Raw genomic sequence first — 277,356 nt, 5'->3', positions numbered from 1 at the left:
TCCTCGTTCAAAATTAAAACCATTTTTAAAAGAATCAATTAACACGTGGGTAACATTTTTAAGGGGAACTTAAAAAATATCTTTTGAATAAAAGGGGGAATATTAGATTTCCAAAACCCCCGGGGTTTTTATTTTATCTAAAAATAAAAAAAAAACTGTTTAATTTTTAAAGGATTAAATTATTTAAGGTTAAAAAAGAAATTTATAAAAAAAAATTTCCTTATAATTTAATTTATTTTTAAAAAAGTTTTTATTGTTTAAAAGGGTTTTAATGAAAATATCTTCTGTAATGGATTTCTATAAAATTTAATTTTCTTTCAAAAAAATTTAATTTTTCCTTTTTTTTTTTAATTTGGAATGGCCGTTTGGGTTAATGCTTAAATTTTTTAGTATAATTAAATTTTAAAATAAAAAAAAACAAATTTTCAAGACATCCTTAATTTAATTTAAATATAAATTATTAAGGGGGGGGGGACTTAATAATGAATTTTTAAGGGGGGAAAGGGGGGTTAATTTTTTTTATTTTTAAGCCCCCCTTAAGGGAAATTGAATGGGGGGTTAGGGAAACCCCGGGGGATTTTTTCAATTTTATTATAAAGAATTTAAAGAAGAAAGAAATGGGAAAAAATTAAAGGAATTATTGCGGTCAAGCGGAAAAGTTAAGATTTGAGGGGGTTTAAAATTGGGGGTTTTAGTTTAAATTAATTGTTATAAAAACCTTCCCTGTATTTTTCCAATTTTTGGGGTTAAAAAAATTTTTAATTTTTGGTTGGGGGGAAAATTTTTAATAATTCAACTTTTTTGCTTTGTTCCTCCCGGGCCCCTAAATCCAAAATCACTCTACAGTCGATCTTAAGATTGTTCTAAAAGGCCCCCCGACTTTGTAACCAACTCAAAAATGAAATTATGGGACGCTGATTCCGAATCACCCCCCATACATTTTTTTAAAAACCCCCCCTACAAAATTTTTGGCAAAAACTTCCCCCATAAACGGATATACCGTATAAAAGGGTTAAAGTCCTAATTTCGCTTGGGGTTAAAGGGGTTTCCCGCTTTATTTTTTTTTAAAATTTAATTGGGTTATTAAAAAATTTTTAAGAGGTTGGGTTTCAAAAGTCGTTCAAACCCAGCTAAAACTTGAAAAACCCAACGGACATCATTAGATGTTAATCATCATCCCACAAACGGGCCCCCCGCTTCACCTTATCTTCTCCCCTGAAATCCCAAAAATGACCCCTTCGTCTTTTCGCAAAAGTGTGAGGTTTTTTCCGTTTAAAAGGGAGCCCCCAAATTCCCTCGCCGGGTCCATACAACAAAATCCCAAGGTAATCCGCGGCAAATGCCCCTTTGGGGCCCGCCACTAAAAAGTTTCCCATTGTAATAAATTTTTACTCTAAAATTTTTTTAAAAATTTAAAAAAATTTTTTAACAAAGACGTCAAACAACCCCAAACTAGGCCGTTTTGGAAAATTTAATGAACTGCTTTATTCAACCCTTTCCCCTTGCATTACCCGGCGCAAACCCAACCGTTTCAAATTGTGAAACAAGCGCGTCACGCAGTACGCGTATAAACATGGCTATGTGAAGTACGCGTAGACTCATGATCATGTGCATGACTATGTAAAGTTATAAACCTACAATACAACATAAGACATGAATATCAAAATTTAACAAATCTTTTTATTATGTTTGATGAAAATTTGCCCTAATCATGAACCAAAGCCCTCGCGCCCGCCGAAGTAAAAAGAATGTTCACAGTACACATCAAAAGTTAATGTTTGCGTATTTAATGTTTGCTATATTCTTTGTTACCATGCTACGAGCAAAACTTCAAAAAAAGAAAAATTTAATACAATAATTACTAAATCATAAATAATATGATTTTTAGATGAAACTACAATTTTAGGTGCGCCGTGCATATTTTCGCCAATTTATACCGTCGTATGAAAATCGAGCGCTGAAAAAAAGACTGCAATATTTACACAAGAATACCTTCTGAGTTTTTAGTGTTATTGTTGTATTTTAGAATTACTTCTTTTGCCTTTATTTGTTTATTTTTTCGATGTGTAATTTGCATGTTAATAATAAACTATGTTTTGATATATTCTCATCGATGTGAACTGCACTTATTTAATATATTAGGCCTGAGGTCCCCGGTAAATTAAACCTTGCACAGCAATGCTGTTTTTGTCTGTGGATCAAATGACCTCCAAGTAGATATATAATAACCTAATAGGAGTGATTGCATTTTATCAGCTGGTTGATTATTGATAATCTCCACTTAAAGCTCGAACAGATAAGGAAGCTTTGTCCTGTGATCAAAATATTTGTCGCAGCAGTCCTCCCATCCAGGCTGCCCTAAATAAATGAGAATATCATGACCTCAATCAGCTGGTGAGTGAATTATACAAGAGCGTGTGGCACTATGGAGTTTGCCACTTTTTGGACAGTATGGGACTCCTTGCCTCCAACATAACTAGAGGTGGTGATGATATCCATTTTGGAGTTTGTTGTTTGTTTGTTTGTTTATAGAACCCGTCCCCAATCTCGTATCGCAAAATTACTAAACTCAGTTCTGAGTGTGAATACGGGTGGTACCTGCACATGCAAGAGTGTTCATTAAGAATTTAGAGTTCTGTAAAACTGCAGTTACAATTGTGCTAGAGTATTTTTAGTATTTACGATCGATATCAGATCGATATCAGATCTCTATCACTACATGCTTCCAAAATTTAAATCTCCAACTATCTGCACACAATGTACTGGAAAGTTTGAAAGAAATAAAAAAGAAAGAGTGATATACTATTTATTATCCTAGGACCCTGGTGATACATTAATAAGTGCAGTGAAAAGGTGTAAATCGGGGAAAATCGAGAACGAATCACCAGGTAAAATCATAAATGACATCATTTATGCCTGTAACCTATCTAAGCCCTTTCTATTTGCAGATGATGGTGCACTATTCTTTGATCAAACCTGCAGAATTAAGCACATTTATAAACATGAAAATAGAACTTATGACAATCTTTAAATGGCTCAGTGTTAATAAATTATCACTCAATGAAAAGAAGACTGAATTCCTATTGTTTGATTCTGTTGATCAACATGATGAATTAACCATTGAATGTAATGAGGTAACTTTCACAATCAAGGAGTGCAAAGAGACAAAATATCTTGGCCTCATTCTAGATAGTAAATTAAACTTCAAAAGCCATGTAGATTATATTATTAGGAAGGTCATGAAGAGAATTGGTGCCATGTATAGAAGTAAAGCACTGCTACCCATTAAATATAGGAAAATGTTTGCCAATGCACTCATGTTGCCACAATTCGATTATTTAGACACGATCTATTGTAGAGCTGGCAAGACAAAACTTGCTGAACTTGACACTCTGTACAAAAAGGTAGCCAAAATAGCTCTCAACGTTCCACAAACAGAGAGCAGCCTTAATGTTTATAGAGACATGAAATGGTTACCACTCCATCTTAGACGACAACTCCATCTGTCAATTTATATGTTTAGAATCATCCATGACAATTGTCCTACGAACTTTATGAACAAATTTTGCTACATATCAGGAGGTAGTAGGAGCGGCGAAAGCTGCAACCTATATGTTAATAGATCAACATCACATAAAAACTTTCAATACTTGGGGGCAAAATGTTGGAATAATGTTCCAACAGATCTACGAAATCTGCCCGATGTTAAAAGCTTAAGTGATTCGTATAAGAAACAGCTACTCTCATCTATAACAACAGACCCTAATTATACCGTCGACAATTCATATGACAAATTTTACACTGCAATCATAGTCGACGATAACTAAGTATCTTCTAATTCTTTTAAATCTGAGGCATTTATAATTGATGTATCGAAAGGATATTCCCTTTTTACCACCTTACCATTCTGATTGATTTTTCACATGACTGATATGTTTTAACTGGAGTAGGGGTTCGCACAGTGGTAGTTTTATAAACCACTTTTAATTTATTGACCTATTATACTTAGTGGTAGTTTTATAGACCACATTTAATTTATTAACTTATTATACTTAGTATTTATTTTTGGTGACTGTATCACCCAGTTTTAACATTTGATAATTGTACAGTTTATTGACAACACATTGACTGAATGTTATTTTATATTCTAATCTATATTCTAGATATTTTATTTATTTTTCAACAGACGACAACTTCCTGTTTTTTTTTTCTACAGGGTGGGCCAAAAGTCAGTGTGCAAACGTTGGGTCTTATACCTCCGCCGTGTTTTATATTTGAGAGCTGTTGCTTTGCAGATGGCATACTGTACTTACTGGTTCGAGGATTCCGTCGTCAAAATTTGAAAATTCGAATATTTTAGACCACGCCCATTCAATATTAAAACACCTATATTGTTTTCTCTGAACATGCTGAACGCCTAATTTTTTCAGAGACGGTAGATTATCAAATGTTGCATATGATCTGAAAACATGAGGCAAAACGGATTAGAAATGACGAAGTTATCAAGCATTTTGTGTATCTCGTTAACAAAATTGACTGGGTGATTATGTGACACCGTGACACGACACCTTAATTGGGCACCCTTAACAATTCCCATAATGTTTAACGGGGTAGTTAACGGGGTCACCTTATCACGTGATTAGGTAAACCAATCACCTGATCACACGTAATGAATAAACTCGTTATGCTTCATATCTCGGTCATCTGAGAAGCTACAGTTCTAATTTTTTCAGGACAAACGTAATTCGAATGGCCAAACACAATTCAATATAATTTAGCTTGATCCGACTATCCAAACTATCAAATAAATGTGAAAATGAACCTCCATTTGAAAAAAATGAACGCGAATATTTTTCGAGTTGACAAATTCCTCGAACCAGTGGTGGTACTAAGTCATACCAGAAGAAAGTATTTCAATTGGGCACTCAGTGACTGAGCTATTAAGGCCAACGTTTGCACACTGACTTTTGGCCCACCCTGTATATTAGTTACTCATATCTCTTGTACAGACTGTTTTACAAGGACATTGACAGATGATACTCACATTAGGCATTCATTATTGCATCTAAATTATTTCACTTGCATTAGGTTTAGAAATTTATTCTCTGGTTAACAGATTTCAAATGTTTAATTAATTTGTAGTATGACAGTAAGGTATATAAGAAGTTATTTAATTTTGCTTGGGCTATTATATTAACTATTGAGGTTTAATGATGATATGGAATTTATATAAATTTACACTATGTGGTTGGGGCATTTTGCATAGTAAATATGGTTACTACTCCTATATATCATATTATTTGATTGGTATTCGATTTCTGATTATTTCCCTAGGAATATGATTATTATATCTCAATTTGGCTTTAGGTAGGGTGCCCCGCTAAAAGAACTGGATTCTTTCAGGAAGCATCCCGTGCACAGAGCTTGGTCTACATATATATTAAATTATTAAACATTCATTCTGTATGTGCACGAAAATTTATTTCAATCAAAAGAAACAATTAAATGTTTCCAAATGTGAGCAAACACATAACTTAACTAAAAGAAATTGTTACAACTTACCTTCTATACTATTTCATAATCATCAATGGCGGGAATAAGAAAAAAAACACAATTATAACCGATAATTTTACTGGCTATTCCCATTTAAAAGAGCGTATTTTGAATTCCTAAACAACATTAAACAATCAATTTCAGGAATACTGCAGCTGTTAACTAAAGAAGAAAGAACTTGTGTGGCGGATAAGGTGTGTGCTATACCAGATGATGAAGATGATTTTGGTTGTTCCAGAAGTCATAGAGAGGATATTCGGTACGGAGTTCTGTGCTAATTTTAGAGACTTCTACACCGATAATAACGAGGTGCAGTTCAGACTGGATATGACATTCTTGACAAGTACATTAAGGGGGCAGGGGGGGGTCTTCATGGAAATTTTCTCAAAATCGACTTTTTAGTTGTTTCTGATAGAGGGGAGTAATATCTATCAGATGCTTTTGATCCCGCGGAAAAATATCGTTCCTATCCGAAATTATTGCTGTTCAAAGGTCAGCGCGTGTGTGTAATTGTATTGCGCGAGCGATTTTTGATCACGTGCCTTGAAAATCGAGTCTAAAAATCTATCTTCTCCTACATTCTTTGAGCAATTTCCCTGAAACTTTCAGGATATGTTCTAGGGATCATTTAGAAGAGATGAGCCGGGCAGAATTTTGAGATGGGCCTTTTAAAATTTTTTATTCGATTTTGAAAATCGTGGACCTCGTTTTTTGATGATTTTTCGAGGTCCACGATTTCCAAAATCGAATAAAAATTTTTTAAAGGCCTATCTCAAAATTCTGCCCGGCTCATCTCTTCTAAATGATCCCTGGAACATATCCTGAAAGTTTCAGGGTGATTGCTCAAAAAATGTAGGAGAAGATAGATTTTTAGACTCGATTTTCAGGGCACGTGATCAAAAATCGCTCGCGCAATACAATTACACACACGCGCTGACCTTTGACCAGTAATAATTTCGGCTAGGAACGATATTTTTCCACGGGATTAAAAGCATCTGATAGATATTACTCCCCTCTATCAGAAACAACTAAAAAGTCGATTTTGAGAAAATTTCCATGAAGACCCCCCCCTGCCCCCTTAAGTTCAGATGGGACACATCAAGATCGGAAATGTATTGTCGATTATGGAATTCCCCAGTTCATACTGGAAAACTGTACAGAATCATACATGGTACTTATTGTAGTAATACTTCTCAGAGACATTATATCATATAAAGATAACTTGGAACATCTACCAAGTCTTGTAAAAGATGAGTTGTACAGCAAGATAAAAGAATTACTTGTTAAGTGAGGAAGAAATGATGATATTCTATTGTCGTTGCTCCGCATGATAGTAAGAATTGTTTCTCATGAGACACCTGATTCCAAAGACTCTTCTGGGGAAAGAAAGATTAGTTGAAACGTTAAGAAATAGCTCGGATATTTTCAGAGACATTATTAAATCTAGTACTACAAGAAGTAATCGTGCTAGCAGCGATACTCCTTCATGAATATATATTAAGCCCGTGAAGAGCTCAGAACTGTTAGATATACTTGTACCTATAAACAATTTTACCCCACAAGAGATAAGCAAGTTAGCTAACAACATAAAAGAAATACCTGCAATTGAGGAAGATGTGAAACAAGTTATCAGTAAACTTGTAACAATCAACTTTATCGACAAGTCCTGTGGGCTGTATGAGGATAACACTGAACAACAATATCGGAGGGACCTGACTTATATCATCAGACAAGTAGCGGCACTAGCGAATGATAAAGAGAAAAGATTACTGGTCAGGAAAGGCGTCGCTGAACTGTTAATTACAGAGTGTAAACAATGTACTGATAAAGAGGTAGTGCACAATATCACTGATACTTTAGGTGATATAGCAGATCTCAACACTAACTGCCTCTACCTCGTGTACCTTTAACTTACAAACTATCTAGCTTTGAAAAGTTATGTCGTGCAGCTGATGGTAAATGTAGTACCCTCACCGGGATACAGACAAATCTTGTTTTCATAGCAAAATTTACTGCTGTATCATCTCGCATCATGATATGCCTCATTCTGTACAGTGCACACCTTATCAGCGTATATTAACAAGACTTGGATATTAGTTGCTGGTATTGGACTACACATGATTATTACACTGATAATTCACTTATCAGCTTATCACAGGAGATTTGATCCATATGAACTTGATTCGACTCAGAGGAAGTTTGCAACATGGGAATTGGGACTACTTAGTGAGAGAGGGCGGTTACAAGAACTCAACATTAGTCACGTTAGCACGATTTGTGCTGATACTGTTTTTGATCTAAGACTGTTTTGTAAATGTTTTTATTTTTTGAATGTTTTGAGTGAAATATTAGGAAGAATAGAGGTATTAATTATGTTAATACAGTGAAACCCTGACTTACCGAGTCCAAACAAGGCTAGACATACATAACGCGAACAAACAAAACCCCAATTTACTGCAAAAATCAATCATTGCGTTTGTCTCCTTTCCCCCAAACTCTGCAGTAAATCAGGGTTTCACTATACAATAAATAAAAAGCATAATGATTGTCTTTTATTATCTCGGAGGAAAGTGCTGGAGTAACTTACCAATTTACAAAATTATCAAAACAATTATAACAACAAAATTATCATAACAAAATTAATGCAAGTATCACAATCCATTGTGCAATATTGAAAACCATTCAATTTAGGTATGGGAACAACAGTAAGTGATGACGTTCAGAAGATAACATTTCATAATCATCGCCCACTACTGTCGCATTTTTATGTTGGACCATTCTTGTTTCTTTACACTCTCTGGGCTGCTTTTGCATTTCAGGTAATCTAATAGTCTATTCAGCGCCAGCATCATTATATATAGGGAACTTTTACATCTAACTTCACAGCCACAGGTTTCAAACAGGGCTAAAAGTGATTTAGGTGAAGACTTTTCAAAAGATATAATTAGTTGATGAAAAATATATTCCTGCACATTTGATTTTTCATTCGTAAGGATTCACTGCTCTCTAGCTATTCTAGACATGTATCTTTTATAAAATTACAAAAAGGTTGTATTGTATGCTGCTGCTTGAAAATTGAAAGTTTGCTATGATTTTAAGTATTAGAAAATTCCTTAAATTTAAAATAGATGTTGATCAAAATCTTGATCTTTAAATTATATAAACTGTAAAAGCATTGACGTTTTCCTGATGTAGAATGTTGTTTATGTCCAGTCACGATAAAAATCGTCCTTGCAGAAATTGATAATATACAATTAGTATAATTTGTATTCTAACTCAATCATTTCCCAGACTGAACATTCCATTGAGGTTATATCCATAGCTCTTGCAGCATGTGGCATATTACACGTACTTTGTGGATTATTTTGCGTATGGAGTGTGGAATGGAAGACGTTGTGTATGTACTCAACAATACCTGATGCTCTTAATGCTACTTTAGCTAAAGTTGTTCCTACTAAAAACAATGGCAGCACTGTACTTTGTCCTATAAACAAACGATCAAAGAGTGATGGGTCTGAAGAGTTGTGGATTGATTTTCAGCAAACTAAGTACCATTGTTTGGATGGAAAATTCTTTCATCCAGTTCCCTTTCCTGTGAATTCTCCACTGCAGGTTATAAAATCAGCAACTTTTTACTCTTTGAAATAATTTATCATTTAATCTAAGTAAAGTTTATTATTGATATTAAGCAGTTACAATTACATCACTGCTTATTATGTGATAACATTATTTTCACAACTTTGAGTTGTGAAAATAGTTTTATCCAACGAGTTTGACGAGTTGGATAAAACGATAAAACGAGTTACATACCGAGGTTTGACCGAGGTGTGTAACTCATGTTATCATATTATAAGCAGTGATGTAACTGCTTGTAGTAGAGAATACTATTTTTACCTACTATAGCTATGTTTTGCACTTGTCTATTTACCTGTATATTCACGAATATTATTATATCTCCTGTAGACGACATCTAGGTACTAGATTAATTGCGAAATATTGAAATATCATTTAAATGTGAAGCAATACAAAAGAATATCTTTAAAAGAATAATACATATCTATTATATTTGTATCTTTAGATAATAGATAGTAAATACAGTGTTTCGTTCGTGGATGATAATGAGTTGTAATGAATGAATCCCATCTATAGATTGCTACTATTATAAATACATATTATAACATGTTGAATGATGATATGATACTAGCAACTGGTCTGCACATGTGTAAGAGGATTGCTGAAAGTGTGCTATGAAATCTGACTGACTTTATCATATTACTCAGGATTACATAGGCACAAAAGGGCTTGGGAGTGATCAAATAAAAGAGGCTGAAACGACATGGGGTTCCAATGAGATGAGGATAGTTCTTCCTACCTTCCAAGAATTATTTGTAGAGAGAGCCACAGCTCCATTCTTTGTCTTCCAAGTGTTCTGTGTTGGACTTTGGTGCTTGGATGAGTATTGGTATGTTGAAAATTCCATTCCCTTCTTCCTTGTTGTTGTCATGTACAGTACCTGATTGTGATATATCATCACACTGGAAAACAATTGACTTTTGAAGTATTTGAAAGTTTATGTCTTTACGTCCAATTTATGATTAGTAATAATGTTAATGAGCTACTAATCACCAGGTATTATTCTCTGTTTACTCTTGGTATGTTGGCTATGTTTGAAGCTACAGTTGTAAAACAACAAATGAAAAGCATGTCAGAAATCAAGAAAATGACACAGGTTTGAATTTTACTATTTCAACACTATCAGCTTATTTAATTCAGTTATATATATATATATAGAATGCTAATCAATAATTATACTGGGTGGTACCAGGGGAAACGCAATAAATAATCGTGCATTTTTGTAGTATTGATTATACAAAATAGATTGTCATATAACACCATTCAAGCTTAAATTCAAATTCATTTATCCTTTTCTTCCTACAAAGTCACTAAATAAATATTAATAAAAACTGTTTACCCCTTCTCAGAAGTGAATGGTTAATTTTCCTTTTGATTTTCCCAATTGGGCTCCCTCACATTTGAAGATAAGAAAAACTAACAGATAACCAGAAAAGTATTAATGTTCACGGTATCTCTTCCAGGAGCCCTACATTATGAACGTGTACAGAAACAAGAGGTGGGAGAAGGTAAAGTCGAACCAGCTGTACCCTGGTGACCTTGTCTCTCTGACACGCCGTAGTGAGACAGTCCCTGCTGATCTGCTACTCTTACATGGACAGTGTGTAGTAGATGAGAGCATGTTGACTGGAGAGTCAGTTCCTTTAATGAAGGTTTTTTGGAATCATTATTACTTGTTAAACTTTTAGAATGGTTAGCAACATCCAGCTGGAATGATTCATGATGTTATGTGATAATTCACACTTCACTGTACAAATCAATAATTCAACAGAGATTTGGATTATAGTTTTCAATTAATCAATCACATGATATGAATCAATGATATGAATTAACCAATTACCTGATATGAAATATAAGTTTATATATTTTTACCCAGGAAGCAGTAGTATCAGAGGACGGGAGTTGCTGTTACCAAGGCAACCTTGATTTAGATGCACACAGTAGGCTACATGTAGTATTTGGGGGCACTAAAGTCATACAACACACAGCAGCAACCAACAAACAATTCTTAAAATGTAAGAAGATTTACTTTTCAGTTAACTTTATTTGTTCATTGAGGAATTTATCTAATAATTCAACTAGATACTTAGATAAAAACTCAACTGATAACTCACCTTAAAACTTAACTTAATCCAGCACCGGATGGAGGGAGTCTGGCGTACGTTTTGAGAACTGGTTTCAACACTGCTCAGGGTAAACTGCTGCGTACTATAATGTACAGTGTCCAGCGAGTCACTGCTAACAACTTTGAGACCTTTATGTTCATACTCTTCCTCCTTCAGTTTGCTATTGCAGCTAGTGCTTACGTATGGATTGAAGGTCAGTAAATTGTCAGTAATTTAATTGAATTTTTATAAATTCTTGCTCACCCCGAAATATTTAACCGCAAAAACACTCAAAAAATGGTGAGGAGAATCACAATATATAAATAAAAATATATTCCTTCAGTTAAAATAACAGTCATACTAGCACCTTACAATGGTAACTACAACTCTTATCTTAACTTCAGGATCTAAAGATCCAGACCGTAACCGGTACAAACTATTCCTGGAATGTACCCTGATTTTAACAAGCGTAGTTCCACCTGAACTACCAATAGAGCTTTCTCTTGCTGTTAACAGTTCCCTTCTCAGTCTCATCAAAATGGGTTTGTAAAATCATTTTTATAGCAAATTTACCCAAATCTAAAATCTGGTTACAGCAGGCATTCTCTTATTATAAATGTGTTTTCCCTCTCTGAAGACAGAAATATGATTCTTTCAGTTGTCTTCTCGTTCTGCTGAACAACCCTCATCTATAAATCCACAGTTTATTATTCGTGTGGTATCTTTGTAAAGATTTGTATCCTCTAATTCCTTTATCTTCATCCTCTGACATTTGATTCTTCTTATTTTCTCAGAAACTATAGTATAGTGGCATCATATCTGATTTTTTTTTTATGAAAATCTTTTCAAAATTTACATACAATATAACATGTGGCGCAAAATAAAAACAAAATATAACTGATTGCGATCTCTAAAGGACAGATGTATGTAAATTTCAAAGGGAAACCAGAACGCAGTAAAATTGTAGTCGAAACCACACCGCACAAGCCTAGTCCCTGGTAAATGAAAATCAATTAAATAATATGTTGATAAAAAATCATATCCCATCAGTCCTTCTCGGAGCTTACGATCTTATTGTTCCTTATAACATGAACTCGCTGAGGCTCCAATTCCCGTTTCTGCTTAACTTCAAGAACTAACTTTCTGAAGGCAGCTCTCTGCTCGGCTGATCGGTCGGGGCTAATGTACACTGAGTCATACCCCTCCACTTCTCTTAGTTTTCTCGCTTTGCTCAACACTTGCCGCACATGATCTGAGCCGCTGAGAGTGAACTTGATAGGTTTAACGGCTGGTCCTCCATCTGATACAGTTCTCCCCATCCTACAGCAAGAAACGATTCGAGGTTTCTCATCTATGTTTTCTAGTACCTCAAGCACTCTCTTTTCCAGGATTTCTTCACTCTTTTCTGGTAGACCGTAGATGACCAGATTTTGACTACGATCCTCTTCCTCGGAGGCACGTTTCAGAGCAGCTTTCATTTTCTTAGGCGCTAGCGCCTTGCTGCATGAATTCTTCACAACTGACGACCAGGCTTTGAGTTCGCTTTTCACTGTCGTCTGAACAGAGGTCAAATCTTCACTTTTCTTCTCAAGCAATTGACCTTGCAGTTTAATCACAGTGTTCTGATCTGCAATCTTTTCGTCCTTCAGTTGGTCGATTTCATCTTGTAGTTTGGTGGCTGAAAACAACAGCGGTGAACAATAACTGTCGAGAATGTCGATAAAAGTTTCCATCCAATCACACAGCGTAGCCTTGGTGATCTGAGGCTTGTTGAGCGTTTCTTTACGTAACACATTGGATTTCTGAACACCTGCCGCTTGACGCATATCGTTGAGTAGCATAATCTGAGCACCCAAAATCTGTTCAGCATACATTGATCTGAATTTGAGTGTAGAGTAATTCAACGCTATTTCATTGTCAAGATTCTCCAAGTATTTGTTAACCATGATGTACAATGTACACGCAGGGCCAGTTTAATATACACGAGTATATTATCTGCTACACAGTGAGAGCTGTTTAAACCGACGCAAAAGCAATTAACTGATAATATTTCAGTAAGATTTCAGTAAAATAATATTTATCAAATAGTTATCTTTGGGAATAGAACTTTCAGTACCTCAATCGTGTCCTGTAAGAGCTATTTTCAGTGACCCTGCTATATTCAAGAAAAATTCAGTAAAAACAGTGAAATTTGAGTCGCGGAAAGCTGAACTTTGAAAATGTCCTACCACCGGAAAGACATTTTCAAAATTTACATACCATCAAGGTTTTCTCCGGATATACATATTTCAGTACCTTGATGGCGACTTGTGTTACTCTCACCGACCTCACTGATTGGTCGCTGGTAAAAAATGTAATCAAAACCGCGAAAACTCAGTCTATAGGGAGTCTACTAGGAGACGGCAGAAAAGCTTCTCTCTAAAAATCTACCAAAATCTCTTTTTCTATTCTCATGATTTTCCATTTTATAACCTACTTTTCATAACTTAATTTTTAAATTATACTTCTCCCTCAGGTATTTACTGTACAGAGCCGTTTAGAATACCATTCGCTGGGAAAGTGCACGTGTGTTGTTTTGATAAGACCGGAACATTAACCTCCGATAAACTTGAACTAACAGGTAACAACTAATAATAACAAGTAACAACTAATAACAGGTAACAACTAATAATAACAGGTAACAACTAATGAGGTTGTTGTTTTGATTAACTTTTGGGGGAGAAGATGTTCTCATCAACTTTTCGAAGTATGAACCCCCAATTTGTATCTGAATCTTTTATTCTGAATTGATTTTAAGTAAGTTCGAAGAGCTTACATGTTATGATATACTTGTAACCATGTCAAATATTTCAAATATTTCGCAGGAGTTTGTGGGTTGTCAGACAAATCTGACTTAATGCAAATAAATGAAGTTCCCATAGAAACATGCCAAGTGCTAGCCACATGTCACTCCCTAATGCATGTTGAAGATAAACTGATAGGGGACCCAATAGAGAAGGCTACTTTATCAGTGCTCCCCTGGACTCTGACTAAAGGGGACGTGGTCATGTGCAGGTCTCTCAAACAGAGCCTCAAAATTCAGAAGAGGTTCCATTTTAATAGGTCAGTTATTAGGACTTAGGTAGAGCCAAGTGCCAACCTACTTAATACTTATTAGGTAGTTTTCTCATCACATAACTGTTGGTGTGTTTTTTTTCCAAAATTCATACTTTTCCTATTAGACTATATAGTAGTGAACACAGTACAGTTGGCTGACTGTTCACCCCGAACGGTACCCTAAAACATTTTAAAAAGCCACCAGAAAACTCTCGTTTGTAATTTAAGGGTACCGTTTATTAACGAGCAAAAGGGAGTAGGTACCCTTATAAATAATACACTTATTTTATTACAAAACTCGTTGGAGTAAGTTAACTAGTAATAATAACTAATATGCCTGAATAACTTTCAGTACTCTCAAACGGATGAGTGTAATAGTTAGCAAGCAGGATGCGGCTTACAACTGCGAGTACTTCATCATGACAAAAGGAGCCCCTGAAGTTATCAGAAATATGTTGAAGGAGGTAAAATATCATTTGATGTTATTCATCATTGGGGATATTTCAAAGGGAGTAAAATATTGCAAGTTAATATTAAGTTATTATTGTTATTGTTAAGTTATTAAGGTCATGGCAAGTTATCATTAGGGATATTTTACTATTCAGGTACCAGTAAACTACGATTCTACACACAAACAGTACACTCTACAAGGGGGCAGAGTAATTGCTTTAGCCAGGAAGTCGCTTGGAAAAGAAGTCACAGTAAGGGATGTTCTGAGAGAGGAGGCTGAAAACGATTTGGAATTCTGCGGATTTGTGGTATTTAAAATATGTTTCTATATAATTGTTTTTGGACGTATCATTTCACAATTCCTCTTCCACTCAAATTCAAATACATTGTAATTTCAATCACCAGTTAAGTCTAACAAATCTATATTGTCTTACGTTTAATTGGCCTGGTAAGATGCTACAAGATACCACAGTTCTTGTAATTTAGTAAACGAATTCAATAGTAGAAGTTTGGGAGTTTCACAGATTATTCAAGAATGCTGATTTTGCTTAGTAAAATAAAAGTGCTAATATCACCCAAAAATTCCAGGTATTCTCCACTCCATTAAAGAAAGAGTCGAAGTCTGCCGTGGCAATGCTGAAAGAATCGTCCCACTACGTTGTTATGATAACAGGAGACAGTCCACTGACAGCTTGTTATGTGGCTAACCAACTTCGGATCACTAAAAAGATATTGATTCTAACTGATCACGGTAGGATATAATTAAAACATGTTCGGCCACCTCCTTTTAGCCCCCGACCCTCCCCCTCCGTTTCGTTCTCAGATACTTTCTTACGTTCTCAGGAAATTCTTTGTATCTGGTCAGTAAGCTGCTAGGGAGGTTTTCCCTATAGATTTTTGTCTTGCCTTGTTAGGTTTCGGGATAATTTTTAGGAATCTGCCAAAAAATATTGCTAGATATATCCATGGGTTTGGTGCGAAATCTCATGAAATTTACATGTGAGTGGCCCCAAATTTGCATGGTTTTGGACTGAGTGTTATATGAATCCCATTCAAATTTGCCCTTTTCTGTATTCTGTCATCTGTGGTGTAACTTCTACAAGTTTCGTCTTTTCGTAATCTTTGTCAAAAAAAAGTGTTCAAGTAGGGTCTGGCACGTTGCGCGCGAATATTTAAATGTATTAAAATGTCCTGTAAACGCATTTTGTAAAGCCACAGACACGCGCGCGGCTTGCGTCGTGAAGCAGGTTGCTTTAAGAGTCGATCGTGTCCAAACTTGAAGCACAACGGGTTATGGGGGCCGGGGAGACATCCTTAACTGTTTACTCTTACATAATATTACAATATATATGGCTTGAATGACACGTATTAATTTTTGCTGGCCAGCTGGCAGCTTAATCTGTCAAAAAGAAGTTAATGGCAGGGTGCTTTTGATATTATTTTTGTAACATTGAGTGTTAATATATTTGTTATGTAATTGTTGATATAATTGTTAGTATAATTGTTACCATTTCAGAGGATGGGTGGAGATGGGAGACCCCTGATGGTGCTGTAACTTTTCCACTCCACCAAGAAGACAAATCTTATTCTCTTTGTCTAACAGGCCCGGTAATTGTCCAACTTATTTTAAATTTCTGATAGCTAAAATAATCTATTCTTGTTGTGATAGGAGAGCTGTATGGTATTTGGTTTTGGGACGAGAATTTCTCTTTTCATTATTAAGTGTACTCTTTACAGGGCATGAATTTCTGCGTGAATACTCCTGCAACTAAGAAAAGGTCGCTATTTGATGAAATAGTTACTCGTGTGCTAGTGTTTGCTCGGGTTACTCCCAAGCAAAAGGAGGAAGTTATCACTACTCTTAAATCTCAAGGTAAAAAACTTGTTGTAACCTCAACCAATTGTTCCCCAAGAATCTTTCAAACAAGATTTCAGCCGTTAGACGTGTAAAAGGCTCGAAGAGGAATTCTATTGTTTAATCGTTGAACTGCACTGCTGTTTTGTAGTCTGTTAATCATAACATCTTTGTCCAGCTCGACGGTACAACAATGGTAGCAAACCATTAGGTGACAAATCCAGTATAAATTATACCGTGTCCCCTAGACTGGTAACCATGGTAACAAATCCAGTTTAAATAGAACTAACTCCCAGGATTAGTAACAGTGATGTGCGGTGACGGAACGAATGATGTAGGAGCTCTGAAACACGCTGATGTTGGGGTGGCTATCATTTCCAATGCTCCTGAGGTAATGTAGAGTTACAGAGTAGAATTATAATTAAGTAGGCTGTATTATACAGTAAGGGGCTCAAGCCTATTGAGGACGAAAGGGCTCAAGCCTATTGAGGACGAAAGTCACGTATTGATTGACCGTTTGCTCTACTCCTCAGTTAGGGAAAAATTCAATTTCCATCCCCTAAACATTACTGACCTAGTCGGTTTGCTCTCCAACAAAACTCTAGATCCTACCACACTCACTGCCACAGCAAGAGCAATCCATTCAATTCTCTCTGTGAACGAAAATTATACAGCCTATTATAAGAGCCCAGATTTCCACTCAAATACTGGCAAGTGCATAATGCTATAGGACCTTAAAATAAGATTGAACCATACAAACTCGATTTATCTATTTTTCTAAAACTAGCATTATATAACATTTCTAAATTATCCCTACACACTTGTAAATAATAAGAATTGTGTAACTTAAATTATTTCAGAATTACAACTATTGTGTACTCAATAAAGTAATTATCACTTTTGTATCCTTGTATCCTTGTATCCTTGTATCCTTGTATCCTTGTATCCTTGTATCCTACAGTGCGTGTTACGAGGGTAAACCACGTGTCACGATACTTAAATTTCAGGTAAGGCCAGAGAAAAAGGTATTACAAGAGAAGCAAAGCATGAAGACAACAATAATGCAGCAATTAGCTCAGGCCAAAGGAGATCGAAAGGTGAGTGAAATTTGACGTTTATGTTTGTAATGACATTTGATTTCAAATCTATTTCTTCTTGGCTAGTAACCATGGTAATTGGTAACCATGGTAATTGGTAACCATGGTAATTGGTAACCATGGTAATTGGTAACCATGGTAATTGGTAACCATGGTAATTGGTAACCATGGTAATTGGTAACCATGGTAATTGGTAACCATGGTAATTGGTAACCATGGTAATTGGTAACCATGGTAATTGGTAACCATGGTAATTGGTAACCATGGTAATTGGTAATTGGTAACCATGGTAATTGGTAACGCATCCCTTTCTCAGAGTTCTGTGTTGGAGAGACAGAAGATGTTGGAGGAGAAGTTGAAGGAATTGCAAGCAGAAGAGGATACTTTAGTGAAATTGGGGGATGCGAGTATCGCCTCCCCATTCACTAGCAAGTACAGCAGTGTCAAGTGTATCTGTAATATCATCAGACAGGTATACAATCTAATACAATACAATTCGGTACCTAACTATATAGGGCATAATTTATATAATATCACCATAATTTGTTTATCAATCACTTGCTCGGTATGTTATTCTGACAACAGATTATTATATGTCACTGGAGGATATTTCTTGATGATGTCTAGTATGTACGTAGTATTACGTAATAATATGTAACTATATTATTATTACTTTACCAGGGACGGTGTACCTTGGTTACAACATTACAAATGTTTAAGATTCTGGCACTGAACGCTCTGATAATAGCTTACTGTCAATCTGCCTTATACCTTGATGGAGTAAAGTTCAGTGATGGGTAAGTAGATTTGTAACCATGGCAAAAGTAACTAGGTAACAATGATTTTTACACTCTATTTGAAGCATTTCATACTTCTTTCTTTTCAAAACCCCTATTCACTGATATTGCTGTGTAAATAACTTATTATTTCAGACAAGCGACACTACAAGGGTTACTATTAGCGGGTTGTTTCCTCTTCATCTCCCGATCTAAACCTCTAGACAAACTGTCCAAGGCCCGTCCTCACGCCAATATATTCAACACCTACACTATCCTCACAGTGGTGCTGCAGTTCTGTGTTCATCTCTACACTATAATCCGGCTTGTTGACAAATGCCACGAGTTGGAGCCGCGCAGACCTAGCATTGATCTGGAGGCTGAGTTCGCTCCTTCTCTACTCAACTCCATAGTCTACATAGTGTCAGTCACCTTGCAGCTCAATACATTTGTAATCAACTACAGAGGACACCCCTACATGGAGTCTCTGAGAGAGAACAAACCCCTCTGCTACTCATCCGTCTTCACTGCTACTTTCATGGCAATCCTAACATTTGGCATCGCGCCAGAAATAAACAAAGAATTCTCCCTCCTGGTCCTTCCCGATCCTATACAGAACGAAGTGTTTATCGCTCTTCTTCTGGACTCTGTGCTTACATTCCTTATAGATAGAGTTCTCCTTTTTATATGCGGAGATGCTAAACTTAAACCCCTTTACTAATATATTACCCGCTTAGTGTTTCTAAACCCACTTAGTTTTACTAAACCAATACTGACCATGTCTGCAGCTTTTCGCCTTCTTTTCCCCAGATTTGTTTGCGTAACTATTGGTTTTTATTTTCATCGCTTTACTTTGGGTTTTTAGCCGATATATAAATTATTCCAGTTATCTCGGTGATAATGTTGATGAAGTTTTTGTGGGTCTATAATTATTAATACTAGTTCAATGGTAATAAGTAGTTCATTAGTGATCGGACTTTAGTGATTCTGCGTAGTTAGCATAGTCAGTAATGACCCTACATTACAGTAACTGTAGTAGTAACTAGTAACCCTACATTAAAGTAAAGAACATCGTAGATTTACCTCATTTAGAAGTACAACCAGACATGTACATCACTAATAAAATCTATTTCAGTTGATTAATCTTACGTTCAATTTCTTGTTATTTGTTTCTAGGATTCGTTATGTTAAATTCTGGTTCTTCACTTTATTTAGTTTAAATCAATTCTTTGGAGTATCAGTTGTTTGATTGACATTGTAAAACTTTATTGTAATTTACTCGGTGTTTCACAAAGTCTGCCGTAATTTAACTCTCTCTCCTTAACTAACGTTTAACTCATTAACTAACTAATTTAACTAACTAACTATTTATCTAACTAATTTAAATAACAATTAGTAATAGGAATATAGGATGCCGGGTTCTGACATAGTGACGGAGGAGGATGTAATCAGGAAGAGGTTGCTAATGGACGGGGAGGGTAGTGGCGAGGAGAAGAGAGTTGTTAACCTCCTCAAAACATTTGTCAAGTGGATTCGTGAGCCTGCTGCTGATGATGCGACTTTTCAGAGGGTGAGCAGACTTTCATCACTTTTTTCATTTCTTTTGAGTATTTAAATTATTTTACTCGTTTACTTACTTCCTTCATTTACTTCTTTCACTTCTCTTACTCCTATTACTTTCATTACTTATTTCTTTCGTTCCACTTTATACACTTAATACCATGGTATAACCCTGTAGATGGTTGCAGTGATAGCACAATGCGAGATGACAGTAGACAAACTACACGTTGTAAAGCAGATGAACGAGCAGGAAGCTAAAAACTACGCCAAACTTCACAAAGGTAACAAATACCCCGCCCCCGCCCCCCCCCCCCCCAACAAATACACCTCCTTTACACAAATTGGGCATTAAAGTACTGGTAGGGCCCTTTTAGGGAATAGGGATTAGGGATGCACATTTTAATGTTACAGGTTTTAATGTGGGACAATTATAATACCTCTCAAACTAAATATTTGAAGAGATACGTGTTATTATTACTGTTAATTATTGTGAGATATCAAAACTTTTCATTACAGAGATAGAAGGAGAGATAACAGCTGGAAAGGAACGGATAGAAAAGTACCAACAGCAACTGAGCAGGGCTAAACAGATAAAATCCCACAAACAGCAGTATGACGCTATAGCACAGATTATCAAACAGTACCCTTCTAAAGACGAAACTACAAGCTCTATATCTAGAGTAAGTGCTGTTACCATGGTAACTAAAAGATGATTAGCATAAAAGGGTTAAATAAACAGATCCTTATCTAAAACCACGTAATAATTAGTGATGTTCATTTAAATGCAGTTTCAAGGGTCGAGGTTAATTTCAGTAATATTCATTGGTGATAATCTGCGATTAATGATTAGCCAAAATTTGCAGACTGAAAAAGAAATTGAAGAATTAAAAAGGAAGAAAATATACTTTGAAGAAGAGGTCCAGAAGAGAAAGAGACAGTTCGAAGTACTAGTGTACAGTATACAGCAGCTACAATGTGAGCTCTCACAAGATCCAGTACAGAGTATGGAGGTGGACTCCTAGAAACTTCCTCAATTTTGCTGTTGTTTTAACTCTTTTTATACAGCTACATTTCACTGCCAAATGGAGCGTATTAACAGTCTAACAGACTGACTTGAAGCGGAGCAGTTTTATAATGCTATTTATTTGATTTTTAACTATTTCACGTTGTTATGACGCGACGTTGTTACTTGGTTACTATTTCAGTTACTTGGTTACTATTGCAGTTACTTGGTTACTATTGCAGTTACTTGGTTACTATTGAAGTTACTCGGTTACTATTGCAGTTACTTCGTTACTGTTGTTTCAAAAAAGGTTTTTTAACCGAGTTTTGAAAAACAAAAATTAAGAGTATATTATCTGGGAGTTATCATTGGTTGTTGAGCTGGTCCTCAGCAATGAAGCAATTCCTCAAGCAATTCCTCAATAACTGTACGTGGTTGTATTCCTTATATATACACTACAGGATCACACCAATTAACCACCTAATTAGAGACCTGGTCTTATAATCTGGTTTAGAACGTGGCAATGAAATACAACACTGCGAATGTAAGACGGGAAGTTTTGTAATTTGAAACTTAATAACCTACTTCCCTAAAAGCGCATTATTATTCACTTTATCAGTTTAAGATTTGTTTTATTTTTTCGTTTTATGTTCCATTTACTGAGGATCGCGTTCCGAGGTATGCACTCGATTATATAATCCACTAGATATTGTAGTGGAACAGCCACTATTAGTGCTTTTCAATACAAATTAAAACGAGCTCTTCATTGGAACAAGGGCTTGGACTGGCATTTACCCGCTTAAAACGATACATAATACTGAAATATAATACATTAACAATAAAATATGCAATCTCAACATTATGAGACCATACGGCATACCTACTCAACCCTTGGGTTTACCTCTGTTTTAGTTGGTAGCGTTTACACTTGCCTGGTATCGGTATCTGTGTATTTGAATATGAGATTATAATAAGCTTGTACCTTTTCTGTTGGATCTACACATAACACGGCGACAGTCAAAAATTATTTTATTTTCTGCAATCATAATTGAACCAGTTATATAATGTTAGTACATTCGTAATATGTACCAGTAGGTACTCGAGACTCGAGTATATACCGTTTCGTTAGGGTCTAACATATGCTTTTGCTTTTAGGATGTTATGTGAAATCTGATCGCTTACTTGGAACATTGAGAATACAATGTTACGAGTAACCACTAGTTACCACAAGTAACCACTAGCTGTTACTGGCTACTTACTGAAAGATGCGGATACCGATTTCCCAGGCTCAAGAAAGGACAGCGTTCAGCATCATCGACGGAGCTCGATTTTCATTAGAACAGGTACCCTCGAGATTAAACGAAATATTCTAATAACACTGAAGATTTTTCAAAACTGTTCTATGATTACTATAGTTACTACTTACTATGATTACTATGTTTATTGGTTACTATCATTACTATAGATCTTTGATTACCTTAGATCTATGATTACTATGGTTACTGTTGAACAGGAAATAATGTTCAGGTTCAGTACCTGTCCTCTATAGATGAAAACAGACCTCTTGGTATTGAAACGGACGAAGTACAAAAGTTTCTCTTTTACTGGGATCAAGTGTTTCTTTATGGGCTGAAGAGTGCTAAAAATGGCTACTGGAACTTTGTCTCTGCCTTCTCTCACCCCTCCCTAGTTAACGAGGTAACGTCTCTATCCCCCGACCCTCGGCCCCCTTCTCTCTCCCCCTCCTCAATTTTGACAAATATTTTAGAAGCTACTAGCCTTGAAACAAATCTCAATACTTTTACGAATATTAAAATTCAGGTAAAGAACACTCCTGGAGCAGTAAATGATTTGCTAAGAAGTAGACTCTGGTTGGGAACTATTCTTAACGAGAACGAACTGGAGAACTATCTTACTCTTGTTCAGTTTGAGCATAAACTACTCGGTAAGTAATTCACAGTCTCAGAATTTGTGCGATGATATCAGAATACCTAAGGGAGTTCCAGAAATTCATCAATATCAGAAATCACAATGTTTTAAATGTTGTAAGAAAAATATTTTATTGAAACTTTATCTCAGCTAAGTACTATCGTCCTCACGCTATCCTGAGGAACAGGAGTCAGCTGGAGGACCTCATATCAATATCCTGTGGACAGGAAAACACCCTCTTCGCTATTCATCTCGACTACATATGTTTCAGGTATCATTTCTGAAAACGTTAAACGATGCATGACTCTCAATAATTTATTTTGGTCGCTAATTTCTGGGCCCTTCCTTCCCTACAATATACCTTAGTTTTCTATTAATAATGTTGGATTCTCGACCAACAAATTCTCGTAAAAATTTAACTGTGATTAAATAGCTGAACATACCCTTGACCACTCTGAAATTAACGCCACAATATTTCAGAGCGCAGCAGCTGTTTGTAGGGCCGGGTGACAGGACATATTTTGATAAAATGTTTGACATAAAGTTTAACTGGGACGAAAGCGTCCGGACCCGGAGTTCCAGCTCAGTCAGTGTGGCTAGCAACTTCTTCTCCAGAACCCCAAGTTACAGCCGTCCCTCCTACAATTCTTTTAGCGGCTCCACTCCTGTTGGAGACCTGGCTCTCAACCCTGAGAACATGTTAGGATCCGACATTCCTCTCTCTAGAGACTTGACTAGTATCAGTGATCAGGGCGAGTTTATTCAGTTCTCTCCTACCGCACAATTAGCCGCATCCGCATCTGCTTCTCCTATTCCAGAGAGAAGATCCCTAACCCCTACACCTATATTGGAGAGCAGTGACATAACAACAGTGAGTGAAATCATTGCCAGGACTGAGATTCCAGCGGTGACTGAGACTCCAGCGGTGACTGAGACTTCGGCAGTAACTTATACTGTATCGGGGAGTGATGCTGCAACTGAGAGTCCAGCAGAGACTGAGATTTCAACTGAGGTGGAAGAAGTTTCGTCCTCTTTCTATCAGTTATCCGACATTCCTGAGTCCAATGACCCATATATAGTTGAATCTTCTTCTGTTTCCACTAGCGTCAACCCACCAGACAACCTTGTTTCCTCTTCAGCTACTGTAGAGCAGGTCAGTTTGGAATCTACACCGTCTACCAGCGAAATATTTACCTCCCAGACCCCTGTACCTACATTAGAAGAGGTATTACAGAATATCCCTATCAGAATATCAATCTCTGATCATAGTTCTGCTAACTCAGAATGTTCTACATCAGAAGATAAGCCACCACCCACTGATTATACAACAGCACTTGTTCGAGGTGACCAGTTAGCCTTGTCTCCGGGAAACCTACTGGCTCTGGATACGTTAATCCAACAATCTGCTCCAGACCCTGAGGAAATCCAGTCAGCTGAATCCTATGAGGTATCAGACTCGGAAAAAGAGCTCCAACAAGCAGCAGAGTCTGAGAGAGAAATGCATGCCCAACAAGTTGCAGACTTTTTAGTTGAAGAGGTGATGTTGGAGACAGGTGGAGGGTCCCCGACTCAGAGAGGCGCTCTGGACACTGAGGATCTATACTCCGATCCAGAATCTGAGGACATGTTCCTCCCTCCCGATGATACTGAGGAGATGTTCCTCCCTGCTGATACTGAGGACCATACTGTGCAGCACTCTACTCCGGGAAGTGATCCTTACATGCTTGATTCAGGTGCTGGTAGCCCTACTCTGCTTATCACGGATTTGATACCCACACCATCAGCTCAAGTCTCCGCTAGCTCTTGGTACGATAACGACCCAGTGGTTAATCAACATGAAGAAAACATTCCGGTAGAAAATGATAGCTTGTCTGAAGAGAACTTACCCGAAGAAATCCCGCCTGAAGATAGTTTGCCTAAGGAAAATGATGGCTCAGGTGTGGAAGCAGATACCATGGCTAATAGAGTAGAAGAGAGGGAGGAGACACTACAAGTCAGTGAAGACTTTAATCCTTTCAGTGAGAGTAATGAAGACGGAGCTGCTGATGAAAATATAACCAATGTTGATGCTGCTGAAGAACCACAACGGTCCTCATCGGTTAGTATGACCAAGGAAAAAGAGGTCCATATTGAAGTTCCTGACTTGAGTTACGGGACAATGGACAGGGAGCTTGGAGTTGTGATAGCTTCACAAAACCAGAAAATATCCTGGGCTGTTGAACTGTTCGGGGATAACGAGGACCTCTGTTTCATCTACCGGGTATGGTTGAAAGACAGCGCGGGGAATCTCGAGCTCAGCTATTTCCTCCTAACAACAAAGATGATCTACTTGCTGGATCCTTTATACCTGGTTAAACAGAGGTTGAGACTAGACAGAGTTCAGTACGGTAGAGGCATTAACTGGCAAGTAATCACCTTGTTCGCCTTGCAAGAAGACGGAACAACTGACCAGATAGATGTTATTACAGGGTGTGAGGCTATTAGTCGGGGAGTGATGGAGGGGATATCAGTTAACCCTTCTTATCCGGTTAACTGGGCGGTTGAAGACAGTTACAGTCAGATGAGGTTAAAGTACCATGTCAACGCTTTTCTTCAGGAGAGAGGAGCGTTCTCTATGAGAGCAATGGATGATCTGTATTATGGTTCTGTATCCTACCTCTCCCTCACTGCTCCGCCCGCTTCAGCTCTACATTGTCCTATATCTGAGGGACTGATGTGGTTGAAAGAGCCCACTCTTCTTTCCTACGTGTGGAACCAATACTACTTTTTCTTAGATAAACAGGGTACACTCTCCCAACTGGATGCTGAATGTACTGGGACCATAAAGAAAGAATACACTGTCATTGGGTCCGGGGCATGTCGCAAAATGACGAGAAAGGAAACCACCAAACAATGTGCTTTTAAATTTATCTCAGAAGAAGGGACGGAAGTGTTGTTGAACTGTGAGAACGCGCTAGAGCGAGACCGGTGGATGACAGCTATCAGTAAGGCAGCCATGGAGATTCCTCAGAGCACTAACGAAACAGGGTACGGTATGCAATGTAGTGCTATTATCAGCAGTAGTTATCTGGTGCTAGTCAGAGAGGGGGTCAAGTCTGCACATACTTTAGATTCTGCACTGATACAGGACATCACCGAGATAAGATGGGATAGTGACCATGAGATGTGTGTTGTAACCATTGATAAGAGACAGTGGTTAATTCTCTTCAGAGATAACTACGAGAAGACAAAGCTAATGGAGTGTGTGTGGGAGAGATGGCAGGAGATATTCAGGTGTCATGATCTACAACTTCTGTTTTCTAAGGTTAACTTTTCTGAGCTGGGGGGTCCGCTGGATATTCTCGGGCGGTATAGGAATCATTTGTTGGGAATCATTGATGAGACCGATAAATTGGAGTTTGAATGTGTGTGAAGTTAGAAAATCAGTTACCAATACCATGGTAACTACACATGTTACCATCGCGTGGTAAGTACGAATCACACACCAGTGTCCAGTAACCATGGTTATAGACTCTAGAATTGTTATCAGCTGTTTTTGTTATGACTATTTGTCCTGTTTTTGTTTGTTTTATACAAAGGCTCGGTTATTTATTTTGATATTCAATGGTTTAAAATATTTGTTAAAGACTGTCCTGGACGTTTAATAATCAAACAACCTTAAAGGTGGGGAGGTAATGACTCTCTCAGTCTCGACCCTCTCTAATTGTGATGATGTACATAGGGTGGAATTTGTGTGGTTATTGCTAACTGCTGAATTTTTTACAGTTTTCATTGAATATCAGATGTGAGAAAAAAATTGTTAATTGAAAGAGATTTACCAAAATAATATCAGATGTACATACTTGCTCTGGAATAGTATGATTTTTGACTCTGTATGATAATTTTAAATGTTTAATGTTTATAGACGATTGCTAACTGATTATGATTTATGTGATACAAGAGTTTAATTTCTGTTCCCGTGTTATTTTTATCTTATCACTGCTATCACTTCAATTTATAAACACTTGATTCAAGCCGAAATAAGTCTTATTCACCTAGATTTAAGTCTTATCGGTATGTTTCAAATCCCATTAAAATAAGGCCATTTAATTGTGATCGAAACTAAATTTAGTCCAAAATGGTTCAAATGGTGCTGTGCTATACAGTAAACAAGAATCACATACTAAATTAATTGAAGGATGGGTACTGTTAAATCAGAACCCAAGTACAAGAAGGGAGACAAAGTGTTGTGTTACGAACCAGACCCAATTAAACAACCAATTATCTACAACTCTGTGATACTGGAAGTGGAACACGAAGATATTACTGAGTTCCTTGGAAAGAAGGATCTTAAAAATAAGGCTGGTAACAACAAAAAAAGACCCGCAGGAGTGCAACCTATTTACCTGGTACATTTCCAGAATTGGGGTTCCCAGTATGATAGGTACTAATTATTTACTAATTATTTACTAATTATTAATAATGATAATATGATAGGTACTAATTATTTACTAATTATTGATAATAATTTTATTCGAAACAAGACTTTTATCATCCTTTCATGAACAATTTCAACGAATTCACAATTTTCAACTGATTCGATGGTTACGTGACATAACAAATGAATGTTCAATTTCTTTATTATAACTTTATAAACCCATTTTTAAGTTTTAACATACCTACTCCTTTCAGATGGGTGACAGAGGATTTGGTACTGGCAGATACCCCCTCAAACCTTGCAATTAAAGACGAACTGGAGAAACAGATTGTCGGAGCAAAAAATGCTTGTAGAAAACGTGGAATTAGAGGAAAACCTCTAGATAAATGTACTGATCTTAGTGAAAATCCAGAATCGAAATTCAAGATGGATCTCAACTTACCATTGACCATAAAACAGGCTTTAGAAAGAGACTTTGTAAATGTGACTCTGAGAAACCTGCTGGTGAATGTGCCGCGCACTCCCAATGTAGAGACGATTCTGGCTAAATTTGTAGAGGATGTATTGGTTACCAACCCACTGGAGGACAGGGGGTCTTTAGAGGAGTTTACACAGGTAGCCACTTTCTCTTTCACTTTCATTTTCACTTTCACTGCTATCTTTCATGTTATGTTATTTTCTTTCTTATATATTTTAAGAGAGCCCCAATATATCATTTATTTATTTCAGGGGATAATCACTTGTTTTGACTTCACTCTACCGTTACTGCTGCTCTACAAGGAGGAACGAAGTCAGTTAGAAAGAGAGGGGTTTGTGCAGTCTGGTTCCAGAATAAAGAGGCAGCAACTAGCGGGGCAAGTGAGCGGAGATTGGGTTTTATACCCCGGCTATTCCAGTTGGGGTAGTAAGACTGATGATCAGGACCCTGTCCCCGGACCTTTACAACCCTCTAAACTATACGGAGCTGAACATTTACTCAGACTGTTTGTAAAGTTACCGGAATTGTTGGACCACATGGAGACGGAGTATGTTAACAGTGTCGCTTATTATTGCCAGACTTTCTTAGACTTTGTAGCGAGGCATCGAGCGGAGGTGTTTGTGGAGATACAGCCTTATAAAGAGGCTGAGTTATGCGATCTGGGATGAGATCTCAACTTTATACTGAAAATTTTGTTTTATTTTAATGATTTTTTGGAGCCTCTTAAATTTTAAATTATCATTTTGTGCCCATGACATACCATTAGTTATGACAATTATAGCTTTATCATTGCCTTTTTTAACCAATAAAGTTATGAATGGTAAGGTTTCCTTTTCCTGTCCATATATAAATACTGTACCTCATGCTTCAATAAGTGTGAGAGGGCACGAGGGGCAACCATAGGTATTTAGAAACTATTTGTTGATGAATAAAAAATCGAAATATTGATTATATCAAAATATTGACTCATTCTCTGTAAAAAAATACTTCTGTAAACTTTTAAAATGTCTACATTAATTGTTTACTTGATCGTCTGCTTAAATTTCTCTGAGAATTGTTGCTTTCAGCCCCATCTTTGTTTTATGTACTGTATATTAGTTTATGTGAAGACAGTTCTCGGTTAGATATGAAACATGCCAGAGAGTCTAGTAACAGTGCTGGCAGTTGAAGGTGACGTTTACTACAATGCTTGCAATGTCTGCTCCAGTAAAGTTGAACTGGTACCTGCATCTAACAGGTAACTGGAGAAACTTAATCTTATTAATGTGAAATGTTTGGCATATCGAGAGATTAACATCCAAAAAGTAAGTAAATGTTTGGAGGTTACTGTTCTAAAACTTCAAATAATGAGTAATTCACATCACCAACTTACATGTGATAAACTGTAATAACAACAGGGGTTGGTGTAGAAAATGTAGAGCGTGTACTCACCCCAACAGAAGGTACAGACTCTCCCTGAAAATCAGTGAGCACTCCGCCCCCTTTCTCATCACCTTGTTCGGGTCACGTGCTGACAACCTGTTCGGATGTACTGCTCCTAATTTCTTCAGGTTTACTTCCACTTCTTCATGTATTACCCCAACCCTGTAAACCTCTCAGCCTGTCCTGTAGACCCATATCTACTAGATATTATCTAGATCCCATCATGTGGACCCCTCAGCTAGATCTCACCTCGCTACAATACCAATTATATCACCCAACCTCCTCAGGACAGTCCAGGAGTTGAATTTGTCGAACACACAAATTCTGCGTTCTGTTCAAAGAGCTCTCCTTAGTGAGGTTTGTTCTCACCAAATTGAAGAAACTTTTCGTTCTATGCCTCCACTTGGTATCTCAACTAAAAAGAGCATCAGTCACGCTAGGTTTAATGACAATAATTTAGATAACGTTATTGCTAATTCATAGTTAGTTTTGTACTTTTATAGAATTAAAACGTAATGTAGAAACTGCCCCTACCAGGTAGTCAAAGTGGCACGTAATGCTGAGGGCGGGATAACTGGTGCTGTATTTGCTGTCGAGAATAAGAGAATTGTCGATCACGTGCGCCAACTCGACCTTACAACTGGTAACTATGGTTACTTTTAACTGGTAACTGTGGTTACTATATTCAGCTGATTACTTCTTTAATCGATGATCTATTGTTATCCTTAAAATACATTTTAAAATATTATTTGTTCATCATAAACGTATAATGTTTATTCAGTTTCAAGTTTACCATCTACACAACATGTTTGTTACTATTATTCATTTCAGGCACCAATTTTTCACCCGTTCCTCTTCGCATTCCTGCTGACCGGCTTGAGATCAGCTCTCCTTCAAATTCTAACAACCGTCACCATGACAAATCTTTGCTGGTCCACAACTCAACGCCTCTTTTCTCTCAGCTCAGTTTAGAGGATCTGGGTGAGAACTTGGGCAGCCTCAGTCCTGTTGTATCTGATTTTAATATTAGCTCCACTACACATAATTCTCGGAGGTACCCAGAAAACGAATGTAGTAAGCATGGAAATAGCAACCATGACAATTCCAGTAACCATGGCAATCATTATAACCCTAGTAATAATTTGAGGCGTGGTAAACGCATGAGATGCAGAGTTCAGAATATCGTACACATCCCACTTACTCAAAACGATTCCCTGCATGAGAATATAAGACCGCCTGACTGTGACACATCAGTGAAAGAAACTCATCTGCTCAAAACTGAAACTTCTAGTGACAGTGATGTGATATTAGAGCTCATGAAATCAGATGACTTTAGTTTATTTGAAGATAAGGAGAACGTGCCGGTTATCTCAGATTTTATAGGTGTACAGAAAGATGATGTACAGAAAGATGATGTACAGAAAGATGATTTCAGTTTATTTGAAGAAACTGAAAATATGCTGAGTGTATCAGATTGTAAAGAGAGAAACATGAGCTGCAACCTAACTAACTCTCAAGACTTTGATAGTTTCGATGTAGGCAGTATTTCAGCTGCTCTCCCCACCCTCCCTCTCCCTACTAACAGTGTCACTACAAGTCCTCTGTGTTCAGATGACGATTTGTTTGCTAACTCTCCCGGAACTAAAGAAGAACCAGCATTGAGCGAACATGACTGGTCTAACTTTAGTGCTATGTCAGAGTGTAATACTAGCACTAAATCTAACGTGGTTCCCATGGTAACAGGGGTGCTCTCTGAACAAGATGAAGATGTATCAAACTGTTCGGTTGAACTGTTCTAGATTTAAAACCGTATTAGAATTAATTTATAATTATTTTGTCGTAAATCTAAGCTTTTTTAACTTTACCGGTTACCCTCTTTCTACTCGATAACCATAGGCCAAGGGCCCAGAATCACTTGTTCTAGTGTACAGTGACTGGGGGAGCTGTTATTTTATACAAAATATATTATGAAGGGTAGAATTGCTTGCTCTTAGATTCAAGCCTCGTTAAATACCTTTTCGCTTGACCGTAAACAAACGCTCAAACCACAAAAATGTGTTTTATCTGCCCGGGAAGAGATCAGAGATTTTTAGAGCCGATGCTGTTGAGCTTTATCAATTTGATGAATGGCTCAAAAACGGTACAATTAAAATGTTTGGTGCAATAAAATTGTTAATTTATATAGTGCAGCATTTATTTATGTTTAATTATGTTGTACACTAAAACTTATGTCATGTTTGAAATCATATTGATAATGATAATACAACGTGTATCTATTCGTATCTTTTTGAAGTTTTAACTTTTTAAGGTAAATACTAATTTAAGGGGTCGTTCACATATTAAGTAGTCGTAATCACCTTTTAGCCAATTTATGTGATGAAAAGTGGATAGTGAATATCGATACTAAGGCTAAGAGACCACCAAAAATGAACAAAATTACCCATATCTCGGTTCGTGAAATTGATTTCATTAAAATTACCGGCTTGCCGACAGCGGTGTGCGCCGCCGTGTTATACCAAAATCGGCGGCGGCGTGGCCAAAATTAGCGGCGGCGGCGTGGCCTGTGGACAATTGGCAGTTTCAGTTGTGACTCGACAAAATGGAAATTCATTGCTTAGGTCAAGGATTGACTTAGTATTAGTATTACTATTAATAAGGTTTAGACAGTTGCAAATTTCACTTCAATTCATCGTTGATCGAAATGATCGTATGACAGGAATTCACAATTTCATGAAACATTGCATATTATATGCTACATCGAACTACTTGACGTCAGACATGCTAGAGGGATTAAGATTTTATAATTACAGGGTGGGCCAAAAGTCAGTGTGCAAACGTTGGCCTTAATAGCTCAGTCACTGAGTGCCCAATTGAAATACTTCCTTCTGGTATGACTTAGTACCACCACTGGTTCGAGGAATTTGTCAACTCGAAAAATATTCACGGTCATTTTTTTCAAATGGAGGTTCATTTTCACATTTATTTGATAGTTTGGATAGTCGAATCAAGCTAAATGTTATTGAATTGTGTTTGGCCATTCGAATTACGTTTGTCCTGAAAGAATTAGAACTGTAGCTTCTCAGATGACTGAGATATGAAGCATAACGAGTTTATTCATTACGTGTGATCAGGTGATTGGTTTACCTAATCACGTGATAAGGTGACCCCGTTAACTACCCCGTTAAACATTATGGGAATTGTTAAGGGTGCCCAATTAAGGTGTCGTGTCACGGTGTCACATAATCACCCAGTCAATTTTGTTAACGAGATACACAAAATGCTTGATAACTTCGTCATTTCTAATCCGTTTTGCCTCATGTTTTCAGATCATATGCAGCATTTGATAATCTACCGTCTCTGAAAAAATTAGGCGTTCAGCATGTTCAGAGAAAACAATATAGGTCTTTTAATATTGAATGGGCGTGGTCTAAAATATTCGAATTTTCAAATTTTGACGACGGAATCCTCGAACCAGTAAGTACAGTATGCCATCTGCAAAGCAACAGCTCTCAAATATAAAACACGGCGGAGGTATAAGACCCAAAGTTTGCACACTGACTTTTGGCCCACCCTGTATATTCAGCAATTATGAAAATTTTTTCATTAATTTTTTTTGAGTATTTTTTTATAAATTCAAATTTTAAAAATACCACGTTCACGCCGTTTGCGCCGCCGATAAATTGTTCGGCGCAGCGGCGTGGGCTAAAAACTCGGCGGCGGCGGCGCACACCCCTGCTTGCCGAGCTGATGTTTGAAAATGGGACAGAAATGGCACAGTTCCAGCGGTAGTAATATTAGTCATATATCCGAGTCCCGATGGCACCATGGCGGCGCTCTCGGAGTTCTAATGAATGGCCGTAATATTAACAAAAGACCATTTTGGAAGCTCTATCTTAGAAATCTCTGAATCTGTTAATAGCTTCATTTACTGTTCCAGCTTTTATGATATGTGAGACGCCCATATTTAATGAGATCATATGGGCTCTGAATATGAGCATGTTACCAGCTCTTAAATTGATCGATAAATCCTAGATAAGTCCATTAGGTAATGCTGTAATAAATATTTAATTCACGTTTTTCAACATGAACAAAAATATCAGATACAAGCCACATCGATCTTATTCTCGAATTTCGCTATCAATTATGTTTCATAATCTGAGACTGGAAATTTCCCTTCTGCACGTAATCTTGCTGTTGTATTGTTCGTCAGGCAAATCTAAAAACAACAAGTGTGATTGTCACAGTCAGGAAATTGAAGACGACAAATTCTGTAAGCGGCAACTTGAGTTGTTGCATAAATGTGTTTACGAAAAAGGATACAAATTTGCCGATTGTGCTCAATTTCCGTACAATCCCGACCTGGCGATAAACACATATATAAAAAGCACTAAAAAAGTTTTAAAAAAGTGCAGACAAATTGAAAAGACGCACGTACAACGATGTGGATGTCCAGAAGAGGATTTAAGCGCCCACGCCACTGAAAGTCACTTGGACGACCCACCCGCCACTAAGGTCATGGAAATGATACCCCACCTTACCTGCTTCCTAGACGATGGTGCTGACTATCAAGGTTACGTTAGTACCACATGTTTTGGATACACGTGTCAGAACTGGTCTGATCAAAGTCCTCACGTACATAAATTTGATTACACTCACAGTGGATTGGGTGATCACAACTACTGCAGAAATCCAGACGATGGTATTGGACCGTGGTGCTACACAACGGATCCAAATGTCAGATGGAATTTTTGTGCTATCCCTTCCTGTCATGCTGTTGGCGTTACTCTAATTGACGAGGATGAAAATCAGCGAGCACATGAGGAATTTTCTGACGTGGTGGAAAAAGGGAGCGGGTAATTTGTTTACGGGACAATTTAAAAGTGGTCCGGTAATGCAAATGATTGGATTGTTTTTTATGTATTTTGATTGGCTGACCTTACGGACAATTTTTTAAAAACCACCAATTCTTAATCGGTGCATTATGGTCATGGATTGTAATGAATATCTGATATCAAAGATATAACTACATTAACATATAAGGTAAAAATTGTAAATTCCACGAATATACAAAAAGCATCCTCCTAGTAGTACTTAGAACGACTATCTTTTAAAAAACGGAAAGAGATAATTGAAGAAAAATAATAAAAAGGAAGGCGTCAAAAGCTAAATTCTTTAAAGTTTAATGATAATGTTATTCAAGTTTTACTTTTATTTTTATTTCTATTCTATTTTTATTATCTCAACATCCTTGGACCTTGCTAATCAGCAAAATTGTATTCATCTAAGGCCTCGTCAACATGGAATAGGATTATAAGGAATAGAAATAGAATACCGATCTCGATAAGTCATTTCTATACATGAAACTTGGGACCATGACTACGTACCTTTTGTTTCAAGTTTGAACTTACAGAAAAAAAAACGTAAAAAGATTAGTTTAAGCCATATTTTGTTCTGCCCTTTCATCTATTCCAAGTAATTTGTATTACCGGCCACGAAAGCTGTTCTTAATTTAGATTTAGATGGACTGGTCCGAAGAGAGATCGTAGAAGACGCTGAGCTAGAAACAAGCGATTTCTTTTTAGGACGCTTAATTACCAGCAACCAAGTCACCATAAAATTCGACTACTCTTACACACCCAGTAGTAGTACAAACTTAAAAATTACTCATACTGCAGCATGCAGGGACAAGTTTTTTAATTTAACAATTCAATTTTATAAGCTAAATAAAAACTTCAAAGCTCTATTTAAGCAGTTGAATCAATTAGAAATTGTTACAATCATTGTATGCATTATGCTAAAACCTTAACGTTAAAATATTTCTACGGCTAATATTTTGCAACTTTCAAATCATACAGTTTTGGTATAGTAGTTTCATTTATAAATATAATTGATGTTTTGGGACAAAGTTAGAGTCAGTAAAAACCATGAGTGGAGACTCTCACTTTGTCCCAAAATATCAATTATATGATCGACCCAGTCAAAAGAGCGAAAACAGATTGTTAGTTTCATTTAATCATGAAATATAAATTAATTTATGTAATTATTTTAAAATAGGACGAAAACATATGGTATATCTTTTTGATGTCTACTGTTTGTATCTCATTGGTATTGAATGCTGAGTAATTAAACACAGTGTTCTCAATTTGCTATGATGTTAGGTTGAGTTTCCCAGAAGAGGCCGGCTACCATCTCACTAGCTCGGTACAGGAAGGTATCCTCACAGGTCATGTCGTAGAAGGCGTATCTTCTCACCTTACTGTACACCTCCTTACACTCTCCTATCAGCTCCTGTTCGTATACCACCCCACCGCTCACCCTTATCTGGACAACTCCGTCTTTCAGTGCGAATGTCCATGCAGTCTTACCTTCCACATTGCGCATTTTTCTCAATGCTCGTGGAGCTTGACACCCAATGCATCCCGTCAGGTAGATACCACTCAGACTGAACCGAAACTTTCCCAGCTCTTTGCCAGCTTGGTCGTAGAGTACGATCGTGTTGAGTTTCTTCCACTTGAGTTTGGTGGTGACCTGGACTCCCTGGTCCGATGTGGTTAGGTCTTGCTTCACGGTGCACTCTAAGTTGTTGCAATAGCTGCACTCGGGTGTCCAGCAACTGCAGGCTCCCACTTCCTTGTCGTACACAATGTTGTCAGGTTCCGCACTCGCTGTTGGTGTAGTGGATAAACCGGGTGTGGTAGCCGCCTCTTCGCTCTCAATGGGTCTCCCTCTGATGTAGAACCCTTCCATGTGTTTAAATACGATCCTGTCAACTTGTGCCCTTCCCAGTGCTGCACACTTCTCCGGTAGTCCTGGTTTGCGGGGGTTGACGTCTCCATCGTTAAAGTACTGCGAGTACTGCAGCTCTCCATCACATGTCAGGAGTACAAACTCTTCAAAGAAGTTCCAGGCCCAGATCTGTTCTTTTCTTCCCTGAGCAGGGAATGAGTTGTAGGCCTCGTACCTCACATCACATTCCTCTACATTCACATCATATCCTCTGTCGTATTTAATAGTGTTCCAAACCAGTCTCCCGACCTTGCTGTTCCAGCTTCCCTCGTGAAGCAACATCATCATAGTGCTGGACTTGTCCGTTCTGAACAACTCCCCGTACGGAGGGTTGGTGTCAAACACGTCTGGTAGGAAAGCTTTAACCTCCAGGATGTACTCCTTGAGAGGGAACATCACTCTCTCCTCGTTACTCTCTATTAGTCTCCACTCTGTCAAGGAGGGGTCTAATACGGCACTCTGGGCAATGCCCGCCACCGCCAGCACGATCAGCGCTAACATTTCCTGGAGAGTAGTTTTTAGTGCATATATCGGTTTTTAGGATACCATTGGAGGACTTCGCCGCTTCGACGCGCCGCGCGAACTAGCATTCTTGCTTTGTCGATCGTTGCCCTGCTTCGCAGAGCAATGATCTCGATGGGTTGACATCGTCAATCAAAGGATACCACTGTTTCAGATCTAAATCATATTGTAAATTGTTCACGTTGAAAAAAAACACGATATTGACGATTAAGACGAACTTATTGTTTATTTTTACGTGTAAAACAGCAATTCATAATCATATTTTGATGCAATTAGTGAGCTGAATACGATTTACACAACCCCCTCCTAGTTAGCCCTTATCATCTGTTAAGAGATTGCAAGATGGGCGGCACTTTAAACGCGGACTATACTTGAGACTACCATGACACTGCTCACTTGGCTCAAAATTATGAGCGCAACAATTACTAGTAATCAGCTAACAGCTTTAATTTAAAAGTTCTCAGTAGTTAATTTAATGGTTGTACAATAGTGTCAAAATCGAGTTACAACGTGAGAAAAAAGGTGCTCTGCTCTAAAAAATATCTGAAACGTTTCAAAGGATTTTATTGAATCAATAATGCACCTGAGATTTGGTTACTAAGCGGCGCTAAGCCTGTCATTCGGCCGAATCTCTATTTATGAACAATGTAGCCTGGGGTCCGATCCCCAGGTAAAGATTTGGAGGAGCATAAAGGGCTAATAAGATTTAATTTTAATTGTTCGTTGTATGAATTACCCTGGTTGTCACCGTGCACTAGACATTAATTAGAATATTTCAATACAGTCCAAACTGCACCTTATCTCACAAATCTAATATATCCATCGTGATATAATGAAATAATATTTAAAAATTAGTTTATAAAATATTTGTTTAAGAAGTGTTGCAGTAGTTCTACTCGTGTAGGCCTGCACTGCGGGGTAATTCGTACCCTTCCAGCTCCACAATGTCAAGATAAGGTGGAAAAGCAGGGCACCTTAAATCTGGTTAACTACCCTGAAGTCTGCAACTCATTGCCTACATACATTTGAACATTGTTCACAACTAATAACCTCTAATTTACCTTTAGTTTCCCTCTAGTTCACCTTTAGTTTACCTTGTAAGGGAGACATACTTTACTTACAGTCATTATTATTAAATTAAACCCTAAAAGTGGACCGTGATTAGAGTCCCCCTCTAAACAAAAAGATGTTATATTAACTTAAATGACCGTTTCCGAATGAAACCGAGAATGAAATCAGTCGTTCGCTTTTCACAATTTGAAATATGTAATCAGCTGAGATTTATCACATCAATCGTTAAATGTATGTGATATAATGCTCCAGAATCTGTGTTACTGATAAACATTGAGAAACAAATCTTCATCAGAAACCTGTCCAGTGTTCATTCTCAAAGCATTCTCAAAGCATTTCTTCCTCTATTTAATCTCCTAAGCTATGTTCAAAATATTCTCCCCCCAACGTCGGCAATGACACCGTTTCTATTTACCCTGAATCTCCCTCTGCTCACCTCTTTCTGCTCACCTTGCCAGCTCACTACATATCTATCCAACCCTCTGTTATGACACTGTTTCTCTCTACCTTGCACCTTCCTCATCTCACTGCTTTCTGCTCATATCATGTTGCCAGCTCAATACATCCTTCTCCAATCCTCTGTAATGGCACGGTTTCACTCTACCCTGCATCTTCTCACTTCTTTCTGCTTATGTTGCCCGCTTAATACATCCATATCCAATTAGTTATCTGTAATGACACGGTTTCACTCTACCCTGCATCTTCTCACTTCTTTCTGCCCATCTCGCTCGCACAATACATCCTTCTCCCCCCTCCCTCTGTAATGACACAATTTATTTCCACTTTATCTCCTTCTGTTATTACACATGCTGAGTTTAGTTTTATAGTCTGAAATGATTAATACAGAGATACAGGAAGTATAAAACCCAAATAAATTAATTTAATTTAAATTTATCACAGATCATAGTAGAAGTGTAGCACAGTTTAACTACCATACTATAAGTTACATCTTGATGCAAGCTAGTAAAGCCAAAGTATCTTGATTCTTGATGCAAGCGAACTACAGTGGAATTCTTATTTAGAACGGCCTTCTTTTACTTGAACATTTACAAATTTAAATTTATCACAGATCATAGTAACAGACTGAAGTGTACGAGACTACAAATATATATCTTGATACAAGTAAGCAGATATGGAGGAACGTTGAGACCAAATATGATGAGCACAGCTCTGCTTAAGCTACGAGACTACAGATATATATCTTGATACAAGTATGCAGATAAGGAGGAATGTTGAGACCAAATATGATGAGCACAGCTGTCCTTAAATAGCTGCTCCACTTCCAGTTCACTAACATTCAGTTCTTTTTAAGTTTAAGTTTGTTTAAGACTCTGGGACGATATTTCAACGAATGGTTATCCTTTCATGACTCTCGCCCAGACTCAAGACTGTATCCATTAAAGGCATCCACTCCCTTCTTTGATTTACGATATTTATCGTGAAAAAAATTAGAGTCTGTTATTTTTCATAAATAGGTGTAGTTCTTCAAAATAGGGGCAAGGGATGTAAATTTCGTCACATACGTCATTTTAAAATTTAGATAGATTTTCTTTCATATCAACAGTCTTTATTATAGTTGGAATGGATTTATACAAGAAATGTAGAAACCCATGCCAATTTTTCGTCACATTGAAATTATACTGTTGGGGCAGGAAAAGTGAATTTCGTCACATTTCAGTAACTTAGTAAAATTAAACTCAGCATTGTTAAACTTGAGTTCTAATTTGCTGAACAATAACCAACCAATAATTCCTGGAAGAGCATTGAATTCTAACGGCCGAGGTATGGTTCTTCAAAATAGGGTCAAGAAATGTAAATTCACCTCTTTCTTATGCTGAACAGGTACAAACCCTTAAAAAGTTAAAAGTAATCAAATGTGCAATGTGCATCACCTCTCTCTTGTGCTGAACAGGTACTTACTGTTAAAAGTAAACAAATGTACCTCACCTCCCCACGAGGATCCACATCTATAGTTTACAGCGTTATATATTAGAATATGCGACTGTTGTTTGATTTGTTGTAATGATCGGAGAGTTCTGTAAAATTGCAGTCACAATTGTGCTAGAGTATTTTTAGTATTTACGATCGATATCAGATCTCGATCCCTACATACTTCAAAAAATTAACCCCCCAACTTTCTGCACAATGTACTGGAATGTTTTTTTAAATGAATGATATAGAAATAAAATCAACGATTAAATTTTAGGAAAGCAAAATTAATTCCCTGGTTTCTTTAGTCAGCTTTAAAGTCGGAAAATCAAAAAATGTAACGTCGATACCAAACCGATTATTGAGCGATAATAGCTAAGTAGTTGATTCCTGGGTTGCAGAGTCCTCCTGATTCCTCGGTCTTTGTATGTGGTTTTTGTTCTCGTTCAGTTCTGTCCATATTTCCTTGTGTTATGTAATATTTACGTCTTCAGTTTACAAATCAGTGAAACACAAACATACTATGCGGGGGGACTACAGACCCCCTCAAAGTCCTTTACAACGTTACTGCCAGGTTACATAGCACTGAAAGTGAAAATCAATATCATCAGAAATTCAAATTCAAAGCAATGCCGTCATAGTATTACAAAGCCCCAAAACGCAACAATGCTTCAAACTCTATTATAACATGAGCATGCAAATAACATAAATCATCTAAAAACTGAAAAGGGTAAAATAAAATAAGAATATAAACTAGGTCAACTAAATAGTACTAATACAACAACTCATCTCACCAAAGAGATCCCTAGACACGCACGAAATAACTCAAATAATGTAAATAAGGTGAAAATAGGAACTCAATCTAGGTTCCAGGTACAACCACACGCGGGAAGCGTGAGCCGAAGAGAAAAGGCACATTACACTCAAGATTCAAGGTCCAAATTAATAAAAGCGATATATGAAGGACAAACAAATATGAACTACTCCAACATATCAACAGTCTACACATTCCTAATCAAATATTTTGATAACACGATCGTAAATATCTACCCCAAATTTACACCAGATATTAAGTTTAGAATTGTAAAACTTCAAAAACTTTTTGCGCAAGGCAGCAGGAATAAAGCCTTGATTTACAAGCTTCTTAACTAAGTCACAAATGTTACTATAAAATCCCTCTACCGTGGTATTAATGTTAGCGAATCTAACAAGCTGAGAAATAAATACCCCGTAAGAAAGATTCTTTGGGATATTCCCATCTAAAAAAGGATAAGAAATGACATTAAAACTATAGTCTTTCCGTTTATCATAAAGTGTTACTCTAAACTTGCCCCTGTAAATGCTAATACATAAATCTAGATAATTGCACTTACGCGGTGAAACATTAGTACAGTTTACAATCATCTCCGTAGGATAGATATCTCCTAAAATATTCCCTAATAGACCAATATCATTAAACGAAATAAGATCATCTTGATATCGAAATATATTTTCCAAACTCTTAAGTGCAACCTCATCACCATTTTCTATGAGTTTCTTGATATACTCATATTCAAACACATGTAAATAAGTATTAGCAATCTGAGGTCCTGCATTAGTCCCCATCGGGATCCCAATAACTTGCTTGTATATCTTGCCTTGATAAATAACAAAAGAATTATCGATCAAATAGTTAACACATTCTATAAGCTCATCTTTGGTGAAACTAGTCTTATTAGAACTACGTCCTTGGCTAAAATAAGCTCTTTTCGTATAAATATTAGGAATGATAAACGGCTTCTCTTTAAATCCAAAAACACGGTTGATAAACTTTAAAAGATTAGCTTTTAATTGTGTATGAGGAATGGAAGTATAAAGAGTAGAGAAATCGTAAGTATTAATAGATTTAGAACCCATTCTCAAGTTATTAGCGTGAATAAAATCTATAACAGGCTCGTTATTGTCTATAACATAGAAATCATTTCTCGAGTGAAATTTATTATCATAAAGTGACCTATTTTTAGCTGAATGCAATAAAGATTTAAGACAAATTCCCACATATTTAGAAAGTTGCTGTAAGCTACATGCAGCACCTGAAGTAATAAATCTAAAACCCACTGGCGATTTATGCTGTTTAGGGGTAATATATAAATACGGTAATTTACGATTTTCAGGTAATAATTTAATTCCATATTTTAACATAAACTTTTCATGTTCTTGGACAATGTCATCAACTGACCTGTCAATCATCTCGAAATTATCTGAAGCCAGTTCTTCATGAATCTTCGAAATGTAAAACTTCTTACATACAATAGTAATATTATTAGCAGCTTTATCAGTAGGTACTAACACATATTTATCATGCAAAATATCAAGTTCATGTTTCACGTTCTCATCAGAAAGAGTAGTATTATAAGGAAAAGGTTTACAGTTCTCTAACTGTCTCTTTACTTGTTCTAATATAAGTGCTTTCCATTCAGCAAACATTTCTATAGGTTTTTTATATCGCTCCGACATTTTACTACAATAATCAATAATTGCTTTTTTAGCAGCTTTAAAAGATAGATCAGTCGAAGGGGGTGCTTGATCCCGATAATTAAGTCCTTTAGATAAAACAGTTCGTAACTTATCATCTTTAATTAAACTGAGATCTCCTGTAATAACATGATTAAAGTGATTATCCCTAAAGGAACTAGACGAACAATCACATGACATCGTGTTAGGGTCAGAATAATCATCATAAGCCTCTTTATAATTTAATACTCTCGATCTAATAGTTCTAGGATAATGATATGTAATAGTAGGTGCTGATAAATTATTAGAGTTAAAAGGAGAAGCTACAGAGACAGCCGAATCTTTAAATATCTTCCTAAAATTAATAGACTCCACATGCTTGTTAACGTAGTTAACAACAAGGAAAAAGGAAGATTTAGTCTTCTTCACTCCTAATCCCATTCTACACAGATAGAACCAAGCAAGGTCTTTAACAAGTAATAGACGATACAGATGTTCTGTTCTGGCTGATGCAGTCTGAGAAATAGCTTGAATATAGACCCTCTTTAAATGAACTTTCTTTAAACTAGCTAACTGTGTTCTGATAGAATGAAAGTCTATAACAGAGGATCTGATGAGAGTGTCAAAGAAAGTGTCCTCACAAAATGAAGTAGCATCACCAGCATGAGGGACCTGTATCCCACCCCTTAAATGCCTATTAATCTTTACCACGTCGAATTTACTATAAATAGTTTCCTTCGAACCCATTACTAGACTGCTTGAGTCCATAACCCCAACTTTCTTAGCTCGTAGGTTAAGCCCATATGGAAACAACGTGTTAAGCTTAAGCATCCAAGTATCCTCTATATCTTCACGTTGTTTCAAGGTGGTAATATCAGGAAGAAGATGTACCGGCATAATAGAAATGTTCTCAGGACTATGAACCTCAGTGAAGTGTTCTCTCAAAACCCTATGTAATATGTTCAACGTTTTGAAGTGTCCTTTTTTTACTTATGGACACTTGAGGGGCGCTCATATATTAGAATATTAGAATAGGAGCTACAAGATAGCATATTGAGTTTTACTTGTGGACACTTGAGGGGAGTTCAAAGTAAATTTACACTGATCACTGATGCAGCCGGTTGCGACTGAGCGTTTTCATACTTTTGCGCCGTTTTAACTTTTGCATCGTTTCCGCAGATCTTAGATTTAAAGATTTCTTATGCGGTTCGATTATACCCTAGCTAGATGGTACGAGACGCGTCACGTAACTGATCAAGTAACGCGTCACGCCACGTCTAGCTAGGACCAAATACTCCATCACGTCACGTGATCGAGTATTTGTTAGTACCGTCTAGCTAGAACGAAGACCGCATCACGTACTATAACTAGTACTACTCAGGACGTCACGTCTAACTAGGAACAAATACACCATCACGTGATGGGTCACGTAGTCGTACCGTCTAGCTAGGGCCTTAGTCTCAAATCTTGTCATTGTCATCATCTCTGATACCTCATTAAAGAACGTCATAAAACCTCTTACCACATGAATTAATGTTCGATATGATCTTAGATCAAAACAGTTCGAAATAAATGAAATTTGAGCTGATCTAACATAACCAACACCAAAAGCTAAAGGTAACGCTGATCTGAGACACGTGGTGACGGATAAGGAATATGGGGTATAATGAAATCCCAGACAAATCTGATGATGAGCCCGCCCAGCTCGTAATCTACGGCAAAGACGAACATTTCAAGGAAGCCACCAAGTCGTGCAATTCTTTTGAGTCACTTTTGTTGGATGAGGTGACGGATATCAGAAAGGAGTATGGCTGGAATGAGTTTGTGTCGAAGCAGCCTCATGTGGCCCTTAAACTGATAGAGGCGGTAGGTGTTACCCTAGTTTCACATAGACTGACATGACTTACAGATTTACCGACATATTATCACTTTGACTGACACCTTTTTAAGTTTTGTGACTGTGTATTATTATACCGAGTTTATAATCCTTGTCTCAGTTCAAAGATCCCCTGATCATGATGTTGCTCGCTTCTGCTGTCATCTCACTCGCTACTCAGCAGTATGACGATGCTATCAGTATCACCGTGGTATGTCCACCTTCATGTAGAAATTTTCAAAGATTATGTGTTATTTAAGCTAAGATACACTACATGAGTCATGGTACATTAAAAGGATTGAAGGGGGTGAATATTATATCCATGCGCCATTATGTATTGTTTCCTCAAAAGGAACGTTGTAAAGAATAATTTCAGGCAGTGATAATTGTAACACTAGTGGGGTTTATCCAAGAATATCGGTCAGAGAAATCTCTTGAAGCCCTTAACAACCTTGTCCCGCCCATCGCCCACTGGTTGGTTGGTTATTGGAATTTATCTGAAAAAATGTCTACAAATCGAGAAAAATCGTTTTCTTTTATTATGGCTATCTCTTGTCGCGAATAAAGATTATCTTTTTTCATGCATTGAATTTGATAAATGTAAGATTTTGATCGCAGTGTCAGAAACGGAATGAAACAAGATCTGTTAGCCAGAGAGCTGGTACCTGGTGACATTGTAGAGATAGGACTTGGTGACCGAGTACCCGCTGACGTCAGACTTCTTCAGGTAATATATTACCTGCAGTTTGCAAAAGAGTTTAGGAGAGTCAAATGATTCATTTTGTTGGATCATCACTTAGTTTTGATAGATGGTTTTGGATCTTAAAATTGAATATTTTCCACTAAAACAGCACATTAAGGTCAGCTACATTACAATTATCTTCATAATATAACTGTAGTCTGTAAAGTAACGTTACCGAGCCACCCTCTATTTTCAGTGTACCGGGTTAGAACTGGACGAGTCCTCCTTCACTGGAGAAACCACCCCCTGTCGGAAACAGAGCGACCCAGTGGTCGCTAACAAAGGGGAACTGGCTGAGCTCACCAACATTGCCTTTATGGGCACTCTCGTGTGCAATGGGCACGGCAGAGGAATGGTTATTAGCACTGGATACAACACTCAGTTTGGAGAGATTTTCACTCTTATGGAGTCAGAGGTCTGAGATTGATTTCAAGACAATACAAATTTCTTGCGTTATTTTTATACGAATAGCTCCATTTGAGAGATTTGATACTATTTTTAATAATGACTTTGACAAGTTGCCGACTGTTTGTTGATTTTTAACCGTCAGGAAACGCCAAAGACTCCTCTACAAAAGAACATGGACAAACTAGGAAAGCATTTGTCCCTCATGTCCTTCGCTATAATTGGAATGATATTGCTAGTTGGCTTCCTCAAGGGACAACCCTTTCAACAGATGCTAAATATAGGCGTCAGGTATTTAAGTTTATTTTTAATCGACCCCAGTCATCAGCAGAAACATTTTCCTTGAAACTAGACAAATTTAATTTTAATCGCTGTCATCACACTAAATTATCTAACCCTCCACTTAACCCACAGTTTGGCGGTAGCAGCTATCCCTGAAGGACTCCCCATAGTGGTTACAGTGACCCTGGCTCTAGGGGTCATCAGAATGAGTAAGAAGAAAGCAATCGTCAGAAAGTTACCCTCGGTGGAGACTTTGGGGTGTGTCAATGTGCTGTGTGTAGATAAAACCGGTACCCTCACTAAGAACGAAATGACCGGTAAGATTATTTACATCAATAAGATTGTTTATCGCAATTCATTTATAATTGAATAATAAATTTATAACTAAACTGGCTGTAAGATATTCCAGATATCTCTATTTTCCTAGAATTGAATACTGAATGTCGATAACGAACAATTTTGGCCATCATTCATTATCCATGCCTCTTATATCATTGTTGCTCCATCCTTCAGTGACGGAAGTGACCACCAGCAGTGATAACAACTATAATTTATCGGGTACGGGCTACTTTGAGTCAGGTCAGCTTTTCCTAAACGATAAGGTTCTTACGAGATGTCCTGAAGATCTGGCTGTGATAGCCAAAATCGGTTATCTGTGTAACAACTCCCAAATAACTGACCGGGAAATGTTCGGTAACCCCACTGATGGAGCTCTCTTGGCTCTATCGCAGAAACTAAACATCGCGATAGAGGACACTGCCAGATTAGAGGAGCTTCCCTTCACTCACGAGAGGAAGTGGATGGGCGTGAAGTGTGTTTCCAAATCTACGGTAAGGGGATTTTAAATTCTGAACCCGTTTATTTTCCAGAATTTTGAATTATATCCAACTTAGCAAATGCAGTCGTTGATGGTTTCATGATTGTTAAAGAAAGGAGGAGTATGAATGTCAACTATTTTAGAGTGACAGCGGTATTTACTACGTAAAGGGAGCGACGGAAAACGTCCTCAAAGTGTGCTCCCATATACTGATAGATGGAGCTCTCCAGTTATTAAACTCAGAATCCAAAGATGCGATTATAAATATAGTGCAAGAAAAAGAGGACAGGGGCATGAGAAGTAAGTTCTTTTTAACTCTAAATTTTTCTAGTCAGCGGACTCGCGCTGTGCATTTTTATTTTCAAATAGTTATAGAACATAAAGTTACTACTAAGTAACTTTTTTATCGCCTATGATTTTATTTTTTAAGACGTAATTTGCTGAGCATGTAAGTTGCACAAAATTTTGTGATTTTTTTTCAATGAAGTTCCCTGCAGCGTTGTCTTTATGCTACGGAGGCACGATGAATAGTCTCGTCTACGTTGGCAACGTTGGTATTGTGGATCCTCTCCGAAACGAAGTTCCAGACGTGAGTTTTCTGATTCAAGTGTCGACTATTTTAAGATAACGTCATCAAAAGGTCTGCGCAAAACACCGAATAATTTATCTGAGACCCTAGCTTTCCCCAATAGGCTCTGATATTAGTTCGCTTTTTTCAGACAATCCATGAACTACATGCCAATAGCATAAACATAAAGATGATCACCGGAGACTCCAAGAACATTGCCATTTCTATCGGCCAAAAACTTGATATCTACAAAGGGAGTGATACAGCCCTTAGCGGTAAGCAAAGAACAAAACCATTAAATGAGGTCTAATGATAATATTTGACAGTTTTCTAGACCTAAAGACTTTTCGATTCCCTTCTATTTGATGGATTTTTCTAGATTAACTTTCGTGGTGTAAGTATTTGTAATTTTACAATTACATATTTTAATTAAATTAATGTAAATACAACAACTATTTTATATAATAAATGTTGTACATTTATTTAATTAATGTTATAATACCAGGAGATATGATAGACGGAATGAGCTCGGAACAGCTTGCCGACGTCATCAAATCAGTTTCTATCGTATACCGCTCAACTCCCAGGCATAAGATGAAGGTTATCAAAGTAAGTGTCCCCCCCTCCCCCCCCCCCCCCACCCCCCACCCCCCGTAGTACCCGTAGCTTAGTAAGTCGGTACTCTAACGTTTCTTGCACTTTCTGGCGTGCTTAAAGTAAGAAAGTTTTCACTTTACCATGACAATGGATACAAATTGTCACGAAATAGACGTTTCGTTTTCAATAAATTCAAAATATTTAATAAGGTATTTGTAAGTACCCTATAAAAGTTAAAGAAATAATTTAAAAGTTACGAAAACAACACCACTGAAAATAAAGTATAATGAAAAAGCCGCTAGGCAGTGTCCTCTGATACGATTTTAAAATTCTACACTAGCAAACACTATCATGACGGTACCTCACACTTCAAAAAAGAGTCAACGTCCAAGTTAATGTCCTTATCTGAGTATTTCATTAGTGAGTCCGAACTCTCGTCGCTCAATTTAACTTCTCTCTTTTCCATCTCCTTTAAGAGTGTAGATTATGATGCCGACGCAAGTTATCCCCATCCCTGCCATATAACAGGCATCGTAGGACAGCTTCAAGAGGTGAACCCCTGCCACGGCTGCAGAGAGGTCCTCAGCCAGGATATTGATAGTCGCGGCTGAGTCCGCTACCAAACTTCAGAAGCATTTTGGGCATGATGGAGTAAAAAACAAACTGGGAGACTCCCAAAGCTACCATATACAATGTTATGGTTGGATTATTGCGTACAACTTTTATTAAAATTCCACCCTCCAGAGCCGCTACCTTCACAAGGCTGAGCCCTATCGCATACCAACATACCGTTCCCATGTACTCGTAAATGCCCACTTACTCAATGATCCACTCCTGACATATTGTACTGACTCAGGAGAGTAAAGCTCCCAATGCACACATGATATCTCCTTGTATATTGGCAGAGTCCTTGGGATCGTAGTCACTGTACACTATCAGCATCACACCCAGAACAGAGAGAAGTATGGCTCCGTATTGGTACCAGCTATACGCAATAAAACGGTAGCTATATTGAAGCCGAAGTTAACGGGTGATACTCGTAAAATATTTGTTTCAAATATCAACAGGACCGTCGACGAGTCCAACTCGGCGCGCGTCCTGGTAGGTTATAAACCTACAAAGCCGAAGGGCTATTCCATAGAAACATTTTAGCTACCCGATATCAAAATTCAAAGAATCTCAAAATTTGGTGATTTCAACCCTTGAGTATGAAATCCAGTGTCTCATTTTTTTTTCGTTTGAGAAAAAGGTTTAAAACAGCCAAAAATGGTAACAATTGGACGGAATTATAACCAGCAAGCCTCCCAGTGATCGTACTATGAGGTCTGGTCCGGTTCCTTGTCGATTTAATAAATTTTTTATGCAAAATATAAATTAACTCCCGTTTTAAATTTGCAGGCACTGCAATCGAACGGTCTGATCGTAGCGATGACTGGGGATGGTGTAAACGACGCGGTTGCTCTCAAATGTGCTGACATTGGTATGTCTTGTATTTTGTATTACTACAATCAGACCAGACTAACTAAATTGTTCTGCTCACAATTCACAGTCTACAATTGTTCTATGTCGTCTTACTCGGAAGAGCTTGGAAACGCCCAAAACTGACTGAGAAGATTCGTAAAATCAGTTTTGCCCTTAATCAGTATTGTAACTTTATCACAAAAATGCAGTCAGGTTATGTCAAGTACTCGAAATGTCCGTCTGTAAGACTAACATCTTTCTTTTACAGGTATTGCCATGGGCAAGGGCACAGATGTATGCAAGGAAGCTGCAGAAATGGTCCTCGGTAATGATGACATGTCTGCAATCGTGGAAGCTGTCAGAGAGGGCAAGAACATTTTCCTCAACATCAAGAACTTTGTTCGCTTCCAGCTTAGCACGTGAGTATAAAGCTGCTCATGTTGAACAGCATAATATCCCATGTTGTTACTCGGAGTAACTTATCTCTATTTACACGTGCTGGTTACTAATAGAGACTAAAAAAGATAAAAGAAGTGTACAACTTGATATGGCTAGTTTGAAGTATATGATTTGTTAATATTTTCCCCTAAGGTTGATTAGAGTGATTATTGACCTTCGGTAATTTGCAGGTCCGTATCGGCGCTAATGATAATCGCAATTACAACATTCCGGAACATTCCCTCACCCCTTAATCCCATGCAGATCCTCTGGATTAATATTATCATGGATGGTCCCCCAGCTCAGAGGTTTATACATCATGTTGTCTCACTGATCGATTCTGTCTGTCTGTTTGTTATTTTTTAACTGTCTCACCTCTCATGACTGTCTTTGTCTATTTGTTGTGTTCTCTGTGTGTCAACTTAGATCCTTCTTCGTAAACTACGGTATTCCAATCCTCTTGCAACATTATCTTAGAGAAGAATTGTCTTTTTTTATCTTAACTGTTACAAGCTCGATTTGACCACGCCTAGGCCCTAGAGTTGAGATCTCAATTGAGTAAAAGAGTTAAGGCCACAGGGGGGGTCGAGGCTTCAAAAAAATGCAAAAAAACATTATGCTTTGAATCAATATATATTTTTGTGGTGGATACTTTGCCACCACTCATTTGTCTGTAGCTATTTTACTTTTTTTAATAAATGAGGTTAACCAATTCTCATTTAACCTCATTTTTTTGATAAATCGATAATGGAGGGCAGAAATATTGATGCCATTACAACTGAAAACTACGATAAGCTTTGTTTTTATTGTTTTTGTGTTATTTCAGCAGTTAAACTTTGAAAAATATACAAATAAAGGCAAAATACTCAAAAATCACATAACATAAAAAACAGTTTTTTGCCTCTCCTGAAAACCTCGAATTTTTGACTTCAAAATCTATCTTCTCCTAGAGTTTTTATCCATTTCACCTCAAATTTGGAACTTATGTTCCTGACATAAATTTAAAAGTTTGTTATGTAACGATTGTTGTAATTTTGCTCCTAACTCTTTTTATGAGGTTAACCATTTTAAATTTTGTTACCCGCACTCATGGTTAACCTCATATCTCAGCTTTGGAGCAAGATATCATAAATCGTTACATAACAAAAACTCAAAATACCTTGATGAACACTGTTGCCAAGTTACAAGGTTCTAAGTCATAAACTGAAAAAGAAGATAGATTTTGAACACGATTTCATTTAAAGTTTTCATTTACAATAGAATTACAGGTAAACCTCAAAATTCAACGCGCGATATCTTCAAATAGGAAACTTTGTTTTCGGTAAGGACAAAAGCATTTGAAAATTTAGATCGAGCTCTACAACATATCTCAAAATCTCAAAATCGGCCTCGGACCCCCCCCCCCCCCCCCCCCTGTGGCCTTAAGGGCTTGCTTACTATGAACTTATTTTAACTCACAATTCACAGTGTACACTACAAAGTAATATAATAAGTAATCACTAAGGAGGAGGGAGGGGTTTCTAAATGATAACGCTAGTTTAATTTAACACAATAGCCATGTGTAAAACTAATTACGGAATGGGGGTCAAAAATTGGCCAAAAAGTGATAACATTATAATATGTAAACACCCCCTTAATCTAACTGTCGCGCAGTTTGGGCGTGGAGCCGATAGACAGTGGTGTGGTAAACTCGCCACCTCGACTACCCAAGAAACAGGTGGTAGATCTGTACATGCTGACTCGGGTTTGTGTCTCTGCCGCTGTTATCATCTCGGGGACTCTGTGGGTCTATAAGAATGAAGTGAGTATTACACGAGCGTGAAACTGTTGTGTGGGGTTACTGAGCATTTCATGTAATCACTATCAGTACCGCCTTAAATGAGGCTTTCTTTTAAATGGATTATAATCTTCAGTAAGTGATGTCTTCCTTTCAATATACATTCAGTTGGGATTAAGTCTCTATTTTTTTTAATCGTAGCCTTAGATTTTAAACTGAGCTGTTTCCGAGAAATCTGAAGCACTTTTTCACTTTTATATTTGCTCAAAACTTATAGCTGAAAACGCCTGCCATGATTTCAAAGAAATCCTTCAATAGTGCATGATCACTCTTGCATCTATTTTTGATGAGTTCAAATCATGGAATTCCTTGATTTCGTTTGCTGAATCGTGTCATAAGTCAAATTGTATTCCTTATCTTGAAGAGAAGTTATTTACGTGCCAGTTGGATAATGGATAACCTGTTACTAAGTTTTGTTTTAGATGGTTGACGGTCAGGTGACAGCACGTGACACGACGATGACATTTACCTGTTTCATCTTCTTCGACATGTTCAATGCTCTGTCTTGTCGGTCTTTGGTTAGTAAGGAGTACTCCTTCTATTTATCTACATTATTTTCTTAGTTCTTTAATCTCAGTCAAATAACAAATTGCTGCAATAAGAACTGCGTATTACACACGTCTAACATTATTTTTGATCCTTAAACTATTTTGCTTTCAGACCAAATCAATACTACAAATAAATCTGTTCGGCAACACGACTTTTTTCTTCGCAATCTCCGCATCTATTCTCTCGCTATTTGGACTCATTTATTTTCCCTTTTTACAGACCATATTTCAAACCGAGGCTCTTGCCTTGGATGACATTGTCATGCTTGTTTGTTTGAGTAGCAGTGTCCTTATCGTCGACGAGGTCTTCAAACTATTATTAAGAGTTTTTGGAGGTGATAAAAAATTGACAGCTAACACATCAGAAGACACTGAACACTTAATACCGTAATCTTTCACAGATTATTTAACGGTTATTTTATGTGATATTGGTTGAAGGATTTAATGCATTATTGATAGTTTATACTTATAGTTCTTTTAAATGCATTTGTGAACATTTAACCCGTTTCGTTTTATGATCAATGGAAATTAGAAATAGCTTAACTTTTTTACTGAAGCACAAGAATCCAAAGGTTGTGAAGTTAATGACAGTGTTTTTCAATCATATTCAGTTTCATGACTTTGACCCAAGTTGTATATGGTTAAATGCAAATACTAGCGATTACAATCACTAATAAATTAATCGTATACTCGAAAATCTCGCGCTGTATTGCAGCAAAATGATCTGCAGAGGCAGAGCAGACTGCACGAGTAATTATGGAACATGTATGTTCTTAGTTCTAATTATCAAATGTATCCTTTATATTACTACATAAAGGCACCAGTTGGTAATGATACGGCATGTTTTTGCAAAGTAAGCGGTACTACGATCAGCATTTGTCTCCAAAGAGTCGAGTTGCAGCAAATTTTTCCACATTATGTGGTGAATGTGAATATGCAGCTAATATGATATGAATTTGTAGGTTTATAACCTACGTACCAGGACGCGCGCCGAGTCGGACTCGTTGACGGTTTGGAACAAATATTTTACGAGTATCACCCGCCGTTAAAACTAAATATGAATGTGAATATGCAGCTAATATGAATGTGAATATGCGGCTAATATGAATGTGAATATGCGGCTAATATATATAATTGTAATAAATTACATGGTACAGGTTGCTGCAATGTGCAATGGGATCGGAACGGTCAATGATCCACTACATTCTAAATTATATAAGCAAAAGAGCTGTATACAAAGTGCAAAGTGTAACCCAACTCAATATCGGTCATTGACGGATTTTACTCGTCTAATTAATTTCTTCGAAGTAGCGTTCGCCGCTTTCTTCTCGAAATATTGCCCGATGGCAATTGATTCACGATGTCAATCCTTCGCAGCTCGGTGAGGCACAGTGTGAGTGGTGCATCTCGCCGATCTACCGAAGTTGGTGGTTGCGAGAAGAGTTATTTGATGCGCGGCGCGACCCAGTAGTGCATCGCGCTACAAGATGGCAAGTGCTACGAACAACGAAGTAGCGCGCGCCGGGCCAGACCATTAACAATGGTCAATATCGGTCACTGATCGATGATACGAAATAAATGTCACCGCTTCAATTCCCAGAGCTAGGTCCCAAGTTGAGACATTCGGCAGGGAACCAAAATATCACACCTACTTTAAAGTTAACCTAACCATGTGTTTTCGCGCTATACTACTACTTATCTGGATTGATAAAGCAAACTTTAAAGTACTAGTTTCAATAAGTTCTCAATCGGAGACTGAAATATCTATATAGGGGTCGTTCACATAAAGGGGTCGTTCACATATTAAGTAATCAGCCGATAATATAATATAAGGGGGAGGGTTTCTAAATGATTATGCTATGTGCTAGTTTGTCATACGTTGTATGATCCGCCGCGCACGAAGTGCGCGGCTCCCCCTGTATCGTCACCATAGTGAACGACCGTGGGGGTCGCAACGTGATACAAGTGATACAAGCTATTGCTGCGCACGTCACTCAATTAAGAAAAGTGTCATTTGGGCCGATCAAAAGTGTGCAACTTTTGACAGATGTTACTCGTCTAAATTTCTTCGAAGTAGCGCGCGCCGCTTTCTTCTCGAAATATTATGGCCCAATGGCAAGTGCCCGATGGCAAGTGCTACGAAGTAGCTTGATACATGTTTCGTATCCAAATATCAGAGATCTTCGCGCGCGAAAGTGAAAGTGGCATGCAACGTATGTCAAGCGCGTGCCGGGCCGGATGATGATTAATCACTCTACACTCGACTGTCACGTGACTTTTTCAACCCGTTCTCTAGCTGGCTCTGAAAGACTATTTCGAAACCCTAACCCTCTAGTCCGATTCCAACCCTAACCCTAACCCAATCCATAAAAAAGCATAATATGCTGAAACCCTAACCCTAACGAGAAATTAGACTAACTTCCTTATATGGTCATATCACGTGATCGAGACAGTTTTTCGCCAATATCTCGTCAGGGGAGCATTTTAACCCTATGTCATGGGGGGTGGTTCAGAATCAGCGTCCGAAAATACATCGATTGAAGGTGGTTTCAACTGTCGGGAGCCCTTTTAAAACAATCTCGAAGATCGACTGTAGAGTGATTTAGCACGCTCGTGCAGATCAAGTGTAAGAAGCAGTTCTTACTATTATCTCTCAATCGAGAGAATGTCCTTTTGCTAAAGTTGGCATGACAACCAGATGATTTAACGCACAATGTAACCTGACACCAGGAGCTTATACTCCAAAAGATTACTGTAGAGAGTCAAGAGGGTCAAGGGAGTCAAGAGGGTCAAGGGAGTCAAGAGGGTCAAGGGAGTCAAATTTCTTATATAAGGAAGCGATTTTGAGTTCAGAAGTGTCCAGTCGGGTTTGAGTTTGTATTGACTAATAGTTCTACTACTCTACCTGTTGTAAGATTGTTTGGCTCTTCCCTCGGGGAGAGACATAGTCTTAACTGGACAGCCTCTAGGAACAAATTTGTAGTAACTCTCTGGAAGGAGAGGCTTTGATCTTGTGATAGTGTTGTTGTCATACGTTGTATGACCCGCCGCGCACGAGTGCGCGGCTCCCCCTGTATCGTCGAAACTCTACAGTGAAGCGACCGTGGGGGTCACCACGTGATACAAATAGTGTTGTACTTCTTCATTATAATAATTCATTAAACTTAACTATGAGTCTCACTTGTCCAAACCTTGAATCATACTTAGAGACCGCCTGCACTAGCAGCCTCTGAACTTTTACGGTCCTTGGCATATTACTTACTGAACTGGGGTTTAACCTCTGAAGGTCCAAAGGGATCTTCTAGGCCACTCACTCTCAAATAAGTAACTAGTCATCTATCTGGACCAACTATAAGCCTTCGAGTAAATAGACATAGATTTCTAACGTTACACAAGCCGTAGCTGCTTAAATGTTAAATTAAACTACCTTTAGTAACACCGCCAGCCAGTAAGTTTTGCTGCGTCTGATCTCGATTCATGAAGTTTGAAAGTAGTTATTATATATTACTATGCGCGCAATTTGGGTATTTTGCGTTTGTGAGAAATATAAACTGCGCCAGTTATAAATTTCACAAAGCCATGAGTTTGTGTTTGGGCAAGCGATTTAGTAAGCGCGTATCTGGTATCACAGCAACCATCATGCTTTATGCAGTTTTATAGCTTTATACTTTATAGTGGCTACAATAATGATACTGTCCCCTATTGCAGATACCAAAATAATTGATATTCCTTATAGAATTAAAGTCCATCGCTTCGCGTCATTTTAGATTTTAGTTGCAAAAGCTGAGGACTTGTGGTTTGTTCATTTTTTGCAGTAGCCTCATTTTGGAGGTCAAAGTTCAAGTTTAATTTTATTCACATAACCTGGTCATTAAAAAAAGCTTTAAACAAAATACCGAAAAGTATTTTTTCCTTTTCACCCTTTTGAAAAAAGGCAATAGTGAAAGGTTACGAATGGACGTTTTTGCAGAAAAACGTGGATTTTGGAGATAGCGGTAGGTGGGTCAAATATATGTCGTGTTCCTTACTTGCTTGCTTCCGTTCGTTACCATGTCAACTTGCCGCGCGCACGCGCACGGGGATTGCTTGCGGAGATGTGGTGTATAGCTAGTCTGTGGTCAATGAATGCGCGGCACGAGCGTATTTTAATGTATACTAGTAATGTATAGTATTTTGTAATAAGCCCAACTTGAATGTGGCACGCCTAGTCTACTGATGTTTCAATATTATTATTGTAAGGTGAGCTGATTAGAGCTTATATTAATAGTTATAGTGAAATGGAAATCTAGCGTCCGCCAAAACGAAACAACGGGCGCAATTCTTGTTAATTGTCAAGACACTATCTTATAAAGAATGAATTAATAATTTAAACAAGGTCAGCTGTGGTAAAATCTAATTCATTTTTATCGTTTAAAATCAAAACCTAGTCAAAAGTAAGGGAGAATTCACCTATTATATATTACTACAGCACCAGCCACCGACGGTGAGGCATTTTGAAATCCAGGGTGTCAAGTGACAATGCAGTTGCATCCCAGACCCTTTTGACAAATAGTGAAAGATTATCTAATGGATAACTTTACGTACTCTGCACTGACTGGTGGTATGGGACAGTCTCATGCTTGGAGTGATTATCATATACTATATATTCAATATTATTTACAATTGCCAAACAGTAATACGCAAAGTGGCCATCACTGTGGAAAATCTGATTTTCTACATCATTCTTTATTGTAACTGTCTACCCTTATTTTAATTCATTATTTTCAGTTGTGTAGACTATAGCCATGTACAGCCCATCAGCAGAGCTTAATGCATACATTCTTGACTACAAGGCTCAGAAATCTCTAAAAAACTCTCCATTTTCAACACCTACTAGAAATCTGTACAATGTTGACAGCTTGTCGTCTAGTAAAAGTTGGCTTCAAGATGTTTTAACGATGCCACCTGAGTACAAGAACAAAAGCAGATCAACTACACCTTGTTCACCTCCAACCCAGGTGGTTCCAAATGGTTCAGGGGACTCATCTGTCGCACAGTGGCTCAATGAAATTGACGATAAGATCTCAAAGCGATTTCCCAAGGTCAGTAGTCCACATTCATATATCAGCCAAACTGCTGATAATGACGATAATGAATCAATTGGAAGTGACAAAACATTAGAACTTATTATGGCTGATCCTCAAACTGGGTTACTCAATTCGTGTCATTGTGCATCATATGATAGTCATCCAAATGCTTCAAATAATATCATGAAATCTCCTGATGGTAAGAAAGGAGAGGCGTATTACTGCGATTGCAGTGATCTTAGAGCCCCTGCATGGGTTGATGATGTTATCAATGAGAAGGATGTGTGTAGTACATGTTCCGAGGTAGATCTCACTTCTTATCGTCCTGAAAGCAAAGAGCATTCTGTTAACTTACCTAATGGTTACAAACTATTTGAAAGTAAAACAAAGACGAAGCCTGAAAAACCTCTCAAGCGATCTAAAGGCAAAAAGAAAAGTTCTTCCCGGGTTGCAGATGAAAAACTCTTCTTTAACGAAACATCTAACTCTCAAAGAGTTTCTCCGGAGACAGAAAACGTAATGAAATTATTGGAACGAGCTATACACCAGCTTCAGGAGGTTAAAGGTGCTGTGGAGGATAACACTGTCAGCGCAATCACCTCTGACATCAGCATCACCAGTCAGGCTCTTTCGGAACTGCCAGTCGATTGAAATATTAAATTGGAGTGTGGCATGTTTGATATGATATTTCATACTATTTCTAATATTTAATGAAGATTGATCATGAGTTAATATGATAGAATCTATACGATATAATGCATTCGTTTTAAGACCAATACAAAATTTATCCTCTTAATTTTATGATGATCTCAATTTTCATAATTTTATCATTGTTTTCATACCTTTACTACAATTCCTTATTACCTGATCAGTTTTCTACCTAAATTTGCCTACTTGACATTTTGTAAATTCGACATTGATTTATTTAGATCCTGAAAACACCACTGACTTGTGCGTAAGACACCAAAAATTAATTGACCCCACAAATTTGCTATATTTCTTTATTACATAAATCGTAACATTTCTGGACTATATTCTGACTTACCTATAAATTATAGGAACTCTATTTTACTTCAAATTGTGTTAGGGTTTACATTTTTTGTGAATTCAATAAAGTTATTACCACGTTTCCAATCCTAATATCATTGTTTCATTGCATTCCAGCTGACCCATACAAACTTCATGTAAAAATGAATTGAATAGTTCACCTCTAGCTCTATTTGTTAATGGTTATTTTTTGTTTTTATAATTATATTCGACATGTAATTGGTTCATTTATTTTCCTCAACTTATATCACAGGAAGAGACATGTGGCTCTACATGTACCCGCATTTTTGCTACATTTTGGTGCGGTATTTTCCTTTCCACAACAGACGAACTCTCAGGATACTACTGATTGGAGCTACCTTTATCATGCTCCTTCCTCAGCTTATCATTGTTCAAGGTGATCCTAATGTACTGATCTGTTCCCTTCAATTTGAAATATTTTTATCTTACTAATGTTTGCTGCACAACTTTAATTGAGATCGTCGTTTAAAAAACTGTGTTTTTTCAGATCCCAGTAACTGGCGTGACTGTGACAGGAACCTTCTGCAGCTCCTGATAACAAATATAATATTTACTGTCACTATGATGTGTTTCACAGTGATATTCTCTATTATGGAACCTATACCCTGGATTATAAAGAATACATTCCACGGCTTCGGAGGTTTTTAGTGGAGATCATCTGATTGTTTTGCCAACTTCTAATATACTTTTAGTTTTACAGTTATTCTGCATATGTTAAGAAGTTGATATAGTGATTAGTTTTAGTTAGAAACTCATGAGATACGTATCTTATTTTAGAATTAATGGCTAAGATACTAACCACTATTTTCAGGAGTAGCGTTTATATTTCAACTGGTACTGGACGCTAAATCCCTCACTAAAGATGATTACTGTTCAGTGACAGTGCCACAGCTTTACACTTACATGTACATTCTTGCTGTTGTGGGTGAGTTGAGATACTATGTACTTTTAAAGCTTTTAAAGAAAGCTTTTACACAGCGATATGTATTTAAAATGCACATGACGGTTCTCTACATATCGGTGTTGTACCTATATATTTTTAGATTTTTAATATTCGTTTAGTTTGTTACCATTTACCGTCCGTTTAACAGGTACACTGTGTATGGTGTTCTATGCTGTGATGGTCCCCTTCTGGCTTCTCAACTACTTCAGAAGAAATTCTCTCCTTAACAAAACCACCAGAGAAGGGGTCTGCTGGCCAATTGTTGACTGTTGTGGTTGTATCTGGCACGTTTAGTGCACAAAGTAAATATTTCAACAGAAATCAAAATTCTGAAAAGAACACATGTTTGGTGTCCTCATGATCATATTGTAATGAAGCCAATTTAATTTTTATGAATGTTTTGATTTAGATGTAAATTATTGCTGACATTTTCGTTATTGAATAGTTCACTGAAGTACAGTTTTTTACATTTAGAACTTTAGTAAATTTTATAGTATTAATAGTTATACGATTAGTTGTTCAGCTATTTTATAGTTGCTTATTTGAAAATGCAAACATGTCAATTACATTTATTGTTCATAACATTGACATTTATTGACATCTAGTTTTGTATTTTATCCTTTTTAAATTTTTAGTTTGATTATTTTTTAGTTTAATTATTTTTATTGATCATGATATAGTAATAGTATATAGTATTATATTAGTAACTGAAATATTGTAAAGTACTTAAATACTTAAATCAGTAAAATGTTTGAATGAATGCTTTGACCCTTGATTTCTATCTATGGACTGGTATAGTTTACCCTTACCCAAGCTAGGCTTGGTAATCCATCCCTCCCCATTTTTGCCAGCTGTGCTTCGACAGATTCCCGAGTTTTAAGATAACAAATAATAATTATCTCCTGCCAATTAATTGTTAACAAGTAACATGTAATGATACTACAATTTATTAATTGTTTGATAACACCACCTGTTTGATGTTGTAGCTAGTGTAAAGGAAGCCAGCACAACAACATCATCTCTGTAACCTGGTCGAGATGGAGGCTTCCTTGGAGGATAAGGTTAGTTTAACAGTTGCCATGGTAAATGTTACTGGAAGGGAGGAGTAGGAGGGAGGGAGGGGTAGGAGGAGGGGGAGGGAGGGAGGGGGAGGGAGGGGGTGCTGTGTGGTTTATAATATGAGAAATGATATCCTTGTACAACGAGCGTTTAGTTTATGTTATCTATTACTCCAGGTTTACGAGCTGACAGCGGAGAACACAGCACTAAAGAAACAGAGACACTCACAGGATGAGAAAATGAAACGTCTAGCTACTAAAATACTCAGATTGAAATCAGACATGAAGAAATTGCAAGGTTTATTATCTGAATTTTTGTGGAAAGTACAACAGTCTTAATACTATATTCTAAATGTGAAGCGTGGGATAAAAATTGTTGGGACAAGAAAGAGATATTGTGGGTTTGATATATAACGTTCAGAGTAAACTAATCATTTCTCAAATTCCAGTTGGAAAGCCTACCAAGTACACAAATGATGTGGAAGTGGTGGAAGATTTAAAGATGAAGGTATCCCAGCTAGAGGGGGAGATATCTAATCTAAAACAGAAACTTTTACTGGCTAAAAACCTTACTCCTGACCAGAACAAAAGCAAATCTCAAAAGGGATACAGCTTTGTGGAACCAAGAATAGACACTGGACTACCCTATAAACAAGGTATTTAGGTACTGGTAATTAGGTACTGGTATTTAAGTATTTGGTATGGGATTCAGAAGACGTAGTTACGTGGAATGATTATTTCTATTCAATAAAGTTTCTAGCTTAAAGTCTGCTGCTTCAATTTGTTCGCAAGTTAAGAGTGTAAAGAGAAATTCTCCAAGAGAAATCAAGGATTCAGATATGCTGTGTTTATGTATCTTTAAATAATTTGATATAATTATATGAGTACTGATCTGTACTGTTAACACAGGTGGAGTAGTAACGCCGGGGAGGAAGACTCCTGCTAGACAGCAGAAACCACCCCAGTTCCCTCAATATGGACAGAGTGTGTTAAATAACGCCAAAATGGAGATAGAACAGTTGGATGAGATAGTGGACCAGCTCAAATACCAACTGCAGGTATGTGAAACTAGGGTTTTTTCTATAACCTTTTCCATAACTTTGCTAACAATTTCGCTCGGAAACAAAATCGGATTACTTTTTGGTAAACTATTCGAGATTTTAATTGATTGACGGGGTGATCAACAGGCATTTTAATTACAACAAATTAATCTACGATGTTTGATATTTTTTGTTGTAGGCTTTATTTAGACTTCATCTAGTTCATCTAGTTCATCTAGTAGATCACAGATCCATCACATTCCAATCAATCGAAACACGTACATCATAACAAGCAAAATCTATACTTTATACAACATGCAACACAAAGAGCGACTCACTAAAATGTAATAACGTACTTAAAATAAGAACGGTAAAATACAAAGGAAATACAAATTTCTGAATAATCTATAATTATATATGGTGAAATGACGTCTTTAAATGGCTAAATTAGAGGTTGTTTTAGAGGTTGTTTTAAAAAGCTGTTTTCATAACAAATATCTACATTTTACCTTCTGGTTCACTGAGTGGGGTACCAACAATGCAAATATTTAGCTCTTGGATATTTAACGGTTGTAGTGGGTTAACAAAGTTACAAAAGCTAACTTATATTAAAAATGATATTGCAATATCCAGAAACTTATCAATACAAAATCGTAAAATGTTCATTTGGGCCTTGGGGGCTCAATACTCCAATTGCCCAGTCCAATCTTTACTTCAAGTGACTGGACCCAGATTCAGCTGCAATCTGTTGTCTTCTGTTATCTCCCCCGAATTACATTTTCTCCCCGATATGATACAGCTTAATGTTGTAAACACTATCGAAGCTAGTACAAATATACTCAAAACTTTCCATACGAAATCAACTGAAATTATTAAATGATTATCAAATTTAATGTCAACATAAAATCCGATGGAATAATTGTTCCATATATATGTATATCTGGATTATTGTTTAGATCTTTTCCTGGGACCTTAAATCTAACTATCTTAAGGGGGGGGGGGGGGGGGGGGCCAATGGATATTTTTTTGTGAAACTTGATTTCGAGATAGCAGTTGACCAACAAACTAAGACCAGTGACCGAACTTTTGAGGGGGTCCCGGACCCCAACCGCCAAACGGTGCCCGCGGGGCAGCCACGCCCATATTTGGTCCAAATTAGGCCCAATTTAGCCAAATACTCTGAACATGCCCAAAACCCAAATTTTAGGTGCTCTACTTGTAGCTAGTGGTCTCTTGAAGTCGTATATGAAATTTCATCAAGATTGGACAAAAAATGACTGAGTTATGAGCCAAAAACCATATGCCCATATTTGGGAATACGCACCAAATTTGGTAGATTTCGTCCCATAAATTGGTCAAATATCAATATTTTTCACTGAAACTTACTTTATATGAAAGGTAAGCCTAAACTACATATTCTTTGTAAGTTATAGCTTTATATCTGTTTAAATGTGGATACTAAGGCGAAAAGACCACAAAAAATGAACTAAATTGCCCATATCTTGGTTCGCGATATTCGCGGAATTGATCTCATTAAAATTGTAACAACTCAATCAGTTTTCAAAATTTTTCCATGAAATTTTCGGAATCGACTCGAAATCGCATTTCCACCTTAGTTTCAGAACAGATTTTTGATTAAGGCCTCAAAATAAATTTGGCGGCCAAATTCTGAATTTCTCCGGGAAAATTTTGGAATTTGGCCGCCAAATTTTTTTGGAGGCCTAAATCAAAAATCTGTTCTCAAACTAAGGTGGAAATGCGATTTCGAGTCGATTCCGAAAATTTCATGGAAAAATTTTGAAAACTGATTGAGTTGTTACAATTTTAATGAGATCAATTCCGCGAATATCGCGAACCAAGATATGGGCAATTTAGTTCATTTTTTGTGGTCTTTTCGCCTTAGTATCCACATTTAAACAGATATAAAGCTATAACTTACAGAGAATATGTAGTTTAGGCTTACCTTTCATATAAAGTAAGTTTCAGTGAAAAATATTGATATTTGAACAATTTATGGGACGAAATCTACCAAATTTGGTGCGTATGCCCAAATATGGGCATATGGTTTTTGGCTCATAACTCAGTCATTTTTTGTCCAATCTTGATGAAATTTCATATACGAGTTCAGGAGACCACTAGCTACAAGTAGAGCACCTAAAATTTGGGTTTTGGGCATGTTCAGGGTATTTGGCTAAATTGGGCCTAATTTGGACCAAATATGGGCGTGGCTGCCCCGCAGGCACCGTTTGGCGGTTAGGGTCCGGGACCCCCTCAAAAGTTCGGTCACTGGTCCTAGTTTGTTGGTCAACTGCTATCTCGAAATCAAGTTTCACAAAAAAATATCCATTGGCCCCCCCCCCCCCCCCCCCCCTTAAACCATGACAGTAAAACCCCAATTTACCGCACCCCGATTTACCACAAAGTGCAAACCCCGATTTACCACAAAGTGCAAACCCCGATTTACCGCGGCTGTTTCCTATCCCCCAAAGTCCGCGTTAGATTAGGTTTTACTGTATATTATAACTATCAATGTAGCGTAAAAAGGGAATACAAACCTGGACACTGTTTTAAGTTACAGTGCTGAGAGTGGGTGTGGTTACCCGAGCAGTGCCTCCCCCCGTTAGTGGGGGCAGGGTTGCTGCAGTTCCTCACTCTCCTCTGAGTTCCCTCCCCACAATCCTGGGAACAGTGAGACCACTCACTGAATCCAGTCCAGCCACCGTTCACTGAGACACCCAGGATGTTAGGAGGTAGAAGTAGTCACTAATTGGTTACTAATTGGTTACTAACTAGTAATTTACAAATATTGAGACCAAGCAGTCACGAGTGACGAGACTAGAGTTTTTATAATTTAGTAAAATAATTAAATTTTAGGACCATTATGAAAGCCAGGTTGCTTGATGAGGGTTGGGACCCTTCATACCACACCATATAATACACTTATACAGGCACCCTACTTTACAGTATACACTATACGGCACTCTCACCTAGGAGCTGACTGAGATCAGATACAGCTCTCCAATAAACAGTACTAGGATACTTGTTATCAGGAGATAAGTTGATTAACTGAGGAGTCCTGCTCCAGTAGAGCTTCCAGAACTTGTAACCAGTGCAGGTAGCTTCAGAGAGGTGGAACTTCAGCACCAGCTCCTGTTCACAGAAGATCCTGATAGTGCGGGGCGATGTGCGCTCCAGTGTCCACACCTACAGTGAAATGTAGTGAAACATGGAGAAATATTTTGGAACAAGAAAATCTTAGAGAAATAGTAAATACATCGCAAAATAGTGAAATACAGATAATTACAGTGAAATATAAATAAATACAGCGAAACATAGTGAAATACATCGAAATACAGCGAATCATAGTAAAATGTAGTGAAATAAAGAGATATATAGTAAGAAAAAAGTTAAACTTTAGTGAAATAAATTAAGTTAGCTATATACAGTAAAATTGGGTGGAACATAATAAAATATGATTAAATATTATAAGGTGTTCTAAAAATAGAGAAATATCTATGTATATTATTTAGTGTACAACATAGAAAATATAGTTAAATAAAAATAAAGTAGTGAAATGTTCGCTGCAAGGTGCAGACCTTGAGATTAGTATCAGGTATAGTTGAAGGAAAAAGAGAGTAAGTGTTCATACAGTATCTGATCCGGTACTGCACAGAACCAGAGAAGAGTAACCTCACTCCCCCCGCCCTCTCCCTCGCCTCGTTCTCAAAATACACGTTAAGTGTAGCGCCGCCCCCTGGGTAGGTTGTAGCGCCGCCCGCTGGTGTAGTGCCGCCCGACTGGTAGCGAGTCTGTATTTGTACTGGTTTCCAGCTCCACTCTACTTCCGAAAACGCCAACCCATCTGCCGCCTCCCAATCTGTAGTTCATACTATCATCCCCTCTCACCACAATAATTAATTAATAAAACAGTATTTGGCAATATTTAAAAAATAGATTTTAAATTAAATGTAGCCGTATTAACTTAAATACAACTGAGTGAAATTGTTCAACTTACCAAACAGATGGGCTCTGTTTCTAGCTCTGCTGCTTGTGGTGTTCTGTTGTTTAGAGATAGCTGTCAGGATTGTAACAACAAGAATGCCTCTCATTCCCTGTTACAATAACACACACACTTTTCTACCTCTAAACCTACATATAACATACAACTACTAAGAGAGACATATAAGGATCAGGAAAATACAACAAAAATGTAAAGATGAGAGGAAAGTAGGATTCAAGCTTTTGAAACTTTCAACACTACTAATTCCCAATCAACTGAGAGGAAAGTTAAATAGCGCACAACAACAAAGTAGATGGTTTGGAGATGACGTTCTAATATGAATTACAACTGAGAACGAAGATACATCATATTGGAGACTGGACAGACAAACCAAACTGTCAGTTGTGCTAACTTGCATCACACCATGTGCATGGTGGAGTATACACGTACTGGGTACCGGTAATGGGTATTACCAACTAGTCATTGATTACTAAATTGCTCATTATTATTAATATTTAATTAGTCATTAATAAGTCCCTAAGTAGTCACTAATAAGTCCCTAAGTAGTCACTAATAAGTCCCTAAGTAGTCACACACGAAGTTGATTCAGTGTTTAAAGTAGCTAAGCTTTAACTACACCGTAGTCGGAGGTGATGTGCAGAGTTATGCAAAGTTTCTTGTAATGTAATGTATGTTTGTCAGGTGGTGGAGGATGAGAAGCAGGATCTTCTCAACAGACAACAAGATTTAGAGCTGGGCTACGAGAACAAGCTTCTCGCGCTGAGAGAACAGCTTCTACAGCATCAAAGAACGGGCATTTCTGAGGATATCGATATTATCAACTTACAACGGTGCGAAACAGTTTTATTTTTGTGTTATCTAAGTAATCTTTATTAAGCTATTTTCCTCTTCTTTTTATTGCCCTATATCACGACACTGCAGTTTATGAATCATAATAGCATAAAGTAACTCGTTAAACCCCATTACAAGTATTTTTCTTTCAGTAAGATAAAAGACTATGAAGACCAACTGGGGGACGGCGACACTAAAGTTCTGAAAATACGTAACGAGCTGAGCACGTCTAAAAGAGAACGCGACCGCGCGGAGGAGGAGGTGTCCGAACTGCGGGGACAAATTGAGAAACTTAATGCTCAGCTGAGAGCTACTCATAACCGAGCTGAAAACTCCTTGTTGCAGAGTAATCAGGCTAATGAGATGAGTGTGGCGCTGGAGGAGGTAGAGAGGGAGAGGGAGATACTGAAGCAGGTGGGGTACTTTTAGAGAAGGAGGATGGCTTATTATTCTTCTGTTCCTTCAAGGGGTGCTTATAGTGTAAGAAACCATATCTTTATAGTCTCTGTATTATTATCATTATTCAGTCGTTTAGTTAGATTTACTCAGCATGTTCGGCATTTTCAGGAAAACAGCCGGCTGATTGAGGATGTGTTTGATATTGAGAAGGAGAAGAACTATAAGCAGAATGAAAGAAAACTACGGGACAGAGTGAAACAGTTAGAACATAGACTAGAGAGGTTGCAGTCAACCACTCAGGTTTTTAAATAGTAGAGAGACTAGATTATGTACCCAAGCTGTGCCCCAATTGGAGCCCAACTGTACCTCGAGAGTGTCCAGATATGTACAATAAGTACATCCATAATTATTTATCGACAAATTTCCAAGTTGCACGTTTATTCCCGTTTCCCAATAGTTCCAGTTTCCCAATAATTCTCGTTTCCCAGGACGCAGTACCAGAACATGATGAGGTATTCGACAAGTTCCTGACTGAGCGAGACAAAGCATCTGAGTTAGAACACAGAGTTAACAAACTTGAGATGACTAACCGAGAGTTGGAGATGCAACTGGACAGAACTAGGGAACTACTTGGTATGTTCTTATCTGCTTTCTTATCTATGATTCGTTACAGGACTGATGATGATGATGCTAACAAACTTGATAAACATCTCGAAGAGGCGTTAGTCTACCATTCATGAGAGGTAGTTCTAGTAATTTGATTGGCTAACTAATTAAGTAATTATAATTTTAGAGGAGGAAGAGAAAATAAGAATACGGGAAAGAGAGGAGCGTATAGCTGAAGACCAGGAGTCTGTTACCAGAGATACAGTTACCAGAGATACAGTTACCAGAGATACAGTTACCAATGTGGTTACCAGGGAGATTCCAGTTCAAGTCAGTACAATCTTATTAAAGTGTATTTGGTTTAATACATTTTGATAGAATAGCCAATAATAATTTGGATACTGTACTGTAAATTTACTAAACTTATAATAATAAATGTGTTTATCAGTCGAGTAAAGCACTGCAGTTGGATGTGGAGAGTCTAGTTGGGGAGGACCCGGCCAGTGAGCTAAGAGAACTGCAAAGTGAGCATGCTAACTTGGTTATGGAGCTGGAGAAAACTAACATGCTCCTGGATATTCAGTACAAACTTAAGCAGGACTACCAGGATGAGGTTAGGAAAATATCACTAAATAATTACGGACAAAATTAAGTTTTAGTCTACCCGATTGATCTTGCTTGTAACGAATAATTATAAAAATCAACTTTATAAACAAATAATTACTTTGTTTTCTCCTACAGGTTACTGGTCTAACAGGAAAGTACGAGCGTGTGAGGAGAGAGTTCGCAAGACGGGAAGATGAAACAGCCAAACTGCTGGACATAAGGAACCACACGATAAACAAACTGGAGCTGCAGTTGAGAGACATTGCGTATGGAACTAAAATGGTGAAGATAGAACCCACAAGTGATAGTGATAGTCCTGCAGATTATAATATTAATTTAGAGCGGGGCCAGGTAATTACAGTGCACTTTTATTGTTAGTAATTTGTTATGATTTAGTAGCAGTCTTTAAGCTAACCTATTCTGGTTTTTTTAAGGGACAGAAAAATAAATAAAAATATGAACGGGTTGAATTTATAGTGTATACTAAATTATTGACAATATAAACAATATGAACACTAAACGTTAATAAACACTCTGAACAATATGAACAATAAACATTATAAACACTCTGAACAATATGAACACTAAAACTTCAGAATGTGATGGAGATACACATTGGTAAACTCTACCTCTCACAAGAGCATCTACTGAATCCTGATGAGAAGTTATTTGTGGTTCTCAACTTCTACCATTTTGAGACGGTCATTAGTAAGGGTGAGTAGCTTCTTCTGCTTTAATACCTCTGTTTTTACTGTGCAGTGCGGTGGTGTTGTTAATTACTATCGCTCCATATTCTAGAAATGATGCGTGTAGTTGTATTTTAATTTATTTTAACTTTGAAGATGAAATATTTAAGATGTAATTAAATACAGACTCGGGATAGAACTCCCAAATCAGTCACAAGATTACTTATACATAGTTATATGTATTTTAAGGTTAACATCCTTCATAAACCGACACATTGCAGTTGTTGGGGGTTTGCAGCCTGATTTCAATACAACTAGTCAGAATATCGTTAATGTTGACGATTTCTTCCTGAAGAGTTTGCAAAGTGAGAGCGCCGGAGTGTATCTGTACAGTTGTAATGGCGTTGAATTCAGGTTAGCGGTATTTTACATCTTTAAAATAAAGTTAAGAGGTTGGTTGCCAATATTTCTATATTTATTCATTATTACTTACTATGGTGATGTTATTAGGATTTTGTAAGATGTAAACTAATTACTGTCAGGTGTATTGGAGCTTGTCAGCTGTTTTTCAAAGAGATTATAAACCAGCCCTCCAATTCAAGAGTTCACGGCTCACTTCAGATATTAGGTAAGTGGGGTTAAGTACGTTAATGATAATAAATATCCTGGAGAGCTCGAGCCGCGGCCGGAGACATCATTGTTTTGACCGTCTGTATTGTGCGCGTCTACGTTATATTTGTCACGGAACACGCAGACGCCGAATTAAAATTTACTGACGCAAGCAAATGTTGTGTGCAGTCAGTATGACAAAATGTCAAATTAAATATAATTTTGGCACCGATGATTGGTATTTTTTACATTCAAGAGACAACTCGATTGAAGTTGGAATATTTTAACCCTCAGGCTTGGGACTGAGTGTTCTTACTCTAATATACTAAGGAAATAAATAACAATGCGTGGTGCATCATTGCTATCCTGTGTAGTGTGTACAGTAAAACCCCGATTTATTGGGTTTTACTGTTTTTCTCACGAACAAGATATTTGAACCTGACTGTAACTTCTAATCCAGGTACAAGTGGTGAAATAAACGGAGTTGTGTTCGCTAACCTGGAGTACTATACTCGACTCAAGTTCCCGATAACACACTCACTTACCTTGTTCAAAGAGAGAATGAAGGCTAATACTTACCTTAACAACAACAACCAACCAGGTCCGATATCTAGTGTTACACTCGTTTGTTAGGTGCTAGTATTTTGTGGAGTTACCTTCATTTATTACCATGTTAGACTTATAAACTTGTTTGTATTTTGTTGATATTTTATTTTATTGCAGATGCAGCAAGTGATGGTGTGGCACGTGACAATTACAACGAACTGAAGATAACCGTACTGAACTGTTCACAACTCAAATCATCTTCTAATTCTCAACCTTCACCGTTAGTTCCACCTTTATTCCACATTTTTGTTACTCAGGTAATAAATAATTAATATCAGCTATTTATCAACCTCCAAACAGGGCACTATCCGTCGCGGAGTCGAGTCCGCGGCGGAGCCGCCGGACTCCGAGCGGACTCCGAGCGGACTCCGGCGGAGCCGCCGGACTCCGAGCGGACTCCGGCGTTGCTCCGCCAAAATGTATTTACAGTGGACTCGAGTACATTTTGGCGGACTCCGAGCGGAGCCGAGCGGACTCCGAGCGGACTTTAAAGTCCGCCGCGGACTCCGAGCGGCTCCGCGGCGGCTCGGTGGAGTGTCCGCCGCGGACTAAGCCACTAGGCGGACTCCGGTCCGCCGCGGACTCCGGCGGAGTGCTTGGCGGACTCCGCCGGACCTCTCCGCCAGACTTGAATCCGGCGGAGTCCGGCGGAGCTTGGCGGACTCCGCCAGCTCGGCGGACTCCGCTCGGAGTCCGCCGGACTCCAACAGAGTCCACTGACTTCCGACCTCCGTCTTCCGACCCTCGGCTAAATTTGTCACGTGACATACAACATAGCATTTTGCAATATTGTGGTCAGATGAAAAGGTCGCTAGTGATAAACCTTAACCATTACCCTCACAATGTCAATAGTTTACAACTCTAGTCCTAACTTTGACCCTATAATGTATAAACGTTGACCCTAACCCTCCACCAAACCGTCCGCAGCGAAATATCAATGTCATTGACTGGTCACGTGACCAAAACAATTTTTGTCATATTATCTCATATGGGGAAGCGTTTTTAGCAAGCAAAAATACGTCGACCATCACAGGACGACGCCAGCCAGCACTCTCTACGCTCTTCGAGCTCCGATCGTCCTGTGACGAAGTAAGGACGAAGCCTGAGGTCCTCAGGTAACGTCGACCACCGATTGAAAATTCAAAGATTTTTTGACATAAAGGTCAAATGTAAAACTAAAATCTTGATGTTGATTGATTGACGACGTCAATTTTTGAGCACAGCGCGAGCGCATGCGGAAAAGGACCGCGTAGCTAGTCAAGATGTTGATAAATATTTGGCTTGTGGCGCGATGTGTTGCTCTAACTATAGCCCTCTCGCTTGCAGTAGCGCGCGACCGCCGGAGGCGGAAATGACCTGGTTAGCTAGGTAAACGCGATGTGCCTTGTAGGATGAAATCCTACTAGCTGACGCCATTCGCAGCTGTGCTGCTCGCTGTACGTCAGTGATCGGAATTTATACGCGTATCCCCCGTTAAGATGTGCCACTCGACGCGCCACACAATTTTTCTCGTTGCTCGTCGCACGTCGATGAACAACGAAGCTCGTTGCGACGCGCCGCGCAATGAGCTGCCAGGCTAGGACATCGTCCTGGTCCAACAAATTTTGGCGAGCGATTTTCTCCAAAAATTTAATGAGGGCGCCGACTTCCACTCTGGCTAGGTTTCTTTTTACCCAGCGCGCGTTCCTTAATGGGATGAGGTAAAATTAGGTAAAAAGAATCCACTGACTTGGCCAGAGTGCTTTCATAAAACTTTATTACTAGCTTAGCGTTGTAGGATTATATACTTTAATTTCGGATCGAGTGAAGCGAGTGATACACATTACTTTGATTAAACTCATGCTGATCACAATACAGTACAGGGAAGTGGGTAACACGGCTTGCAGTCGCAGCTGCGGCTCCTAGCTGGCGGTAATATTTCAATGAACAAGAATTAAGAAAAAGAGAATTTAAGAAAAAGAGAATTTTATTTGCCACAGAATAATCAATACATATAATATACTTCAAAAAAAACTTCAAAATATATTGTTAGTTCATCTATCGTTCATAAGATGGGGTACTCTTAATAATCAAGTACATGAGTACCCGACCCGCCGCGCCACGCAAGCACCACACTGCAATTGAAATTGGAGATGTAAGCATAATGGGCGCGGGGGCGCCGCGCACGTGGATCGTGCCGGCCCACGTACCCAAATTGCAAATGCAAATGTACATGTCACAATGTCACACTCACAGTCACATTTATTCATTTCTACACAATTTATTCATTATACTTATCTGCCCACGAGTGCTGGTATCAGTTTGTGTCTTAAGACACTCTCTAGTGGTCTGAATAGTTCTGCTATGTTGGGAACAGTTCTTTGAAGGTATTGCCATCTGCAATTTACTCCTTTACTGTATGCAGCTAACGCTGCCTGTGGCTCATCGGCAGCAAAAGTAAAAAGTTTCTCTATATCCTTTATACATTTCTCTACTTTCTTTTTGACATGATATTCCTCCTTGAACCTAGGGGTTCCAATTACCGCTCCGAGGTAATAATATATGTACCTATAATATAAGTTAAATTTTGAAGTGAAGGAAAAAGGACGAGTTTTCGATAATCTGTGATGATGTTTATGACATTATTTTTGATTTGATTTGATTTGATTTGAAGGCATTCTCAGCATCTATAAGAATAACTGCTTCACATTCACTGCTCTCAAAGATTTGTCGCATTACATGTGTTGCTGCTTCTATCCCTCTCTCAAGACCTGCGCATGTTTAAACATCCGCTTGCTGCCAATATGTCCGGCTTTAATACGGTTACCACTGCCTTGCTAATTATTCTCCTCAAACAAATAGATATAGAGTATCCTTCCCGACCTCCAATTGCAACAAAAATTGGTAAGCTTACTCATAAACTTACAAGGAAAGTGTCCGAAAAATTTAAAGCATATCCAACCATCAGACATTATGTTACAGCTAAAAGCAGCGTATTTTGCCCCATTTTTATTACTATATCAACTCCGATATCCACCAAATTTTTCGGACAGTTGTGAAAGCCCAATTGGAAGGTCGTCGCCAATTTCCAGAATGATCTCATTTAAGGAACTGAAGATAAATCCGAATAATACGACAAAAATGGTCAAATTTGGACGAATTTGGTCAAATTACGCGACTTTTACAGCTACTTTTGCTCCAAAAGCCGCGCACCATCAAATATGGCACCTAGGCGAAACTCACTGATCTTTCCAAAAAGGTATAACAAATTTGGTATTGTGAAAATTCTCACAGTCTCTAGAAAACAGTGGTACAAAAATTTTTTAAATCCAAGCAACTTTATTTTTATCGTGCACCCCCTATAAAAAGAAACCTAGCCAGAGTGGAAGTCGGCGCCCTCATTAAATTTTTGGAGAAAATCGCTCGCGCTCGCTAAAATTTGTTGGACCAGGACGATGTCCTAGCCTGGCAGCTCATTGCGCGTCGCAACGAGCTTCGTTGTTCGTCGACGTGCGACGAGCAACGAGAAAAATTGCGTGGCGCGTCGGGTGGCACATCTTAACGGGTGATACGCGTATAAATTTCGATCGCTGACGTACAGCGAACATCACAGCTGCGAGTGGGGTCAGCTAGTAGGATTTCATCCTACAATGCAAGGCACATCGCGTTCATTTAGTGTTTAGCTAACCAGGTGCTTTCGCGCCGCTGCGGGCGCGCTTGTTCCACAAGTCATTTTGGCGTCGTCCTGTGATGGTCGACGTATTTTTGCTTGCTGGGATCCGGCCGAATGACGCCACATGCAACGTGTAAGGTAAAACTAAAAACGCTTCCCCATATGAGATAATATGACAAAAATTGTTTTGGTCACGTGACCAGTCAATGACATTGATATTTCGCTGCGGACGGTTTGGTGGAGGGTTAGGGTCAACGTTTATACATTATAGGGTCAAAGTTAGGACTAGAGTTGTAAACTATTGACATTGTGAGGGTAATGGTTAAGGTTTATCACTAGCGACCTTTTCATCTGACCACAATATTGCAAAATGCTATGTTGTATGTCACGTGACAAATTTAGCCGAGGGTCGGAAGACGGAGGTCGGAAGTCAGTGGACTCTGTTGGAGTCCGGCGGACTCCGAGCGGAGTCCGCCGAGCTGGCGGAGTCCGCCAAGCTCCGCCGGACTCCGCCGGATTCAAGTCTGGCGGAGAGGTCCGGCGGAGTCCGCCAAGCACTCCGCCGGAGTCCGCGGCGGACCGGAGTCCGCCTAGTGGCTTAGTCCGCGGCGGACACTCCACCGAGCCGCCGCGGAGCCGCTCGGAGTCCGCGGCGGACTTTAAAGTCCGCTCGGAGTCCGCTCGGCTCCGCTCGGAGTCCGCCAAAATGTACTCGAGTCCACTGTAAATACATTTTGGCGGAGCAACGCCGGAGTCCGCTCGGAGTCCGGCGGCTCCGCCGGAGTCCGCTCGGAGTCCGCTCGGAGTCCGGCGGCTCCGCCGCGGACTCGACTCCGCGACGGATAGTGCCCCAAACAGCAACCCCTCGCTCTGAACTCTGAAGCTCTCGTATCAATGATACAACTTTGTAGGTTTGATGTCTAAACATCAGTTAATATCAGAGTACACTCGTATTAACATTCCCAATATCGACCAGGTATGTAATGTACAAGTTCTACACGTTCGAGGACCACGACACAGCTATAATAGACAGCACTAATAGTCCCCAGTACAACGACACTATGAGTTACCCTGTCTCTACTGATGGACATCTGCACAGGTTATAATCAGCTACATCCTTCATTAACTGTACATGACAGTGTACACCTTATTAGCTTATTCTCATACACGAGAAACGTGTACCCTCTTTTGCTACCCCTATACCTTTTTTACCACCTCTTGCAGCTTCGACATATTTGTATTAATTGTTAAACTGACCTATTTAACTTGATGACTGGCAGGTACCTAACCCAGGGAGTTTGCCACATCTATGTGTTTGATGACTCTGAGCAGCCAGATAGCCTGTTAGGAGTGGTAGAAGTGCCCCTCCTGCCCCTAGCTCACGGTAACAATATCTCCGGTGTGTTTGAGATCTCCAACAAGACTCTTGGAGGTGGGGTGGTTGGGGTTATGTCCCTGAAGTTGGAGTGGCAGATGAGCTATCTGCCTCCCTCGGCTCAGCCTGATATTCTTACTCCTGATCAGACTGACAGACGATACGCAGCCTGTGACTTGGACACTGGTCAGTTCTTTGGTTTTACTTTAACGTTCATCTACATTTTTATTTACGTTTTGTTAAACGTTCATTTACATTTTTGAACGTTTTGTTAAACGTTCATTTATATTTAAAGATTATCCGAAAGTTATAAATTGTAACCAGGGTACAATAATAATAGCTTGTTATTTGAACGTTTGTCTGAACGTCTGAATGTTTGTTTGTTTCAGAACCGCAGTCACTGCTCCCAGAACACTACGAGCAGATTTCACGTGAACAAGATGAGAAAAGGAGAGCAGAAGAGAGGAGAAGGGAAGACGAGGAGGAGAGGAGGAGAGAGGCAGCACAAAGGAGAGAAGAGGAAGAGCAGAGGAGGGCTAAAGAAGAGGGTGTAAAAGAAGAGGAATTGATAAAGGAGCAGAGTAAACCAGCTCTTCAACATGTTCGTTATTGCCCTCTAACCCTCATAACCCCTTCCATAAAACCACCTAGCAGTCCCCTCATAGACTAACCCCTGTTTAACCTATAGATTACAGTAGATAATAACTTACTGTAACCAATCAGGTGACGTTCAAGATAGAAGAAGCAGAGTTAAGGGAGGAACAAGAGGTAACAACAGTTGAGGCTCCCCAAACTGAGTTCTTATCCTTCAGAAGTGTGGAGGAGTATGAGAGGGCTGTCAAGAAAACTAAAGAGGTAAACTATCTTGTTAGTAATGGGTGTGTATTTAAACGTTTTAGGTTTCACAATATTTGGACGAATACGTCTATTTTCTGTGCACGAGTTAAAGGTTTTTTTTCACTGATTTAACAAATCAATAGATATCGCAGGAATCTTCTGGAAGCACCATCTCGGAAATATCCTCGGTGGATGAACCGCCCAAAACTCTGGTTACACAGGGTGACCACATTGTGCAAGCCATCATTAGCGATGAAATTAGCGAGGAAATTAGCGATGAGATTAGTGAGGAGATGGAAGAATTAGCTGGACTGGCTAGTTCTTCTGATAATGACCAAGAAACATCTCAGAAAGCCGCAGCCGACGCCCAGAGCGCTCAAGAAAAAGAAGAATCCTCAGCTCCTGGAGAAAACTCACAAGTGTCGAGACTCAAAAAGGTTTTTATTTAGTGCAGAATAGCGGAGTGGATTATATGTATATTAGTACAGATGTCCTCATATTTAACTTTAATATTAATAAATATATAAATATTTAAGTTTAACTTGATTGATATTATAAAGAAAGATAGTACGGGAGATACTGAGAAAAGAGATACTAACTGTAACTCCCAGTTACAACAGAGTGTACTAGACGACAGTAGTGACGAAGATGATATTGTTCTGGGCACGTTTGAAGTGAGATCCACAACTCCAGTCCCTTCCCCTCGACCTCCCAGCTACATGGACCTCTCTGACGACGAACCTGACATCGGTAATCAATTAGTTAATCGCTAATAAGTTAATAATTCATTGATCAATTATTCATTACTTATGTAGCTAATTAATTATTCTAAAAATCATCCGCATACCCCATAATAGTTAAAGCAGGTAAGTTGGTTTACAATTATACACCCCCTAAAGTCCCCTAAAACTGCCGTAATTTACACCGTAAACTCTATAATTATCAGTTGAAACAGAGTTGGAGCCCACTTCTGCAGCTCAGCTGAACCAGGCCACTCCTTTTGATACCACATTCTTCGAGGAGGAGCCATCGGAGGAGGACTCACTTGAAATAGGTCAGACACGACATCAAGTAGTTACCTATTATGTATATTAATATAATATTGAGTGTTGACAGTTGTCAAAGTAGCTAGCTTTAAGTTGCCATTTTTATTAGTTACAAGTAACTAAATATTTGTTGCTGGTGACTAGTTACCAATGGTAACCTTGGTAACTTACCACAGTTCCATGTTCTCAGGTAACTCAGCAAATAACGCGGGACTAGACGAGGACGAGACGTTGGAACAGGTAACAGAGCGGATGATGTCCAGTGATGACGACGAGATGGTGGTGATGACGACACGTGACTTTACAGCTACACGTGACTTTACTGCTACACGTGACATGTCAATGTCCAGGACTGCTGACTCGCTTGATCTCGGAGAGACAGTCTCCTCTACTCCTGACCCTACTCCCCGCCCTCCTCCCCTCGTCGTCATTATTCACTATCTCTCCTTCAGACCTGACGCATTCTTTGTTGTGGAGGCAGAAATCGGGCAGGTAAGAAGTTTGTTTATTAGCAATAATGCGTATGCAACCATACGTAATCAATAATTTAAATTAGACCACGCTACTGACTTTGATTACTTTTACAATTTACACTATGTATTTTGTATTATATTTTACTGTTTAATCTTTAATATCTAATAGTGCTTCTTTTCCAGGTATTTGTAGAATACAAGCTACTAAATGTGGACCCAGCAGACACAGAAACGCCCGGATCAGTAAAAGTTACACCGGACACAAAACTGAACTTTAACTTCAGGAAAACATTTTACATCGAGAAGGAAACAGAGGATTGGCGTATGCTCAAAGATATTGTCAACAACTCTGCCGAGAAAAAGATCACATTCACAGTGGTATCAGACCCTGGTGATGATACAGATGCTGAGTGCAATAACCTGTGTAGGGCTACTGTGGATTTACCCGTGTTGGAAGATATCACAGAAGAGGAGTTACCGCTCTTCGGGGCGAGGGATGGTAATCAGGTGGGGGTCCTCTGTGTTACCATAGAAACAATGAGCGCTATCAGGGCACTTACCTGACACAAACGATGAAATCTTCTGTCAAATATTCAGCTTAGTGTTGGATTTATTTGATTTTATGGCTGTTTTTGTTATGCAGCTAATTTATTATGACGGTGGTCCTACCACTGGTAATATCACTGGTAGACTCGATGACTGATTTTGACTTTTTCTACTTTTTCCTTAACAGTTAACAGTTTATGTTCATATTTGTTTGATGTAAGTTTATTATTTAAATTTATGCTGATTGATTTCGTAATAACTTAATGGAACAGATAAACCGCACGATTATTGGGTGGTAAGCCACTTGAAACGTCAAAAATATCATTAAACAGTAAACTCTGTTTGCCCACTACAGTTAAGCTAAAACTGTTACCAGCGTGTTTTAAAACAAACTGCTTTGTGGTCAATAGCTTTAACAAGAATTCAATACATTATTCATAAATATTGCATGAAGAGAATGGTTTCTCAGACTTATCAGGAAAAAATAAAACTAGTTCCACAGAAGGGTCAGGAAAAGAGATAAGTGGTACCTCAGACCAGTCTGATAAAGACATGACCAGTTCCTCAGACCAGTCTAAGGGGAGTGTCTTCTGCCAGTTGGGGCGAAGATGGCGGAGCTGAAACAGGTTTGGGTTTCAATCTATTCAGCTCCTGTGGCCCTCTTATCAAACAAAAGGGTCTAAATGTCTGTTTTCTCACAGTTCTATCGGGCTGTGTTTGCTCAAGAGTTGGTCGGGACAGTTTGATGAAGACTCTCTGATCCTGGCCATCTCTACAGACCCCGTGATCGTCTGACAACAGAGAGTGGGTGACAGTGTGGTGTTTTCTCACCCTACTCCGTTGTGTGGGAACACCCAGAGCGCTGAACGTTACTCTCTGTGAGGTGGCTGGACTCTGCTGCTTGCTCCGAGCTGTAAGGATTAGTGGTAGAATAGTGGTAAAATAGTGGTAAATGGTGGAGTAGTGACCAGATAATACCTCTATAGAGTCTATAGTCGATGGAAGTTCAATGAGTGGTCAAACAGTGGTGTGTATGGTAAAATAGTGTTAGATGGAGGATTACTGGTCAGATAATACTTGTAAAGTCGATGAATTGCTTGCGCAGACCAAGATACCCTGAATCCGCGTCCCCTCCTTCTATCTTTCTATGCATATGGGGCTGCCATTTCTGATTCCAATTCCAAGCTTAAACCTTGATATAAAAAGGTGCCTTACTTGTTTTAGCTGAGATAATAGGTTTATAGTTCTGGAGTCGGCAGGATTGGAACTCTTTCAATTTCTTTGCCTGTTCGAACATTTCTCTTAGGTAGTAGTGCACCTGAGAATTGTGGGTGATTTAAAAATTCGAAACATGTCATAACATTCAACTTGTAAGAAAGAACCAAGAGACACTCCTTAAAACACATATAAAAAGATATGTAGTGATATTGTACCTCTTGACTGCACTGTCTGTCAGCTGCGTTGTGGAGTACTAACAGCTCCGTAACTGCCCCCAATTGTCTTGGCTTGCTCTGAAAGACTATGTCGTATCAATTGTTATCTTAAGCTCTTAAGGGACATAAACCAACACCTTTTTTTGTCGGGAACCGCGATTTGACTTCATATTATGAAAGTATAGATAAAAACAATAAGATTTGATACATTGAAAAAAAAATTTTGAGAATATGCACTTTCGGAAAAAAATATTTTCTTTTTGGAAAGTTTTTTCAAATTTTAGAAGTCTGTCACTGTAATACCGATATTTCAGTCATTTTAAAAGTTTTTTGGCTGATTTTTGTTACTAAACATTATTGACAGTCCGTATAAGAAGCCCTTTCTCATTTTTGAGTTTTGAGGTATGAAGTCTGGCCTCAAATGACTTCGTAAAAAAGGGCCAAAAATGGCAGATTTAAGGCTTAAAAGAGAGAGAAATCATGTTCCAAAAAGTTGGATATGATACTCAAAATACAAGAATTTTTGAAGCGATATCTTATGACCTGGGTGATTGGTAAAATATACAACTTTGATAGTAGGCAAAAATTTCAATTTTGCTTCTCTCGACCTTGTTTGGTCTGTAACTTCGTCATATATTGTTTAATTATAAAATCCTTTAATACTGAAAAAAAATTTCAATGTATCAAATCTTATTTTTTAAATCTATACTTTCATAATTAATATGAAGTCAAATCGCGGGTCCCGGCAAAAAAAGTTTTGGTGTATGTCCTCTTAAGATACTGTTGCTAAGCTACTGTTACTAAGATACAATTCCTAAGAGAATATTACTTATTATAAGTACACTGTTATAAAGATAGTGTTACTGGAGCACAAATATTAATTTTTACTGGAGTACAGATAGTATCTTACTGGAGTACAAGTAGCATCTTACTGGAGTACAGATAGCATCTTACCGGAGTACAGATAGCATCTTACTGGAGTACAGATAGTATCTTACTGGAGTACAGATAGTATCTTACTGGAGTACAGATAGCATCTTACCGGAGTACAGATAGCATCTTACCGGAGTGCAGATAGTATTTTACCGGAGTACAGATAGTATTTCACCGGAGTACGGATAGCATCTAACCGGAGTACAGATAGTATCTTACCGGAGTACAGATGGTAGCTCTAGTCTTATTAGCGTGGTATCTACAGAGTTGTATTTTGTTGTACTCCTCGTACCGGGAGCTGGTGGTGCACATTTTAGGAACCCTCTTCACTCTGTCGAGCTGGGTCATCTGCAACTTACTGAATTATTAGTTCCATATTTTTACTGCGGTAAATTTGTAACCATTAGTAAAAGTACCACAATAACTGCAATAGCTACTCATCTGATTACATTATAAAACCGATGCTATCCAATTTTACTTCCCAACAAAAAAGAGTTGAGCCAATACAAAGAAAGCGTATGAAGACGAAAGTAACAGTGGAAAGCACAGTCCAACCGAGTGTAACAAGTAAGAATAAGTTGGTCAGTTGGTATTACAGTTAATACAAGTAAGAAGGTGTTCTAAAAACTAATGAATAACCCGCTCCCCGGGGGAGATCTGGCATCTAATTAATAACTGTAGCGTTACTAAGCTTCATTGTATTGAACCTGTTCCGTCACATAACGAGCACCTTGCAACTAACTCACTACTTAGAGCTTAATCTCTACTCACATTCACAACTCTCTACTCGAAAGGCTTACTAACTATCTACTCGAAAAATCACTAACTCTCTACTCGTAAAACTCACTAACTCTCTACTTGTAAAACTCACAAAAATAAACGGCAAATTTCAAAAAAAGTGTTTTAAACTCTGGTTATGATCATACTTGACACATTCACACTTGAAGAAGCAAATAAACTTGTAGACGAATTGTGCAGCTGTATCAAGAGTGGCGCGTACAAGGAGCATTACGATGTTTATTATTTTGTATTTAGCAAAATCTAGCTGACTTTCTGACAAGCATTGCTTAGGAGGATCATGCAGGCCATTAACGTTCTGGCGACCTCACTGATCGTCAGATCATAAGCAAAAGACGTTGCAAGGCTTAATTGTTCAGTTATCAAGGGAATCGACTGACTGTAAAATCGTAAATTTTATTTCAAGAATTGGATACAATGGAACTGTCGCCTAACAAATGGTTTATTAGAGGGTTGAAACTTAGAAAGTACAATTCCGCTAGCTGGACCCTGGTTATTAGGTCAAGGCTTCACTGTTTGGGGTGGCATCACATTATGGGTAATTTGAGCTCATGTTACAAGTTCATGGTAACACACTTCTTATCAACTTTAAACCTTCTGTTTTCTTAGTAAGTTGTGCTGCTATGTAATTGCGATACGTTAAAACGAACTTACAGTTAAATATTCGGTCAAGGTTAATAGATGATAAATTGTTGGTTAAGTTTGTACAGTTCAAAAAACCGTTGTAGTTAATAAGGGATCAGGCTGGAGGCACTGGAAAGTGAAATAAAGAGTGAGCAAATGAAAATATACGTCACTATTTGCTGCTCACAAGATAGCTCATTTATCACCTAGGTGATCATTAGATCAAATAACGGGTTCCATGGCAATCTGGTGTTGTGGTAAGTGTAACAGAACGATTGAATATGTTGAAATAATGGCGTTATTCAGCAAGATTATCAAAATTCTGATGACTGAGAATCGGACTCTCTTCATAAGTCCAATCATCCCTGCACATCCCTGAATAGACGCCAGTTTAGGTGTGTGGTTTTCAGGGAGTGGCCACTACTATCAACCCTGGACCCTGGTGGAACTACACACATCAACATTGATAATCCTTGTGCAACCATTATACGAATTAACATTGTTCTATTTGACTAATATTTAGTAAGTAAACTAAAACCACATTCAGTTAAATTCATTCAAAATTCATTCTCATTCGAGTGTTTTTCGGATAGCTTAGACTTTTAAAATTACAGTTCATTTTAATTTATTCATTTCTGGTTTCGCTTCAGACTGCAGGGTTATGTTAGCTCCTATTTCATCACGTCTATTTTCTTTTCTAAATCTACGGTTCAGTCTGAGTGATGGTTGTGCTCATCTCATCCGGTTTATTTCTTTTCTGATTTTTCTTCATCTTCTTCTTATTCTTCTTATTCTTCAATTTTGCTTTTCCTCCCCCGCAGTCTTTTAGTTTTCCCAGAACGGAATCAGGGCTCTTAGTCGTACGTATCTTGTTATAGAAGAACAGTCCAGGATCCTCACTTTGTCCATCGTCCTTAATTTCCCCCAGAGCGCTGTCATCATTACAGTCTTTTGCTTTTTTCGCACTAAAAGTTTGGAAGAGTATTAGCGCTATTGCAAGCACCTGCCATTTGAAGCCTATTGTGGTGATTGCCATCATGCACTAAAACTAAAATCATTAGATACTATGGAATGAACAAATGTATGTGACACTATTATTGCACGACGCACGTGCAATTAGGTATTATAGTCAGTCATCGTTGTTATGGTAACTATTGCATAATTATCATTATTTTAATAAATCACACTGTATGTTATTATAGAGTCAAGCAAATTTCCCCGCCTTATTATAGTCATTTCACTTAAAACAGAAAACTACCTACTTATTTCGAAAACACTGTACATACGTAAAATAAAAAACCGTGCGTCCTTCACAGAACTTTTGATACATTGCAATTGGGTAATAATCTTGATCTTACTGCTCAAAACTAAACAATTGAGGCATACTGCTTATTTCTAATAAATGGTTGTGCATATAACTATAAGAATTATAAATATAATAGCCCGACAAAAATAAATCAACTGGATTTAGATAAAAAGTGACTTAATTATATTTCCTTGAGGTGAATCATTCCCCAAAGGAGCCTTAAACTAGGCACCGTCTCTGCCTAATTATTTTCGTCATCCAACAGGTGTGGTCCAAATATCCATTTGGTCCTGATCCTCAAGACCAAGGTTGCATATCATGATCCCTTCATATTTGACAAAATTGAGATACTTTGATTGATAACTAGTTTTGAAAGCTACAAAGTCAAAAGAGTTTTCTAGTGACAGTTGTAGAATCGGGTTACCCAACAGCTTCGGCCATAACTTTCAAAATGCTCCGCCAAGTCGACTGTCATCCCGTCTGATCGAGTTATTTTCGCCATTTTGCAACGCAAAGTTGGGAGCAATATAAAAATGTGAAATAAAACGATTTAATGCGTCTTCAGTGTTTGCTGCTAAAACGTAAATTGGGGGATCTATCAAGCACAATTAACAATAATGAAAAAACCAATCAATTTACTCCTTCATAAAATAAAGCATCAACAATCAACATTTTGAATTTGGACACTGGTCTTGGAACACCCTGAAAATCTAATAAAAAATAGATTCTTCAGCACACAAATTAAGTCATAAGTGCGTTTACGGTTTAAGCCATGATGCCACAGATTTTATTTTTGATCAGGTGGAAGCATACCATAATTATGGTACGGGAAAAATGTGCAAATTATCAGCTCTCGGTGTCCGAGACTTTTAGTGGATATAATTCCCGGAAGGTATTATATGTTATAAGTATCAAGAGAGTATTATACCCAACATTGACCGGCGAACTGATAGCTACTTCAGAAGCAATGAAACTACAATCTTCTAGATAAAATGAGTCATAGTACTTTCAGCCGGAGCCATCATAAGTGACATAAATCTAAAAGATAGTATGGTTAGTTTCTAAATATAAACTCAAACTCTGAAAAGGAAACTGCCGTGAAATATGAAACATCAATAAAAGGACCAATTATGTTATAAGTATTACAAGTTTTACAAGTTTTATTGGTTTTGTAAGTTTTGAAAGTTTTGCAAGTTTATAATTACATTATTATTACATGCATAGATTTAGAATACTAAATACTTTAAGTCTAACTCTAAATATTACCGTCGCGTATAGTTCTAATTATTTATGTCATAATGTAATAACACGGGTTACATAAATCGTTCACATTCTTTTGTCAAAATTAAACTTAAAGAATAGTGACTGCAAGGAAAGAGACGAGCTGGATGAGAAGGAACGAGATCGTCAGCTTAGTTTCCGAGGACACATAGTTCTCCCTTTCTCCGTCGTCCTGGAATTTCTCCATTCCTTGTGTGTTGCAGTTATCAGTACTGCAGACATCCAATTTGCAAGATTTAAAATCTATGGTATTAGCATCCGAAGAATCCTTTGTCATCGATTCTTCAATCGACGTACAAAATTGCTCCATTGCCTCGTCGGTAATGTCACCAACATCGGCCAGACATTCTCTAAGGACCGTTTCGCCTGTCATTGACACACCGAAGAAACTGGCACTATAGCTTATGCTGACAGCTCCGCAAACTTCCGTATCACTAGAACAAGCGGTCATGTGGGATGAGTCACACTTCGGAGGAGCTTCTTCGTCACCTTCCTCTCCCTCACTCTGTTCCACCATATCGTTCACGGCAGCGGAGTCGTACTTAAGGGCCACATCTTGGCACTGATAACAGCTTATAGCCTTGGTGCAAACCACAATACAACTTGCAGCTATTATAGCTAGTATTATTTTCATCTTCTGAACTTCTGACTACTGCAAATATGTTTGTAATTAATACTCACTAGATGTGAAGTATAATCGATCAAAGATATTAAATCATAAAACAATAGGTACTCGTACTTATATATCCAAATTAAGCTTTTCAATTTTATTTACTATCGATAAAAAACCTAAATCATAAATGGTATTAGTATTACTATTAGTATTAGTATAAGTTGGTTGTCACAAATAAGCAGTCGATCCTTGTGCAGACTCGAGCGTACTAAATTACTTTCAATTTAATGACTTATGTACACTCCATCTTCGAGATTTTACTAAAAAGGCCCCCGACAGTTAAAACCAACTTAAATCGATGTATTTTTGACACTGATTCCGAATCACCCCACATGCAGACATAGGGTTAAAATGCTCCCCTTGCGATATATCGGCGAAACACTGTCTCGATCATGTGATATGACCGTATAAGGAAGTTGGTCTCATTTCTCGTTATAGGCTGGGTTTCAGGTTAGGGTTTTAGCATATGCTTCAGTTAGCTGGATTGGGTTAGGGTTAGTATAGGGTTGGGATAAGATTTGAGGGTTCGTTAGGGTTTCGAATACTAGTCATTCTGATTCAGGGCCACCTAGAGAACGTGTTAAAAAGTCACGTGATAGTCAAGTGTAGAGTAATTAATCATCATTCGTACTGTAGTGGCGGAACTCCTGACTTACAATAGTAATACTAATTTAACCTCTAAAAAAATTCCATTTTGAGGAAAGAATAAAATGCAAAAAACACACAGTGAGTAAGTAAAAGGGAGAGATAGAGAGATAAGAGAGCACAGCTACAAAAAGGGAGAGAAAGGGAGAGAGAGGGCCGGAGAGAAAAATAATTAAACAGGTTACCTGGTTACCTCAGGCTTTTTCTGTCCATAATAATATAAACCAATTGGATATTCGGTGGGATGACAGGCTGAGCACCGCGAGCGTGCTAAATCACTCTTCAAACACCCACAATCGAATTATTAGTTTCTCTGAAGCATTGAAATTAGGCAGGAAGAAATTAAATTACAAATCTGAAAATATTCCTTTTTCATAGTCTTTAGCTAACATTTTTTCAACCTTTAGTCTAGCCAGTAGCCAAAGCGTTAGGAAGCCCTTTCGCAGGATCCCCAGCTTGGAATAATATTAATAACGGATTTCACGTTTTATATCGCGGGCTTATCACGCACGAGCGTCGAGCGTGCTATCGATGTATTTTCGGACGCTGATTCCGAATCACCGGCACCCCACAATCCACATGACACAGGGTTAAAATGTTCCCCTGGCAAGATATTGGCGAAAAACTGTCTCGATCACGTGATACGACCGTATAAGGAAGTTGATATAAATGTAAATCGCTCTGCAAAACACCCACAATCGAATTATTAATTTTTCTGAAGTATTCAAAGTAGGAATAGGAAGAAAAAAGGCAGGAAGAAATTAAAATTAAATTGCAAATCTTTAAAAAACATTCCTTTCTCGTAGTCTTCAGCTAACTAAAATCTTTTAGCAATTTTCATGAAATACGCACCAGCACTGTTATAGTTAAACGAAATTTTGTTTAAAAAACCCAAAATCGCTGTATTCAGGTGCCTTAAAAACCATGTTAAAATCGCTAGCTTTTTTGATTCATTCACGGCTTTAACGAATTGTAATCAGTTTTGGTTTATTACATCAATCACACTCTGTAAACATTTTTTTAGGTTGCTTTCGGGCCGATACTTAGTTCTTAGAGATAAGGGCGGTAGTTGATTCACGATGTCAGTCCTTTGCAGCTCGACGATGCCCAGTGGTGCATTTCGCCGATCAACCGAAGTGTGGTTGCTATCAGAATTGTAGTTTATAACCTTCCAGTTGGACTCGTCGACGGTATACCCAATACCAGTATGGTAGTGCATCGCGCTACAAGGGCGGTAGTTAGTCTCCAATTACAAATTAGCTGAAGTCTATCGAATCGTTATTGCCGAGTACAGCTGCCTCTGTAGTGCTCCTTTATCAATTTGAATTAATTAGTAATAGTATTACAATTGTAATAGTATTACAATTGTAAATGAATGGGAAAAGCGACCGATCTATTTCATTCTCGGTATGAATATGATCATTTTGCATTTGAGAACAGAAAATGGCAGCGGTCCACTCTACCCAATTAGAGTTCTGCTGAGCGTCATCCGACCGAAATCTAACTTCCAGCACCGCAATCGTCGATCGTGTCATATTTCAATACGTTATTTGATGTTTCTCAACATTCAGTTGTTATTCACACTCTGAGCAATCATAACAAATATTTCAGATTTCCACAAGTAAAACTCAATTTGTCTCGTCATTTTTGCGATGTTTGTCCAGTCTTGTTGTTCTTCACTGAATTGTACTGTTCAATGACTAATTCCCCTTAATAGCGACTAATAGTAATATAAAATGAAATGAAATAACAGAGAGAAACTTGTGTGTTTTGGCCTTTGTACTGTTAGTTGGGTATTCACTGTTTGGCAGGCACTTTTAAACAATAAAAACACAATATCTGATATCATAACAACTTAAAGTTAAAATGGAATGCTTATCGTCCAAACGTAATCAAGTATTAAAATGGATAAAAATCAAGTTACAAATGACAAAACAAAAATAAAATCCCCATAAAAATAGTAAATATTCTTCTGAATCTGAGCGTCAATTGTCAGTTCCCTTCCCAATCTTAGGAGCAAGTATAAAAACGGCGCAAGAAGCGGACTTTTCAATCTCATTCTTGGGTATTTTAATGATTCTTTAATCTTAATCTACTCGCAGAAATACCAATCCGCCAACATGTCTTGAACATAACAATTACAACATGGGTATCAAAATAACGATGTTGATCAGTTTCATATCAGCAACACATATTCCTTGACATTGCTTTATGAAGAACATTGTCTATCTTTTCATTTCAAGTAGTTAGAGAAAGTGAGAGGCTGAGAAGCCAGGTTGAGCAGACCCAGGAGAATAATGGAACCATGTCCAACAGCTGAGTACCTGTAATAATCAGGGTAATTAGGGGTAATTAGGGTATTTAGGGGTAATCCTGTAATAATCAGGGTAATTGCTTGAATCTGCTCCGTTGAGGGTAATCCTTAAAGTAGCCCAACTTTCTCAGCTGAATTGGTAATTCACATGCAGGCTAGTTGTACCACACCCCAATAGATCATCAAGTAAAAATTCCAAAAATATTTCAGCTTTTCAGATAAAAATACAAAATACATCTATACATTTGGTAAGGCGATTAAATTAAATTAACGCCCCAACATTAGATAAGATAACGATAAAAAATGTTGTAACTGGAGACTTGTTAGACCGTACCATGTCAGCTTGTTGTTTTTGTAGCAATGTAGCAGGTACACAAAGCAGGGGAAGAAGAACACGTACGCTAAACCCGCCACCGAACCCACGTACCTGATAACAGTACGTGATTGTATTGAGGTAGACTGTAAAGATAACAAATTAGACCTACCCCAGCCTTGTCGCCATGGTTACTGGAACCCTCAACAGGTTGTGCGGTGGTATACTCTTAATCAGCTATCTTAAGTGAACAAGCCTGGTACTTTGGATATCAAATATTTCTTAATGGATATGGAATCCTTCTTCATGCAGTGATACAGCGGTACTACCATATTTACACCGTGTTGGTACAATGTGTTTTTTACAAACCTGATCACTGTGTTTACTCGTGGGTAGAATATCGATATCAAGACACATATCAATATTGTCAATATGTTGAATACTATCACGTGCTTGTAGCTGAAATGTTATCAGTCAATCGCAGTAACAAAATATGCCAAAGAAACTGACCCAAAAATGTCTTCGAAAAGAAAATAACCTACAAAAAGGGTTGTTAAAGAGAAGCTAACCTGCAAAAAGGATCCTTGAAAATGCCGAGAAAGAGTTGTGACCTGAGCACGAAGTTAACAGTGGGGTAAACGGTGATAAGCTGAAGAATCTGGAAAAACTTCGCCACAAACACCATAAGATCATTAAGAGAGATGTTGTCAAACAGCAACTGAAATAAGTAAACCAGTTTATGATATCAATTATAATTTCTAATAACCTATTATCAGTAGAACAATTGGTGATACACTTGATTTTTAACATAGTAGTATTGAAAAAATAACTTAGTTAAAAGTGTATAACTTAGTAAACTTAGTAACCTGACTAGCTACATCTGAGATACAGGATTTCGCGAGAGGGAATGTGAGAATGAATAGAACTCCGACCAACCCGTACGTGAGTGCAACCATTGTGAACGCAACCGTCACGTCTCTTGTCTAGAAACACAAGATTTATAAACACAATATTAATTATAAATATTGTAAATGATATCATCGCGTCTCTTTTATAGAAACACAAACATTATAAGAACAGACAGTTCTTTTAATCAAGTATTTATTCAAATTTTTAAGTACAAATATTAAGAACTTAAACAAATACTTCTCTTTGTGGAAAACAGCTAAAACTCACATTATTTTTAGGGTTTTTATTATTTCTGACGAGTGCCACCACAGCGTTATGGATGAAGAACGAGAGGGTGAGTGTACCAGTTAGTTTGTTGAAGTCTATCATTGCCGGAGCAACATAAGATATATTGTCCTTGTCACCAACCGTGATATTGATACCCCACTCGAACGCTTTAGTTACAACGAATATCACTGCCATAGCAATACACACTACACCTGTTAATATTAAGTTAAGTTAATTTGAAGTACTTATTATCTGGACTAGAGTAGTTTTTACTCACTTTCTTATTAGAGTAATTCTTAGTTAACTTTAGTTAACTTTAGTTAACTTTATTTAACTTTATTTAACTTTATTTAACTTTAGTTAACTCTTAGATATCCAGTTCAGCAGTACAGTAGGCACCAAATAAATTACCTAGAGAATTGAACTTTGCGAGGATGGTAGCAGATTTGAGGCAGCAGAGCGGGAAGATAATGATAACAAGGTAGATAGGTACAGTGTTAGAAGTCCACAAACCCCAGTCAGATTCAGATGTGCCTACAAGACTTGTGTTGTACGTGTCGCACACCGCTGAAGAGTTAATATGAGGCAACTGTGATTGTGAAATGAACACAACAAATCAACATTACAAGTTACTATACTTAACAATACAATTTGATTTTCCCAAAATGTTCTGAGAAATGTAAAATATAAAATATTCAAGTACTGACCTCCACTGTTGGATAAGTTGTGGTAATGAAAGGTCCCGGCGGCCATGTTGCCCAGTGCGATGCCAGTGCCGTATGTGAAGTTACTCAGAAGGATCCAGAATATCACTAGAGCCCCCAAAAAAGAGGCAGATCCTGCTGAGAGGGCTATCTGGGCTGAAATAAAATTGTGCTAAGCTTTGTGTGCTGCACTTGTGATATGATATGATCGATGTAATAATATATATATATAATATATTATATATATATATTTCATGGCTGGACTTCTACACAATAAAAGAAAGCGGTTGTGATTAGATCTTCGAAAGTCTTTGCATCGTTTATTTACATCAATTCTGAGAAATTATATCATTAAAGTAACTACAACAAATACGAATCATATACAATTGAGAATAAATACAAACTAAAAGCAGTGGGAAAATCTGATGAACTGAAATTTAAAAAAGAAACTGAAAGCCGTTAAAAATGTACTCTTATCTTATCTCTTATCTAAATACTGATAACTGATTCTCGGAAAATCACTTAAAATCACAACAAAAACCTGTAAAATTTATACTTAAGTAAAAAATGTTATATGCACGTCTCTGGAATAATGGTATAACTAAATAAAATCTACAAAATATACTAAAACTAAAACTAAGCTCCGGCAGATTTAAAAAGTAGATGGTTACTATCAAGGGTGTTCATACCCCCAAACCGTTCAAGGGTTTTCAATTGGGTCTGGTAGAACCCCTCTCTAGCTTCCTTAGCCTTTTCTTTGTCTGCTTTACTAATATTAGGCTCAAATACTAAAGCGTCTACTATAATGACAGAAAGGTGCTTACTGAGTGAGGAATTATAGGAGGCTATGGTACTAAAATCTAAATCATGATCAATATCTAAAAAATGGTTAACTAATTTACAACTTCTTATACCTTTCTTTATGTGACTCTTATGGTTAGAGAATCTCTTAGGGAGATTTGAGGTAGTATAACCGACATACGACTGTTTACAAGTCTTACACTCCATTAAATAAATGAGGTTATAACTCTGACAAGATATATACTTAGTTATAGGGAAAACTTGTTTAGAATGGTGACTACTAAAATTGGAACAGGGGGACAGGAAATTTTGCTTACAAACATAACATTTACCACAAGCATGGCACCCTGGGTCGACAGCCCCGGGAACCGCCCTTAGACTTTCGGAGTCTGGTTCCTGGATCTGGCTTGCAGTTGTTTCTCTCTCATTATCACAGTTTAAAGTTCCACTGGCACGGTACTTATTGTGTACAAGCATGCCACCGATAGTTTGATTCTTTCGATGACTCACGAATACACTGTCCGCACGTACCAGCTTCTTCAGGGCCGGATCAAGGTTGAGAAGGTGCTTATACTTATGGATAATGCCCCCCATGTTGGGAAGTGCTGGATTTTGATCCATCACCATGGGTATTAAACAGGCAGTCGACTCATCCTTGTCTTTCAGGGTATACAAGTTTTTCCTATTAGCTATATCACTAAATTTGTTAAAGGCATCTTCTATAATACTGGAATGATAACCTCGGGCTAGAAGGTAACGTGTATATATATTTATTATGTTGATTTGTTATATTGCGCGCATACTTCTACAAATATAATATCGCCGTTTCCAATAAAATTCCCGGAAGACCCTTTAGCAGGATATGTCTCAGTTTGCTAATTATAGAAAAATATCAATGTTGTATTAATAACATTTTTCGATGTGATCGGGTGATGACGATAACGAAAGAACTAAATCCAATCTAAAGTTAAACGATCATTCATAAATGAGTAGTAATTCCCAGGAGAGTTGCAATCCCCTTTGGAGTTGTACAAAATGATCTTACAATTATAAGATCAAGCAATTAAATAATCTAACCGGCAGGCGAGGGCATGTAATACTCGATCACATCCACAAATTCTATAGGAGAGTTCTTGAAGGTATCAAGAAGTTGAATATCCATTGTGATTTGAACCGTAATAACAGCAGTGTAACATGTAACTAGCCCAACTCCTAACACTATCAAACTTCCTGATAAATATAGCAAAGTTATACAATAATTAGAGATATTACACATTACAATCATTTTATATTTCAGGATATGCAAGCAGTTCAACTCATAATATCTTAATATAAAATAAAGGAAAGTAAAAGTAAATAATAACTTATCGTAAATAGAATAACATTTAAATATTGTGCAAGAAATACCCAGTATGATTCCAGCGTGTAGCATTGCAGCGGGCATACATAGCAGAGATGTGCCCAACATAGTGTTCCACAGTGAGAATCTGTATAAATGTAGAATGTAATGTAGAATGTATAGATGTAGAATGTATAGATGTAGAATGTATAGATGTAGAATGTATAGATGTAGAATGTATAGATGTAGAATGTATAGATGGACAATGTATAGATGTACAATGTACAGATGTACAATGTACAGATGTACCATCTATATATGTACAATGTATAGATGTACAATGTATATACTATCTTACTATATATGTACATTGTACATTTTACAAATAATAACATTACTGCTGTACACATTTTTTCAAAAATACGATATTATTATTATTGTACACATCAAAAATAATATGATAGCATTATTGGCCAAAAATTCATTGCACACAGGTCTGAGCTTATTGCTCAGTCACTTTTGGCTTGACTCGGAAACTTGCTTTTATCACCAATTATTGGATAACTTACATGGTAACCATGGAGCTCTGTTTCTGTCCCCTGACTATTGGAACCACAGTGAAGAATTCAGGGGGTATCATGTGATCTGGTACAAGCTGAAAATGGGGGAACAATGTGAATCTGTGATTTATTGAAGACGGGGGAAAACTGAGTACAAAAAAATAAGGAGACTTTAAAAAACGAGCAAGCAAATAAGAAGCTGACCATGGTCATAGGGGGAGCCAAGCGCTGATAGTATCTATAGCGCTGTAGTCTGCTAAGTTTCTCGGGGTCAATACCATGTTGTACCGAGTAATTGAAGGGTCTTCTCCACAGTGGTTCATCTTCGTACCTGATGGAGAACTGTTTAATAAGTACAGTCTGGGAACTGTAGTATGTACGGTCAGAAAAGTGTAGTACGGTCAGAAAAGTGTAGTACGGCCAGCAAAACTGTAGTACGGTCAGAAAACTGTAGAGCGTACCGTCTGATCATTTTACAGACAGTAACCTTTAGTAGGTACGATATCGGAACTTTAAAACGTACAATTTGGGAACGTTAGTACGTACGGTCTGGGGACTTTAGTGCTGGTGCTGAAGGACTGTGAACTCAACAAGGGCTGCTCTTCTTCGGCATCTGTGTTTATTTCAACCATCTACTTTATAAAAGGGAAGTTGATTAATTTACAGTCATGTTTTCAATAACTCCTATAAATTTAAAATCAGATATTAAATCAGTGGACCAACTTGGTTATAATAATATTGAGCTTTACTTATAGACTTGGATACTGAGTCATACTTGATTTTGTCCTGTCACAACATTATTAAGCTAGGAGATTATTTGATTAAAAAACAAGAGGTCAATATAGTTAAGTAAGTAAATTGGCAGAGTTAGGAAAATTGGAGCGGGGAAGAACCCGGTCCAAGTCAATCTCAGCTAAGGCTCATTTAACAGACTGACAAATAACGTCGCTGATTCGGCTTGAATGAAATTACTTCAAACAGAAATGTTAAGTTCCGAACAGACTGTTTTAGCAACAATCTAGTAATCTAGTGGAAGTTCGTAATATGTGAACATTTGTTTAGTTAGAATTGCAGTAGTAGAAGAAGAATGTAGTAGTAGGAGAGGAAGTTTTCAAACAAAAAGTTTGCGGATATTATTACGATGCCACAATATCTTTCTAAAAAGATAGAGTTTCCAACCGAAATATTTTCATTAGGACGAAGAACAGAACAAACCAGAACAAAAATGTTGTGAAAATTAAGAAATGAAGGAAAGATAAGACGAGCAAGCTATCAGATATTTTATCAGGTAATATGATCCCTGCACGTCAGAAAAACAGCAGTATTACATCAACTGTATCATGATATACATGTGAAATACAGGGCCTAACATGGGGCCTAAATCTTACTATTAGTAAGTTTTCAGGGCACCTTAGGTTACAAGATCTGATTTATCATTTAACAATCTAAGACCATCATTTCAATTGTAGCGTACAGCATAATTCAAGACAATACACTACTACATCTCGACTAATGAATACTCTCCGCAACAAACAAGATTTTCGTCTCCGTTACACCACCCACCACTGTTACATCAGACAGTCAAAATAAAAACTAGCACACTAGGAACAGGTTTCATAAGACTGCTACAACTAGACAACTGGTTATTTTATCTCTTTTTGTAAATTGGTTATTAGAACCACCGGAATCGTGTCCGGGGTAAAAACAACTGGTAAACTAAACCATTAACTAACACCCAATTGTGAGATGAGTCTCTGGCAGATGATTCTGTTAATGATTAACAGTTGTAGCTAATTAGAGTTGTAGCTTCTCAGATGACCGAGATACGAAGTATAACGAGTTTATTCATTATGTGCGATCAGGTGATTGGTTTACCTAATAACATGATTAGGTGACCCCGTTAAACATTATGGGAATTGTTAAGAATGCCTAATTAAGGTATCGTGTCCCGGTGTCACATAATCACCCAGTCAATTTTGTTAACGAGATACAAAAAATGCTTGAAAACTAAAATATTGCCATCTGCAAAGCAACAAATCTCAAATATAAAACACGGTGGAGGTATAAAACCCAACGTTTGCAGTTTGCACATTGACTCCCCCCCCCCCCCCCCCAGAGCCCCTGCCCCTGCAGTACTTGATAGCAATAATTTGATGAGCTACTGCAGCTAGTAAGATTACTTTACATTTTACAGGGTCCCACCCAGACCGAGGCCGAGGACTCAGTAGACCCCTGGTACTTTAGTTTAACCATTTCACATTTGCATCTGACTCCACCGTGAACTGCATAATCAATAAAACGTCACGCAGCATGCAAACTATGGCAGGGGAAAACTCGGCTACTTCTAAATGGGATCGAAAAATTTGCAGACACAAACAATTTAAGTGTTTAATATAGAAGATCAATTATTAAATTAGCAGCATTCACTCACATTAGTCATTACTAATTCATACTGGTCAAGTTATTGAGTACACAATGATTAACACTTGGTGAGCTTGTTGGCAGGAATATCGTTGGAAAGGAATCAGCTGAGGTACATTATATAGAAACTCCATGAGGTAAACTATAAAACTAAAGGAAATACACCAATATAGTGACAAGACAATAAGCTATTGACAATAACCTTGGCAATGACCCAAATAGAAACACACATCGTCCAAAATTAACTGCATCGGATAGGCCCGATGTAGTAGCTGCCGTTTTTAAATTACACTTAGAAGCATTAAAAGTTGATCTTAAGAAAATGTTTGGTAAACAATTAGCTAACATCCATGTAATAGAATATCAGAAACGTGGCTTGCCTCATGCGCATATCCTTATTTGGTTGGTGAACGAGGCAAAAGTTAGAACAGTAGAGGAGTTAGATAGCTTGATTAGTGCTGAAATTCCTGATCCTAATGTATTTCCACGATTGCACGAAATAGTAACTTCGTGTATGCTACACGGCCCTTGCGGTTTGGTGAAACCTAACGCATCATGTATGGAAAATGGTAAATGCACAAAGAAGTTTCCTAAAGATTTCCAAGAGGAAACGGTCATGGATGTTAATGGATACCCATTGTATAAACGCCCAAACAACGGTAGGATGGTGATGAAAAATGGTGTACCGCTTGACAATAGATACGTAGTACCGTACTGTCCTTACTTATCACTGAAGTATAATGCCCACATCAACGTAGAAGCCTGTACATCCATAAAATCTATTAAGTACATTTTCAAGTATGTTTACAAAGGTCATGACTGTGCGAGAATTGAGACAACTGAAAGAGATCCCACCTCTCGGGACGAGATTAAGAAATACATTGATACCAGATACGTGAGTGCACCGGAGAGTGTGTGGAGACTCAGTGGATTTGATGTGTGCGATAAGAGCCACACTGTTGTGAGATTAGACATACACGAACACCTCCATCAGAGTGTCACTTTTAGAGAGGGTGCTGATATTGATGGGGTGTTGGAGCGAGATCACAGTACGAAGTTGACAGCTTGGTTTGAGTTGAATGAGAGAACTCCTGAGGCACGACAGTATTTGTATAATGAGATACCTAAGCACTATAGGTGGGACCAGAAAAACAAGAAGTGGATTAAACGAGTGAAGTCGGGTGCTGCGGTGATAGCAAGAATCTACAGTGTAGGTCCCAGGCAGCGGGAGAAATTTTACTTGAGAATGTTACTGCTTCATGTGCGCGGTGCGAGGTCGTTTCGTGAGATGAAAGTGTACGATGATGTGAGGTATGATACGTACGAGGAGGTGTGTCGTGAGAGAGGTCTGTTAACTGATGACACAGAGTGGAAGAGAACACTGGAGGAAGCGTGTGGGATAGCTACGTGTAGGCAGATAAGAGAGCTTTTTGTGACGATATTAGGCTGTTGTGAGCCGAGTAATCCTAGAGAACTGTGGGATGACTTCCAGGAACAGATGTATGAGGACTATGTGAATATCCATAATTTACCTCCTGATAGGGCGGTACATTATGCCCTTAGAGACATCAATCATTCACTGCTTGCAAATTACCGTGTTTCTGTCACAACTTTTAATATAGACTTACTCGAAAACTGGGAAGATTTGCCCTCACTTGACGAGGCTGAGCACGACTATATAGATGTTGCTGCTGAGGCTGATAGATTTGACACCATGTATAGTCGACTTAATGATGAACAAAGGTTTATAGTAGATTCAATTATTCACGAACTTACACTGCATGGTTCAGCACCTAGCTCCGACAGGGTACGTGCCTATTTCATAGACGCTCCTTGTGGTACCGGTAAAACGTTTGTCTTTAACACTCTTATTGCAAAAGCACTTGCATTGGACCATAAAGTATCCTCTTGTGCCTGGACCGGGATAGCTGGTAATCTGCTTAGATTCGGCCGCACTGTCCACAGTTTATTCAAGCTTCCAGTCCCAATCCTTGAAACGTCGACTTGCAATATAACACCTTCATCAAAGCAAGCTGCTTTTATAAGATCTTTAAGTGTAATCTTTATCGACGAGGCGTCCATGATACCAAAACATGCTCTCTCAGCTATTGATTTAATGCTCAGGGACATAACAAACAACACAGTTCCATTTGGAGGTAAACTTTTGCTTTTTGCTGGGGACTTTCGACAAACATTACCGGTTACCCCTAGAGCACAGCCTGCTGGAATATTGGAAAACTGTATAAACAAATCACCTTTATGGGAGCACATTACTCAATTACAGTTGACACAGAACATGCGTGCGAGGCCTGGAGAGCGTGAGTTTTGTGAATGGTTGATTAAATTAGGTGATGGGAAACTTAGGTCGGACCTCCCCGATGCTTTACCCAGTCAAATCGATATACCTGATCAATGTAACATAACATCCGGTGTAGTAGACGCTATCTATCCTGATTTTAACGTAGATAGATCTAAGAGCATTATATTGACACCGAAAAACGTTGATACACATGTCATTAACAGGGACACTTTAGCTAAATTTAAACCTGAGGAACAGAGTAGGTCGTACTTTAGTTCAAATGTATATGTTGAGGATGAGGGTAATGAGGTAAATAACATGTCTGTTGAGTTTCTACACTCTCTAACGCCTAGCGGCTTGCCTTTGCATGAACTTGAGCTGAAAATTGGGTGCCCAATCATGCTTCTAAGGAATTTGGATGTCAAGAACGGTCTATGTAATGGCACAAGGCTTATTGTTAGGCATTTGGGCGATAGGTGCATAGCAGCGGACATAATATCCGGATCTGAGGCTTCAATAGGACGTCAAGTATTGATACCCCGCGTGAAACTGATCACGTCTGATATAACAATACCGTTCAAGTTCCAACGGACCCAGTATCCGGTCCGCCTGGCGTACTGCATGACCATCAATAAGAGCCAAGGCCAAACATTCAACAAAGTAGGACTGTATTTACCTCAACCCGTGTTCTCACATGGCCAACTGTATGTAGGCTTTTCGAGGGGTAAATGTTTTGAAGACATTTATCTGCAATTGAAAAATACTGTATTTCAATACACAACCGAAAATCAGGCAGTTACAGTTAACGTTGTATTCGAGGTTAAATAGCTTTTCTCTTTATATGCACTTTTAGCTCATGGAATGAGGGGTGACAGTTGCTTTTTGCCAGTTACTCTCATTAATTTTATCTTTTTATAACACAGTAGCAATAAACAGTAGCAAATAACAGTAATTTACTATTATTTATTAACAATTATACAATGAGAGGTGACAGTTGCTTTTTGCCAGTTACTCTCATTAATTCTATAACACCGTAGCAATGAACAGTAGCAAATAACAGTAATTTACTATTATCTATTTTAACAATTATACAATGAGAGGTGACAGTTGCTTTTTGCCAGTTACTGATCTCATTAATTTTATAACACAGTAGCAATAAACAGTTGAGATTTAACGTCGCAGAACATATTTTGTACCATATTACTGTACCGCATAACTGAGCTATAAGCTGGAACTGGTGTAGATCCTTGGCTTTCAGAAATAGAATTTGATAAAAGGGGAATTGCAATTCCTGCTTCGTTTCTTTTTCCAAAGCCTATGGTAACTATTGGGCTGAGTATCATAAATAGATTTATATATATATCACCGAACTAAAAATGCATGGATGAGATTTATATTTTACTTTTATGTTTGAGACTATTTAAGTTTGCACCAGAGTTTGCGCCAGAGTTAGCACCAGCCTCAGACTTTGATACAAATTAAATAATTTAATAAACATTTGGTTGGGAGGGGAGGAAGTTGACTGGAAGGACAGATCAATTTACATACAAAACGACTACTGCTCGAGGAGCACATTCCTTTTAGTGCCACTCAAATTTCGACGAGGCCAGTACGACATAAATTTCAAATCTACATATGTTTCCTGATTATTTGCATCAAAAATTCGACGATAATTTTTAAAAACAGGCAGGCTAGAAGGAGTGTAAACGACGGCTCAGAATCCCAACGGCTGAGACTATAATAGTATTTATCTTTCATATAAACCTATATTTGTTGATTTAAGTTAAATACTATTGGATACGTGAGGGCACTCCGAATAAAATTGCTCACCTAATGCGAATTTTGACTAAGCGGGTAAATACTCTACCCTTTTTTAACTGCGGCAGTGAAATCCCGGCCGAAGGCCGGGTTACACTAGTACACCAATATAGTGACAAGACAATAAGATTGGAGCATAACCAAACATAAACATGTGATATGGTAAGATATGAAATGGTTACATTTGATTTCGTAAAATGTGATAAAATGGTAACATCTTTAAAGATATGATCCACATTACAATATGTGCACGTCATGACATTACATCATATGCTGCACTTACACACTAACAGGTGAAGTTTACACACAGGACCAGGAGTGTGTTGTTACACGTATTGTTAGTATGTCGGGTGTTGTTATACCAGTGTTAGTGGGTGTTGTTATTGTGGGGTTCATCTTGCTCATCATGTGTCTCTGTAGTAATAAGAACAAGGGTTCTACTGTTGTTAGATACGATCCATCCAGGTGAATAATTATTTATTTACTCAGTTACTCACTTGAGTATTACCCCCCCTGAGTAATACTCAGTTACTAAGTTACTAAGTTATTCAGTAACTAGGTGATTTATTCACTAGGTAATTAGATAACTAAGTAACTGGGTTAATTAGTCATTTAGTCACTAGATTACTCGGTCACTAGATTACTCGGTTGCTAAATCTAGGTGACGTGAGTGATAACAGGAACCTAGTTTTCTGATTCAGCAAATATTTCAGAGAACCGACCGAGGGTCACTCTTACGGAGGGTACGGGGGGAACACAGACGCAATATGGGACTACTCAGGTATAATATTTGTGAGCCAAGACCGGATAGCTGTTGTTACATTGCGTACGCCATGGGTTTGTACTTGTTCATAAGATTACCATAACCTTGTGGTCTGTATTTCCCAATGTAGTAGAAGCAGTAATAACATTGACTAACGCACCAGGACCAGATAACAGTACACACATCCTGCTGGAGATGAGGAGAAAGAGGTTAGCAGCGGACATGACCCACCACGTCGCTGACGAAGAGGCGGTGCACGTTACCAGTGGGAACAGCGCGCTGAGTAGGGACAGTAATCTAGACTCTGTTGAGGAGCCTCGTGAACACGTGTGAAACTTATAGACTGCTGCACACAGTGACAAATAGTTGTTTTATATGTGAAATAGGGGCATCAGTCTTCGAGATACTCTCAATATGAAAAATAACTCTTGCCACATGTGTTCACGTGGTTTGGATTTGTGATTCAGTCCTTTTTTTGAGTTCAGTATATTGTCTGTTGTTATTTACTACATCATTTCTTAAAGGACGTTATGTTAATGAGTAGCAAAATTCATAGATCAAGATGTTAAGAGCTAATGCTGAACTCTGACTCCAGTCATGCCTCCCCAAACTAGTCAAGATGCAAGAGGAACTTCAGTAACGAGTATCACCATAGTAAGTGGGCCTTGATGTGTCAGACACATTGCATTTAATTAATTAAGTTTAATATTGCTACTTCAGTGAAGGAACTCTTAATGCCCATCTCTTATATAATATATTATAGAAAGTGCAACAATAACATTATTTCAAGACCTCAACTCTGCCTCAAGACATGGATCTCGGTATAGTTATTATGCTTTCTATTTGTCACATACTGTTAACGTTTCATCTCCTCTTTTTCAACATGGCCCCCAAATCCTGGAAAGCTCTTCACAAAGGTGTCGACAAACTGGCAAACAAAGTCAGCGACTTGGTGAGTCAGTTGCTTGTACTACACCTAATTGCAGATGTTTATTGTTTACGTCAGTTGGCCACTATGACGGCACTACTGGGTCAAATTGGTGAAGTTGTCGGTCACCCACTATGACACATTAAACTTCCGTCGTCCAATTAGAGTGTTAACCTTTGCTTCTAATTGAATTATTTGGCTTTATAACCTGGGGTTGCAGATAATTCACGTATGCGAGATTTTACAGAAGTTAAAATAACGGAACTTTAAGTAAATCACCAACAGAAACATGACCTCAAATTAATATTGATTCATAGTTTTTAGTTTAAAGTATTGAAATACTCGATACTTAAATTGTCATTATAATTTAGCGACCTCTGCAACCAATAAACTGCTATTCACCCGATACTAGATTATGAAAGAGAAACTGAAACAATAGCACTTAATTCTGGGGGGGGGGGGGGGGGGGTGGTCCAACTACATTTTTGTACACTAATTTAGCGTACATTTGGCAAAAATCGGATGGCCATGTACATTTATGGTAATATAAATGTCCAAAAAATCGGAAATCCCTGGAAACGGAACAGGAAAAACAGGAAAAAACATATTTTGTACATTTTTGTACATTTTTGTACATGTACATTTGGCAAAAATCTGGTGGCAAAACAGGAAAAAACATATTTTGTACATTTTTGTACATGTACATTTGGCAAAAATCTGGTGGCCATGTACAAAAATGTAGTTGGACCCCCCCCTAATTCTGCAGCTTGAAGAAAGCAAGACATTGCTGGCTGAGTGCAAAGAATTGGCTCCTGAATACACAGGTTAACGTCTTACAACAGTCATATCATTACATTTGTGAAATATACCTGTAAAGCTGTAATATCCACATGACTAATATTATGACTGTCAATAACAGTGCGCAAATAAATCAAATCACAGGATTGCTGACTAAGATGGGAGGTAGGCTGTCAATGACTACAGGTGCTATAAGTGGGGGAGTATCCACTGTGGAGGACAAAGCCAAGGGAGGTCTCTCCTATACCACTGGGACCTTCTCTAATATGGGTTTGTTTTTATCTTTATTAATTAAGTTGCTTTCATATCATTTAAAACCTTTTTTTTTCTTAAAAGTTAACTTTCTTAGCTTTTGAGTTCCAATTTCTGAGAACGTTTTTCCAAAATGAAAGGGCCCACTGTTGAAATTTAGATTATTATTGAGGAAATATAATCCAGAAAAATAGTTGCCAACTTGGTGTTATAAATACAACATGCGAGTAAGAGCTGTCGAAATATATTGTTTGGAATCTAGTTAGTCTAATAATATAAGTAGTCTAATAATATCTTAGATAATTTGTTACTTCTAGATTTACTTCTTAAAACTTTTATTTCTAGGTGAAGGTATCGTGTCAGCTGGCAAGTCAATGACAGGACAATAAAACGGAACTTCAATCTGATCTGTTGTAATTTGTTTAAGAGTTATTAACAGAAACTATCAATAAACTATAAAATCTTATTAGAAATAATCCCTAAAATTTAATAAGTTTAATCTTTGCATTCTCAAATTTAAAATTCAAAACATTTTAAATGTGATTTCAAGCATTAAGAATGGTATCGATATTTTTACAACCGTTGTTAAGTAACAAAATTACAATAGAAATTATTGTCATTATCTAACATACCCCATACATATGAAGACTAGCATTATATTTAATCTAATTAATTACATTGTCTGTACCCAATGCAATATAAAATTACCTAATCACTCTAAAGAGTATAAAATTTTAAAATTCCTAAAACGACGTCACATTCATAAAAAAATCGACTGTAGCATCAAAGTGTCATTCTTTGCCATGCAATGAAAATAAACCTTTTGAAGGAGGTTAGTGCTAACTATGAGGACAATGCAATGTTTCCAAGACAGCTAACTAGAACACTATAAGCAATAATGAACACCATGCAGATGTATGCCTACACCGCAATGTACCTTCTCAACTCGCAATGAACTGCACATCTCTCAAACAAAACTTGCTGCGGCAAGTAGGACAGGGGGCCTTGCCCGAGAGCCATTTATCAGGGCTATTCTGGTCTTGTCTGTTAGCAAACCACTTGGCCATGCATCTCATACACCACATTGGTCTACACAAACAGTGCTTACAGTCCCCAACACTTGCCTCATCACATAACTTGGATATCTTAACATCAGATAAGGCGTAAAGACATCCAATACATTCCTCCCTTTCTCTGTCTGTCTGAAACAGCCCGTTTTGAGTGACTTCTTCTTTAAACGCTTCTTCAAATTTCTCAGTCAGTGTTTCATGGAAAACCACATTTCTTACATTAAGAATGGTTCCAGAGACCTTGTTGCAAAGGTCATTGTAATCTGTGGAATTGAGTCTTATCCTAAAGTCAGACGAGGCAGCATTTACAGAGGAGACGTTGATGTTGATAAACTGTGTGGTGAGGCGAGTTTCTGGATTGATGTGCTCGGTTGTTGACTGTATTGACATGTGAACGTCAGGTTGATAAGCAACATTGATCACATAGAGACCACATCTTATTATCCAGTTGTCAGTGACCACGACTTTACCCCAGGTTCTGCCATGCACAAACTTGTCCACTCTCCTGAATTCTGTGGCTAGAGCATCTGAGACGTTGACCCAGTCGCGGGAGTGAGACGCATGTGCTGCCAGGGTTTTAGCTAGAGGGTGGTTTTTCCATGAGCCTCCAGAATACCAGTAAAATGAAAAAATACACGCCAATATGAGAGGAGAGCTGCTGAGAAGCAAGTAAGTCAGATTCAGCTCAACTACTTCAAATATAATGGCTGAGCACAAGTAGTAGTTAGGAATAACCCAGCAGTGCATCAACAGTCGAGCTGCAAAATGATAGTGTCAAGCTATCTTTTGATGATAAACATGGTATTACTACATAATATTCACTACTAGTTATTAAATAAAAAGACATTTTATTGACAGGATGGTGAATTCATGTTCTCATTCAATTAGATGAAATATTGCCAATAATACAATTATAATACACTCTCAAGAAACTACACAATAAAATCTCAGGCAGTTCAAACATGGCATGTTCCGTACCTGATGTTAGTCGCATATGATATTCAGTGAAATGCATTGCTTCATCACCAAGCATTCTGGAATAATTGGGCAAATTATTATATCTTTAAAATACCCAATTTTTAAAATGCATCAATAAACTTTATTTTTAAGCAAGGATTGGACTTTGGTTGAGTAAACTTGATTTAATGAGATCATTATTTGTTTATTTACACTCTGTATATACTACACATTCAACTTACGAGCGAAACATAGACTCCACTGTCAGTCCAATCCCATAAAACTCAGGAGGGGGAAACACCTGAGAATGTAATTATTAAGATGGGTGAAGAGGGTTCACTTTCTCAGATCGTGTATTTACCTATCTACACATCAATGGTCTGTACAACAGAACAATGAATACTCAATGCCTTCTAAATATTAAACAATCCCATTTAATCACAAGATAGAAACCTGAAAATTAACATGTCGATGTAACTTACAAATCCAAGAACAACAAGAAAGTATACGATTGATGCTAGAGCAAATTCAGACACCATCATGTTACCATGGTGTGTTATTCCTACTGGTTGCGGCAACATCTTCCTACACAGGGATAAAGCAAATCAAAACAGGAATAAATTGTTTCCAGATCCAGGACTACATGACAATATTATATGTTAAGATCTATACTAATAATCCCAAAAAGTGTGTGGGTTCGTGGATTGTGTGTGTGCGTGTGGGAAATTTATTTGTTCATTAATATAGTGAACAAACAAAATATAATAATAATAATAATTTAAACTTATAGATTATAGTGGTACAACAACTTAAAATGCACAGGTGTGCCACGAAAACATGTCAGGACACAAGAAAACCTGAAAAGCAGTCCACATTTAGGTTGGAAATTCACATTTAGGTTGTACCATGGAAAGATTGTTAAGACTTGATACACTAAATTACAAGATAAAGGGTATGCACTTAACAGTAGAAACGATGAAAAAATGTTTAGATTAATTAATACCATAAGCACGTTAAAAAAACTTTTTCAGATACACTTTAAAAGAGTCCAATGACATTCAAGAGGCAACTCATTCCATAATTTAGGGCAAACTTTCTGAAGCGATCTTTCTCCATACTGTCTATGTACTCTAGGTTCAGTCAAATAGATAAAATGATTATAATTGGCATATTTAAACATATTACTTAAATAATCTGGTCCCATACCATTTAAGCATTTTTTAATGATTATTAATGAAATTATCGTATATTTATAATTCAATATGTATTGATTCTTCTGTGGAAAATACAAATTGTATTTTACTTAAATTGTACTTTACTTAAGACATTTATAGACAAGAAGCAATAACTTATATTGAATTCTTTAACAAATAGGGCATAGGCTAAGGTCTTTCAGAGTGTCTCTTAGATTATTATGTTTAATTAGTCCTACTGTAGCTTTAGCAGCAGCATTCTGAACGAGTTGAAGTTGGTGGATGAGGTTGTCACTAATTTCATAATAAAGAGTATTACAGTAGTCCAATTTGCAGACGATGATACTGTTAACAATAAGCTTGAGCTGGGCTTTAATTAAAAGATATTTTTCCTAATTACATTTACTCATGGGCCGCGCTCAGCCTGTCATTCCGCCGAATCTCTATATCATATGTTAATGAACGTGATAGCCTGAGGTCCCCAGGTAAAATTACATTCCTAAAGAGTCTGAAACAATGTTTTTTGTGACCCCCACTGCCCACGGTCGTTTCACTATTGTAGAGTTTCTATAATGTATAAATTTCTACTATACAGGGGGAGCCGCGCACTCGTGCGCGGCGGGTCATACAACGTATGACAAACATTTAGTATTTGATTCACGATTCACGATGTCAATCCTTCGCAGCTCGGTGAGGCACAGTGGTGCATCTCGCCGATCTACCGAAGTGGTTGCGAGAAGCATTATTTGATGCGCGCGCGACCCAGTAGTGCATCGCGCTACAAATTTAGTATTTACTGGGCCGCGCTAAGCCTGTCTGCAGTCATTCCGCCGAATCTTTATTTATTTGTCTATGAACATGATAGCCTGAGGTCCCCAGGTAAGACAAACATACATAAACAGGACATGAGAAAACCTGAAAAAGCAATACACAGGTTTTAGATTCTAAACCATGCCGAACTATGACTTGATTTGTCCATTGTTAATGAACTGACCCGATCAGGCAAGAAGAAAGCTGTGCGCGCTACTTCGAAAAAATTTAGACGAAGGCATCCGTCAAGTTTTGCTCTAACCAGAACCCTTGGAGTTGCGCGAAAGCACATGGGTAGGTGAATTATATGTTTATAACCTACCGTGTACCAAGACGCGCGCAGAGTTGGACTCGTCGACGGTCTAATATATATTGGAAACAAATATTTTAAGAGTATCAGCCGTTAAAAATACCTCCAATTATATTCAGCGACAGAATCGTCTAGTCTTGGCTTACAATCAACCTCGGCATACACAAATTTTATTACTATTTAGCCTTACTTGACTGCTTTAAAGAATTGAAACGCTCGTATAAAATAATGATTTTGAAAAAACTTAAACAGATGGACGATTTGTATCTTGCTATTCTGTACAAATCAGCATCTAAGTAGAGAAATAATCTGACATAGACAATTCCAAAAATGTTACATTTTAATGAACAATAAAAAGTAGTGTCCGATGTTTCAAATCTAGCTGACTCCAATAACGTAAAAAAGTCTCGCTCAAGAATACATGTTTGGAATAAAAAGAATAAGTTAAAAATTATAATCAAACGTTGAATTACAATTACAGTTATTGATGAAAATGGGTCGAAAATGACCTAATTTATTAAACAATCAGTGTTCTCAGAGACATAAGTTGGATCTAGTTCCCCAGTTTTAATTAGCCCCTCGCCTGGCCCCAGTTCTCGAGATCTGCCAACAGCTCTAGTCAGCAATTAGTAATCAATTAATCAGTTAATTAATTACGAAGGGACCAGGCGGAGAGCTCGGATCCTTAACTTAATGACCAGCACGCCTCCGATAAACACTAATTTCAGTAGCCACTATTTGGCAGAGCGCCAACAGGTCGCCTAAGGGACTTGCAGTGCGCCAACAGATCGCCCAAGGGACCTGGCGGTACGCCAACAGGCCGCCTAAGGGACCTGGCGGTGCGCCAATTTAGATCTCCTTCTACACCTCTACCGAATAGAAGTCGAAACACTCACATTGAGTATTTATTTTTGTAACTATTTTAACTAATTGACATTAGATAATTAGTGTGCTACAGTACCCTATACAAGCAGGGCGATCAATAGCAGAATTGTTACTAATTATCAATTAATTAGTAAATTAAACTTCCAGCCAGGAGAGGGGAAGGAGCTGGCTAGTTAATTAGTCTGATATCAGGGGGTGGGTCAGCAGGTCCAGTACCTCTAGCAGTGAGACTGGTAACTGAATAGCGGCAAGTCACTATAGAAGTCACTAATAACTACTCCACTGCCAAGTACGGACATGCCCATCAAGTTACCATGGTAACACTGAGGAATAGAACCAACTAAAAAATTAACAAACATCTTATAGAATAGAGGAATTCCTTCTAAAACCTCTAGACTAAAACAACGTTCACTCAAATGAGTTTATATTTATAGCCGAAGAACTGTAGATGGTAATAGCAGAGTAATGTCGGTACTAAAACAATAAGTACAGAAACAATAATAGTTCAATATTGGTAGGGAACCAATATTATAGAGTTAAAGTTGGTTGAATTGTAGTTTTAAAGTTGGTTATAGATTGTACTTAATCTACCAAAGCTCGTCACTAGCAGGACCATCGTTCATATTCCAACCGGCACTAGCAGTATTACCACTGAAATAATAAATTACAGTAGCGAAGCTGGGCATTACAGATTAACCTTTACAATGTAAATTTTATTAGAATCGCCAATACGATTTCTAAAAAGAGCGCATTTTAATCTCAGTAAAACCAATCTTACCTGTCTCCTCCTCCCCAGCCACTGTCCCTGACATCTGATCCTCCAAATCCTCTTCCACCTCCACCTCCTCCACGAGAGTTCCAGCCTCCAGTTCCGGCTGCACCTGCTCCACTAGCCAGCTCCTCTAACCAACTAGGTACGTCCTGTAATATTGTGAATGGTAGTAAATCGTACTTTAACAACCCCTCAAACTTCAGGTTCAAACTAGGTAAGTAAATTGAAGCTGGAAATTCAGCAAAACTAGAAATTATTAATAAGACTCTATGGTTTTGTTGAAATTACCTGTTGAGCTTCAGAAAGGATCTTTACGAGCGCTCTAGCGAGGTCGCTGTTCTGAGAAGGATCAAAGAAAGAGATGGAGTTACCAGTGTTACCAGCTCTACCGGTCCTACCAATCCTGTGAACATACTCATCTATCTCATCAGGCATATCATAGTTGATCACGTGGGTAACCCCAGCAATATCCAGCCCACGTGCTGCTACACTGGTGGCTACGAGGATGGGGTGAGCTCCTGTCCTGAAGTCTCTCAGTGCCATCTCTCGCTCCTTCTGTTGTCGGTCTCCGTGGATACTGGTGGCTCCAAAGTCTTCCTGAGAGAGCAGGGACGCCAGGAAGTCAGCCTGTTTCTTGGTCTTCACGAATATTAGAGTCTTCTGGCCTTGTCCTGCAATTAAATTAGCAGTTAAACTACTGTTTAGTGTTTACCCAAACAAGAGGGAAGTTATTTTTAGATAATCTTCCGAGGATAACAGATCATCAGGTACGTGTTAAATTTGATGTTAATTGTAATAATTGATTACACTGCCTACATGTTAATTGTTCATGAGAAGTATGGTAATGTGTAATCGCTACCTTACACACACACACACACACACGCATGCTAGATACACGTAAAATTAGCCACACTACTTTTATACTTTCACAAATTCTGAAACAGAGCAATCTTCTTCCTATAATAATGTTAATTACTGAGAGATTGTACCATGTCTTGGCCTCTCTTTGCGTGCTAGCTTATCCACTTCGTCTGTGGATATTATGCTGCAATTCGATTTTTATGTTGTTTTGTTGCTGCATGCTTCTCTTTAGAACGATTTTGTTTATGCGATGTTCTTTCTCAGCTTCGGTAGTTTTTATTCACGTGTGTTTAAATGTGCTGTAATATTACATCCCTAAATCTAATAAGACTGCCCCCTGGGCTCTGATACCGTGACACAACAGTACACTCGAGAACACTAGTTACTCCAGATCTGCTCTGAAATTTGTACACCTTGTATTTTGTGTTGGAAATTTCTAGTCCCTATTTTACAATTTGTACCAGTAAACTGTAGTTTAAGTTAGCATCGCTAGCCAATCGCGATCGATTGAAACAGATTTTTAACATGCAACCTATCGATAGGTTGCATGTTAAAAATCTGTACTATCTATCTAACTTATATAATCGTATATGATATACGAGCATCGAAAGCATGATATGATGTATCATTTATGATTTATCTGTGTTAAGTGTGAGCGTATCTTAATTACAGACTCTTCGTCGTAGTGTAAACATGCTACGCAACAGTTTCGGCTACAATTGTATTGTTTAGCTTGTTTTAGCTTTTGTACGTGACAAGTTCCTCCCAGGTTTATAGTGTCAGGAGATGTCTGTTATTAAGATTGTCGGCTATTTTGTTTGAATAATGTTGAATCGCAAAATTAAATTTAACTTATAATCATCGATTTATCCTCCCATGAAATGCCAAATTATTGAACTATTAAACATCGAAGGCGACGAGACTTCAATTAATAAATATTTTAAGTTTATTTACAGTACGGAATATTATTTTTAGGAACTGAGATGTTAAGATCCGTGCTCCTGCTAGGAGCAATAGTTTTCATGGCAACCCTCACAACAGCACTGGAATGTTACTCATGTGGAGCGGTTCACGACAAGCCTTCCGAGACCCAAATGGCCAGTTTCAAGAGAGTTATAGAGAAGCTAAAGATGGGCTCATGCCACGCTGGAACTTACAAGGAATGCAAAAGCAAAGAGGACGAGTGCCAGAAGGTGGAAGTTCAGAGTTACCTAGGAGATAGTTCAGCTCCGATAATCCATGCTACTGTTTACAAGTGCGGTCAGAAGATCAAGAGGGAGAGATTGTGCCGTACTCTCAAGTTGACAGGTTCGCTGTTAGCCCACGTGCATTTGGATTATTGTGAGGTTGAGGGCTGTGATGGAGACATGTGTTTCGCACCTCCAATTTATTGATTTGAACAATGAACACTCTAACTTATTTATATTAACACTCATACTTATTTACATTATTTACTTTTACACCATTTATTTCAATAAGAAGAATTTTGAAAGTTTTAGATTTGTACTACTTTAACTTAAAGAATGACGAACAATTATTTAGGTTTTTGCCTATTCTTATTAGAAAAGTATTGTTTTGATTGCAATAAAAAGAGAAAAAATTCTTGAATAAACTGAAGAATAAACTGAAGAATAGACTGAATAATTAACTAACCTATCGAGTTGAGGACCTCTTTAACTTTGGCTGTTTTAGCTCTGCCGTCCACCTCCAGCACTTGCTGGGTAACGTCAGTCTGAGCGGAACCTATGATACCAACTGTCAGGAACTGGTAGTCAGCCTTGAGGAATGTTTTGGCTACTTGTTGTACCTCCTCCGGGAACGTGGCACTGTAAGAATTTATAGTTAAGTTTGTAGTTTAAATGTGAATTTATTACCAACTCACCAATTTAGAGAACCCTTCACTAGAAATTCAACGATAATTGTCGGATTAAAGCTAATGTTACTGTTCTACTCCTGGTAGCTCACCTGAATAGAAGCGTCTGCCTCTGGTCTTTTGGCGGAAAGCCGGGAGATTTGGCGAAGAATTCAATGTCGGAGGAGAATCCCATGTCCAACATCCTGTCAGCTTCGTCGAGAACAAAGAACTTGATGTTCTGGAGACTGATAGTTCCGTCAGTCACAAACTGCTTCAGTCTTCCCGGGGTTCCTGCGATGAAGGAAATTTTTAGCATAGCACATCCTTATTCCTATATCAAAGTTGTAACGCAATCAGCCGATGCGAAATGGGGGCTGCGAGCTTGGCTGGTTGTCAAGGACTGGCTCAAAGAAACGAACCCAGGGAGCACTGACACAGTGCGGGTCCTGAATACATTCAATAACAAAAGAGATAAATGAGAGTCTATCTTACCGATGAGGATATTGCAGCCTCTTCTTATACAGCTCCTCTGATGCTGGACAGATGCGCCTCCGTAAGCCAGCTGAGCTTTACACAAGGTGGAGAACGCGAACTTGCTCGTCTCCTTGTGGATCTGCATAGCCAGTTCCCTGGTCGGGGTGATAACCATAGCATCAGGAGTCTGAGTCGAACTGAACTCCGAGGAGGATGGACCACTGTTGTTTATGATGTTAATCATGGGAAGAACAAATGCTGCTGTCTTGCCTGAGCCAGTCTGGGCACATGCCATGATGTCCTTGCCACCGCAGATGATGGGAAGAGCCCACTTCTGAACTGGGGTTGGTTCGTCGTAACCGCTCCTGGCGATGTTCCTCTGCAGCTGGTCCCCAAGATTCAGTTCAGAGAACTTTTCTACAGCTCTCACCTGTTGACAGAGGATTAGTGTACAATTTTATTGAGTGATAGCACTCTTTCGTGTTATAAAGTAAGCAAGATCATCGGCTTTAAGATGAAAGAGATTTCAGAGCCTGACTCTACACGATCCGGGAAATAATGCAAGGTAGTACCACTCACCAGTTCACTTCCGGGTCCGGTGACCTTGCACGGAATGTTGCGATACTTCTTGAAGTTGAGTCCAGTGGTAAGTTTGGTACCGCTGAAGAGAGCGTTTTCGGAGTCGTCGAACGTTGGAACGTATGTCACTGGTCCGGGTGCATCAGGATCTCTGGTGTCTGAAATCAGTTAAAAGTGAGCTCATTGAAAATTAATATAAGAGTGACATTGGTAGAATATATTGAACACAAGTATAATTCTGGAGAATTCGTCTCGTGGCCGCAGCCTAGCTGACAGTCAAACAGGAGATTTTATGAGAGCCGCGCGAACGCGCACCAAATTTGATCGATATTCTGGCTAAGAAATTAGGTTGATATGCGCTAAGATTTTTCGCGCGTTCCGTTCATGACATTGCGGCGTGCGAAGCCTACCACGTTTTACTTGTCCATAATCAAAGTTCTAACTGCCAGTGAAACACTGAACACCTAATCGAATCAATCCAGAATTAATTAATTATCATACCACTTGGTACAGGCTGCCTAGATGTGATATCTAACTAACCCGGTTCAGTGCAGTCAGCGATCCTGTGACCAGTTTGTTGACATCTGAAACACTTTTCTTCTCCCTTGCTGGGACATTCTCGGGCGAAGTGACCATCTTCTCCGCATACTCGGCAACCATCTCCTCCTGGGATGGATTCTATTAGTTTTCTTTTTACTTACCATTGGATCTGAATTTATTTGAGACAGTATTTTTACGAAACCTATGAATTATTGACACGTTTCAACATAATTTTTACCGGCTGGTTTGTTAGGACTCGTGACAGATTCTACATCCGTCATCTGCGATAAACAAAGGAGGATATATTTAAGCGGGAAGAAGTCACGTGGTGTTTACTTAGCTGGGAAAATCACAAATAGATAATGAGATTATTAAAAAGGTGATTAGAAACGGGATCAAATTATACCGTGCAGGGTATTCTATGATTACCTTGATTAGGGGGTAATGAAGAGACAACCTGGGGCCAGTAAGACTGGTATTCTGTTTCAAAGTATTGAAATAACAACACTAAATGAAATATAGTGGCAATAAGGCACAGGTGATACCTATTTTTAGCATGTTGAAAGTAGTGAACACTGAGTAGTGGGTGGTCGGGGGAGTGTAAAGTGTGGAATGCAAATGTAAGTAAGTTGAACTGGTGAGGGAGGTATGAACAGGGGAATGCAGAGGTTCAGTAGCATTAATAATGTTCTGTAACAAAAGTTACACTTACCTCCGAACGAGCTTCCACCGCCTCCAGAGTAACCACCAGAGTTGTTGGACGCCTGGTTCCAACTACTACCATTGGACTGTCCTCCTCCTCCTCCTAAATTACTACCACCTCCAAACCCATTACTATTGCTACTATCTGAAAGGGTAAACGATTTTAAACTTTTAAAGAAAGATAACGAAAATTTCTTTTTTTTAACATGGTCTTAAAACAGCGTTGTTTGACTAAGGTCTAATTTGATATCCCTATCGATGCAGTACAAGTTAGTCAGACTAAAACTCATGATGTACATTGTACAGTGTACGGGGGGGGGGGGGGGGGGGGCGCCAAAAGTCAGTAAACATACGTTGAGTCTTTTAACGACTTATGGAGGCCACGCTTAATCGATATTGAATTGCCATTAAAATGCCAAACACAATCCATTACAATTCGACTTGCTCCAATCATTCGAAATATCTATAAGCCGCGAAAATAAACGTTCATTTGGGAAATTGAACATCATCATTATTTCATTTGATATATTCCTCGAATGAGTGAGAATAGCAGGTCATACCAGGAAGAATTATTTAAATCAGGCAGTTAGTGACTGAGAAACAAGCCTCAACGTATATGTACTGAATTTTTACGCCCCTTTATTTGTATTACACTAAAGTATACTCGGTGCGAGAATTCTGATAAGCGATAATGGAGCGAAGTTCGTTAACAAAATAACTTGTCTTGATAAAGCTGAACTGATAGAAAGTATTTGAAGTAGTATGGCAGTTATATTTTCAACATTGTGCCAGGCAAGACTGTTAGTCTGGTCCATTAAGATAATACCATATTCAGGTATGAGACATACAATGGGTCCCTCTATTTAGGGACAACTCAATAAGTAGAGATATTCCTAGAAAGTCTTCAGGGCCTTCACGCGACATTTCAAATTGTGTACGCTCTGTAGAGCTATAGCGAATAAAATTAATAGGAAATTAATAGGAAATCAGACTTAGTTGAAGGTAAGGATATAAATAGTCGTTGTAAACTTAATAGCTTCCTTGAGACCCATAAATGTGACTGGGGCTGTAAGTGTGTACTGTGTAAGTATAGACACATAACATAGTACATGCTAGTACATGCTCAGTACACAGTTTTAGATATGTAGTACTGTTGGTCCTAATTCGCATCATACACACATTTATCTCACAAGTAACATCGTTTAAATATGTAACTAATAATAAAATAGAGATAGCAGATAGAAAAGAGTTTTGATAGTTAGTTAAGTAGTAGTAAGTAATAAAACTCACTTGCTGCGGCTCCAGGGGTAGTGTCCACATTCCTGAAATGTGATAATTTTAACTCTAACTATTTTAACAGAACCAGTTTTAAAAATCAGGCTAGTTTCATACTGCTTTATTTGGAGGACTTCCCACCTATCGATGATTATTTATTTTGATTCGATAAAATCAACTTTTAGTCTTATCAACTTAGAAAAGTTAAATTAAAAGTACATTTAAGTAAGTAAAATTAACACGTTGCATTAAAATATCCACCTCTACTGAAAACATACTCACTTGAATAGTTCTCCTGAGACTGCTTTAGATTTTGCGGCTCCGCGACCACGACCAAACCCCATCTAAAATAACATTAAATTAACTCACTACATGATCATACAATTACCCCATAGTAATTCTAGATAGTATTTAAGGAGCGTAGCTTAGAGCAACATTGAAGAAAAAGAATTAATTAATGCGCTTAAGTGATGTCTCATGTGGCTAACTATTTTATTATCACACATCTTACACATATTGTAAGTGACTATATTCTTCTAAATGAGGTAGCAAAAATAACCAACATGTCTAAATGAAGTTGAGGAAATAATCGATATCGTGTCTAATGATGTTCTAGATGAATGTTGTAAATGAGTAATCAATGTCAACTTAACATAAGAAACATATTATGATACATAGGGTGATAAGAACCAGTAAACCAATAATTACAAGTCGAGCAAATGATACATTATTCATTAAGATCGATTTATTCTTGATATGATCATGCAAAGATAAAGGTAAATAAATCAGCGGTAAGTTCTAATTCCTGTACGAAAGCTTTTCTTTGACCATGCACACAGCTTAGAATAGTGAAATTTTGAGGAAAAGCAATAATGGTAATAATAGGGATAAAAGTCCTAATGTAAACTGTGCAGACAGCGAAAATGTGAGCAACATAAACCCAAAGGTAATTTTCAAGAACTAATACAAGACTGAATAGAGCGATTTATTCCAAATTTACAGGAAGCTCACACCACAATGAAAAATGCTGTACTAGTATTTTATATGATTTCACTCTTGAAGCAGGTAAATTTAAAACTAGATTCTTTGTTTAGTTCTCATTAGATGCAGAAAGGCAAGTTTCACTTCGTGGTTAAATTGGGGTATAAAATAGTTATTCTGTTATGACATCTATGAACGGTTTCCCAATTTCTTACTGGATTGGAAACCAAACTATGGAAAGAGACTGAGAGGACGACACCGCAAAGGCTGGATGGCCTGTGTACTCGAGGATGCGGCTGAATTTTCAGGTGTCGATAACGTCAGCAGAGACGCAGTAAAACAGTTAGCTCTAAAACGAGTGGAATGGAGGAACATGTTACGCCGTAGAAGAGATGTGTGTGATGCAGGCCACTCCAACGACTAGGAGCATGTATGTATGAATATTTCTATCCAAAGGAAGCGAGGTTTCATATTCTGCACGAGGCCCGATTTGAGGGAAAAAAAGTATTTTAGCACTTGCGATGCAGTGTCACCGGCGAAAATTCTGTTGTTTTTACCGATTTTGGTATATTTTGTTGAAAAATCTGATCTGTCCCCAAATTTATGAAATCTTATGTCCCTGGACACACTGTAGTTACTTCTTCTAGCAGCTTGTTGGATAATTTAACAAGACGAATTAATTAATTAATTGGAAGGAAAATCAAAATTATCCATGATACGGTCACAATTTATCGAATTAGCCAGCAGATTATTTAGCATGTAATAAAATTGAGTAAGATAGTGAATCATTAGATAGCCGTGCTGCACAATGAACTTGATCGTAAATCACATTATCAGGAAAAGGTGAAAATGAAAACAAACAAAAAAAGGGGGGACCCCTAACCAATGTAGCTAAATGTAAATTCTATAAACCCAACTTACTGGTGTTGTTATCATATAGCTAAGGGGAAACAGTGGGGTTAGTGAATGGTAAAATACCGTTAAGACTAAGTAAAGTTTAAAAAATTATAACATCACATTATCACAAATGTCTACAAAATATCATCACACTGTTTTTTTTATTTAAAAAAAAATTAATTTAAAGAGAGGCTGGGCCTGGTTGGCCCACGAGAGGATAGCATATGAATGCTTTGCCTACCTCTGGGGTATGGCAGTCCTGTGGGAGGATGCCAGTGGAATCAAGATGTGTAATCAAGGATGATAGTAAGTGTTGTGGGGTGTGTCATAGATGAACGCTTAAGTGGTGGTTGAGTGTGGAAGAGAGAGGCGAAATAAGACGGCGTTAAAGTAGTCGCTATCAGGCACGTAGCCAGGGGGGGGGCTAGGGGGGCGGCAGCCCCCCCGGAAAAAATCGAACCCCAGAAAAAAGATAAGCCCCCTAGTCCCCATGGTTGCCTGGTAACTGGGCTGTGTTTATGACTGCAGTCAGTCAAAGATTTGAACTGTGGATTAGTAAATATATGTCATTAAATCCAAGCAAACATTCTAGAAGACTTCTATAATTATAGTCAATAGTGTCCCCTAGACCGTAGGAAATGTAAAAATCTTAAGACGATGAGGCCTGAGTAAGTCGTAAATTCTGATTGGAGAATGCAGATTGCTGTTGTGAAGTTACCAAATTTACGTGAGTACTTGATTCTTTTCAATCCCAGTTTATTGCTGTCCTACAAATTTCTTTAATGCCAAATGTCGTCTAAAACACCCTGTTTCACAAAAAATTTCCGGGGGGCTGCGCCCCCCTAGCCCCCGCCAAGGGGCTCCGCCCCTGGACCCCGCTTGGGGCTGCGCCCCCAGACCCCTGCCACAGCTTGCTCGCTTCGCTCGCTGCGCAGCTTGATTGGACGCGTCGGCTCGCTTCGCTCGCCGACAGCCCCCCTCAAAGAAAAATCCTGGCTACGTCCCTGGTCGCTATGTTACACCTGTCTGGTCCAACTCCTCTGGCACCATTAAGCGTTTAGTGTGGTTTGCAAAGTTGACAATGGTGGAGATGTGTTGGTTGTCGAATATGTCATTGACAGAGAGGTAGTAGTTCTGGAAATATTGACCTCTTATTTGGGCAATAGCCGGGCACTGACCGAGAAAGTGTGAGACAGTCTCCTCTTTGTCGCCGCATTTAGGAAAAGCACTTGTGTCTGATTTGCGAATGGTGTGTAGGTGTTTGTTGAGGCCACAATGTCCCGTGATGAGGTGCACTGCAGTTCTGTAATTTTGTCTGTTGTTACTAAGTGTAGTGTTGAGATTTTTGATGATGTTGATGTTTTTGTGTCCAAGTGTCAGTTTAGTGTGTCTTGTCAGTATTATGTGTTACATGCGCACCAGGATTAGATTCTCAATCCTCAGGAGCACCCTGATAGCGGTCAGGGGTGAGAGAGGGAGACGGCAATCGTATACATTGCCAGTCAGTGTAACTTCGTTTAACTTGATACCTGCCACCATGGACTATGAATGTTTCTAGACACTATCCTTTGATATTGAGATATTGGTATCTCAGATCACGTGTACATCGTTCCTTTTTTTATGACACAGTAATTTATTGACACTCACAGCTATAATTTTAATCATTGAATCAGTATTTTTATCTATTAACTTATTACACAGTTGTGCTCTGCTTTAGCATCACTTGACTATTTAAAAAAATTGTTTGTCCATGACCTTATAGTCAGCCAATTGGCCATTGCTATATTATGTGTATATTGTTTGAATATTCTTTCTATGAATTCTGTACAATGTAAGCCATAAGAACTTTTCTCAACGCCAAACGTTTGAGCTTATGTTTAGTGTGTCTGGGACCATCAGTAATCCATAATTCTTGATTAAGTTTGGTGACTTTGTCGTTGATCAGGCACAGTGGGCCACCATGCTATATTAGGTTCAAAATTGAGTATTTCGATTTAGGATGCATTTAAAATGATCTGATCGGAAAACTGTTTCCCTACAAGATGCAAAAAACCAAAATTAATAATTCCGTACGGTTCAACTGCGACGCGGCCTCAAAAATCGCAATTTTTCAAAAATCGGTTTTGTTCCTTTTTGGAAGTGAAAAATTGCTGTTATTTTATGCCTGTTCCTCAAATATGATATAATTAAGTGAGCTGACTCCTTTTACATCTCAAAACAACTCTCAGATCTTAATTTATTGAAAAAAACCTTAATAGGCTATCTAATTTAGCAGATTTTTGACATTAGCCTGAGTTTTTGTCCCATTTTTAGGCAAATTTTTGGTCTTCCAGACCAAAAATAGTTGTTAGGCCGCAATAGGCCGCCATATTCCATAGTACCATCTGAAAGCTTAGAGGATTCCCTACAATATACAAGAAAAATCAACTTGGGCAAACTTGGGCATTATTTTAAAATGCCGATTTGTTACCAATTTATTGGCTTAAACTATGTTATTTAGGGCTTATGCCCAAATATGGGCAAACATATTTTTGTTATAACTCGGCCATCTTTTGTTCAATCTTGATGAAATTTTAAATACAAGTTCTGAAAGCCTTCAGCTACAAGTAAAGCATTTCAAAACTGATTTTGTGGCTTGTGTAAGGAATTTTGAATTTTTGGGCATTTTGGAGCTAAAAATTCAAGGAGCATAATTCAAAAATCCCCAATTTTCTCAGTTTTTGTGTATAGTAGGGTCTTGAAATTGGTTTGGATGGTTTTTTTGGGTCAAAGCAGTCTACAGAACACCTTTCAGACATATTTGGATGGTACTAACATGTCTAATATAGCTTGCCCCCCTATTCTGGCCCACTGTGTCAGGTGTTTGATGTAAGATCCACACACTGTGTGAAAAGATATATTATAATAAATATTTCCCCACCAATATTAATCATTTATCAAATACAATATTATTTTTTAACGTTGTCAACTACATTATGATGATTCGAAACCTATTGAAACTTCACAGTGGAATAAAGATTTGTAAACCGCTTCCTTGCCACGTGTTAAAATTAAATTTTTAAGAAATTTTGCACATTAGTCTGTGTAATATTTCATGGAGCCCTTAAATGCTGTAAAGAACATGTTACTGGCCGATCATGAGAATTCGTGAAAGACGGACGAACAGTCAAACTCTAACCGTTAACTAACCTTATTGTATCAATTTATGCCTCTTAAACACTGAACAACTTACGCGAACGTGCACTGTTCAATTGGTAGCATAGCCTGACGAGTGACGTCTGTTCCCATGTACACGAAAAATTGTGTCGTAGAAACACATCAGCTGATTGTATGTGTCACACAAATCGGGAGTCGCAGTCAACTATTACAAAGAAAATTCAAACAATATACACATAATATAGCAATGACCCTATATAAAAATTCTTTAAAAATGGTACAAATTTTAAAAACTGAGGTAAAAATAAAAACCCTTTGCAATAATATATAACAAATTCACATCACAACAAAAAGCAGTTTAGACCCCCATCCAACAAGCACTCCATGACCTTTTAGGGTTTAGGACTGTTCATCAGGTTAAGGTCCAAATCACGTATTGCCGTGGGTGGAAGAGTTCTGGTAGAGTTCTGGTACCTCTGTATCCCCTGATAGAGATTATACAAGTTCTGAGTAGATCAAAGCGCAGTCTGCGTCTGACAAATGACATCACATCACAATACCGTTGGCCTTTCTTAAGGCTGATCTTTTCAGCAAGATGTTTTAGGAACTGAGAAGCCTCAACTGCCATTCCTCCTGTAGTACTGAATACCAGTGGTGTGAAGGTAGCCTTTTCTACATTGAGGACTCTGTCATTGTACTCACGTTTTTTGTTTTTCTCGTGAGATTGGTACATCTGCGAGATGCTCTTGTCACTGTTGGACTGGGCTTGAGGGTGAAGTACCCTTACATCTGTGAATGCCCTGTCCAGCGGCGACCAGAACGATCTCGCACTGATGTCCAGTCTTGCACCATCTTGTCTATTTGTTCCATTTGATAGTTTAAGAGTGTGAGGAACGGAGAGAAGCTGAGGTTCTGTTTCAACGTCTTTGCAAACAGTGGTTAGGAGTTCAGCTATTGTATCTCTGAGTGAATTTTGTCGCAGTCAACTGCCGTCAAGCAGATTTAATAAAAGTGACGGCATCTAATGGCATTACAACTAGTAATGTAGGCTAGAGCAAGATTGTTAGGGAAACAGTAACTTTCCACAGCACATACAATGGATGGGCACGCTTGTAAGAGTCATAGTTTGAAGGCCAGGGTGCCTTCTCATTACAGTTTATAGATCGTATTGGATTTTTTTGTATAGGAAAAGTGTCAAACAGTATATATACAATTAAGTAATTCAAGTGTTGCAATTGGCAGAGCACAATACAGAGGTAACGGAAATTGTCCACTGCTACCAATATTATATAACATGAAATATCAACAATCAGATATGTACACATCTACTCCATCATAGGGGCAGGGATGAGGTTATAAGAGACTTCTGATAGTGGTGTCTCATATTTGCTGTCCATTTATTTCCCTCTGTACCCTCGTAGAGCTATGAGTGTGGTTCTTAACATAGCGAATCCTATTCTTGTCCTTACATGTCTTACCACATCGCAATACCTCTCTTTTCTTTTCCTGGCAATGAGGTAGATCGTATTGGATTGGTTTGACAATACCAATTTTCGGCACAGATGAACGTTCAATTATTAACATGTGTATTATAATGGTGCTATTCTTGTGTTGCAGAATGCTTCCAATTATGACGTGGACCTTACAATCGCTAACCCAAGTGAGGAAAATCACTGCAGGAGTATTGACCAAAAGGTATTTAAGGGCATGTAACTTGGACTAGTTTATTTATGTCAATGTACACAGAAATCTACCGTATTAAGAAATGCTTACCAGAATCACTATATAAACAAATTTACCATTCTCTCTTTGAATCACATCTCGGTTTAGCTATTTCTGTGTGGGGAAGTATTCCTAATATCCAGTTAAAACCACTATTTATTACTCAGAAGAAATGTATAATAATTCTATTCGGAGACCATAAAAGGTATGTAGACAAATTCAAAACATGTGCTAGAGTTAGACCGTTCTAGACCGTTCGGCTCCCAACGTTTGGGTTGCGATTTTTAGGTTAAGGAGTCTACCAAACCTCTATTTGCAAAACATAAATTACTAGCTGTAGAGAACCTATATAGACTACATTGCCTAATGGAATTTTTTAAGATAATTAAGACAAGAGTACCAATTTCAATGTTCTCTTTGTTCACCATATCTCATAGGAAAGACAATATGTTAATCACACCTTCTCCAACTAAACAATTCATCTATAAATCAGCGTGGCTGTGGAATGAGTTTTGTAAAATTGGTTCATTTAATTTTAATTCCTCTTGTTCTTCTGTTAAGAATAAATTAAATAGATCTTAAGGCTGAGCGTGAGTTTGAGACGAATTTAGCTTTCATTTTAGACTTCACGTCTCCCGAAATAAAACTGCGAACAAAGTGAAACAAGGAACTAAGTAAACTGTAAAACCAAATTTTCGTCACGCATTGGACTTTATCAAGGTTACACTGAAAAGGGGAGGTTTGATCTCTGAACCAGAGAGTGTGGTAATTGGGTTAGGAAAGTAAACATACATGCGACAAAGATCAGGGTTACCATTAGGAAGAAAATTTCAGCAAAATTTATAGAAAGGGGTGTACACATCCATGCGAGAAAAAATCGGGTTACCAGTAAGAAAAAATCACAACAGAGAAAGTTTATAACCCTCAGATCAGCGTAGTAAAAGTGTACTAGAAATTAGTCTGTAAAACCGTTTCCACACATGTTATTGATTTTCGGTTTAGTGTGTTCTATTGCTAAGCCTTCTCTTATAAAGGTATCTAAGGTATCCTTACATTGTTCTGATATGCTAAATTCGTAGTTTTCGAAGAATTTGCTAAGTCTCTTTTTCCCGATATGGGAGTGTAGTGTGGGTCGTCTGCTCTGCGGTGTTCAGCAGCGTGGTATCCTAGTGTGGTCCTGCTGTTGTTGAGTCGGAAGCTAGACTCGTGTTCGTAGATTCGACCTCTAATAGGTCGTCTTGAAGCTCCTATGTACAGATCTCCGCATTTCTTACATTTTTTACAGACTAATTTCTAGTACACTTTTACTACGCTGATCTGAGGGTTATAAACTTTCTCTGTTGTGATTTTTTCTTACTGGTAACCCGATTTTTTCTCGCATGGATGTGTACACCCCTTTCTATAAATTTTGCTGAAATTTTCTTCCTAATGGTAACCCTGATCTTTGTCGCATGTATGTTTACTTTCCTAACCCAATTACCACACTCTCTGGTTCAGAGATCAAACCTCCCCTTTTCAGTGTAACCTTGATAAAGTCCAATGCGTGACGAAAATTTGGTTTTACAGTTTACTTAGTTCCTTGTTTCACTTTGTTCGCAGTTTTATTTCGGGAGACGTGAAGTCTAAAATGAAAGCTAAAGAATAAATTACAAAAGTCATTGATGAATGCCCAAAACAGGTATGGTGCTGAATGGAATGACAAAAATTTCACTGAATTCTAAGTTAAACACAATATAATCCAGGTATCGGCAGGCGCTGCCGCCAAACGACATAATCATGCATATACTTCTTTAATTTCAGCAGCTAGTATGTTAGCGCGCATAACAAGGCGCACTAGCATTTTACCCCCATTCTAGGTTTCACTGATTTCACAATACACAATACACAATATGTCCAATTTGATTCTAATTGTTGCTCCTAATCTGATAATTCTAATGACAGTGACTGCTCCCTATTAACCAACATTTTCGGTCGAACCCTAAAATTACTAATACCAAATTTAAACCCCACATATGCGTGTATAGTCTCCAAATCTTCTCTCTGCTCTCGGACTTTGTTCTCTTGAATAGAACTGTTTGTATACTTTAACAAATAGTGATTTTAACTTTGAGATAAACTGCTAGATTATTATATTTTTGTACCAATGTTCACCTAACTTAACGTCTCTCACTGACACCATCACCCGGCAACCAATTTTAAAGTATAATTTATTAACGATCTGACTACAGACTGGCGGTCAACGTTCCCCGCGTATAGTAGCTCAACGGAGGGGGTAATCAGGGCACGTCGTTAATGAAAAATGTACGTGTCCTTCCACAATCCCCTCTGAGTTCAAACAGTCCCCGAAACGAAAAAGCAAACATTTGATTTTTGTTTTGGCGACTGAATGGTTGATGGGCCGGCAAATATTTGTTGTCGAGTAGTGTTGAATACTCATATTAACATGATTATTGATTTAATTTAGGAATTGCATATAAATATCTTTGACCAAGTTTAGTTGTTAATGAGAATGCACCCCAGCACTGGGCGCGCACGGCGGCTTTGATATTAGCGGCTAAAAGCTTGAAGCTAGGCAGCTGCAGAAAAAATGCCGCCCGCGTTCAGCGTGGGGCTTTTCGTTTTTGATTTTACAAATGACAAAGCAACTTTTAATGATTATTAATGGAATTATCGATTATCAGGCTATTATGTTCATAAAATAGAGATTCGGCGCGCAGAATGACAGGCTGAGCGCGGCCCAGTAACTGTCATTCCGCTTGATTCACGATGTCAATCCTTCGCAGCTCGCTGCTCGGTGAGGCACAGTGGTGCATCTTGCCGATCTACTGAAGTGGTTGCGAGAAGCATTATTTGATGCGCGCGCGACCCAGTAGTGCATTGCGCTACAATCATTCCGCCGAATCTCTATTTTATATATGTTTATGAAAATAATAGCCTGGGGTCCCCATGTAACTATTTAATTGTGTTCTGCAAAGTATAATATAACAAAGAATTGAAAAAACTTTTACTGCAAAACAAATATTTATATATACAAACTGCAAACTGTTTTTTCCTTTATAGGATTTATTTTGTATTGTAAGTTACCTAATTTTTGTCGGAGCTCTTAAAAAAGTTATGAGTAAATAAAATGATTATATTATATACATTTTATTGTAAGTTTATAGTCTACCAAAACGCGCGCCGAGTTAGACTCGTTGGAAAAATTTGTTTACGGCTATCATCCATTTTATCGCTTCATTGACAATTGACGGTTGAATTTTTTGTTTCACTTAAAAATTTGGACTCTCTCGTTTATCCTTGTGAACTCTGTCATGTACACTATTTGTTTCAAAGGGTTTTGTTGTTACATGTGTCGCCAACTGCAGCCTACCAAATTAACTCCAACAATAGACACAATGATTTAACGTAAAAAGTAGAGCCTACAAGACAGGCACCTTACACATTAGCTATTATCAATAATAATTTATCGCATATCAGCTCTGCACTCTGTCCTGGTGCCTGAAATCTTGGATACTGTGCACATGGTATAGCTAGTAGGCTAGTACCAGGGAGTTTCCCCATTGTGCTTGTGTACCGCTTCTGATTGAAGTACTATAGTTTGCATACTACGTCAAATGTGTACTGAAGGGTACCCTTACAAGTTTCGAGATCTTTGACAGGGTACCTCAACCCTCAATTTCCCGATCATTCAGTCAACCACAGGTGCAGTGGCGTAACGAAAGGCCCTGCTGACCCCGCTGTGCAGGGGGGCGCCGTCTTAGGGGGGCGCCAAATCGTCGTTTGAATGTGGGACAATTTCGAAAACTTAACTAAAGTACTAGCAAAACTGCGCGTTTTGCTCTAGATACACACTTTTTTAGAGATTTTACCGGCGTATTCTCTAAAATCACCTAATTTGGTCAATTCTAGGGAGGGGCACCAAAAGGGGAGGGGGCGCCAACAGGGGGGCGCCATCAGGCAACGTTACGCCACTGCACAGGTGATTGCACATAAGTTTTATGCAAATCATTTGGATTGATGACACAAGCGGGTCTGAAATGATCGATTTTCCAATCATGGTTGCCTTCAAGCGACCGCTGCACTGATCCCCCAAGGTCTTTAACGGCATTCGTCATGTTTTCTGCTTCCTTTTCATTGGCTGACATTATTCTACTACAGTATAATACTTTTTTTTTATTATATAAAATATTCAAACAATATACACATAATATAGCAATGACCCTATATAAAATCAACCCTTTAAGAATTCAACAAATTCCCTTAACAATCAAAAATTTTTTACCCTTGGCCTTGTGGCTCCAAGTTAAGATCTAGACTGTTTATATCAACAATGTTTTTTCTCGCACCTCTGTCTCCACTACAGTATAATACTGATTTGCTGCACCTCCAATTACTGCAGATATTCTCTTTGCACCAAATCTGGACTCAATTGTGCCCAAACGCCCATCCCCCTTGCCTAGCAGTAGATTAAAAAAAATAAAAAAGGGGGGACCCCAACCCATGTAGCTGAGACACCTCCCAGCAAGTATACCAAAGTGGCTCTTGCTTGTGAATGGTGCGTCAACTACCCGCTGAAGCGGTGGGTTGGGAGTCCCCCCTGGGATCATTTTGTCCATAAAATTATATACAACATAAAATAGTACAGTAAAATATCAAAATTTACATAAACAAATCTAGGAGACCTCAAAGCTCGTCTTCTGGGGGATGAGGTTGAAGGAAATGTCTTGCAGTTCAAGATGCTGGGCCGTTGATCTTCCTCTGATTCCTCTTAGTGCAATGAGTGTACTTCTTAACAGATCAAATCTGAATTAGATGGGGGTCTAAACTGCTTTTTGTTGTGATGCGATTTAGTGGATTTTATATATAATATTATTACAAAGGGTTTTATTTTTACCTCAGTTTTTAAATTTGTACCATTTTTACAGAATTTTTATATAGGGTCATTGCTATATTATGTGTATATTGTTTGAATATGTTTTATTTTTATAAGATCAAATCTGAATCGTGTTCTAGCAGTAGATAATACATACAAGTGTATGCGATAAGTTCCTGTGGCGTTTACTGTAAACATTTATTGATTAACGATTCATGACAGAGTGAGTAAATTATTGGTTTGTTGCTGCTTCAGATACTTGACAATGAAACCTTGATTTACTGCAGCTTTTACTTTTCCAATGCTTGCAGTGAATTGTGGTTTTGCTGTACATCCCATTCTTAGATGTGTCACACTGTTTCCCTGACACCGTTTACCTTTTTGTATTTTGCTTTTTATACTTTTTTTTGTGTTTTTTGGTAGGTATCTCATCACACTCAGTCAAGCATCATTGACTGAAAAGCTGGCTTGTAAATTCTATCAGATAGCCTCAATTTATTATCTGTGTTATTTTTGATGTTGCCCCCCCCCCGCCTATCTTGTCAAATTTGAACTTCTTACTTTTGCATTACCTATTAGTTATCCGTGTGGTAGCAGTATAGTATTTGATGTTATATTAAGATGTTCTAAGAATAACCATTTTTACCCAGATGGTTCAATTATTAGATTTGGCTATGTTGCCAAAATAAACAAACTAATTTTATTCCATGCTTTTAGCTAAGAAAAAAGAAGTTTGATAACCTATCGATGCTTTTGTTATTAATAGCATTACTACTGGGAGCAGGTAACTTTCTTTCCAACCAGTTATAAAAATAGTTAAACCATTTCAATATTGCTTGTCATTCTCAATGGGGAAAGGCAAACTTATAAATGAGCTTTTCAGCACATTTAAATGTACCTGATTGTTGTTATTTTGTTTCCTGCCGATTATAAGCTATAGCTTTTACCAATTTAACCAATAAATTCTCATTTTCAGGGTTTCTAGAAGTTCACAGTAAGTGCTTTCCTCTATTCATTATCTAAATCAACAAAATTGTCTTTTCAATCAGTTTTAAATGTTTGTCATCTTGCACCAATAATCTGCTTACATCTTATTTTGAGGAGGTGCATAATTCAGATCACACTTCATCTCACATACCACTATTGTCATTTGGGAGTGGGGCTGTGAGTTGGATATTATGTTATTGACTATGACGTCATTCGTACTGCATCCTCCTCCGGTTTTATTCATTAAATTATAACCAGACAGTCCCCCAATATAATAGCTGATCTATTGAAACAAGCAAAAATATTGAGTATTTATAAATACCTTGGTGAGTAAATATCCTTGAGTAAATATAGCTGTTGAACATAAAGGAAATGTTGCTAGTGAGTGTAGTAAATATAGCTGATAAGTGTAGACTGTAGAGTAATTTCAGCTGATGAGTGTAGATTAAATATAGCCGATGAGTGTAGCAAATAAAGCTGATGAGTGTAAATAAAGCTGATGAGTGTAGTAAATATAGCTGATGAGTGATGAGTGTAGTAAATATAGCTGATGAGTGTAGTAAATATAGCTGATGAGTGTAGTAAATATAGCTGATGAGTGTAGTAAATATAGCTGATGAGTGTAAATATAGCTGATGAGTTTAGTAAATATAGCTGATGAGTGTAGATATAGCTGATGAGTGTAGTAAATATAGCTGATGAGTGTAGATATAGCTATAGCTCGCACATCTTCTTTGCATGCTTCATTGCATGCTGTTGTTGTGTGCTGGTCGAGATTGGCACTACTGTGAATAGAGCTGTGCCAGGCAGTGTGCTACACAATGCAACAAGCAATAATCATCAAATATCCGGCTCAGTCACACACACCGCGACCTGTACAGTGAGACTATATAATAAGATTTACAGACTATCACATTGACAATGGAGATTGTGAGCATTGTGCCCTGTCATTAGTGTCAGGGTACTACTTCTCTCTCGCAATTGAAGCACGTTAATTCAGGGAGAAGTAGTGGGGGAGTTATCAGGGTGATATTGTTTAATATGACTCGAGATTATTAATCTATATCGGGTGACTGGAAAAGGCACGCGCAGATTGCTGAAGATGCTTTGTTGAGTCACGTGGATAAGAGTTAGCATTATACATTCAAAATATTCAGTTAATTCCACAGAAAAATACGCATACATAATTGTGAATGTTGCGGAGTGAATTATGCTGGGTTGATCAGATCTTTACATTGATAGATTTCTGAACAACATTTCAGTGCGCAAAAATAGCGCCGTTATTCACTCAGGAGCTTGAAAATCCATGCCAATTATATCAAGTTGATATACCCCTCATATAAGGGGTCGATATCATCCTTGATATAAGGGGTTTAAATACCCCATCTGACTACCTAAAGGAATTTCCTGTAATATGAGTGATAGTGGCGAGCATTGCACCCCGCTGTAGAGTCACAGTACAATAGCTCCTCACCACCAGTAGCAGTGTATTAATATAGCTTCTACTTGTCTACTACTCTAGGTCTCGGTATATTTAATCAAATCTCATTGTCAGGGTTTGCTGAGCTGGTTCAATATTAAAATCTGCTCGTAAATTAGATGACTTTCTACTTGTCGAGCTATGTGTGTTATTAAAGGCAGGGAGCCGATTGCTATTATACGTATTACGTAGCTCTCTCTCGATTGTAATACAGAGAATATATTCATCTACAGAATCCCCACAACCCAAACCCCTCTCGCCCTCTCCCGCGCTGATAAGTCTTTAACAGACAACTAGCTTCTACTTTAACCTCAATATTATAACATTAACAACCTGAGTTATTATGGGCCATTGCTTTAACAAGCACACAGTCCAGTAGAATAGACATGGTGTAGAGGTTACTGGTATTTTCTACTCACTAATATCGTATTGCTGAGAGTGATCCCCTTTCCGGGGTCCACAAGATTGATGATCATATGGTGTGAGAATCTAATCAAATTATATCCTGACTCTCTCTCTATGGTTGAGAGCTTGCTCTATTATAACATGAATCCGAGGTCTGACACATCGTTATGAGTTCTTCTTATTAACTCATTACGTGTGATTATAGAACGCATTGCTTGTGGGTTAACAAGCAAACATAGAGGGAATGTTAAGTTGTGAGAATAGACTTACGCTTTTGTGATCGTGTCAACTTGGTGAGCCTGGGAAATTGAGAAAATTAACACGTTGAATTCAGTGATCATGCATTTTATCCAACAAAATTTTTTGGATAGAGTGGATAAAAATGGGCAAATACGTGCATCAAATTGGTGCTCTCATTAATTGAACACGAGGCACTTCTTCCTGTCACCATTACGTGTTTACTGAACTAAAAATAACTGTGACAATCTGTTTAGCGTTCACGATAATCTTTGAAATCGATACTGGTTAAACTACGTAATCTTCTTGAAATATTCTGCTTTTTTATGTATCACTCACTCACTCATGCAAGTTTTCAATTTTAAAGTTTTTGGTTTAAAGAATAAATGATAAAGGTTACATCATAATTTTCAACTCTCATTTTCACTTATATTAAATAAAATTATATTGTTATGTATCATATGATTTTGTTAACATTGATCGGTGTATCAAAAACCGGTCCCCAAACCACTCACTCACTCACTCACTCACTCACTCACTCACTCACTCACTCACTCACTCACTCACTCACTCACTCACTCACTCACTCACTCACTCACTCACTCACTCACTCACTCACTCACTCACTCACTCACTCACTCACTCACTCACTCACTCACTCACTCACTCACTCACTCACTCACTCACTCACTCACTCACTCACTCACTCACTCACTCACTCACTCACTCACACAGACGGAGCACGTGTAGCCAGTTAGTCGGTGTAAGTAGTTAGTGTAGTGAGTTAGCAGCAACATACTACTACTAGTGACATGTACAATATTGTCACGTGGAACTAACAGCAGAACACGTGACCCATCTTGTTGACAGCAGTAAGCACATTAAATTGTTATTAATGTTTAACCCCGTTGTGTATAGACTAAAAAGAGAGGGAGATAGGGCTGAGTCCTAACATTGACAGCAAATGTATTCCAAGTACAATATTATCGCTTATACGTGGTCGTAATGCCAAATATTTGGCCTTATCCTTAAAAGCATATCACTAGCTCGCATGCCCCCTCTCTCTTGCATCCCCTCTCTGCCCACTTCTCTTGGACCTGTATCTCTCTCTCTGACCTGTATCTCTCTCTCTCTCTGGCCCCAGCCCGCTCTCTGACCAGTATCCCCTCTCTCTCGCTGGCCCTTCTTTATGTCTCCTCTCTGAACCATTCTATGACCGCCTTTCTGCCCCTCCCCATGGCTCGGATTTCTGGTACTTTTCCGGCTTATCCAATATTATATTATCGATCTTCTCTGCACTTAGTAAAATGGAGCTGGTACCTTTTCGAGTCTAGACGGAGTTGTTGCTTAAAATTTAATAGTTTAAAATATCTGAATAAATCCCTGAAAGCCCAATGATCCCCGAACCCATCCCCGAACCACATTGGCGAGCCCGATATACGATTCATAACATTATTAATCGCATTTATCAGATGTAGGCTTACAGTAGGTTGTAACCCCTAAGAAATTGTAAGGAGTGAGACTTGCATTCAAGGAAACAGTGCAGGAATTAATAAACAATCTTTTGATATTGGCGGTCTATCAATTGAAAGCTAATCACCTGCTACATCAATAAAAAGAATTACTCTTCCGTGCTACTCTTTCTCCTCCTTCACCTTTACGTGGGCTTCACAACAACAGCACTACTGCCAATGTTTAATATATTGCTTTATATAAGTAAAGAGGTCTGTACTGGGCAGTGGCCTGTATGATTGGAGTTCTACCCGGTCTCGCACGGTATCAATCTCTGAAAGTACAGTACTCAAATAGAACATGTTCATTGTTCAAACTTACTTCTTTTCAACGATATTCTTGTTGCCAGATTAGTGATATCAATTGTTAAGATTCACAATTCATTTCTCTTAGCATTATTTACCTGCCTGTTGTCACTAGTAATTGTTACTGATTGCCCACTGTTTATTTCTAGGAGAGACTGTCAAATGTGAGGATGTGATCAGTGTTTAGAACTGTGACATTATTTCAGCTTTGGTCTGTGTTAGAGTCTTTAAAACTATGGGAAATAAATAATTGGGCTGTTTTCCTGTGAGATAATATGTTAATAAGTTTGCTGCTATTTACACTAATAACACTACTGCTTGTAAGCTAATTGAGTTACCCGTGTTACACTGAGTTTCCCTGTAAAAGTTGTTCTGCAATTTGCAGCCTGCAGGTGTTCAGACCTGTTCAGCTATATATCAGCTATATGCTATATGCTATATGTCTATAGTGGATATCAGATACAGGAGTTGAGCTAAGTAACTGCTAACCATGTTTCATCTCCTTCAAATTCTTCAGAAATCATTATGTTAACCTAGAGATAACCCAGTCTGAGTAACCACTATTAGTTTTAAAGCGTTTACTTATCACTTATAATATTACAAGTCTGGTCAGGGCTGAAAGGTGTGGCTCTGGTAAGGTAAACTCTGTTCCCTGACAGATCACAGGACTAAAGTTCAGTGTGTTTCAGTTTAGACAGTGTTGTAGACAGTGTTTTAACTGTATGGTTTTAGTAGATCCTAAACGTGAACACTAACCTATACATATAAGTAGACTGAGTCTAACTTAAGGTTTTAAAGAATCCCCGTGGTCTACAGTGTTTTGGGTAAGTAGGATAGAGGCGAATTAGACATGGGTTTAAGGGGTACGGTTTCTCGACAGTTAGTGAGAACAAGAAGAGTGAGGTCACGTGATATAAACATGTTACACGTTACCATGGCCATGGCCTGGAAACACGTGACATGTACACACGTTACCATGGTAACACGTGGTAAACATGTGGGTAAATGTTGGGGAGGTGGTGCACGTGATAAATGTGATTAATTTCACCGAATGTAGCTAACCACAATATCATCCTATATTACAGGGAAACGTTTTTATATCCATAGCAACGTGTGTATTTCCATAGCAACGTGTGTATTTCCATAGCAACGCGTGTACTTCCATAGCAACGTGTGTATTTCCATAGCAACGTGTGTATTTCCATAGCATGTCTGTATTTCCATAGTAATGTGTGTATTTCCCTAGTTACCCTATACAAGCGAACAGTTTAATGTTTTCTCTGTTTATTTTGTACACGTGTGTTGCACTGTAGTATACTGACAGGGTTGCCGGGGGACCTTAAAAACCTTAAAAAACCTTAAAAACCTTAAAAACGGCAATTTTGGGCAAAAAACCTTAAAAAAGACGTGAAAAACGGGCAAATTTTCGGGTTTTTAAGGTTTTTTAAGGTTTCATACCTAAATTATACCTAGCTTGATGTTAGATCTAAATGGATTTTCCGGATTAGTAAAAATTTTTGAAATTATACCTAGCTTGATGTAGATCTGATTGGATTTTCTGAATTTATACTTAGCTCGGTGTAGATCTGATTGGATATTCTGAAATTATACCTAGCTCTGTGTAGACCTGATAAGATTTTCTGAAATTATAACTAGCTCGGTGTAGATCTGATTGGATGTTCTGAAATTATACCTAGCTCGGTGTAGATCTAATTGGGTTTTTCTGAAATTATACCTAGCTTGTTGTAGATCTAATTGGGTTTTTCTGAAATTATACCTAGCTCGGTGTAAATCTAATTGGGGTTTTTTGAAATTATACCTAGCTTGTTGTAGATCTAATTGGGGTTTTCTGAAATTATACCTAGCTTGTTGTAGATCTAATTGGGTTTTTCTGAAATTATACCTAGCTCGGTGTAGATCTAATTGGGTTTCTGAAAATATACCTAGCTCGGTGTAGATCTAATTGGGTTTTTTCTGAAATTATACCTAGCTTGTTGTAGATCTAATTAGGTTTTTCTGAAATTATACCTAGCTCGGTGTAGATCTAATTGGGGTTTTCTGAAATTATACCTAGCTTGTTGTAGATCTAATTGGGGTTTTCTGAAATTATACCTAGCTTGTTGTAGATCTAATTGGGGTTTTCTGAAATTATACCTAGCTTGTTGTAGATCTAATTGGGTTTTTCTGAAATTATACCTAGCTTGTTGTAGATCTAATTAGGTTTTTCTGAAATTATACCTAGCTCGGTGTAGATCTAATTGGGGTTTCCTGAAATTATACCTTCCCCCTTTAAGATATGATTGTAATTTCTGTATCGGAAAACCTTGAAAAACCTTAAATTTGCACCTTTATTGCATTACCTTTGTCCAAATTTTCGCACTGTGGACCTTAAAAAACCTTGAATTTAACTGTTTTGGACCTTAAAAATGGGTCAAAAGGGGCCTTAAAAGACGTGAAAAAACCTTAAAAATGACTCTCAAAAATGCCGGCAACCCTGAGTATACATAAACAAAGAATATTTCCCTGTCACTGTATTATAGCTATATTTACAGTGCAGGCTTGACACAAGTGTTATTTAAAAACCTGCTGGAAAAATAAAACCCCTTACAAGAAAATATCTAGATTTGATTCTACAAACGGAAATCAGCTTACAGATACCGTGATGAGACTAAAAACTATTTTTATTTTCTAGATTAATATTACCGTAGTGAGAGTGTTCTCGTAGTGATAGTGTTAAAAAGCACTTCACAAAAGCATCTAATGGACAAACTGCACTTTAGAAGAGATTACACCTCTCACTTTATCGGTTACTAATGGAATTTTGAGTCTAATTTCGAATTGGAAACCGCATTAATATATATGCAGACTTTTAGAAAATTATAACACTCTTAGCCTTGCAAGTTGATTATAAATCGAACACGTTAGAAATTTAAAGATTTATAATCTTAGGCAATGAGGACAGGGCACCTTGAGGCTTTAAGGCTTTACTTGTAGACCACACCCGGCAGTATTATGTAATCTTTAATCGAGTAAACTGTAAAGGGGGATTTAAAAAACCCTCTTTTCCAAGTGAAATTAACATTGCTGGAAAATGCGAAATCTGTTGTGCTTCTTTCTTGAGATAATGCATTTGAATGATGGAAAATTCTTCGGAAGACCGAACATTGCACAAATTTATTTCTCAAAGCTAATGTAAAATTAATGGGATCTTCCTGAGAATTCATCTGTATTAGCAGTAAATATGGGAAGGAAACGTAAGTTTTCCATCAAATGTCCCAACATTCTCTACTACTAAGTGGTTGTCCCGGTAAAACAAGAAATTCAGATTTGATTTGATTGCGGTTATTGAAACCTCTGTTCGGCCGAGTAGTGTTGCATTACAATATTATAACTGTTCTCATTTTATCCTTTTAAGTGGTCACGTGACTGGTGGAACTACCTCGCCTTTTCAATTTAGCTCACTTTACCCCCGCCTTAAAAATAGGGCCAAATACAACTCACTTTACCCCCGGGCCCGCCTTAAAAATAGGGCCAAATACAACTCCCTTTACCCCCCGGGCCCGCCTTAAAAATAGGGCCAAATACAACTCCCTTTACCCCCCGGGCCCGCCTTAAAAATAGGGCCAAATACAACTCCCTTTACCCCCCCCGGGCCCGCCTTAAAATAGGGCCAAATACAACTCCCTTTACCCCCCGGGCCCGCCTTAAAACCTTAAAAATAGGGCCAAATACAACTCCCTTTACCCCCCGGGCCCGCCTTAAAAATAGGGCCAAATACAACTCCCTTTACCCCCCGGGCCCGCCTTAAAATAGGGCCAAATACAACTCCCTTTACCCCCCGGGCCCGCCTTAAAAATAGGGCCAAATACAACTCCCTTTACCCCCCGGGCCCGCCTTAAAAACAGGGCCAAATACAACTCCCTTTACCCCCGCCTTGAAGATACAACTCCCTTTCCCCGCCTTGAAAAAACTATTTTTCTTAGTAGAAATATACAAACAATATTCGACACTGGGGGATTTGAGTAGGGCACTCACATTTTACTTATTTTAGGTTAATGAACTGAAAATATTTGTTGTCCATCCACTGGTGGGGGATATAAGCAGTCAGTTATCCGGCCACCCACCTCATCACATAGTTATAACTGTTCCTGCTTATCAACTTCACATACTAAATGCTCTGTGATCATCATATCAATATATCGTGCCACCTATTAGTGTGCAATGTAGCTGACTCACAAGCAATAATTCACCGCACGTGTGACCGTCAAACCAACCAATCAGAGAACAGGGATCCAGTCCAGCTGCCCAATAAGAGAAGGGATGGGGATCAGCTGATCTGCTATAGTCACAACGCTATGTTAGAGAGGCAGCTCTGCGAGCAAGGGATTATGTCACTCATTTTCTGAGCTATGGGAATCTAATCTTAGGGTGTAATTAGATTTATGAAGGAGCGCAACAAACATTTTGTGTGTGATTTTTACACTGAAATTAGATTAATAACTATTGATAACCCGCTGGAAACTGCTAGGGTATCCTCACTTACCACGCTCTCGGAATTTAAGGTCTAGGAGAATCGGGCGGTGCGACGTCTGTGAATAGGTTAGAGGGCCCGTTAAAAATAGGGATAAAAGTTAAACATTATCTCGATCTATTCTAATGAATCTTAGATTGAGTTTTTTAAAGAAGATACCATCAATGTGTAGGGTCGCAATAGTTAAGACAGCAAATAGATCACAGCTGTTACCATGTCAAAGTTTTTTTTATGCATACGATAATTGTTGTTTTTTCATAAAACACCAGTATAATATAAATGGTTTATATTTCTTTTATCTGAATATATCTTATCTCTTATAAATATAATAGTAAAAAAACACTTTGAATAAGAAATGAAAAGGGCAGTATAAAAGTATAAATATAGTTATTAGTTATTCTCAGTAACTTCAAGTTAATTATCTGAAACAAGGAAACGCTTATCGGACATTATATATATAATGTGCTTATGTTGGCATTTTCGTCTGGGATTTAAAGATTAATGGGCATGTTTTTTAATCACGTGTTATCGCATTCTTTATGACACGATCCTATAAGTAAAAGCCATCACCGAAGATTAAATTTCTGCAACTGTACATGTTTAGAAAATATGGCTCTCTAGAGATTATTAACCAGGCCGCAGAGTTATGTATGGTTCGCCCCTCCAGTCGTCAAGCAATGATGGTAATGAGTGGTCTGTGTTTAATTTACCACATATCCCTGCCTCCCGGCTCCCTGCCTGCCTCTCACTCGCTCTCTCCTCTCTGTCTATCAGTGGGATTATTGGCGTGGTGCCAAGTTTAGAGCTAGAGCACGTACTTTACTATGTACAGAACTTGCGATAGTACCCGCATGCAGCTCTATAACATACACTATATTGTAGTGTGTACACAGCCCAACTAGACTAATGACATACGAGAATCAGTTCTATTTGGGCTAACAATGTGTATAAATATTGTACATAATTATGTTGCATCATGTTGTTTATTACGGCATGTTGAATAATTAGTTTGAAGGTATGTATGGGTAGTGGGTACCTGGACCAACCCTTTTGGTGGATCACAATAATACACACGGTCACTACTCAGTACTCAGTACACATCCCCACTTAACAATATATACACTTGCTCATTACACTAAATTACTAAACTGCTTTATAAATTCCGAAGTGAAAATGAAAATGGAGGATGAAAAGTCCTTGATGAGTCACAATAATCCGTATTAAAAAACTCCAGCCCCATTTCACGAGAAGGGGGTAATTCATTTTTAAAAGCCCCATTTTTCATACATTCTTTCCGTTCATTTTATGGCCGTATTTTGTTAAAAGTGTATAATATTTGCTTGTGTTTCAGGCCGAGCTGACACTAGAGGGACCGGTACCCCTCTGAACGCCATCAGGATATGTCAGGGTGACACCACCAGTCTAGTGTGTCCTGAGGGTCGGGTTCTCAAGATCTACACTGCTCAGTACGGGAGATTCGTATCCGGACAGGAGTCATGTCCCCACAAGAGTGTCAGGTACCTCACTGACTACAACTGCATATCAGATGTTACACCTTGGATGGAGATGCAATGTGACAACAAGAAGGAGTGTGTTGTCAAGGCAACTAACCGGAATTTGGGTGATCCGTGCAAGGGTATCTACAAACATCTGGACATTGAGTTTTACTGTGATCTGGCTCCTCCTCTATCCACTAGTGAGTTTCACTTTCATTTTACCAATAATTAGTTCCAATTTTAGTTAAATAAAACTCTGTTATCAGCTATCAAGTTGTTCTTTTTGTCTGCTCAAAAACTCCTGTATAATAGATTGGTATTGAAAACTGTGGGACGGAGGAAGCTGATTTCTATAGTGGTGAATTTTCCCTCAAGACACAGCTGTAGTCTATGTTTATGACGGTTAGGAAGAAGCGGGGAATGCGAATTTCAAATACTCATCAACCAAATTGAGACATTTCAGTATTTATTTATGACAAAATTAATAGCAAGTTATGAGTTGGTTCTAATTTCGTTCATGGGGTCCCGTTAAAACTTCCCTCATCACTAACCACACTGATAAATACGCTAATACTCTCTGCTAAATCTACTAATAAAAATAAAAATGCTAACAATCCCCCGCATTAGACTCCTTCGTCCGTTCAGCCCCAATAAAACCCAATACCCGGACCATGGCACCGACCTCCCCCAACCTCTCTGTAACAATATATTACCCTTAACGACCATCTCCCCACCAATTGAACCCCCGTTATTTGATACCCATTTTCACGGTACGATCCCGGAATTAAAACCATTGACTTAGTTCATACTTAGACTTGAAGGCATAGCCTCGTACTGAGTTGCGGGAACTGTTAACCTAGTGGAACAGTTCCCCAACCCTCCCCAAACCTGCCCGGTTATTATAATATAATAAGTAATGTGGTGGTTATTATATTATTGAATATAGACTGATTATGTGAGCTCTATTGGAGTAATGTTGTGATATTTATGATAATAGCTGGTTAGAGGGAAATGTAAGCCAAGTAGGGGACAGTAAAGTATTATTTGTTGAAGAGTTGTGTTGTTATTTTAACGCAGGTGCAATGTGGCCTGACTGGCTAGCACATATTATAACACCTGCAGCCGCCTCAATAAGAACAATGATAGCGGGGTAGATTTGAGGCACATTTAAATATATTGCTCCTTTATAACATTTACCGTTTTGGGGAGAGATGTTTAAAATGCGCTTCTCTTGACTGGTTTTAAGAGACTGCTGTTAAACAGGTCTTTAAAATTAAAGAGGTTTGGGGGATTTTTTCTATAAGCAGTATAATTACGGAGAGATATTATTGGAATTTAAAGTATGTAACGGTTCGTTACTTTCAGCTCCCCCACTCACCACAGAGAGACAGTCCCTTTCCAAGCAGGTTGAGAAGTGCACCAAGCTCTACACATCTGTAAGTTATTTATTTTTCATGCGTTTACTAAATTTCAATTATATTCATATTTTCGGTTAATAGGAATATTAGATTAATTAGTAATAACCTTAATTAAGCTTAGGGAACAAACTTTTAAAAAAAATTAATGATCCTAAGTAAAAATTAAAGCTGATTTATTAATACAATGCGTATGATAGTTTTAGCAGCGGGGTTATGTTAAATGATATTACGTCAAAATTTGAAAGCATTCATGCTTTACCGAAATTTTAGTTGGCTTTTAAATTAGTCGACGGCTAATTTAATCTCAGTAAATTTTGTTTAAAACAATGTTAGTCTTAAGATTTGACTAAATTTATAGTAGACTAATTATTTGGTTCTTAACGTACATGCTACAGTATGATACAACATTCACCATCTTTGTGAACTCCTTCTAATTAACCTTTCCTGTAAAAGATGTAAAAACCTGGAAGACAAATTTGAGCATAGTATTCTTTCAGATCTTAGATTCTGACGATAACAAGGAATGCGATGCGTTACAAGCGTACAAGGACTGTCTTCTGAGCGTGGAGGCAGCGGACCCCAGCTCTGCTGCTGATATTGACAGAGTCATGCCCACTCTTAATGGAGACCTCGAGAGTTGTTATTCTGCTAGCCGTCGTGAGTATTCTTATCAATAGTTATATATAGCATTACTTTATTACTTTAACAATTACTAATACTTACATTAACAACTAGTAGTTACTTTAGCAACTAAAAGTTAGGGCAGTATGAATATTTTCTGGGAACTAATTTGCCACAAGCATTTCTGGGCAGGAAATAGGAATGTGTTGTTTATAGTCCCAGGAACCACCGCAAAAAGTTGTAAAAGTAGATCTGATGGGCACAACTAGCTAGAGCATTATTATTTTCTCCAGGCGCCCTAAGAGGCTAAGAACAAACTTTAAAAATTTGTTTCTGCCATTAGGAAGGCACTCGGAAGCTTTGTAGGAGGTGCTAAATGACCGTTATGGTCACATGATGGCAGGCGAATGAGGGTATGAAAGTGCTCTGACCATCGTGAATCGAGATATTTTAATGCTTTGAAAATCCCTCGTATTTTTGATTAATTTTCCTAACTTTCGTTTGAAAGGTATTACCTAGACTTCCGGACAAGTGCAAAAAGGCCGCAACTAGCACATTTATTATATACCTGACTTGTGAAGCAATATATGACCTAAAACACTTTTCGAATTATTAACGAAAAGCTGATTTTTGGAGCTTCGCAAATTTAGAGAAAATATAGGTGGGTTACAAATTGGGCTTGAAAGATGACAGAGGCTTCCGAATAGGGGCAAAATGTTCGCAATGGCCATAATTAAGTAATTATATACAACTTCTGGAGCAATATATACCCTAAAATGGTATGGGTTTAAGTTAAACTGTATCATGAAGTAGCTGATCAGAACATATTGTGGTAAATTAGTTCCCAAATTAGTTCCCAAAATAGTTCCCAGATGGTGCTTTATATTATTTATGGCTACTGTCCCTAAATAATATATACCTTCCATTCAACTTTAGCTTTTAACTTTAAGTGAGGGACAAATCTAAATGCAAGGGGGAATTTCAAAGTTGTTTAGCTTTCATACGTACATTTTATAATTCAAAATATTCTGCCTTTAAGTAGAATAGTGCCTGTGACTACTTTTTAGCTTCAAGTGAGGAACAGTGAACACAGCTAAATGGAGTAATAGAGATTTATTCATGTCTTGAATTCCAACGTTCTGCATAGATGGTCGAGTAGGAACTTGAAATGTTTGTTAGTGGTCAATGAACCTAAGGAGCGATGGATAAGCAGGGATAAGCACTGTTCGGTGTTCGCTAATTATTGAATCACATTTTGTAAATATGAACCGGCCTGTACTGCATACCCACAACTATCAACACAGTCTTTATAACCGCAAGAAGAAGTTAAAAAAGCTTATTCTTGAATAGCTTGTGTTGCTTGGCTGACTTTGCGACTGATTATTATTGTTGCTAGAAAGTCTGATTCAGCTAAATCTGGCCGAGGTCCCGAGGATGTAAGGATTTTTAGAGTCACAGGACCCCTCTCTCCGTGTAAGAATGTCCGGGAGGGTAGACACTCTCGTCTCGGTGAGTGTGATCCCTTACATCACCCGTACATCTACACATCCCTCCTAATGACCTGGGCCCCACTAATGACCTGATGGGGCTAAAGATCAGCTCACATTTCGTCACTTCAGTTCCACTTCACACATGCCTGCATTCCAGAAACGTGACGTCACTCCTTATCTCATACTCTCCGGCTTCCCCAAACTGTCATTTCAACTCAACCCCACTAACCTATATGTAATCTTGTGTGTGTATGCAATGATCCGATATATATTATATATTACTCTCTATTTACTTTCCCTATCAGCCAATCCCGCGTCTTGCTAGACTAATTCTCCCAATCCCAGAGCAGTATTGAGACCACGTGATCAGCATGTGTGAGTTATATACGGAGTTTAGAGACCGGGAGTTAGAGGGAGTGTGATATTAACTAGTCGTCATCCTTGTCTGGAGAGGGAGTTTCTCATTTCACAAACTTTACACATCATCCGCTGCTAACCAACAACACGCTGTGTAATGACCGGAGTCTTACCGGAAGCAAATGTGAGCGGTGAGAGAAAACAGGTCTGCTGTTCGATAGACCCGGTCGGAATCACAAGAATGTTGAAAATCAGATCGGAGTTGGAACGCATGACTCACAAAACAATCCTGGGAATTAGATTTCCTATCGCTCTTTCAGTGAGAGCAACAACACTGAATAGTGAATACACGCCCAATATTACATCTCTCACTATTCCTTACCTTGTGACACAGTGTGTAGTGTATAACCCACCCTTGTAACAGTGACACTGTGTGTAGTGTATAACCCACCCTTGTAACAGTGACACTGTGTGCAGTGTATAACCCACCCTTGTAACAGTGACACTGTGTGTAGTGTATAATCCACCCTAGTGACAGTGATACTGTACAGTGTATAATCCACCCTTGTAACAGTGACACGGTGTGTACTGTATAATCCACCCTAGTGACAGTGATACTGTACAGTGTATAATCCACCCTTGTAACAGTGACACTGTGTGTAGTGTATAATCCACCCTAGTGACAGTGACACTGTGCAATGTATAACCCACCCTTGTGGCAGTGACACTGTACAGTGTATAACCCACCCTTGTAACAGTGACACTGTACAGTGTATAACCCACCCTTGTAACAGTGACACTGTACAGTGTATAACCCACCCTTGTAACAGTGACACTGTACAGTGTATAACCTACCCTTGTAACAGTGACACTGTACAGTGTATATTGTATAACCCACCCTTGTAACAGTGACACTGTACAGTGTGTAACCCACCCTTGTAACAGTGACACTGTATAGTGTATAACCCACCCTTGTAACAGTGACACTGTACAGTGTGTAACCCACCCATCCGAGCGTGTACTTAATACTGATCTATAAACTCTATGACTAGAGTAGGATTACCGATCATATGGGTTCTTATACAACCTCTTGCTACTTACCCTACTTGCTACACTTTGGGTTAGGGGAGTATCTCGGGAGACTTGAGAGGGGTAACTACTCTGAAGTTGAGAGAGTACCTGTGGTAACTGGTAACTGGTAACTGGTAACTGGTAACTGGTAACTGGTAACTTGATGCAGTACTAAATACAAACTGATGCGTGGCTGCTTTGTTTGGCAAACAAGTTTGCGAAACTTAACTGGAATCATATTATAGGCATTAAATCGTGGACCATGTGCATATATGAATAAACATTATGTTATTACTTATTTTTTATAAAGTTACAAAGAACATCATAAGTAGGTACTAGGTCTACAGTAATATGTAATATTCCGCTATTGTACTTATAATACATAATAATATTCAGTTAATAGATATATGGCACAATGTTACATGATTATGGATATTCGACACTTCAAATTCAGTAAATGTCACTACTAGATATGTAATAATATGTCGGACTCTATCATGTGTAAAATTACAACCTTGACATAAAGTGTGGTCTGATCTAGTTGAAGTTATGAGACTTCACGTAATTAGAGTGTAATGTCCAATAGTAGTATTAGCTTCTTTGCGCTGCACGGCAGGCTGGAAGACAGCTCAGATATTGAACTGTTCTTAATATTCGGTCCCTGAGCCTATATTAAAGTGAAAGTGGGGATACAAGATGTGATTTAAGTGCCATTTTATGCCGAAACATGACATTGATGTGGTATTGTTATCAACTATAGTTGTCTCAATTTTAAAAAATGTTGGTATTCTCTAATTCTCTAGTAGATTCTATTCACTTCTCAACAGAAAACCTTTTCGTAACAAAAGAGAAACATATGCACAAAGGAGAAACATATGCACGTGCACGGTGAACCGTGTTTTACACGTGCCAGTGTCGGAACATGCCAGTCCCCCCACAAAATATATTTAGTTCACAGCTGTTAAACAGCTACACCGGAAAACAGTCTGATCTTTTAACATTTTCATTGTGATCACTAATTCACACCAGACTGTCCAATAAATATATTGAGAATTCTCTGATTGCATACTGCTTGATTGCTGAGAATGAAGAGTGGAGAATGAATTCCCTCTCTCTATCGGGAGCTCCAGACTGGTCTGATAAAGTATGTAATTAATTATATTGAACCTGGTCAAATGGTTTCATCTCCCACAGCTCAGGATTTATTTAATAACGGTTCTAATTGTGGGCTCCCCCCAGATGGTTACCAAGCGAGAAAGTCTGATATTTCAGAAAATTGGGAGATTAGGTTTGGCCTCTATGCGGCCACTATGCGGCCACTGAAACCATGCTTGGTGTAGCTCGTTGGGATAGTATAGGAATTTAAGTTCCTATAGTTTGGAATGAGGTAGTTGTCTGTTCACAGATCGCCCTCTAAACTTACAAGGAAATATTTCCTGTAGATCCTTGGTATATAAGCAACATTTGACAGAGCATAGTTATAGTGTGGAGTGAGCTATGTGCCCATCCTTGGAGTACCCGGTGGATGTCCCTGCTGTACGGCAGAGTTAAACAAGGAGCTGAAACCGAGGGGTTCCGTTGAGGCCCTTCACACTTTGTTTCTGTCTGGTTCTAATGTACCGTCACAATAGTGACTTTAATATATTTCTTTAAAACTCACCAATTGCAATGAGCAAAACCACGGTTAGATCCACGCTGGAAGCCATGTCAACATTTATCTCTGTCGTTGTAAACCCACTGTAAAATCACGACTTACCGCCTGAACACTTAAAACAAAGTAACAACCCGTTGTAAATGTAACCAGAACCTTGAACTTTGATTTGATTAAGTAATCAAATCAGCAAGAGTTACACTCGGAATACTTTGTGTGTCTACTACACCTTAGTTAAGTAATTATATCATTATCTCGTTACACAATTACATGTACTAACTGCAATGTAAAACACTACTTAACTCTCTCTCTCTCCCTTTGGATAAACTTCAAGTAGTTAAATGGTTCTTATTTAAAGCCTTTAAGAAAAGCACTTATATTGGCTGTTATACACTAAGATTATATTGGCTGGCAACAGCTCAAATTATTAGAAACACTGAGGAACCCTGCAAATGCGCCCCCAGATGTCTAGGCTCGGGACGTCTCACTTAATATAAAATTAGCTATTCGGTAAAAGTTTCGATGAGTTCACCACCTAAGGGCTGATGAGTTGCGTAGTCGAGTAATAAGGGAGGGGGGACGGGAACTAGTGCACACAAAACCAATACAAATACAGGACAGAACTAGACACGTCCCGTCTGGAACAGACTACCTCTACACTACTGGCCGGTTACGACTGTCTAAATCTTACAACTCTGTAATATTATCATAATTAATAACATTATGTGATAATATTATTATCATGTTTCCATCAGTGGGCTAGATAAGACAAGGGACGAATGTGCTGTGTAGACCATCTCCACCCGCTACAATTATCAGGGCCCGCACAAATTACAATAAGTTGTAATATATGTTCTAATATTATTATAACCAATACTAATGAATGTAAATGAACTGTGTTGGTCTACAGATCATCGGGTATAGAAACATTGCCAGCACCATTACTAGGTCGGGTATACAGAGAAACATTGTTTTCAGCACCATATTATCAATATGTAACATTCAGCAAATACCAGAATAATATATGGCGGAGGCTGGAGGAATGTTTAGAAATGTTGCTTTGAACAGTGAGTGGCCAGGTTGTGTTATCAGTCCGTGTTCATTAGGGTGGGGATTGGTCAGGTGTTTACCTGTACTTAAGAAGCTTCTAGAAGAAAGGAGTGGTTTGAAAAGAGGGTCCTGGATCAGACCTCACTCTCAGTCTGAAACATTCATCCATCTCAACTAATTTATATCCAAACTAATGGAAATACCAGGCATAGTGTTGTTCATTGGTTGACAGTTCTTTGTTTTGACAATAGTGCTGAGCTTCTCCTCTAATCGGTCACATTAACGGTCCGTTATGTTCATTAGCGCGTCTGCTGAAGGCAATGATAGTAGTCTATAACTGACGTAATGAGACAAACATCAGGTTATATTTACAATGGACAGTTTACTTTAAGTCATCCTGCCTTGGTTACTGCTTTAAGAGATTAATGGAAGTGTTTATGAAGATTATGACAGTCATTTTTGAAACATTTCACGTGTCTTTGAGCGCGCGCTTTGAGATTATTTTTTGCTACATCTGTATCCTGTAAGTATTAGCATAAAACACTGCACAGTGTTCCCGGCCATCATTTAATCAACTACTCAATTAATTCCCAAATTAATCATTTAGTTAATCACATAATTAAAAACTTAACTTACTTTTATTTCAGAGCCTCTGGTTATGTTGTGTAAGCACGCTAAACTTAAGGGAGAGTGTATTAACATAACTCAAGCTACCTCTCAACTCGAGGAATTTGACAACGCCGTAAGTCAACTTTCTTACGTATAATGATTATAAATCAATAAATTCGGACTTTACACGCTTCTGCTTATCAAACTTTTGAGTTTGATATAATTTATAAAGCCATTCAGTATTATAGACGACAGAGTTTTATGATATATCTATAGTGTTGTGATAAAGAGAAACTGTTAAGTTTTGTTGAAACTTAACTTACTTAAGCACTATCACCAACACTAGACACTAATATACAGTGTCTTGTACTCTATATTATGCATAATGCATTTATTTTGCAGTTATATTATCCAGTATTATTACACTCCACCATGGCTAAATAACCTTAGTTATTTACCGCGGCACAGTGTGTTAAATACGGTATGACAACTTGAGTATGCCGTTCAACTTAAACGCCAATTTGTGTACAATATCCCGTTAATTTGTCCTGTTAATCTGTCCTGTTTTCGAGTAAAAAGGTTTACGTTGAGTTTTTAATACCAAAACACTCCCTTTACTTCTCAAAACTACACCAATCTAAATGTAACCTTGTAACCTTGTAACCTTGTAACCTTGTAACCTTGTAACCTTGTAACCTTGTAACCTTGTAACCTTGTAACCTTGTGCAGGTAAAATCACTGAAGGTGTTTACTGGAAACTGGGCCCTGTTCTCTGAAGCTAACTACTCCGGAACTGAAGACAGAGTAAAGCCTGGTTTCACCAGTCATTGGTTGGGAATATACGCTCCTATTGAGGGAGAACCTATTTCTCTTTACTCCAACGATCTCTCTTCTCTCAAACCCGTCGGTATGTTTCATTGTTTCCTCCTTCGTTTGTTTGTGTATATTCTCTATTATCACGGAGGTCGGAGACCTTATCTCGCGATTTATTTTAAAAGGCTTCCTGTAGGCTGTAAGTTCAGTGGAAATAACTCGTTGTTTTCACCCAAGTTCCACTAGTCGTTATCCATTATTTATACTGTGTTAATTAATATTTAAATTCACATGATTGCAAAATCATTCATGATTATGACGGAAAATAAAAGAAACGTAATTTGTGCGCTTATTATAACCCAGTCTCACGGCATAAATATCCAGAATATCTCCGGAAGAAGTAACATTAGCACAATATCATGAGCACAGGTTACAGGTCTACAGAGATCATTATATCTACGACCTGTGACCACGATCTGTTGTTTATATCTTGTTTATATCTTGTTTATATCTTGTTTATAACAATTTCATAACTCGTTTATGACTTGTATATTTAAACTTACTCATCTCAGGTGAAGTGGACGCAGCATTTATCTACGAGTACACAGACACTACTCTTCTACCCACTTCTGGTATGATATATCATTAGCTAACAGATTATTTAAATAAAGAAAATATAACTTACAATCATTAGTTTATTTCTTAAGTGATTTATATTTAATATTTAAATGATTAAATTGATTTATATTTCTCCATGTCTTACACTAGTTTACATCCGGGATCTTCTTTTTAATATCATAAGCTGGAGATTACAAAACAGGGACTTTAAAATCTGAAACGTAATTCCTTAGTGAGGATGACATTAAGATGAGATTAAGATGAAAATGTACAATGTATAATGTAGTGTAAATGTATAATGTGTAAAGTAGTGTAAATGTATTATGTGTAATGTAGTGTAAATGTACAATGTATAATGTGTAATGCAGTGTGAATGTACAATGTATAATGTATAATGTAGTGTAAATGTAGCTTGTAAATGTGCGCTGTTTTACTAATTGGTTTCCCTAGTTTTCCTAGCCAGTCAACATGTCTCCAACCTAAAACCGACCTGTCAAACACTTCCTACTAAAACACTGTACACGTTACACACATTACTTAATCACGTGATATTTTACACTGAAATTCTTGGCACTGCTCCAGCATTGCCCCGTTTCTTAATGTAATTACTAAAAGTAAGTCTCGTACATGATACCGGCTAGCACACTAATTCGGCCGGAGTGAGATAGCATCAGGCTAGGTGTTTCAAGTCTGGTCAAGTGTGAAGTAACGATATTGGATTGCTTGCTACATTATATCCCTACTCTTTCTGAGAAATACTTTTACACGTACTTACACTCGTATAACTTACACACATGCATACTTACACACGTTTTATAAATATTAGGTATGTGAGGCTATCAGTTGTTGTGTTGACTACTTACTACACTCTAACGGAGATTACTTAAAAGTGCTCATGTTAAATTGTGATATCATTACTTTACAAGATATACTTTACATGAATATTGTATGTAATATGTTTTATTGAATAATATGTAATATGGTAGAATAGCTGGCGATAGATTAAGAAAAGTATTTGCATTCAGTGCAGTAGTATTTTTCTGGCGTCGAGAATTCTCCACGGTGCTCAAATATGTTTAACAAACTTTAAAGATTTGTTATTTATTTGACAAGTACTGCAATTTAAAAAAGTTCTATTATAAAGGATTATAAGGGATTTGGAAACTAGTTATACATTAGTGGTGACCTGGATAATACAGAATTATAATTATTAATTTCTATATTTATTCAATAATTATTCAATTATTCAATTAATTATTCAAACTCATGTTATTGATCAGACCAACTAATAACAATTTACTTCAGACTACAACACAGACGTGAAGTCTACCCCTGACTACAGCGGAATTTCGTACTCCTACTCCGAACCAGCGAAACCCAGTGTCACCACAGCTGCTGTTGACCCTACTGATGCCGGCTACTCAAACTGGGTCAACTTGGACGACATTTCAACGTCAAAACATCCAGATATGTTAGTTATCAGTCTTACAGTTTTAGTGAATTTTAGCACTTTGCCTATGTATTGTTTTTAGTACTTCGTCTGGTTTTGGTTTGCTTTTTGAGAAGAGACATACAATATGTTGAGTCTGGATAGACACGCAAATGGTCGCCCTGACTAGAATAATATTCTTAATAGAATTTCACTGATATGATGTGCTAGGCTACTTGGGATCACTTTGTCTAAATCGCCTGTTTACTGTAGTGGGACACCGCTTGCCAGTTTCTAGGCTCTGCCGGCAGCCGTTCTGCATTGATTAAGATGTGCTTTTTGCGCGTTCCCAGTATGGGCGCGCGCATTATTTGGCGCGCTCGTTGGTAAGCTAAGGGTTGGGCGGGCATGTGGTCGGGTAATAGCAATGTGTTGATAGGTAGATAAGTTGGACGTATAAGAGATTGTTAATTGGAATCACTTCACACTATAATTCTCCGTACAATAACATATTATCTCAGGTGTCGCTCTACATACTGTCTACTCGGTATCAGAGTAATATTCAGTCAGATCAGATCTGTCACCCTGCCAACCAGGCAAACTGTCGAGGATATTATTCTTTCTAGACTTCTTAACGTCTACAAAATATACCCCGAGCAGGTGGGTCGTGTTATTTACACGTTGATATTTAATAAGTAGTAATGCATGCCAGTAAATAATGGTTTGTGTTAGAAACACATTTTAGGATTGTAATGAAAGATCTTACTATCCGGCATCCTTATTACTCCTTAACAAAGGAATCTCAGCCAAATTTAAATTCAATATTTTATTGTGAGTTTTCGATTTAAAAATTTGAGAAATTCACCATTTTAAACATATCTACTATCCGTCAGTTGGTGTTGGCTGAGATCGTAAAGAGATCTTCTGAAGTTATTCTGGAGATAATAGATATGAAAGGAGCCCCAAGGAGGGTGATCGACATCGCTATTGAGATCGAAGAAGATGTAAGCTTTACTAATTGTCACTTAATTGATATATGCAGTGGGAAACTTAAGTTGATGAGATGGTGAAACGGTCGTCTGTCATCTAGCTGCATAAAGTTGGTTTAAGTTTTGTTATTTAACATGTGAGCGTCCCCTCCCTGTAACTGAAATCTTCTCAGATTAAACACGAGGAGTTCACATTCACTTTGGGAGACACAATGATAATACCGACATCAGACCGATACGGAGTGATGCTGAAAACTATCAGTGAAGAGTTCCTCCCCAAGAGAATACATATCGTCACCAAACCTATTACTGACGCAGAGGGTTAGTTATATAACGGCTATATAATATAACGGCTATAATATAATGCCGATATATTCGGAGTTCGGACAGATTGTCTTTATTTATCTTGTCATAGCTGCTCTGATATTTGCGATAATCTTCATCAAGGGCGTGAACATGGGCGAGATACTTGTTTACCATAATACCGTTTAAGTTAAAAAGCATTAATTTTGTATTTTAATAAAATGTCTCTCTAGTACCGTCCTCGACTGTTTACACGACAGAAAATAACAAAGTGGAAACTTTGATTCCTGAGGAGGAACCCGAGGAGCCAACAGACAACAGCTTCGAAGGATTACAAGATACCGTGATAGAAACTTATGAGTTAGACGCTTCTGGTATCCCCAGGAAATTCTTCTACCCTCTGCTCGCCACCGCTCTTCTTCTCTTCGTAATTGCGTGTGTTATTGTCTCAACTGTGGTTTACAAGTGCGCTCAGAGCAAGGACTACACGCTCATCAAGAAGGCGCCCAGTAACATCTACATTGATATTGATTCTCCTCCAGAAAAGAAGATTGAGGTGAGAACTATCATTTTTATTTTAGTTTTAAAACTAAAATACGTTAAAAAAATACGTTAAAACGCATCTTCTCTGCTACACTGTAGATTTTTTAGCAACCAATAAAATCATGTAATTGCGTTGATTCCCCCCGTTGATTGCATGAAAACAAATGTTATTTCCATGATGTTAGTTTCAAACGGGCAAATCTCCCGACAAATCTTCTATTATAGACTAGTATAGTAGCTGCAGTGGTTTGATTTTTTCCGATATAAAAACTTTAACTTTTTCAGGGTTTCGAGAATCCGAGTTATCTGTTAGAAGAAGTTGAGCACATGTGAAGAATAGTTGTCATAGCAACGACCCACCTCCCTAATCACCACGATAAGTATCGCCTTATCACAGACAGTTAAATCTAGTGACTTTGTTATGTGTCACGTGATAAAAAACTCAGTCACGTGCGCGCTCACGTCACGTCATTCACAAATAAGGCAGTTGACCTGTTTGTTGCCACGGCAACGCAAAGCGTGGGGTTTAAATGCACATGTTAGTTTCGCTTGAAAGTTTCGTGAACTGTGAAGCAATAGGGACCGCTCAGTTACCGTCGCATTTACTATGTTAATGATAAGCTGTAGATTGGAAAACTGAGTGTAGATTGATCTTGACATGGAAATAGGAGGGAAGCGAAATGGTGGAATGTGTAATGGTGGAATGTGAAGTTACCGTTACCTGGTTACAGAAAGAAGCTTGACTATTTCAAACATTTCATTCTCAACATGTAAAAGAGAGAGAAAGAGAGATCATCTACCCATAATTCTGGGTTATTGAAGACTTTTGGCGTTTTTATGGCAACTGTACAGTTTAAATTAGTCCTTCTTAACAAATCAGTCATCTAGAAAGATATAGTAGTTACCAAGCAACAAATAGCGGTTACCTAGCAACAAATAGCAGTTACCAGTCCATCTCACAACTGGTTACTGATGGACTTCTGGCCTTATTTTTAAATGTAATATTTTGCATGTGACAGCTACCTCATCACAACAGTTAGTCAAAACTCTTTTATATAATTTTTACGCACTGTACTGCGAGATGAAAACTTTATTAACTTTATTTTGTACGCCCGTTTCATACTCTAGTTTAGTCCATTTCAAAATATTTAAACCAAAGTTTTAATCAAAAGTTTGAAATCCCGATTTATAAGGAGTTTAAGGTTGAAGTTAAAATTTTCCAACGTGAGCTTGGATGTTTTAAAGTGTACGCTACATTTCTGTTCAGCTACTGTGTAATTAAATATTTCTCATATCAGCCGTGGTTCAGATAACCCATTTTACCATGATAACCCTTCTGTTACCATGATAACCTATCAGTAGATTTCTGAAATTTGTTCAGATTTTAGAGCGCAGGAAAATTAAAGGCACAGTCACGTGTCCCTCACGTGTTTGATAACGATATTCAATTTCATGTTCTCTGAACCACAACACTAATTTTTCAATGTATATATTGCTCAAAAGTGGAAATTTATGTTTTTAACAAGCTAGATTTTTCCATTTTTAATTTAACTAGACTGTGATCGGTTTAATAATCGGATGCATTGAAGACTGAGATACAAATCACTCCCTACGTTATCTACCAACTTCCTTTAATCGTCCATCCATACATATCCCTCCCCTACACTCCCTTTCCCTCCCCTACATTCCCTTTCCCTCCCCTACACTCCCTCCCGTACACTCCCTCCCTACCTCGTCCCTTTCCCCTCCCTCTACCTCGTCCCTCACTCCTTATCATAAATAGTTTTGGCCAGGTTTATTTCACCCTGTGTCTCAGTGGTTGGTGTACACTATTTCATATTTAAACATGTTTTAATCTCCTACATTCGTTGAGCACGAAGTTTGTCTTGAATTGAAAGTTACGGTTTGTGCAACTTAATAATAGCGTCCTAATGACACCTGCCATTTTGTTACGTGTAAAAGTTTAAGCCGCCTTTATTTTTTATTATATACCAACCTTGACCTGGGACTCAGCATCGTTTGTCAAATTTGAACTGTAATGATTGTCCAAGGTAATTAAAACTTTGATACCAACTTCTGTGTATTTCTCTACTATTTATGATTTAGCAAATTCAGATGAAAAATAAAGCCAATCTTGCTTCAATTTTAGTTTAGATAATATTATGCATTAATGATTCATGATTAAGATAGTTTTACAAAACCATTATTGCCCATGTATGTTCAATTACTCGACCGTAAAATGACCTATTGAAGGAGTTGTTATGTAAAGCTGGAGGGAGTTTGTAAAATAATACACTAGTGTAATTTCAATACGATAGCGATGTGTAAAAATAAAATGGCTTATGAGGGAAAGATAATCTGAAATGCGGCTCACGATATATATATCACTATGAAAGTTCCTTACTGTCCAAAAATGGACAGTATTAAATTTGCTAAATTTTGTTAAATTTTGTTAAATTTTGCTAAAATTTGCTAATGAGGCAGGGTGATACTTTTTCAAAAAAGTCATATTTTATGTGGTTCACCCTATAGAGTACTAGAAACCCGCTAGTCGAAAGCTTTGTTCGAGGAAATTTTAAAAATCAGTTATGTTTTAATTTCTCTTCATCATACAGCACTGTTATACAGTAGACATAATGGAATTTATTTAACAATGGCGACAGCGTTGTTAGTATTCGGATTCCCAAAACGATACTTTTTACCGCATCAAAGAATACCAATCACAACCAAAGTTATGAATATAAGTCATAGCGTGAGCGTAAATGTGAGCTAGTTTTGAAGTTATGACGTAGCATATAACAGCATAACAACGCGCGTAGTTAAGATGTTCTTGCTCGCGCACGTGCATTTTTATCGTTGCTACGCAACAGCGCAGTAAACCTTTGCTAAAATAACGCCATTATTCTAACGATTATTTAACCTCACTTCTGACGTTAATTATAAAAAATCTAAAGCCTAAATCAAAATTCTAAGAATGCTATAGCCTATTCCTATCCTTTTTCTACAACCCTGCTAAAAATGGCAAGGTTTCAACTCCATTTGCGAGCTGGGTTTGGCATCACCAGAGGGTCATTTTGAGGTCGATTTTCGGTGTTTTTTCTTCTATGTCCCCGTTGCCGGGGAAATTTCGTCAAGTTTAAATTATAGTATAGATAGATCCTGTTTTAAATGTATTTTGAGGTGCGAAGTGAGATGTCAAGGACTGTTTCACTGTTGTACTCTGATAAAAGATTTAGAAATACATGCGCTATATCGGTATCTCGTAATTTACAAACACATGGAGCGGTTCTGGGTTCTGTGCTTGACAGGGCTGTTGGCAAGCAGCCACTGTCTGACTACAGGACAACTGAACCCAATTTGGACTTTTTCTAGACAGGGTAGCTTGGGAAAATAATCTTAAACCCAATCAGTCTACCTAATTAACTTTGAAACGACAACTGAACCCAATCGTCAGTTAGAAATAACTAACAGATAAACAGGTTTCCAAATACCGTTTAGCTGCTGCCTGGTTTCTATTTATAATATTCAACAAAAATTTATTGGCTAGTGCCCGAAGTGGTCTTACCAACGAGGAGGATACTTTGACTTCTTCTACCTAAGGGGTCGTTCACATATTGTTACGTAATATGTGTACGACCCCTTAGTGTGACAGACATAGTGGATAAGTCCTCACTACCAAGGATCGCCTTCATACAAGCAACAAAACGATTCACCAAATGCGGAGAAAACGAAGTTTAACGTTTTTCTCCACTTATTAATATTTTACCGGGGTAAGCACAGGGCTCCAATGCTCTAAATTACAGTGGTCATGATCTATCCTATACTTATAGTGATAATGACCACAGTCCTGTCTGGACTCTGGAACAGTAATAATCACCGTCTATAACAGAGTCACTGTCATCGCCACCCCCCCCCCACCATTAAATCCGGGTAAGGGGCCAAAACACAAAAAGGGCCAACTTTTTTATTTAGGTTTCTAAAAATGTTGGGAAAAAAACTCGGACCGGAGATTTTGTAAGTCAAATATTTTTTCGGTTTTCGAAGTCCGGACCTACTCTTCGATTTACGATTTTAGACTCGAGGGTTCCCCTTTGTAATGCGATCTCGGAAGGCCGGCATCTCCTTCGCAATACGAGCTCGGAATCGGGAGCTCTCGATACGGGAGGTACGTATCGAGAATGACTCGGACCGAAAATTTTCCCTTAAGTCTTGATCGCAGAGCAACGATCTGCAAGGGTTGATATCGTCAATCAACCCATGACATATGACATAGGGTTAAAATGCTCCCTTGGAGGACTTCGCCGCGCAAACTAGCAACGATCTCGATGGGTTGACACCGTCAATCAAAATGCTCCCCTGCCGAAATATTGGCGAAAAACTGTCTTGATCACGTGATATGACCGTAGAAGGAAGTTGGTCGAATTTCTTAAATTTAGAATAAAACTGATTACAGATTATTGACATACGTTGCATGCCACTTTTCGCGCGCGAAGCGCGCGCCGCCGATATTTGGATACGAAACATGTATCAAACAGATTACTATGAGTATAACAAATGAGCGTTCTCGCGGGTCCACATTGACGTATGTTACTCGTCTAAATTTTTTCGAAGTAGTGCGCGCCGCTTTCTCCTCGAAATGTTAGCCCGAGGCAACTGCTACGAAGTAGCGCGAGCCGGGCTAGTCTATAGTCCATCAGTAAAGTACAAGGGCCCAAAATACAACAATTTGGACAAGGGGTATAGTCCATTTACTGGGCCGCGCGCAGCCTGTCATTACACCCAATCTCTATTGCTTTATGTTTATGAACATGATAGGGTTGTAAAATTGAAATACGACCGTTGTCAGTTGTTGTTATGTAAGCTTACCTGGAGACTTCAAGCTTAAATGACACAGCAAGAGACGCGTGGTTACTGGGCCGCGCTCAGCCTGTCATTCCGCCTAATCTCTATTCGTTATGTTAATGAACATAATAGCCTGGGGTCCCCAGATAAAATAAGAGACCTGGCCGTCCGGTAAATGTTATATTATATGTGTGTCTGGACTATATTTCCAAAATTGAGTTTCAGGATCGAGTTTGTTGTTTTTATTATATATGGAGAAGGTCAAGGCAGTGTCGGCTCATCCTTGACCATTGTAGCGCGATGCGTTACTGTGCCTGGCTAGATCTGCGAGATGCGCTACTGTGCCGCGCCGAGCTGCCATGAATTGACATCGTCAATTAACCTTGACCATTGTTAATGATCTGGCCCGGCGTGCGCTACTTCGTAGCTCGTGCCGTCGGAAACATTTCGAGACAGAAAGCGGCGCGCGCTACTTCGAAGAAATTTAGACGAGTAACATCCGTCAAGCTCATCCTTGACTTGATTTGGGCCATTAAGGTTTCATTTCCCTATCTTACATATTTCTTTTTGTCTGCCTACTTTCAGTGGATGGGAAAATCATAGGTCAAGAAAACAACAATTTCATGAAGAAAAAAACAATCATATTTAGTATCAGTTAAACACAAATTCAGTTAAACAAAAATTCAATTTTATGCCATTTATTGCAGAGTAAACAAGTTTACGATAACAAATAAATCAATTTGATATTTAAAGTAATCCTTACAAGACCAAACGACAAAAAACGCACGGCACCACACAAAGGAGAGAAAGAGAATATGCCGAGTCAAAAGGCTGAAGACCCAGTCACCTTTTTGTCCGAGGGAACCACTAAAAGCACGACAACTGCTGGTGCCAATAAACAAAGCAAAAATAACAGTGATGGCACCCCTGTTAACCGTGAAACGTACTGTCGTGACAACTTCAATCCTCAACATTGGCACACCCGGAAATGTGTAGTCATTCACGACGCACACTTCAATACCTTCGACGAATCAAGATTCACGAAACGTTTTGATGTCAAGAGGATAGAATATGATACTGCCGTATCAGCTAGCAGGGACCAAAACTTAGTCAAAAAAGTCTCAGAAATCAACCCTGAAGCCATTTATATCCATCTAGGGCAACTTGATGTTCTGATGAATACGCCAGGAAACACGATACTAGATGGTATGAAGAAAATCTTGGATGACCTAACAAAAGCAACCTCAGCAAAGATATGTGTTTCGCAGATTATTCCACTCCCCGGCTATCCACAAGTCAGCAGTACCATAAGACAGATAAACTCTGAACTAAGCGAATACGTCAAATCCAAGATTAATGCTAGCCTAGACATAAAAATATGCACGCAAAACAATGACAATCTCGGAGGATTCATCCAGCGCAGCGTAGGACCACATGGAGTCTTGTTGGGTCTCGATGAACGAGGGGCTCGGAAATTGTGGCTTCATCTCCGTGACGGGCTATTTAGATCTCTCGACATTGAGCTATCAAGAGGGACTAAAAACTCAATCAAACCTCAACAGAAGAAAAACCATAATGGATAGTCCCAAAACAACTGATGTCCTGATCAGATTGCCTTCCCACAACAGGGAGACATTGAAAATCCTTTCGTGGAACATACACGATGCTTCAAACGGGAAAGAAGGCAGGAAAATTGATGATACTGAATTTGCTGCCATTGTCACTTCTTGTCCCATTTTCTGTCTTCAGGAAACCAAGAGTAAAATATTTGTTCCAGACTACAAATGTTTTAATGCTAACAGACCAAACAGTCGCTCAGGAGGACTTTGCATTGGTGTCCACAGGTCTATTGCCAAGGATATCAAAGAAATAACATCCAATTGTAGTGACATCCAATCAGTAAGGATAAAACTAGGAAGTGAGAGTGCTGTCGATGAACTAGTTATCATCAACTTATACGACTCACCTGAGCACTCTTCCTACAAGAAGAGATTGAAATCATGCAAAATTACATCCGATGACGATGCTTCAACTCTAGACAACTTACTTGACTTCACCATGAATAGTATTCAAAACGGTAGGAAGGTGATACTAGCAGGTGATTTCAATGCAAGGACCGCAACCTTGAACAACACCATCGAGGAAGATACTGAAGCATTATCTGCTGCAAACCCATTTAGCCAACGCAGCCACCCCTGTCTCAATGATCGTTCTAGCAAGGACCAGATGGTTAATCCTAGAGGAAAGTTACTCCTTGACTTTCTGGCCTGTGCAAATCTAACCATCCTAAACGGCAGCGTACTTGGCGATTCCTTAGGGGAATTCACATCGGTGAATTATGGCGGAGCTAGCGTTGTAGACTATGTTGCTGTAGGAGCTGACATAAAAGCGATCGTTAAGAGTTTTAGAGTCCTTGATTTGAACAAATTCTCCGATCACAAACCCTCTGTCACAACACTTAGCCTGAGACACAACATAACCCTTTCAGAAGAAATACTGCGTGACCTCGAGGACGCGCCCAGGAAGTACAAATGGCCATGTGAGGATAATGCTGAGCTCAAATTCTTGCTAGCTATGGGTGACCCTAGTATAAAGGAAAAGACGGAAACTCTGGCTACAAGTTCATGCAAAACCCCTCAAGACGTTCTTAACCTTAACAACCAAATTGTTGAGCTGTATCATCAGGTTGCTGAACAAGTGATGCCCCGAAAAAACGCCTCAAGTCGTCAGAAAGGGCCGAGACATAATAAATATGGTAGCACCAAAAAGAAGAGTCGAATGAAGCCAAAAATGGCATGGTTTGACAGTGAATGTATCCGTCTTAAGAGGACACTCAACATTCTAGCAAAAAAGTATGGAAGATCCCCATTGGACAAGCTCCTCAGGGACTCTTATTACGACACACGGCGACAATATAGAAAGATGATCAGACATAAGCGATCAGAATTCTTTGAGAAGCTTTGCAAGGACATAGAAACAGGGAACAACATCTGCTGGAAATCCTTCAAAGCTCTTAAAAATACAAAATCGCCTGCAACCAGTCTTGATGCCTTCGATATGATCAACTTTTGCAAGTTCTTCAGTGAACTTTACGGCAAAAAGAACATCAAAGACTCTAAGATCGCAGAGCTACAGTCAAAGATGCAGAAAAACAACATTTGTGACGACCTGACCAAGCTTTTGGATCAAGATATAAAGATGGAAGAGCTGTGTGCTTGCATTAAGGCCACTAAAAAAGGAAAGGCAGTTTCCGAAGATCTAATTTCTAATGAATTCTTCAAAGCCTCAACACGATCCATGCTCAAAGCAGTCCTCAACCTCTTCAACCACTGCCTAAGCCTATCAATTTACCCATGGACTTCATCAGTAGTTACACCACTACACAAAAAAGGTGATATCTATGATCCAAACAACTACAGAGCCATCGCTGTAGCGAGCAATCTCGGAAAGCTCTTTGCAAGCATATTGCTGAAAAGATTGATATCATTCCGTGATCAATGTGATCCTGATACAGCCAACCAACTAGGTTTCTGTAAAGACGCACAGACAGCAGACCACATTTTCACACTTTCAACCTGCGTGGAAAAGTATGTCACCAAGAAACGCCAGAGGCTATACACATGCTTTGTCGATTATGCCAAAGCGTTTGATTCCATCTGTCGTGAGGCACTCCTATACAAGTTGTGGAAAATGGGTATTCAAGGGAGATTCTTTGAGTGCATTAAGTTCATGTACTCAAACTCCTCAGCCAAAGTGAAGCTACTAGACAAGCTGTCACAGAAGATCGACATATTATGTGGTACCGAGCAAGGACACCCCATGTCCCCTGAATTGTTTAAATGCTTTGTCCACCAGCTTTCACATGATCTCAACAACATCAAAGGAGTGAAAGTCCCTGTCCTAAATGATACAGATATAACTCATCTGCTATGGGCAGACGACCTTGTCCTTCTAGCCCTCAACAAACACAGTCTTCAACAAATGCTTGATGTCCTAAACAACTACTGCTCAGAATGGGGCCTGACAGTAAACATTGGAAAAACTTCAGTCCTTGTGTTTAACCCAACAGGAAGGCATCTGAAGGAAAGTCATGAGTTCAAACTGGGAGAACAACAGATCCCCTCCGGGAGAGAGTACTGTTACCTTGGCATTACATTTACTCTGAGCGGATCACTTAAGCTAACACAACAAAAGCTGAGGCAAAAAGCATTAAGAAGTTATTTCTCTTTGAAAAGCTACATTGATACCCGCCACATCAGGAAATCGATACTGTTCAAGCTATATGATACACTTATTGTACCTGTGGTGTCGTATGGTTGCCAAGTGTGGCTGCCAAGCACAGCTCTGTTCCGCAACTTCCCCACAAACACGAGCACCACACCAGAAACAGGAAACGTGTGTACACTCATTGCCAGGGACCCTCTAGAGAACTTTCATCTGTCTCTTTTGAAATGGACCTTAGGGGTGAGGAAGTCAACATCCAATGCTGCGATATGGGGTGACACAGGCAGGCATCCACTAGGCATCACGCTATCAAAGCAAGTGTTCAACTACAAAGAAAGACTTGAACAAATGGTTGTAGACGGCCGTGACTGCTTTGCTAGACACGCTTTCGAAGAGCAGGCGACCCTAAACCTGAGCTGGTTCTCCACTCTCGAGCAGATGCAAGAAACCATCGAGGCATCAGAGAGAAACCAAGGATTAAGACCAAGCCAGATTAGAAAGAGTTTGCAAAAGTGGTTTATAAACTCATGGGAAACAGAAAGGTCATCTAACAGAAAACTATCATTCTACAACTTAGTGAAGAGAAAGTTTGCTCAAGAGACGTATCTAGCCCTTGATCTTAAACCTAACTGCTCAAAGAAGATCGCGCAATTCAGAAGCAGCTCCCACCGCTTTAACGTTGAAACTGGTCGCTACGGCAAAAAGTGGTTTAACATAAAACATCGGGCCTGCAGACATTGCTGCTCAAGTGACGATGACTTGTTAGATCTTCTCTATGAGCTACCAGGGGCCTATCCAGTGATAGAAGATGAGCATCACATCCTCTACGAATGCCCCCTATACGAAGACCTACGCAAAAACCTGCATCAACGAACGAGGGACCTGTTAGTAATGAGAGAAGAACCGGGAGAAATCTTCGACGACTCAACAACTATTAGAGACATTGGACGGTTTTTAAATAAGGTCGATGAACGGAGGTTCCCAAAGAAAAATACTGAATGAATGTCGTGTTTTGTATATTTTGATAAGTGTGTGGACATTGTATGATACTTTCATTGTCATTTTTGAGTGCTCTTGGCTGAGTTTTTTCTGCATACGACTGTGCTATCTGTGCTATATTCTTTTACATGGCTATCTACTTTTACCACCTTGTTTGGTTATTTGTTACATTGGGGTAGTTTTGAATATTAAACCTTCTATTCCTATATTGGTCAGACACGGCATCTGCCGTTTGACCCAATTTTGTTTAATTCCTTGTTTAATTCCTGTTTAATTCCTGTTTAATTCAACGTGTAATATGGTTGTCACTCTTTAAATAGATTAGATATAGGTTGACGGTGCAAAGGAGTGTGTGTGTGTGTGCTGTTCGCTGTTGCTCACACCAAACGGCAACCTTGTAAATGCAATGTTTTGTATGGACACCGGTCTCCATCACGATACAAAATTAGGATTGTAGAGTTTATTGTATAACTGTTAGTGCAGTGGAAGTAGCGGTGTCGGGTGTGGTGCATTAATAGAGAAAATTAAAGAAAACAAAAATATATTTTATATATAACTAGCAGGACCTTTATACCAAATATCTTAGGAGACTTGGAGTAGCAAGAGAGTGGCTAGAAGATATATTTACCTTTTACAAAAATACGTCGAAAAGAATCCAGGGTAATACAGGATCGGATGTTGGAGAGTGCAGTCCGTGAAGTTTACGCAGTACCCACCCTTGCCTCTTGAATTCTTGGCTAGATAGACATTTATGCAAACTTGGTCGTTTATACTCCGTTTAAGTCACTTTGTTAAAAAAGTAGTATAATTTATCTGTGGAGTTAACTTCATTCAGTAATAGCAATATCATTATCAATATCAATATCAGCCCAGGGGGCAGCCCAGTTTAGCTTATATTATATATTACTATCTATAACAACACCTTAGAATTTGGTATCCTTGACTTAAAAATAATAACCTTATCATTGATGAATATTGATCTAGATTCATCTAGCAGGTTAGCAAATGGTCTTTTCCATGCACAGGTCTCATCATATTCAAAGGCTGGGTTAATATTCCTTGTTTTAGGAATGGTGAAACTGATATACCTGATTAGGTCGGCTGCAGAGCCCAGTTTTCCATACAGCTGTGTGTGTAACTTCGACTTACCGCTCGACCTATTAAGAATTGTTGCATCACCAGTAAATAATATTTTTCGTTTCATTTGGGATGAATGGATGTCTTAAAATAGACCTTTGAGATACAATGATTTTTTGATTTGAAACTTATACAAAATAGCAAATATACAAATGTACAGCAAATCGGACAAACATATAAAATGGGCCGAAATGTATAAATGCTAAAAAGCGTGGGTCAGTGAAACAAGTACAGAGAACAACTTTCAAAACACGAGTTTAATGGCCGCCCAAAGTCTCAAAGTCTCAATAACATCACCTCCACCTAGTAATAAAATTATGAAATATGAAGTTTAAGTAAAACAAAATTTAAATTTTATTGCCATTACAATGAATAATAATATCATAATAAATATAAGTAGACATCCGATAATAAACTTGTTACATCCAGTACAACCCAAGATGTCAGCCGACGCGACGCGACTTACAAAAATAAAGAAAGCTAGCATGTTCATTGTTGATAGTTTTTCTAACGATCATACTTAGGCTGTACGGAAATAGCTTTAATGTTTAATTCTACGTCATATTGAAAACATTACATCATTTTTGCTAGATACAAAAATAAATTTTAAAATAAATAACTCTTTTGCTGCTAAGGCGCGGCACCGCGCTGGGTCCACATGTTATACAGCGTGTAGCAACACAGCGCTGAAAATATAAGATGATTGAGCTATAACATATAAGCGGTGCGCCGCGCCTAAACCTAAAACCATAAACTTTAAATTGTAAATATTGTCAAGATATTTAAACGAGTTTTGCGAAATAATATGACATGCTGACTTCGTAGGATATTACAATTATACCCGTGCCAGTTCCAAATGCGAGTCAGCGCTTAAACCAAAAGCAGTTGGCAAAAGGAGCCAGTTGCCTGCAAGAGCTTTACTAGCACCCGATTTACCACTTTTGGAGCACAAACTCAAACCTAAAACCGGCCAAGCACAAAAGTATGTTATCGCCACGATTGGGTGGATTGATTCCCAAAATATTTATCAGCACGCGGCACTAATAATATGAAGTTCCCCATATCCAAAAAATTTTTAATTTCCTACATTCTCAATTTTTTCGTTTTCTGTGGCCCGCTCGCTTCGCTCGCATAAAAAGTTTTTGTATTCGCGCGGTTCAAAGATTTTTCATGGCGGATTCCAGATTCTCAATTTTACTTTTTTAGGGCCCGGAATGCTTTTTAATAGATAATCCTAGGCTACTTTTGGGGGCGAAGCCCCCGAAAATTTTGGAAATTTAAACTAGATTTGGCCTCCTGGAACGAATCTGACAATGGAGAACGATTTTAGCATACTATTTTCTGATTTCAATTTTTATTGGGATAAATTGTCTGGATTCTAGAATCCCTAAACACTTGGCTTAACTAAAGCACGAAATAGGAGACAGCATGAACTATCAAGAGTTTATAATTTTGGCAAAAATGTTTTCTCATCTACTACCATCACTTTCTGCTTTCAAGCTATAAACTAATACAGGGTTAAGGGAATTTGGAGAAGGAAGCAAGTATGAGACCAAATATTCAAGAAACAAGGAATTTAAATTTTCCAAAAATATAATAATGACTATTAGTATTTACTATTTAAATAAGATAGGAAACGCAACAAAGAATGCTTATGCATTATGCATGTTTAGACGTATTACATCAACTCATAATACTATATAATGTTCTTTGAACTCCTGACATAAAGATATTACAATTGCATTGATGACCGTTCACAACATTACATGATTGATAATGCTATTATCAAAACTGGAATGGTAGTCTATATTGGGATTTGCAGAAGTTTTCTATAGCCGCCCCCATCCCCCCATGGGTGGTTTTTAGAAAAGAGTGGTTTCTTGCCATTCTCGTAGCAACCTGTTGAACAAGCTTTTCACCCTCAGCAGAACATGGTGATGGGGCCATCTAACTTGATGCACAGATTTTGTAGCTAATAGCAACAAACTTTGGTCTGTGAAACGAAATTTGATAGACTGGATCAGTGGATCCCTGACTGAGGACATTTAAATAACGGTCCAGCAACTTTTAGTCTGCTCTTTCACTTAAATTCCTACTGAAATATTATCGAAAATTCTCAGAGTTGGCTCTCGAATTTCCTACTTTTTGTCAAAAATTTCCTACTTTTTGTCAAAAATTTCCTACATTCTTAGAATGCGAGAATGCGGGTTTTTGGATATGGGTGAAGTTCATTATCGAATTTTAGATATGCCATGGATCGTTTAACACATATATAAAAGGTTATCAAAGAATAATTAATGTTTGGTTGTTGGTATAAATCGATATTAATCAATTATTTAAAATAGTATTTGTGTTTGTTATTATTAACTATTGAGTTACGTTCGATTTAAATATTAAAACACTACTACAATACATTTCACAAAACAAAACGACGGGGACACAGAAAGGAGAAGGACAACACATCACACGGACGGAAACAGCTGCTGTTGACGAGTATCTGATTATATTAATTATGGGTCTCTTGTTCATTAAAATAGGTGTGATCATACTTCTAGAGTATATTGGGCTGACACAGTTGCTGCAAGGTTAACATTGGGGTCCAAAACCGGGAGTGTGATACAACTTATTTTCGCGTTACGTAGTAAGAAATACAAAATATAAAATATAAGATATAAATGACTGCAAGTTTACGGATATAGCGCGGCGCCATTTCATTATTCTGGCGCGGTAAATCACGCTGGGTAATGAAATGATAAAGTTATACAATTTTAAGTTTCGCGCGCTACGTTTACACAATATATTTGTGAGTCCGTCCCACATTCCAGACGAACACTCCAGACAAGTCCAGACACCAGTGTAAAGCGGATGAGCTGATCAGTGTTCTGTGTTATATGCGTGAATATATAGTTTCTATGTTTGAATGTGGTGTGTATTGTGTGTGTTATTTTGTGTGTGTAGTATGAAATCTATATGGACTAGTAAAACAAAGTATTTTTTAGTAAAACAAAGTATTTTATTTATTAGCAGTGCAATCAATTCATATGGTATAATTATAAGAATATAACTAGTTTGTGTGTTCTTATTATAGGCACATGTCATTTCCATCAAAGTTGAGTTCTGACCATTCATCAGTGTTTCCAGCTTTTTGAGCATTGAGTAGCATAGTTTTAATGCGACCTTTAACAAGTGCAATTGGGGACGAGAAGTCAATCTTACTAGAAGGTTTAAGGAATTTATTCCACATATTCGAGGTTTTATATACAAACAAATTGGTTGCAGCGGGGTTTGAAACAATCAACAAATAGAGTATGTAAATTATATAAGCTTTTAAATCGTAGAAGCTTTTAAAGTAACAAGTGGTTTAACTGATTATAGATCGGGGATGCTTAGAACTGGCAGATCCGGTCTTAATCTTGTTTCAAGGAATAGATGTAGTAGAAGTTTAACTAAAATCAAAAATATCCAGAAGTCTTTTCTCCCGGAGCGAGCTATTCCACATTGGAACAAACTCCCTAGGGACGTCAAGAACTCTGTGACAGTTTTAGGCTTTCAAATTAAATTAGAAGGATTTAAGAAAGATATGATTTCTAAAAGTATTACAAATGATTACTTTTTTTGGAATGTTTCTAATGAAGTTTTAGTAAGAATTGAGGGAGCCGGTTATGTCAGTAATAAGGAGAAACATTTAAACGATTATCTTTGGTTTCATCCTTATGTGGCAAAGAAGCGTTTTATAAATATTTATTCCACTGGGAAGTTTTTTAAATAGGATAATGTTTTTGATACATTTTAAAAAAATATTGTATTTGACAAATAATTAATGTTGGTGGGGAAATATTTATTAATATTACCTTACTCGGGAATATTATAGCGGGTTAATTTATGACTGGAAAAATTAATGACCGGGAAAAATATGGCGAACTTTCCCAAAACCCGCCAAATTATCCCGGTCATGAATTTACCGGTGGCCGACCTTTCAAGTTTTTTTTCAGAGGTCAACAAATTTTCAACCGAAATTTCTGTTTTTTGTTACTTGTTAAAGAAGTTATTTCAATTTACAGTTTTAATTGATATTACTCAGAAATAGAAAAAAAGACACGTCTATTTAAAGGAAAATAAATCTAAGCAATAATAAGTCAAATCTTCATTAAAGCACATTCTCATTATCGCTAATGTCCCCTTCATTATCATTATTGATATCCCCCTGCTGCTGACCGTCAAATTCGAAGTCGTATTGTTGTCTTAACAAGACTTTCATTTTGTCCGCTAGTGGGGTTACTGCTCTGAAGGTTAGCCGGAGCTTGATTTCCACCACCCCCTTGGAACCCCATAATCTGACTCGGCTGGTTTTATTATGACTGACCGGGAAAAATATGGCGGAATTTTCCAAAACCCATCACTTTATCCCAGTCATAATATTCCTGAGTAAGGTATATATTTTTTTCACATAGTGCGATGATGATGTGATGTCATAAATTTTACTTTACTTTACTTTTTAAAAAAAATTGTCTCTCAAATACAGATAACATTCGAAAACTCTTTAGATACTCATTACTCATTCATATACTGATCAGTTTCCGAGAGACATGAATTGCTTCATGGTGGCTTCTTATCACGGAATCTAGCAAATTCGAATGCACTATTGAGAAGATAATTTTTTTGAGAAAACCAATCAACCAATACAATCAATTAAATAATATAATAATATCCAAATAATTTGAGTACTAGTTCTATATACTTGAAAAATTCTGTTCCGATAGTTGCATAGTAGTTATATGTAAACAGGCATAAATGATAAAAAGGCGCATGCTGGTACTCGAATTGTTTTACGAAACAGCTGCACATGTCTTTGTTAAAACAGATGAGTAGCTCTGAATATGAATGAAATCAAATTAAAGAATTGTGTCAAATTTGATACCTGCTCCTAAGCCATAACAGATAAGTTAAAACCTTATCGCAATGGTTTTTTAATGCAATATCTTTTATTATTGTTATGATTGTTTATTTTTGTATATGATATTCTGCTGGAAATGAATGACCTCACATTCGATGGGGCTTGATAATGATCCTTAATAAGCCCATTAAGGCTATCGATCACAAGCTTCTCCCCTTGCCACAGCCAACTGCCGAAGTGCTGCTTTCCTTATTATACTCCCCTTGAATTTACCTTTTCCATAATCCTCATTCCACGATGTGCATGTGCCCATTCTACCTCATAATTTTATCCGTTCAATATTCCCTTTCTACAGTTTACTTGAGTCTTGGATAACCATGGAGCCCATACCATAAAATTCAGAATGATATTTAATGTATTTGACAGTCAAATGAATGAAAGTCAATGTTTATCTCATGATTATTATTATTATCACAGTTTAGCAATGCGACAACTGCTTTAACACAGTTCTAAGATTGTTAACATTTTTTAGATCTTGGTAAACATGTTACTGTATGTGGCACTGCCAGATGAATGACCTAATAGTTCAACTAGGATTTCTGTCCATTCTTATTTCATCGAGTGAGTGACTATAGATTACTTATCTTATAATATGATTTGAGATATTTTTGGTCAATTTAGATGAACTGATGTACAGGTTGCTACCGATTGGTGATGGCCTCAAAATAAAGATCTTTGAGACTCATTTGGCTGAACAGTGGATAATGGAATTTTGAAGATAAACAAAAATATGTCCAGCATTTTTCATAACTTTAATTAATTTCAGGTTTTGCCTCAAATTGTAGAGACGGTCTTTTAAGTTGCGGAGGTTTGTACACATCTAATTTATTTGAATATTAATTCCATGAATTATCCTAAGTTTAAGTAAGACTGCAAAGGAAAATTGATTGGTCAATTAGTAAAATTTTCAGAGGATTCTCAAGAGTGTTACCACCCGGCTTTTATCTGCGACGGATCTGTGGATTGCGCAGACACGGGGAAAGATGAACTAGACTGCGACACCCGTGAGTTTATTGGCAAAATTGGGCTTATCAATACCTGATACATACGCTCTATAGTCTATAGTACTAATGTGAAACTTGACTCCATCACTATTGATTGTCTCTTTGATGGGTAAATGTATGGTGGCAATTTCATTTTGAGAAACACATAATATATGATGCCGATTGGCTATAAATTACAAATATTGTTTTTTTAACAGTATTCTAAATTTGGCAGGCCCAGGACCCACACATTCATTATTCAACGGTTTATCTGAATAAATGGCAATAATTTTAGCTTAAAAGCTTTAAAGTCATTCCTGCTAATATTGCTCGGTTATTTCCGGATCAAAAGCGTTTCAATTGTTGCTACATCAGGATGTTGCCTCATTTATACGTACAAGCTGGTTGTTTAGCCTTAGTTCTCAAAGGACCCTTTACTAGACCTTTGCTTTGATGTCCCATTTAAAGCATTGAATGTTATGCAACTTCACACTAAATTAAGTTGTGCCTTCGAAGAATAAGTCACATTTGTCACGACTGCCCAGTTAAGATATTATGTCCCTTGTTAAAGTTCTAGCATTAATTAAAGGGAATGGAAGAATGTTCACAGTATGGTTAATAACAGGAGCGTTTCTTAGAAGGCCAGGCAACCAGGAGTGTATTCCAATATTCCATACTTTGCTCAAGGAAACGGAAGTCAGAATTATTGATACCAAGGAGGAGGGTAACAATAAGGGGAGCTGGAGAAGACAAAAAATCAAGCAATCGAAATTGTAACATCTTCCGTTTCCGGTGCACGACCCTTTATCTTTAGAAACAAGGATGTTGCGAATCTATTTGCTGTTAATTGTAATACCTTAAATAGATAGAGTTAGAGGTACATGATATTTTTACTAACTGTAATAATAATATATTAATGCATTGCTAGGAGTATGTGTGCCTTGGTGAGTCTACTCCTTTGGTCATAATATATTCATTCGAAAGGTTGACTGCTTGTGATGTTTAGATTTTGCCCTCAGGGCTACTGTCTTACTGATCCACCCCACTAAACTAACATACCTTCAGACACGTGTGCCGCTGACCAGTTCCAGTGTAACCTTGGTAACTGTATTCCTGCCTCTAAGAAATGTGACCACGTACCAGACTGCTATGATAACTCTGACGAGCAGGATTGTGGTGAGTTTAAATACTTGGTGGGGTATTGGTGGGGTGGGGTGATGGTGAGGTGGGGTTGGGTGATGGTGGGGTGATGGTGAGGTATTGGTGGGGTGATATGATGGTGAGGTGGGGTTGGGTGATGGTGGGGTGATGGTGAGGTATTGGTGGGCTGATATGATGGTGAGGTGGGGTTGGGTGATGGTGGGGTGATGGTGAGGTATTGGTGGGGTGATATGATGGTGAGGTGGGGTGGGGTTGGGTGATGGTGGGGTGATGGTGAGGTATTGGTGGGGTGATATGATGGTGAGGTGGGGTGATGGGAGGTACAGGAGTTCTAGTTTTAGATTTATTCAAGGTATAATACGAATTGTTATTTCATAACATTAACGCCCTTCTGGATTTTGCTCCTCTAATTAGTAATTTGTGTAATAGTTTCTTGTAGAGCTGTTTTCCGTATAAAGATAAACTATTGGAAAGTCTCCAGATCAAGACGAATAAGATTAGACGATATTTTACTTTAAACGTTCAACTAGTTGCAATAGATTTACTTCTAAGGTAGAAGTAGTACTAGGTGTAACCACTTTAACAAACTGCGTGGGTGGTGGGAGGAGCAGATTACGTTTACAGTACTTTAACTCGGCTTACTAAACAGTCTGGCAATCAATATGTGGTGCGTCGTAAAGACTCTACCAACTTGGCTCTGTGCTTTAATACGATTTTGGCTCTGGGCCAAACTAATGGACCTTCTTGTGACCTGTGACTCACTATCTAAAGCTTTACTATAGGAACACTTAATGGCTTTGATAATCGCGGCTGTTTTATTTCAGAGAAATTGGCTGGTCACCAAAATTCGCCGGCTATACAGTTTTACAGATTTTAATAGAATGGGGGAGTATATTTAAATGTGCGCACCACAATATCTCAATAGAGATTATATTAAACAGTACTAACCACTATCTTTTAAGTACTTGTCCTGTTTCAAAACAGATTGCTATTAATTAGTTTACCATTTAACTAACCCTAATCTTTATGTTTGCCGACAAGCTTAGGGAGGGAGAGAGATTATTTTAGAGGGATTATTTTAGAGGGGGATGGCCATGGATTGAATGAATTTAGAGGGGGGGATTATATTAGAGGGATCATTTTAGAGGTGGAGGGAGTATTTTAGAGGGGATGGATTGAATTAATTTAGAGGGGGAGGGAGTATTTTAGAGAGGAGGGGTTATTTTAGAGGGGAGGGAGTATTTTAGAGGGGGAGGGATTATACTAGAGGGATTATTTTAGAGGGGGAGGGAGTATTTTAGAGGGGGAGGGATTATTTTAGAGGGGGAGGGAGTATTTTAAAGAGGAGGGGTTATTTTAGAGGGGAGGGAGTATTTTAGAGGGGGAGGGGTTATTTTAGAGGGGGAAGGGTTATTTTAGAGGGGGAGGGAGTATTTTAGAGGGGGAGGGATTATTTTAGAGGGGGAGGGTTTGAATGAATTTAGAAGGGAGGGTTAACTTTAAAAGAGGAGGGATGATATTTGAGGGGGCAGGAGCCTGGAGCACATTAAAGGGAGGGTAAAAATTGGAAGGGGTAAGATCACACTAGAGGGGAGGGATAAAATTTGATGGGAGTTGAACAGTGAATACGTTGGATGGGGGAGGGGTTGGATTATATTTGAGGGGATTAGAAGGTGTGGATTAGAGGGTGTAGATTAGAGGGGGCGGTTTAAGAGTATTGGTTGGTTTCCGGATCACTCAGCTGATATAAAATATTGTATATATATCCTGTTAATATGCTGCTGTTTTATTATATTCGCCCGGTACGTCTGCTATATTGTTTGACCTACCATCTTTGGTATAATGGGTTGAGTGCCAGGATGGCTTATTGGCACCGTGACAAGGGCGCAGAATGAAACTAATTTTTCTGGCTCTGCCATCTCTCGAAATGGCTCTGCTTGCCAATACTACACCTTATCTCACCCTCTCTCTATCTTATAGCATGCTTTATATATACCTATAGTACCCTTTATAACATTTGCCTTCTTCCCTTCCCTAATTTTGTTAGGACAGTCAATTTCTGAGCTGGTAGGGAAACATGACTTTGATATATTTCAAACTTTCGGATTCGTGTTCGGTCACTGAAAATTTTATAGATAACATACAGTGATTTAAATCATGCTGTATCTGTAATGATTACGTAAATGATAAATCGGTGCGACATTCCTCATCTAAAACAGAAAATATTGAAATGAAATTCGATTAGAAACGTCACAATCAATTACTAATACAACTAGGTGATCTTACCTTACCGTTCTTCCCCATCTTACCTCAACCTCCTTCAGTCCTTCCCTACTAAACTATTCCCTTATTTACTTCTCTTTCCTCACCTCTTTCACCACCTTACCTCCATTTTCTGTGCAAATTTTTATTGACCTGGTAAAATACTGATCTGAAAAATAACAGACCCTACTAATAATTTTGATATCCGGATAGGAACATTATTTATGAGAGCAGTTTCCCTTGGTCGCATAAATGGAATTATTAGAAATTGTTGAGAAAACGTGCTATCATTGGGTTTATAATTAAGTTTGAAAAGTTGTGATCACGTACCAGATATAATATTTAGTCAGATCGGATTAACATTTAGTCAGGTCGGAGTAATATTTAGTCAGGTTGGAGTAATATTTAGTCAGATCGGAGTAATGTTTAGTTAGATCGGAGTAATATTTAGTCAGATCGGAGTAATATTTAGTCAGATCGTAGTAATATTTATTCGGGTCGGAATATTATTTAGTAAGATGGGAGTACTGTTCACTGTTCAGTCAGGAAATGTATGTAGTGATATTAGTAATATTTAGCTCGGTTAGATATGACAAATGTAGGATAGGAAGGTAGGTGGTTAGTAGTCGGGTTGGTAGAAGCTTAGAAGGAACTCAGAAAGTCCGAGGCCCAGTCTACAGTCTATACTAACCAGACAAGATACTGATATCATCATACTAGTTTAACAGACACAAGCTATCAACGTTGATATGTTCTGAGCTGATGTCAAGCCACAGCCCAGAGTCTGCCTTCCAGTACTCCTGCCCTTTTACCTGTGAAGTGTGGCGACCCTACTCTGAACTTGCTCGGTCCTTTCTTTTATTCTCCTCCGCAATTGCAGTACTTAAACCTGGACTATTTTATAAATAACTCTACATTCTTTGAATTTGTTTGTATCAAGGGGTAGCCCTGCCCCTAATCATGCTCCTTTATAATATACTTGTTTGTGGGATTATCCTGCGCACAATTAGTTACAAATATAAGACGGCATTCTTCTGGGCTAGCAATGGTACATAATTATATTCCTTAGCATGCTGAATAAATAACATTTGCATTATTATTACCGAATATTATTACCAAATAATATACTGAATATAGTGATACATAACATTATGTAACACTAAATAGACTACTACTGGTGGGGCGGTGACGTAACCCCTGTTGTGACACGTGACCCAAGATTACGTATCTGATTGCTCAATCTCCAAAGCATCTCCAAAGTATCGTCAAAGCAAATTAACGTAATACCTCCCAACCAGTAGTATTAGTCAAATATTTATAATGAGAGAGAGAGAGATAACATAATAATAAATCCTACTTAAATTTAACAGCTAACTGGTAAGCACGTATTTAGAATACTTGACATTTGAACAGTTTAACAGAATACCACACGTACACGTAACGTCTATAATATGAATATAATATTGTGAGCATTATTATTACTACGTGCCATATTAAACACTATAACAATAAATAAGGAACATTCCAGAACGTCTTCCAGGAATCATCCAGTTAGGGGAGCGAGAGAGAGGATTACCTAACAACAGTACTGAGAGTAACCATTGGTTACAGTAGTAGCCCGGGACCAGCTAATCTACCTATAAACTGTACAGCTTGTTAGAGTGACTTGTAGAGGCAACCTGTAAACTATTATATATGTGTGCTCCTTTATCAAATCAATCGTATGATATCAAACTACTTCTTCTAATTGTGGCATGATATTTACAGAGTGATAATAATAATAATACGACATAATAATGATAGCACACAGGAGTAATATTCGTAATATGGCCAATATTGGAGATCACGCCAACCTGGCATCAACTGTGCTTATGTTGCGCTTATTTGTGACTATACACTCCCTGCCTCATTTGCATCAGCTAGACTCAGTAGTAACCTCAATAGTAACCTCAATAGTAACCTCAATAGTAACCTCAATAGTAACATCAATAGTAACCTCAGTAGTAACCTCAATAGTAACCTCAATAGTAATCTCAATAGTAACCTCAAAAGTAACCTCAACATGTAACTGGATAAAGGAGTACTACAGAAGCTTTAGTAGTGATACATGGTCACGCAGGATAGAGCACATTACGTATAAAGTGACCTGAGTAACTACTAAAACTTACAAGTACTTGACTTGGAAAACCATTAAATTAGTGCCCCTACTCTTACATCACACTCGATACAACAATATTCAATGGAGAGACATACAGTTATATTGTTAAACTTGTTGAACGTGTAGTAAATCTGGTGGATATAACGTAAGTTTTAAACACAAATTCGGCCAGAAATTGTAATTGTATAAAGATTCGTGCTTGTTATTCCTGGTATTTCGTGCAAAAAATGGCGAAGAGCAGCTTCTTGGCAGCCAACATGTCATTAACGTAGCTTATTAATAGTAAACCATTCCCAGGAGAATAAAAGGGAAGCTAATTCTGATAATGAAGCATTATATTCTGAGCATTATAGAATATTATGTATAATCTAATATTGAATGTTGGGTGGGTAGAAACTCATTATATATAATAATACTACGTGGTGAATAAAGAATTTTTCTGAAGAATTATTTTGCTTTCTATTCTAACTAAAATAGGATAAAGTTTATATTTAACTGTAAAACTTAGTCACACTTGTCGGACTACCTTAGTAAAAGCTGCTTGAAATATTTCAACATGTTCAACATGTTCAACATCTCCCCTCTCAGTGTGGGTGTGTGACGAGACGCGCGAGTTCAAGTGCGCACATACGGGCAAATGTATCACGCTCGAGCAGCGCTGCGACGGAACCCTCAACTGCGGCGACTTTGACGATTCAGATGAGATGGAGTGCGGTGAGCGCCACATTCTTTGCATTCTTTTTCAGAGTTTATATTTCTGAGTAATACCATTATTATTCTCATATGTGTGTGTGGGGATTATATTGGGCCCTGATATTGGGCTATATCGGGTGATTGTGTCATCTCAGTAAAGGAAGTTGAAGTGTGGTATGGATGAAGTTATGTGACTGTATAACTGGGTCTTATTGACACCTTGTAGGATGTAGGGACCCTGCCTTACTAACTACAGGCACTACTCTGTAGGATGTAGGGACCCTGCCTTACTAACTACTAGCACTACTATGTAGGATGTAGGGACCCTGCCTTGCTAACTACAGGCAGTACTATGTAGGATGTAGGGACCCTGCCTTGCTAACTACAGGCACTACTCTGTAGGATGTAGGGACCCTGCCTTACTAACTACTAGCACTACTATGTAGGATGTAGGGACCCTGCCTTGCTAACTACAGGCAGTACTATGTAGGATGTAGGGACCCTGCCTGCGCCTCACTAACTAATATGTAGGATGTAGGGAGTAGGGACCCTGCCTTGCTAACTACAGGCACTACTCTGTAGGATGTAGGGACCCTGCCATGCTAACTACAGGCACTACTCTGTAGGATGTAGGGACCCTGCCTTTCTAACTACAGGCACTACTCTATAAGATGTAGCGACCCTGCCTTGCTAACTACAGGCAGTACTATGTAGGGAGTAGGGCTCCTGCCTTGCTAACTAATATGTAGGATGTAGGGACCCTGCCTTGCTAACTAATATGTAGGATGTAGGGACCTTGCCTCAGGCTCGCTCTTATTCTGATATCCGTGACAAGGCTCGTGGTAACATTGTCGCTAGGTGTCTGGAAATATTTGTCACATTCTTTACTCGCTCTACGGAGTATCTATCTACTGTCAACCCAAACCAGTTTAATGTTCTAGAATATTCTCGATTAATCCTGTCTATCCGATTGTTAGACGGCTCAGTAAATCTCAGTTATAAGAGTGGTCAATGTAAGTTTTATTCTTCAAGTGTCAATACTTCTTGACATTACTTAGCGGACTTCGAATCACTGTTTGACATTGTCACTCCAAATATGGCCCTGAATTTTCCAGCAAGACACTAGTGTTATACAAATAACCTGAGTATACACTAGCAGTGCTAATATATACATCGCAAGTATGGTATTCTATAGTGGTGCCGAACTTGGACGAGTGCCAATGCAACTTGGCAATTTTCCAAGTTTTCATGTGCTGGTATCTGTGTGGAGTGTACCCTCATGTACCTTTAGTTTCCTGGTTTTGTTAGTCGGCACTGTGTGATTTAAGTGTTGAGTGACTTTTGTCCTGCTTAAATTACACAGAATCGCCACAAAGTGGAATCCGATGGTGGAAATAAGGTCTCGCATTGCAGGAGCCCAAAATTAGCTTGACTTGCGCGCAGCGGCGAAAATATTATTAGTAATGAAAGTGCTTTTTGCGCTACAAAAATATGGTTATTTTGTTAGCTAGGGCCGGGGTGCGCGCCTTTTTAATTGGATTTACCAGTTGTGTACATTCGACAACCACGCCCTTTTAGCAACTACTTCTTTCGACACTGCAGCTCGGAGCCCGGCGAGAATTTGTATCGAAAGCAGCAAGCATTGCCGGCAGGGCTCCGTTCTGCTTGCTGCTTGATATGCAGGTGGTTGTGCTGCTGGCTCAATGCCAACCACTGACTATGGCCCCCAAGGCTAGTTGTTGGCAGCAGGTACTAATGAAATTGTGACTTGGATTGGAGCCAGACTGCCTTCTACCGCTCTGCGTGTTCTGTCAATGGTGTGTGTGTGTGTGTGTGTACTCTGAACTGTGGGATATGACCACAAATATTTACCCCCCGCCTATGACGTGATAGTCTGTTATTTCCGCGGAATGCGCAGATCTTCCTTCTTCAATCTTGGATCACGTCCAGATTCCTGGATGGAAGTGGAGTAGAACATAATAGTGGTCATAGGCGCCGGAATTATGGTTTTAAATCGATTTATCAGTGCACCAACGATCCACTGTCTGAGTCTGACAGTAGCAAGAACCTAAAATTTTATGGAATGAGGAGAGGTGAACAGAGAACGTCATCTAGACTACGGAGAAATAATCACCAATTAGTCTTGGTTAAAAATACATAACGCATCACGTGACGCAATACGTGATAAAGTACACAAACTCCAGTCAGTCAGAGCTAATAGTCACGTGTATCTCTTGCAGGAGGGGTTTGTGGAGACCGTCAGTTCCACTGCTCGCGCAGCACGACCGGCAGGCCGTGCATCAGCGCGAAGTGGCGCTGCGACGGAGTTCAAGACTGTGCTAACGGAGAGGACGAGGCTAACTGCCGTGAGTAGGATTACACAACTTTCTTGGAACTATGAATTAGTTAACTGTATACTCAATACTGAATACTACATAATTCTATACCCTCACTAACCTTAAACTCCCTGACCAGGTCGACCTTGCGCAGATGGTCTGCTGTGTGACGCAGATACGCGCTGTATACCCTCCGCGCAGATCTGTGACCAACACCCCGACTGTAATGATGGGTCGGACGAGAACCCCAACACTTGCTGTAAGCCACTTAAACACTCTCCATAACTACTGAGTACTGATTTATATACTTGGATTTGTATCTAACGTTTGAATTTCTAGACATTTTGTTGTTCGAACCCTGGCATATTTTCCCTCAGTATCGTATTGTGACCCCCCAATGTGGGCCTGTGGTGGTCAGGGGTATGGTTACTGTATAAGCTCTGACTTCATCTGTGACGGACACACCGACTGTCTGGACCAGTCTGATGAACTGAACTGTGGTAAGGAAACTTAAAAACTTGTTATTCCTCTTTTAGAAGTACAGTGTTGTAGTGGATTTATTAGCTATATCAACTTTCACTTTCACTTTCACTTTCACTTTCACTTTCACTTTGAATTTTACCCAGGAGAGAACACACCCTGTAGAGGAGGGTTGAAGTGCGGTGACGGAGTTTGTGTTCCTCTCGAGTGGAAGTGTGACGGACACTCGGACTGTAGTGACGGCTCTGATGAGCTCAACTGTGGTGAGTCAAGAAAACAGCAAACTTTTTATTTTAATCATTTTTTATTAAAATCAAGTGTAACTTTTGTTAGCTCTATGGATGTCGCATCGAGTATCGGGGGCAAAGATTTTAGATAATAATGAATGCTGTATAAAACTCCCCATGTATTTTAATCCCTTCAAATTTCCTGTAACCTCGTCGACCCAGATGTGTGCGAAAAGACCGAGTTCAAGTGTTCCAACAAGACCTGTATAAACCAGGAGTTGGTTTGTAATGACATCACTGACTGTCCTTCCAATAATGACGAGGTAAACTTCTAATACATTATATCAGTACATTTGAGTGGCTATTTATTGATTCGCTGTAAAATTAAGGTTTGTTATATTAAAGTCACTATTGTGACGGTACATTAGAACTAGACAGAAACAAAGTGTGAAGGGCCTGAACGGAACCCCTCGGTTTCAGTTCCTTGTATATATTGTTTGTTATATATATTGTTATGTATATTGAAAGTGTTATTTACTAAATTAATTAATTTGCAATTATTTTCCAGGTTCATTGCTTGAAGAGCGGAGATACTTGTGAAGGAGGTTTCAAATGTAACTCAACTAACAAGTGCATTCCTAATCGCCTAATCTGTAACCAGGTATATAGCCGTATTATAACTTGGTAGCCTAGTAACCTGGCAACCTAGTAACCTGGTAGCCAATTACCCTGGTTACCTAGTAACATGTATTGTATCCTGATTACTAATAATTATATGTACTGTAACCTGGTATTGTTGCAGGTTGATGATTGTGGGGACGCGAGTGATGAGACCCCAGGGTGTCTTCCTTGGAACAGTTGCTCAGACAATAACGGTAATATTATAAATAAATAAATAAATTATAACATTTATTACACGCTTCGAAATTAAAATATACCCAACAAAGATGTACAATGTACATTTAAGTCATTCAAGCGAGACTTATGTTATATTTATGGTTGTAATGTCTTCGAACTTTGGCGGTGAGTAGAAACTGACCTATTAAATTTCAAAGGCCGGGAGGGGAACGGGGGTTCACTTTTAAGGTTGACCTACAACATAGTTTTAGAAAGTGAATTTATATGTTATTTTAAGAGATATCAAAATATAGATGATGTGAATTGTTGGTTTATCGGATGATCGAGGAATGCTGAAAAAATTTCACATCCCTTCTGAGACATTCCGCCTTCATGTCTGGTTTATCATAACTTCATGTCTGCTTTAAAATAATTTCCGGTTAAACAAAATTAAATCCAATCTAGAGGGCAGCTTGCTAACACTTCGTACGAGAGAGGCGGCGTAATGACATCATACTAGCCTTCAGCCTTGCCAACAGGCAGCTCTACCTTATAATTTCCTGTTTTAAAGTGAGGTACACCAGAGCACTATTTCCGTGCCACTAAAAAGGACCGAAATTAAAGTGACGGGAATATCTCTGATGTAATGGATATTATTACATACAGCTCACTTTCTACACTCACGGTCGTGACGAATCGTTATTGGAGGATATTGTGTAGTGTGTGTCGTGCCGACTATTGATCGCTTAGACCTCCAATTAGATTCCTGTTAAAGAAGTAGTGCCATGTTGGAGTTTGTCATAATTGGCTAATGATCAGGGTTTAAACCAGACTGGTTTAAAATCACTGTCTAAGAGCTGTGTTGTAAGCCGCCTTGTGTGAGAGAGAGAGAGAGAGAGAGAGAGGAGAGAGAGAGAGAGAGAGAGAGAGAGAGAGAGAGAGAGAGAGAGAGAGAGAGAGAGAGAGAGAGAGAGAGAGAGAGAGAGAGAGAGAGAGAGAGAGAGAGAGAGAGAGAGAGAGAAGAGAGAGAGAGAGAGAGAGAGAGAGAGAGAGAGAGAGAGAGAGAGAGAGAGAGAGAGAGAGAGAGAGAGAGAGAGAGAGAGAGAGAGAGAGAGAGAGAGAGAGAGAGAGAGAGAGAGAGAGAGAGAGAGAGAGAGAGAGAGAGAGAGAGAGAGAGAGAGAGAGAGAGAGAGAGGATTTCTAGAACTTCTCTCCCTCTTTGGCTAGAGGTTTAAATAAAAACCCCGATTTACCAGGTTAATATCCTTCACTCTCTGAACTCTGGTAAATTGTGTGTTTTCTGAACTAACAATAAACTATTTCAGGGGGATGTGATCACGTGTGCGAGCCTCAGCCGAACAGCACACACGTGTGCACGTGTCACCATGGTTACCATCTAGCTGATAACAATCTATCTTGTTCTGATATTGGTGAGATTACTACTAATTATGTTTACTGTTTAGGCTGATTGCCTAGGTAACTTAGGCTGGTTGCCAAGTTTACTTGAAGTGTTGTTCACAAGAATTGTTAGCAACATCAGGCACATAGTCAAACAAAAATATACGCCTACAAGTAAATAACAATATACGCCTACAAATAAATAACAGGTAAATAACAATATCGCCTACAAGTAAATAACAAGTAAATAACAATATCGCCTACAAGTAAATAACAAGTAAATAACAATATCGCCTACAAGTAAATAACAAACTAACAATATCTCTATCTACAGACGAGTGTGGAGGGACGGAGCTAGCTTGTTCCCAGTTCTGTACCAACACTAACGGTTCTTATCACTGCTCATGTGACTCAGGGTATGAGCTAGGGGAGAATGGGCAGTCTTGCTCTGCAACAGGTACTTTATTCATACAATATTGTGCAACTTTTACAATCTTAGATTACTCTGTTTCTCAACGCATTCGAATAAAGCTTATTAGAATTAACTAAATCCAACTAACAACAACATTAACTAAGATTGACCAAAACTAACTGAAGCTCCCCCAGATACTGTAGAGCCGTACATCGTGTTCAGTAATATCCTGGAAATGAGGAAGACTGATGTGCACGGATCGCGGATGGACACCCTCTTCAGAACTAACCACAGCAATATCATAGACTTCGATTACAGACAGGAAGTTTGGTACTGGGTTTCCACTGATGAGCACAGAATTGTCGGGGTCAGTACTGTCCTCTCTTGTATTTTTGTTGTTAACAAAATTTAAGTTCTTGTATAAGAAGTCGGGGGAATTACTACGCGTTTTTAATTTTAAGGCTTCAATAGCTATAGTTCAATCAACCAATTCAATAAAATCAATACTAATAAAAATGAAAATGTCCAGCATTTTATAAATCTGTTCAGCTGTAGTATATCTGTAAAGAAATAAGCTAAAGAAATAAGCTCCAACTCTCTATCGTGCTAGTGTAATCAGACTGCAGATGAGTTGATGATAACTGATCTCTGATTGTTTCCCTCCGCCCCCATGTCCCGACACACTGGTTCACCAATGTTATTGTGCTTGTTTGACACATGAAACATTGCATTTCCCGAGTGTGACACAGGACACACAGCATTTCTTTTTTTGTGGCCCTTGCTGAAAAAGCGGGCAACTTTGGGCGTGAAAAGGATAAAAACAACAGGGTTGAAGGTAGATAGGAATGTTGGTAAGAATACTGTGAAAGCGAAGGAGAAGTAGATAACCATCATGTCCTGAACCACCGTGCCCTGCTGAACCGGTTTCTTCATCAGGGGCGTGGAAGTAATAGTACAACATACACAATGTCATAGCAATTCCTCCAAAATTCTGAATCAATATCTTGAGACTTGATCTTCTCCCATTATCTCTAGATAACCGTGCTGCGGAGTGTCCCAATGTTTTGTACAAGCTGGTAATCGTAAAAACAGAAGCAATAAGTGAGATGATCTGAGCTGCAAGACAAGGCCAGCTGAACAGAGCAAAGGTTGCTCCCTCACTGAAGTCCACTCCAACAAAGTACACATTGTTAGTAGTCTGTAGTTGACTAAAGTACATGGCCTTCTCATGGAACATGATAACAAACAGTACCACCAACACATATACCAGGTAGGTTAGAATAAATACTACTATATATCTCCTCTTTAGAGGAGTAAAAGGGAACTGTATCTGTAGGTACCTACATATAGCTAGTACAGCTGTGAAGCAGGCTGGAGCTGTAAAGAGAGTGTAATGTAGCGCTCCTAGCATCCTCTCCAGACTGCTAGGATCCAGGTCTACTGAACAGAAGTACTCATTTCCCACCCACACCAGCTCCCCACACTTACTCTCGTCTGGCCAGGCTATTCGGAGCACTGAGTTTAGGGGGATTATCAGACCGGAGAGGAAGTCAGAGACAGCCAGGACACTGAATAAGAACTTGGGGATGGAGACAGGGGAGGAGATGTTGTAGAGGAGGACTAGCACGTTGAGGAGGGAGGAGGTGAGGAGGAGGAGGAGTAGGAGTAGGATTATTAGGATGTCTGGGTACGTTCCTCCTCCTTCACTGAACAGCGACATTCTTTAGATTATTATCTCCTGTTATTTTCTGATTTACAACTGCTGATATTGACCTACCTGAACGGTTTCAAAATTATGGTTAGCACCCGATCATAAGGTTTTGGGTCTGAAAATAGCACATAGAATTGGGTTTTGCTGCAATCGTCTAACATTCTGATCTTTAAAAAAATGGATTAATATATTTAAGGGTAGGTGGACTGAATCCCTACCGGTTACTCTTACTGTCATATTAGACTTAGACAGAATACGTTTGAATATTTTTTGTTAGATTTTCTGTTTATATTTTCTAATTATAAAGTCATTAGCCCGGCCGAATCGTGAACGATTATTGTGTTTGTCCCCTGTTAAGAGACCTTTTTGTCTAGTAAATAACATTACATAGGGTAAATGAATTAAAATAACAATGTTACTCAATGTTATACAACCCTAATGATATAATAGTACAATAGTTATAGTAATAATATTACAATATTTAATATTGTATTAGTTTTATAACATAATAGATGGCAGACGTTATGCTTATGCAACAAGGTGCAGCCCTAAAATCTTTTCTTTTTGAGACGTATAATATCTTATACAGGGCATCTTTAATGGTTAAAGGGGGGGGGGGGGGGGGGGGGGGGGGGGGGGGGGGGGGGAGGGAGAATAAACAAATTTAATAAGAATAATGCCTCATGTATTGTATTTGTAGAAATGAAGGTACTTGTGATTTCTTAAGGTGAATTACTCAGCGAATCAACGTTAGTTTAACTGAGTAAACAGAAAGCAGTAAGAAGCACGTTAACCATTCTCCAATCTTCTTGTGGCGGTTATTTTAAGCGTTACACAGGCAGCACTGCTCGCCACAAAGGATCTTATCCGCCTACTCAATTTGAATCGACCACAGCAACGTGAGTTGGTAAAGAGACCACAAATCATTAACAGAATTCAGTAAATCCTCGTGTTCTGAGTTCCTTCAGGTTTTCCGTTTTTTAAAGGTCATCCGATATTAGAATTATCGGGTTAAAGCCCGAATACAGTACTGAAAAAATAGAAAGGAAGAAAATGTCTCAATATTTCCGCTACTTGGTGCTGTAGCTTGGAACATAATGGTTTAATACACTTGCTGAAGTCGAGTAATATGAATTTGGAGTAATTAAGTATTTAAGTAATAGGTCCATATGTGCAAATGAAACCAGTGGTTAAAATAAGAAATCTCAAACGTATAGGGACACGTTCATTGAAGTTTGAGGATATTGGTAAATATTAGTGACCCTACTAAATGGCACGATGATGTAAAATGTGTCACACTATAAAACTATATAAACCCTGAATGGTTAGGATAATCGTTTCATCCTCTAGATAAACTTTGTCGCATAACGATATCTTTATCAGACGATAAGATATCGCTTAAATGCGGCCGGCAGTGAGTTGTAAACTTTGTCACACTATAAAAACGTGACAGAGTTTATATGGACCCCTTGTTGCCGTGTTTGACCAAATTTTCGAATTTAAAATTTATAGGATAGTTGCATATGACTATTATCTACATATTTAGCGACTTTTTTCGTTAAATGGTAGCACCATGTAAACTCCGTCACACATTTAAGAAATTTATATGAGGGATGTTTATGACATCCTGACAAGAAATGCCGAATAGTCTAGCATTATTTTGTGAACTGAATGTGTTTGGAATTGTTCACATATTTCATTGTTATAGGCAAATACAAATACAGAAGGCAGAAATAGGTAAATTTAGTCACATAAATTTGTATGATATCTCAACATGTGTGAAATTGAGTAAATATTAGTATACCAACTTAAACACCCTATATTACGTACTATGGATCAATTAACAATATTTCAACCATACGCCGGTCATATAAATTATTATATGGCAGTGATATGTTAACATTGGCAAAATTTCAACACCTGAACAGGGTAAAAATTTGTAAATTTCGTCACAAAAAAAATATTATAACTTTATTTGCTCCGTGTTGGCAAAATAACTAATTTATCGACATAGTGATGGTGATAAAGTAACATTATATACTAATTGAGGTATTATTCTTCAAAATAGGGGCAAGAAATGTAAATTTCGTCACATCAGCCATAGCATTAGTTAGATAGATTTTCTTTCATATCAACTGCCCTTATTATAGCTAGAATGGATTTATACAGGAAATATAGAAACCCATGCCCATTTTTCATCACATTGAAATTATACTGTTCGGGCAGGAAAAGTAAATTTCGTCACATTTCGGTAAATTAGTGATATCAAACTCAGCATTGTTAAACTTGGGTTCTGATTTGCTGAAAAATAACCAACCAATAATTCCTGGAAGAAAATTGAATTTTAACTGAGGTATGGTTCTTTAAAATAGGGGCAAGAAATGTAAATTTCGTCACATACGTCATTTTAAAATTTAGATAGATTTTATTTCCTACCAATAGTCCTTATTATAGTTAGAATGGATTTATACAGGAGATATAGAAACCCATGCCAATTTTTCATCACATTGAAATTATACTGTTGGGGCAGGAAAAGTAAATTTCGTCACATTTCAGTAACTTATTAAAATTAAACGCAGCATTGTTAAACTTGAGTTCTATTTTGCTAAACAATAACCAACCAATAATTCCTGGAAGAACATTGAATTCTAACCGAGGTATGGTTCTTCAAAATAGGGTCAAGAAATGTAAATTTCGTCACATACGAGTACGTCATTGTAAAATTTAGATACAATTTCTTTCACGTGAACAGTCCTAATTACAGTCCGAAATGATTAATACAGAGATACAGGAAATATAAAAACCCCTGCCATTTTATAATGTATGTAATATGTTAATCACAGACTATTTCATTCTATAATCATTGTTTCCAAATTTAACCTATTTATGATGTCTTATCATTTTGTGACGATGTTTACATCAACTGCCCTATACTTGAATCAACTGTATCCGTGTATCGTCCTTATATAGAGTTTTCCCGCCTTCCAAACCAAAATCAGATATAAATGATTTCGGAAATTCACCCAGAATTTCAAATTCCATATAATGTGACAGAATTTACATCATTTCCCAATAACCAAGTGCATGTGTTAGCTAACTTTTCAAAACAACATATTTTAGGGCTATGATTGGCAGAAGAACCATCAAATAATGAGTTGAAAGGGTTTTGAGGACACCTCACAGTAGAAAAGAGGTCTCGTATTTTGAGTGTGACAAAGTTTACGAAATATTGCCTTAAAGCCGTTCGATCCGTGCCCTTTAACCAATGTTGTATCATAATTGTTAGATTGACCTAATCTACTATATTTCAGTCCAAGGAATGATAATTGGGCAGCTATGGTAAACAATGTCACAAAAATGTGACATTTTTTACATTATAGTGCCTAAAAGCAATACATTTTATTTCTGAGCAGTGCATATGGGAGTATGGGTCACGTGGCTGATGTTCAGAACTTATGAACACGCTAGATTAATAGATGCTAAAATTAAGCCACTATCGTCGAAAACGCTATTTTAGAAATTTACCAATATCCTCAAACTTCAATGAACGTGTCCATAGAGAGTAATACAGGAAGAATCCGTACAACCGAGGCCTAACTCAAACTTCCACTACAAAACTTATTAAATTGATATACGAGTTCAGGAGACCACTAGCTACAAGTAGAGCACATAAAATCTGGGTTTTGAGCAAGTTAAGATGATTTGGCATAATTGGGCATAATTTGGACAAAATATGAGCGTGGCTGTCCCGCGGGCACCGGTGGGCACCCAGAGTCTAGAACCCCCTCAAAAGTTCGGTCACAGGCCCTAGTTTGTTGGTCAATTGCTATCTCGAAATCAAATTTCACAAGAAAATCAGGGTGAACCCCCCCCCCCCTGGGGGTTGTTCTGAAAAATCCTATAGCTGCTGATCTACACACTACCTAGACAGTAGACACGTACAACGTGTAACCTGAAGGTTTGATCACTGCTACGGCAGTTGACAAAGAAATAAATAATATAATATTAATAACATAATATTAAAGTAATATTATCACTATCATTGAAGAACTGGAGCCAGGTGCCGAATAAGGACTTTATTTGCACGTTGTCAAGTGTAAGTGAGCATTCTGGTGCGGAGGTTTACTCTCAGTCTCTGTTAACAGTTCATTGTATTATTCAGTAGCTTGACTGTTGAACAATTAATACGGCACATCAATCTGAAGGAGTAATATAGGTTGATGGATTTCTCTGTAACAATAGATATATTATTCCTTCCAAATGAACCTTCGTATTTATAATTGTTTGACAGTCAAGCTGATGGAAAATATAATAAACATTTAACATATTCAATGGAACTAATAAAAATTAATCAATCTCCAATCATTCATCTGGTAAATATCGGGAGTCGGGACAGTAACTTCTAAACTCAGGGAGTAATATCTACTATTTTGTAGCCCTGAACCGTTGTGTGCCGATTCAACACAATACAAAATTGTTTCGACTAGCACTAGGGAGGTGATGTTACTAGCACTAGGGAGGTGATGTTACTAGCACTAGGGAGGTAATGTTACTAGCACTAGGGAGGTGATGTTACTAGCACTAGGGAGGTGATGTTACTAGCACTAGGGAGGTGATGTTACTAGCACTAGGGAGGTGATGTTACTAGCACTAGGGAGGTGATGTTACTAGCACTAGGGAGGTGATGTTACTAGCACTAGGGAGGTGATGTTACTAGCACTAGGGAGGTGATGTTACTAGCACTAGGGAGGTGATGTTACTAGCACTAGGGAGGTGATGTTACTAGCACTAGGGAGGTGCTGTTACTAGCACTAGGAAGGTGATGTTACTAGCACTAGGGAGGTGATGTTACTAGCACTAGGGAGGTGATGTTACTAGCACTAGGGAGTAGGGAGGTGATGTTACTAGCACTAGGGAGGTGATGTTACTAGCACTAGGGAGGTGATGTTACTAGCACTAGGGAGGTGATGTTACTAGCACTAGGGAGGTGATGTTACTAGCACTAGGAAGGTGATGTTACTAGCACTAGGGAGGTGATGTTACTAGCACTAGGGAGGTGATGTTACTAGCACTAGGGAGGTGATGTTACTAGCACTAGGAAGGTGATGTTACTAGCACTAGGGAGGTGATGTTACTAGCACTAGGGAGTAGGGAGGTGATGTTACTAGCACTAGGGAGGTGATGTTACTAGCACTAGGGAGGTGATGTTACTAGCACTAGGGAGGTGATGTTACTAGCACTAGGGAGGTGATGTTACTAGCTATGCGGTTTGACGGCCAGACTGAGTGAACCCCGTTAATCTGCATTGGAGTTGAATAACCATTACACTGTTAATACGAATCAAAGAGTTCAGCAAACATGAATAACTTAACACAATATAACGAATAATGAGAAGCGACCATTTACGTTTTAAAAACACTAACATTATTCATTTGACTTATGACACTTTAACAAGCAGAATAAGAAGTTATACAATGTAATAACGTTAACAGCTAATAACTAATAACGGTATTCGGTAACAACTTTAACATTCAATATATTCTATGCGGCTAATTAAAATGATCAACCATCGCATCACTCAATCTGGTAAATATCAGGGCAACAACCACTCATTGACAAGATAACTCATTAATTAACTAGAAGGCAGCAAAAGTGATTTGATGTGAACCTTGCACCACATTTAATAAAATGAGTAAAGACTAACGAGTTATTGGTCGAACCCCTTGCTCCTGCCATCTCATAACGTTACTGTGTCTAACATAATGGATCTATTGTCAGAGTGTTAATGGAATCCGGGCTCGTGACATGGTCATTAACCATTATTGGTCTCGTGTAATGAGGATATATCTAAAAGTTACGACTGAGTTGACACGAAGTTGCAAATCTTGTTATATGAAACTAAAGTGAACTATGTGACTTATCACTCATTAGTTCCTCTTGATCTTTGTTACTTTGTAGCTAGTTTCTCTTTGTCCCACCGATAAGATTATTTACAAATTGGTTGGTAATCAGCCAGAACAACTGTGTGATAATCTGGTTTTGTCACGTGATAATCTGGTTTTGTCACGTGATAATCTGGTTTTGTCATGACCTTTCACCGTCTTTGCTGTTAGCCGCGGCGATCGATTTAAAATTAAATGTAAATCTGTCTAATAGATTTGATAAATGGCTGTATTTCAGGGAATACAGTATGAGACGGCGGTTAACAGACGATTCTTTAATAACACAGGAATAGAGCGGATAATCAGCGACAAATATCTCACCATACGTTAGTTAATTTTTGTAATATAATAATAATTTTGTAATGTAATACAGTAACAAAAAAATGTAAATGAACATAAAATTTAATCTTATAATGTGAAACTTATCTGTTGGATAGTGATCATCTTATTGGCCCTTATTAGTTTACTGGACATCACCAATACCGTAATATTACAACTAAACATTACAGATAACCTAGCAGTCGACTGGGTCACCAGAATGTTGTACATAGTTGGTAAGAACGAGTCCCAAGGTCTACTTTGTGTGATCGAGCCTACAGAGGGAAGTGTGCTGACTCTTCTATCTGATAATGTTAGGGATCCTTACTCAATCGTCCTGGACCCGGTTAGTGTAATATGTATAACTTATTTAACTTAATACGACTAAACTATTTTTAACCCCATATCCAAAAAATTTTTAATTTCCTACATTCTCAATTTTTTCGTTTTCTGTGGCCCGCTCGCTTCGCGCGGTTCAAAGCTTTTTCATGGCGGATTCCAGATTATCAATTTTACTTTTTTAGGGCCCGGAATGCTTTTTAATAGATAATCCTAGGTTACTTTTGGGGGCGAAGCCCCCGAAAATTTTGGAAATTTAAACTAGATTTGGCCTCCTGGAACGAATCTGACAATGGATAACGATTTTAGCATACTATTTTCTGATTTCAATTTTTATTGGGATAAATTGTCTGGATTCTAGAATCCCTAAACACTTGGCTTAACTAAAGCACGAAATAGGAGACAGCATGAAGTATCAAGAGTTTATAATTTTTGCAAAAATGTTTTCTCATCTACTACCATCACTTTCTGCTTTCAAGCTATAAACTAATACAGAGTTAAGGGAATTTGGAGAAGGAAGCAAGTATGAGACCAAATATTCAAGAAACAAGGAATTTAAATTTTCAAAAATATAATAATGACTATTAGTATTTACTATTTAAATAAGATAGGAAACGCAACAAAGAATGCTTATGCATTATGCATGTTTAGACGTATTACATCAACTCATAATCACCTTAATAACACCAGAATGTGTGTGTGTGTGTGTGTGTGTCTGTCTGTCTGTCTGTCCGTGTGTAATTTCCGGTCGGTTATACAAAAAAAACGGTAAGAGTTACGGGACTGATTTTTTCGGTATAGTGTCGACAAAACTCTGATGAAGCCCATAGGAAAATTTTTTTTAAATCGGCCGATGGTAAGTGGTTTAATTGATGGTTTTGTACCACAAATGTTACATAAAATTGCGTGAGCAGAACGGCAAGAGTTACGGGGCTTGCTCTCTCTCTCTCATTACTGTGTAATGTGTTATAGCTGCATTTAAGTAGCGTCATAATTGGATTAGCCTGGAAGATTCGCTGTAATGTTATACCTTAAGCTTATTAGGGGAGGGGGGACTGTTAGTGTTTGGGGTCTGTTTGGACTGCAGAGAGAGAGAGAGAGAGAGTTCATACGACAATGTTATGCGTGTTTTCAAATATAATATGCGGGTGTGGTGCGGAGTTAACAAGGGTTAATTTCTATAACGATTTAAATAAAAATAGAAAGCGGTTCAAGACGGGAGTGATGAGGTGTAATACTCGGTGTTCAGACCTTATCATCATGGAGTGTGGTGCCTCATGGCTAATAATGACTTAATTATCCACAAGAAATAACTGATTATGAGATTATTGTTTAAGAAACTATTGGGTCACCTAATGCGGGTTTTGACTCAGCGGGTAATTACTCCTACCCTTTTTAACTGCGGCAGTGAAATCCCGGCCGTAGGCCGGGTTACACTAGTACTATATAATGTTCTTTGAACTCCTGACATAAAGTTATTACAATTGCATTGATGACCGTTCACAACATTACATGATTGATAATGCTATTATCAAAACTGGAATGGTAGTCTATATTGGGATTTGCAGAAGTTTTCTATAGCCGCCCCCATCCCCCCATGGGTGGTTTTTAGAAAAGAGTGGTTTCTTGCCATTCTCGTAGCAACCTGTTGAACAAGCTTTTCACCCTCAGCAGAACATGGTGATGGGGCCATCAGCCTAATCTGGAGCTCTTTTTGCACTCTTCTGTCATCCCTATGATCTGTATTCTTATAACGTAAGTGTAATGCATCTATCAAAGATCCCTGACTATCTGCAATGGCCTCACTTGTGGCGATAGTCAGGATCTTTAAGAACCCATGAAGTGTTCTCTGTGGAAAATCATTATAATATTTGATCAATAGCACCCGGAGGATATGTTGAAAGTTGGAGGACTTGATTTGTGTCACAATCTTGTTTGTAACTTCGCACAGTTTTTCAACAGTATACACCACAGATTTGACTGGGCATTCGAACATGGCACCCAAGTGTTCAGGATTGTACGTACAGCTATGTGTATGGGGGGAAACCTGTGAAAGCAGCGTGTTCATGAGCCCAGCATATGACTGCAAGTGGTCGTTTTTTGTCATATAATCTACTCGCTTGCAAAAAACCCGTCAATATTGCCGAAACAAAAATTTTGAATCTTTTAAAAATATTCTCCTGGACAACTATTTATGTCGTGTACGCGAAAATGCCCCAATAATTAGCATCTGGTTAGTGGTTACTTGATGCACAGATTTTGTAGCTAATAGCAACAAACTTTGGTCTGTGAAACGAAATTTGATAGACTGGATCAGTGGATCCCTGACTGAGGACATTTAAATAACGGTCCAGCAACTTTAAGTCTGCTCTTTCACTTAAATTCCTACTGAAATATTATCGAAAATTCTCAGAGTTGGCTCTCGAATTTCCTACTTTTTGTCAAAAATTCCCTACTTTTAAAAATTTCCTCCATTCTTAGAATGCGAGAATGCGGGTTTTTGGATATGGGTTTTTAACTTAATACATTTAACTTAATATACCCGGTAAATTATTTTTTTATTATCTTATTTTCGTTTCTTAAATTCATTAAATCGAGTGTTTAAAGCCTGGTTTGTAACGCGGTAATATCTCGACATTTTTAGGATCACCACACAAATCTGAACTTTCTTTCGTGAAACATATTCTTTAACTAGTTGTTGGACAAACAAAATAATTTCGTTCTCAAAAAACAAATGTGCAGAGGGAAGGGTAGATAATAGAATATAGTAAAAGGTCAGTTTTTACAAAGCTGAACACAATTGATATGAGACCTAATTGATAATTTAATGAAACATTTATTCTGTGAAGGATCATGCAAATCAAAATTGAACTCTGTAAATACTAAACCCTACTATGGCCTTTATAATTTGACTATAGAATAATGCGGTAATTTAATAATAATTAGAATTAGAATTGACGTTCTGTCCCATAACCAGTATAAATAACTTTGCAGAGGGACGGGTTGATGTTCTGGACTGATATAGACACAAAAGAACCAGGTAAAATAGAGCGAGCCCGCATGGACGGTACAGGACGTGAAGTGCTGGCTGATAATGTGGGATGGGCTAACGGGATAACTGTGGACTACGCTAGAAGAGTTATTATCTGGATAGGTAGGAGATTGAGCTTTATAAAGTACCTATTGTAGCGTAGTATATTGTTTTCTTGGGTAAATTTCTATTGATCCCGTTTGATACGACAAGGGATATAATTTTCCTTTGAATAATTCCTTTCCTGATAAGAGCCTTTTCCTTGTCGCATCAAATGGGATCAATAGAAATTTACCCAAGAAAACATTTCAACTATGCGACTCATAAATAATATTCCAATCCGGATTTTACATGTAGTATCTTGTGTTTAGCGTAGTATATTGAGTTTTCTTGAAACATTCCTGCCTGTGTTTCTAGTATTGTTTGTTACTTACACATTCCTCCCAGACGCTGGGATGGTAGACCAGACCTCGTTCCCAGGCCGTATTGAGGAGATGGACTATCAGGGAAACAACAGGAGAGCAGTTAAATTCCTGACACCTAACGGGGCCAGACCGTGGTCTATCAGCATGTTTGAGGATAGTTATTACTGGACTGACAGTCATGATAACCAGGAGGCTCTCTTCAAGTGTAACAGGTTAGTTACAGCAACAGATTTAGAGTTCTAACTGTTGCTTAAACAGGTTAGTTACAGCCTGTCTAACAGATTTAGAGTTCTAGCTGTTTCTTAAAACACTTTTAATCCATCTTGGTAATAGCAGGTGTTGTAACACTATCTGTGAAGACTCGGCCACTTAATATTATCTAAATAAAACAGTTAAATGTAATAATATATAGTAATAAGTCTACCCCGCCCAGGTTTAATACAAGTCAAACAGAGCAGATAAGAATGAGATTACACGTACCAATGGGAGTGAAAGTAGTTCACCCCCTCCGTCAGCCAGCAGCTGTGAACTATTGTAGCAACAAAACCTGTTCTCATTACTGTCTACTCACTTCTGGGGCTGCTACTTGTCTCTGTCCAGAGGTTAGCAGCCAGACACTTATCATATCTTTAATTTGTAATTTTTTATCTGTTATTTGTAATTTTTTTGATTTCTAAAACCCAAATGACTTTCCTGTGACGCTCGACGCACAGATTTGCATTGTGTAATATAGTTAATAGTTATAACCCGTGTTACTTGTAATATAACCGTAACACTGTAACCCGTGTAACTCTCCGTGTAAATAACACGTGTAACTCTCCGTGTAACACGTGTAACTATGACAGGGACTAGTGCTACAGAACGGTACCCAGTGTGTACCTCCCACCTACGAGGTTATCTGTCCCTCGTGTCCTCCTGACGTACCTTGTGTTAGAGTCAGTTCTACTGGCTACGGCTGTGTCTCCAGCACACCTACTGTCAAAACAGATAATGGTCTCAACAACAAAACTACAGGTAACTTTCTGTTATTATAACGTTAAATGTAGGTTCTCAAACCATAAGAAACCTAAAAATCCAATCCTATGAAGAAAAAAATTGTCGAATTGGGTCAGGTTATCTGTACAAGTAGTTATCTCAAGCCTCCTGAACCTCTTCTACATTATATCTACTAACACTATATTACTCTCTAGACTCTATAAAGTTTCTAGTTTACTCTAAATCTTCTGTTTTACAGATACCACTGATAGTAACAAGGTAGGAACAATCTCCTGGTGGATCTGTGTTATCATCGCCTCCCTCGTTATCATAGTTATCATTATTGGGATAGTGGGCTGCAAGAAGGCAGTTAGTCTCAGTTGCAAACCGTGCATCAACAGGTCAGCTACATTTCAACTTAATTAGTTAATTGTTTTGTAATTAGTTACTTGTTTACTAATTAGTTGATTGTTTGATGGTTTGAGCTTGTAACAGATAGTTTTATTTTGATGGAATTTAAATGAGTATAAAGGAACTAAAAGATCGACTAATGATTGTAATTAATCCCAATTTAAGCCGATTTTAGAAGGTTCGTTCAATTTTTAGGCGACCCTCAGCAGATTTTTTACTAAATAGTTCCTATTCGTGATATGATAAAGAATAATGATGATGATATTTTGACAGATTGGGGCAGCGTGCAACTCAGAGGACGGGGCAGGAGTATATGCAGATCAGTCTACAAGCCACTCAGACCCACACGGTCAGTATTAGTCATTTATACCCTATCATATATACGAGAGTAACCATTTTAAGATGAAAAAATAAATAAATATTTCCACTGTACAATATCAATATATCGGTCTTAATCATGTTTTACTATCAGACTGAAGTATGGGACGCAGAGCAGAGAAGCAAGAAAGAGAGTGAGATATGAAGACACAGGACACAGATTATGCAGAGCAGATTGAATCATGTGCCTCAGAGTTGCGCGGCTCAGATCACGTGCTACAGATAATAGTTCACGTGACAGTTACAGTCCCCCAGCCCTGACCTTCAGTTTCTGACAAGTCCAGATACGGATGACCTTACATGGTAGTGTTACCATGGTAACATTACCTTATATGGTATTATAAGAATGTGATATGGATGACATGTTGTGAGAATAGCTCGACCGCCTCCAGCAGACATTTATAATAGTTCTATTTGTTGTAGACGCTAGTTTACTACTCCCTATGAAAATAACCTAAGAAAAGACAGTTGAATCGAGCGATTAGAAGTTGGGCTGCATCCAGTAGAATATTGGTGAGCAACAAAAAAGAAACATTATCTGTTTACATCCTCTTCAAATTGAGAAACTCTTCAACATTTCAACATTACGAAATTACGGGTACTCCTCGACATTTCAACATTACGAAATACTGAGTACTCCTCAACATTTCAACATTACGAAATACTGAGTACTCCTCAACATTTCAACATTATGAAATACTGAGTACTCCTCAACATTTCAACATTATGAAGTACTGGGTACTCCTCAACATTTCAATATTACGCAATACTGAGTACTCCTCAACATTTCAACATTATGAAACTGACTCCTTTATCAAAAACTCTGTTCTCACGAAACCGCCTTGTAAATTGTACACACAAAAACTTGTCACCTCAGCTTTATCCCAAACACACACGGGATTATACTGTCAGATTTATTGATACATTCATAATTTTATTTGACAGTAGACGTTCAATTTCGCGAGGGAACAATTCCGGAAATGAAGGGAATATGAATTGGGAAGAGAAGGGAATATTTTGCAACTGAGAATCAGCTGATATCTCGATTGTGGATCACGTGTCACGTGTTTATTTATGTTTTTAACTAAAAACGTTCGTTAACTTATTAGGAGCTTTGTTTTGTTTAAATATCCCACTTTAATTAAATACTTGGGTATTAGTATTACTTATATAACATGTTTTCTAATTTAATTTATTTCTCAAACCACTTTGGCCTTTTAGTAGCATAACTCAACTCCGCTTGAGACACAGCATAATTGAATACCAGTTTTTACATGATACGCTATTTTTTATCTTAATTTTAGTTTGTACAGGGCCGGCTCAAAGTACAAGCTAGTTACTGGGTAATATTTTATCAGATTACTTTTAACACTTGCTCCATCATGTTATAATAATACTGGGTAGGAATCTGATACGGAAGTTAAAGGATATATAACGCGCGTGTGGTTTAATAACGATATGTAGATACTAGATATTGTCTAGATATAATGGACTATAATGGTGTTGGAAAACTCCCCCTTTACTGATCTAAAAACATATTTACTGTTTAATGATTTTATACTTGATACGTGGGTACGAGTTGTTTACTGCTGCTCCTTTATAAAGACAACTTGTGTGATGATGAGAGCACTGGAATTGCTATATTCGTAGCATAAATACGCTTTCATTTGAAGTTGATTAACTTTTTTTGTAAAGTTGGTCGACTTTGATTTAAAGTTAAAACTGTTGGATGGTATAAATGGTTTGTATTGTATCCAAAACATTTGGGATCAGTTGCTTATTTATTTAAAAACCTCACGTTCTCATTTTATTATTGAAACGATTGATCCCGGATTTCGTTGGTTTTCCAGTTTCCACTATGTGGAGATGATACCGATACTATATTATTAATACTCAGAATCCAGATTGAATATGACAACGAATTTTCAAAATTTTTAAAATGCTGTATCGGTATGATCATGAAGGCTAATATTGATGATTTTAGAAATTAGAGTTTACATTATATTTAAAAGAAACGCAAACTTCCTTAAATCAGCTGATTTATTGGCACACTGGTTACCATGGAAACATGAAAACTGTGTACACTGCTTATGATGACTACTTTGGTTACCCTGACAACTGATGTTAGGGTACACTCAGTGGTTACCTGTAACTGACTGCGCGGCTCAGTTTATTTAAAGGGTAAAATAATACACTTCATGAAAGTTTCACTCATTATGATTTGATCAAATAGGCTTGAAATAAAAGACACATTTTTGTTGTCCGTTTCATCCAAATAAAGTGTTCATTTACCTGAACTGATAACTGTTGAGCCGTGCAATCGAGCGATGGACTTAGTGTGAGACTAAGTGGGAGTAACGAGTGTGATATTTTCAGGATATTTAGCCGTTAACTTTTAAAACTAAAAAAGAAACCTAAGAGTAAGACTTTGAGTGAAGAAAGTACATGACTCGTATTTCTACATGATGCTATATTATATACATTTGAGAATTTCATATAGAATTTTCCTAACATCTGAACCTTTATCCGTTCAACTTTAAGCGAGTATTACTAATAATTAATTAATTGCTTAATTAATTACTATTAACAGCAACGCCGTATTGAATATGCGCAGCGCTTTTAGTACAATTTCCTCACCGCCAAGTTTGTTGTAACATTACAATTATCAATATTGTTTCCTTACATTTTGTATTTTATTTTAGTTTATATATGCTGTGAAATTTGTTGTTTTACTTGGTCTGGGAATTTTTTCACCCGCAACCAATTAGTCAGTCGAGTATAGATGACGACATATGACACGATTGAGGTGCTGGAAGATTGATTGAGGTCGGAGGAAGCTCACAGCAAAAGCTTATAAAAAGCTTATAACAAATCGAAAATTCATATTTTACAGATTGTCCCATTTTCAAATATGAAAACTTATTACTTATGAACATAATTTTGACAGAATGGATGGAATATTTGCCCAGAGACCAATGAGTCAGTTAATTTATGATGGTATTGGTAATGGTATGAAACCAAATTGAGGTACTGGAAGTCAAAATCCCGAAAATTGAAAAATCATATTGTCCCGATCCCATTCTCTGTCCCATTTTCAATTTTTGAAGATGAAATTTCCAGGACCGAAATTGTACAGTTTTTACTGAATTTGTCACCCGCAACCAATTAGTCAGTCGAGTATAATGGCATAATGCATATGACACGATTCGATTGAGGGGCTGACGGACAACTAGGAACCTTTCAATTTTACCTAGTTAACTAATTAACATGCAAGCTTGGGAAATCCAATCAGCTCCGACAACTAGGAACCAATCATGACATATCCCCGACAACTAGGAACCTCTGGAGATACTTTAAACATTCAGGTGTCCACCGATTTCACAGCTGTGCTGTATATATTTCTGCACTCATTGATTAAGACAAAGATTTTTTTCAAGATAATGATAGTTCAAACCCAACATAATAATTACATACAGAATACATTACTCAATACCAATCTCATGGCCAAAGTATTTGGCAATCTCAAACAGATAGTCAACCTTGCTAGAGCAATCCGAGTATTTGGAACAGATCTGGAACAACTGGTCATTGGAAGTTTTCCTTCTAATCCTTTTCTTAGAAGGGGTTTTTCCAACACCCAGTCGATCGATATGGTAATCAGTGATCACCTGCTGCTCCCGAATAGCACGGAAGTACTCTTGCACGGTCGGCTTGGGTCGATTCACTCTGGATTTAAATCCACGATGAAAACCCTCGACCATGTTAGAGGTCCGGGGAAACTCCGGATCCTCCAACGTCTTGGAATAGTGATTCCAGAACGTCAAAGGAAACTTGGGAGGAACCCTTTCCTCACTGTCGACAGTTACTGACTCAAGGTAGGTTTTCACGAAATAATTTACCACTACCATTAACTGAGGATAGTAAGCTTGGATGTAGTATGTTATTTGGTAGAACACCTCCTGGTTCCACAACTATACCAGAAGTGCGGTTGTATATTAACAGCTGATCAACTCTCGCACTTGTTATGTCTCGTATCACTCCCATTGCATGCTCGGCTCACATCCTTGGATACGAGAACCAGCCCCTTTCGGACCCGGCTCACGTCCGTAATGTGAACACATACCGAGAGCTCAAACACTTTAATATACTTCATAAATCATAATTCACAGCTACTTACTAAACTGTCATGTGAACCCTACCCAGGTTCTTGGTTGTCCGGCTGTTAGGATGGTTATAATATGGATCACATCACAAATGATACGTCACTGATTGGGCCATGTGATGTGATACCTGTGGGAGGCCGAAATGAGAGGTTCCTAGTTGTCGGTCACCGATAATAGGTAGTCTTCTGGGAAATATTTGGATTAGTAACTTAAAATTAATGAATTCAATCGACTACCTAATTGTGCGATGATCACCATTTCATACACTCGGACATACCCCCGCCCATGGTCTTTTATTTCTACAGCGTCTCCAAGTTTGCACCCGGAGGGGACATAATCTCCAGGGTCCGTGTTTTTACGGTACACTGTGAGGGGCCAATCATCACACCACCCTCCCTGACAGGTACACGAGTCACTAGAGCAGGTGTGGGTGTTTTTTAAATATGAGCTAACATAATGTACTACCCACTTAATACATTGTACCTTATCTAGAGACGCTTTAAACCAGGCATTAGCATACCCTCCTGGTCTTGCATAAGAACGAGTACTCAGATCCTTGTCTATAGCCTTATCTGCTCCAAAATAAGTCACGTTATTATTTAAAGTCGCTGACTGAGACACAGAGGCAGGTTTTATCTCAACTAGTACCTCTGGTAATGCACCTGAAGTAGTATAGTGATCACTTTAAAATTAGTCAAATTAGGGAATTAGTGTGGATTTAAGTTGATTACAACTTAAATGTTATACATCTTGATTGATCAATTGAAGTATTAACTTAAATATAATGGTACTAGTAGATATCAAATTCAATCAAAGCACTGACATAATCACTAATTAAAGTGTATCACTAATTCACTTTTACCTTTGAGGGGGGACCAAAGCAACGCCGTTATGATAATTATGGCCGCTTTCATGTTCGGGTTTCTTATGTCTTAAAATTCCCTAATGTATGACAGTATTAGAAATAATGTATGACGGCTATAAGAAATTATAAAATCAATATGTTATCTTTACCTTAAATAATAAATTGTAACTGAAATATTGTATCGATGTTTAAGGAGTTATCGGTATTTTAAAATTGAAGGATATTTCATATTTCATCTTCAATACAATGATATATTATATTTCCAAAAATGGACACTCATGGTTAACATGAATTGTGAACATCTTAATAAATTTTTCTTCAAGAGAAATTTAGAGATTTCGATTGGACGCTGTGTGCTGTGTCCTTATTTTGCTGTTCTGTGAAAAAGGATGTAAGTCAAATTGATGTCATTTTGGGAAAATTAAACTATCACATATCAGGATTTCTGTTTTTGCCGATTTTACTATTACTATTAGTAGGGCGACGGTCATGCTTGCCAGCATTGTGATAAAACGTTGATAATTTCATCTTATATGCTATATTATATTGCTTTAATCAATGCTTATACGTCTTAAATATGCTTGAGCTTAAATGCATAAATTCATCTACACTGATCTACAATTACATTAGTATTACAAAAACTATTTTTCTCCAGAATAATTTAACTATTTTCCCAACCGCATTGGTCTTACATCTTTTTTCAAAAGAAATGTTGACTCACTGCTTTTTATCAAAATTAATTACAACGGTAATCAATTTAACGGGTGATACTGATACTCCTAAAATATCTGTTCCATATATTGGAGGACCGTCGACGAGTCCAACTCGGCGCGCGTCCTGGTATGTGGTAGGTTGTAAACCTACAATAATCAATTACTCAATTAGGAAAAACGTTGATGAACCAGTATACACTATACACTGATCATCAAAATTTGGTAGTAAAAACTATCCGCGCTCGATAACACCGATACTTTTATTTGAATTAATGTGGTTGGCAAAGACATAATGACTACAGACTATGAGCATAAAGCAATAAAAAACCGAGGCCTCCAACAACACGTTTAACTTTAACAAAATGATTTTTTAAAAGCAGTAAATTTTAATAGAGGATCACCCGGTAACCCCCCCCCCCCCAGCGATGCACTACTGGCCGCGCATCCAATAAATAGTATTAGTTGTCATACGTTGTTCATTGTATGACCGGCCGCACACGAGTGAGCGGCTCCCCCTGTATCGTCCCCCTGTATCGTCAGGACGTACTATAGTGAAACGACCGTGAGGCCGTGGGGGTCACGACGTGATACATGATAATGATATAAGTAAATATAATGCTTCTCGCCTCGCGAGATCGGCGAGTTGCACCACACACCATTGACCAGTGCACAGTGACCACTGCAGGGCCACGCTGAGCTGCGAATGGCGAAGGATTGACATAGTCATAAGCCCATAATTACAACAAGGATCAGTGTTTATAAATAAAGTGATCACGGGGACCGAGCATACGAGAGTAGTTAAGAGAGCAGAAATGTGTGTTTTATCCACGTTTTTCTTTGTACTACGTCGTGAACCCCATTACAGCATACAGTGTCGTTTCACTAAGTATCGTGGCAAAAACCACGATACAGCCGCGCACTCATACGCGGCAGGTCTACTGTCTACAACGTATGACAAGGTTTTCTTAAAAACTCCCTCTCATAGTTTCATAATTTCCCGCACTGTAACTGTAAGAAACATCATATTCTCTGATTATAATCAGTAGCAACAACATTGCTCTAAGTTGGGGAAAAGTTCGCGGTAAATTTAGATTTCCAGAAAGCGGGAATTAAAACCAAAGGTGAGGCACAGCCACAACTGTAACTGTAAGACAATCGTGGCCATTTCTGGGTCTGGCCGGCATTGTGATTAGGCGAGGTACAAATCTTAGTATGCTAATATATAATGTAAATATAATGGTAAGCGCCCATTAAAATAGAATGAACTTTACGGGGCGGCGCTCAGCCAGCCTGTCATTCTGCCGAATCTTTAAGTTTATATTTATCAACATAATACTAATAGCCTGGTGTCCCCAGGTAAGATTGAACTCTGTTCATTAACACGAGACTCAATCCATGTCTATTGTAAGTGAAGACAGTTTAAAGCTGTTTTTAAAGCAGCTCGTTTATTAAGCAACTTGGTACCTAATGAATTATTGAAGTGGTGGAATTGTTCGCTCAGTCTGCTAGACGCAGCTTACTGCATACTAAATCCTTGGCATAGATAGATAATTCTGTCCATCGAGAGCTCTGGTGATCCCGAAGAATGGCTTGATTACTTAATTGGTAATTACTTAATACTTTTATAATATGCAGAGACCACAGTCTGTTTGCTTCAAATACTGACATGACGAACAAACTGCTCCAACCTTCCTAACAGTATTTATTTATGCATTGGACAGAAAATATGGCCCAGTTATGAGGGTTACTTTGATTCATTGATTGGGACCGCCCAAAAAGTGCTAGCCAATGTTAACAGAATAGAAATGTAATGCACAATAGTTATATAAGTTGTGAAATTTCTGAAATTCTACAAACATATTAAATTTAAGAATATATAATGAATAAATGTAATACCCTTACAATTCTACGTGCTTACCAATTGAACCTCAGATACCACCCTAATTCGATTTTGACTTCCAGACAGTGGGACAATAATTTAACGATATTATTTCTCCCTTTTTTGGTGCTTTCTCCGTCTGGAATTTAACTCGATTGGGTCTCAATGAGACTCTCATGTCATTCATAGTTCACTGAATAATTGGTCACTCGACAAAAATTCGGTCAAATCTGTGAAATTTTGGTTCAGGATATATCATGATTGATGATTGGTTCAGAAAATGTCAAATTTGTCCCATTAATAAAAAAATTAATAAAAATGGGGGTAACAAAGAATCTTAGAGAAAAGCATTTGCAAAAAACGGATGTACATTTTACCTTTTTGGCTATTTCGTTTACTTTTGGAGCTAGGTGATATACGGGGATATACGGTTAGGTTTGGTGCGAGATATACATTATACAATGCGTGCCCAAAGGCTGCAAGACAAGATGACTTTTGAGTAACTCAGCATTTCTGACTTTGGTAATAAAAACTATTTCATATTTGCCACTATCAAATGTTGAAATTTATTGTTTTGAATCTAGCGGTGCTGACTCTCCAACTATTCAAACATTTTAACAAATAAATGGTATGAATTTACTGAGATAGCGTATTTAAATGGTCCATCGCGATATAAATTTTAAAATACTTCTGACTGCTGACGCCATTTTAATCTCGCCAATTTGCAATTATTTAACCCACTGAATCCAGCTGACTTCATCAAACTGTGGGAACTGTCTATAGGCATAGCTGTCTGATGTAATTGTAGTAACGTGAAACTCTAACGTGTAACGCTATAAAGAGAGGTAGCAACAACCATACACCCCCATTTAGTAAGCCTTACTTTAACCGATGGTTAAGCGACTTTATGCCGTACTACTCAACCACTACCAGTTAGTTTAGTTTGTGATCGCTCGCAATTATTGGTTTATGGTTTTCTTCTTTAACTTAACTTGTGCATTTTACATCATGGCTGCTTTTTAGCCTTTCGATTTTGAAATTGACATGCTTCTTCGCTTGGTCCAGGGATTAAATTTGAAGTGATTATTTGCAAATCTTAAGATACTTCTTAGACTTTCCTGAAGGTTTTAAATCATTCGAACAACCAACCAACCCCACGAATCTTGAACGGCGACTTTTATGTAGTCAATGTTTATGATAATAATTCGCGGATTCTGCTTCGTTTTAAAGCCATTCAAAAGTCTAGCTAAACTTTCAAAAATTCGACTTAAGGGTGAAAAATGAGCTTGCGCTATGCTCATGATAACATTTTGAACTCCAAGCGTGAAAATTTTTCAGTAGTTTTAAATTAAACCTTGAGGAAGGTTTTTGTAAAGTCTCAAACGTATCTGAAGATTTACAGGAAGTGAGTTTATACTTTAGTGTGACATTTATCCGTACACCATATTATTAGTACCCAAATTTCGCTGCACACAACCAATTTATTTATATTGTAATGACCGAAAACATATGGCCGAGCCAAGACATGACACAAGAGTGCAAGTGTACCCCAATATAATGCAGTTCCAACAGATATCAGATATCAAACATTTATTTACCAATTCTGCAGCCATGTGCACTATTGTTGTGTATATCGGTAACCGTATTAATAGTAGTGTGTTGATACTGATTGCAGCGGAGTTAGGGCATGGCTGGACATTCTAGCAACTACCATCCATCCGCAGGATATCTAGCATACAGGAAATGACTGCCGGCCGCCCTGTATAATAAGGTTTCCAATGATCATATACCGGGCAGCTCGGGAAATTAAGGACTGAACCAATAGATAATAGCCGAGGAGCAGATAAGTGGATAATATAAGTCATGTTGGGGACAGATAAGTAGATAATTGGACCAATCAGAGAGGCTTCAGCATACAGAACTCTCAACTGTAGAGGGAGCGTTTAGAAGAGGTCCACTATTTGCCTGGTTTCAATTGTTTTGCTGTACATTGCATGTATCCCTTATCAGTATCTATTTGGCAGTTGGAAAATGGAGATGCATATTCATTATTCCTATTCTCAAACGTGAATCGGACGCGAGGGCGGAGGTCACAAGAGTGGTGGACACAAGGGTGGAAGACACGAGGGCGTAGGACACAAGGTGGTACTTTCCAAAAAGTGTGAACACGAGGGTTTATCACACTTCAGGAAAGTACCGCTCTTGTGATATAACACACCTCGTGTCCTCCGCTTGTGTCTACCGCTCTTGTGTCCTCCGCCCTCGTGTCCTATACCATCCCAAACACCAGATTAAGTTCTATTATTAAAGATGAGTTTTAAGAATAAATTATTCCTAATTTGGTCTAATACGAGATCATGCCAAAACTCAAAACTAAGCCAGTAAGCCCGTTTAAAATCTGATGTTGAGTATTGTCTGCGATTATGACACACACAAAACACACTGAAGTAGGGCCGGGTCATTATACTTTTACAGTTGATATCATACTGGCTTTGTCTCCGATCCTATTGTCAAGTACGACGTGTAGTAGCTGTGATCTCTGATAAACGAAGCCGGTCAAGTAGGCTAAATTGTAGCTGGCTCTAGGTCCGACCTGCTCGACTGCATATTTACTCTCTCCGCCAAGAGGTCAAGTTATTCGGCTAATCATAGTTTGGTGTCGACTGTTGTTTTTAGATTAAACTTTCTGTCATGTCTGTCGTAACCTTGGAAAATTTAAAACTTAAAAGGTTCAACCGGAGTCAGAGCATGCCGCTTTACGAGAAAAGAGAACTCGCTGAGTTTCAAAAAGTTCGGGACAATATCAGGAAGAGATCGTTATCCTTGGCGACCACCCAGAGACAAGCTTCTATCGAGGAAGATAGTACAAGCCCAACTCAAACCAGATCTAATTCCCTGACCAGTGTGACCAGTAATATTAGCTCTACTGTGACGAGCTCCAGAACCACGACTCAGAGAACACCAACAGACTGGAGGAAATTGGAGCTGAGACGAACTCGAAGTTTGAGTCACTCTACTAGTAGCAGGACCTCTTTCGAGATTCCTCCATTACGAAGCACGAGGAGTTGCCACAGTCCCAAACACTACCTCCGGGAACTCGACCAAGGTAAGAAAATTGATATTTATTGTGAGTTTTGTACATATGATGTCGTATATATCGGTTTCTCTATTTTTATCTTATCGTTGGCGGATAGGGAAGTCAGTTTATTACTCTATCAGTGTGGTACTGATACATTTTAACTAACAACAAATTTCCTCAATTAACGAGTATCGTATACTTAAAGATTCGAAAACTCAAGTCCGAATACTAGAACATTCCTCGTCCTCTTATCAGACACATGCCATATTAACTATCCCTAGACGGCAGACACGAGGGTAATTGGTCACATGTAATAATTGGTGTCTATTCTAACGTTCATATAGTGTCTGCGTGTGTGCTTGTTAAATTATCGGTGGGTAGGAAATATGGGAAAATTATCTAAGACTATATTTATAGCTCGTCTGAACTACAGCGCTATGTTAGGAGGATATCACTTTGAGAAGAAGTTTCGTTTGTTTTTTAGCGTTCTAGCTTCCAACTTGTGTGATATGGAGACAGCTAGAAAATCTGCGGAAAGAAAATTGAGAAGAGGCAGGTCAGTCATGACGGCAGTCCAGGTGGCAGATGAAGCAAAGAAGATCTCAGAAACAATATCTCCAAGAAGAACTGGTCTTAGGAACTTTGCGAACGGGAAGACAGCTGATAGTTCTGACAGTCGTAAAAAACAGGACGAGAAAACAGCGAAGTTGTTTGATAAGATGATAAGTGAAGGTAAAATTAGGCCACGAAGGTTGGAAAGAATGTGGTTGTTGTAATATCATATTCCACCTAATACTGAGTAGTCTTACTTAAGTTCCGTTTCAGCAAGAGATATGCTAGAGGTTTGCAAGGAGATCAGCACACTGACACAGGAATTTGCCGCCGATTACGAGGAGTCATCACGGGAAGTCATCGAACTGCCAGGTTTGTAATAGTGTCAGTCAGTCAGTTTGCCAGTCAGTTTGTCAGTCTTGTGCGAAGTTTGGAGGTTTTGTCAGGTGAGGAGAATGTTTTTCAAGAACTTTGATAGTTGTGGAATTTTGTAATCCGATGTTTAGACGTGAAACAGAAAATTGTCAGTTTAGAAACAATACAACATGATATAAAATGTAACAAACACGGTATCATTCAAGATATTATTTCAGAAGTGTGTATGAGACTAGAAAGGTACGCAAGCGACATTCTTATTCATCTCGACGGAGGAAAAGGTAAATAAAGGTCTGTTATGTTGATGAACTGAAGAACTCAAATCTTGACTGCTCTAAACTCGCTCAAACGCCAGTCAACTAATCACTCAACTTCTTGGGGTGGAAAGTCGTGCGCGGCTCAAATACGTTCACTTTGAAATCAATGCCGGCAGTACATTTCTCATAAGAAAGTCCTCGCGCCTTACAAACATGCAGTAGATGAATCCATAAATTTGGAACATGGGCACATCACAGTATTGGCCGTATTTGAGTGCTGGGAAGGCTCAGTTCGGTTTTCTAAGATGGATATAGCCGTAAGCTAGGCCTAGGAGCCATCAAAAGTCGTATAAAATTACCCATGGAATGACCAGAAATGAACGAAAATGAACATTCTTCTCAAAGTGCTCCGAATGGTTTAAAATGGGTCGGAAAGTGTTCACATTGGTCCTAGGACCACTCAAACCAAGTTTGGGAATCACTGCATGTCTAGAACCGATGTTACATATGTTCCAAAATGTTCCAATTTTGGGACAATAATCCTCCTGAGAATCCAGATTTTTGGAACATGGGCACATCGAAGTATTGGCTGTATTTAAGTGCTGGGAAGCCTCAATTCGGTTTTCTAAGATGGATATAGGTAAAAACTAGGCCTAAGAGCCATCAAAACTCAAATAACATTACCCATGTTCATGGAATGAACGAAAATGAACAAAAATGAATATTGTCCTAAAAATGCTCAGAACGGTTTAAAATTGGTCGGAAAGTGTTTATATTGGTTCTAGGACCACCCAAACCAAGTTTGGGAATCACTGCATGTCTAGAACCGATGTTACATATGTTCCAAAATGTTCCAATTTTGGGACAATAATCCTCCTGAGAATCCAGATCTTTGGAACATGGGCACATCGAAGTATTGGCTGTATTTAAGTGCTGGGAAGCCTCAATTCGGTTTTATAAGATGGATGCAGGTAAAAACTAGGCCTTAGAGCCATCAAAACTTAAATAACATTACCCAGGTTCATGGAATGAACGAAAATGAACAAAAATGAATATTGTCCTAAAAATGCTCAGAACGGTTTAAAATTGGTCGGAAAGTGTTTATATTGGTTCTAGGACCACCCAAACCAAGTTTGGGAATCACTGCATGTCTAGAACCGATGTTACATATGTTCCAAAATGTTCCAATTTTGGGACAATAATCCTCCTGAGAATCCAGATTTTTGGAACATGGGCACATCGAAGTATTGGCTGTATTTAAGTGCTGGGAAGCCTCAATTCGGTTTTCTAAGATGGATATAGGTAAAAACTAGGCCTAAGAGCCATCAAAACTCAAATAACATTACCCAGGTTCATGGAATGAACGAAAATGAACAAAAATGAATATTGTCCTAAAAATGCTCAGAACGGTTTAAAATTGGTCGGAAAGTGTTTATATTAGTCCTAGGACCACTCAAACCAAGTTTGGGAATCACTGCATGTCTAGAACCGATGTTACCAATGTTCCAAAATGTTCCAATTTTGGGACAATAATCCTTCTGAGAATCCAGATCTTTGGAACATGGGCACATCGAAGTATTGGCTGTATTTAAGTGCTGGGAAGCCTCAATTCGGTTTTTTAAGATGGATATAGGTAAAAACTAGGCCTTAGAGCCATCAAAACTCAAATAACATTACCCAGGTTCATGGAATGAACGAAAATGAACAAAAATGAATATTGTCCTAAAAATGCTCAGAACGGTTTAAAATTGACAAAAAGACGAAGACTGAACCCCGACACAACGACAAAATCCATTTTCATCTCCACCTGGTCCGTTAAAACGGTCTGTATAAAGAAGTCTTACTGTAGAGTAATTGAGTAGTTTATTTTTATATACAGATTTTATAATATACAGTATTTTATAACATACAGTATTTTTACTAGATAATAAACGTAGAATTTAATTTGCTGTTTACTAAATGACTGTTATCTTTGTTTTCAAAATACAAAGCACACTCAAATACAGCTAGTGATGTCAAAAATTTATATCAAAATATTGGAGGATTATTAAAACCAAAATATTTGCCCAATAAAATAATTTCTGTCTAATTGTACATAATTCTGATTGCAACTTTAAGACCCTGTTGGATGAAAATATTGACTCTTTGCCACCATTTTTTAACCATTCTGAGCGCTTTGAGGAAAATTTTCATGTTCGTTGTTCATTCTATAAACTTGGGTAATATTATTCGACTTTTGATGGCTCCTCTAGGCCTAGTTTTTTTATATCCATCTTAGAAAACCGAATTGAGGCTTCCCAGCTCTTCGATGTCCCCATGTTCCAAAAATCTGGATGCTCAGGAGGATTATTGTGACAACATTGGTAACATCGGGTCTAGACATGAAGTGATTCCCAAACTTTCCGACCAATTTTAAACCGTTCTGAGCATTTTTAGGACAATATTCATTTTTGTTCATTTTCGTTCATTCCATGAACCTGGGTAATGTTATTTGAGTTTTGATGGCTCTAAGGCCTAGTTTTTACCTGCATCCATCTTATAAAACCGAATTGAGGCTTCCCAGCACTTAAATACAGCCAATACTTCGATGTGCCCATGTTCCAAAGATCTGGATTCTCAGGAGGATTATTGTCCCAAAATTGGAACATTTTGGAACATTGGTAACATCGGTTCTAGACATGCAGTGATTCCCAAACTTGGTTTGAGTGGTCCTAGGACTAATATAAACACTTTCCGACCAATTTTAAACCGTTCTGAGCATTTTTAGGACAATATTCATTTTTGTTCATTTTCGTTCATTCCATGAACCTGGCCTGGGTAATGTTATTTGAGTTTTGATGGCTCTTAGGCCTAGTTTTTACCTATATCCATCTTAAAAAACCGAATTGAGGCTTCCCAGCACTTAAATACAGCCAATACTTCGATGTGCCCATGTTCCAAAAATCTGGATTTTCAGGAGGATTATTGTCCCAAAATTGGAACATTTTGGAACATTGGTAACATCGGTTCTAGACATGCAGTGATTCTCAAACTTGGTTTGAGTAGTCCTAGGACCAATATAAACACTTTCCGACCAATTTTAAACCGTTCTGAGCATTTTTAGGACAATATTCATTTTTGTTCATTTTCGTTCATTCCATGAACCTGGGTGATGTTATTTGAGTTTTGATGGCTCTTAGGCCTAGTTTTTACCTATATCCATCTTAGAAAACCGAATTGAGGCTTCCCAGCACTTAAATACAGCCAATACTTCGATGTGCCCATGTTCCAAAAATCTGGATTCTCAGGAGGATTATTGTCCCAAAATTGGAACATTTTGGAACATTGGTAACATCGGTTCTAGACATGCAGTGATTCCCAAACTTGGTTTGAGTGGTCCTAGGACTAATATAAACACTTTCCGACCAATTTTAAACCGTTCTGAGCATTTTTAGGACAATATTCATTTTTGTTCATTTTCGTTCATTCCATGAACCTGGGTAATTTTATGCTACTTTCGATGGCCCCTAGACCTAGCTTGCAACTATATCCATCATTTACAATTATTTTTGGCACTATTTAGAGCTTATTAGGGCAAATAAATGCATGGGACACTTTTGGGACAATTTTGGGACATGTTCCAAAAATGTTCCAAAAATGTTCCAAAAATCTGGATTCATCAACTCCAAACATGCGAGGCTAAATCCAGACTAAATATCGCTGTCATGGGATGTTCTCAGATTCTTGTGATAAACTTTCCGCTGGTTTCCCTTTATCTTCACTTTGATTCATCTGTGAAACTTCATTCATTAGGTCCAGATATTCTTCTATCTTTTCTTGAATCGCCCACTCTTTATCGACCTGAGGTAATGCCTGTGAGTCGGTTTATGAAATTTGTTATTTGACAACAAGTAGAGCACACAAGGTTTACTTTTTGCTTGTAACACATTTGATGTCGATGTTCTGTTAGGTACATCTAAATAAACGGATTCGTTAAGGGCACTTGCTATAGCTAAAAGGAATGTGTAAATTAAATTTGCTGCAAATATATTGATATCAGTAAACTTTCATTTAATTCCTATTTTACTAAACTAACGTGTTCTTGTTTTCTTCGAGATAGCGGAGCTGAGTCAGGTACCCCTCCAGTTTTACTACTGACTATTGTAACATCAGGGCCGTCTTTCAGAGGCCCGTACTGGCTTGAGTTCACTGCTTCGCCTTTTAGAAACCGTTCCCCTGAAAATACTGGCGTTAGCATAATACTGGCTACAGTGGCGTAACGTTGCCTGTTGGCGCCCCCCTGCCGAAAAGGCGCCCCCCTGTTGGCGCCCCCTCCCCTTTTGATGCCCCTCCCTAAAATTGAACAAATTAGGTGATTTTAGAGGATGCGCTGTTAAAATCTCTAAAAAAGTGTGTATCTAGAGCAAAACGCGCAGTTTTGCTAGTACTTTAGTTAAGTTTTCGAAATTGTCCCACATTCAAACGACGATTTGGCGCCCCCCTAAGACGGCGCCCCCCTGCACAGCGGGGTCAGCGGGGCCCTTCGTTACGCCACTGACTGGCTAATATACTGGCAAAATACTGGCGTTAGCATTATACTGGCTAATATACTGGCAAAATACTGGCGTTAGCAAAATACTGGCTAATATACTGGCAAAGTACTGGCTTTAGTATAAAGTAAGATCACAATTCCTTCATTTAAGTGATCAAATTAGCGATCAAATTATCAATAGTAGGTATTACTATAGTAGATTGTAATAACTTTATCAATTAAAGTAAACAACACTAACTGGAATTAAGAGAGCGTGAGGCTTGGGAAGCACACATACGTAATAAACCTGTCTTTCTAACACAGAACATAGCTAGTAAATATTGCGTTATTTATTGAAAATATTTGAATGTATTAACTATTAATATTTACATTAGGAGAGAAATTTCTGAATTGCGATATCGCGACCTTTTACACTTTTGTTAATTTACAGTTTTACTTTGAATAAGAATATTCATCATGAAAGATTTGAAGAAATGCAGCGTGGTTCGTTAAATAATCTACTATTTAGTGAAAATTACATCTCAAACATAAACTGGTCAAAGAAAAGAAAAACAAAACAAATTTAGACATTTTATTCCATGCAAAAATACCAAAGCAAAAGTTTAAGTACCAAATCTTATCTGTCCCCGAGTGATAACCTAATCACAAACAATATTGTTGATGTCATCTTTCTTAAAATCGTTTCTAAGCCTGAGGCATTGTTTAATTTCAGTGATACTCAAACAACATTTAGCAGAACTGGAAGTGTACTCTTCTACCTCAGACAAGCGCTCAACAGATAGAATCAGGCAAATCTGGGTTAACCTCGCGAACTTATCACGAATCTGGGATAATTTGGAATTAAATATGATGCATATACTAGTCATGCTGCTAGCAGTATAACTATGTAATATTATTAGATTTTAATACGTTATCTAGTTAGCTTTTAGTACCTTTGATTAACAAATGAGACGAAGCATAATGAACGACGGTGTAGTTATTGACTCATAGCATCACGAAAATGTCACGTATCTGGATACCTATCACTGATATAATTAACTAATTAAATAATTATCTGATCAACTAATTAAATAATTAACTAATTAACTCACACTCCACTGTGTAATCCCAGAGAGGAAGGTAACTAAGGATCTCAATCTCTTATCAAGAAGTAATCCTCCCAGTTGATTGTAAGAGCAAGTCAGAGCTAGTTTCTCTAAATACTCCGTCATCTGAAACATCAAGAATTATTTTCTACTAAAATCCACTTATTGAAGTTGGAATCATTGTAGTGGTCATTGATTCAGTGATCCAAAGTTTATGGTCAGTTGATCCAACAGTATACACTATACATTCTTGTTAATACTCCAGTAGCAGGGTGTAGTTGAGTGTGCACTACGATATACAGAGTTTTTTGCTATTGAATTTGGTTATATAGGTCATCGGTAACTCAAATCACTTAGGTGCACATGTTGTTTCGCTAGTCCCAACCCTGTGGGACCACGCCCATATTTCATATTAGGCGCGTATATGTGAAATTTGTATCTCAGCAATACACATGTTTATATTAGCACTGTGAAGGGTATGAAGGCCCAAAATACACACTCCTATATCGGGTCCTTAGCATAGCCATAGGATCACAGGGTCTAATGGCATGAAGTGCACGAAATCGGAAATTTCAAAACTGTTAGGATACAATTTTTAAATTTTCTGAGATTTAGCACCAAGCGGTCGGAAATCTTAAAATTTTCAGTAAGATTTTAATTCTCCTGTTTGCCACTCGGTTCCGGTCTGAAAAAAGGAAGATTGATTGATATCTGACCGATTCCAGTCCTGCAGCCAAATCCCTAGACAGGTACTCGGTTCCTGAGTTCCTAGTCGTATGTGATTATATCAAATGTGGTCAATATACAGCTAAGCGTACGCTATAATATAGATCTATAAAACGGAGTACGAGTTACTGGGGCACCATGAAAGCCCGGCCCTCGTTTCTCCGCTAAGTCTCTTTCATTTTGTGTACAAGATAAAGTGACTAAAGTGACTCAATTTCAATCTGCTAATGTATTTACTCCAGTAGCAGTGGTTCACACTCTGTTGATATCTCTTTAATGAGACTTGATTGAGGCCTCTCAACTTCCCTAGTTGAGTGTGTCCCACAACCAAGCTCATTGCCTAGAAGTCCTGCATTATTATAATGAACCTGGACATACGTGGCAAGTATAAGCTCTTGAAACCAAACCAAACCAAACCAAACCAAAATACTCCAGTAGCAGGGTGTAGTTGAGTGTACACTACGATGTACAGAGTTTTTTGCTACTGAATTGGGTTAAATTGGTCACAGTCTGATCTTTAGACCTAAAAGCATGTATCGAGATCTGATCCGGTTAAAAAGTCTATATGCCGGGTCCTTAGCATAAGATTACAGGGTCTAATGGCATGAAGTGCACGAAATTGGAAATTTCAAAACTGTTAGGATACAATTTTTTAATTTTCTGAGATTTAGCACCAAGCGGTCGGAAATCTTAAAACTTTTCAGTAAGATTTTAATTCTCCTGTTTGCCACTCGGTTCCGGTCTGAAAAAAGGAAGATTGATTGATATCTGACCGATTCCAGTCATGCAGCCAAATCCCTAGACAGGTACTCGGTTCCTGAGTTCCTAGTCGTATGTGATTATATCAAATGTGGTCAATATACAGCTAAGCGTACTATAATATAGATCTGTAAAACGGAGTACGAGTTACTGGGGCACCATGAAAGCCCGGCCCTCGTTTCTCCGCTAAGTCTCTTTCATTTTGTGTACAAGATAAAGTGACTAAAGTGACTCAATTTCAATCTGCTAATGTATTTACTCCAGTAGCAGGGTGTAGTTGAGTGTACACTCAGTTGATATGCGGCCACGCAACCTAAACCAGGCCGGAACCGGATATTAAGCCGTATATCCGGCCGGAACCGTATTCCTGTATTCATCCGGATATCCGTATTCATCTAGATATTCGGCAAAACCGGTACGTTTCGCCACTGAGCGAAGGTAAAACATAATGAATATCTCTAAAACTAAGCACTATAGACCCTATGTTGATTTATAGCTTGTAATTAAATAATATGGCCATTGCAGTTAGTTTGAGCTAAAAGAGAGGCTCCTACAACGTTCAGAGGCCGAAATACAAAATTCATTTATTTGCGCCTGGGGTAATTTAGGGCTACTAGGGTTGGAACCCCGTTGGAACTACTGATAAAATTGCGTACCTCATCAATACTGAACCAGAATGACCTTAAAAAGAACCCTGTGTATAGAAAAGTAGTAGACACCGAAATGCATACTCGATTTCACTTAGCTTAGAAGAGTAGGTTTTTTAATCACACTCCAGTGAAATCCCCACAGGGTTGGGACTAGCTACACAGCATGCGCACCTAAGTGATTTGAGTTACCAATGACCTATTTAACCCAATTCAGTAGCAAAAAACTCTGTACATCGTAGTGCACACTCAACGACACCCTGCTACTGGAGTATTAACAAGAATGTATAGTGTATACTGTTGGATCAACTGACCACTAATTAGTGGCCGTGTTTCTAAACATATGGAAACATTTATTTCAAGTCTATGTTAAGAATAAAGACAATACCTCAGTTATAGAAATCTTCAGGACACTGTCGTATATAGACTGATGTAGGAGCTGCTTGAGGGGCAATATGACCTCATCAACCACCTTCACTATTTCTTGTAACCAGGGGTCTTCTACTTCCAACATGTACAGTTGATCCTATCAAGATAAACAATTGGATAATTGAGAGTTAATACAAAGTTAATAATAAACGTTACTGAACATTTTTAATGTAAGAGAAAAATGAGTTTTTTTACAAGGATATGGTTTGTAGAATGTAGATGATATGTGAATATTGATTGATTGAAATAAATTTTCGTGCACATACAGAATGAATGGTTAATAATTTAATATATATGTAGACCAAGGTCTGTGCACGGGATGCTTCCTGGAAGAATCCAGTTCTTTTAGCGGGGCACCCTACCTAAAGCCAAATTGAGATATAATAAGGGATAATAATCATATTCCTAAGAAATAATCAGAAATCGAATACCAATCAAATAATATGATGTATATGAGTAGTAACCATATTTACTATGCAAAATGTCCCAACCACATAGTGTAAATTTATATATTATATTGATAACACGTAAATAAAACAGCAGGAATCGACCGGGATTCCCGGTACCGGGAATCCCGGTACCGGGATTGGCAATTTTGAGCTATCCCGGTCCCGGTCAAATGCTGATTTATGATCCCGGTCCCGGTTAATTCGGGATTCTTGGTCCCGGTCCCGGTCCCGGTCAATCACTCAAATTTGCCGGGATTTTGACCGGGATCTTTTACATAATTTCATTCACTGTGATTTTAAGTTTTTCCTTTCATTCATTGTGAATTTCATCTTTAAACATCCTCTGAGCCAAATAAAACAATGTTTAAAATTGCTAAACAAGTTTGAGTAATAAATTATGATCATGAATTAACCAGTAATCGACAGGAATTGCCGGTACCGGGAATCCTGGTACCGGGATTGGCAATTTTGAGCTATCCCGGTCCCGGTCCCGGTCAAGTCACATTTTTCATCCCGGTCCCGGTCCCGGTCAAATGCTGATTTATGATCCCGGTCCCGGTCCCGGTTAATTCAGGATTCTTGGTCCCGGTCCCGGTCCCGGTCAGGCCTGAAATCATGTCCGGTCGATTCCTGTAAAACAGTATGTACAATTTAAACTAATTACATCTAATTAATTAATTAAATAATTAACTAATTACCTCTGTGATGATGTGACTGCTGCTAGCAAACTCAGCAATAACAGGGTGGATTTTAGGAAAGACAGCAGCTTTACACAGTGTCTGCTCAGCCCGTTTCAACCCCTAAATCACAAAATTTAGTTATTTAGTTAGTAAAAGTTAGTTAGTTAGTTAAATCACAACATAAGCAGGAACTTTCCAGAACTTTACAACAAAGATTATTTCTTGGTTGAAGTTTGAATAAAAGAATAGCTCCCACTTATCATTATAAACGTCGCATATCTCATCATTTACACTGCCAACATTGGACATTCTTTTTTATCGCCGCGTATTTCAAATCAAGTTACAAATTCTACAAATTTTGAAGTGCTCAGTCTTGTTTTACTGTTTTTAATCTTTACCTATTAACCATTAGAAAATAAAGTCTGAAATATTTTATATTTATGCATGTGCCCCACGGGGATGAATTTCTTATTACCATTGATATTATATTATATATTTTTGAGTAAACATTGGCTGGTACCACGGGCCAGTCCCCAACAAAAAAAAATCAAAATTAGCTGAGTTTTGACCACTGACCACGTGACCACTACACGTGACCACTACACAGTACACGTGACCACTACACGTGACCACTACACGTGACCACTACACGTGACCACTACACGTGACCACTACACGTGACCACTACACGTGACCACTACACGTGACCACTACACGTGACCACTACACGTGACCACTACACGTGACCACTACACGTGACCACTACACTAATCTCACCTCCCTGAAGTCAGAAGTGACGTCACTAAAACCAGAAATACAACTCATCAGCTTCTCAAGAGCCGCAGTGTCGGAACCATAACTCTTTTCACACTTCATCTGTTTGGAATTTATCAAGTTAATTATAATTCAAGCCGACCAACAGTCAACAATCAACTTTAAGTCAAAAAATTTAGGTCAACTTACTGCCAACAATCAACTTCAAGTAAGCCAGGCTAAATACCGACCACTAGGACGACTATTATTTAGTGAACAGTTTCTCACCTCAAACCCCCGCTTGAGTTTGTTGACATTATCTGCAGTAGCGTGCAAGTTATTGGTGGCAGTTAGAAACTTCTCCTTCTGCTCAAGAACTTGTTCATCACTCCCCTGCTGCCAGGAGTAACTCAGAGCGTTAGGATAGCCGTTCTTTACTACAAACATCAGCTCATTACAAACTTCTAATGATAGACTTGACCTGAGATATGGCTTATAATGACCAGTTAAAATTGCTAAATTCTCTTGATGGGTAAATATACAATATACATTATACATTATACATACAGCTAAAATGAAGGAAACTCTAGAGATAGTTGAATTTGTAACTTACGCAGCATTATTGATCATAGCACACGCAGTATCTATACTTCGGGAACTGATGGCTCTGTTAACGCTCTTCTGGATAAGATAACAAGAGTCGTCCACTAAACTCGACACTAGAGACTTCTTGTTTCTTGTCTCTAATGATGCTGCCTGTTTAAAATAATCAATATATTTGATGCTGATAAAAAAACTTTATATCATAAAAATCATAATATTCTGTGGTTCTTAGTTGGTATTTTCAGGTGTCAGTGCTGTTTCGGTTAACAATCTGTAGTCGTGATAAGGCCCTGGAGCTACGCACCTTAAGAATGCTCTGCTTGATAAAGTGAGTTTCTAGAAGAATGTAGTGACCCATAGCTTCCTGCTGCAAAGCGTTCATACCACGAATACCCTCCCAATTATTGTTCTCTGTGTCATCCTGCTGCAATGGTGTGAGTTATTTAATACATCATTTAACACTTTTTTGAAGTTCTGAAATATAATTATGTAATACTTAAATTTTAAGCTAAGTGAAATAAACTGCACTGCAGTGCACACTATTTTTCTAGTCTTCGACATTCAACAAGTACCTGTATTTTTCGTTTGATAAAGTTGGTGTAAAGCTCAGCTCTGCTGTTCATAATGACCATTTCCTCCAGTATCTGATCCAGTTGGGGTTGTTCCTTGTTACCCTGCAACCCACTGGTCTTACTGTTCACCACACAACTTATATCAATAACGTTGCGTGTCTGTAGGAAGTTGCTTAAAGTGCTCCGCGCTTGTCTGATACACTCCTCCTGTACGGGCGATAGCACCTGGAACATGCAGTCACCTCCGTAAGCAGAGTCAATAACCAGCTGACAATCCTCAACTATCCGGGCAGTGTCCTCAAATAGTCTTGTCAGGGTATCAGCAAACATCACTCCCCATCTCTTATCTGATTAAAAGGCGATTATTGCACTTTGGTATGATAGAGCAGCATGATTTGCGACACAAATGTTTAGGATATGAGGAGTTAGCTATTATTAGTGCAAATTTCAATCTAATCGTAAAAAATTAGAAATAACACCCATCGAATTTGAATTGTTACAAAATGAATAATAAATTTAAAACTTCAATTTACCATCTTTCGAGGTCTTAAGAGCATTCGTCAGATGAAACTGTCCCTTGCTTGCTACCTTGCTTGCCAGGAACTTGCTATATTTTGACAAACCATCCTCTTTTCTCCCCACTAAAGGATAAAGTCTGGCAAATCTTTCCACTCCTTTTTCATCATTTTCCTTCACAGCGGTATCAAACCGATTATTGAGGTTGTTAATGAACCTTAGTTCTGCATCTTTTAGCACAGCAAACGATCCATCAACATCATCGTCAATGTTGCTGATCAGCTTCTTATCTATCTGAAGGTATGTGGAAATATGGGAGGCAGCAGTTTCATAGTTATCTGAAGCCATGGTTTCTTGTACTCCCTCAACACACTTCGTAAGATTGATGATGTCGTTAACTCGTTGTATGCAGCTATCAACATGGCCCTGAAGAACATTCTTATCAGCTAGGAGTGTTTACTTGACTGCTATACTCTATACTCCTAGAGAAGGGAATATATTTCACAGCTCGAATGTAATCTTACTATATATAAAGTGAGACGATATATAATATATAATATATATAATATAGGTATATAAGTTATTTTATTTATATAACCCCACTGATCCTCATCTCCTACATATTCTCTGACAGGAAATGTTAAGTATTTCCCAATCTTGAATAAATTACCTTTGCCATATCAAGCTGCCTCACTTTGCGACTGACGTTTTCAGCTAATAGGTTGGTGCTGTGTATTTTATCATGGAGGGACTGACAACCTATCTCAATTGAAGCTACCTGAGGCCTACAAGGAATAATTTTAGTTTATATTCTCACAAAAATAATGAATAATTTTTGCTATCCACCAAAATAATTTAAGATTTGAACGGCAAAGCCCAAGATACTAGGTGTGACTATTCGAAAAAGTAACGAAAACAATAAAAACTCACAATATCTGATTGAGATTCTTCATTTTAGTTTCAAGGTGAGCTTGATTCTTTAGCAGCCTATCAAGATCTTTTGTGACATTTTCCTGAAATTTGTTCATCAAAAATATCATCCTAAAAACTTTGAAATGTAACAATTTTGTACACTAGAAAGCTAGAACAATGGACACTAGAAAGTGATGGTTTAACAAATAAATTCAAATGGAGATGATGATAAAGACAGTACCTCCTGTTCACGAAGTTTGAGAAATATCTCTTGTATCTTATTAGGATCGGTCAACTCTTTCACATCTTCCAGGGAGAGATCCATTGATAGTTCTAGGGTAACTTTTAGTTAAATGGGTTTTCAGTACACTCCAATGTAGATTATAGCACAAATTTCAGACTACTTATACTGTTGCCCTAGTGTAATGAAGGTGAGACCTACAAGAGACGATAATGACAGCATCCGAACTTAAGAAAAAAGATCAAGAGAAACAATAACATGTGCATAGCAAATTAATTTATTACAGCTGTTGAATGTTGATCAGGAACTTACAACTTGCCAAATGAGTTCAATGAAGTCAATTCATAGTTGGAAGAATACAATGGAAATTATTGTTATAATTATTAAATCAAGATAGCAGTCCCCTTTATACTGGCAATAATATAAACTTCTCACTTCTGTAACACTCAGATCGACATCAGGCAATATTTACTTTAAATGGTAAGGGTACAGCCAGTCAATAGGTTTGTATTATAGCAACCAGCGGTAGGAAACTTTAATCTTTTTTTAATAAAATTGTAATTTCCTGTTTCCTACAGGAGAATAAAATGATATCCGACCGTTTCCAGTAGTCGGTTCCTAGTACTATTTTTGTTGTAGTATGTGACTAACTGACTAACCCAAATGTGGTCTGTGGTCAATATAACGTACTCTACAGTCTAGATCTATAAAACGTAGTACGAGTTACCTGGGGCAGCAATATAGTGTCCAATCTGCCCGCTTAATAAAGTGATCGTTGTGATTTGAAAATCACTATACGTATTTTGAATTAATTTACCACTTACGGGCGAGATCAAAGCATTTTGAACTGCGTGCAAGCGTCCTTATGGGACGAGATATTATGCTAAACTAATTAGACCCCTCCAAACATTTCGTTGAAATCATCACCGGAAGGATTCCCGTCACACTGCAGTATCAAAGCACTGTAATTCCTTTCCACTATTTGCTCCTTCTACGCACTCACGTTTTACTGTTTTGTTTGGCGCTTTCGCTTCATGCTCGAGTTTAAGGTTTTCTGTTGCATTTTTTATTGTAAAAAAAACGGTATATACTCAAATAGTGCTAAATAACAAAAATTATAATAACCAGTTTACAGGCATAAACAGCTAGAATTTTTATTCGTTCTGTGATTTCTCATTGCTTAGTAAGATAGTACGAAAGTAGAAACCGACACAGCGTTGATTACCATAGTCTATTTTTTATCTTGACCGATGTCAATTAATTAATATTATTGCACTTTTAGCGACCAGGTAGCGCAGTTGGTTAGAACGCCTGTCTTACAATCGTTAGGTTGCGAGTTCGAAACCCACTGACTGCCTGGTCGTGGGGTGAGCGTCGTCGACGTTCAGCTAAGGATCATGAGTGGTCTATGCAGCCCCCCGGTCTACTCAGCCGAATACTCGAGAAATCGGGTGTGAGGGTTAAATGAGGAGCTGCACATTGCAGCAAAGTCTCGGACGAAGAAAGTATGGTACACACTACCTTAACCGTCACTGGCCAAAAAGATCCTTCGGCTTCCTGTAATTGGCTGGTTGCACTTGTGTAACATTGTGGCTGTTGGAATACACCGAAGTAAAATAAGTGTCTAGATAAAAAAAAAAAGTACGAAAGTAGAAACCGACACAGCGTTGATTACCATAGTCTATTTTTTATCTTGACCGATGTCAATTAATTAATATTATTGCACTTTTACGCATTTCACTGTTAGTTAAGTTTATGGCTGGTAAGATTTTATTAATTTTTGTTAAAGGCACAATTTGTTCTGCTTCTAACTGTTCAAAAGCTTTGAAAACGTGCTTTAAATTACTTTATTTGGCTTCTCCAGAATTGAAATGAAATTTGTCATTTTCAAAAGCTCCATTACTCAATTACACTGATTCAGTAACTTTGAATTGTAAGTTGCTTCAATTACACGATTTCTCACATCTTATCTAAAGCTAAGTTTGTAAGTGAACGTCGACGACCGCCTTATTTACTGCGTAATTGGACACTATGCCATCGTCATGTGTAGTGGGAGGGTGTACTCACCAGGTTGGACAAGCCTCTCAACGGCCTGACAGACAGTTTCTGATCATGCACAAGGCACCAAGAGATAAGCAAACCAGGCAAAAATGGGATGTTCGGGTCAACAGACAGCCGAGTCACGTGTGCGAAAGCAAAATGAGTACTTACTATGTTTGCTCTGATCACTTCCACGATTCTGATTATGACCCAAGTGATTTCAATGTGATGAAATTGCTCGGGTATAAAAAAGAATGAAGATGCGTCTGAAGCCTGAAGCAATTCCAAACACACATTCCGACAAAGATGAATTGCAGCTCTATCTCAATGGTCAGGTTCACGAAGGAGAGGTACCTTCACATCCAGCCCGAAGTAAGAGAGCACGATTAACTAGGCGGGTACTTAATGAGATGGATGAATTTAGCTCATCAATTGACACTGCTGCATTTCCTTATACTGCCCCAGAATTGCAAACTGACGATTTGTATGCTCCCAGCACATCGATGGAATCAGTTGAGTCGCCCGTAATTGATGCACCTGAAGCCGTTATGAAGGATGATATTGTAACAGCTTCATTAAGCAGCGAAATAATCAATGAACCACACTCAGCTCGGATTCATCTGATCATTGGTACCCTGACTTATATGAGTCAGATTTTGAGTCTGACTCTGATGACTGTAGTGCAAGTGATGGCTCATGGCTCTGATTATGATCCTGATGATGATTATCAGAAAGGTAGAGGTGCAAACTGTACATTTAACCTCCAGCAGTGACTCAGATAGTGGCTCATTTGTTCAGACTACTTCCGATACTCGCCAGGAGATCTCCGATCATTTCAACCCTATCCTAATTCCTAAAACCTGGATCAGATCTCGAGAGCGATGAGGAGTGGGTGGATCCTCATTCCTCCAGGATACGTTCAAGTGATGACGATGAAGAACAAGAGGAGCTACACCACACTTTCTACGCTAACATCAACCAGGACCGACTGAACAAACCCGTCAATGAGTGGTGTTCATGTGGTGGCTGTGTGACAATGGCCTCAGAACAGGAAAGTGTTTGCTGCCACGAGTCACATTTCATAACACCTCACAGGGGAGAGAAAAAATGTATCATTCTTGTTGAAATGTTCACCGTTAAGGCCACAGGGGGGGGTCGAGGCCTCAAAAAATGCAAAAAAACATTATGCTTTGAATCAATATATATTTTTGTGGTGGATACTTTGCCACCACTCATTTGTCTGTAGCTATTTTACTTTTTTTTATAAATGAGGTTAACCAATTCTCATTTAACCTCATTTTTTTGATAAATCGATAATGGAGGGCAGAAATATTGATGCCATTACAACTGAAAACTACGATAAGCTTTGTTTTTATTGTTTTTGTGTTATTTCAGCAGTTAAACTTTGAAAAATATACAAATAAAGGCAAAATTCTCAAAAATCACATAACATAAAAAACAGTTTTTTGCCTCTCCTGAAAACCTCGAATTTTTGACTTCAAAATCTATCTTCTCCTAGAGTTTTTATCCATTTCACCTCAAATTTGGAACTTATGTTCCTGACATAAATTTAAAAGTTTGTTATGTAACGATTGTTGTAATTTTGCTCCTAACTCTTTTTATGAGGTTAACCATTTTAAATTTTGTAACCCGCACTCATGGTTAACCTCATATCTCAGCTTTGGAGCAAGATATCATAAATCGTTACATAACAAAAACTCAAAATACCTTGAAGAACATTGTTGCCAAGTTACAAGGTTCTAAGTCATAAACTGAAAAAGAAGATAGATTTTGAACACGATTTCATTTAAAGTTTTCATTTACAATAGAATTACAGGTAAACCTCAAAATTCAACGCGCGATATCTTCAAATAGGAAACTTTGTTTTCGGTAAGGACAAAAGCATTTGAAAATTTAGATCGAGCTCTACAACATATCTCAAAATCTCAAAATCGACCTCGGACCCCCCCCCTGTGGCCTTAATGTAGTAAGCAAAGAAGGACTGGATTTTGGTAGATACTTGTATTCGATGAATATTCCCGATCCAGTAAAAAAGGAGAATTTCTTGAAGAAGAAATTGACAAACAAGAATTACAGATTCTGTGCTTATAGAATGTTCATCAACATGATATCGTGTTCAGACATCAACACTCAACAGGAATGTCAGATACATACTACCAGCTTGTGTACTAACTACTAGTGTCAAAAATTAGGGAGAAATTTCCCAACTTAGATGGGGCTCCGTACACCGGTTACATATCTTTGAAAACGAGGGAAGGCCACTCCTTACCTTAAATCATACATTTTCGAATTCAGGTGCAAAACATTTGACCGATTTAAGAGTTTCCCTGAAATTTGTCGATAAAATGCAACGTTGAACTCACAATTCCATATGATATTCTATGGCTTAATACTTCTTATGGTATTAATTAAGTTTCCTGAAGTTACTGTTTGCAAATTTTTGGTATGTACAAATCACAACAATTATGCTAATGACTAACTATAACTGGCAATTGAATCTTTGGTCAGCTACACACCAACTTGTAGTAACCAATTGTCTCAATCAGGTTGTACACATAGTTGTACAGCATGAGACACTGCCTATTCCCCTGTCTTTTGACACCGTCCCATGAGTTTCTTGGAAAGAAAATGAACGAATATACTTCAACTAACAAGGTGCACATTTTATTTCTCCTCCGTATTCATTGTGAGCCGAACATATTTTGTTACGTACCAAGTTATATATCGGTTGTATCTTAGGTAGGGAAGAATATTTTTGTCACCTGATTTTTATAATTTTAATCCTGTTTTTTTTCACATCTCCCATAGTCAGCATTTGTCAAAACTGATATTTATTAACCATGTATCTACAGTAGCCTAAAGTGAAGAAGCTAAAATGAATATAGCAACAGTTATAATATTGGCAATGGTGGCACGAGCTCAATCACTTAATTGTTACGATTGCAAAGACATAAATATTTCTGTACATCAGCGAAATGAATGTGAATCAGACAGCGTTCAAGAGGTATAACCAGCTAGCTGTTAGCGTACGCATTTATTCCACTCGAATCTATTTATAATAGTATGTTACCATCTAGGGGCTAAAATTTAGATGGGCATTATTTATTCGAATGTATATTTACTGATTGATTGTGTGATAAATTGGTGATAAATAATGAAATTGTCCTTTCTCAGTGTCCGGAGGGGGAAGCTTGCTCATCTTATACCATAACCTTCACTGAAGGTGAGAATGACAGGTCCAGCTATTTGAAAGATTATTATTGTATGAACGAGGCAGATGTGGACTCAAACTTGGTTGAATGTAAGGGTAAAGAATCTAGATTTCACGAGTATCTCGACAATGTGAAGGATTTTGCCTGTGAAATTGAAACGTGCAAGGAGAACTTGTGTAACTCAGGTGGGTGATTTTTGAATAATCAAATCGATTTTAAGAATCAGTGGTATCAGTGATATACCATAACGAGTTTTTTCAAAAACTGGCTACGAGCATAATTAAAATTGTGTAAAATTACTTTAATCGTAGAAGAAGCAGTATTAATATAGTGCTGTATTAATATAATGTTGTACAGTTTTAGTGAAAAATTATCGAATTCGTTGCACATAGATAAATCAAAATATAATATAACTCAGGTGAATAGAGACATATATAAAGTCTGGAGCGTGTGAGGACAAGAAAACATTTAGATTAGAAGATTAGAAGATTAGAAGATTAGGGGACCAACTGAAGACACATACATATGAGATTTTAGATATCTTTGAAATTATATTTTGATTTGATCAATTTTTCATTCCTTTAGTCCTGTTCTTTTCATTCGATAAACTTATACTGTGACTAGTTTCCCTGTCCCTGTTCCAGATATGCTGCTATAAACCCCTCTGGGATACTGCTAATGTGATTATGTGAGTCCACCATGACATGACACCCTAATTGGGCAGCCTTAACGATTCCCATAGTGTTTAACAGGGTTGCTAACGGGGTCACCTTATCACTTGATTAGGTAAGCCAATTACCTGATCACACATAATGAATAAACTTGTCATGCTTCGTATCTCGGTTATCTGAGAAGCTACAACTATCATTTTTTTCAGGAGAAACGTAATTCGAATGGCCACACACAATTTAATAAAATTTGGCGTGATCCGACTATCCAAGCTGTCAAATGCCTTAAAAACGACAAATTAAGTCTATCATAAATTAAGTCAAAATGTTGACTAAAATTGTTGTAGAAAGTATCAAGTATTGTACGAATGGGAATAACGAATGTACGATAATTTGTACCGTACACAAATAGATTCACAAACCTCTACAAGCAATCCGTGCTGTGATTGGACGTATAATACGATAACACAAGTATCGCTAACTAATCTAACTCTTGTACACAATTAGGTACAATATTACTTTCAATTCGATCGAGTGACTGTGACTTGAATACTAAGTAAGGGAAGTACAAAGGAAACAGAGTATTCAAACAATAAGTCTGGAAGTGAAATATATAATTTTGTTCAATAAACTAAACTAGGGGCTCGTCGGCCACGCGACAGTGTTCTCGGCAGCAGTAACTTTTTATAACTGATCCTAAAATGCTAATCGAAGAACTAACTCTAGTGGGGCAGGCGAGCACTACCAGCACTGCGTCACGTGGCATCACATGGCGAACCACGTTAGAATTAGAATCAAATTTACACAGCAATACAATAAGAATAAATACAATAAGAATAAATAATAATAAAGAATTTAAGAAGCCACGTGACACCGCGCGGCCCAGTCTGTCCAATAACTTAATCTTACTATATATAAAGCGAGACGATATATATCTGTGCCATTTTACTGACACCACGGCATCAAAGCATCAACTTTAACGCAACTTTCTGCAAAACCTGTAAAAGATATACAACTGAAACCTTTTTGACTGGGTCAAATGCTTTAATGGCCTTCAAATCAGCATGTAAAAAATAAACAATTGGCCAGGGAATAATGATTTTAGAGCCCAAAATTTGGACCCCCAAGTGGTGTCAAAAACGCCAATTAAATAGGTAATAATTATTTTAGTCTCTTGAGTCTTGACACCGCGCCGTTTAGGGTTATATTATACGGGTTCCTGCTAGTCTAACTAACTAACCTGACTAACACGTGTCTTCCTCCGCAAAACCATCCATAATCCATTATGTACTAATCCTACCTAATCTTACACTAAATCCAACGGCTATTCTACACTAAACTACCAGCTTACCATATTACACAAATGAAATGAAATGAAATGAAATGAAATGAAATGAAATGAAATGAAATGAAATGAAATGAAATGAAATGAAATGAAATGAAGTATGTATATCCCACTCATATAATTAACCAACAACACAAGGAACGTGGTTAACCATGTCAGAGCGGCTGACTGTGAGTGATGTGAGCAAATTTCCCATTGGGTTTCTTGGAAAGGAAATGAACGAATAAACTTCAACTAACAAGGTGCACATTTTATTTCTCATCTGTAGTCATTATATTGTAAAATCGTAGTAAGTTGGCACAAATGAAACATATGTGGAGAAACAAGAGGCTTTCATAGTGCCCCGGTAATGGGTAACTCGTACTCCGTTTTATAGATCTACATCGTTGCGTAAGCTATATTGACCACATACCACAATTAAATTCGACAAAAATCACATACAACATAATAATTTTGGACGGACATTAGAATGAACACTTCAAGCCCGCTTGAAGGTATTCAACCGAAAACCATTAAAATCCTACTCAGATAGTCGTGTCTGATCTCGAGACCTGAAAGCATGTTAAATCACTTTACACTTGATCTTCGTGATTTTTCTAAAAGGGCCCCTGACAGTTGAAATCAACCTGAATGGATGTATTTTTGAACGCTGATTCTGAATCACCCGGCTGCGGCCCATGACATAGGGTTAAAATGCTCCCCTGACGAGATATCGGCGAAAAACTGTCTTGATCCTTAGGGTTAGGGTTTCAGCATATGCTTCAATAAGTGATTGGGTTAGGGTTGGGATCAGATTAGAGGGTTAGGGTTTCGAATAGTCATTCAGGGCCACCGTGAGGCCGTGTTAAAAAGTCATGTGACAGTCGAGTGTAGAGTGATTAATCATCATCCACCTGAAAGCATGTCCTGAGATCTGATACCGTCGCATGAGATGCACAAAATCGGAGATTTCAAAACTTTTGGGATACATCTCATAATTTTGTACTATAGCAACCAGCGGCCGGAAATTTTAACCTTTTTCAATAAAATTGTAATTTCCTGTTTCCTACAGGAGAATAAAATGATATCCGACCGTTACCGGTTCAGCAGCCAAATCCATAAACCGGTACTCGGTTCCTAGCAGTATTTTTGTAGTAGTATGTGACTAACCCAAATGTGGTCTGTGGTCAATATAACGTACTCTACGATCTAGATCTATAAAACGCAGTACGAGTTACCAGGGGCAGCACTGTAGAGCTATAGTATCCAATCTGCCCGCTTAATCAACAATTGTGCTAATGACTAACTATAACTGGCAATTGCCTCTTTGGTCAGCTACACACCAACTTGTAGTGATCAATTGTCTCAATCAGGTTGTACACATAGTTGTACAGCATGAGATACTGTCTATTCCCCTGTCCATGAGACACTGTCCCATGAGTTTCTTGGACAGGAAATGAACGAATATACTTCAACTAACAAGGTGAACATTTGCTCTTTTTTGCTTAAATTTGGAAATTTGTTTTGCAGTAATTATATTAAAACAACTCAAAAATAGTTTTCCCTTTCCGAGAAGTACCCACTTGTTATACTTTATCGAAGTTTGAATATTGTCTTCCGCAAGCGTTTGAAAACAGTAATTTTTGACTTTGTGAGACCTGTGTTTGTTTTAAACCTTCTGCTCCGAAGAGGAGAGAAAGGTTTTTGACAGCCACTCAGACATGGACACTGTATTGTGTAAATTATTTAAGGAGTTGTGTGATATGACAGTACATAGAGGCCACAGAATTATGAGGACTACCAGATCCTGGTGGAACCTAAGTGATCCATGAATCATGATATCACGACAGGCCCTACCTCAAATCTATAGATGTGATATTTGAGATAATCACACGTATGTATTTAGCAATCTAATGATAGTAAACTTTTAGAAATTAAACTTACCTTAAGAACGACAAATTTAGTCTATTATAAATTTAGTCAAACTTTTGACTAAAATTGTTTTCATGTGACAAAATTTTTCGGCGACTAATTTTGAAGTAGACCAAAATTTTAGTAGAGCATATAATACGAATTAAATTTTATTGAGCTCACATTCTTTATCATATGTTTATTATAAAAAGTTAAATATCGCTAATTGTACACATAACAGCTACAGGTCCCTACTGCGTGTAATCAGAAATTGTATGCTATGATATAATAATAATAATAATAAAATTTGGTAGCTTAAACACAAACTCTAAGCCCAGTGGATAAACCACAAAACTTATGCTCTATTGTGTGAAACAAAGATACTAGATCAAGATAACTATCAAGGAGTGTATGCATAGGACATAAAAAGTTTTGGAACGAAGATGACATGCTTATGAAGCGAGCTAACAGTCTAATTGCTAATAAGTTCAAAAAGATCATGACATTAGGTTGCATCCTAAACAGTTTAAGCAAATAACATAAAGTTATATTGTCAATTAATCGCTCATGCCATAACTTTTCTTAAACAGGTGAGTTTTTAATAATGTTTTGAACAGATCAACATCAGAACAAGTCTTAATTTCAATTGGTAGTTGGTTCCAGATTTTCGGAGCAACAGTCTGAAACGCTCTTGGGTGCGATCTTGTAGATCCGACAGGTAGGTGTAAGGAGGAAGTTCTTCTGCTAATCGAACTAACAAATGTTACTAGATCACACAGATATGCAGGAGCAACACCATTGACTGCTTTGAAAATCAGTAAACATAACTTAAACTCAATCCTTTCCTTCACCTTGAGCCAATGAAGGGATTTGAGCTTCTCCTCGACTGTGTCTCTCTTCTTTAATCCAAAAACCAGACGGCATGCTCGGTTCTGAATGTTCTGCAGCTGCGTAATTGAGGCTTGACTACAACCATAGTAAAGCGCATTGCAGTAGTCTAGCGATGAGATAACAATTGCTTGAGTCAGTGTTCCCATCTGTTTGGTTGTAAGGAATGTTTTCATCTTAGCAAGGTCTCTTAGTTTCAGAAAACACGATGTTTTAAGTTGCTTGATTTGCTCACCAAAGTTTAGTTGAGAGTCGAGACGAAATCCGAGGTTCTTTGCAACAGGTGACAGCCTGACACACGTCTCAGAGTTAACAAACACGCCCCCTATAGACAGCTGCTGGAGAACAAGCGGTGTCCCAAAAACAAGAATCTCAGTTTTTCCTGCATTGAGCTGTAGATAATGTTTTTTCATCCAGTCATTAATTTCTTGGAAACATTTGGGAACATCGTTGATAAGGACGGTGGGCTCCTCGTTTGGCTTGAAACTTTTATACAGCTGATGATCGTCGGCGTAACCCTGGATGGAGAAGTTCAAATCATGTGCTGCTGAGTACAAAGAGCGAATGTAGATGTTGAACAGGACCGGACCCAGCACAGAGCCCTGTGGGACTCCAAACTTAACTAATGTGTGTAACATGTTGGCTCGCCGTTGAATTCCCAGATCGAGAATACTCCTCCTTACCAAAATAAGCGCGTATGGTATAAGTTACAGGATCACGAGGTTGATAATTTGTCCAAGTAACCGTTTGGCGCGCAGTGTGCACGTGGGCCCATGGGAAATTTCTGATACATGTGTTCCGTTGTCTGTACTTAGTTCACTATAAAGTATGTTATATGCGAAATTGAGAAAAAACTAATATAGCTTAATAATGGAAAAATCAAATAAATGGAATGGAAAATGGTCTTGAAAAGTCAAAAAATTCGACTAAAATTGTTGTAGACTAAAAATTTGCGAAATTTGTGCCTAAAATTATGGTAACCAAAATTATAGTAACCAAATTTATCGTGACCCAAATTTGTTGGCCCTAAGGTAGTTCTTGCTTTGCATTATATGGTACATGATATTGGAACATGTGAATATCACGTGTTCTAATTTTTTTCACACATTTGATAGATTTACAGATCAAGCTTCACAAGGAATGGATTGTCAAGGATTGATCCTTCTCAAACCAATTGGTACCCTGTCATAGCGAAGTATTGTCAGGCACGAGAGGAGTTAACGAATTATGATTATAAATTCGTGATTAGAAAAGCAGTAAGTTTTAACAATGCTACTCCTTATTCACTTAACCCAGTTTGGTTTGTTAAGTGATACTTCGTCTTTATCTGCACGTGCAAGTCCTCATTATCGTCGGTTGTTTTCATTACGTTGAGTTACATTTCATCGGATCTATCATAGGCCGGGATGAATATTTCTGTCACCTGATTTTTAGAATCCTGTTTTTTTAAACATCTCCCATAGTCAGCATTTATCAAAACTGATATTTATTAACAATTTATGTACAGTAGCCTAAAGTAAAGAAGCTAAAATGAATATAGCAATAGTTGTAATATTGGCAATGGTGGCACGAGCTCAATCACTTACTTGTTACGATTGCAAAGACGTAAATATTTCTGTACATCAGCGAAATGATTGTGAATCAGACAGCGTTCGAGAGGTAAAACCAGCTAGCTGCTAGTGTACACATTAATTCCACTCAAGTCTATTTATAATCTAGTATGTTATCATCTAGGGCCAAAATTTAGTTGGGCATTATTTATTCGAATGTATATTTATTGATTGATTGTGTGATAAATTGGTGATAAATAATAAAATTGTTTTTCTCAGTGTCAGGAGGGAGAGGTGTGCGCTGTGAAATGGCAAGTACCAGTGAAAGCAATGAAACACCAAGGGTATAAGGGAAGGGATATCAAACAAGGCTCCACTAGCCTAAGACACATAAACAGGGAACATATCTCCTGAAACAGTTATATAGTAGTAATTGAAAGTATTAAACTATGTTAATGGAAATACAAACATTCACAATCTCCCCTTTCTTTCTCTTTAATAAACACTTAAATAGATAAAAATGCTCGTGCTCGAATGAGACCAATAAATTGTAATTATGATAAAAATAATAAATATATACCTTTATTCAACTCTTTAAAAACTCTTAAAAAACGTTCGAATACGAACTAATACATCACACATAAAATTCATTTAATAATTCAATTGTTTTTGGAACCAACAAATAAGCGTTCTAAATTCCATTGAACAATAAAGCTGATACAGCTTTGGGAAGTTTCCCATCCTCAATAGTCCCACGTAGGTTAAAACGTTGCCTCAAACATCTCTCCATTGGTGAACATGACTTCATGCTCTTGTTCTTGCTCTTGTTCTGGATCAGCGTGCCACTCGGAAGCAAGCTCAGACCAGTCCACACATTGGGTAGTGCTTTCCCCATCGAGCTGAATGTTCAGACACTTAGCATATTTTCCAGAGGCTTTTCCTGCCCTACTGTGATAGAGCTCTATCTTTTCTACAGACTCTTGTTGTCTACTTGCCGTAGGCACTATGACTTGAGTTACCAACTCTCGGGTGTCAGCAGTTACTACCGTGCTTGTCGCAGGAATTCTCAACTCTTTCTCTCTAGAAGCTCTCTGCTCAAGTGAAACTTCTTCAGAAAAGTATCTTGGAGTCTGATCTTCGTCAACCATCCTTTTTTCTGTACCATCATTACTTTCGGGTGAAACAAATTGATGCTTCTCTTGATCTTGGGTCGTCTTCTCACGTCCTATCACAACACCAGGTCCACTCCATCTGTCAGAATTGTTTCTCTTATAGAAAACCTTTTCACCCATCTCCAGCACAGTGTCTTGACAGGTACAAACCTGTGACCGCAAGACACGTTTGATTTTAGCACTATTCTCTGCTTTTATGAACTCCTCACGTGCAGTCCTCATTGCTCTTAGATTGTCTTCCAGATGTCTACTGGCAACTTTCTCCTCCAAGGCAGGAAGATGATTATCTACCACATTTGGCAATGGCGGGTTCTTTCCCACGACAAGCTGGTACGGGGAATATCCTCCTGACATCTGTCCTTGCACAGTTTTCAAGTCCATTGCCACACAATCATTGAAGACAGTTCCCCTTGGCAGCCCGACAACCGGTCTTGGTTTTGTCTTACAATATCTTTGGCACACTTCGCAGTTACTGCATACTATCTCTAGAGCCTTCATAAACTCTTTCTTAGTGAAGCCTGCATTCCTCAACATACTCTGCAGCTTGTTTGCTGGAGTATGAGCAAACTGCCTATGCAGTTTCAAGGCTTTCTTTTTCATTTCTTTTTCATCTGTGCCACCCATAGTATCTTCAGTAACTGTCAATACCAACTGCACACTTGAGTCGCTGAGACATCTCCTTCTGTTGCACAGGGGTACACAGTAATGTCCTGACTTACACTCAAGCAATTTGACCTGTTCTCCGTTAAACATCATTATGTCTTTGGTTAAGTCAATTACTGCTCCTGCCTTCTTCAAAGAGGGTTTGCTCAATAGTAGGGGTAAGTCACAACTCACAACATTTGCATCGATGAGTATTTTCTGCGTCCCTATCCTCCCTGGTATCTTTATCTTTTCAACTGAGGTCACCTTCTTACCATCTCCGAACTTGAAAGGGGTTGCACATTCAGTTGGAGTCATCATCCGTCTTTCTTCTTCTCCCAATGTTTCTGCATACTGTTCAACCCAGTTTCTTCCAACCACAGTCTTTGTGCAGCCAGAATCAATGACTGCACACGATAGTGTCTCGAACACTAGGGAGCTGAAATCGGGCTTCTCCTGAATGAGGGTGCAGGTGGTTTCTTCTACCATCAGAGTCACGTAGGCGCTTCCAGAGTTCTCTGATTCCATTTCTTCCTCCGCGAAGTACTGAGCACCTCTTGCTTTCTTTGGACAAAAACGAACAATATGGCCCTTTTCTCCACACTCAAAACAGCCGCTATTGAACCTGGTTCTAGCATCTCCTGAATTATATGGAAATGAAGTTCCTCTGTTGGTTCCTCGGTTATTTCTGTACGGACCACTGTAACTCCCTGAACCTCTTGAACCTCCTCTAGAGTCTCGTCTCCAGTTGTTGTTGTAGGTAAAGTTACACTCTTCTGGCTCACTCTTTATCACAGTAGTTTCACTTCCGTGTTGCTGACTGTCGGTGTTTGGGAGTCGTGTGAAGATTTTCCCTATCGTTTTTGCCATCTCTGCATAGGTCATACTCTTCACAGTTGCCAATGCAAGATCAACTTTCTCTGGTGCCAGCTTGGCACTGTTCAATACTCTATATGCAAGTACTTCTTCTGGCAGCTCGATCTTGTGCTTTTTCAGATCGTCGTACAACTTCTCGAACTCAGATATATAACTCTGCAGATTCATTTCATCGCGCCTTTCATACTGTTCGAACTTACAGTATATTTTATATGCTATATGTGACGAGTCTTCCTTGTAGATCTTATCTAATCGAGCTATTATCTGCTCCAAGCCATCCTCAGCTATGAGCACTTCCTTGCCCAAGGATCTAACATGGTTCTTGACTTTTCCTTCATTCAGCTCCAAAAGAAACGCAGTTGCCCTCCTCTTCTTGGGAAGAGCTGTAAACTCACTCCACAGATCAATGTCCAACCTCCAGTCTTCATAGCAGCGACCTTCCTTGTAAGCCGGTGGAGCCTTGTATCCAGTCCTATTGTTACCCAAGCTTGGTGCAGGTGTCTCCTCTGAGTTTTCACCTGTCATCACGGTAGATCTCAAATCAGCAGGTTCACTTCCTTGCTACCAATGTGAAATGGCAAGTACCAGTGAAAGCAATGAAACACCAAGGGTATAAGGGAAGGGATATCAAACAAGGCTCCACTAGCCTAAGACACATAAACAGGGAACATATCTCCTGAAACAGTTATATAGTAGTAATTGAAAGTATTAAACTATGTTAATGGAAATACAAACATTCACATGCGCATCTCTTTCCATAACTTTGACTGAAGGCGAGGATGACAGGTCCAGCTATATGACAGATTATCTTTGTGTGAACGAGGCAGATGTGAACTCAAAATTGGCTGAATGTAAGGGTATTGAACCTAGATATCACGAGAATCTCGACAATGTGAAGGATTTTGCCTGTGGAATTGAAACGTGCAAGGAGAACTTGTGTAACTCAGGTGGGTGATTTTGGAATAATCAAATCGATTTTAAGAATCAGTGGTATCAGTGATATACCATAATGATTTTTTTAAAAACTGACTAATTCAAATTGTGTAAAATTATTTTAGTCGTAGAAGAAGCAGTATTATATAGTGCTCATGTTTTACAGTTTTAGTAAAAAAATAATCGAATTTGTTGCAGATAGATAAATTAAAATATAATATATCAAACATGAAAATAACTCAGGTGAATAGAGACATATATAATGAAGATATCTGGAGCGTGTGAGGACAAGAAAAAATTTAGATTAGAAGATTAGAAGATTAGAAGACCTTGTATCACGTGGTGACCCCCACTGTCGCTTCACTACTACCCCTGTAGAGTTTCGACGATACAGGTTGTAGGTTTACAACCTACCAGGACGCGCGCCGAGTTGGACTCGTCGACGGTCCAATATATGGAACAGATATTTTACAAGTATCACCCGTTAACTATACAGGGGGAGCCGCGCACTTGTGCGCGGCGGGTCATACAACGTATGACAAAGAAGACCGATTGAAAACACATACATATGAGATTTTAGATATCTTTGAAATTACATTTTGATTTGATCAATTTTTCATACCTTTAGACCTGTTCTTTTAATTCGATAAACTTATACTGTGACTAGTTTCCCTGTCCCTGTCCAAGACATGTTGCTATAAACCCCTCTGGGATACTGCTAATGTGATTAGCAGTAAATTAATTACCTGATCACACGTAATGAATAAACTCGTCATGCTTTGTATCTTGGTCATCTGAGAAGCTACAATTCTCATTTTTCAGGAGAAACGTAATTCGAATGGCCACACACAACTTAATAAAGGTATTTGATAGACTATCCAAGCTATCAAATACCTTTAAAACGACAAATTAAGTCTTTCATAAATTTAGTCAAATGACTGGGCCGCACGGTGTCACCTGGTTCGCCATGTGATGCCACGTGACGCAGTGCTGGTTGTAGGTTTACAACCTACCAGGACGTGCGCCGAGTTGGACTCCAACTCCAATATATGGTTAACGGGTGATACTCGTAAAATATCTGTTCCATATATTGGACCGTCGACGAGTCCAACTCGGCGCGCGTCCTTGTAGGTTGTAAACCTACAAAGTGCTGGTAGTAATATTGTACCTAATTGTTTACAAGAGTTAGATTAGTTAGCGATACTTGTGTTATCGTATTATACGTATCACAGCACGGATTGCTTGTAGAGGTTTGTGAATCTATTTGTGTACGGTACAAATTATCTTACCCTGGCCCTCGCAATTCCCATTCTTACAGTACTTGTACCCTTTCTACATCCAATAACTTAACCTAACTAACTAACCTGACTAACACGTGTCTTCCTCCGCAAAACCATCCATAATCTATTACACTAATCCTACATAATCTTACACTAAATCCAACGGCTCTTCTACACTAAACCACCAGCTTACCATATTACACTAATGAAATAAAATAAAATAAAATAAAATAGAATAAAATAAAATAAAATGAAATGAGGTATGTATATCCCACTCATATGATTAACCAACAACACAAGGAACGTGGTTAACCAGGCCATGTCAGAGCGGCTGACTGTGAGTGATGTGAGCAAATGTGTAAAATTGAACTAAATTATAACTCATTATAAGGCTAAGACAAAATTAAAACATCTTTTATTGTAAACCCCATTAAACTTTATAGAAGCAGAAATCATACAATACATGTAGGTATAATAAAGGTTAGTACAATTTTTGTTTAGCTGAAATTTTTGTTTTACTGAGTACAGTGACTCAATCAACCAAAAGAGAAACAGATCCTAGAAAGATAGAGATCAAGACATAAAATGGAGTGCGGTAAAAAATAAAAGGCAAGGTGTCTTGCAAAATGAAGACAAATGGAAAGAAAAAATATCAAAACTGATTATATAAATGGTTATTTAATATTCGCTCTCAGGCCTGCACGGAGTAGAAGGATTGGTGCCGAGAAGATCGCAGACGTCGAGTTTGTAGATGATGTTGCCCTTATCACTGATACCATTGAAGGGGCAAAACTACTCCTGGACAGGCTTGAGAAAGCAGCACTGAGTGTTGGGCTAGCCATGAACGGCACTAAAACTAAGTTCATGACTCTGAACATGACAGAGGAGGCGAGTAGTCTTAATAGCTGTTCTGGAAACCAGCTGGAAAAGGTCACAGACTTTGTTTACCTTGGAGCTTGGATAGCAACAACAGAGAGGGACCTGCGGGTCAGAAAAGCTAAGGCTTGGGCAGCCTGCCACAAGCTAGAGAAGATGTGGAAGTCTGACCTTAGAAGAGGACTAAAGATCCGTCTATTTGTTGCTACTGTGGAGTCAATACTTCTTTATGGTTCTGAAACGTGGACGTTGACAGAGCAACTGAAGAAACGCAATGATGGCTGCTACACTAGAATGCTAAGGATGGCACTTAATGTGGATTGGAAGCAGCGAAAAACCAACAAAGAAGTCTATGGCAACCTACCGAGAGCAACCATGAAGATCCAAGAGCGCAGGATGCGACTAGCAGGCCATATCCACCGGCACCCAGAACTTAGTCGCAAACCGCTTGTTACTCTGGGAACCAACTCATGGGGTGCGGAGTAGGGGGAGACCAGCCATGACCTATGTTGATAGCCTACGAGCTGACACGGGTCTCAACGACACTGGAGAAATGGGCGGACTTATGGCGGATAGAGTTTTATGGAGACAGCGCATCAATACTCGGACGCTGAAGCCGCCTTAAGTCAAGTAAGTCAATATTCGCTTGAAGCAGTTGGTATCAGTATTCAGTAATACATCTCAACATCAGTGGAAGAGAGTTCCATGCAGCCAGTGCTTGGTTTGAGAAACGTCTGTCATCAACTTTGGACTTTTTATTCTTTGGTATCTTGAGCATGAGATGGTCACCCGCGCGGTCTCTTCGACCTGGTCATGGCGTTAGAAAGTTCTGTATCCACTACAGAACTGATTTATGGGTTAATAGACAAACTCTAAAGATGATTCGCTGGTCTATAGGGAGTATGTGGGCCTTCTTATAGAAGGGAACCAAGTCCGTGGTTCTGTTTTCTATGTTATAGATGAAACGAACTGACCTATTAAGGGGGCAGGGGGTCTTTATGAAATTTCTCTCAAAGTTGATTTTATAGTTGTTTCTATTAGAGGGGAGTAATATCTATTTGCTACTTTTGGTCCCGTGGAAAAACATTGTTCCTAGTCGAAATTATTGCCGGTCAAAGGTCAGCGCTCATGTGTAATTGTATTGCGCGAGCGATTTTCAATCGCGCGCCCTGAAAATCGAGTCTAAAAATCATGGCTATGTGAAAATCATGGCTATGTGAATATAACTAAAAACAAGTTAATCCTGTTTTCAAGAATGCGCGGCTTTGGCGGCCAGTTAATATTGACTTTTAAATAGAAATGTGAATATATTAAAATTTAAAACTTTCAAAACGGCGGCGCGCGCTTCGCGCGCGAAAAGTGGCATGCAACGTATGTCAAAAATATTATTATATTATTATTGTAAAATAAAGGGTAAAATTTTAAATTCGTTTCACTATAATTTGTTTCTCTTGATTGTAAATAAAGGATAGAATTTAAAATTCGTTCCTTTTTGTATCACATCGTGACCCCCACGGTCGTTTCACTATAGTGGAATTTATATTGTTACACCCCTGTAGAGTTTCAACGATACAGGGCCGGGGGAGCCGCGCACTCGTGCGCGGCGGGTCATACAACGTATGACAAGTTTCTTTAGGGTGCACACAAAAGTTGAGTCCCTTTTTTGTATCTGAACCAGTCTGTCAAAGTCTTGCTGAAAAACATTTTTACCCAATTGACAATCTAAATGTAGGCCTCCTGACAGCTCCCATCCAAAAAGTATTTCCTATATTTTAGCGATATCAGTTTCCTAATAAGAGTTGAGAATGCTTTTGTGAAATAGCCACATGGCTATCAAATAAAGCGGGCTATTATATTTTAGAACGGCCGGTGTTCGTTTGGAACCTGTTTCCGACCGGATATTATATTCGGCTTTAATATTTGGATCTGGTGCCGGTTCCAGTTTCCAAAAATTTTGCCGGATGTTCAAACAGAAATTTAAAAATAAAATGTTCCTGAAATTATTATTTTTTGTTGAAAGTTTTGACCCAAATGTTTGGAAAACTAAGATGTTTATGTAATTTCATTGTCAGTACAAGATGTCTTACTTAATGTCTTACACTGAGTTTCCTGATAAAGAAAGACAAAATTTAAAGAAAGACAAAATTTGTATTTACCACAAAACAATCAATACATAATGTTATATTCATAAACAATAAATAAATTCAAATTTCAATTTCAACCACATATACAGCACGGCGCACACACAGCCACACATTGTTAGGAAATTCTTAGGTGCAGCTATAAGCGCCACGCACAGGATCTATTTACTCATTAATTGTTATCTTACAATTACATGTCACATTTCTTAATTACTAGAGCCAAAATTTCAGAAGCAAAATAATTTAAAGGAAATTTCTGTCGTTCGCGCAGTACAAGCCGTGAACACTACGATCCAATTAAATAATGGAGAGATTCTAAAAACCATGCGCTTATTTGTGATTGAGCACGCACCTCTGTGAAAATCAGTACTGCTCAAGTATGAAGTACTAAGCAGTACGCAGTTCTGCGTAGACAGTTGTAGCACAAGTTTCATTCAACTACCCAACTATGTGACATGTTATTAATCAACTATATACAGCAAACACAAGATAATAGAAAATAAATCATAAGATCAAGTGGCCGAGTAGTCTCGACTCACCCATAGCTTCTCCATAAACTTCTATCATGAGCTTTGTACACTAAATCTTTGAAATTACTTAATACTCTAGTAGCAGGGCATAGTTGAGTGTGCACTTCGATGTATACGATTTCTGACAACACAGGGTTGTTTGTTAGGTCATTCTAAACCAGAATCGTTTAGGTGGACAATTTGTTTCGCTAGAGACAACCCTATAGGGCAAATTTTCTAAATTACCCTCAGTCGCGTATACAGGATTTTCGTATTTCGGCTCCTGAAGGTCATAGAGACTTCATTTTTTGGCGTAAAAATACCGCAGTGGCCACATTTATATACAACTTATTAATCAATGTATGGTCTAAAATTGTTTGTTCCCGAGATATCTGCAAAAAACTAATTTAAGCTCAGGCGTAGGCACAAATTTCATTAAATTTGTATCTCAGCTTCTGAAGGTCTTAGAGACTCAAACTTTGGCTTAAAATGACCGCAATGCACATGTTTATATTGACACTATAAAGGTCATAAAGGTCCAGAATGCTTGCTTTTGGAAAAAATCCAGAAAAACTGATTTTCACTTGGGCGAGTGAAAAAAATCTACTCTAGAAGCTAATTGAAGTCGAGTGTGCAGTTTGGTGTCTACAAATTTCTAGAAACCAGGTCCTTTGTAAGGTCATTCTGGATCAGAATTGATAAGGGTACGCAATTTCTATCAGTAGTTCCAATCCTAGGGGGGAAATTTCTAAATTACCCTCTGGAGCAAATATATGACTTTTGTATCTCGGCTTCAGAACGATGTAGGGGCCTCTCTTTTAGCTCAAACTAACTGCAAAAGCCACATTTACATACAAGCAATAAAGCAACATAGGGTTTATAGTGCTTAGCTTTGGAGATATTCATTAAAAACTGTTTTAACTTTCGTGCATCCTAAAATAGTAACATCATACATGTACTTAATTTTGGTATCCTGGGCTAAAAAAGTCTTACAGACACTTTACTTGCAGAACAGCAAAATGTTCAGCATGAACACATTCAGATAATATTTATGGAGCAACACAATTCAGTTTCAGAAGCTCCTTCCAGCTATCTTATCTTATCCCCAAATGTATACATCTAATCATCTCTCTGGCTACTTCAAACCACTTCAATCCCCAAATTTATACATCTGACCATCTTCCTGGTTGCTTCCATTTCGTTAAAGCCAAGGCTCGACCGGAACCGCTTGTTTGGCCGGGACTGGATTGGGAAAAAGTGGCCAGGACCGGGATTAAGACCGGGATTAGGGATCGGGATTAAGCCGGGATCCCGGGTCTTACACAAGTTGGTCTCTCTCCAGTACTGTTTGGCTATTATGGCTAATCAACTCCAATCCAACCTCATGTAGTAGAATCTACTTCTAGTTTCCTTCAATTCTGCTACCTCCACTCTAGCTCCTTCTAGCAATCTCTGAATGCTATTTCCTGCTTTATCTAGCTTCCACCAACACCAATAATTGTTGTTTAAATGGTTACCACTAGCACCTGCAAATTGTAGCCCTATCCAGCAACCTCAGACGTACTCCTACTCTGTTCAGCTATTGCCAGCACTTGCAAATTCTAGCCCTATTAAGCAACCTCAGACTACTTTCTGCTCTATCCAGTTAACACTAGCAAACGGTACCCACAAATTTTAGCTTCTTCTAGCTACTTCGGGCTACATCCATCCATATTCAGTTGGTTGAGCACTCTCAAATTCTATCTGTTTTTACATAAATTCATGCTACCTCCAGGCTCCAGCTAGAATTTGAGGGGTGCTTGTGCTATCTGGATATAGCATAAGGTATTCTGAGTTTGCTGGATAGAACTAGAATTTGCAGGTGCTAGTGGTAGCTTAACACCAATAAGTGGATGCTGGTGGAAGCTAGATAGAGCAGGAAGTAGCATTCAGAGGTTGCTAGAAATAGCTGGTTTCCTCTCCTCAATGAGCTGGGAATTGTTGAATGCAGCTGAGGCAGCCGGAAAGAGCCAGAATAAATTGTTGCTGGCGGTGCTATAAAAGGCAAGAGGTAGCTTAAGTTAAGTTTGCTAGAAAGAGCAGAGGTTGGAGGGGCTAGGGGGCCTTGCAGTAGTAGCTAAATAGAGTAGCCGAAGTAGGTGGAAAAGAGCTGGAATTGGTGGTTTCTGCCCACTGGTGGTACCTGTATAGAGCAGGAGGTAGCATTCAGAGGTTGCTAGAAAGAGCTAAAATTAAACGTGCTGGGTGGTAGCTGGGTAGAATAGGCATGGCATGGAGGGGTAGCAGAATTAAAGGTAGCTAGAAAGTAGATTCTACTTCATGAGGTGGGATTGAAGTTGATTAGCCATGATAGTCAAACAGTACTGGAGAGAGCCCAACTTGTAGTAGCTATTTGATTTGACCAAACTAATGCCTTTCATTGCTTTATAACGAGATAGTTAGATGTTCATGTATAAATTTGGGGATTGAAGTAGTTTGAAGTAGCCAGAGAGATGATTAGATGTATACATTTGGGGATAAGATAAGATAGCTGGAAGGAGCTTCTGAAACTGAATTGTGTTGCTCCATAAATATTATCTGAATGTGTTCATGCTGAACATTTTGCTTGTACTGCAAGTAAAGTGGTCTGTAAGACTTTTTTTAGCCCAGGATACCAAAATTATTACATGTTTGATGTTACTATTTTAGGATGCACGAAAGTTTAAAACAGTTTTTAATGAATATCTCCAAAGCTAAGCACTATAAACCCTATGTTGCTTTATTGCTTGTATGTAAATGTGGCTTTTGCAGTTAGTTTGAGCTAAAAGAGAGGCCCCTACAACGTTCTGAAGGCGAGATACAAAAGTCATATATTTGCTCCAGAGGGTAATTTAGAAAATTCCCCCCTAGGGTTGGAACTACTGATAGAAATTGCGTACCTTATCAATTCTGATCCAGAATGACCTTACAAAGGACCTGGTTTTCTAGAAAATTTGTAGACACCAAACTGCACCACTCGATATCAATTAGCTTCTAGAGTAGATTTTTTTCATCCCCAAGGGAAAAACTTTTTCTGGATTTTTTTCCAAAAGCAAGCATTCTGGACCTTTATGACTTTTATATTCAATAAAACATGTATTGCGGCTTTTTTTAAGAAAAAAAGTTTTTGGCTCTAAGCCTTTCAGAACGGATACAAATTTAAGAAATTTGGCCTACGCCTGAGTTAAATTAATTTTTTGCAGATATTGGGGAACAAAAAATTTTGACCATACTTTTATTAATTAAGTTGTTATAAATGTGGCCCACTGCGGTATTTTTAACCCCAAAAAAAAATGAAGTCTTATGACCTTCGGGACCCCGAAAAACGAAAATCTCGATACCGAGGGGGTATTTAGAAATTTCCCCCTATGGGGTTGTTCTAGCGAAAAAAATTTGTCCCAAAGATTTGGTTTAGAATGACCTAACAAAAAACCCCCTTGTTGCCCAAAATCGTATAACAAAGTGCACCCCTCAACTATGCCTGTACTAGAGTATAAACTAAATCTTTTATTTACAATCACAATGATGTGACATTTAATTGTTTTAAAGCAAAAAGTGCATTAATTTTTTCACATAGCCATGTGTATACGTGTTTTGCGTGCACGCTTGTTTCACAAGCGGTCGCGCTACTGCAAGCGAGAGGGCTCTGGTTAGAGCAATTAATTTTTAATAATAATTGACGTAACCATGTGCTTAAATCACATCTATGATCTAGCGACTTACTAATCACTCATATTATTTGTTTGTATTATTGATTATATAATATGTTTACACTAGCATATATTATGATGGAGATATACATTATATAATTGCTTTAATCTTCAACACTGCTAAACAAACAAATACCTACCCGCCCATCGATGAAGCAGTCGCCAAAACAAAGCTCAAAGTTAATTTACTTCATTTTGGAACTGTAGAATGTCAATAAATAATTAGTGTTTCAATCGTGTATTTGATGGGCAAGCACTCGTCATTCGAGGCCGAAACAAACGGCACAGGCTCCGCCCCGCAACCACGAAGTTATGTAAGGCGGGGCGGTGGTTTTGAGCGCCGACACTCAAGACTATGAGAGTCCTAAATTAAATGTAGCGACTCACCATCGTCAGCCGTCAAAAATTTCAAATTTGTAAGTTAAACTCTACACCTGATATAACATTTGATTCACGATGTCAATCCTTCGCATATACATGGTTGCGAGAAGATGCATACGAAGATAATTCAAAATGTACAAACCTAGAATTATCCTCATAGAAAGTTTACAATTAGATGGGCAGGATGGCTGGGGATAGCTGTTGATGAGCATAATTGAAGAAGACTATTCAATATTATAACTTTTTAATCTCCAAAACCTTGTGTGTACATACGCGACTAACCTTTGTTTTGTTTTGAAACCCCACGGTGGAGGCTGGCGTGTGCCGCAATTTATTAATCAATGGTAATTACATGATAAATGAAATTATAGAAGTCACACTAAAATATAATAATGTAAAATAAAATATATTATAATAAATGCCAGTACTAAAAGTACTATATAACTAACGGTCTGCAAAACTGATAGGAGTCGCAATTTGTAAACATGCTAATTACTGTTTAATAATAATAGATAACAAGTTTTGCGCGGCTGATGTAAGTTCGGCATTGCATCATGGCAGTGAAATTAAAATGCTACAACAATGAGACTCAATAATAATGTTCCTATCCACAATCCACAATCCGCATACTACATGAATGTGACTAAAGTGACTCAATCTGTTGAGTGATCTCAATCTGTTGAGGGATTGTAATCCAGCTTAACAATTTATTCATTTGCCAAGATTCACCCTCTTATGTTATTTATCAATTATCGATAGTATTAAAAGTCAATGCATTATCAACTTGCCTTCTGATAATAATGATAAAGAACTTTCTGAAAATATTTTTTCCCGATCCATGACTCGTGCCGAAGGCACAAAAGAGTCAAGGACCAAGGGTTAGCGATCGAGGTTTTTTTTTTTGATATATGGTAGCTTTGCGACCGTGCCCTGCGAGCGTGCGTGCGTGCGTACGTGCCTGCGAGCTCGTTATCGCCCACGTAGTGACTACCTGCGCAAAGTTTATTTGCGTGATAATCTGAATTATATAATTGTTGGCGCGCGGCGCCGAACCAACCAAGTACATATTAATTTCATCATGTACGTATCCCACTAGGCACTAATTGATAGCATATTATTATTATTTGAGTTAGTATTACTATTTTGCACAGATCCGTGTCAGGTTGCATAAACAATAAACATATGGTTACAGAGCTTAGAAGTATACACGATTTCAAATTCAATATAGAATTATATTAACTGGGCGGCGCTCGGCAGTCGGCATGTCACTTCGCCATATTTGCATGTTTTATATAAACAGTAAAGACTGGGCCGTCCCCAGGTTGTATGGAATATGATAAATACGCCATCACGGATCGGGAAATTGAGCGGCCATCCACAAAAGAAAAGCGGCCGCATTTCTTGTTAGGAAGAGCAATTGTTCTACGTATGTTTTTCCTGATTTAAAAAAGTAATTATAGTTTTAAATATTGTAATTTATGTTAAGTTATGTAAAACGTTTGACCCTAACCATAGTTATGGGAATGTAGATCTTATCTCATTGTTTTAAGTCAAGATGTCTGTCTGGCATGTGATAACTTGTTGTTGTTGTTGCAAGACGTGGTAATCTGCCGAGATAATGGTCTTTGGTCATGAATTGCTGGTTTGTAGCATTGCAGAAATGCAACAGCACATTATAAGCTCATTTCGATTGGTCGCTCTTTCCTGTGAATTGTTCCTAAGACACTTTTGGAGTGAAAATTTATATTTGCCCATGTTCTCATTGACTGGATCATCAATCAAGATTCAAGAAGATCTGTAGCCTTGAAACCCCACAATCCACATCCAGAAACACGGCAGTCCGGCAGTCTGGCTACAGGGGTAGATATTTGACTGGGAGGAAAACTTTTTGGATGTGGGTGAGACCCTCACAGTAACAAACGTTGCTAAGTAAAGAAGAGGTTTGGCTAAAAAATCCATGGTCTACTAGTACCTTATTAGACCTAAATATTCTTTTTTAACAACAAGCTTTTATCATTTTAGAATGTGAAGTACTTAGTTTGGTGATGAAGTTGAATTATGAAGTTTTGGGAAGAAAACGGAAGGGTGAGATTCTTTCATATTTTTCTTTCAGGTTTATGTGGTTTATCCTTGCTTTTAAAGAGTTATATATCTGATTAATGACAGGGTTTACTAATCATATATTTATTATGTATACAATATTACCAGGCTAGTGGGCGAGGAAGTGTTGGGTCAACTCACAGTGCCATACATCTTGAGAATCCAGAATCACATCTCCGATGGTACTTCAAGTATTTTCTTGGAACAGGTGATTACTTCATTTCTATCCTTATATCCTTTACTTGCAGTATACTTGAGCTTCCACTTATTATGATAATCATTAGTTGAGTTTCTATGTAATGCATGAAACTTTTGCTAATCTTATAATAAGAAAGTAACTTTTCAGCTCATCAGAACTACTATGGCAAGACAGCAGAGAAGAACATGTTCATTCTATCTGTTGTAAAATCAGATGAACACTACAGAGCAATTCTCTGGGCTAAAACTGTATGTTCTGCAGAAGTTTACTCGATAATGTTTTAAACACTGCTCTTTAGTTGGTGCATTAGCCATTAATACACTATCAAAAGCAGATATCAGATCTCTGTGGGATGATCATTTACCCTTTCTTGGCATGAACTGGCAAATATTTAATATACCTATTTGTAAAATTGTGTGAAATTCAAATTGTTTCACTTCTGCAATTATATTAACTCCCTATAAAACAGAGCTTATATAATATTAATGAATGTCATGCTACTCCTTTACAAAACATTTCAACAGGGGCTACAAAGAATTTATTTGCCCGTAAACTTGCAGAAAACCCGGAGTCCCCAGTCAATATGCCAGTAAGTGAGGAGATGCAATTAGAAACCTACCCTGTGTTTGATTCAATGTGTTACCCTAATGTGTCACATTATAATGAGTTACAAAAGAGAATCTTCACGTATAATATAAATTTAATTAAAAGACAATGACTGTGACTGTTGTATTAAATCAAACAGCCTCCTCGCATTAAGATTTCGAGTAAACTAAATCAAGTGTTTTACAGAGAGTTTGGTGATATAAACGTGGTGCGGGCCCCCCGTGAGATCAAAGAAGCAGAGATACAAAGAGATCTGCTCTACATCGAGGAGCAAGAGGTTCGTTTGAGGGCTGGTATTTGTGTGGTATTTGTGTGGTTATGTACTTCGAACTTTTTTACTGTTGATGTCGGCATTTGGGGAATAGTTTGTTTAGTAGTTAAAAAGGTGTTAATAGCACTTTCTGGCATCTAAAAGAAACTTGGCTTGCAAATAAAGGTGTTGGATCCTCGAAATGAAATTGATAATATTAAGACTCATCGAACTGCACTGCACGAAATTCGATTGCCAATACTAACGAAGCAACAGAAATAACATTTAAAAATAACATCTTCAAAGAAAAGAGCTGATGATTAGCTACCAAATATTTTGTAATATCAAATCTTAAAATCTCACAGGGAGCTATCAACTTCAAGTTTGGGGTGCTGTACAGAAAGAAGGGACAAAGCACAGATAACGAAATACTCTGCAACAGTGAGTTGTAACTAAGGAAGTTAGGAATTAGCACACATCGTTTAAGGTTAAAACTGCTGTTTTAAGTGTTCTATTTTTAGAGAGGGGATGTGTCGTATGTCACTTCAAATTCCCTCTGACACTGCCGCCTGAAAGTTAACAACTGACCTACGTAGATTTAATGAGCATTATAAAAGTACCGTATAATTATTTCATTATTATTAAAATTTAAATAGATCTGCTACCTGTTAGAGTATTATAGTCCGGTTTAAAGATTTTTCACAGACTCACCAGTTCCACAGACCCACCAGTTTCACAGACTCACCAGTTTCACAGACTCACCAGTTTCACAGACTCACCAGTTCACAGACTCACCAGTTTCACAGACTCACCAGTTTCACAGACTCACCAGTTTCACAGACTCACCAGTTCACAGACTCACCAGTTTCACAGACTCACCAGTTTCACAGACTCACCAGCTCCACAGACCCACCAGTTTCACAGACTCACCAGTTTCATTCTCACGAGTTCCACGACAACTTATGCAATACTTGGGGTGAATCTAGCACTCTAACCCTTAATATTTGGGGGCGGGGTAGCACTTCCGGCTCCTTATAAGTACACGGGAAGTTGAGGGATGACTAAGCCGGTAGCACCATCCCACTCCTTATTTAGGAGCGACTTGTTTAAATTGTGCTATTACAAATCGTTTCAGCGGATAGCATACGCAAATGAGGGGACAAACCTTTTTTTTATGCCTAAAGAAATAAGTTATACATTTTGTAATTCGCCCCCTTAATCCTAGACAATGAAAAAGAATTAAATAATTGAAAAGTTCCAAATGGCCAATTGCTGCTTATAACATGAAGGAAGTTAAGCGGTATGTAATTTGCCCACTTTTTCGATAGCTGACGACAGTTTAAATAGAGACGGGTTGTATTTGGGGGAAAGGGGTAGACAGGATCAAGGGGTGTTTAAATGTTTCCATGTTTAAAAACCCCTTGAACAGTTGAAAAACAAGGGATGTTGAAGAAATTAAATTTAGAAGGGGTACGCGGGAAATATTTAAAAATAGCTCTCAATTGTAATGGCTATTTGAAAGGTTTAGACTTCAGATTGTAATGGCTATTTGAAAGGTTCAGACTTCAGATTGTAATGGCTATTTGAAAGGTTCAGACTTCAGAATATACATCATTGATAATTTATTGTTCAGAGGCCAGTGTTTAAAGATCATCAAAATATTAGAGCTTACAAATGTGAAGGTTGCACTGCCCGATGTGAAACTGTAAACATTTGATGTGAAGAATGAGCCCGTGTACTTATACGGTTCAGATCTCTTCTTCTTTTTCAGCGATTACTCTTATATTTCACCTGCATCACGAGCTTTAGGTTAACGAAACCTCATCCCCTAGTATAATGTGTATAAATTTACTTACATATTTTCAGTTATGATAATATTCACACAGCACTCATATCACTTTACTCTTGATAAGTGTTAATTACTGAAAATCTTTAAAATTCCGAGATTCCGTGTTGAACTTTTAATGAGCTGGGGAACTGAAAATGTAGAAATTTTAAAAATTTGAGAGAAAAGTGGTTTCTCTGGAAACTTCTAGACATAATTATGTTATGTAACTAGTTTAGTTGTCGAACGTAATACGTATGTTAAAGAGTGAGGTGGTCATCTAAATGGTATTAAAACATTTTATCATAATATTATATGTTATATAATCTGTGTCATGATTTTGCCTCTCTGTTACGGCGTTACTTTTCATAATAATAATTCAATCATATTGTTTTCTTAGTAATTCTCTGTGCTTTCTTAGCAGATATTCTATTTGTTCATTATTCTGAATAATCTGAAGTAAATTCAAAGTGTTAGCAGGCTCCCTGTAAAACTGTCCTTATAAGGAGCAGTAAATAAAATACCCAGTAGTTGTAATAAAGTAATAAGTAACAAACCAGCTGATACAATTATATTTGTACAAGAAGAGTTGGAGGAACAGCGCCTCACTTTTGTGATTGGTATTCAAATTAGTGTTGCTCTTCTGTACTAATTTAGATGGTAACAAAAAATGAAATATTTCTTTGCTAAATTTTCCTTTGGAGCTTTGGCGGCTCCTAGAAAATATAACGTAACGAATAAATTAGCTAAACAGAGATACGGTCCACATGATACGAGACAATACACTGTTCACTGTGCACACTTCAATACAATACATGTTAATTGTTAATCTGAACATTCGTATGAATGTAGGTGAAAAAAAAAGTCATTTGTTGTATAAGGGTGAGGATTTTCCAAAAAAATAGTTATAACCCTTTCCTGATAAAACCTGCCAGAACTGCCCCCGTAACCTCCCCGATAACCTGCCCCCGATAACCTACCCCCAAAAACCTGCCCCAGAACCTCCCCCGTAATGCCCCCGATTTCCTGTTTTGATAAATGTCCCAGATAACCGCCGATAAACGTCCCAGAAACCCGCCCCGATAAAGCCCCAGTTCCTGTCCCAATAACTGCCCCGATAAAATGCCCCAGTGAATGGGGTAGAGATGATTTCAACCTCCTTTTCCCCTTCACTCTCCAAAACCGCAACCAAAAATATACTCCGAAAAGATGTAAACCTTTTGTTTTCTGTAGTCTTCTGTAAGTGTAAGTAAAATGAAAATTGTATTCCATTTCCCAGGGAAATTTTTAAACTACTTTAATTAATGTAGAATTGGAAACCCGGGTTTGGGGAGGGGTTTCAATATTTGTTTTGACACATGACAGTAATTCAAAGATTTGATTGGTCACTGCTGGAAGCTGATTTGTTAATGGCTGTCACGTGTCAGAAAAAATCTGGCTACCTCCCCCTTACAGTGTCCAAGTCTATACACTGTATATTGCATATGTCAACAGTTTTAAAATTGAAATATTTTCCAAGAAACGTCGAAATTCCTAGATTCATTAACCTAGCATCTCCTGAAGATTACAAATTTGAACATGATGTCCTTCTACTAACCACCCAAAATGTGGGTGTACCAAATTGGTGTGTACTACGCTCGGAGCTGATGAAAGCTATCTGTAATCTTAAACTTACCGGAAACGTGTCAGTTAGTTAAATTAGGTGCGGTCTAAAGTATTAATTATCAGTCTAACACACAGGCTGCTTACATACAACTTTAATTGCATGATACAAGTCTGTTTAGCATATCTAATTATTAGCATATTTAAATATTGAGCCATATCCAAATATGTAAATATCTATTAAATGTAAGTCCACTGATCCAGAGAACAGCTCAACTTCTCACCTGATTTCGCTTCACAACGTTTAATTCCCATCCTTCCTCATCCAAAACCTGTATGTACTATGTATTTTGGCTAATGTATTTGTCCTACTCCCTCTTTTTGAGTAGCAACCCAAAAAAGCACGTTTAGGATGCCCCTGCAGAACCATGTGCCGATCCCAATATAGGATAGTATGAACAAGATATGAGTGTAAAAACAACACATGGTAATATAAGCGTGATACAGGGTGACTGACGGTTCTTCTACTATACTTACAGTTTGTGTAGCTCATAACACACTGCATCCCCCGCTACAAACATACTCAGCTAAAGATATGTATTATGAAGGAGTAATTTTTATCACACATTACACACAATCTGTGTTGTGAAGAGAAGAGAAAACGTGTGTTGTGTGTGTTTCTTCCGGAGGGAAGGGAATTAAACGCTCTTTTGTTACCTGTAACTTCTTACAATTATATCTATTGTACATGTTGATCTTTACTATCCTTCTCTGCAAAACTGTATAAAGGTTATAAGTAATAAATGATGAAAATGTTATGTTTTTTGTCTCTGAATTACTGAATAACACATACATATAATATAATGACACGTCGCTAATATAATGACACCTATCAATATTAGAGTAGTGGAAAAAAGAAGAAAAAAACGAATATACAAGTGAGAACTTTTTTTTTTAAATAGGAAAAAAACCAATATACAAGTGAGAACTAAAAATAGGAAAACTAATACTTAGTTTTAGTTGGCATGTGAACGGTGAATCTTCAATTCCTCTTCTGTATTTCCACACTATTAAGCCTTAATTCACAAAGCCATGTTTTTTTGTTGGAAGATCCGTGTGAGGGACATTCTGGAATCTGGTTACAACAGTAATCTAGCTTTCTCTGAAGAGGAGTCTGAATAACCATGATAACACTGTGTTCAATGTTGACAATCTCAGGGGAAATGTTGTAATCTTGCTTCAAAGGTTTTAGTGGTTATTATTATTATTAGCTAAACCTCTCCCTTCTCCTCCTTCTTGGTGCCTCCTACTCCTCCTTTGTGCTCTTACCACTATTTAATAGAGGAGTTAATAGATCCCTAATTTTAAAAGCATGAATCCCTGATTTTATACGCATATTGGGAGTCCATTCAAAAAACCCCCAGTAATAAAATAAAAGTCTGTAGTTAAAAAATAAATGGATCAGGGCCCCCCCTGGAGCAGCCCCTTTACTGTGTACTTGTGCATAAGGGAATATAGTGCACATTATGTGCAAATTTTTTGACCAGGGTAAACAGAGATTTTGGAAGAAAATAAGATTTACATACTCGCTTAAATTTACTTTCAATAAATAATTTAATTTCTATCCGTCCCCCGTGGGTTTAAGTGGTAAACAGTGGTAAACACGGGTACCGCCCCAGGGGGGGGGTTCAAAACAGTCTTTTATGTAACGAGGCAAATTAGCAGGGACTAAATAAGATAACCGGGTACCCCCCAAAATCCCCTCCTTCGAAAATAACCAACATTCCCCTTTTTCCATTTTAGTAGTAGTAGTAACAATGTGGTACTCCCTTAACCTTTGCTATCGCAATTATCAAACCCCCCCTTTCCACTAAAAAATAGTAAGGGGGGGGAGGGGAAAGGGGGGGCCCGGGGGGGGGGGGGGGGGGTTAGTAAAAGTTCAGCGGTCTTTCGTACAGATATCTCCTTTATTTGAATCTCTGAAAAACATTTAGACTTATGGCATGGGGAGCTGTTTCTACTACCCCTCTCTGTTTTGTTTTTGCTTCCTTGAAGGTATAAAAATGCAGCTCATTTTGTGTATGTTACGGTGGGAGTAGAGAACACTCAATAAATTTCTACCCGCACCCCTTATTTGTAATCCTATTAAAAAATAGAACAATTTTGGGACTTACAATCTCAATTTGCAAGGAGCATCAATCAGGCATGAAAAATTGGTTTAAGGAATTTAGGAATTATCAACCCTTTTCTCATGGCGGGTAGTGTTTTAAATTAAAACGAATTTGATTAAAATGAAAATGTTTTTGATCATATGGAACTTGATATAACCATCTGTCAGGTTTTGGGGTTGGACCCACTTGAAACGGGTTGCCAAAACTTGTGCTTTGGCACTACATGATGGCTGAAATACAGAATTAGCGAATTTTTGCGTTTCGGTGGTCGCATGCAAGAATGTAATGTTTGGAGGGGATAATATGTTACAGTAAACCCAGTGAAATGTTATCCATCTAATGTGTGTGAGGGGCACAAGGGGAGAAAAATAAGGATAACTTATTGTGTAAGTGGCGTGTATTTGTTCCATTATCACTTTGAGTTTTTTACTCATTGTCAGAAAAGGAATTAATTAAAACGGTTTTTTTAATTTTTTTTCCTTTTTTTACCTCCCTATGGAAAAAATAAAAATCTTTTAAATTTGGTGGTGGTTTTCTAAACCAAGGTACATAACTTTCCCAAATTTTATTTAGTTTAGACCTCACGGTTTGGTTTCCGGTTTCCACATTACAAAGTTTCTGAATCTAAAAAACTAACCCCGTCAAATAAAAAAGTTTCTTCTAATTAATTAATTAATAATTATAATTTAAAATAATTTTAACTAATATATACTATCAGTCTCCAACACAGGGTTATGGGGTTTTGACAATAAAAAAGAAATCGGTTTTTTAAAAATTTTACAGCCCAGTTGTCTAACAAAACCCTTACCAATGTTTTGTACTTCCTGCAAAGGGGGCCCAAAAAAAATTTAAAATTTTTGTAATTTTAATTTAAGAATTTTTTGTTTTAAGTGGATTTTTTTAGAAAAAATTTAAAAATTTTTTTTTTAAAAGGTTTGTGGTGGTGTTTAAGTTGTTTTAAAAAATAAAAAATTTAATTTTTTTTTAAAAGGGGAAATTTTTTTTAATTTTGATTTTTAATGAAAAATTTTTTGGTTTTGGTGGTGTTTTAATTTGTAAATTTTTTGGTTTGATGTTTTGGTTTAAAAATTTTATGTAATAAAAGATGATTTAATTTAAAAGGGTATATAAAAAATGCCCGCTTTTTGCCGTTTGGGGGGGGTGGGGGCTAAAGGGTTTCAACCAACCTTGTTAGCTGCGGTCTTGGTTTTGAAATTGTTGCGTTGAGGAAAAAACAATTTGCAGCACGGTATCACGTGATGTCTTGCTGACATACTGACTAGCAAACAAGGTGGTTTTATTGGCTGTCAGCCAGCACGTGACCATGGCAACAGCCAATCACAAGCCAGTCTCTACACCACGTGACAGGTGCGTGGACTGAAAATTAGGCGCAAAGCAGCTAGTACGTATAATTACAGGCTGTGTTGGTCTAACTGACTAACTAACTGCTTACACACGCGCTCTAGAGTGTAAAGTTGAGGATTAGAGTGAGTAATAGAATTAACACTTTAACATGTTTGATATTCGTGTTATTTTGTTTATTATACGTGTAATAATGTACGGATAATAACCAATTATTTTATACTCTACACTCTACACTCTACACTCTAAACTCTACTACTCTACACTCCTAAAGCGTACACTCGACTCACATCTTATAAGTAGTGTTCAAATGTTCTGAATTTATAACGTCAGAATTTATCACCTGCAAATCACATTATTCTGACACAAATATTACCACAATTCTTTGTGGTACTTTTGAAAATGTTATGTAATTAAACTAGAAACGTCTTCTGTCTAATAGAATATAGATAGTTATAAGTGGTACCAAGAGTTGTAGGCCACCACAAAGATATAGGAGGCGCCTCCATTAAGACTAACAAAGAAATCACATCAAGTATTGTTGATACCTTTAGTCAGTAATAATGGTATTGAGATATGAGCCGCAGTCACCATAGAATCTTAAGATTGATGGTCATCACGATTCACGAACACATAAAAACAATGTCTCTCGAGGTGTCCCGCTTGTTACTCGAATAGTTTCGGCTTTTCACGGCCATCCACAAGGGAGTATCAACTAGCGGATTGGTATAATGCCAATAAATTATAGCAGAAATCATATTACAAAATATTCAATGAGAACAAAAGAAAATGTCATTAATATAACGACCTCTATGGTTGTTCATTCTAATATTCAGAGGTAACCAAGTCTTCCCGACATAAAACCACAGTCACATGCTTTACACTGGACTACATAAATAACATTGCTACCAAGTATCAGTACAATTCAGGTTCATGTTTTTTCAACGTTCTGTTTATTTACTGTGAAAGTTTGAAACTCCCACTTCGGTCATCAACCGTTACCCGTTAGGCAGCAAGTCAGCCGTCTAGACCTGCCACAAGCTGGTATCGTGTTGATATCGTATTTTCTGGGGATATTTCGTATAGATCATGTAATTTTCGTATTTTTCTAAGAAGTGAAGTTTTCCAATTTTCAGACGATATTACACCTTCATTCGAGAAGTTTCTAAACTTGATCGGGGAGAAAGTGGCTCTTAAAGGTTTTAACGAGTACCGAGGAGGTTTAGACGTCAAAGGTAATGTCTTTCACTTTCGCTTTCACACTTATCTTAACTTTCGCTTTCACTTCTAAGTGTGATCAAATTTTGCGTCAGCTTCAACATTTTTAGAAAATTTCAGTTTCTGTTGATCTTCGGTTATTAAAAACGGAGAAATTTCCAAAGACATATACAACCGCATTGCCCCTTCATTAGTTTTAAAATGTTGTATCAATAATTTCAAAACAACGATCAAGTCTAACCCAGAACAAGAATTGCGCCCGTTGTTTCGTTTTGGCGGACGCTAGATTTCCATTTCACATTTACTATAAATTTAAGTATAAGCTCCAATCAGCTCACTTCAATCTTCATGGTAATAATATTGATAAATTATGCATCAAATACGGGAAACACTTCAAATTCAGTTCAATTGCCGTAGAACTTAACTTGTATCTGTAATTCAAGAAATTATCAGCAAAGGTAAACTATACTCAATACACTACGCGTGCCACGTACAAATTGGGCGCATTACCCAATAGTAATATTATACATTACATGCATCATATACATTAAAACACAGTCGCGCCGCGCATTCATAGATCACAGGCTATCTAAACATCACATCTCCGCAAGCAATCCTCGCGCGCGCCCAACTTTTTCGTTGCATGGTAACGAACGGAAGGAAGGAAGGACACACGACATATTTAAACCCACCTATCTCGTTTTCCAAAATCCACGTTTTTCTGCAAAATCGTCCATTCGTAACCTTTCACTATTGCCTTTTTTCAAAAGGGTGAAAAGGAAAAAATCTCAAAACATTTCGGTGTTCTAGTATTCTGCATAACTAATCAAAGTTGGACATCTGTATGTGTTGTTATAACTAGCATTTACAACAACATCGCATACATACCTTCTCTTCATTAGTTATATATATAACACCTACATTTGTATCAGTAATATAGGCATGGTATGATAATTGCATTATTCTTAAAAAGTCTTTTGTACGTGTGTGTGTGTGTGTGTGTTTACGTGTGTGTGTGTGTATTTACACGATATCCACTACTCCTGAAGCCTAAACACACAGTGTATTGGATAGTTGAATATACTGGTAAAGTTGCGGAGTTGCATAGCAGTAGTTATGTTGGAGCGCAGCCAGTGTGATATCATGTACATATAATATTATGTGCTGTAGTGTAACCTGCGTCCAGCAGGTGTCCGCTTACATTCGAAAATATTTTCTTTGTAAGTTAATGATACCTTCTCTGCCTTTCAGACGTTCCGCCGTGTCAGCTCCCTGTAATTTCTTAGTTTAGCGGGATGTCATTGACGTGAGGCGAATGTTTAGGATGTTTGTAGCTATTTCCGCCCGTGTTAAGCCGGTTTAACATATTTAAGATTAACGAAGCGTTCCAAATTGAGGAACAGGATTTTAAATGGAACGCGCGAAGTAATTTTATGTAGTCCCCACGTTGTTTTATCGTGTGCGCGCGTTCTATCATGTGCGCGCAAACTTATAGAATCACTATTTTCTTGGTACGTACACGCTTGTTGAGTGTTGTCACTGTTGATGCGGTTTATTATTTCTAGTTCCTAAATTCCTAACTCTGCTTCGCACTAATTTGTCATCGTTACAGCAAAATATGACCATTCTAGAAACATAATATTTGTCTCCCTTAACAAACTAACGCCCCAATTCAGGAGATACAACAGGAACACACACCTACAGAACGGTGATGGAAGGGAAACACATTATGTTCCACGTTGCTAACATGCTCCCTTTCTCTAAAGATAACCCTCAGCAGGCACGATCTTTTTTCAAAACTCATGATTTTTCCAATCAAAGCTAACGATAGCTTTGGTAATCGATTTTCTCAAGTCACAGTAGAAGTTTTGAATATCCAATTACGATTGTAAATACTAAATACGAAATCCCAACGATCATTTTCACAATGAACAGTTACAGTTGACGAATAGTTGAACACAACATATAGACCTTTCATCACAACACTCTGTCATTACAAGCGCAACACTCTTTCCTTTTATGACTCCAACACAAAATTAACAATCGATATTTCACAGGTGGAGAGAAAGAGGCACATAGGTAACGACATAGTAAACATCGTGTTCCAAGAAGAAGACGACGAGTTCGACCCTACCTGTTTCCTCTCCCAAATGAGTCACATTTACGCGTCAGTAACCTACAAGACGGAACAAGATGCCTATCTGCTGCGCGTTTTTAACGAGGAGGCGGTCCCGCCCTACGGACCTGAGATTTCTGGAGAGTACACGGACCATGACCACTTTAGAAGAGTGTTACTGGTGAAGCTGATGAACGGGGAGAAGGCTGTGTATGAGACTCCGCAGTTTGTTGCTAGGAGGGAACGCACTATTGATCAGGTAACGTAGATTCTTCACATTGGAATAAATCTGTCTGCATCTGGCAGCTCAACCAATGTGAAGTAAATTAATACAACTATAAACTTCTTGCCAAAGTTGAAAGAGCAAACTTCTTAAAAGTAATATTTCCAGCTACTTCGTGAGATCTACAAGAGATACGTGAGATGTGATGAGCAGGGCGAGCTCGACCACCATCTCAGACCATTCGCAGATCTTACAGATCGTATAATAGAGACTACGCCTCGTATTGGGAGGAAAAAGCGGTTTAAGAAAGCAGCTCGCTTTACAGAGAAGGGGCAGGTTAGTTTTCAAGTTGAGATCATGAGAGTGGATATCCACTTTTTGTGAGATGGTTGTTTTTGCTCGCTTGGTGGTATTCACTGGTCCTTTTTAACGCTTAGAGCAAAGAAATTAACCTATTGTTTCTAAATTCATCCATAGTTGAGAATAATCCATCCGAAATGATGTCCACATTTCAGGACTTGAAGTTCCAGAAGATAATCTCAGGACACGCCCCCACCAGTAAAAACTGCACGTCATTATCCCTCCAGAGGAAACTAGCCCACTTCTCAAACTGGAGATGTGACCGCGTGTTGGGCGATATTCCCCAGAAAATACACTGCGCAGATTTCTGGGGTATGTAGTTAGCTGGCTTGTAAATATTTCCTGATTTCTGGGGTATGTAGTTAGCTGACTTGTAAATATTTCCTGACTTCTGGGGTATGTAGTTAGCTGACTTGTAAATATTTCCTGACTTCTGGGGTATGTAGTTAGCTGACTTGTAAATATTTCCTGACTTCTGGGGTATGTAGTTAGCTGACTTGTAAATATTTCCTGACTTCTGGGGTATGTAGTTAGCTGACTTGTAAATATTTCCTGACTTCTGGGGTATGTAGTTAGCTGACTTGTAAATATTTCCTGACTTCTGGGGTATGTAGTTAGCTGACTTGTAAATATTTCCTGACTTCTGGGGTATGTAGTTAGCTGACTTGTAAATATTTCCTGACTTCTGGGGTATGTAGTTAGCTGACTTGTAAATATTTCCTGACTTCTGGGGTATGTAGTTAGCTGACGCATAAATATTTCCTGACTTCCGCGTAAATGGAGAGTTACTTGTTGCAAGATGTTTACCGTTTAAGTTTCCAAATCTTTTTTTGGTCCTATCAATGGTTATCTTCCTCCTATGTGTTTCCTAATTTCCCGTGAAATTAAATCGCGTGGTTTTCCTAAATTCTCCTAATGCTAGAGTAAACATTTTTATGATAATTCAGATATGTTGATAAGAAATTAAATTTCAGACACGTTTGTGGTGATGGGGTCAGATAACGGGTTGTCTCTAATAAACACACTGACAGCTGATGTGACTGAGATATACGACAGTCTCTTTGTACCTAAACAGATACTAGTTGTGGAGGAGAAGAGTATTGCTATTGTAAGAGCTGAGAAAGGTGAACTCTTGTTTTTAATGATAGATGCTGAGAGAGTTGGTCGTTATATTATTTAGTCGTAATATCAACTTTTACTGCTGCAGCTGTTTTCTGGTTCACATTTTTTGTTTTCCAGGTAAAAATAAGACTGGCTGTATATACACGTTCGACCTGTCAGCTCTTACGATGAAATCTCAATGCACTAAAAACATTGGAAGAAAGAAAACAAAACAAGAGAAAATCCAGGCAACCAAGGGTAAACTATTTTAGCCCCGGACTATTTTGATTTTACGAAGGACGAAATGAGAGTATCCCTTCAGGTTAACCCATGATCAACCCACTGAAGAGAGCGAAAACTGACAAATATCTTGTCTAATTTATTATTTATTCATTTTCTTTCCTTCGGTATAACATAATTAACACAATTAACTCAATTAATGACCTCTCACAGGCTGTTCGTTAGTGTGTTGCTACCTGACTATTGCTAGTAAACTCTACATGTCCGTTGTTAAACACAAGATGATCCAGCTATATGAGTGGATCAGGATACCTGGACAAGGACAGGGCTGGTTTCAGTGCAAAAACGTTAGTTTCACTTTCACTTTCATTTACTTTCACTTTTATCTTAGTTTCATTTTCGTCTTTTATTGTCACTTTCTCTTCAGTCATCCCCCAAAGTATAAAATTTTGTATTTATGTTAATATTTAAAGTCCAGAAATATATTTTATTCGATCAGCATAAGATATTTTTCAAACCAACAACGCTGACTACTCGATTGAAGATCATTAATCGTCGTTTTTCAGGATTTCCAGATCAGTGACGTTCAGTCGATGTGTATGTTCAGTAGACCCAGCGGGCTAAAGATATGTGTGGGAACCTCTACAGGTTAGCGTTATAGTTAGGTTAGTTAGTTACAGCTAGGTTCCTTTAACAGAGGGGAGAATACATATAATATTACCGTAATTTGGGCCAGTTTTAAGGCGACTTTTCATAAAAATTCATAATACAAAAGATACAAACTTTTTGTATTTTAATTTTCGTATTTTCAACTTTAATAGAAAAAATATTGTTTTGTGCACGCAGAGAAATAAATGTCATCACAGAAAAGCCCATCACAGAAAAAATCCATCACAGAAAACCTTTGAAAAAGATTGTTTTTTTGCACGCAGAGAAATAAATGTCCATCGTCCATATCGTCCATCGTCCATATCAAAATAGGTTCCTCCTAATTTAAATTACAAATGTTTGTTTGTTTTATAAACACTATCTCGTCCAGATACACCAGAGATTTCGTGAGCATCATTTTTAGTTTATCCAGCGTGTTAAGGAACCCATTAAGGAACCCATCACAGAAAATGTGAGGAACCAAACCCTTGGATCAGCGACCACAGCGCCACTTGCATAAACGTCTCCACCTTCCCCATTTTCCAATCTGATGAGCACTTTATCACCGTTAACCGGCACGTAATCTAGCCCGAGTTCCAACGGCTCCCTCTTCTCCCCGGTTAGTAGAAGTATCTCCCAGTACTCATTCTGCTCAGAGTCTGCCTTTATTCTGGTTCCATCTTCCATCTCAAGTTCGAGTAACTCCGATCCAGAATAGTCGAACCTGATTTTGAAGTAGCTTCAGCATTTGTAAATAATATAATGTTTGCAATTCGCTAGTTCGTGATTATTTTCATGATTATTTTTCTAACGCTAGGACCTTAGGTTTTAAAGTTTGGTCGAATTGTTTTAATCGTTTAAATTTTAATCGCTAAAGTACAAAAATTAATGATTTAAAATCTTACCATATACCTGCCTCATACATCATTCCTTCCAGGTCGTCATCAACCTTAGATGTCGTCAGAGTAGTTTTATTATTATAAGCTTCGTTGTTGCGGCCTGAGTTTAGATCAGTGAACACAACAAGGGTTATCTGTTTCTCTTCAGCAAAGATGCTTGCTAAACAAAGAGCCGTCAAAATTGCTGTCCGAAACATCATATCAGGAAGGAAATGCTCGACAAATAAGTCGAGGATCGGTCGAGAAGTGAGAGCTCCAAATGTAGTAACCTACAAAATGAAACAGAATTTAAATACGGAGCAATCGAGAAGTCAATAAGAAGTTATTATACAATAGAGACCCTTTAAGGGATCTCTAGAATAAACACGTCAGCAAAGACATGTCTTCAAAGACAAGCTGTTTAAACAAATTAAAGACATAATGTTAACAAGACAGATATCTTGCCAAAGAAAATTTAAAGAAATTGAAATTATCACAATTTTGAATACAATTTCATCACAATTCAAAGTGTATCTTACAATAAGTTAAGAAAAGGCTAAATAGATATTACTGGGGGGGGGGGGGGGGGTGTCACGTTCGTCTATGTCCCCTTGTCTCAAAGAATCCAAAAAGGGCAGGATATTGGCGGACATTGGCGGACATTGGTGGACATTGGCGGAAATGAGCAGACAAAAGTGGACAGCAAATTTTGTTAAATTTTGTTAAATTTTGCTAACGAGGCGGGTGATGATTTTTTTTAATTCAAATTTTATGTGGTTCATCCTGTAGATCCTGTTTTTAAGGTATATTGTGGCACGAAGTGTGATGTCGAGGACTGTTGTACTTGGATACAATTACAAGATCTAGACTAGGAACCGACCGGATATCCGGCTGAATCCGGATCCGGCCGGATATCCGGTTTCAATATCCGGTTCCGGTTTCAAACATTTTGCCGGATTTTTGCCGGATATTTCTTTTAAGAGTAGCATGAAACGTGGAGTAAAGTGGTTTTTAGAAAAACTGACAAAATTTGTACTTGGAAAATGTTCGGTCTAAGTAATTCTCGATGCGTACCTCTCGTATCGAGAGCTCCCGTTTCCGAGCTCGTGTTGCAAAGGGGAGGCCTGCCTTCCGAGATCGAATTACCAGGGCAAGCCTCGAGTCCAAAATTGTGTATCGAGGGGTGGGTGCGGACTTTGAAAAAATATTTTCGGCTAATAATGAACAGGGTAGCATGAAATGCGGAGAAAAGTGGTTTTCAGAAAGACTTTTTTTTAAAAGTTGGCCCTTTTTGGCCCCTTGCCCAGATTTTATGAGGGGCGATGGTCCCCCTGTCCCCCCCCCCCCCCCCCCTTCCTACACCCTGTCAAAGCCAATTAAAAAACTTCTTGATCAGATACGACAGTTGCGCCCAATCGAAATCCCTCCAATTATAATTAAAGTAAACTTTATTCAATAAAAGATCGTACGATCATAACGATGGACGCAAAGCTACGAAGAATTAAGAGTTACCTATCTTTACCGAAAATGTTTTACCAATGATGTTATAAAGATTTTGTTGGAATTTTTAAACTCATTCGTTGTCTGACTGTGGGAACTATTGATTCTTGACCTATCTTTACCCTAGCACAAACTCACAAAGTGAGTTATCGAGGATAATATGCGATTGTTCAGGGATATATGCATTCTTCATAGCGGACTGTAATACAGGGAATACAGTATTCGTCCTAACTTCATTTATACTTATAGATTTTGCACATTTATTTATAATGTAATTTTACTCCCTCCAAACGTCCAAACCGAATTTTAATTCGGTTTGGTTGCAGGACTAAGCTTTATGCCAAAGCTTAGTCGTAGCATCCTGGGTAGTGGGTGTCTTCCACGAACAGTTTATGGTGTATTAAAAATGACTTAAGTACAAATTTATGTACACCTCTTCGTTTGTCATCCACGAACTGAGTCTTAAGGGGGAGGGGTTCACACATAAGCGGGTCTTTAAAATCTGCAGACAGTTTACAAGCTACAATGAACGTACTCTTCACTAAGAACACTGACTGAAAGGACCTTGGCAAAGAGCCAAGAACTTGGATCCAGCTTTTTGGGAGTGACAATTTGTCCACAACCAAAAATGGACCAAATATGGGCATGCCTGGATATTGAAAATGCAATGGAGTAATATCATTGTATTGTGCGACTTAAGAAAAATACATGTATATATTAATATACCCAAACCTTTACAAGCTAGGAAACGTGGAACAGTAAACAAAAGATCGATTTTTTTCAATAAACCTCGCTGTTCCATTTTGATACGGTACTCTGCAAAACAGTGGCGTAACTTTGCCTGTTGGCGCCCCTCCGCTCAGTGACAAAAAGCGCCCCCCCTAAAATTTTTTGTGTCCCTAAAAAAAAATTTAAAAAAAAAAAAAAAGGTCGGGTACTTTTTTTCTCGCCCCCCCCCCCCCCCCCCCCCCCCTAAGGCTTTTTGCGCCCCCCTGAAGCAAAAAAGGGTACCCCAAATATTTTTTTCGCGTCGGCCGAACGCTAAATTGGACAGGGAAATACACAAACAAGGCGTTTTTTCAGTGAAAGGGCCTAAAATTCAGGAAAATTGCGCCCCCCTTATACGGCGCCCCCCCCCCCCCCCCCCCCCGCACAGCGGGGTCTGCGGGGCCCTAAGTTACGCCACTGCTGCAAAACCAGTGTATGCTAGTGCTACTCTATCGCAGATTTGGTTCAGAATCCAGCATCATTGTGAGGAGAAACGGTTAATAACTCATTGTCACGTGATCGTAGCCATCAAAGACAAGTATATAACAACATAGAATGTTATCTGTATACAGTAAAAATACATAGTCAAGGCACAGGTATTTTGGGGGTATATTGGGGAATGCCTTAGCGGATTTTGGAAATCCCCCATAATAGAGTCGCCCATAATAACCCCAAAGTACTCCAAAATACCCCTTGGATTTGGCATTTGGTACAAATCTAACACAAATTATGATGAAGCAAGACGTTGGCTAGTTTTGGGTCAGGATATTGGGCGAGAGCACAAATATTAATGAGCTAAACTAATGGTATGCGCTCATTAAAACAGTATAAACTATATGCTCATTTACATGGGACTCACTGTCTACAAGTTGATTGTTTAGAGCTGCTTTACTGTTTACTAAGCAACTTGGTACCTTGAATAATTGAAGTGGTGGAACAGTTGGCCAATACAAAGCGATCACCCAGTCTGCTCATGATGGATGCACCTTAAACTGTACTAAATCCTTGGCACTATATATATATATATATATACGTTGTATGACCCGCCTGTATCGTCCCCTGTATCGTCAGGACACTATAGACAAACGACCGTGGGGCCGTGGGGGTCACGACGTGATATAAATAAATATAATGCTTCTCGCCTCGCAAGATCGGCGAGTTGTACCACACACCACTAGGTGCACTGACCAGTGACCACTGCAGGGCCACGCTGAGCTGCGATTAAGGATTGACATAAGCCCATAATTACAACAAGGATCAGTGTCTATAAATAAAGTGATCACGGGGACCGAGTCACCGAGCATACGAGAGTAATTAAGAGAGCAGAAATGTGTATTTTATCCACGTTTTTCTTTGTACTACGTCGTGAACCCCATTACAGTGTCGTTTTACTAAGTATCGTGGCAAAAACCACGATACAGCCGCGCACTCGTACGCAGCAGGTCTACTGTCTACAACGTATGACAAGGTTTTCTTAAAATCTCCCTCTCATAGTTTCATAATTTCCCGCACTGTAACTGTAAGACTGAAAACATCAATCATCATATTCTCTGATTATAATCAGTAGCAACAACATTGCTCTAATTTGGGGAAAAGTTCGAGGTAAATTTATATTTCCAGAAAGCTTGTAGGTTTACAACCTACCAGGACGTGCGCCGAGTTGGACTCGTCGACGGTCCTAATATATGGAACAAATATTTTACGAGTATCACCCGTTCACAAAGGTGAGGCACAACTGTAAGACAATCGTGGCCATTTCTGGGTCCGGCCGGCATTGTGATTAGGCGAGGGACAAATCTTAGTATGCTAAAATATAATGTAAATATAATGCCAATGGTAAGCGCCCATTAAAATAGAATGAACTTTACGGCCAGATGAGTGTTGGGAGAACACGTCATTGTAGCAGATTTATTTCTCCACAGATCACCCATGTGGACTCCGACTCTAATAAGAAACAGCCAGCGAATTATTCTAAAACAGGTCTTACATTTGGGACATGGAATGTATTATCTCTGACAAGTAGTTCAAGTCAGTTGTTCCAGCTATCAGAGAATATCTCTGAGTATAAGTTGGACTTGCTGGGTATAACTGAGACCCATATGCCTGGTACAGGATCAGAGCTACTGGATAATGGCTCCTTACTTATTTATTCAGGGAGGATGGACGGTATAAGAAGGCGAGGTGTCGGTCTTACCCTTTCAAAGAAGATTAAAAATTCATTAATTTCCTATCTACCAATATCTGACCGTTTGTTGAGTGCAAGGCTGCATAGTCAACACCTGAACATCTCTGTTGTTGTGGCATATGCGCCAACTGAGGGGGCTACAGATAATGATAAGGATGAATTCTACCAGCAGTTGTCAAGTGCATTCGATGAGCTACCCCGACATGATTTAAAATTACTGCTCGGTGATCTTAATGCTAAGGTCACATCGGACTGCAGTTCTATGTCAGGTGTCATTGGTGGGCACTCGCTTCACAGCTCATCAAATGACAATGGTACCCGATTGTTGGACTTTTGCATTGCCTACCAACTTACCATCGGTGGCACTATGTTTCAGCAAAAGGATATACATAAAGGTACGTGGAGATCACCTAATGGTCGTACTGTAAACCAAATAGACCACATCTGTATCAGTAAGAAGTTTGGAGGCTCTTTGCTAAATGTAAAAGTTTGTAGGGGGGCTGACATTGGGTCTGATCACTATTTGGTAAGAGCACGACTGAGAATGAAGCTTATGTCAGTGAAAAAGAAGCAGGAACGTAAGCTTGAGATTCCTGCTATTGAGCATCTGCGTGATCATTCACTTGTTTCCGAATACAATGTTGTTCTGAGAAACAAATTTGACTGTTTGGAACCTGAGGTTGACCTGGAATCAATGTGGGACAACTTCAAGACAACTGTCCAACAAGTTTCCATGGAAATTCTTGGGCAAAGACCTCGAAAAAAGAAGGACAGGCACCAATCTCAGAAGACAAAAGAATTATTGAAGAACCGTAAGGAATTTAAGCGTAAAGACCCTAATTCGAACGCTAACAGGTCAGAGTATTCTAGATTGAATAAGCTCTTTAAAAAAAGTAGCAAGGTGGACGATAACAACTGGGCACGTAGAATGGCCAATGACTTGGAAGAAGCTGCGAGAAAAGGTCAGCAACGTGAGGTATGGCAGAAGATCAATGTCATATCTGGAAAGAAGAAGAAGCAGTCAACTGCAGTTAGAGACGTATCTGGCCAGTTGATTGCCGACCCTCATGCCCAGAAAGAAAGGTGGAAAGAGCACTTCTCTAGGCTATTGAACCCTCCCCCGCAAGAGGCCAATATTTCTGACCTAGACAACATCCCTCCGCAACCCAGTTTTGACGACCTTTCCGATTCGGATGAGGCTCCTACAAGAAACGAAATTGTTGATGCCCTCAAAAAACTCAAGAATCACAAAAGTCCAGGAGTGGATGGTAATTCCAACCAGCAACTTAAGTATGGACAGCATGGGTTGGTTGATCAACTAGTTGTGTTGTTCAAGAAAGTGTGGGAAGATGAGAAGATTCCTGAGGATTGGTCCAAAGGTGTTATTATCATCGTTGGAAAGAAAGGTGACACCTCTCATTGCGCTAACAACAGAGGCATTACGTTAAGATCCACAGCCTCGAAGCTCCTGCAGATGATACTCCTGCGGAGACTTAGCAATGGCATGGAAAAATTTCTCCGGGAGAATCAAAGTGGTTTTAGACAGAATCGCTCATGTATTGACCAGGTTTATTCACTCCGCTGTATTATACACCAATGCATTGAGTATAATATTCCTCTGTATATTAATTTTGTTGATTTCAAAGCAGCTTTTGATTCGATTGACAGGCAGTTCATTTGGAGAAGTATGCAGCACTACGGCTTACCTGACAAGTACATTAGAATTATGAAGGCGTTCTTCACTCACACAGTTAGTGCTGTTAGGGTCAATGGAGAGGTTACAGACTGGTTTGATGTCAACTCGGGAACTGGGCAAGGTGATATACAGGGACCACCAGTCTTCAACTTTTGTTTGAATTTTCGGCATACCTTATGGAACTAAACAAAGTCATTAGCAAGGGGGCTTTATTACAGCTGCCAGCCCCCGGGGTAGAAGAGAAACATCTCTTGGACACTGATTACGCTGATGACATGGCCATGTTAGATAACTCAAAAGAGGGGCTGCAGGAAACCACTGACCTTCTCTGCAAATACAGTGCATATGCGGGTCTGAAGATTAATGCTGGCAAAACACCGAGCATGGTTGTCAGCAAAAGTGCATCGCAGAGGCCGTATTCTAAAGACGACACTATGGACATCAATGTGGAAGGTCTCCCAATACAGCAGGTCAGCAATTTCACTTACTTGGGTGCAATCATCAGTGCGAATGGAACAATTGACAAAGAACTATCAGCTCGAATTCAAAAGGCCTCTGGGGCATTCTATCAGCTTAGCAGTATATGGTACAGTCGCAGCATTAAGACTCCAACTAAAATCAGGATTTACAAAGCGGCTGTGCTCACTATACTGCTTTATGGAAGTGAGGTATGGAATACCACACAGACGCAGATGAAAAGATTTGAGGTGTTCCATCACAGATGTCTGAGGAGAATCCTGAAAATCAAATGGTTTTATCATGTATCTAATGCTGATGTACTTAAGCGGGCTAACATCGCCCCTGTTGATACTTTCGTACGAGCAGCTAGACTCCGATGGTTTGGCCATGTGGTGAGGATGCCAGAAGAAAGAATACCCAACTATCTTCTGCACTGGATCCCAAAGCATGGTGAAAGGTCAAGAGGTAGACCTCGGAAAAACTGGTTGTCATGTGTCCGGGAGGATGCAGCAATCTTCACAGGTGTCGATAACATCACGATAGAAGATGCAGAACAACAAGCTACAGACAGGGTTCACTGGAGAGGTCTAATACACCGGAGAAAGGAGTTACTATGTGGTGCAGGCCACTCCAACGACTAGGAGGAGACCTTTTCAAGTACAAGTAAGTAGAACTTTACGGGGCGGCGCTCAGCCAGCCTGTCATTCTGCCGAATCTTTATGTTTATCAACATAATAGCCTGGTGTCCCCAGGTAAGATTGAACTCTGTTCATTATATAACACGAGACTCAATCCATGTCTATTGTAAGTGAAGACAGTTTAAAGCTGTTTTTAAAGTAGCTCGTTTATTAAGCAACTTGGTACCTAGTGAATTATTGAAGTGGTGGAATTGTTCGCTCAGTCTGCTAGACGCAGCTTACTGCATACTAAATCCTTGGCATAGATAGATAATTCTGTCCATATTATTTCGATGATGTGAACCCTGCTTGATTCAGAGGATGATATGAACCCTGCTTGATTCAGGGGATACTGTTATTATGCAGTAATATAATCTGGTAGACAGGTGTCCGCGGACAGTTGTCCGCGGACAGTGGTCGGGCTATCTCGATACTGCCGAAAATGCTTGATAACTTCGTCATTTCTAATCCGTTTTGCCTCATATTTTCAGATCATCTGGGGTCGTTCACATATTACGTAATCAGCCGAGGGGGGCGGGGGTTTCAAATGCTTACGGTTGATTACGGGGGGGGGGGGGGAAGGGGTTTGGTCGTTGATTACGTAATCAAAATTTTAATTTTTTACCGATTTTCGAAATACCAATTGGACAATTTTCCGTTAATTATGTAATCAAAATTTTCGTTTTTTAAACCAATTTTCGTTTAGTTAAAGTGCTTTGCGATTATTTCATTCATTAATCCGTTGTGATAGCTTTTAATAAATAAATGGCTTAACATGAACATGCAATAGATAGTAATAATCTTGATTACGTAATATAGGAGGGGGCAGGGGTGTAGGAATGATTTTCTTCATGGGGGGGGGGGGGGGGGGGGGGGGGGGGCCACAGCCTAAATTTTTTGGCGCTAAAGCCTGAATTTCGAGGACAAAAGGAAATTGCAGCATGTGCGGTATCGCGATTTTTCACGTTTGCCGCGACAAGTCGCGATTTTTCAGATCCTGGCCTCACGACAAATCGCGATTTTTTCAGTTCTCCGCGTCAAATTGCGCATTTTCCTTTAAATCTGAGGACCGAATTCGCGTATTTTCCTTCAAATCTGTGGGCCAAATATCACGTTTTCTATAATTAGTATATCAATATGAAACCAATCAGTGTTACATCCAAAACCTTCCGAATGTAGGTACGGACTTCAAAAAACCGAAACATGTATTTTCGGCTCAGAATGATCAGGGTTACTAGTAAGTACATAATGATCAGGGTAGCATGAAACGTGAACAAAAGTAGTTTCCAAGAACACTTTTAAAAATTGTAACTTAGAAAATTTTCGGTCCGAGTCATTCTCGATACGTACCTCTGAAAGCAGAGCTCCCGCTTCCGAGCTCGTATTGCGAAGGGGAGGCCTGCCTTCCGAGATTGCATCACGAAGGCGAACCCTCGAGTCCAAAATCGTGTATCGAACTTCGAAAACCGAAAAAATATTTTTGGCTCATAATGATCAGGGTAGCATGAAACATGAACAAAAGTAGTTTCCAAGAAAACTTTTAAAAATTTTGACTTAGAAAATTTTCGGTCCGAGTCAAATTCTCGATACGTACCTCTGAAAGCAGAGCTCCCGCTTCCGAGCTCGTATTGCGAAGGGGAGGCCTGCCTTCCGAGATCGCATCACGAAGGCGAACCCTCGAGTCCAAAATCGTGTATCGAACTTCGAAAACCGAAAAAATATTTTTCGCTCATAATGATCAGGGTAGCATGAAACATGAACAAAAGTAGTTTCCAAGAAAACTTTTTTAAATTTTGACTTAGAAAATTTTCGGTCCGAGTCAATCTCGATACGTACCTCTGAAAGCAGAGCTCCCGCTTCCGAGCTCGTATTGCGAAGGGGAGGCATGCCTTCCGAGATCGCATTACAAAGGGGAACCATCGAGTCCAAAATCGTATATCTGATATCGAACTTCGAAAACCGAAAAAAATATTTTTGGCTCATAATGAATAGGGTATTATGAAACATGAACAAAAGTGGTTTTCAAAAAAACTTTGAAAATTTTTGTCATAGAAAATTTTTGACTTAAAGAAATTTTGACTTTAAATGTTAAAATTTTCTGGGAAAAAAATGTTCCCTAAAATCTTTAGAAGCCTAAATTAAAAAGTTGGCCCTTTTTGGCCCCTTGCCCGGATTTCATCGGGGGGGGGGGCGATGCCCCCCCTGCCCCCCCCCCCCCCCGCTTCCTACACCCCTGGGAGGGGGGTTGGGTCTTGATTACGGGGGGGGGGGGGGGGGTCAAACCTTGATTACGTTATATAGGGGGGGGGGGGTTCGGTCTTGATTGCCAAAATATTTATTACGTAATATGTGAACGACCCCTATGCAAAATTTAATATTCTACCATTTCTGAAAAAATTAGGCATTCAGCATGTTCAGAAAAAAATATAGGTGTTTTAATATTGAATGGGCGTGGTCTAAAATATTCGAATTTTCAAATTTTGACGACGGAATCCTCGAACCAGTATGCCATCTGCAAAGCAACAGCTCTCAAATATAAAACACGGCGGAGCTATTAAGGCCAACGTATGCCCACTGACTTTTGGCCCACCCTGTATTTTTTCGGTTTTCGAAGTCCACCCTACCCTTTGATATCCAATTTTGGACTCGATGGTTCCCCTTTGTAATGCGATGTCGGAAGGCAGGCCTCTCCTTGGCAATACAAGCTCGGAAGCGAGAGCTCTGCTTTCAGAGGTACGTATCGAGAATGACTCGGACAGAAAATTTTCTAAGTCGACATTTTTCAAAGTTTTAATTCTGGAAACTACTTCAGTTCATGTTTCAATTTCATGCCACCCTGATCATCATGTGCCGAAAATCCGATTCCGAGTTCGGTTTGAAAAAGGAGGCCTACTTTCTGAGATTGAATCGCAAAGGGGATGCATCGATAGGTTATGAAAATAGGCTTCTTATTAATGTAAGCTCCTTCCAATTGTCCAAATTATGTGTAAAAAATTCTGATAATATTTGCCCGCTAATGTCCACCCATGTCCGTCCGAGCCCGCCAATGTCCGTCAATTTCCGCTAATTTTCCAAAAAACACGTCCGTTGTCTCATAGAATCCAAAAAGGACAGGACATAGGCGGACGTTGGCGGACATGTCACCCCCCCTCCCAAATTATTAGATAAACCCGCCTATTAGCAGTCCCACGACCCAAACTTGCCGCACATTTTGCAAATAATCGCCGTACTCTATCCGCATATGCAACTAATTTTGTTGCACATTTGCCGCAAATAGAGCAGTTTCAGGCAAGTCATGCGTGAGCACAAAAGTTTGCCTAACTTAAATGTTGCTTCAGGACAGAGAAAAGCTAGATGATACTCTTCAGCCTTCATGATTTGTCTTGTCATACGTTGTATGACCCGCCGCGCACTTGTGCGCGGCTCCCCCTGTATCGTAGAAACTCACCATAGTGAAACGACCGTGGGGGTCACAACGTGATACAAGATATTTTTTCAATATACAGCACTAGTTACAGTACTAGTTACTATCGCTGTACTATAAGTGTATACTGTATACTGTATATCCATTAATTTCTACAGTGTAAACTTTCAGAGTTCCTGATTATAGACGCAGAAGCAGGCGAAAATGACAAAAGAAAGTGTATAGAGCGTCTTCAAAAACACAAGGTGATGTCTTATAAAAGTCTATAGAACGTCTCTGAAAAGAAAATACATCACTGCTGTTTTTATGACAGATTTACTTCCTCGCTGACATACAAAAAAAAACTTGCTAACTTGTTGCGTTTCAGGAGAACACAAGTTTATGTATAACTCCTGTAGTGAAGGATGAGATAAACAACTGGGCTATTGGCGTCCTTCTCACCTACAATAGTAAGCACTTTCTGTTTCACTTTCCTTTTTTTAAATTTTATAACTTAACAAAATTAACTAATAAGAGTAACTAATGTTATTAAAGTAATTTTTTTCTTTTTCAGATATCTCAGTTTTGGAACAGTTTACACTGCATCCTGACAATATATTTACTATTCTTATCAAGTGGAACGTCAAACCTTTACATGTAAGTTACAAACAAATATTAATAAAATACAAATACTTCATCAGTTTCTCCTTTGCTTGGTTACTTATTTACTAACTAACTTAACTTACTCAAGTTTCTATCCAAACATTGCAGATTCACAGCTCGCTACCGTATTTCATGGCGATAGGACAACAAGGTATAGAGATAAGAATGGCAAGCAATGGCAACGTGGTTCACAGTATAGATGTAACGTGTGTCTCTTATCTAGCAATAAGAGTGAGTATCTAATCTCTACTAAAAAGATTGTCTTGTTAGGATGTACTTTTTGAATAACTTTTTATCCATTTGCCTACTGTAACTTTTATTCTGTAAAAAGGAACTGGTAGTTCTATGGTTTAATGATGACTTTTACGTTACCGTGACCACCATAGCAACCTCAATCGGTCCCGTAGCAACCAAGGTAAATTTAGGTAATTTTTCTCTGATCGACCAAATGACTTTTAATTGCGCTTTAAACTGGGGATCCAGGTTGTATGGAATAGAACTACCAGTTCCTTTTTACAGAATAAAAATTAGACAAATGGATAAAAAGTTATTCAAAAAGTACATTATCCTAACATGACTTTTGGAACACCCTTTTTGAACACCCTCTGCTCCGAAGTCCAAACACATCACATGCTAAAATGTAACCTTAATCATTCCTTATTTGACAATAATATGTTCATAAAATATAAGGTAAGGTGTAAACTACACGGTAATTAATAAATTAATTCCCCTCCCTCCCTTCAGTGTGATCTGATCTACCTGTCCACGTGGGACAACAGTTCTTCCACCGGGGAGATAGTCAGCCTCCCCACCTCAGTCAACTTCGGCTCCAACTCGACCATCAGCAGCACTGGCTTAGCGCTCTCTAACGAGAGTGTCGAGGTGAGTCACGTGACATCACGTGACGTCATGTTATGATGTTGTTAATCACGTGACGTCATGTTGTAACTAAGCAACTGAGTTTTCTTGCTGTAAAGATTTAAAGAAGCCACCTGATTTGTATTGATACTTATAAAAAAGCACGCTGTTCTTAATAATATCAATAGTGGAGAAAGCCCAAAATCTGCAATCGTTCCATTTATCTAAGCACTGAAACTGATTCATTTAATTTACCAGCTAATTCTTTTCCTACGCTAACAACCTCTTGTTTTGAGTGTTAACAAGTTGTACTGTAACTTTCAGCACTCGGTCGAGTCTCCTGGTAGCACTCTTACCCGAGAGTCTCCCCTCCGTCGCAGCTTCAACGATCATGCCTGGGCTCGAACTTACACTCACACTGAAACCCATGACGATCTAGCTAACAATATTTTCTCTTGTCTCTCGTTAACGGACTTAGCTTATACACAGAGCATAAGGCCGCCGTAGAGCAGGTTCCTGGATACTAGGATCTCAAGGATGTGATGATTTGAGAAGACATGTTAACGATCATATAGGATGAATTAAGTGGGATCTTTTTTATGTTCTTATTTCAAAGTCTCCCATCGTGCAGCCCAGAAATTGAATTTGAGTGTTACTGTTGTTTCAAGTTTCGCACAAGATATGGTCATGTAAAGATGCGGAAATGTGTATTTAAAGAGTCTGATGATTGCTTTCAGCAAAACTGTGTTGTAGCGGGACAGATTCTTTGAAAATTTTGGCTGAGCTGTCAAATATCTTTAATTTTATTTTACTTTATATGGCAGTGTTACCATGGTAACACCACTGATATGGTAGCGTTACTATGGTAAAAACATCATATTATGGTGATTTCTAATACCCTTTTTAATTTTGCAGCAACCAATTCTTCCGATTATATTTGGGTTTTCTAGCTGTCTAGTATAATTCGGAAGGCACAAATTGAGCAAATAATCAATAAATAATCCTATATGATTGTCGTGTCATGAACTCTAACCGTGACAAAACCTCTCCTCTTGTTACAGCAATCTAAAATATCCAGCTGGAATATGTACGTTTTCTTCTTTTTTGTTACTTCTCACCAGAGCAGTTTGTGAATTCAGTGTTCTCTCTAAATGATGTTAAATGTTGCTGCCGCCCCACTTTTAGCTGCTGACACACCATGTTCCCAGAAGGACTGGAACAATAAGACTCCGGTACCGCTCCGAGTGAACTTCCACAAGAACTCTCCAAGAAACAGACGGAGTCTCACTAATGCTGTCTTACGTAAGAACCTTCTCGGTGGTTCCACCTCTGAAAATGACGCCATGAAACACAGCTTCTCTACCTTAGACCTTGCGTTTGACTCCGATGAGGAGAATATAGAGTCAGGGCCCGCCACTTTCAGCCACACTGGTTACGACCTGCACTATAATGTGTATGATGCTCCTACTTTTTTTAGGGTTGTATCTGTGGATCTGAAAAAGGGCCCCGGAGACTGACTCATCAGCGCTCTGTTTTATTTATTGATTTAGCTATTTATTTGCTCGTGATACGTCTGTGTGGAGTTAATGTGATTTGGTGGTGCGAAAAAAGTGATTAAAGATTGCTGTGACTAAGAAAATGTATCCTCGCTCAACTGTTGTGTAATCAATTAATTGAGGCAACAACCACCTTCCAGTTTTTGCTCGATGCCTTTTTCATTTTTTGACTAATTTGTTAATGTTATGTTCAAAATCATAACCATCCTGCATCTTACTCCTTATAATACATAAGACATAACTAATCGTTACGGTTATTGATAAGTAAATTCTGACAGAGAGGATCGGAGAAGATTATAAATAAGAAGTTGTCTTATGATAAATTCTCATAGATGATAGTCTTAATTTATATGATTTATTAACATCACTATTCACTAAGTCATAAAAATCGGAATTAGTCCATCACCAGATTTCAGCTTAGATTTTTAAGGAATTGTTTTTGTTTATCACCTAAATTTTGAGTTTAGCTAACAGTAAAATCCCTGACTGTTTTATCTTGGAGTTTGTTAAAAACTGTTTTATTTAATCATTTGACATGAACACGACAAAATGTTATTAATATTATAAAAGTGTACATGCGGTTAATATTGCAGCTAATCGAATTCACATCCTCCGCCTAGATATCGATCATAATGAAGGTCAAGATAGCTTCTGTGCTTACAGATTAAAAATTTAAAGATAATAATAATATTGGACAAGTTGTTAATTCGGATTTTGATTGTTGTATTGTAGTTGTACGATGTGTATTGTATAAACTAATTTTACCAATTCGCAAAGAAGTGTAGTAATTAGTTCACATTTTACTGTTGAACCTGAAATGGATGTCGCTGGCAGACGGACAAATTTTGTAGGCTTATAATTTACCGACTGATATTTGAAACAAATATTTACGCCTTTACGGGTATCATCCTTGAAGACAAATTCGATCACGTCAGTAGTCAGTTGCTCTAACAAGTAAAGAGCCTTCGTAATCGTAGGGACTACGGATCACTAGATCATAGATGAATAATTAAAATTCCAACAGAATCTTGTTCCCTTCATTGTGTTGATTCCGGGAAGCATTCTCTATATTGTATATACGCCCTCATGGCTCATCATACTATAGAATGAGATATCGTTCATTTAAAATTGGGTAATTATAGGCCTGTCAAGGATTGCAGCCCAATTATTAAGAGCTGATCAATTGTTCAGCCTTCGTGCTTGCAGTAGCGCGCGCCCTCGGAAAGCTTGTGAAAGCTAGTAGGTTTTTCTGGGGCTGTTACTGTTACTGTTGCTGTAGAATGTTCTGCTCGACAGAATCTTAAGGATATGATGATTAATCACTCTACACTCGACTGTCACGTGACTTTTTCAACCCGTTCTCCAGCTGGCCCTGAACGACTATTCGAAACCCTAACCGGAACCCTCTTATCTGATCCTAACCCTAACCCTAACCCAATCCTTGTATCACGTTAAGCGACCCCCACGGTCGTTTCACTGACGATACAGGGGGAGCCGCGCACTTCGTGCGCGGCGGGTCATACAACGTATGACAACCCAATCCAGCTAATAAAAGCATATATATGCTGAAACCCTAACGAGAAATTCGACCAACTTCCTTATACGGTCATATCACGTGATTGGTGATCAAGACAGTTTTTCGACAATTTCTCGGCAAGGAGCATTACATGGGGGGTGATTCTGAATCAGCGTCCAAAAATACATGGAATCAATTACTGGGCCGCGCTCAGCCTGTCATTCCGCCTTATCTCTATTCGGTTGTTCATGTTACCAACATTAAAGCATGGGGTCCTCAGGTAAGGAATCAAGAGCTGGTTTCAACTGTCGGGGGCCCTTTTACATTTTAGAACAATTTTTCGAAGATCGACTGTAGCGTGATTTATTGTAGCGCGATGCACTAGTGGGCCGCGCCGCGCATATTCTCGCAACCGTAGATCGGCAAGATGCCTCACTGGGCCCCGCCCAGCTAGGAATAATTGACATCGTGAATCAAAGTGATTTAATACACTCGGAATCTTAATAGGTGATACTCTGCATGACTCGTAAAATACAAAATTTGTTCCAGACCGCCAACCGCGCCGTCGCACGTCGACGAATCCAACTCGGCGCACAGTCTTGGTACGGTAAATGATGAAATTTGAAAACAGAATCCCGTTGGAAATAATTCAATTTGCCCTAAAATGGTTTTTCCATGCCAAATGCTTGCCACTGTTGCTCTAACCAGAGCCCTCTCGCTTGCAGTAGCGCGCGACCTTGTGAAACAAGCGCGTCACGCAGTACGCGTAGGCACATGGCTATGTGAATTGCCACTGCGATCTCAAAATTGTCTATTGTTAATGGACTGACACAACGAGCGCTACTGTACGTACGTCGACAATCGACATTTGGACCTTCGTGCCTCGGGTTGATTGACGATGTCAACCCTTCCAGATATTTTCTTTGCAAATTTGCAGATCAACGATCTGATCGTCAGAAATTTAAATAATTAAATTCACCACATTATGAAGGTGACCATGCAATGAAATCACGGTATTAAAGTCACGTGATAGCGCGCTGGCGAGTGAATTAATAAAATTCTATTTACTAGAGTATACTTAATTCCATATTTTTACATTTGGCCGGGAAATACATATTTTTTTAAATCTTGCCCTAACGTCTTGTTTTAATTGAAGATGTCAATTCATCGCAGCTCGGCGCGGCAGAGTAGCGCATCACGCTACAAGTTTTGTTTTAATACATTGTCCTAATAATTTTGCATACTAATCTGTAATCGAAATCGTCCGTAAAGTACTCTAGAGATACATCAACAAGCACTGTGTTACGCTCGGGCACCTAAAATTTCTTATTCGTAGTTATCTCTTGTAGATAACTACATTTGCTATGCTCAGAACAACTCTTATCGCTCTTCGTGCACGTGGGTACAAAGGAAAGAAGATTGACATCAAACATGAGACCCCTCTATCAGCAGTCTCGTACAACCTCACCCCTGCTCCGATGATGGAGTAGTTGATGTGTTTTGAAAATCTGTGCGTACATATTTGATTGTTTAAAGTTTTATAGGTAGCAATGGACCATTTCCATTATATATTACCAATGTATTGTGCTCTGCCAATTGCATCACTTAATTTAATTGTATGTATATATTGTTTGAATGACTTTTTATTTTTATGTTATCTCTCGTGGCTGCTTTACGTCAGACCTTTTAAAGATAGTTAATACCCCAACAGATCGCAATGCTGTAAATGCTATTTGGGCTTTCGTGACAGCACATTCATCATGACGCAAAGTTTCCTTGAATACATTTCCTGTGTATGTTGAAAATAATTTATTCCGCCTCAACCAGCAATGTGGGCTTGTGATTAAAAGCAATTTTCAGCCGGTTAGAAAATCAGCTAACAGTGTAAATCTGTATGTTAGAAAGCACTTGCTTATTTCGATAAGGAGGGACAGAGGGCCCAAGATGCGATATAAACCAGACAATATTGAAGATTTAGATTTAAATATTGAGCCCTTTGGCTAGAGAATACTTTCTTAGATTCGTAGTCCAGTTTTTAATATTGGTAATTTTAATGAATTGTTATTGATTGATATGTAATATTTAGGTCCGTGGCCAGTTTTCAAAAAACAGTGTGAATCAGTTGGCACGCCAGGCACGGAAAATAATCCTCACAAAATAATCTTCAGCAATTCAAGAGTGTTTTTTCTACAAAGATTAGGAAAGCTTGTTGAAATAAAAGCTCAGATTCGAAAATCAAGTATAGAGATTTTTAAGGAGAAGAAAAAGAGGTAGTCATTAAAGAGCTGTATGAAATACAATAACATCAGCTGGATCTGCTGACCAGAGGAGTTAAGCGCACCCTCTGGGATTGATGGCACAAGCAGGTCTCTTCCGATTAGAAGTCCCTTCAAGCGACCACAGCTACAGGACCACCTGGCTGCACCAGCGCCCTTAAAAATCAAAGAAGCAGGTTCAAGCCCTACTTATACTTGTGCCATCTGTCCCATTGGTGACTGGTGAGCTTTGACTTTATTTACTTGCCCAGTGCAGTTGCAACATTTTACTCCACAGCTTTTGATTTTGCCTTCAAATTGCTGGCAAATATTTCGGAAATATTTCCTTGCAACATCAAAAGTATGGTAAATTCGACGAGTTAAATTTACAAATTTGGCTTTATACACCCTTATCGTGTACTGTTTTCATCAGATTCTTAATTTCTCCTTCTGATGAACTATTTGAAATTGATTTCAAAATTCATTGCATGTTCATGCCTTAACAATTTCAAATTTTCATCTAGAATATGTTTATGTGATCAAAAGAATGAATGCTGCAGAACAAGGTGCAATCCTTCATTTGCAGAACCTCATCAACTCTAATGTCAACAAAGAGGAAATTCTTTTCTATTTAGAAGAATCATTTGCAGACTATGCATCTTACCTTGGTAATGCAGCTTCAGATGTAACATTATCAGTGTCTGCTGTGCTAATATTTTTAAAAGATGTTCCAGATGCATTTGCAGAAATTTGTAGGATTCTGAGCGATGAATGTGCGCAATCTTTCATTGTGGATTCTCTCCGTGAATTCATTCTTGTATTTTCTACTGAAACAGGACACAGCTCCATCTGACTGCACAAGTATTCCAGATGGTTTGCTCTCTCGTGAAATGAGCATTGTGTCACAGACCAGCCACATACACGCAAATCTGGTCAACGAAATAGTAGCTGATATTTTCAGTCATCAAATTAAAGAAATTGTCATTACTGGTCCAAAGGGATCAGGTAAAACAGCATTAATCAGGGACATCAAGCATCGCCTGAATTTAAACCACAATTATGAGTGCCTGCATCTGGATCTTGAAGCCAAGAGATTCTCTTCAATACTGGGAGAACTAGATTTCTTTGTGGGAAGGAAAACCTTTACAGATAAGAAAGCAATATTTCTGGACAGTTGTGACCGTATTTCATTGTTAAGATTGAAGGATGGCTCCGGTTCTGATTGTAGTATTCACCATGAGGTCAAACTGAAAGGAATTCTAATATTTTTTACCTTGATTGACTCAAAGCTGTTGACTTGCTGCCTGATGCCAAAATGTATGAGATGCCTTCCTGTGCTAATGATCAAATTGAAGAAATACTTACTTCTAATTTTGATTTTAAAGAGGGAAAATATGAGTCTTTGAAATCTAGCATTCAAAAGTATCCTCATTATCCTTTACATGTTATACTGATGGGTTCTTTATTCATTTCTGTTAAAGAATCTCATTTTGAGTTTCTCAAGAAGTTGCCAACTTTGGATGATGAAAAAGACTTTGTTACACAAACACTCAAAGCAATTGTAGATGTACGCAACAACTTTGATGAAATGCATGTCATTGCATCTGTTGCAATGTATCATGATGTTGGAGGTGCTTATGAGTCCTACATAACTTTTATTCTCACTAAACTGAATTATGACACAGAACTCATTTCTCAATGTTTAGATAATCTTGTTGAATGCAAACTCCTTGTTTTAACCGATGATAGGTATTTCCTTTATGCAAACTTTCTGAAACCCTTGATGACTATTGATAAATTCAGAGACAGCATATGGGATAAGCTGCTAGCTCACTTCTGTGTTGAATATCTCAGATATTGTGAGATAATAATTGAGTCATTGAATGAGGACAAGAATCTAAGCAAACAGTGGAGTAACGTGAAAAGATTTGTCATAAAAGCCCTGACTCATCACATTCCAGTCACAGATGAAGCATTTTCATCAATCTGCATGCTTCGCTGCAGTGTAGTTTCAAAACTCAAACTTTTATGGCAAGTTCGATTTTTGACTTTCATTGAATGTGTTGACATATATGAGACTGTCACAACTATGATGGAAGACTTCAATAGTTCATCTGGCGAATCTCGTAA

At 38.2% G+C, this 277,356-nt stretch overlaps 19 protein-coding genes and 3 long non-coding RNA genes across 29 annotated transcripts; 14 read left to right on the top strand and 8 right to left on the bottom strand.

Moving 5' to 3' along the window:
* The first annotated feature begins 8,210 nt into the window (after positions 1-8,210).
* On the top strand, positions 8,211-19,799 carry LOC134820757 (endoplasmic reticulum transmembrane helix translocase-like). The gene is made up of 20 exons (XM_063831346.1): positions 8,211-8,372; positions 8,845-9,165; positions 9,834-10,015; positions 10,183-10,282; positions 10,650-10,838; positions 11,063-11,201; positions 11,323-11,505; positions 11,696-11,833; positions 13,807-13,911; positions 14,156-14,393; positions 14,740-14,851; positions 14,993-15,145; positions 15,426-15,588; positions 16,354-16,445; positions 16,575-16,710; positions 16,989-17,083; positions 17,700-17,789; positions 18,106-18,261; positions 18,471-18,586; positions 18,722-19,799. The coding sequence occupies exons 1-20, from the start codon at positions 8,247-8,249 to the stop codon at positions 19,284-19,286; spliced, it is 3,399 nt and encodes a 1,132-aa protein (XP_063687416.1). The 5' UTR covers positions 8,211-8,246; the 3' UTR covers positions 19,287-19,799.
* A 128-nt stretch (positions 19,800-19,927) lies between these two features.
* LOC134820759 (THO complex subunit 7 homolog) lies at positions 19,928-21,752 on the top strand. The gene is made up of 4 exons (XM_063831347.1): positions 19,928-20,135; positions 20,304-20,406; positions 20,642-20,805; positions 20,989-21,752. Exons 1-4 carry the CDS (start codon positions 19,977-19,979, stop codon positions 21,145-21,147), a joined length of 585 nt encoding a protein of 194 aa, XP_063687417.1. The 5' UTR covers positions 19,928-19,976; the 3' UTR covers positions 21,148-21,752.
* A 525-nt stretch (positions 21,753-22,277) lies between these two features.
* On the top strand, positions 22,278-28,963 carry LOC134821217 (uncharacterized). Its single transcript, XM_063831914.1, has 7 exons — positions 22,278-22,471; positions 22,656-22,826; positions 22,950-23,073; positions 23,208-23,328; positions 23,538-27,480; positions 27,729-28,089; positions 28,204-28,963. Exons 1-5 carry the CDS (start codon positions 22,394-22,396, stop codon positions 26,467-26,469), a joined length of 3,426 nt encoding a protein of 1,141 aa, XP_063687984.1. The 5' UTR covers positions 22,278-22,393; the 3' UTR covers positions 26,470-27,480; positions 27,729-28,089; positions 28,204-28,963.
* LOC134821402 (male-specific lethal 3 homolog) lies at positions 27,236-28,620 on the top strand. Its single transcript, XM_063832144.1, has 3 exons — positions 27,236-27,480; positions 27,729-28,089; positions 28,204-28,620. Exons 1-3 carry the CDS (start codon positions 27,236-27,238, stop codon positions 28,618-28,620), a joined length of 1,023 nt encoding a protein of 340 aa, XP_063688214.1.
* An 85-nt stretch (positions 28,964-29,048) lies between the features above and the next one.
* On the top strand, positions 29,049-31,644 carry LOC134820693 (uncharacterized). Its single transcript, XM_063831222.1, has 5 exons — positions 29,049-29,189; positions 29,350-29,502; positions 29,662-29,731; positions 29,912-30,017; positions 30,206-31,644. Exons 1-5 carry the CDS (start codon positions 29,086-29,088, stop codon positions 31,171-31,173), a joined length of 1,401 nt encoding a protein of 466 aa, XP_063687292.1. The 5' UTR covers positions 29,049-29,085; the 3' UTR covers positions 31,174-31,644.
* Positions 31,645-35,512: 3,868 nt separating this feature from the next.
* On the bottom strand, positions 35,513-36,661 carry LOC134821401 (uncharacterized). Its single transcript, XM_063832143.1, has one exon. The coding sequence runs from the start codon at positions 36,659-36,661 to the stop codon at positions 35,513-35,515; it is 1,149 nt and encodes a 382-aa protein (XP_063688213.1).
* Positions 36,662-43,784: 7,123 nt separating this feature from the next.
* Positions 43,785-52,531, top strand: LOC134821300 (calcium-transporting ATPase type 2C member 1-like). 2 transcript variants are annotated; one of them, XM_063832022.1, is made up of 18 exons: positions 43,785-44,041; positions 44,173-44,262; positions 44,428-44,525; positions 44,670-44,778; positions 44,990-45,208; positions 45,344-45,489; positions 45,613-45,797; positions 45,994-46,310; positions 46,441-46,597; positions 46,795-46,886; positions 47,017-47,140; positions 47,371-47,474; positions 48,861-48,942; positions 49,192-49,342; positions 49,553-49,669; positions 51,015-51,162; positions 51,621-51,716; positions 51,859-52,531. In XM_063832022.1, exons 1-18 carry the CDS (start codon positions 43,832-43,834, stop codon positions 52,135-52,137), a joined length of 2,724 nt encoding a protein of 907 aa, XP_063688092.1. In that variant the 5' UTR covers positions 43,785-43,831; the 3' UTR covers positions 52,138-52,531. The 2 variants fall into 2 exon arrangements, with proteins under 2 accessions (XP_063688092.1, XP_063688093.1); XM_063832023.1 differs by having other exon boundaries at positions 51,967-52,270.
* A 5,585-nt stretch (positions 52,532-58,116) lies between these two features.
* Positions 58,117-59,525, top strand: LOC134821205 (uncharacterized). The gene is made up of 4 exons (XM_063831897.1): positions 58,117-58,256; positions 58,368-58,520; positions 58,692-58,805; positions 58,972-59,525. Exons 1-4 carry the CDS (start codon positions 58,121-58,123, stop codon positions 59,115-59,117), a joined length of 549 nt encoding a protein of 182 aa, XP_063687967.1. The 5' UTR covers positions 58,117-58,120; the 3' UTR covers positions 59,118-59,525.
* A 274-nt stretch (positions 59,526-59,799) lies between these two features.
* LOC134821200 (protein fantom-like) lies at positions 59,800-77,458 on the top strand. 4 transcript variants are annotated; one of them, XM_063831890.1, is made up of 25 exons: positions 59,800-59,884; positions 60,059-60,179; positions 60,331-60,537; positions 60,791-60,939; positions 65,624-65,772; positions 65,926-66,187; positions 66,341-66,472; positions 66,661-66,805; positions 66,966-67,108; positions 67,227-67,391; positions 67,520-67,735; positions 67,981-68,098; positions 68,352-68,484; positions 68,613-68,698; positions 69,140-69,280; positions 69,403-69,505; positions 73,914-74,036; positions 74,218-74,498; positions 74,702-74,913; positions 75,036-75,167; positions 75,500-75,586; positions 75,761-75,899; positions 76,096-76,203; positions 76,386-76,687; positions 76,852-77,458. In XM_063831890.1, the coding sequence occupies exons 1-25, from the start codon at positions 59,861-59,863 to the stop codon at positions 77,230-77,232; spliced, it is 4,059 nt and encodes a 1,352-aa protein (XP_063687960.1). In that variant the 5' UTR covers positions 59,800-59,860; the 3' UTR covers positions 77,233-77,458. The 4 variants fall into 4 exon arrangements, with proteins under 4 accessions (XP_063687960.1, XP_063687961.1, XP_063687958.1 ...); XM_063831891.1 differs by having other exon boundaries at positions 59,808-59,884; positions 75,770-75,899; XM_063831888.1 differs by having other exon boundaries at positions 59,808-59,884; positions 75,293-75,586; positions 75,770-75,899.
* Positions 60,748-151,293, top strand: LOC134821203 (uncharacterized). 2 transcript variants are annotated; one of them, XM_063831894.1, is made up of 15 exons: positions 60,748-60,752; positions 126,022-126,089; positions 126,282-126,299; positions 136,114-136,458; positions 137,624-137,694; positions 138,174-138,333; positions 144,564-144,658; positions 145,255-145,432; positions 145,911-145,970; positions 147,262-147,427; positions 147,907-148,045; positions 148,279-148,389; positions 148,548-148,695; positions 148,911-149,233; positions 149,506-151,293. In XM_063831894.1, the coding sequence occupies exons 2-15, from the start codon at positions 126,053-126,055 to the stop codon at positions 149,551-149,553; spliced, it is 1,899 nt and encodes a 632-aa protein (XP_063687964.1). In that variant the 5' UTR covers positions 60,748-60,752; positions 126,022-126,052; the 3' UTR covers positions 149,554-151,293. The 2 variants fall into 2 exon arrangements, with proteins under 2 accessions (XP_063687964.1, XP_063687965.1); XM_063831895.1 differs by lacking the exons at positions 60,748-60,752; positions 126,282-126,299 and having other exon boundaries at positions 126,022-126,108.
* LOC134821204 (uncharacterized) lies at positions 77,505-79,978 on the bottom strand. The gene is made up of 4 exons (XM_063831896.1): positions 79,800-79,978; positions 78,648-78,725; positions 78,430-78,532; positions 77,505-78,125 (listed from the first exon to the last, which is right to left on the bottom strand). Exons 1-4 carry the CDS (start codon positions 79,926-79,928, stop codon positions 77,779-77,781), a joined length of 657 nt encoding a protein of 218 aa, XP_063687966.1. The 5' UTR covers positions 79,929-79,978; the 3' UTR covers positions 77,505-77,778.
* On the bottom strand, positions 86,557-92,758 carry LOC134820678 (sodium-coupled neutral amino acid transporter 9 homolog). Its single transcript, XM_063831190.1, has 13 exons — positions 92,661-92,758; positions 92,319-92,445; positions 92,124-92,209; positions 91,623-91,702; positions 91,293-91,445; positions 89,418-89,570; positions 89,122-89,277; positions 88,711-88,922; positions 88,401-88,517; positions 88,104-88,252; positions 87,904-87,993; positions 87,556-87,648; positions 86,557-87,231 (listed from the first exon to the last, which is right to left on the bottom strand). Exons 1-13 carry the CDS (start codon positions 92,744-92,746, stop codon positions 87,141-87,143), a joined length of 1,593 nt encoding a protein of 530 aa, XP_063687260.1. The 5' UTR covers positions 92,747-92,758; the 3' UTR covers positions 86,557-87,140.
* Positions 95,095-99,748, top strand: LOC134821400 (uncharacterized). The gene is made up of 3 exons (XM_063832141.1): positions 95,095-96,278; positions 99,366-99,433; positions 99,579-99,748. The coding sequence occupies exons 1-3, from the start codon at positions 95,095-95,097 to the stop codon at positions 99,746-99,748; spliced, it is 1,422 nt and encodes a 473-aa protein (XP_063688211.1).
* On the bottom strand, positions 101,473-104,001 carry LOC134820630 (E3 ubiquitin-protein ligase TM129-like). Its single transcript, XM_063831131.1, has 4 exons — positions 103,903-104,001; positions 103,663-103,721; positions 103,442-103,497; positions 101,473-103,221 (listed from the first exon to the last, which is right to left on the bottom strand). The coding sequence occupies exons 1-4, from the start codon at positions 103,999-104,001 to the stop codon at positions 102,335-102,337; spliced, it is 1,101 nt and encodes a 366-aa protein (XP_063687201.1). The 3' UTR covers positions 101,473-102,334.
* On the bottom strand, positions 105,955-115,593 carry LOC134821328 (probable ATP-dependent RNA helicase vasa-like). The gene is made up of 12 exons (XM_063832059.1): positions 115,579-115,593; positions 113,959-114,020; positions 113,692-113,723; positions 112,412-112,546; positions 111,700-111,825; positions 111,160-111,317; positions 110,599-111,010; positions 110,217-110,397; positions 109,905-110,077; positions 107,679-108,061; positions 107,397-107,539; positions 105,955-107,269 (listed from the first exon to the last, which is right to left on the bottom strand). Exons 1-12 carry the CDS (start codon positions 115,591-115,593, stop codon positions 107,206-107,208), a joined length of 1,884 nt encoding a protein of 627 aa, XP_063688129.1. The 3' UTR covers positions 105,955-107,205.
* A 14,504-nt stretch (positions 151,294-165,797) lies between the features above and the next one.
* LOC134820494 (low-density lipoprotein receptor-related protein 8-like) lies at positions 165,798-194,497 on the top strand. The gene is made up of 24 exons (XM_063830890.1): positions 165,798-165,937; positions 166,143-166,184; positions 166,288-166,380; positions 167,425-167,535; positions 172,529-172,654; positions 174,874-174,999; positions 175,109-175,228; positions 175,347-175,469; positions 175,596-175,712; positions 175,899-175,999; positions 176,245-176,337; positions 176,479-176,551; positions 177,839-177,943; positions 178,246-178,368; positions 178,518-178,690; positions 186,215-186,302; positions 186,486-186,640; positions 189,628-189,787; positions 190,112-190,301; positions 190,523-190,691; positions 190,935-191,103; positions 191,324-191,465; positions 191,749-191,824; positions 191,948-194,497. Exons 1-24 carry the CDS (start codon positions 165,871-165,873, stop codon positions 191,996-191,998), a joined length of 2,793 nt encoding a protein of 930 aa, XP_063686960.1. The 5' UTR covers positions 165,798-165,870; the 3' UTR covers positions 191,999-194,497.
* Positions 194,498-201,860: 7,363 nt separating this feature from the next.
* LOC134820982 (uncharacterized) lies at positions 201,861-203,947 on the top strand. Its single transcript, XM_063831648.1, has 3 exons — positions 201,861-202,579; positions 203,378-203,476; positions 203,698-203,947. Exons 1-3 carry the CDS (start codon positions 202,165-202,167, stop codon positions 203,766-203,768), a joined length of 585 nt encoding a protein of 194 aa, XP_063687718.1. The 5' UTR covers positions 201,861-202,164; the 3' UTR covers positions 203,769-203,947.
* A 3,460-nt stretch (positions 203,948-207,407) lies between these two features.
* Positions 207,408-208,598, bottom strand: LOC134821148 (uncharacterized). Its single transcript, XR_010160980.1, has 3 exons — positions 208,506-208,598; positions 207,812-207,951; positions 207,408-207,576 (listed from the first exon to the last, which is right to left on the bottom strand). It is a non-coding gene; the product is annotated as an uncharacterized LOC134821148 (long non-coding RNA).
* Positions 208,599-208,751: 153 nt separating this feature from the next.
* On the bottom strand, positions 208,752-216,728 carry LOC134821202 (conserved oligomeric Golgi complex subunit 4-like). Of its 2 annotated transcripts, none has more exons than XM_063831892.1 (13): positions 216,640-216,728; positions 216,417-216,499; positions 216,157-216,271; positions 215,504-215,912; positions 214,971-215,317; positions 214,703-214,822; positions 214,409-214,551; positions 214,084-214,276; positions 213,820-213,918; positions 213,061-213,162; positions 211,873-212,010; positions 209,359-209,478; positions 208,752-209,091 (listed from the first exon to the last, which is right to left on the bottom strand). In XM_063831892.1, the coding sequence occupies exons 1-13, from the start codon at positions 216,721-216,723 to the stop codon at positions 208,906-208,908; spliced, it is 2,139 nt and encodes a 712-aa protein (XP_063687962.1). In that variant the 5' UTR covers positions 216,724-216,728; the 3' UTR covers positions 208,752-208,905. The 2 variants fall into 2 exon arrangements, with proteins under 2 accessions (XP_063687962.1, XP_063687963.1); XM_063831893.1 differs by having other exon boundaries at positions 214,703-214,819; positions 216,640-216,727.
* A 4,637-nt stretch (positions 216,729-221,365) lies between these two features.
* Positions 221,366-222,496, top strand: LOC134821199 (uncharacterized). The gene is made up of 4 exons (XR_010160988.1): positions 221,366-221,439; positions 221,553-221,704; positions 221,875-222,097; positions 222,331-222,496. It is a non-coding gene; the product is annotated as an uncharacterized LOC134821199 (long non-coding RNA).
* Positions 222,497-242,803: 20,307 nt separating this feature from the next.
* Positions 242,804-272,228, top strand: LOC134820632 (GTPase-activating Rap/Ran-GAP domain-like protein 3). Of its 2 annotated transcripts, none has more exons than XM_063831134.1 (21): positions 242,804-242,876; positions 243,000-243,099; positions 243,238-243,338; positions 243,615-243,679; positions 243,883-243,973; positions 244,312-244,387; positions 252,043-252,141; positions 253,801-253,904; positions 254,182-254,499; positions 254,632-254,799; positions 254,979-255,135; positions 255,798-255,947; positions 256,063-256,182; positions 256,378-256,511; positions 256,731-256,812; positions 268,571-268,644; positions 268,767-268,848; positions 268,953-269,035; positions 269,150-269,272; positions 269,786-269,923; positions 271,108-272,228. In XM_063831134.1, the coding sequence occupies exons 1-21, from the start codon at positions 242,850-242,852 to the stop codon at positions 271,414-271,416; spliced, it is 2,601 nt and encodes an 866-aa protein (XP_063687204.1). In that variant the 5' UTR covers positions 242,804-242,849; the 3' UTR covers positions 271,417-272,228. The 2 variants fall into 2 exon arrangements, with proteins under 2 accessions (XP_063687204.1, XP_063687205.1); XM_063831135.1 differs by having other exon boundaries at positions 270,224-272,228.
* LOC134820902 (uncharacterized) lies at positions 257,121-258,056 on the bottom strand. Its single transcript, XR_010160946.1, has 2 exons — positions 257,718-258,056; positions 257,121-257,536 (listed from the first exon to the last, which is right to left on the bottom strand). It is a non-coding gene; the product is annotated as an uncharacterized LOC134820902 (long non-coding RNA).
* Positions 272,229-277,356: the final 5,128 nt, after the last annotated feature.

The sequence above is a fragment of the Bolinopsis microptera genome, chromosome 9, assembly GCF_026151205.1.
Source record: "Bolinopsis microptera isolate Bmic1 chromosome 9, MBARI_Bmic_1.0, whole genome shotgun sequence".
NCBI classification, from domain to species: Eukaryota; Metazoa; Ctenophora; class Tentaculata; order Lobata; family Bolinopsidae; genus Bolinopsis; species Bolinopsis microptera.
The sequence above is the reverse complement of the archived record's forward strand: the minus strand, read 5'-3'. Positions and strand labels throughout refer to the sequence as shown.

Excerpts from the sequence above, each read along its gene's own strand:
- LOC134821300 (XM_063832022.1), top strand. The coding sequence starts at position 43,832 with ATGGGGTATAATGAAATCCCAGACAAATCTGATGATGAGCCCGCCCAG. Across the intron at positions 47,141-47,370 it reads GAGTGATACAGCCCTTAGCG|GAGATATGATAGACGGAATG; the intron begins GTAAGCAAAGAA and ends TTATAATACCAG. Across the intron at positions 49,343-49,552 it reads GTTCGCTTCCAGCTTAGCAC|GTCCGTATCGGCGCTAATGA; the intron begins GTGAGTATAAAG and ends GGTAATTTGCAG.
- LOC134821401 (XM_063832143.1), bottom strand. The coding sequence starts at position 36,661 with ATGTTAGCGCTGATCGTGCTGGCGGTGGCGGGCATTGCCCAGAGTGCC.
- LOC134821200 (XM_063831887.1), top strand. The coding sequence starts at position 59,861 with ATGGAGGCTTCCTTGGAGGATAAG. Across the intron at positions 74,037-74,217 it reads ACTGATGGACATCTGCACAG|GTACCTAACCCAGGGAGTTT; the intron begins GTTATAATCAGC and ends GATGACTGGCAG. Across the intron at positions 76,688-76,851 it reads TGGAGGCAGAAATCGGGCAG|GTATTTGTAGAATACAAGCT; the intron begins GTAAGAAGTTTG and ends CTTCTTTTCCAG.
- LOC134820494 (XM_063830890.1), top strand. The coding sequence starts at position 165,871 with ATGTGGCACTGCCAGATGAATGACCTAATAGTTCAACTAGGATTTCTG. Across the intron at positions 166,185-166,287 it reads CGGTCTTTTAAGTTGCGGAG|AGGATTCTCAAGAGTGTTAC; the intron begins GTTTGTACACAT and ends TAAAATTTTCAG. Across the intron at positions 191,466-191,748 it reads TGCAAACCGTGCATCAACAG|ATTGGGGCAGCGTGCAACTC; the intron begins GTCAGCTACATT and ends ATATTTTGACAG.
- LOC134821205 (XM_063831897.1), top strand. The coding sequence starts at position 58,121 with ATGTGGCTCTACATGTACCCGCATTTTTGCTACATTTTGGTGCGGTAT. Across the intron at positions 58,521-58,691 it reads TACATTCCACGGCTTCGGAG|GAGTAGCGTTTATATTTCAA; the intron begins GTTTTTAGTGGA and ends CACTATTTTCAG. Across the intron at positions 58,806-58,971 it reads GTACATTCTTGCTGTTGTGG|GTACACTGTGTATGGTGTTC; the intron begins GTGAGTTGAGAT and ends TCCGTTTAACAG.
- LOC134820757 (XM_063831346.1), top strand. The coding sequence starts at position 8,247 with ATGGGAACAACAGTAAGTGATGACGTTCAGAAGATAACATTTCATAAT. Across the intron at positions 11,506-11,695 it reads TGCTTACGTATGGATTGAAG|GATCTAAAGATCCAGACCGT; the intron begins GTCAGTAAATTG and ends TCTTAACTTCAG. Across the intron at positions 14,852-14,992 it reads TCAGAAATATGTTGAAGGAG|GTACCAGTAAACTACGATTC; the intron begins GTAAAATATCAT and ends TTTACTATTCAG.
- LOC134820693 (XM_063831222.1), top strand. The coding sequence starts at position 29,086 with ATGCCAGAGAGTCTAGTAACAGTGCTGGCAGTTGAAGGTGACGTTTAC. Across the intron at positions 29,732-29,911 it reads AAAGAGCTCTCCTTAGTGAG|GTAGTCAAAGTGGCACGTAA; the intron begins GTTTGTTCTCAC and ends TGCCCCTACCAG. Across the intron at positions 30,018-30,205 it reads CCAACTCGACCTTACAACTG|GCACCAATTTTTCACCCGTT; the intron begins GTAACTATGGTT and ends TATTCATTTCAG.
- LOC134821328 (XM_063832059.1), bottom strand. Across the intron at positions 110,398-110,598 it reads AGGCTGCAATATCCTCATCG|GAACCCCGGGAAGACTGAAG; the intron begins GTAAGATAGACT and ends CCTTCATCGCAG. Across the intron at positions 110,078-110,216 it reads AGGCAGACGCTTCTATTCAG|TGCCACGTTCCCGGAGGAGG; the intron begins GTGAGCTACCAG and ends AAATTCTTACAG.
- LOC134820632 (XM_063831134.1), top strand. The coding sequence starts at position 242,850 with ATGAAGTTTTGGGAAGAAAACGGAAGG. Across the intron at positions 243,974-244,311 it reads TCTACATCGAGGAGCAAGAG|GGAGCTATCAACTTCAAGTT; the intron begins GTTCGTTTGAGG and ends AAAATCTCACAG. Across the intron at positions 254,500-254,631 it reads GGGAACGCACTATTGATCAG|CTACTTCGTGAGATCTACAA; the intron begins GTAACGTAGATT and ends TAATATTTCCAG.
- LOC134821202 (XM_063831892.1), bottom strand. The coding sequence starts at position 216,723 with ATGGATCTCTCCCTGGAAGATGTGAAAGAGTTGACCGATCCTAATAAG. Across the intron at positions 214,552-214,702 it reads TCAAGCAGAGCATTCTTAAG|GCAGCATCATTAGAGACAAG; the intron begins GTGCGTAGCTCC and ends TATTTTAAACAG. Across the intron at positions 212,011-213,060 it reads GCAGTCACATCATCACAGAG|GATCAACTGTACATGTTGGA; the intron begins GTAATTAGTTAA and ends TTATCTTGATAG.
- LOC134820982 (XM_063831648.1), top strand. The coding sequence starts at position 202,165 with ATGTCTGTCGTAACCTTGGAAAATTTAAAACTTAAAAGGTTCAACCGG. Across the intron at positions 202,580-203,377 it reads CCTCCGGGAACTCGACCAAG|CAAGAGATATGCTAGAGGTT; the intron begins GTAAGAAAATTG and ends GTTCCGTTTCAG. Across the intron at positions 203,477-203,697 it reads GGAAGTCATCGAACTGCCAG|AAGTGTGTATGAGACTAGAA; the intron begins GTTTGTAATAGT and ends ATATTATTTCAG.
- LOC134821217 (XM_063831914.1), top strand. The coding sequence starts at position 22,394 with ATGCGGATACCGATTTCCCAGGCTCAAGAAAGGACAGCGTTCAGCATC. Across the intron at positions 22,472-22,655 it reads CTCGATTTTCATTAGAACAG|GTTCAGTACCTGTCCTCTAT; the intron begins GTACCCTCGAGA and ends AATAATGTTCAG. Across the intron at positions 23,074-23,207 it reads GTTTGAGCATAAACTACTCG|CTAAGTACTATCGTCCTCAC; the intron begins GTAAGTAATTCA and ends ACTTTATCTCAG.
- LOC134820759 (XM_063831347.1), top strand. The coding sequence starts at position 19,977 with ATGCCGGGTTCTGACATAGTGACGGAGGAGGATGTAATCAGGAAGAGG. Across the intron at positions 20,407-20,641 it reads CTACGCCAAACTTCACAAAG|AGATAGAAGGAGAGATAACA; the intron begins GTAACAAATACC and ends TTTTCATTACAG. Across the intron at positions 20,806-20,988 it reads CTACAAGCTCTATATCTAGA|ACTGAAAAAGAAATTGAAGA; the intron begins GTAAGTGCTGTT and ends CAAAATTTGCAG.
- LOC134820630 (XM_063831131.1), bottom strand. The coding sequence starts at position 104,001 with ATGTTGCCGCAACCAGTAGGAATAACACACCATGGTAACATGATGGTG. Across the intron at positions 103,722-103,902 it reads TTCTTGTTGTTCTTGGATTT|GTGTTTCCCCCTCCTGAGTT; the intron begins GTAAGTTACATC and ends TTACATTCTCAG. Across the intron at positions 103,498-103,662 it reads GTGGAGTCTATGTTTCGCTC|AATGCTTGGTGATGAAGCAA; the intron begins GTAAGTTGAATG and ends CAATTATTCCAG.
- LOC134821402 (XM_063832144.1), top strand. The coding sequence starts at position 27,236 with ATGGGTACTGTTAAATCAGAACCCAAGTACAAGAAGGGAGACAAAGTG. Across the intron at positions 27,481-27,728 it reads TGGGGTTCCCAGTATGATAG|ATGGGTGACAGAGGATTTGG; the intron begins GTACTAATTATT and ends TACTCCTTTCAG. Across the intron at positions 28,090-28,203 it reads CTTTAGAGGAGTTTACACAG|GGGATAATCACTTGTTTTGA; the intron begins GTAGCCACTTTC and ends TATTTATTTCAG.
- LOC134821203 (XM_063831894.1), top strand. The coding sequence starts at position 126,053 with ATGCTTTTGTTATTAATAGCATTACTACTGGGAGCAG. Across the intron at positions 144,659-145,254 it reads TCGAGGAATTTGACAACGCC|GTAAAATCACTGAAGGTGTT; the intron begins GTAAGTCAACTT and ends AACCTTGTGCAG. Across the intron at positions 149,234-149,505 it reads CTCCAGAAAAGAAGATTGAG|GGTTTCGAGAATCCGAGTTA; the intron begins GTGAGAACTATC and ends TAACTTTTTCAG.
- LOC134821400 (XM_063832141.1), top strand. The coding sequence starts at position 95,095 with ATGGAAAATGGTAAATGCACAAAGAAGTTTCCTAAAGATTTCCAAGAG. Across the intron at positions 96,279-99,365 it reads CGACTTAATGATGAACAAAG|AGAACCGACCGAGGGTCACT; the intron begins GTTTATAGTAGA and ends CAAATATTTCAG. Across the intron at positions 99,434-99,578 it reads CGCAATATGGGACTACTCAG|GACCAGATAACAGTACACAC; the intron begins GTATAATATTTG and ends CTAACGCACCAG.
- LOC134820678 (XM_063831190.1), bottom strand. The coding sequence starts at position 92,746 with ATGGTTGAAATAAACACAGATGCCGAAGAAGAGCAGCCCTTGTTGAGT. Across the intron at positions 89,278-89,417 it reads CAACTTATCCAACAGTGGAG|CGGTGTGCGACACGTACAAC; the intron begins GTCAGTACTTGA and ends TTAACTCTTCAG. Across the intron at positions 88,253-88,400 it reads TCTCAGATGTAGCTAGTCAG|TTGCTGTTTGACAACATCTC; the intron begins GTTACTAAGTTT and ends TACTTATTTCAG.
- LOC134821204 (XM_063831896.1), bottom strand. The coding sequence starts at position 79,928 with ATGACCCAGCTCGACAGAGTGAAGAGGGTTCCTAAAATGTGCACCACC. Across the intron at positions 78,533-78,647 it reads ACAGACAGTGCAGTCAAGAG|GTGCACTACTACCTAAGAGA; the intron begins GTACAATATCAC and ends CACAATTCTCAG. Across the intron at positions 78,126-78,429 it reads TATTATCTCAGCTAAAACAA|CTCGGAGCAAGCAGCAGAGT; the intron begins GTAAGGCACCTT and ends TAATCCTTACAG.